The following is a 288358-nucleotide window of genomic DNA, read 5'->3' on the forward strand; positions in this document are numbered from 1 at the left end:
GGGCACAAGCTGCAGGACAGGAGGTTCCATCCGCATACGAGGAAAAACGTCTTGATGTGCGGGTGCCAGAGCGCTGGGACAGGCTGCCCGGAGGGGCTGCGGAGTCTCCTTCCCTGGGACATTCCAAACGCGCCTGGACGCGCCTGTGCAGCCAGCCCGAGGTGACCCTGCTTCAGCAGGGCTTGGGCTGGGTGCTCTCCAGGGGTCCCTTCCCACCCCGACCCCTCTGGGGTTTTGTCAGTGAGTTAAAGCCCAGCTGCTAACACCACTTATTCCACAGCAACCTTTAGACTAGATATGTAAAAATGAAATTAATCACTGAGAGCAAAATTCAGTGCTATATAAAGACTCAGTAAAAACTGACTTACATAAAACTTCAAGCAAAATCCACTTTAAAACTCAGTGCTTGTGTAAGCTTTAAATTGTGCCTAGACTTACACCAACACCATGGAAGAGTGACCCTCACTCTGTATAGAAAGAGGTGTTTGGCCATCACCCAGCAGTGGCCAGGAAATCATACAAACACAGCTAAGACAGAAACAGTCATGCACAATTCTATAATCTCAGTTTATGTGCGTAATACCTGCTTAAAAGAGGTATCTGATGTCTTCAGTTTTTGGCACTGTGTGAAAATATGACACCAGCATCACAGGCAGCTCTAGAATTCAGTAGGCAAATTCACAAACTCCCCCTCTTTTTCTGGAGGGCTGGGTAATGCCCAGACGGAAGACATACTCACAGCTCCACAAGCGTATTTCACATAATAGTAATTTTTCATTGTGTGATCCCTCCAATTCAGGATTGCATCTGAAGTTTATTCATCCCAGACTGTGATTGCTCATCGCTTTCAGACTGTAACTTGCGTAATTGCATAATATGTCCAGTGCACCCAGTTTCTGAGCTTTGAGTATCTGAATTTTAGTTAAGTTAAAATTCTACCTGCTGCATCAGATGCCTCTTTCTAAATACGTCATGATTGTTGTTCATCAACAAAATAAGGAAAAAGAAACAACAACAAATCCTTTTTATCTGTGTGTGTCTGCAAACTCTTTAACCCAGACTGCTTTCCTTACCAAAACTCATGTAGGATTTTTTCCCCCCCAAGTATCACATCAAAGATACTAGTTCCAGCTGTTCTTCACCAACAGCTGTAATTGGTAACAACTAATTAACAACTAATGTAGAAGCACTCTGGTGCTGCTAGTTTCTGGAACTTATTTAATTCACAAGGAAAGCAAAGAAGAAAACAGAACAGCAAAATCCTGCATCCTGCATAGTCTGGCAGCAGAGGAGGGGAAAAAATCAATTTAAGGTGGTCTCCCAGGCATGCCTTTGATGTTGCAGTGCCTGCAGCCAAGAGCTTCAAAGAGTGTTTTGGTTTCTATCTGAAGATCTGGTCATAACTCCAGCATAGCACTTCCAGCAGCTCCCGCTAGCTTTTCCTCTGACGTTTTCCAAATATTGTGTATTATATATGTGCACAACATTATGTTATGTATTATTCATTAGGCAGACAACTGGAGGGAGCAAATCTCAGGATTTTTGATCACCAAGCATCTTGGGGTGTTTGTCACTAATAATACTTGGTCCCCAAGTATTACTGACAATGAAAATGGTGAATCTTATACTAACATGTATTAACAGATATGTTACAGGTGAGACGCTGGGGGGAATTATGCTGCTCTATATGGTACTGCCAAGGCATCCGATGAAAGTACTATGCCCATTATTGGGCACTGCACTTAAGAAATATGTACGTATGTAAGTGAGGTGCAGAAGAGAGTAGTGGAAATAAGAACAAAAAGTTACGATGTTGTGAAAAAGGTTGGAGGGGCTGGATTTGCATCTTTTGAAAAAGAAGGTTATGGGGGCAAGACAAGGAAGGGCACAGTGATATTCCAAAGGCCCATGGGTTTTGTGGTGAACTTGTGTCCTCAAGGGGACACTACAACTGGCATTGGATTAAGTCACAGCAAGGAAGATGACAAAATTTTTTGTCAGGCACTTGAACCAGCTGCAGAGAGAATCTCTGTCCATGGTGATATTTAAGAACAGCTTAGACATGTAATTTGTGATATGGTGATATAAAAATACAGTTATCGCATCCCAGGACAGGAGGTTGGTCTAGGTGAGCTCTGGGAAGCGAGGTGGGGTGTTGCTCTGTGGGTAGGTCAGTGCAGGCATAGTCATTTGCAATCCATGTGCTCTAGTTTCATGCCAGTGAAAAGTGATTCAGTGTGAACAGTCTCATATGAAAGGGATGTTGAAGCAAACGCTTGCAGCAAAAGAAAGAAAGAAAAAAAAGGAATTCTGGGGAGACCATCTCCAGTGTTACAGCAACACCGAATCTGTCTACTCAGTTTATCAATGGCATTAAATAACAGCTGCCTGCGGTAGCAGAAAATCCATGGTATCCCTGTGGCTTAATGGCAAATGACAAAGACACAAATGCTGCAAATAACCAGGGAAATGTGGCGGTATTGAAGCAAGAAAGAAAAATCTTTTGAAGTTGGGTTTCAGAGATTTAAGAGAAAATACCGTGGTCCTACTGAGAAAAGCTAAAACTGATCCTGTCCTGGTGCCTACTATGCATCCAAACTGATGGCTTTGCAGACAGAGTGTGCTGGATGTCCTCGTCCGTGACTGAGGCAAGCAAGAAGGGTAGATGAAAGGAAGACCAAGGGTAATGAGATGGACAGTCTTTTCTTGTAGGTGATTAAAAAAACTTAAATGATGAAGTGTCCATAGTCTCCCATTAGTGTAAAAAGAATAGTATGGGTTTACACCATATAATGGGAAGTTACGGGACTCCAAGAAAGCAAATGGTCTGGACATGAAATGTAAAACACCCTGTAACAATGTTTGGGCTGATGCCTCTGTTTGCTTTAACACTAAGTCTTGCATTTAGTTTCAAAGAGTTGGTTGGGAGGCAGAATTTTAACACATACTTCATGGTAAGTAATTCTGTTGTGTATTGGTGCCATATTATTTTATTAGCTAGTATTAGGGAAATGGAATGAGGAAGGACTAAGGGATTGGAGCATCTGACATATGAGGAGAAGCCAAGAGATTCCAAATTGTTGAGCTTGTAAAAGAGAAGGTTTGGGGGGACCTTGTCAGTGTTTGTAGAGGGGGTAAATGGGGCAGAGCCAGACCCTTCTGGGTGACAAGTGGCAGCAGGCGCAGTCTGGAATACAGGATATTCTACTTAAAAAATAGAAAAATCGTTTTTGCCGTGCGGGTGGTGAAGCAGGCTGCCCAGAGCGGTGCCGGTGTTCCCATCCTCGGGGATACCCCGAGCCCAGCAGGCTGCGCTGGGCCCGGCCCGGGCCTGCCCTGCCCATGGCGGACACAGCGCTGTGGCGCCCCGCGAGCGCCCAGCCCCCGCCGAGCACACCGCCCCGGGGCGCCCGGGTCCCGCCGCCGGCCCTCGCACCGGCAGTGGCGCCCCGCGGCCCCGCAGGGCACCGAGCCGGGCAGGGCCCGCGGCACGGCCAGCCCCGCGCTCCGCTCCGCGCAGGCGCGGCCGGGGAACGACAACTCCCGGCAGGCGGCGGGGCGGCGCAGGCGCGGGCGGCGCGGCGGGGGAGGGGAGCGCTGATGCAAGAGGCGAGCGCGGCGGTCGTGGGCAACGGCTGGCCGCGTCCCTGAGCGCCCGCCGCTCCGCCCGTCTCCTGCACCGCGCCGCGTCCGGCCGCAGCCATGTCGGGCGATGAGGTGAGACCCGGCGGCCGCCACCCTCCGGGGGGCCGCGTCCGAGGCCTGTGCTGCGGCCGGGGCTGCCGCCATGTGAGCGTCTGGGCCTGAGGCCTGCGGCGGGCGGCGAGCGCGGCCTCCGCCCCGGGCCGCAGCCGGCGCCTCGCTGCTGGGGCGGGCGGCGCGGCGTGGCTCCCGCCGCCCCGGTCCCGCTCGCCGCCGTCCCGGAGCCGCCGGTGCGGCGGGCGGAGGCCGGTCTAAGGGCCGGGAGCTTCCCCGGCCTCCGAGCGCCGCCGGGGCCCACCGGGCCGGTGTGCGGCCTGGCTCCCGGTACCGTGGGCAGGCAGCGGCCCCCGTGCTGCCACCGCCCGCTCCGCCGAGGAAGGGCCGGCCGAGGGGCAGGTCTCCCCGCCGCCCCCCCTCCACCGCCATTCGAGCTTCTCCGGCGGTGCGAAGGGTTCAGCCGCTGCCCGAGCCCGAGCGGCAGGCTTCCCGCAGCCGGCGGCGGCTGCTTAGGCACACTTTCCGGAAAGTACATACGTCTGTCTCTGAGACATTTTTGAAGTGTTATAGGTGTGTGGCGTCTTTACTAACCTCATTGCAGCTGTTCTCGCGGGGAGAAGGAAAGCTTTACACGTAGGAGGCTATATGCACCCTGATGCATGACTGCATCGCCTGTGGGAAACTGCCCTGGCTGAGTCCGTGAGGTGGCTGCTTTTGGTCTTGTATCTTTTTTCTGCTGATGTTTAAAATACCAGTGTGGCTTGTTTCCTTCTGAGCAAAGTGATCAATCTGGCCTTGGAGACAGGCAAGTCATAATTTGGCCTATGTAATAAAGGAGAGCCAGTATAATTACTAACTATTTTAATGGAGGCTGAGACTGACTTATTTAGCTGCTTTAACATCTTAGAATGAATGTACTGCATTTTTATGCCTAATTGTGCCCTTGGAACTGCAGTTCTAATGTCTAGGTTTTACTCTGGTTCCAGAAATTTGGACGTGGGAATCCTTGTATTAGATGCTTTCTGTCCCAGGTGATCGTAAGACCATAGAGCGTTCATCTGGATTTTCCTGGTTCAGGTTTAGCTGAAGTGTCAGTAAAATTGTTGGTTTTTTTTTTGCCTAATGTGTTTTTGGGTTTTTTTTCTGACATTGAGGCAGATACCAGGAATATCTAATTCAGTAAAGTTACACCTCTGCTTTATGTAGCAGACTGACTGAGAATTAAAATGGTAGCAGATATCACAACTAAACTGTTAACTAAACTGTTGCTGTTAGATCTTCTGGCTAGTGTGTCTGTGAGAGTGGGTGAGTGTGCATGCCTGCCAGAATTTCTGTATATCTGGTTGTTAGGAGCCAAGTAGTTCGTTACTGACGTTAAGTTGGTGAAACTTTTTAAAGCCAGTGATCCTGTAAGGTTGAGGGGAGTGAAGACGCGTGAAGACAAATGTGCACTTTAAACTGGTGTAGATGTTGGAAAACTTTGTTTTCTGGTATTGGACTGTAGCTTCAATTTTTTAGGGCTGTATACAAAACAAAATGCCTCGGTAGAAACATCTATTGTCCAAGTGCTGCCCAGAAGCGTGGCACGGCAGAGACAACACAGGCCCTATTTGCAAGAAGCAGCAGTCTCTTAACATCTATTCGGTTTATTTAAAATCCTACTATAGATATCAAATCCTACTAGATACCCAAAAGTTATTCCGGCCCTGTAGTTTTATGAAGCTCCAGGAAGTAATAATAGAGGATGCTATATTTTGAGCTGCCTGAGGGTTTAGGTGCAGATTGGTCTTAATAATTTTGCACTCTATCAGAGGCTTCAGTTTAGTGTAGTATAAGGATATCTGAACTAACTTTTATCAGTGCAGAGTTGCTATCTGCTTTGTAGACATGCCTGCATTTAGTCAAGCTAATGAAATGGGATTTATTTGCGACTTCTATTTGAATCCCCAGCATTTGTCACTGTCACAGCACTTTAATGCTGGCTTCTGTCTGGAGAATTGCGTTTGGACTACGAAGCATTGATGCTTTCTGGTTTTTTTTCCCCTCTGTTCTTTCGCTTGCTAATTTTCTGTAAGTTGGGATTTTGACTGGCTAGGCATTTGAAATAAGGAGTAGGTATATGGAACTGGATGTGAGAAGGAACTGTGTGGCCTACAGAAGAGGAAACCCCATAAGGGAATTTGGCTCTGAGAGCAGAAACAGAATGGAAATCTATAACTGTTTCTACACAGGGAAGGCATGGGATTTGGTATATTTGGGCTGGGGCCTCTAATCTCTTCTGTAGAGGGTCTGCAACTTTGTACAGTTTTTCAGTGCTTAAATGGTATCATAATGCTTTGACTAATCAAATGTGCTGAATACAGAAAAGGAACAAAAACTGAAACACCTCGCTCAGAAAGTCAAAACACAGAATAGCCTAGTTATGAGGCTGGTCAGTTTACATCATGACTTGTTGAAGCATGTGTGACCTTGACTACTTAGTTTTCATTGAAGCCCTTAATGAAAAAAAATATTTCAGGCATAGATCTTCTGAGGTTGTGGAACTCTTCCATTAGTTTCCTGAGAGCACTTAGCATGTTATGACTAGGTCTTAGGTTTGCAAAAGCTTGGTTTGACTGGACTGGATGGAGCCGACCTTCAGAGCAGTGCTGTGTTCCAGGCCAGCTACATAGTTTTAATGCTGAAAAAACAATCTCCTGGATCCAGAAGTTGTCCTTGTGTGTTAACTTCAGTTTAATGTGGTGCTACTGAAGACACGTTCTGTCTCTGGTAGACACAAGATGTGCTTTATGGTGGTCCAGGATGAAAGATGTATTTTTCTTCACAAAGAGAAGAGTGCTTTGGAGTGGGTGAGCTGGTTCCTTCTTAGAAATTACTATGCCCCATCTAAGCATAACCTTGTGTTTGCTTAATCGTGTGAGAAGATACAAGACTCTTTAGAGTCTTGTGAAGCTTGTTCATTGAAGTGAGTCATGATTTTGAAAACGGTGTTCATGTGCTTGTTCCCAAAGCTGTGAACTCCTGCTAGTGCAGGCAGCTTTCCTGCTGTTTCACCAGACTGTAGAAGTTACAAGAGGAAGCCAGCAGATAGCGTAACAGGTGCATATTCTTTGATTACTGTGCATTACAAGAGCATGATTCATACATGTGTCTAAGCATTAGAGCAAAGCCCTCTAGGAGAACTTTTTTGAAAATATAGTGCATTGTGTACAACTAAAGACACGCTTCAGCAGTTTGGAAGCTGCAAGCTTAAGTGTCCCGTATATGTGGACACTTTGGGATACTCTGCTGCGAACACCCATATGTGGAGTTCACTGCCTTCAATAGAGCCTTTATGAAGCATAAGTTCCAGAAAAATGGAAGAATATCACATGAATATTGTGTGTAGGAGAATGAGAAGTGTGAGGAAAAGGTTGCGTTGTGGAGAGAGGGAAACTGCCAAACTTGCAGGGTGTAACAAATCAAGAAGTTGGAGAAGTGCTGCTTTGATGAAGTGTTATTTTCATAAGGGAGTTTCAGATGGTGAATTTTAACTATCTGTGAGAACACTCTTCAATCACTGCATGAGAAAAACTGGAGAGTCTCATTGGCGTTTAAAATTTTGATGTATTAGATATATACTACTGTGTGAAAATACGGCCAGATGGATGTAACAAAACTGACCAGAAGCTATGATGTCAAACTTGCATCTTAAGTGAAAAAAGTACAAAGCATTCCTGTGTTGGAAAACTGAAGAGCTTGTGTGTTAAATATCTCAGATCTGCAGATGATGAATAGGTTAAAAATTAGTCTTGGGGTAGTGCCTTCTTCAGTCAGATCAGGTGAATTAAGCTTCTTTGTTGGTTAAAAAAGTAATTAACAGCTTTTTACCACTTGGTCTCTGAGGTTCAGTTTCCCACCTGCTGGGGAAAAGGATGAGACCTGTGCTACTTCATAGTGTTGAGAGCTGATACAGATCTTGCTGTATCACCAGCCCCCTTCTAGGTTTTTCCCTAGTCCAGAGCATTCTTGTCAAGAGTGCTGGTAAATCTTGCCTTTTAATAAATTTGGAAATTAATGTGTCTTGGACATGGAAGTACAAAGTGTAGCTGATACGTGGTATAAGCTGTATGGTATAGGTGTGCTTAATTTTTTTCTTCTGTTGCTGAGTGGTTCAGTGATAGTTTCACATGGTCTTACTTCAGAACTTGAGTCCATAATGTCAGTAAAATGGAGAAGCAGCTGGTAGCTAGTCTAAGATTCACAGCTTTAATGTATTTTCAGCTAATAAATAGTTGGCAGGAAGCTTGGACTATTATAGGCCAAGTAGCAGAAGCTAAGTGTCAAGCAATATTCTCTTGTAATTGGTCACATGGGTTTTTCCTTGGGACAAGATCCGTGTTTAAAGAAGCCTGTGTTATCACTGTTTTGAGTCAGCTAATTTGTATTACATTGTTACAGATCTAGAAAAATCCCTAACTGAGATTGAAACAGAGGAACAGTTTGGGTAACTGAGGGAATGTTGAGAGAAGCTTGAAGGTGTTACAAATATTAAATGTTAGGTGATTATTATGCTGCTAAGGAACTCTTGGCTTTTACAGATGATTTTCGATCCCACTATGAGCAAGAAGAAGAAGAAGAAAAAGAAGCCCTTTATGTTGGATGAGGAAGGGGGAGATACACAAGCGGAAGAGACTCAACAATCAGAAACAAAAGAAGTTGAACCAGAGCCAACAGAAGACAAAGATGTTGAAGCAGATGAAGAAGACAGCAGGAAGAAAGGTAAAGTGAATCAGCAGATAGGCTCTTAAAAGTAGTCCTTCTGTATCTTGAAACTACAAGCCCCGTTTCAAGAATTTCGCATCGCAGTGTATAATGCTGTGGCCCTAGTCTGTTTAGAGGCTTGTGACTAATACTCTACTTACTTGACGGGCATATTTGCCTCCTGCTTGAAATCACATTCACAAACATCCAGCAAGCTACCGGTGGCTTATGTAATTCCACTTTCCTGACTCAGAGTCTTTTGTGTGAGGCAGTGAAAAGAGAATCCCTAAAATAGTTAGCAAGAACTTTTAAATCTTCACATGCAGTTATTGCAGTAATTCCACAGCTATGGCTGTTTTTCATTCGAACAATTAAACAATAGTGTGAATAACAGAAGTATGTTTAAAAGGTTTTCTAGTTTTTGGACAGCTGTGAATGTGAGAACTGGAGTGTTCTTCAGAATCTTTCAGGAAATAAGCTTGTGATTGTGTATATAACCTTGCTTTTTAAATTGAGGCCAGTGTCATTTCAAGATGACCTGATTTGGGAATGCTGTTAACTTAAATCAGTTTTTTTTGACTGCTATAAATTGGCTGCTGCAGTAGACCAGAGAAACTACACCTTTGTCCTACAGTTTTAGTTTTTTTCAAGCATCTCTACTGTAATGACAAAAGTAGCTAGTTTCTCTTGCACAGCAGAAAGAAAGATTAAGCACTTAAAAAAATGATAAAATGCATTTAGAAGATGCAGAAACTGTAAAATGGTACTGCAGTATTTGGAGGTAGGAGGGGAATGACCTCCTTAAAACCTGAAGGATATCTGTAGGGGCTACAGATCGTTGATTATGTCTTACTGTAATGTTTTGAAGATTTGGATGTAAATTAGAAACCTTAATGTCTAAACTGTTTCTACAGTTATGCTTCTTTTGGCAATCCTTTGTTTTTTAGATGCAACAGATGACCTGGATGACTTAAACTTCTTCAATCAAAAAAAAAAGAAGAAAAAACCAAAAAAGATATTCGATATAGATGAAGCAGAAGAAGGTGTAAAGGTTTGTTTACGTAACTAGGCTATCTTGCTATGGCTGAAAATTTTTTTGCTTTCATTTTCTTGGGATTGGCAGCACAGGAGTTGTTTTGAGTCTGTCATTGTGTCTTTGTGCAGATAATAATGAAAGTTATGTTTCTCTGTGTCTTTCATACATAGTAGGTTCTGCTGAACATTTGCTCCTGCAGGGCTTTTTGCCCAGAAGTGAAAAAATCGTAACAGATTTGCACAATGAGCAAGTAATTCTGCAGTCTGTAGTAAGGGTTGACTAGCATCAAGACCAATTGTCTTTTGGGGTGAAACAACTAAATGGATGTCAGAAGTCATGCACAGAGTAGTCCTCAAAAGGCCAGCCCTTCAAATAAAGAAATCTTGTTTTACTCTGGTATTTTCTTTAGAAATGATTGGCTACTGTTCTGTGTTCCAGAAGGTGTGTGCGGTATTCCTACTGTTCTCAAGTTTTATACCAAGTTGTGGTTTTGTATCACGTCAGCGTAGCTGGCAAGATCAGAGACCTAGAGGACTGAGAAATAAATTATGTGTAAAACATCATCTTTAGATTTTGCCTTTTGGGGAAGAAAATGTCCTTCTGATCTGCTGCAGATAGGTGGAATACTTGATCTGTGTTCTCTGCATGTGCAGGATTGTGATAGTTTGGACTAGCTGCAGGTAGCATGGCTTTTCCCTTACCTTATGGCCTGGCATGGGGAGTGTTTTGTTCCCTTATGCTGTAAAGTGGGTGAGGCCTTTAAGTCAATATAGTGTGACCTTGTTCTTGACAAGCCAGAAGTTAGACCAGAAGATAAAAATCTAGCCCTGCTTCATGGTAGTAGTGCAGTGCGCTCTCTTCAGTGTACTTTAGTTCCGTTCTTATCTGTTATGTTTCAAGACTGTGGTATATATCATCTAGTATTACTAGTACGAGTAATATATATACTATATATACTAGTATTCATCTAGTATAGTGTGCTACAAGTATTATTTCTCATGCTGTGCAATGGAGATTTGTGTTCAATACTGTAAACTATAGTCTTTTTTATTTCTTTTCAGGACTTGAAAATTGAAGGAGATGTGCCAGAGGCAGTAGAACCTGAAGATGACCTTGATATCATGCTGGGCAATAAAAAGAAGAAAAAGAAGAATGTGAAGTTTCCAGATGAAGATGAGATAATGGAGAAGGATGAAGGTAAAACTATAACCTAGCTCAGTGAGGTGTTGAAAGTGAAATGTTGTAGGTGAATAAGTTCTGTTCAGGTGCCTTTTTTGTTTCAAAATTGATGTTGTTACCTTTACCACTAATTATTTATCAGAAAAATGTTCTAAAAAAGCACTGTATAAATTTTCCGTAAGTGCTGATACCCTTGTAGGCAGGCAAGCAGAGACTTGTGTCCGCATTGGAACCTTCTTCGATGTACTTTTAGAAATGGTGTAAGCATGAGGTTAAATAATGTTTCTTTTCTTCTTAATGAATCCAAAACAACTTTCTTTGCAGCTTTTGAGGATGAAGACAGCAAAAAAGACGATGGGATTTCTTTTAGCCTTCAGTCAGGACCTGCGTGGGCAGGCTCAGAAAGGGACTACACATATGATGAGGTACTGTTCAAAATACTTTAAAAATATTTTCCATATTGACATGCACCAGTAAAGCAGGGCCTTATGCTCCTGTGTCCTGTTTCCAACTTAAAATTAAGACTTGTAGTCAGAAGCTCATGAACAGAAAAATAACAAAGCGCATCTTCTATCACAGTTAATTTTCATATAGGGCAATATTAGTGATAGTTAAAAGACCTCTGCAAATAGGCTGAGGTGCTTGTAGATGATGAAGTAAACCCTTGGGGAAACAGCTTTTATATTTTGCATTTATCAGAATGATTTTTTTAAGGGTGTGTTCAAAAACGTATGGGGAAATGCTAAAGGGCAAAGACAATCTACAATTCACTGTGAACGGTATTTGAAGGTTTTTTAGAATTGATGTACTTTATTTGAGAAATGCAAGATATGTTGATGTGAATTCTTGTTTTTTGTAGCTGCTCAATAGAGTATTTAACATCATGCGGGAAAAAAACCCAGATATGGTAGCTGGAGAAAAACGAAAATTTGTCATGAAGCCTCCGCAGGTTGTAAGAGTAGGGACCAAGAAAACATCTTTTGTCAACTTTACAGATATCTGCAAATTGTAAGTTTCCTCTTTAGATTTCCCAGGAATAGCAGATGAATGTGCTTACCTGTGCTGTTAGCTGTTGTGTTGAATGCATGTTTCTGGCAAAGGGCTATAGCAAACCAGAAGTAAACTGAAAGCTGTTTCAGTCATACTGCTCACTTCCTCTACATTTCTCTGAGAAGGTATTTATGAAGATGATTCATTGAGATAATTCCTTATTTTATACTTAAATTATGAAAATGATAGGCTTGCTATGTCGCCTTCATGGACTGAAACTAAACTATTGTTTTTGTGAGTTCACTGGCTTCTGTCAAGTCTGTAGCTTGGTCACCAGTGTGATTTATTTGCAGGTCTTGGGTAGGGAAAGTTCTTTCTAATTTGAACTGACTAGAAATACTATTCTCTTGGTAAATGATGTGGAGTTCAGTAATTTTTTTCCCACTGTTTTCTGCAGTGCTTTCTATGTCTTGATTATTTCTTGTCAGGGCAGTTCTTTGTGAGTGATTCTGGGAATGTATATCTGATTTGTTTCAAAAGTGTGCCAGAAAACAGTTATGATGAAATCATGCTGAGGATCTGGGTAGTATACTAAAGTGAATTTTTAATGGTCACTAGTAACACTTTTCTCAGGAAATGGCAGAGGGATGGGAGAGTAAGAATGGAAAATCTCAATAAACAACTTATTTTTAATAGTTACTGTAATTGTGAGTTTGGGGGGGGCAGATGTGGTGCAGGGTTTTTTTGTGGACTGCTCAGCTTTCTGGTGTCCTCAGTCGTTGTCTGTGCTCTTTGGTGCAGATACTATGGCACTGCCCCCTTTTAAACGTGGTAATTTAAGATCATTTTAGCTTGCCAGTCCTGTATAAATATACTGGGGGAAGGTTAAACATATCCTTACTTTATTTTTAGATTACATCGTCAGCCAAAACATCTTCTGGCATTTTTGTTGGCAGAATTGGGTACAAGGTAAGGCTATTGGGCTATGTATATGCTTATGCATGTAGGACGCAACGCCAACGTAGTTGACGTTATCTGACAAAAAGTAGAACTCTTGGGTTTAGATCTGTGTGTATGTGCGCAAACATCAGCCTTTTCTTCCCTGGACTTAGATGCTGTGCTGGGTGGTTGGAGAGATACCATCTTAGGGAAGAGGTACAGAGGCAAACTATAACTCCCAGAGAACAGTCTGGATAAGGATTTCAGTTCCCTATTTGGGACCTTTCTCAAAGATGCTCTGATAGCGCAGCCATTTGTCGCAGTTGGTGAGGGTGGCTCTGTGGCTCATATCAGCCTAAGGCAGATGATGAATAGCTAGGGAAGAGAGAATGCCTCTGTGCCTAATGGCAGGTCTTGTGGGCCTGTAGCTAGTTATTCTGTCTAATGCTGCAGTTAAACCCACCTGTCAGCATGAAAAACAGTGTTGATTTCATATGCCTTTTATTGAAGATCTCGTGCTGTGGTAGTGTACTACTTGTTGTCTGTTCATTTCTCTGTTCTAGACTGCAGTGTTGTTATATGTAGGCAGAGAATCAAGGGGCCTAATTGCAATGTTTGTGCAACAGATGCCCGTTTGATTGGGCTTTGGAGTCCCTTCAGCTCCAGACAGCTTAAACAAGAACTTGGAAATCATGATGTGAAAAAACATTCAACATGCTACATTAGAATGGCTAGATCATATTACTCATTGCATCTTACTAGGGAGTTGTTTGGTCACTTCTATGAGATAAGCAGGTGTCAATTCTCAATTCTGTAAAGTTCTTCTGACTGGGAAGCTTAACTGTGAGGCTGATCTCTGCTGGAGTTTGCTTTTACTGCAGTGAGGGCTATACTTGGGCAAATCTTCCTATAGTTTTTTTAAGTGGCTTCAGAATTTTGTATTTTTATCCACAAAGTAATGCTGGCTTACTCCTGAAGCATGCATCGTTATCTTGCTTCATGTTCCTGAGTAGTTTTAATGCTTGACGTCTTTTGCAAACCAAATAATAATTTTTTTCTTTTAAATTAGTGGCTCAATAGATGGTAACAACCAACTTGTAATCAAAGGAAGATTCCAGCAAAAACAGATAGAAAATGTCTTGAGAAGATATATCAGTAAGTATAACTGCCTTTGCGCTCCAGATTTCTCTCAGGCCCCTTTTGATGACCAGTGACCCATGTATGGCCCATATGTATGTGCATGCTGTGGAGAGTCTGCTAAGACGCTACAACTTTGCTGCAGCTTTATAATGAAATAATGCAAGTAACAGGTGGTTCTGCCGCGTTTATAATAAGCACAGAGGTCGTACTCTGTCCTGCACTAAAACATACCAAGGAAAACAGAGCGTTTGAGAATTGCTTGTTTTCATCTGACTTTCATTTCTTGGCTTTGAGGGCTATAGAAAATAACAGTAATTGTTAATTTTAGTCTTTTGTACACATAAACGCATATGGTGTGTGTGTCACTGCTGGTCAAAGCACTCTGAGATTATATGTAACAAAAAAGTCCTGCTTTAGTGCTGTGCTGTACAATGACATAGGGGAATGCTGTTTCAGCAGAGGAAGTTGCGGAACACCAGCGGGAAGTCTTAACTGGTTGTTGCTGTGCTTAAAATGGCAGTGTCGGTGCATAATGTACCATGTGAAACCTAGTCTTTATGAACCTGGGAACTAGGAGGAATTGTTAGGTTGCCTCAGCCTCTGTGTTTTTCTTAGTAAGCCACTTCTAAGTCAGTAGATGCATTTGAGCACCCTTTCAAGACAACTGTTAAATTAAGGCTGAAGAAGTGGTGACTTGTCCACTGATCATGCGTTATCTTTTAACTGCAACTTAATTCCTTTTCTGCAGAGGAGTATGTCACCTGTCATACATGTCGGTCACCAGACACAATCCTACAGAAGGACACCAGATTATATTTCTTGCAGTGTGAGACCTGCCACTCTCGCTGCTCCGTCGCCAGCATCAAAACTGGTTTCCAGGCTGTCACAGGCAAGAGAGCACAGCTCCGTGCCAAAGCTAACTAGTTTGCTAATCAACACTGGATTTTGCAAAGTGTTCTGGGGAGATATGACTGGACAGGTTTACAGTTGGAGTGGATTTACCATTGTATTAAAACAAGATTGTAAAACTACAAGAAATTTGGCTTTTGATTGATTGGTCTGTGAAATCCTTGCAAGATGCAGATCCTCAAGCTGTTCACATACATTTGCTCATTGAATATATTTTACCAACTGTAAGGAACGTGATGGGAAAGGAGGTGCTTTTTAATCCATTCAGACTTCTGTAAAACACAAGATAAATTAAAGATACTGTAACAGTGAGTGTCTTCGATTTTGGATTTTTCCTTCAGTTTCCTCTTTAGACAGCTCATGGGAATGGTTGATGTGGTGTTGTGCTGATTATGACACTGAACTATGTCCAAGACCCAGAATAAAGTTCAAGATAATGGTTGTTTTGCTTTTACATTACAAGCTTACTTTTAGTTAGGCTGTCATTAAACAGAGAAACCAGTCACAGAAAGACAGGGGGGATGATATATCAACATGAGACCTGCTCATGCTTTTATAGCCACATTTGTATGGGAATGCACTTTGCACAGAAAGTGACATCAGGACATTTTGATACTGCTTAATTTGGCAGAATGTAGCTGAGATAGATCAGACAGCATATTGATGCTGAATCTTAACATAGAATTGATAAACTGTATTGTAAGTTTTCATAGTGTCATAGTACTAAATTTTGCAATTTCTAATAGAGAAATGTTTATATTTCTTAAGTCCTGCACTCTTCATCACTTTAAAAATAACTAAATGCAGAAAAAAAGGATATAGTAACATCATTATATGATGGCTGCAATACATGTCTTTACATAAATCTTGAATTTACAGAAGATACTGCCAAGTAGTTTTGAGTTCCAAATTAACACATTATGCTTCTTGATCATAGCGTGCACTTCTGTCCACTAGCAGTCAGTATCAGTAATCTCTGGGGGGCATGCATAGTGCTGTCCTAACTAGTGTTTCTAGTGCTGTAGAAATTTTGTTACAGCTGCCAAGTACAAAGATGCAAACGGAGAGTGAAGTCCCTGTTGAGTACTGTAAGGGGGGACAATTTTCATTTAATGCCAAAATGGCATAGGGTCAGGATAAGATGCAGTAGCTCAGGACCCCAGGCACCCATCCCTGCAGGTAAGCAGAGTAGCCACCTCCTCAGGGAAACGGTGGTCATTCTGAATGCAGTTCATCAAATACAAGAAACTGAAGGGTTTCTACCAAGTTTTAATCTTTGTATGTATGTTAATACAGAACACAGCCTTGCTGGGAAGTCACTTGCTATTTGAAAACCTGACAGCACTGTAAGGCAAAAATCAAGGTTTTATGGTTGGTTTCTTAAAAGCATTTTGAATTTCAAGTGAGCTATAACAAATGTTGGATGTGTCTTTAAGTGAATAAAGCCAGGATCAGTGCCTCTTGTAACATTGTTGTATTCTTGGTTTTTTCTCTAGCAAATAGGCGTTCTGTTGGAGGTAAAACTTTCTGGAGAAGTGCTTGTTGTCTTTTTGTTTCAGTGGCTTGCTGTTGGGACACTGAAGTAGCTAAACAATGATACTTTCTATTTTTAAATGCTTGCTTTGTCCTGGGTCACATACCTTTAACGTACTTAAAATACAGTATGGCCTTGAATTGGTGCTGTTGTTACAGTGTATTAAATACAAAGTTTTACTTCAGCATATTTGGGTCAAAAAGGCCAAATTAATAAAGGAATAAATGATTGTTTGAATCAATCACCTGTGAGCTCTCCTAGCTCACAGGTGAGCTTTATATTTCATAGATGTATTCTGGGTCTGTACGTGAAATCCTGAAGGCATTGGTTTTGATGATTAGTATTTGAGTGAAACATCTTGAGCTGTACTCTTGGCTGTGGAACAACCTCATTGATGCATGAAGTCTTCTGTGTCTACAAGCAGATACTGCTTGATTCTTATTTAAAAAAAACCAGACACCTTCCAGTGTACATTCAAAAAGGAGTATGGTTACTACAAGTGTATGAACACAAATGCCTCTTGCTGCTGGTAAGATTGATGTAAGTTTGAAGTGCAGTTGTGTTCAGAGGCAAAAAAATTTTTGTACTTAAGCTGAATCTAAGTAAGCAGCTTAAGGATGGCGTTTGTAACAGACTGCGGTGGTAGCTTGGCCTTGGGTCTGTGTGCAGGCATGTGTTTGGAGGCAGACAGAACTCTTTCTCCATGCTTTTTTCTCTGAGCTGAACGTTGGCTGCATAGTGCCGGTTGAGATGTGGGAGCCAGTTTTTTTTAGGTACTGGAAGACTGCAGAGCGGCTCGGGATCCCTGTTTGAGTGGGCTGGGGAGGAGCCTGGGAGGTGACAAAAAGCACAGTGATGCAGCTGCGTTGCTCCTCTCCGAGGCTCCTGCCATGCCTGGACTTCTCATACACCTTATCTCAGTAATCTAAGCTGTTGCAGATCTGTTGCTTTCCGGCAGTAAAGATGCAATACATCTTTCAGCCCAGAGCGTGCAAATGAAAATCTCCCGAGACTTGTCACTGGAGGTCCTGGGGGAGCTTTACAGAAGAAGCCGTGTTGCGGTCAGTCCACTTGGAATTTACCGATACCCTTGTAAGAAGAATAGTCTCTTTATAACCCACTTTTGCCAGGAAAGTGCTTTCATTTCTGTTGCCTAGCGAGGGGTGGAACTCAAAGGGTTAGGTGACCTTGCACGGGTCACCAAAGTAACCAGCAACATGAAAACAGATCTAGTTCCCTGGTCAGTGCAGATGCAGTGGGATCAGCTGCCTTCGGGGTGGGGTGGTTGTGTTGTGCTGAAATAACCGGTTACTATTACGAAAATAAGCGAGCTCAAACTTCACAGAAGCTTCTAGCCAAGGCAAGGATTGAATCAAAGCAATGATATTTTTATAACCAGAAACGGTATAAAGGAGGAGAAGTGTGTATTACAAGTTCCTACTGAGAGTGGGGGATGTCTGGTTAGTGCTGTGCATGGTCGTAGTGCATTGTGTCCTCCAGACGGGTACACCACATCCCGAGGTCCCTGGCTTGTGTCAGCTGTGGGCCTGCAAACTTGGTCACCTAAGATTGTAAGCGAGGAGAAGAAAAAGCACATTTTCAAAGCTGCTGCTGAAAACGGGACAAGGTTTGTAACAATTTGCATGGGATGTTCTGCTGCAGTCAGGTGGAAGTGCGTATGATGGTATTTAGTGGAGGAGGTACAGAAATAGAAACAGCAGGAAAGCTCTGAAAGTCAAGCGAATGTGAAGTTGAGTGTGGTGCTGACAGCTAAGATTCATTAGAACTTCTCTGTTAATATTTTAAATAATGTTTCTCCAGCTATCTCTTCTGCCCCTCTGCTCAGTTTTTTCCTAGAGTTTTATTCCAGATTACCAGACTAACAGAAGAGTATTCAAGCAAGTGAGATGCCAAGCTTTGGAAAGAGTTGAAGGCAGATACTTAGCAGAAAACCAGAGCTGCACAAGAATTGCCAGTTCTGCTTCAGCCTGTATGGGCAACAAACTGCAAAGCCACACCGGCTTCCAGAATAATTGCTTGGGTTTCTATTTTCAAGTTGGTTTTGCCATAGTAAAGGTTAGTCCTACATTGCCTGAGTAGCAGAATGTCATTTTCTGTAGCTTTCCATTTGACAAGTGGTTGCCCTCACAATACGTGGGTTTGAACCCTGGCTGCTCCAGTGCAAGCTCTTCCCTGAGCATCCTGTTCCTGGCCCCTGCCGGAGACAGGACATCAGGCTGGATGTGCTGAGCTGTGACCCCGGGTGGTAAGTCTGGGTTGACTTATCCTGCTTCTGAACTGTCTTGTTGACTGGTGGTTTTTTTCAACCACTAACCTCACTCTTCCCCAGAAACATGAAGGACTCAAATGATGGGAAAACAGGCAGTTTGGTGTCCCTGGAGGGAAACAGCCAGAAACGCTGAGGTTAGTGGTGGTGGTTGGGGTACCAGGACAAGCCTGTCCTGATGAAAGCCTCTCCTGGTCTTCTTCAGCAGTGCAAAGGGGACCTGCAGCTCGGCTCTGCAGGTGTTGGATTCCCTCAGTGTTCGTGGGGATCGGCCAGGGGTAGGTTGGACCTACATGGCTCTGCCTCGTGTTCTGCTTTCTGCGTGTATAGGGCATTTTGGCAGTTAGCCCAAGTCATGGATATGACTTCTTGCTATTACGGTTCTGAAGAATCTGACTTTTGGTGTTGGTTTGGCAGTGTCGGCACTGTTCATCTCAGCTGTGGTGGGGCCAGCGGTGCTGGCGTCCCCGCAAGGGCAGCACTGCCCCGATCCCCACGCTCCTGTGCCAGCCAGCGCTGAGCCCCGCAGCCTGCGGGACGCTCCCGGTGCTGCAGGGAAGGAAGAGAAATGTGTGTGGTGGCCTTGTTGGGAGAACTGTGTCACCCGTGCAGGTATGTGACAGGTAAGCGGCGAGGCTGGAGCAAGGGCGTGTTGCTCAATCAACCACTTGTTTTTGGGACAGGAGGGGAAACATCAGATGAAAGACCAGCCACTGTGTGCCCCAGGGATGGAGCTGCTGCCTGGCAGGAGATGCTGCCCAGCCTGGGCTTCCCACTGGCATGGCGGGCACGGCCCCGGGAGCTGCCTCCCCTTGCCAGGGCGCTGAGCTTTGCCCCCTGCCAGGGGCGCCCAGGCCACGGCGCTGGGTACCAGCTGCTGGGTACCAGCCGCTGGGCTGCCCCGGCGTCAGGTGAGCAGATCGCTGTGGTGGGGTTTAAGGCCAGGCTCGTTAGCAATAGATGGAGGGCAAATGACTACAAGTAAAAGTGATATGAATTACATTTTTACTTCACCGTAACCCCTGGATACCTTTCAAGTTGCTGTGCTGCGTTTTTCCTAGGATGCCCTGCATGTCCAAGCTGTGAGGACGGGAAGACTTCCTGATGACACCTGTCTGCTGGGTGGCACTTCGGGCTGTAGGTATCCTGGAGGGCTGAGTGCCTGTGCTGTTACTTCTCTTAATTTCTTCCTGCTTTTTTTTTTTCCTTTCCTTCTAGTTTAAATCCACCTTCCCACATTGCTCTTAATGCATCTTTGTTTCTCCTTTTATCTCTAGTGTTTCTTGAACTTTAAGCTTTTGAATGCAAATGCCGTCCCAGGAGGCTGTATCAGCCAGAAGTGCTCTGGGTGCGTGAGAATGATTTCTGATTCCTCTTCATACCCAATATCCAGGTGTATGTAAATTACTTTAGAAGAGCTTTTAGGTACAAAGAATAGTTCATTATGGTATGTTTAAGATTACTCTTCTTTTGCCCCTGTTCCTCCTGCTGGCTGCCTGCTGCCTGCCGAGCCTCCCTTCCTTTCACATGAAGCTCTTTGACTGAAATTCACTTTTATTTTTGAATTTACTGAAATATTATATTAGATGCTGATATACAAACAAGTTACTAATTGCTTGTGTTTACAGCATGCGCACGCACTCTCTCCCTCAGTGACACAGGATGAATAGCCAGCTCTGGTGGCACTTGCCCATCGCTGCTTTGGCCTCTGGCATTGTGGCGCTGCCGCACTCCGGCTGCTCCTGCAGCTCTGCGGACCCGTGGCCGGGGCTGGACCTGCCTGTGAGGGTGAGTCTGCTGTGCTGCCGGGCTCCCGCAGCGTGATGGGGCAGGATGCTGCATCCCTAGGCCCCGCAGCCAGGCTGGTCTTCGAGCAGTTTAAATGGATATATGTAAAGTGTCACCACCCTGTTGCACCCACAGCAGTTTTATTGAAGGAGATGTGCAGATTAAATTTGCTAAAGCCTCCCAGGTCTCAGGTGCGGTCCGAATGCAGGTGGGTTTCACCTGGGCATCAAGGGGCTGCTTACGCTGTGCTGGCTGTGGTCTGAAAGCGTCCCCGGCCGGCTGCTCGCGCCCACCCACAGCCAAGCGGGGCCGTCGCTGGCTGCCCGGCGCGGTGAATGCAGCTGCGGGGGCTGAGGAGGAGCCGCAGGAGCTGCCCGCCGGCGGGGCAGGAGGGGTGAAGAAGTGGTCGGTGAGCAGATGGGGCAGGCTGCAGTGTCAGTCCACGCTTCACCCCCAGTGATATCTGCTTGCAAATGGAGTAAAGGCAGCAGCAAGGAGGCTCATGTGCTGGGGGCCCGCATTCCCGCCCCTGCCTGTATCTCTCACCCTTATCCTTCCCTTTTCCCCCTCTTGCATCTTGTCTATCTCAGTCATGCTTTTTGTGGGTCGTCTCTGCAACTAGTTGGGGCGACTCCCTGGGGCTGTGAGTCCAGGGAAGGGGTGACAGCTGGGGTCTGTAGGAAATTGGGTTTGAGGAGCCCTCTCAAACCTGTCAGAGCAAATAATCCACCAGCTGGGAAGTCTGGGCAATGAGAGGGTGCTGAACTTGAGGATTTTCTTGCTAAATTGATACAGTGTGTCTGTTCTGAGGCTGCGTGGACACACGCCGTTGCGATGGGTCCGTGAGCAGTGCTGGTGCGTGGGGCTCAGTGCAGGCAGGAACGGCTGCTCCAGCCACTGCCGGGCGCGCACAGCGGGTCTGGAGGTGGCCGGCTCCTTTGGCATCGCGCTGTCCCTGGCCAAGGCTTGAGAGGCTTTTCCTGGCAGAGGATGGAAAGACTCCACCAGGAGCCCTTGGGGTTCTCAACCACATCTCCAAATGATTCCACAACTTTCTTGAGAAGAGTCAAAATATGGAATTAAATCTTCTGCGGATATTGGGAAGACAGTGCAGGAGGGATATGACAAGTCTCACAGAGGCAGTCACTAGCTTTTACAAATTTGCCAAAGAATGGGCCCTATTACAGCTGCAATAACTGAAGTATTTCCAAAGTGCTGCATGGATTTTAGCTGTGATGCTCATTAAAGTTAATAGGATTTATTAAAGCCTGGGGGGGCTTTTGTTGCATCTCCTGACTCAAACTGAATGCAAGATTACAGGCGTTTTGGCCCAACAGATTGTCTTTCCATGCCCAGAAGCACACTAAAAGGAGGATTTGGGACTGGGGTAACCCTGCTCTATTGCTCTAATGACTACCGAGGCACATGAAAAAGCAGAGCACCAAAAGTTCCTATACATCTGCTATTCCCATCCAGAGCAGCACACCAGTGTGTTGGCAACCTCATACATTTCATGTTTCCTTTGCAGAGGAGCAGGCAAGGCAGCGGGGATCGAGACCTTCGGTTTTGTTTCCAGCAAAGACCATGCTGCTGTTGCCTCCAAGTGCAGATGGGATGGCAACAAGCAGAGCAGCAAATGTGACAAGCCAGGTGAGGTCCAGGACACTTGGTAATGAGATCTTGTCTTTGTGGGTGGTGGGGAAAGCCTTTAACAAAAGCATTTTTTTTTTTTCAATTCACAAGATGGAGACTGTTTATGTTCAGATGAGTTGCTCGGTTTATGTTGGTCCTTTTTCTTCAGAATGTGCAGATGTTGCCCTGGGGGAAATGCTGGGGAGAATGGACTGACCCAGCCCTTGTCTTCCCACATCCCAGCAGGGCAGGGACAATTACAGGAAACGACTCTGGAGGGACTCTGGACCATGGAAAAGGAGGTTGGGTGCACATAGGGTGGGACCCCTTTATATTCATTCAAGAGCTAATGAGGTCTGACAGATTTGTGTCATGGATGTTTAAAATGCCTTGGAGAGGACCACACATCTTTCTGTTAAGCTGGACAAGCTCAGTAATAGGGCTTCTGCTCTTCACTGTGGTCTGCTCCCCTGTGACAGCAGTGTGTGGTTTGGGCTGGGATTGAGGATGAGGATGGATGGGCTGTGGTTAAAGCACTGCGTTGTGCTCTGAGCATGCAGCACCCCACACAGTAGCTCACGTGTGTGTTAGTGTTTGGAAAGGCTGGATGGGGAAGCTGGGGAACAGGAGCTCAGGTGCACGCTTAAATAGCACTGGTGGCTTTGCCTGCACTCTGCACGTTCACTATGAAATGGTGAGTGGTTTATGCTCTGTGCCCCTGCAGTGGGCATCTGCCCTTCCCCCTGCCCTCCCTCTCTGTCCCTGGGAAAGCAGTGCTCGGAGGGAGGGGGTGACACCTCCTCTCCTGGTGGACCCAGCAAAGTCAGCAGGAAACTTGGCAGCTGCTTTGTGGCCTTAAGGGGTGAGAGGGGCGGTGTGCAGCCCCTTGCCCACCCCACTGCTGTGCCCTCACCTCTTAATGCGCAGGTTTTCTGGATGGTCCCGTACAGAACTTTGTAAGCTCAAACCCCCAGAACTCACTTTGTTGAAGCCCCATCTACAGCCAAGAGCAAAGTTAATGACTGTACGGGGGCCTGTGTAAGAGCTCACAAAGTCCCTCACTCTCTCCCCCAAATAACCAAATCAAACCGGTTGTTTGCTAGGAGACCCGCAAATAACCAAATCAAACCATTGTTTGCTAGAGACCTTGACCGTGCTCTGGTGGCCTGAGGCTGATGAGCTGCATGGTCCAGCCCAGCCAGGCTGACGTGTGGCCGGTGAGGCAGGGGCTCGGGGTGGGACGGAGCCAGGGTGCACTCTGCCCTCTCCAAGGCACCGAGCCATGGCTGGTCTTGCAGCCCAGGCACCTGGCTCAACAGACCTAAGGGTGGGCTGATTTTGATAGCTAATCTTTTTGACTTGCTTTTTTTCTTCCCTCCCTCCCCTCCATCTTTCCTTCTCTTTCCCAGCTGCAGACGCCCAGCCATCAGTCTGACGGTGCTGCTCTCCTCACCTTGGAGTGAGCTGGTGACTGATGGCAGGATGGATGGACACAGCTCAGGTGCCACACGTGCCAGGGTTTGGATGATTACTCCAGTGAACACGTGCACAGCTGGCAACTTGGTATGAGCTTTGCTGGGGAAGGGGCTGGGGAGATGGCCAGAAGACATTGTGCCTAAGGAGCATCTATGAGCACCGGTGGCTTCTGCAAACTGGCACAGCAGCCTCATTTTTCCAGTCCGTTATACAGAGCTGGACCAGTGCAAAGTCCAGAGATTAAAAGGCCTGGATTTGTCCCCTGCTCTCCTGCATCAAATGAGTTTCGAGGCCTCCAGAGGAGAAGTCTTAGAACCCCAGAGATTTTGCTCAGCCTGCTGGGATATACCTTGTGTAAGGGAAAGCAAATCCCCTGGGCAGAGCTGAAGCTTAGAAAGGAAAAGAAGACTTACTTGTCTGAAATGGAGGAAAAAACGTGTGTGTGTGTGTACGTATGACAGAGAGAGAAGAGAGCAAAAGCAAATTAATTAATTTCTTTCTTTTATTATACAGGATTGTATGTACAAGGTTACCTTTCTCCCAAACATCAGCATCACAGTCATAGCAAAAACTGCAGCTCATCTCTCAAAGCCTAGAAAACAGCTCTACAACGGCTCAGTACAACACAAAGGGTAAATTGTACAGGAACCGGAAAAAGGTAGGGGAAAGCACGGTTATCCCTTTAATCCCTCATGAATTATTTGAAACTAAGAGATGCAAACAAAACATTGTGCTTCAAGAGCCATGCTTGCTCCAGGACGGCCCTTGGGGAGGGAAGTGTTGCCCCCAGGACCTGTTTTCCCCTTCACCCTTCAAGGACAGATGCTGTAGATGAGGTCTGGCTTTGAGTGCTCGAGCGCTCTGCTCGACCTGGGAGGCCGCGCATTGTGTGGGAGGGTTTGACCAAGGAGAAGGTGTGGACACCGTTCTGGAGTCAAAACACTGATGTGTGTGTGTGTGTGTGTGTGTGTTTTGGAGGGGAACAGGGAAGACGGGCAGGATGCATCTGATCTGAATAAAGTGCTGCATGAGTTTCAGTCCCATTTACCCCTGAACTCAGAAAAACTGGCTAAGCCCACAAAGGAGGAACAAACAGGAAGAGAAAGGCTGAGAGATCTCTTGGGTGTTGTGGCGTGAGGGAGTTCCCACAACGAGCCGCATGCTGGCTGCTGCAGCCCTCTGCTCACAGGATGTGGCACGGGCCAAAAGCAGCCTGAGTCTGGGTGGGTGGGGAGGTGCCTGCACGCCCACATGCATCGTGCTCGGGGTGTTCGCCATTACCAGTCTCGCTGTGCTCAGGCCAGTCGCCACGCTGCGCAGGCCTGTCGGACTGGTGATGGAGCAGAGCCTCGGCAGTCGGGAGCAGGAGCTGTGGCGCCACTCTCCTGGCACGCCAGGTCAGTGTGAAGAGCCAGCGAGGCTGGGGCAGGAGATGTGAGCACCCCTGGGGATGGGCTGATGCCTCTGGCACTGGGCTGGAGAAGTGGGTGGATCACATCCCTTCCAGGGAGTAGCTGGTCCAAGAAAAGGGTCTCATCCATACGTGCTTGCACCCCCTCCCTCTGCAGAGACTTGCTCAGCCTTTATGTAGTGATTTACCAGTGGAGAACAAGGAGACCAAGCCACTGAAGATGAAGTATGCTTTGTTTGTCCTGCTTGAGATCATTTGCTTTCCTGTGGGCAGCTTTCTTTCCCTTTCCCTCTCTTTAAGCAGCTGCACAGAGCACAGCACATGCACCAGCACCAACTCCTTTCCACCTGGAAGTGATGGCGTACCCACGGCAGCTCATGGGGCAAAAGAGACATGACAGGAGGTGACCATTCTGGGAGGACAACTCACCCCACACCCTCTTCCTCAACATGACCTTTAGCGTGAGAACACAAATTGTCCAAACTGAGACAGTACTTTTCCCCCAGTTAGCAAATGCTCTGGCTCTCACCCAGCATGGGGAAAACAAAAATAAAAGTCTTTATTGGGTTAGGCTTAGTTCTCCCTCCTCCCCTACAAAAAGCTCTATAACATCTCTGACTCATTTGGTGACACAACTGCTCTCCCGTTATCCAGTCAGTGATAGTTATGGACTGAGCAGGGTCTGGTTCCTGCCTCTGCCGGCTGCAGAGCTCTGAATCCATTGCACAGGGCAGTGGGGGTTCACTGGGATGATGAGTTTTCTTTGTCTTTGCTTTATAGATGGATGGAAGATGTCAGGCCGTGTTTCTCCTTTTGAATGCCAGGTAGAGATGACAGCAGCACTTCGATTCAGCTTGCCTTGCTCAGCGTGCCAGGACAGGGTTTAGCCTCGTGCTTTCCTCACACTGTTGCTCACTGCTGTTCTGAATGGGCTGCAAGGAGAGCGGAGAGAGGGGCGCATGGGGAAAAGGTAAATACTTTTCCTTGGACCTCAAAGATTTGTGATTTTGGTAAGGGAGTGAGGGGCTGATCAGTGACCCAGCTGAGCAGCCAGGTTCAGTGCTAGGAAAACACAGAGGATCAGCAGAAAAGACACCTTCTGAAGCAGCAGCTCCCCTGCCCCAGCATGCACGGAACCAAAGCTTTTGCTCAGAACCAGTCTCTAAAAAGCAGTGTGTGAGCTGTACCTGGTTACTGTAGTCTGGCATCCTCCACATCTGTGTAATGGCTGTTCTCCTGGAGGGAAAAGGGAACCAGAAACAGTAAATCACCACGTGTCCCTCCTGCCCTGCCTGGAACATTGTGACACCTCACATGTGGTGGCCAGCTGGTACCACGGCTGATGTGGACACCGGGAGCTGTTGCTGTGGTTTCTGGCAGACACAGTCCCAGGCAAACCCCAAAATTTCCTCTGGCTCCTTATTACGGAAGGGCTTTTCCAAACAGACCTGGGATGTGTGATTCCCTCTTGGATTTTGAAGTCTGGCTCCTGTTGAACCTCAAAGGGACTGGGATGAAATGAAATCCCACCTTCCCTTGTGTAAAGTCAGGTGTCTGATCTGGGCTACACCAGAGTCAGCACCTCCAGTGGGCATGTCCCCTGGAAGGTCTTGAGCCTGTGGCACGAGTTGCCATGTTACACTGGATGTGTAATTTCTGCATGGGCAGGTTAAGTCCATGCTCAGCACTTTCATCAAGTTTACCGTGTGTGCTTGCACAGCTCATGCCTTGTAGCACTGACAGAAGTTAATCTGGGACTTGGTCCACACCAGGGAACAGGCATTCCTGCATAACTGGAACTGCCCAAGGATGCTAAGGTGCAGTCGGTCTGCAGTGGCAAATCGTGCGTGATGTAATGACTCTGCTGTTGAACATGGAAACTGGTCCCAGTTTGCAGCAGAACTCATCATCCAGAATGGTAAAAGCCATAATATTCATCACTCCAAAGGCCACAATGATAGTGCTGGTGTGCTGAACCACTCCCCAAGCAACAGTGGTTTTGAAAGCACAGCATGGGAAGGTCCCCCTCCTAGAGCCATCCTGCAATGCAGCATCATTAAAAGAATTAGGTGCTCAGGGTAGTATTTTATTTCCTGCACAGGCCAAATCTTGCAACGACTAGTTTAGAGATGGAAATGGATCCAGGAGATGTCTGCAGGGATGCTAGGTAATCTGAAAGGAAGGGCAAGGTCCCAACCTTGTTAGCAGCCGGCTGGTTTACAGGGAACTGGGGGAGGTAAATAGATTTTTACAATCGGAGATCAACAGGGTCTTTGCAGAGACCCCACAGGGGAAAAGGCTCAGGAGTGCAATGCATGATGAAGGGACACCTGGAGACTATGCTCGAAGGATGTCTGTGCTTGGAGACTCCCAAGAGCGCCAAGTCTGGAGGCTCGTGACTTCTGGCAACAGAACAAAGGCTCTGTCTCTGCAATTGCTGGGCAGGTAGCACCCTGGAAACAGGCTCTTCAGGAAAGCCAGGTGAGGTGGCATGTGCTCTGGGCAAAGGAATAGCCCAGATGCACAGGGGTTTGCCTTGGAACAGGTGATGAGTCAGCTGAGAGCTTGTGGGTGAGAATCAGGGGACAGACCAACGTGGGTGACGTGGCAGGCATCTGCTGCAGACTGCCTGATATGAAGTCTCTCCTGGATGGCTGGCGGAAGCCTCCTGCTCGCAGGCCCGTGTACTGCTGAGGGACTTGGACCACCCTGGCGTCTGGCGGGTGGGCAGCAGAGCTGGGTGCCAGCAACCCAGGAGATTTCTGGGGTGCATCACAAATAACTTCTTGACACAACTGACCGACCAGCTGACTAGGGGAGACTTTCTTCTGGACTGTTACTGACGACCAAGGAAGAACTGGTTAAAGATGTGAAGATGGGATGGAGAGAGGTCTTGGCTGCAGTGACCATGAGACTGACGCTGATTATCCTGGGAGAAGCGACCAAGATAAAAGAGCAGAATAAAATCCCTGAACTTAAAGCAGATGTTGGGTTATGCAGGGATCTGCTTGGCAAAATCCCATGGGAGACTACTCCGGAGCATCTGGGTCATCTTCAAGGACACCTGCCTTGACGCACAAGAATGGCCCGTTCTGATGACAGGGCAGGTATGGCAGGAGGCCAGCGTGGATGAACAACAAGCTCCCAGCTGAGCTTCTTCCTACACCAAAAGGCAGAAACCAGAAGATGGAAAGCACAGCTGAGCCACCCACGAGCAACAGAGAGCCACCCCTCCAGTGCACAGTGACGGAGTCAGAATAGCATCTGTCAGCACAGCAGCAGCAAAAGGAGGGTGAAGGCAAGTGTAAGCTCACTGCCCCCTGGGGCAGGGGACCAAGGGACCTGGTGACAAAGCACATTGAGTACCCTGGCCTTCTCCATGCTGCTTTTATAGCTACTTTATCCTTCTTCTGCAGAGCTCCTTTCCTGCCCACCCTCTATGAAAAGGGCACAAACTCATGCTGGGAGGGGGGGGGGCTCCCTTCATCTTTCTCCCTGTGGGCTGCAGCATCTGTTTTGAACTTGATTCCCCCAGGTGATGTTGGAAACTTCACCAAGGCCAAGCAGAGATTTGTGCACACAACCAGGGCGGTCAACTTTGCACTGGGAGTGGGGCTGGAAGGAAGTATTTGCCCAGCTCCCATTGACACTCAGAGGAAACTGTGTGCCTGGCTGCCGTGGGGTCTAAAATGCTGCCCCTCGCCCAGCTGGGGCTAACACCACTGTGCCAAGCTGTAGTATTTTCATGTGAGCTCTGGCTCAGTGAAGCCCCCTACAAAGAGGGATGCCCAGGCCTGCTGGTCCCCAGGAGACATCCTCCCCTTGTCTATAGGTGGACACAGACCCGAGTCTGGCTGGACTTTTCCCACTTGTCACCGTGGGGAAGGGGTTCACGGCAGGGACCTGGGTACTGCCCAGTGTGGGCAGGTCTGGTTCCTGCCTTGCACAAACTGTGTCTTAGTTGTGCCAGATGCACTCCTCCTGTTTGAACTAAGTGGACGCTGGTCCAGGCAGATGCTCAGCCAGAAAGTCTAAACAAAGTTAATCCTGTGGTGTGAGGCGATCAGTGAGAAGCCAGCACCAAACCCCCTCAAAACCAATTTGGGTTGGAGATTGGGCTGATAAGCAACCGAAACTGCATGAACACATCAGAAAAGCTGGCTGTGCAGCAGGGACCTCCCCGTTAGGAGGGACCTCTCGAGGCCAAGAGATCCCTTACTTGACACCAGCATTGATGGGTTGGTAAGTGATATTTTTTGCATGCATGTGACGTTTAAGATATGTAAAGTAAGCTTACGTGGTAATCTTTGTACCCCATACTAGCTTTATGTGTAGTAAATAGTAGAGTACTGACTGCCAGTCCAACTGTACTTATTAAATATTTTACATACCTAATTTATTGATTAGAACTCAATAAACTAACTACTAGATCAGCCCTGTCCGAGTGACCTCTGACCCTTCTCCTGTGATGCCACTGCCCCCCAGAGCCAAGGGTAGGTGCTGGTTTTCGGGACTGGTGCGGGCACCATGCCCACGGACAGCAGGCTACACTGACCTGTGTAAGCCAGAGATGTGGGATAAAGGAGTCACTCCCCAGGAACTGGAAAGACCTCAAAACTGTGTAGTTCTGTAAGGTCAGGAGCAAAATATAAAGGATGACTTTTGTGAGTTGCCTTGCAGCGTTTAAGAGAACAACCCTGCAGACAAACTGCATGTGTTAGCCTGCCCCATCCTAAGCACGCGTGAGCCTGTCTGATGTTGGCAGTTAAATGTTTCTGATCTCAATGCCACTTTAGGACCAGTTACAGAAAATAGAGATGGAAGGGAGCTGAAATAGTAATGTTGTTCATCTACTCTTAATGAAGCCCAGCTTTTCTTAAATTATTGCCAGCAGATGTCTGTCCGCTCTGTTTTCTTATCCCACTGTTGGCAGAAAATTCCACGTTTTTTTGTTGACAGGCTGTGTGCTGCTTTATCATCATTAGCATCAGCAAGTTTCCCCCTAATGTCTACCATCTGTTTCCCTTGATGTAATTCAAACCTGGCCTTCCTTATCCTAATTGACACAGAGATGGAGGCCAGATTTTGCCTTTCTTCTTCATAGCGCCTGTTACGATGTGTCCCCTCAGTCGGCTCTTCTTAGATTTAGCAGGAGTCACGGACTTCAGCTAGGAGGCCCCAGAAAGCGGAACAGCTGAAAGACCCTGTTCAGATCCCTCATCCATCACGACTGAGGCAGGGCAGAGTAGAAGAGTACAAGCAAGCTGGGAAGTGTTTCCAATTAGAGGAGGTTTTTGGCCATAGGAGAGTGCAATGAGGTATGGTCACCCCAGGGTGAGGGGGTGAGGAAGAAGAAAGGGATGCTGGGCTTCATCCTCACTCTTCTCCCAACAGTGCCGGGGTGGGGAAGCAGCAGAGCTGTTGCAGGGGATGCTCGGCACAGGCTCTGAGGCTGCCCTGACGTGCCCCAGGTCTCTGCAGGAGAGCCGTGCCAGCCAGCCCAGCTTCCCAGGGCTCCTGTCCTGCGGAAGAGGCGGCAAGCAGGGCTGTCCTTCCACCCCAGCACCCTGCTGCCCTCTGCCTGGGTCTGGAGCTGATCCTGTTCTCAGAGGAGTCTTAATTTGGGATAAATGACAGTGCTGCCAGTGGTAACACGGTGCCCTGTATCACCCTGGCCATCCCAGTAGCCAAGAACAGGGCTCCCATCCAGATGCTTTTTAGGCACAAGATTTGGTCACTGGGGGTGTCCTTATTCCAGGCAGGGAATAAGGCACTAACTCCGGCGGGGCCCATGTGTGCATGCCGTCAGCGTGCTGCCCTTGCTGGGGATGTACGGCTTCATGCACAGTGGTTGTGGCTTGCTCAGAACTTACAACTAGGTTTATGCTGTTTGCTGTCAGTCCAGACAAAAGGGCATTGCAAATGCATGTTGTTCAGGAAGTGCCGTTCATACAACATGGCCTGTCTTTGCCCTATGTTTCAATCCATCTTAGAGTTACTTGGCAGCAGAGCAACTTGTCTTAACCGTTAATTAATAGTTGCGAAATCAAGGATAAATGTGTGGTCTGAATTTCCAGAGCCAGACGTGTTTCTTCAGCATCTCCACATGCATTTGCTAGGTCAATGCTTTTGCAAGCAGCAGAACAGGTTGAAAGAACAAGCTGTGAACAATCAATGGGATTTAACGGCAACAATTTCTTTTGAGGAAGAAAACTGTTTTGGAGGAGATTTAGTAAGTTCCAGTGAAACAACAGTCTATTACTGAACTCCTCTGGCTGGAGGGATGTAAAGTACAAATTCTCTTACCAGTTCATCTTCACACTCATCCCGTGCGAGACCCTCTTCCTCACCCTCGTCCCCGTTCAGCGGCTCCTCCGTGTTGACCTCTGCCTCTGATGCTGTGTCTTCCTGCGAGATTTCGCTTTTGCTGCTGTCTGCCTTCTTCCGTACCTCTGTGAGAGCAAGAGCCAAGCCATCGGGATCAGGGGCTGGGGGAGGCAATGTCTGGAGACTGATGACACTTAATCCAGTGGCCCCCAAATTCACTTGGGAGGTAAATAATACATCTAGGTTGTTTTTTTGTTTTTTTGCAATGGTAAGTTTTGCTGATTTTGAAGCAGCTGCCTAAAGCAACCCTGGAGAGGGCAGAGCAGGTCATTGTTCTGCATCCCTCCGGAGTGAGTGTGGGAGGCAGACAGGATAGAATAGAATAGAATAATGGAACAAAAAAAAGCAAACTACCCCCCCCCCCCCCCAACTGTATGACAAAAGAAAAAAAATCCCACCACTTAAAACCCCAATTCTGTAATTTGGGGGAATTTTGGCATGTAATTTTGGCCTGTGATTCTACCCTGGAACCTGGGGGTGACACCACCGTCAGAGCCTGGGGATGCTCTAAGCCGCCGAGGTTTTGGGGGTGGCTCGGCAGGGCGTGGGTCCCCGCACTCCGTGCTGCTCTGGCACCGGCCCCGAGGCACCACGCGCTCCCGGCTGACCTGTGGACAACTTCTGTTCCTCGGCGATCTGCTCCAGTCGGCCCAGGAGAGCATCAATGTTGGATTTGATCTGTGTCAGCTCAGTTTTGATGGTCTGCAGCTCACTGCACTTCACTTGGAGGAAGGAAGGAAAAAAGGCATTTACTGAGCGCCCTGCAGAGCACCCGAGGCGCCTGCCTCACCCCTCAGCCTGGCCCACGTCACCTCGCTGAGCGGGTTCAAAAAAGAACTAGAAACACCGCGCCAGGGGCAGCCTGGGGTGGCCGTGCGGTGATGCCACCGGCGTGCCTCTGCCTGTGCTGGCCGCAGCCGCCCGGGGCGCGTGCAGGCCCCTGCGCAGCTAACAGGGGCGAGGGGGCACGCGAGGGGGGGTGGCTTTGCAGGGAGCAGCAGCACCCCCTCCTCCATCGCCAGCCCTCACTGCCCTGCTGCCTGGTACAGCACCGGCAAGCAAGCCTGGTGGGGGCTGCACCCGAAAGCCCGTGGGTCCGTTGTCCAGGCACTTTGCCGGGGATGGCCCCAGGCTCCGGCACCCTCAGCTTGCACTTGCACCTGCCCCTGCTGCATATGCAGCTGCAAGGCCCTCGCTTGTGCTGTTGTTTCCAGATGTTTTGGGTTTTTTTAAGGTTGTCCGGCCCTCCCTGCCCTGGGGATGGCAGTCCCAGGTGCGCACCGGTCTCCATGCCAGCCCATGCACATACTCACACTTCAACTTGGCCGAGCTGTTGGCGATGGCAGCCGACCTGGCGAAGAGCTTGACGGGCAGCGTCGCCTTCACGCGCCGGACGAGGGGGATGGTGACCCGCGGCCGCTTCACAGGAACCACCCTGGGCACCGGAGAGACTCGGCCCCGGTACTCAAAGAGCCTGGAGGGTGGGGGGAAGGATGGGGGGCACTGGAGCAGCCCTGCAGCACCCCCATTTCTGCCACGGCTACCAGCGGCTGCCACAACTGGAGCCCAAGCAGCGCTGGCGGTGAGCCGGGGCACAGCCTGGCCATTGGACCCCACCGCGCTGGGCTGGGCTGGGCTGGGCCACCCTGCACCCCACCTTGCTCCCCACAGCAGATGCTGGGCTGCAGGGAAGATCCTGCCTCATAGAAACCCCTTTGGCTGACGCCTCCCCTGCTCACCTGTCGTAGAAGTCGTCTCTGTAATAGTCATAGTCGAAGTCGTAGCCGCTGCAGAGACAGAGGCAGGATAGCACGAGTTAATTAGTGCTGGTGCTTTATTATTTTGACTCCCTCACTGCCCGCTGAGCCCCCCCGGTCCTTTATTTATCCCCCCTCCATAGGGCAGCCCCTGTCCTCCCACCTGGCAGGACGTGCGCACCCACCCGCCCGGCTGCGGGGGTCTGCAGGGGTGGGCTGAGCCGGGGGGAAGCTCCGTGGCTGGACGCGCTGGACAGGGTGATGCTGGCAGCAGAGCGAGAACCTGCTTATTCCAGGATGGAGCAAGAAGGTGTGCGGGTGGGCTCAAACCTGCAAACTGGGGTGGGAGAAATGCCCGGGGGGCTGTGTGCTGTGTGCTGAAGGGCAGGCTGGGGCATGGGGAGCAGCCCCTCCAACCCTGGCTGGCCGTGCACGGGCTGTGCCTAGAAAGGGCTGGTGAATTGTCACAGCATTGCTGGTGTCCCTCCGTCCTGCCTCCTGCGCAGCGTGCCCCTGGCACGAGGGCTTGGCCCTGCTGCCGTCCGCGTATGGGTTTTTGTCATAGCCTATGTAATTGTTGGGGTAGAAGTCAGAAATAAGAGGATATTTATTAATTCAGCATCTTTGCTATCAAAGTTGTTTAAACTCTCTTCTCCCAGTGAGACATGCCCACACCTGTATTCTGGAGCTTGAGCTGCATTTTAACCCGAAGTTGGAACAATGCATTTCTCACTCCCTGCAGACCCGTAACTCGCTTTCTCTCTTGCTGCAGCTGGTTTTGCATAAGGCAATGCATGCCAGGTGGCTGCAGCGGGCAGTCACAGCCCTTCAGAGGCAAGGCCAGCACTGGCGCTGCCCGATGCCCCAACACACTCCCAGCAGCAGGGAAGAGCAGCGCTGCCAGACGTGCCAGCTGCTCCCAGCAAAACACAGTGTCTGGTTCCCTTGTGTGCTGCTGGCTGAGTTAATGCTGGTGAAATAAAAAGTTATGCTGATGTTGCCTCCTCTCTGCTCTGAACAAAGAGAATGGTTATTGCAGCCCCTGAAAGCAAGAGTCCGTCCTGCATCGTCAAACTGAAGCAGCTTATAAAAACCCCGGAAAATCTAATGGGAAGAAAGATTGATGGGGAGAGGGAAGGATTCTGAGCCAGGAGAAAGTGGGGCGTGGGGAGAGGGAAGGATGAGCGCTCAAGTAAGTAGCTGAGAGTAAATCTGGTGTCTTGCATCTTAGGCAAGAAGCGACAACAAGAACATGTGGCTGGCCAGGACAGCCGGTGGGAAGTGTGGTTGGGACCAGAAATTCCAGGCTTGACCCAGGACACCTGTCCTGCCGCTGCTGGCACTGGGCTTTCCACCCAATGTTCAGTTTCAGTACCTAGCTGGTTTCTTACACAGGTCTTCTCCACGCTCCTTGGATGCTCCTTGGGCTCCCCAGAAGCCTGTGGCAACATGCAGAGACAGCCTGCGCCTTGGGGGGACCTGAAGTACACCGTGTGGTTGGAGACACCAGGGCACCTTTGGGGCCAAAGGCTGCAAGGGGCTAAGGACAACCAGACAGCATTTGCAGCTACGGCCTCTTTTGGGGTTTGCTGCCACGTCACGTGGCGGCTTCAGGTGAGGAGGTATTTCCTAAAGCTGGGCTCAGGGCACGCCGGCTGGCCGGGACACCGAACGCAGGGTCTCGCTGCCGAGCCAGCAGTGCCAGCAGGGGGGGCAGGCAGAGATGTGACTGTGGAGGTGTTATCGCTGTAAGCCTTTCAAATTCAATTGCATGATGAAAAACAACCGTTTTGCTGAGTCTCAGCACAGATTAATTTCAACATCTTTTCAGCCTTTGCATCCTCCCCTTCTGACCTGACTTGTAGACAATGTTTCTGCTGGGCTCACAGAGGAGAAATGAATATCCCAGCAGCCTTCTGTCCCAGGCACAGAGCGATCTTGATTTATTCCCTTGTGTGCTTTTCTAAATTGAAAGGGAAACGTAATACCTACCACATCAGCTCTTGCTGGAACATAACCAGCCTGTTTGTATGGCTGAGGAGATGGGCAGTATGGAATGAGGAAATGTATTTTCATGGAGATTTTTGTGACTGGTAACTTGATTTTCATTCTAAGCTGGGATGAAACCTGGAAATACAGAAAATCTCAAAGAAAATAGCTTCCCTCAGCCTGCCAATCTATTTTGATCACCAAGGGTGTTTGACTCCAGTTTTGTTTGAATCCAATAAACAGAGAATGCAAACAAAACGGGAAGTAATTTGAAAGGAAAATTGAACTAGGATGCTTCAACACTGTCAGACTCCCCCATTCTTCTTTTTGTGGTGGTGTTTTTTTTTTTTTTTTTTCCCTTAGATGCAACTTAAATGAAATTGCTGCGGTTTTGTAATATTTATCAATCCTGACAGGCTCTGGTGAACTGCTTCTGGCTAGCTCCAGCAGTGCCCTGGAGCCAATGTTCTCTGTAGCCACAGGCAAGAGAAGATAGTGGCATCGCCCTGTGGCTCAAGGGCTCCAAGTGGGATGAAGCAGCGTCTTTATTCACGGCAAAAACTCCCTCGGTGTGCTGTTGCTCTTGCTGGGAAGCTCACTGTGGCTTGGACACGGTAAGGCAGCTTTAGACCATTCGCTCACAAACAACACAAAGCTTGGGGGCATTTGGCAAAGTTTTGAAATACCTGCACTCCTTTCTTCTCACCCTATTCACGCCCCTGGTCTCAGCCAGCTTTTCTTCCAAGCCTTTGCTCCCTGGTGGGAGCCCCACTGCCAGAGCTGCGGACACGGTGGGCTCAGCACACAGCCGGCTCCCTGCAGAGATGGGGATGCAGCGGAGCTGCAGCTCCAGCCCCATCGCATGGGCATTGCTCTGCTGCTGTCAGCACTGTCCCGGGCGAAGCCTCGCATCCAGGAACAAGGAATGAAGCCCCAACCGGGGTGGGTACCCTCCACCTCCGTCACTGACCCTCACTCCTGGGCTCGGCTCCAGCACCCACAGGATGAAGCCCAGCCTCAAGTACCTGTAGATCCAACCTGGTGTGGACCGGAGAAGGATGGGGAAGCCTAAAAGCTCACTAACCCTCTTTCAAGACTAGTCAAAACTAGTTTGGTATATAAAGTGCTAACAAACACTGTAAATGTTACTGTGCTATTTGCAGGAGGGAATGTGCGAGCAAAGCTGGGCAGCCTTGTGTTTTCTGGTGGCAACTGCTGCTGGCTCTGTTTTGCAGCTTGTTGACAGAGGCAGCGGAGCTGGCTTACACGTGTCTGATCCACAGGGCAGGGAGTCCAAGAGCATCTACTAATATTTGTGGGTGAAAACCGAGGGGGTGAAAGGGGTACCCCTGCCCTGGCCCTGAATGCTCAGGGAACTGGAGACACTTCCACCCGTTTCAAAAGGAATTACGGGCAAAATTATCCTGGGGACCTGATCTTGGCTTCCCCAAAACAGTGGGATTCATCTCACTTGGCATCAGACACTGGGAATGCAGAGAGCTAAATCCAAGCCAGGGGGTAAAGATACAGTGCCAGGTCATGGCACAGCACATCTGAAATACTGTCAGGTGAGGAACTGGGGGCTTTATCCAGTAAGCACAAAGGGAGTCCAGACAACCAGAGCACATGCCTTGACAGCATGGAGGGCTGAACTCACATGAGATGAATCCGCCTTTAGACTTGGGACAGCAAATACTCAGCCTCTGGCAGTGCCATTTTCAATACCTGCTAACCATCGGACAGCCCTCAAGGAAGGCAGCGGGCTGAAATAAGGGGTTTTTGGAAGTCTGTGACTGTATGACCCTGCAATAACATGGCTTAATAGAAGATGCCAGGGAGGCAGTGGCTGGATGCTTTTGCCAGCGTCCTTGGAAGTCAGGCACTGAGCAAAAGGCAGGTCTTCCACCACGAATGCAGAAAAAAAGCCAGTAGAAGTGAGTGCCTTGGCGTGGGTGTTATATCTGGACATTGCGTGCCTTAAAATTTCACTGCACGTACGATAAACCTTCCTGAGACTGATGGATCGTTCTTCAGTGACCTGGCAGGCCTTCCTTTGTGTACAGGAATAATTTTTGCCATTTTTCAATCAGTTGGTGACATTGTGCCCTTTAAAAATAAAGCAGAGACAATCAGAGTGAGAGGCAGCAGATGGCTGTACGGCTCTGTCAAGCGGTGTGATGCTCCCACTCCCTGATGCATTTCTTCTGCTTTGTTTTTCTTTAGTAATTAAATAACATTTATTAATGACTCACAAAGGTTCAAAATTCAAATAGTCATAATTGAAGGGCAATTGTATCTGCCGCCTTTACATTATGCTTGTGATGCTATTGCTGAGCATGGACCTGAATAGCAAATGCACATTTGGGCGGCTGTGCTTTTAATTACTGGCTGACAGCCCTGCACCGATAATCACAAGTGATACCTTGTGCTCAACTCACATCCTTCTACTAATGGTTGCACAACCTTAATTATTGCAGCAGCAGAAGTAATACCCACTGGAAAGCTACTTGGAAAATCCGGCATTGATCGAGTAGTGAGCTTCTACAATATTGTGTGTCTGGTGTGAGATTCCTTCCTCCTGCGAATAGCCAAGGTAGGGAGAAGCTGGGAGAGAAATGTGGGAGAGGAGCCTGGTATTTCCAAGATGCTGGGGCTGTAGCTGCAGGCTGGGACAGCATGCACATCCTTACTGGCGATGTTGGGTCTGCTGGGTTTGGGTATCATTGCTCGCCTCCTCCCCTGCCCCGTGGCTATTCCTCAGCCCTGTCTGTGTGGATTTGGCACCAGGGCTTGCCAGGGTGGCACCTGTCCCAGCATTGCTGCCGAGATGTGGGAGGAGTGGATCTGTTTGGAGATGCACTGACACCAGCTTTCTGCAGGGACTGAATGGGAGATATATATATACATATAATATATATATATATACACACAACTATACAGTATGTATATTGTATAACAAGGGATGCGAATGCCAGCTGAGCTGGAAGGGCATCATCCACTTGCAGCTGTAGCTGTGAAGGTAAGTCAGCAGTGCTTTCCGTCTGTCAGTTTTGGAGACAGTTCCTTGGGCCACCGAGCTACCAGACACTCGGTTGCTCTTGCAGGTCTTGCTTAGCTTGTCTTCACTGTTCCTTTTGGCTACAGAGCAACGTTAGCACCAGCTTTACAGGGAAAGGCAGAGATTTGTGCCTCCAAAGGTCAAGTGCAGCGGTGGCAGACCCCGCTGCCCCAAGGCAGAGCCACCTTCCCTTCCGAGCCCACCACCTCTCAGCACAGCAGCACCACCAGCCTGAACCTGGTCCAAAATGCCCCGGGAAATCCTGTCCAGACACTTGCTGTGCAGGCAAAAAAAGGTGTTGCCAGAGGGCAAAAGATGTTGAGAGACAGTATGTGAATACCTGGGAGACGTGGTCAAAATACAAGTTCATTTTCCAGCCATCCTCACTAACTCATCTGCAGCATCTCCAGCCACGCCCATGTTCAGCAGTAGCACCCAGGGGCCCTTCCATGTGCAAAGGGATGCTGTGGCAAATGCCAGAGGGAGGGAGGTCCTGAAGATCCCGAGAGAGCAGGGGAAAGCAGTGATGACAGCAAGGTTTTATATTAACTGCAGGTCCCTCTTGTGGAAAGACCTGAGAAAATTTATGATGGCGTGAACCTGTGTGTATGTTGTACCTACTGGAGGTAGATGGGAGGCTACATCCTGAAGGATTTCTATTAACCACCCAGCTCGCCCCTGGGCTGGTGGATCAAGTGACTGTGATCACTGTTGCTTCCTCTATGTCCAGAATGAGATCTCCCTTCCCCCTGACCCTCCCATCCAGACTTGGAGTTAGGCACAGTAAAACCCAACCTCTGCAAAAATGATCTTACGTGTTTAACACAGCCTTTCTATAAATTATAGTGCTGTGATTTTTGAAGGCTAACATTTAGAAAAATTTATGATGCTCACTGCAAACCCAGATTCCCTGCTTTCCATGAGATATCGTAAGTTCTGCTAGTCCAGATGGCAAAGTTTAACTCTGACAGCCAATCTGGGATGAAGTATTGCTGGAGCTTGGAGCAGTGCAGTTCTCTGGCCCATATTTTAGCATATCCGTATTTGTGGGAGGAAGCAAACATCTCTCGTTTGCTCTCTCTTCATCTGCATGGCAGCCTGGAAGTCTGAAATATTGGTCATTTCAACAGAAATGGATTAGCGGTCAAGGCACGGATGAAGAGTAAATGAAATGCACTTTATTGCAAGATGTATGGAATGAATTGATTTGCATTACGGCTACCAGCACCACGTAAGCAGTATACATGCAGCTGCATAGAAAGATTGGTGACATCTCTGTTTCCATACATCAGCGCAGGTAATGCAGTCTACCTCCCCTCAGCTGGCATCCCCTGGGAATCCAGAGGGCCAAGTCCCGGTGAAGGTGCAAGACGGGAGGAAAAATCTGCCTGGTGAAAGCCACAAGGGAAGACCTCAGCCGAGAGACTCAGGGAAGGTCCCACCACATGCCTTGTGGGTGCTGGCGGGTGGGCTGCTGAAGTGCTGGTGGGTTTGCCTTTGCCCGAAGACCACTGAGCTCTGCCCCAGGTGAGGCAGACAGCAGCTGGGAGACCTGGCCACACGGGGTGGCGCGGCAGAGACCTACCTGTACAACGCGGAGGCTGCTCTCTTCAGCCCTTTAGGTCTGTTGGGTTTCGGTTCCCCGGCCATGTTGATGTCTGCAACGAACAGACACGCAGCTGTGACAGGGCACGTCCAGCCGGACCCACGCGCGGAGCCAGGGAGGCACAGCCCTGCCAGCGGCAGTAACGGGCTCCTCCACCCTCCCACCACATTTCCACCTGCTTCCAGCGCGTCTGGGGCCCTGCTGGACCTCCACAAGAAGGCACATACATCCTCACACTCGGCAAGCCTCTCCTCCTTTACAAAGCTACTGACCATTTGTTTTTGAAGTCAGTGCCCTGCACACGGTCTAACCCGCACGTACAAATTCAGAACAGGCTTCTCAGGAGGATCCGGTGCGGTTATGATAAGGCACAGACAATATATAAGCCTGCTGCATGCTGCTAACTGCCAACCATTTATTCCTTGCTCCTTCTAGAATAAAAATGAATGCTAGGCATGAGCCAGCCGGGCATCACCGTGGACTGGGCCGCGTCAGAAGCTGCACGGGCTGTAGGCACATGCCTGCAGCCACCCTGGCTGACCTTGGAGGAGCATATTCTACCAGGGGAGGTGAGAACGAGCTCTTCTAATCCACTGAGGAAATTTCTCTCCTTGGCCTTGGTGCCAAACATGCTTTTCACACGACAGTCAAGTGATGCATCCGATTTCGCGGAGGCTGCCGAGAGCCTGGCAATCTAACTGCGAGAGGTGAGCTACTGGGAGCACGCCGCCTCACCTCCTCTTCGCTTCCTGGCCCAGGAGTAAGCAAATTCCCTGCCGGCTTCTCCAGCACAGACAGGCTGGTCCACTCCCCATCAAAATAAAGAGCTTGCAAAATGATCCCAATAGAACAGTTGGATGACTTCATTAATAACCAAGAAAACCACCTTTGGGAGCACGAGCTGCAGCACTGCGGAAGCAACCCGAGCAGGAGGAGCACAGGCTGCACACGTGGGACATGGCTCTGGAGGAGCACGGACCTGCTCCCACTGCCCAGGTGTCTTGTGCAGTTCCCTGGACTGCCAAGAGACATCATCCCTACTGAAGCCGGAGCTTGGCCTATTTATAAACTTGCATAGCAAGTGTGGTGTTAGGGTGTCGCTCAGCTATTGCACTGAATGCTCCTCTGGAGGCACATTCAGATCAGCGTGTGTGTTTTCTTTGCTGCCTCTCACCCTCCACCCTGCCATCCTCAAGTGCTAAGGGGCATGCAGACGAGCTGAATGCCACCGAGGACGTGCACGGCCACAGGACAGGTCCACGGGCAGCTGCTGCCCACGTGAGCACTACGCATGCGGCTGCCTTAGGCTGTCCAGCAATGCAGTGCTTCTGGCCATGCTGTTTGCTGTAAAGGAAGAGAAGAATAAATTCTTCCTTGGTGCATCCCAGAACACACCCCTGCTCAGATCCAGTTCCCTTGTCGTGAACCCTTTTTGCTGTCACAATGTGTCTTGCCAGCTGCCAGTCACTTTTCTTGCAAAACAGAGAGCTAATGACAGCACCATGCTGATTAACACCCTTCAAGGGAGACGCAATGAAAGCCCAGTGGTGGATAATGACAACAAGTAGCTCAATTTGCTGGTATGCACTGCTAGAAATAGCCCTGCAGAGCCTTCGTCAGGGCGTGCGGACAGACCAGGAGGTTTATACTTTCAACCTATAGTGGTGATGGGGCAGTCAGACTCCTCAGGGTTCCCGTGACAGTGAACAAGGAGAGACAAGAGTTCAGCATGCACATCAGCCTGGACAGATACTGCATCTCATTCCCATTTTGGCTCCCTCCTCTGCATCACTGAATCCATCTGCCCACCACCCCAAGGCACCATCCATCCCTCCTGCTCACATCCAGGCATATCCTCCTCTCCTGTATGGGGGACCTTCTACCTTCGTTTGTGCAAAGACATTCTCTAATCACCTTGTTCAGGTCTCCTCTGCTGGACCCTCCTGAAAGGGGAGCATCCCTCTGTTTACAGAGGTCCATGAGCAGCCAAGGAAAGGCTGCTGAGCTCTTCTGTGGTAGGACTGGCCCATGAAGGGACGGCAGATGAAAGGGAGCTGAGCTTGCACCTTGTCCAGCACAGGTATGATTCCCAGCTCTAATACAGTCCTTTTGTCCTGCTGGCATGCCAGACCTCTGGGACCAGCACTGAGGAGAGTAACAAGTTCCTATCACGGTAAACCTTTAACCTCTTTCTTCAGCTAAGTGGGCAGGCATTGCCTGTCTCTTAGCTGTATCTTCAGTATCTGTCTGGAGCATCAAAACGAGTTCCTTCGCTCTCCAAGGCCCTCTTTGTCACATCCACATGCACACGTGGGTGATGCCTGGGCTGGCACGCTGCGCTTCGCCTCGGTCTGCAGCTCCGCTTTCTGGACCATAGGAGAAGTGAAAAGAAGTTTCTGGTATATGAATAACCCACGGATGGAAATAGCCTCAAAGATCAGACCAGCATGCAACTTTTTATTTCAGACTGCTGGGACAGAAGCAGGGTGGGAATGGGCTGCAAATCGCTTTCCCGGGTGCCCAATGACCCCTGCCTACAGCAGGCTGGGAAATAACAATTTTTCATTAAAATACTGCTTCCAGTTTCAATTCTCAGCTTAGAGCTGGTGACAAAAGCTTCTCAGCATGTGACACTTCAGAGCAATCTGCAAAATAAGATGCAGCTGGGAGCCACTGAGATCTTTTTGCTTGTTATTTCTTACCACACAGCAGTGCGGACCAGAGACTTTCATGTGTCTAGGGGGGGAAGTTATCTCATTTAATATCAGCCGGCTAAAGTTAGTCTGAGCTAGTCCGAGTTAGACTGTCACCTCTCCTGAAAGGCAAAGGGTAAGACCTGGTGCGGCAAGGGAACCAAGAAATGTCTTCTCCCACCCTTGCTCTTCCCCACCAGACCAAGGACAAGGACATGGGGTGATTCAGAACTGTGTTTTAGCTTCTATAATCACACTCCATAACATCAGCTTTTGGGCCACAGTGTCACAGCCTTGAGAGGGGAACACGCCTGAATGGCCACGACCGCTCCTGACCCCCACCCATGTGTGAGCCCAGAGCCTCCAGCCCTACTGAAGCTGTGCAGTGGGAGTGCTGGTCCCCTGCTCTGGCACAGCGGTGGCTGTGCCTGGCCACAGACCCTGCTGATCCCGACCCACCGCCTGACTTCCCAGCCTGGCCCCGGACCTGCCTTGTCACTATGGTCCTGCTCAGTCATCACTGGGTCCATCATGAGATCCATGTCTCAGTTGGACTTTGGACTGGCCACCCCTTGACCGTGCCCTATAGAGCAACCAACTCATGTTGCACCCAGACACCCAAAATGTCTGAAGAAATTACTTACCCAGCGTCTGGCCAGCAAGCACCCGCCCGTTCTCGCCCAGGACAGCAGCACGTGCGTGCCTCTCGTTGGAGTACTGTACGAAGGCGTAGCCCTTGTGAACGGAGCAGCCCACCACTCGGCCGTACTTGGAGAAAATGGTCTCCACATCTGACTTCTTGACCACTGCTGTGTTGAGATTGCCAATGAAGACTCTGGAGTTGATGGACTTGGGGTCATTCTTGTTCGTGATGTTGCTTGTCTGCACCTTCAATGACATCTTGAACACCTGAACGAAGAAATCGAGAGTCAGGAAGGTGTGCAAGGGAGCTGCCTGTCTTACAAAACGGAGTGGGGATTAAATCTCCCAGCAAGCCTGGAGCGAGGGAACCAGCTTCTCAACTCCGAGTCAAAGCTGAGGGGGTCCCATCTCTGAGAGCCCCTCTGTGTCGGGGAGCAACTGTCACTGCCAGCGCAGAGCTCCTGCTGGAAAGCTGTTCATCAGGCTGACCCTCTGGGTGGCAGCTGGCTGCTTTTAGGGGACAAAACAAGATTTAAACATATTTTACATCTAAGTAAAAGCTTTAATGCTATTATACAAAAGCATTTACCTCTCTATACTTAGTTGTAATTCAAAGGACTGCTCTTTTTAAAGCAGTCTGCGTTCAGTGCCTTGGCCCAAGCCCACCTTTCCGGGCCCTCCCCTGCCCAGCACCCCCCAGCTCTCACCGTGCACAGGGACAGCCTCATCCCCTCCGATCCGCAGCTGCAGCTGGAAGAGGACTTGAGTTTTCCAGATGCAAATGAGGAGATTTAAGAAACGAAGCAGCTCACGTGCTCCTATCTGATATCTGCACCCTGCTGCCTGTGAGCGCATTTACACGCTGGGCTCTGAGCTGAAATCTGTGCAAACAGGCGGTGTCACTGTTAGCCTGGAAATCAGGCAGCCATCAGCAGGGAAGCCACAAGCTTCCCATAGCTGCAAAGCTGATCCTCCAAGTTTCTCGCCTGGTGTACTTCATAGGCAGTCCCTGAGAATGGGTGCCACCTCTGAGGACTAAGAGGACCAAAGGACAGGGCTGGAAACTGTGAAATTAAAGCTAGTCTGGCTGCCCACCAGGCTGCCTGTTCACATTTCTGCAGCAAAAACTACAGCTGCCCGAAGACATCAGTTCAATTTTCATCTTCCAGAAGCAGAGTGGATGCTTTGGGATCACTATGGTGTCCTGCCCACATAGTCTGTGGTTTTTACCTGGGAAAAGCCAGCTCAGAGCTGTGGAAGGTATTTTGTGATGCACGCTGAGGTGCTGGTCTTCCCCAGCCCCTTCCAGCAGCGCCCACAGGTACTCCCAGCCCCCTGGGCAATGCCACCAGGGTGTCCACAACTCCAGGCAGTCCCTATGCCTGGCACAGGGGACGACACTGCTACCGCAGGGCCATGCTGTCCCCTCCCTGGTGGTCCCCAGTGTCTGCCCTGGCACTGGGCAGAGCTAAGGCACTGCCTGGCTTCGGGGTTTTGAGTCTCTGGGCTCAAAGCCCAGGTTTGTCTGAGCAGCTTGGTCTGAGTTGGGGACAGTGGCAGCTGTCCCCGACTGCATGGGTACAGCTCCTGTGGACCCAGCCACCCTGGTCCCCAAGCCCTGGCAGGCTCTGCTTGCCTGCAGGCCGAGGCACTGACACTGGCAGTGTGTGATGCTCTGGCTTTGCCAAGCCCTGAAACACACAGTTAAGTATTTACTACACTCCTCGCTAGGCAGGCAGAGCCCGGGAAATGGTCACATTTCCCAACATGCTTTTTGGGGTTGCACCCAAGATTTTCAAAAACCCCAGGTCCTCCTTCTCCCTTGTCTTCTGCAAAGACCTTCCCCACAGAACATGGAATCTCTGGTTGTTTCCATCTCCTCTTAAACCTGTTATGGGGGATAACTTCATTGCATCCATCTCACCCCTTTTCCAGGTGAACCCCATTTTGGCTCCTCAGGTGATGGATGTCCTTCTGAGCTGGTGTACCAGCCCCTTGGGATACCAGCAGGGGCTGCTCCTGCCTGTAGTCCCACCCTGCCCGAGGGTACTTCCACCCATGCAGACAAGCACCAAATGCAGTGCCCACAGCCACTGCCCCTGCAGCTCGAGGGTTTAGAACTTCAGACCAGCATGAGGTGAGGAGACACAGGGGAGATGCACCCAGCGCCGCAGGCAGATGGTGCATGCAGCCCAGCCCGGGCAGACATGGAGCCTTTGAACACCGACTGCAATCAAGCAGCTCTCAACAGACAAAGCTGCCACGTGCAGACCTCCGCTTTTTTAATTTTGAGAACACAAAGGACTGAACATTTAAAGCCAGACCACAGAGAGTGTTGGAGATACCTGGCAAGGCTGATTCTCCACATGGAGCAGAGGGAAGATGTCATGGCACAATAAATCCCATCCAGCTCTAACCTCTGTGACTCTATTAACCTACCACTGAGGCTGGAAATGATCTCCCTGCTAAATCCAATAAAAAAAAAAGTTAGACTTGTCTGAGTTTGGCTCATTATATTTTCCCTTTCAACCTTACGGCTTAAAAGACCTGGAGACTTTGTTTTATTACTTTAAAAACAATTCCTGGCAGACAGTGTTACTAAAAACACAGAAAAAAATAACCAAAGGAGAGGACTTCTAAAGGCATCTAAGTGATTTAAATTCTCACATCTTTGGCAAGTGGTGCCCAACATCTTCAGGTTCTTCCAAGTTCCAACCTATATAACAACACTTGTTTAATGCTATCTATTTGAACATATTTTTGCAGTGCAGTCAAGAAGAGGTTCACAAAGAGAACTGTCCCCTTTCCTGGTGCAGAGGTGGAGAAACAGTGGGAAAGCCCAGGCTGTTTTCAGCTGTTTGGTCACTTTGGGTACCCAGCTTGAGACTCAAGGACTTGTTTTGCAGAAATCATAGAATCTTAGAATCATTTATGTTGGAAAAGACACCTAAGATCATTGGGACCAAGCGTTAACCCAGCACTGCCAAGTCCATCACTAACCCATGTCCCCAAGCACCACATCTACACATCTTTTAGAAACCTCCAGGGATGGGGACTCAACCCTCTCCTTGGGCAGCCTGTCCTAGTGCTTGACCACCCTTTTGGAGAAGAAATATTTCCTTAGATCCAATCAAACCTCCCTGGGGCAACCTGAGGCTGGTTCCTCTCGTGCTATTGCTTGTTTCTTTGGAGAAGGGAGCCGTAGGGAGCAATCAGGTCCCCCCTCAGCCCCCTCCTTTCCAGGCTGAATGCCCCCAGCTCCCCCAGCCACCCCCCGTCAGCCTTGTGCCCCAACCCCGCTGCCCATCCCTGGACATGCTCCAGCCCCTCCACATCCCTCCCGGAGCGAGGGGCCCAATCCTGCACACAGGGTTTCAGATGCGGCCGCACCAGTGCGAGCACGGGGGGCCGGGCACTGCCCTGGCCCTGCTGGGATGCTGTTGGCCTCCCTGGCCACCTGGGCACACTGCTGGCTCATGTTCAGCTGTCTGCCAGCCAGCACCCCAGATCCTTTCTCACCAGGCAGCCTTCCATCCCTGGGGCCATCTCAGGACACGCAGGTCTGCGCGGGATACGTGCCTGTGGCTGCCGAGCGATGGTACGGGGCCACCAGATGGCAAACTCAAGGTCAGGCAAGGTGATGGCCATGCAGCTGGGAAAGACTTGGGAGGAAGCCAACGGGGACCAACGCCTCTGCAGATAGGATGCTCTCCCAGCACCATCTGCCCTCCGGCCGCTGCCCTGCCCAGGCAGGGAGCAGGGGTTTGGCAGGTAGCGTTGTCCAAGGCTGGGGGGCTGGGACTCTGGGCTTCTAGCATGGCATTGCTCTGAGGTTTTGCGCACCATCACTGATGGCCTCCATTTAACAACTGGCCTGCACGGCTCTCATTTTGCAGCTTCTAACACTCAGCACTGTGTGTTCAATAATCCTGTGCAAAGTGCTCTACTAATGGCCATGCAAGCCCAGCACCCCCTGGAGAAAACAGCCTCCCTTGCCTTCCCTGTCCCCTTCATTTAGCATTTCTTCTTACACACAATATTCATTTCGCATCACTTATTGGCCCCCTTACTGCAAGAACTGGAAAAGGATATTTTAATCATTTTATATTAATATTTCATACTCCACCTAACTGCATTCCAACAGAGCACTTTGCATTGTGCCCAGACTAAATCAGCACAGCAACCATGCATATCGGCACAGTGTCCCTTCCACTGGAACAGCACAGCTCACCAGTGCAGGGCTACGGAGTACAGGGTCTTCTCAAGCCACTATCTCTTTGATACGCCATGTAAAACCCCCTGGGTATGAGCCAGAGCACAGTATCTTGGTGATATCTCTGATTAGAAAAATATACACAGCAGAGACATATTACTGGTTAATAAACTGATTAATGTTTTAGTAACTATCACTGTCTTAGCAGATGCATTTTCACAGCTATTATTTTACCTTTCATTCCCCGACCCACAACTGCCACAAGACAGACTTAAACTGGAAAAGAGAACAAGACAAAAAGCAACCAGTAATAATGCCTGGAGATAGATAAATGAATGTATAAAGGGGTCCTTCGTCAGTAGGACCCTAGGGAACACCAAGGAAATATTAGTATGACTATCCCTATTTTCTGCAAGGGAAACTGAGGTGCAGACAGGAGAGGTCTGGGGTGGAGGGGATTGTGCCACCAGCCTCACCAACACTTACACAAACATCCTAATGATATCTCCCACTCCCAAACGACCCCGAAGGCTTAGGGAGAATTAAGGATGAGACTGTCAGAAGATCCATCCTTCTGTCCTGTGTGTCCCGTATCCCTCTACATGGCGAGGGACCCTGCAAGCTCTACAGGGGACAGCAGCCAAGCCACACCATGGTGACTCCAGAAACACATCCATCTGCACCTAGGCTGCACCGCCCCAGGGCTCTCCAACCACCCTTCGACCATCATCCCTGCACCCTGACCCTACCACAGATCCCAGGACCACAGCTCTCCATGGATTTACCACCCCACTATGCACAGCACAAAGAAACCTGTTTGCTACTGCCAGGCTGAGAAGAAAACACAACACAGGATTAACTGAGCTTCGGACCCCCAAAAGTCAAGGATCCCCTGTGCCATTTCTTAGGGATGGTGAGGACGGCTCTGAGGTCCCACGAAGCTCCTGTGCTCGAGGAGAGGCTGAGCCTGCCCGTACGTGCCCCCGTCCGGGTGCTGCAGCGCTCGGAGGTACGCAGGCTCCCACCAACGAAGTTGTCTCCCTGCCAGCCCTTCTCCTCTCTTCCTAGGACAGCATGTTTGGAAAAAAATGCCACAGTCCCTGCTGCCACTAACATTCAGGAATCCCTTAAAAATATTGATATTCAATCCGGTAACAGCCCAAGGCCAGAGCTGGTTCACTTGATAAGCTATTTTTCCTCCCTGCTTTAAGTGCCTTGCTTCACAGATTAGCTGTTTAATTGAGAGCCAGGTGTCTGAAAACCCCAGGGGCCTCTGTTTTAGTGACGAACTGTCAAAGGCGGCATCAGCAAAGAAAAACGACCGAGCCCCACCACTCTGTCCTGCAGAAAGGTCTCTTTATTTCAGCGTGACGGCAACATGCAGCCAGGCTGTTATTCTCCTCTTATCACGCTTGTTCACAAAAGGGGAGATGCGGTTTATTCATCCTGTCCCCATCTCCATCCAGTAACAAGTTTTCCCAACTTGGTGGCTTACCACTGGGAGTCAGATGACAAATGCAGATGCCCTGCAGGGACCTCTGGCATGGGGCAAAGGGCCAGATCTGCTCCCTGCCAGGTTTGGGGACAATTTGGCATTTGGGGTGCTGAAAAAAGCACCAGCAAACCAAGCAGATGTGATGGATGTCAGAGCCTGTGGTGCATCCGCTATGCTTCAGTGAGAGCTGGGTCGTCCCCAGCTCCGCTGCCAGGGCTGGCGCAACACAGCTCGCAGGCTAGAGTGACAGCTGAAGCTTGGTTTGGGTCTTCTTTAACCCTCTAGTTACTCTTGCACAGGACAAAACCCAATTCTGCACCACCTCACTGCTTTGTGGAGGTTATCTGCTGCTTTCATCCCTAACCTTTAATGTCCATACATCTTCCTTGCCACTTTCTTGCCAGTAGCCAGAAAGACAATTTTTAGGGAGGAACAGGGCAGTCAACATGCCCCAGCAAAAAACAATTGGCATGGCTGTCACATGGCCAGCATTTTGCTGGGGGCAGCGATCAACCCAGAACCTTGGCTCTGAGGGATTTCTGACTAAAACAGTCCTTCTTGTAGCAAAAAAACAAAAAAGCAGTTTCAAACAGAAACATGGCCAGCTACAAGACAGAGGGACCCCACTGATTGCACTGCCACAGCACCACTGATAGCACAGAAACGCAAGCGCATGCATTTAAAAGCAAAGTCCCTACTACCCCAGGTGCCAATCATTCCTCCCCCAAGAGCTGTGAGTAATTTGCTAGTGAGTCCCCAAACACCAGAGCCAAGCTCCAAAGCATTAGTTTAATAACCAACACAAACCCTGCAATCTTTTTAATAACTTCTAAGTCCCCAACAAGTCCTGCTCAGAAACCCAGAGGGGCTCAGCCCTCCTCCCAGAGAACGGAAAGTCCCTGTTCACTGTTGTGTGGTTCAATAAATTGAATAAACTGGAAGGAAACGTGTCCCTGGGTTTTATGGGGAAAACAACTTCGATTCTCCCAAATGTGACTGTTAAGGCACCAGCAAGTTATTAAAGAAGGGGACAGACAAAGATGTCACAATTATAAGACTAGTTCTGCAGGACCAGGTCTGCCTTTTGGGGAAATCTCCATTACGCTGAGTGAGCTGGAAGGGCCAGAAAGCTGGAGATGAGCTCCGCAGGAGCCAGACCAGCTTGTTGCGAAGCTGTGGGTTCCCTTTGCAAATCTTTTTCTCCCTGTAAAGTGCAACTGAGCACAGCCCAGTAAGGGATGATGCTTTTCCTGCAAGACAGGGAAGGTCCTTGGGTCCCTTGAGTGCAATTTTGGGGTGTCCCACCTCCCATCAGATAAGGGGCTCCTTGTACAGGGTATGTGAATTTTCCCAAACGCTTCCCAGGGCTCCACTTTGCAGGGGAGTCAGCCCAGACCTGTCCAGACTCAGGCTGTGCCAACAGCAATGACCGACCCGATCGCAGAGGTGGCCACCTCTCACACCCCCCAGCCTGGGACTCCCCGCTGTCACACACTCCCCCCCCTCCACTCTCCATACCCAGCCACCCCATCAGGGCTGTGTGAGCGTGGCTGTAGCAGAGATGGAGAAGGCACTGATGCCACCCTGCGGCCCCCCGTGCACCCCCACAGCCCCCCGGGCATTCTTGCTGTGGGGACCACTTTCTGCCTGAGGACAGCGTTTCCTCCTCCCGAGCACGAGGCTCTGCGGGCTTAGGCGGCGAGCCCAGTTCAAGCCCAGTTTCCACCCTGCACGTCGTGTTTTCCTTGGCAAAATGAAATTGTGTTAACTCCTGACACGACGGGAGACAGCGCTGTTGTAACAGCTCTGGACGGGGACTGCCTGTAACGACACACAGAGCGATGCACCTGCAGCACCTGCAGCACCCCGGGCCACGGCAGAGCACCCAGCAATTACTGCCTTGCTGGCAGCGGGGGTCACAGCCGTGTTCATAACCCGACCTCGCCGCCTGCCCTGCACTGAGCACTCCGCACTCCGTTTATAATTTACGGGGCGAGTAGCTGCTGCCCACCCACCCCCTGCGCCCACCCTGCCCACCTGGGCTGTATGGAGGAAAAAGCAAAGCTACTGAGTGGGAGGGAGAGAAAACAGCAGCCAAGTCGGGTTCATTACAGCACATTTGCTGCAGGACGTAAGCAAATAATCCAGATTGACACCATCAGCTTGTGGCAGATGCCAAGTTCTGCATTTTTCAGGGCTTTGGCAGGAGGGGCTGACTGTCCCCTTGATCCATCCTGCTTTATGCCGTGTCTGATGCACTGTGAATTCGTACATCGGCGCATCCTCCCCCAGAGCCGCTCCGGCCTCGTGCAGCTGCAGCACACCATCACCACGACACGCTGGCTTATGCCACCTACTGCTGAAGCACCAGGACCTGCAAACGCGGGGGTGCTGGTGCCTCTGTGCCCGACGGCGGGGAGCGAGGCATGACTAGTTTCCTTCACCTCTCTGGTTTTGAGTGCTATCTCCACAAATTTGGGATTCACTCCTGTCTGATGCAGGGTGATGCTGCCCAGACAAATTGATGTTGAGCACACAGAAGCGTGAACAGAATTAGCTCCTTCATAATCTTCCTTCAACTATCTGTCTTGCTATGCAAATAGCCTCCTTGTTTAATTTTTAATTAAAACAACAAGTCATTGTGAACTGGAGAAATCCTGCCAATCCTTTGCAAACCTGGCTCTGATTTAAATTTCAGTGCAACTGGTAAGCCCTTCATAAAGGAGCAATAAATAATCAATAGCTGCTTTAACAACCATTTAATCAAATTGTTAAAGGTACAATGGTTACAAAGTCTATCAGGTCAGCATATAGTTTATAGCTGTGGCTCATAACCATCTGTCCTACATATTATTCATGCCTATAGAAAGCTTAAAAATGTATTCATTAGAGCCTTAAATCCTTCCTAATGAGTGTGATAAAGGGATCACCTATGGCTGGAAACTCCTGAGATCCATCCAAGCAGCCCCTGCAGCAGCACTGCTCCTCACCCTGCCTGTCTCCACAACTGTGGGGCTCACTCCAAACGCTGCACAGCTCGCTGCACACACGCCTGCAGCCATGCTGGAACTCCGAGGGCTCGCTGTGGGGCAGGACACGGCTCCCGTATGGCAGACACCAGAGGTATGTACATATACGTGCCCCTCACCGTGGGGTCACGATGCTCTGCCTTTACAGCAGTGCTGCTGACCTGGTGATGCCTTCCCCCGTCTGCCTGATAAGCCGAAGTCCCTCCTTGGGCCAGAGAGACAAAAGCTGTCCCACCAGCAGTGCCGTGTGACAGCGCGGAGCATCCACAGTGCCTGGCCCCCCACCCTGCCCTTCGGTTCAGAGCCCAATTCCTTTGCAAACACGGGTGTCTGTCATGCACTGACCGGGATTTTCAGGCAGCTATCAATCTTGGCAGGTTAAATTTGGGGTTCCCATGCTAACAACACTGCATTTAAAACATGAGAGTCCTGACAGTTTACCAGGCCAAAAAAGAAATCCCACCATCAGTACTGCGCTAGAAGCAAGAATTGGGGCTTCTTCTGAAGCCTACATGGATCAGCTCCCGGGGCTTCAACCTGCCAGGAGAGCTCCTCAGCAGCTCTTTGGCTGTCTGCTTGAACATGGATACCTCATTCGCATGGAACTTTTCTGGACTCTGCTTATTCATGAAAATATATTTCAAATGAAGGCATTTTTCTCCTAAAAAAACCCTGCTAGGATCATCCTTTGATTGCAGAATATGCAACAAGTAGACTTTTCAGGAGTCTCTGCTTCTAATCGTCTTGGAAATCTCTCGTGAACAGACTAACATTCTTTTTGACAGCAGCAAAATAAATTTTAAAGGTCAATTGAATCAGATAAGCCCAGTCTGGCAGCACTTTCACATGCAGAATTCCATGGATAACATTTAGGTTATGTTCGAGAACAGAAACAGAATTCTTTGGAGGAAAGAATCTTTAAAAGCAAAAAAAAAAAGGAAAGAAAATGAAAAGGAAACAGCAATTAAATAGAATGTCATCTGTAATCCCACTGGTGCAAAACCTGATGATTACCTACTGGGGCTATGGACAATGCTACATGTATTAATCTAATTAAAGTCCTTTTTTACAGGCATCTGAAGCTAGCTCATTAGTGTGTTACCGAGATGGTCATTAATGGCTGGCCATGACTAATTTCTTGAGAATTATTCTTTAATTCTTTATTATTCACAGTGTAATAGGAAAACACAATGTTACCATCCCCCTCTCCCCTACTTGTACACAGTGGAGACAGGTTCTCATCAGCCACCTATTGACTTGATGCTCCTTAATGAACAACCCCCCCCTCCATCAGCCCAAATGTTGTTTTAACAGCAAATGATTTATTTATGAGGAAAAACAAGTGAACTTTCTGGGAACTTTCTTAGCTGTTAATGAACCGGCATCTTTGCCGCTGCTTTCTGCATCTCCTGCGTGCGGCAGGGGACCCGGAGCGGTGGGAGCGTGGGGCTCCCTGTCCGGCTGCCGAAGCGCTTCCTGCCCCGGTCTGTGAGCCCAGTGCTCAGCTCCCGGTACAGCACCCTCTGGCCCACTGACCCAATTCTCATTTAGCTCCACCGGTGTCTTCTAAGCAGAAGCCCTGCATCTTGGTGCCACGGCTTTTTTAACACGCAAATGCTGCTCTGGTCCCAGCCAAACTGGTCTGCTCACCCCCCAGTTTCTGCTGTGCTCCTGCGGCCGCCCCTGCCTCTTCCAAGCCGTGAGGGCTATGGCTGGTTTGTCTGAATGGCCTAGCAGAAGTCAGGGATTTCCACATCACCACGCGCTTCCCGCTGCTGGGCATTTTAGCAAAGCCCAAATGCCAGGAGATGGGACAAACCCATGAGCTGAGGACACCGCCAGCACCGTCACCACCCGCAGATCGAAGGGGTCCCTCTGGGACCCAGACCAGACTGGTCCTCCAAAATGCTTGTCCATGTTTTTCTACAGAGAAAACCAGCTGACTGTCGTCACGTCCCCCTCCCCCCCCCCCCCCCCCTCATAGGACTCGATGTCATGGGTATCACCGAGGGCAGGCACCCGCTCCCCAGAGACTGTGCTGGTGGGGGAGGGAGGACAGGAGATGGGGAGCCTTGGGGAGCACAGAGCAGGAGCGAGTTGCTGGTTCTTGGCACACTAACCCTCAATTCTTTAACAGCTGAGGTTTTTGACATGCTCCTTTCCTCTCTCAGAGTTAATTATCAGCTGACTGCCTTTCAAAATTATTGCAGACACTTTAAATATGCAGAATGACATAAATGATTAAGATACATCTCTCTGTAAATTCGCTGGGATGTGGGCTCCACTTCCGGTGGGATTTGGTGAGGTTTGGTTGCCCTAAATGCCACCTCCAAGGCTCCAGAGAGACCAGGGGAGGCACCTTCACCCCAGGGAAAGCATCTCAGATGGGAGGGATGCAGCCTGCAGTGATGGCAGAGGGAGACCTGAAAAGCAGCTGAGCTGCTCGAGGTGACCGCTAGAGCAAGACCTATGTTGGCAGCCATTCCCTTCCTCCTGAAAAATCATAAATCCTGCTCCCCATTCGCTAGTATTTCCCTCTCCAGCTGCGTGGGTGCAAAGGCTAAAGGAAAGCCTGGGTTCGGAGAGGATACACCTGCTCCCACGAGCTGTGCTGCCCCCAGCACCGGCTCACCCACAGCCCAGAGGTGACCGGTGGGTCTGGTGATTTTCCCACCCACATCGGTGGGCTTTGAGTCAAAGCCTGGGCTGAAAGTACATCATCTACTGCTCTCCTTCCCCATGAATATTGTCATGCCAGTCTTGCATAGTGTGACTATGTGTGATGGTTCGGGACCGTGCGGTCTCTCAGGGCTCCCCTTTGATGCAGTTTTCATCCCTTCACACTCTGCCAGCCTTTCTCTGGGACAGCATCACCCTTTCCTTCTCAATGTGAAGCTGCCATAGAAGGGGTAAAGACACATGCCCCTTTTTTAATAATACAGAAAGATTAGTAACCCATCATTGTTTGTTGATTATGGTCATTCTTTTCTGTAAATGAAGTTTAAAAGTCATTAAAAGATTTGTCAGCTGTGACTTATGAGCCCTTCTTGCCCTAGGGGAGTGAAGCAATGACAAATTCCCTCCACCGCCGTATCATCTGTTATGTGTTAGAAGTTGCCACGTTCCAATTACCAGGGACCCACGGAATCCGTAAACGAAAAGCAACTCAAATATCCTACACAGCTGCTGGGACCATTAGTCAGAGCTGGCGGGTTTCACTGCCACAGCACCAGGCTGAGAGGGAGTCAGGAATAAATAACACTTTGCACGCGTGCAGGGCATCACTGGCTACTGCACGCGGCTTTATCAACGTTAATTGCGCCTCGGGCCCTCCTCTGGGGAGGTGGAGCAGCTCCTGGCTTCCCAAGCAGGAGGCACACTGAAGGGCTGCCCTAAATTAAAAATTCAGCTTGCCTTTTTTTTTTTTTCCCCCCTTTGCTTGCAGCACAGTGGCAAAGGACACAGTTAGTGCCAAGGGCTGTGCTGCCCTGGCTGCCACTGCCGGCGAAGCCTTTCACACTGGGGCAGCCACAAAGCCCTGAGGACACGGAAGGGCTCAGCGACCTGCCCCAGTGCGGCCAGCCCAGCAGGTGGGAGAGCCCAGCTCACCCAGCTGTGCCTCACCCCCCGCCCTGGGAGGCTCCTGATGGCACAAGGAGCAGGAACACGAAGCACAGAGAGCCTGGGCTTGCCAGCAGAGCAGCCAGTGGTGTACAGAGTACAAGAGAGCTGTCTGGGGTGCAGGACCCAGGGCCACCTTTCCTATCTCAGTGGCAAAGCCAGCAGAGCCTGGCATGGCCCGTTGTCTCAGCTCTGGGATGGGGCATCACATATCATCCCCATGGAGGCATCCAGTTAAAGCCAAATTTCCATGCCAGGCACCGAGCACTCACTGGCTCTGTGGGCACTCTGCAGCTTCCCACCAGCATGGGCTGCTCAACCTTGCCCTTCCTGTGGGATGCTGAACAGCTTGCCTTCACCAAACGGGCACTCCTGCTGCCTCCCACCCACACAGGGCTCCCAAATACCCCAGGAAAGTCAGGACCAAGCTCCTGGCCCCTGAGTCATGGCAGGAAGGTAGAAACTCCCCAGGTCTCTGCAGCATCCCTTCCCTAACCCTTTCCCTGGGGACCAGCCCCAGGTGGGTTACAGCCAGAGCTGATGACCACCAGCAACTCCCAGTGCTCGCCCACCACTGGGGAAGGGCACGCACCACATGTTACCAGACCGCCTGGGTGATGTCGGGGGAACACCGCAGAGCTTCTTGTTAACACAACAGCTAATAAAATCAATTAGATCACATTAAATGGCAATTTGGCCCTCATCACACTTAACTTCCTCTGTGAGACGGGTAATGGCCCATGGAAGTTTACTGCCTGTTTGGCTTTAATTTGTTGGGCATGGTGGAGGGAGCGTTCACAATGGCAAATCTCGCTTTCCCAGGCCACAGAAGCTATCACTAAAATCTTTGGGACAAGCTTCTCCCCAAGCTTTTCTCTGTCAGAGCCCACTGGAGGTGCCCTGAAGGAGCCACACCAGAGCAGGGCCATGGCACTGCGGCCGTGACTCAGTGGTGGGACTGGACTGCTGTGTCAGGAGCTCTGCATCTGCCAACACCTAACCACTGCACGTCATGCCAGCACGGGGCTAATGTGCCTGCTCGGCGGAAAGAACTGCCTTTGGTCCCCCGAAAACGTGCGGCTGACACCCCCACGCGCACCTTTCACTCACCCTGCCCGACCACCCAGAAGTAAGCAGGCGTCTAGCCTGTTAACCCCATTTTATCCTATGTAACCCTACCAAATCTGATCTTTTATCAGCAAAACTGGCTGCCACCATCATGCCACCACCACAATGGTGTGTCCACCATCACTGATCTCCAGATCTCTGAAGAATTGCCTGAGTCAGCATGACTTTCAGTGGGTGTTTGCTTTCCTTGCTGCGTAGGACATCTTTGACTATCACCAAGAACTGTGAGCAGAAACAGATCTGTCTCAACACAACTGCTCCACAATTACTCATTTTAACAGTAGCAGTCATTGGAAAAGCAAAAGAAGAATGATTTCATTTTCATAACCTTGAGTTCCCCCTGCCCTGCCTGGATGAGAGCCTGCCTGCATTATTTTCACCCCCCCGGAACGCAGCTGCCACATTGCGCACAGAGCGCACCGTGCACCTTCCACGCACGCTGAAGCACGCGGGTGCCCAGGGCTTGTTCCAGTCTGATGGATGACGAACCCTCGCAGGGAATGTGCTGTTGACTAACTGATAAACCCTGGGCAACCAACCCACACTTGCATCTCTGGTTAGTGCTCATCTGCAAATGCTAAACAAGCTGGGTGCGAATTGTGCTGCTCTGTTCCACCGGGCACCACGTCATAAATAACGAGGGAGTTCGTGCCATTGCTGTGCCGACAGTCCAGAGCCGAGCACGGGCTCTTTGATGAACTGAAGCTAATGAAGTTAAATGGGGAATTCAAGCTGGTTTACGAAACCTTCATGGTTCGCTGTGGTGGCGTTTCAGCCGTTCCCTCACGTTCCACTTTGCAAGGGTGCTGGTTGTGCATGCAGACACACACACTGATGCACCCACAGCCACGGCACAAATAAACCCATGCGATACATCAAGTGATCTTGTGAGAGTCTGATTCTGGGAAAGGCAAGGAGGATGTTTTATGATGTTATGCATTTATATTTTATACAGGAGTCTGAAACATGCCAACACTTCTCCACAACACACAGTTATTGCTTAGGAACTCACTACTGCAGAACCAGCATTACAGACAGAGAAATCAAGAAAATTCCATTTTTAAGTGTTTTCCTAACCTCTGTCCATCCACAAGACTTTAATTCTCTTAGGTCAAAGTGATAGCTGTTTTGTTCTTTGCAGGTGGACTACTGTAATGGCAAAGGGGCAGCACTTGGCATTCATGCTTCATGCCTATACTGGGACGCCACTGGTAACCAGCACCTTCTCGTGGCACCAGGTGATACTGTGAAACCTGGTTTGATTTTGCAAAACACAACTCTCTCCCCCACCTTTGCAGTGGACAACAGCATATGTTTCCTAAAAACTTTGGCAGAAATAAAGAGAAAAGAGGAAAAAAATCCCATCTTTTTAAAACCCAACTAGGGAAGAAGGTGAGGGAGGGAAAGACCAGCTGCTGAGTCCATGGGGATGGCGAGGACTCTTCATCAGCTGGTGCGAGGCAGGTGAACTCCAAGAGCCTGGAGAAACCTTCTGTGGGTTTCTCAAAGAGGCTGTGTGGGTTCAGGAGGCTCTTCATCAAGGGTCACCTACTGAACGTGTTGGCCCTCAGGGGTCTGCCTTGATCTGCCCCAAGGAAACAGGTGTCGTCCCCCCCCGCCCCCGAGAACCACTGGCTGAGGATGTCCCACCCGTGGGAACGTTCTGCAGCTCCCTGAGAGCAGTGCCCCACAGGAGCGTTTGGGACAGACCAGGGATGTGATGGGCAAAAAAGATGGCTTGCTTTCTGATACCTGCAGCTTATGGGACATCAAGTCAGCTTTTATCACATCAGGCTATTTAAAACTTTTTTTTTTTCCCAAAGGCAGAATTCATAAACAGTCATGTTTATCTTTCTGGCTTTGCAGAGGCATTTTTCCACAGCCCTGCCTGGCCAGCTGACCTCTCGCTCCTGAGCGGAGAGGAGTAAATATCATGGCAGTCACTTTCTCCAAAGTTAATTTCTTAACTTGTCTATATGGCTCACATACACTTTGTCTCTGCAGCTGACTGCCAGTTTGGGAGGACAGCTGAAATTGGGAGGGCACTATATTAAGGGTGCTGATCATCCTTCATGTAAGGAGGTGAAAACCTCATCCTTTAAAGCATCCATGAGAACATCTTACACAGGAAAGCTGGGAGAAATCCTTTCTTTCACAGGATCTTTAACCTCCCTGTGCCATAGTCCACATCAGCATAAAGGGGTTGCTTTTTGGGTTCAATATGAAGTCATGAACATTTGTTCATGGCTGCAAATCACCCTGATGAAAAGCAACCTGTAAATGCAAGTGATGACAGTGATAGTTGCTATATATAATGTCTGTAAGATCATTAATGCCAATCAACTCACATATATGGAATATGCACCTTGTCAAGTAAAGCGAGATCATTTTACAATAAGAACCCAAGTTGGGTTTACAGAGGTAATAATAGTATCAATGAACTTAGACTTCAAGATGTTTGACTTGGCGCACATGTTTTTCCCTCTTTCGGCAAGCAAAAGCTCTGGAAAGTGCTCGAGCTTATTGCAGAAAACTACCTGGACCCAGAATGGCTCAGTAAGTCCTGGGGTGATCAGACCAGACAACGGTTTGAGGAGGCATCAGTAATTCTGCTTTTGGCTCTGGCAGAACGATTCCTGCTCAAAATCCAAGGAAAACACAGACAATTTGGAGACAGCTCAGTCATAGGAATTATTCAAGGATTGGAAAACATACTTCTTACAAAATCTTTGTTGCTTGACAAAGAAGAATTTACCTGGTGGCTTGGCCAGGGGCTGTAAGTGCCATTATGGAAAGCACAAATGGAAAAGAGAGTTTATCAATCGGCTGGACCAAGGCATGGCAGCATCCAGCAGCTGGAAGATGAAGCTAGAGAAACTCAGATTATAAGCAAGGTACAAATGCTTAACACGGTGGGTAATCAGCCTGAGAGACTGCTTGTTTTGATAGATTCTCTATTGTTTTTAAAGCAAGGCAGATTATTTTCCTGAAAAACCTGCTACTGTTTACATGTTAGTTCAATACGGAATTCAGGGCAGTCCCAGGGCCTGATTTATATAGGTGGTCAGATTAAGGGATAATTTGACTTGATAAATTTATTCAGCACTTTATCATACACATGACTGCTCATGCACATGCTGCATTTGTTTCCCTCCTGTTTCACTGCCAGAGGAGTTCTCCTCCCTCCACCGACAACAGGATGTGCTGAAAGAAGCAGGAGGTGATCCAGTTGCCTTGCTAAAGCTCATGTCAGTTGTAACACTTTATCTAGACCCCTAACACCTTTAAGAATGTGCCTTTGGCTGTTAAATTACTAGTTCCCCCATTTACAGGACATCCACTTTCAACTCTCTTTGAAATTAAATCCACATTTTCATTTGTTTTTTGACAGTCGCTATTACCAGATGGATCCTAATTTCAGTCCAGTGCCAGTGATGCTGTTGGCATCATTAAAACTGAACAGGGAAGAGACACTGCGCTGTTTCGTTCACGGTTCAATTCTCATTCCATGTGAACAAAAACCTGTTAGTTTATACTTCAGGTGGCCAGCTATGCGAGCAGAGATGGGTGCTCTGAACCGCTCCTTTCCTGGCTCATGAGCCACTGCCCTCCTGCATGCCCACACAGAGGCGGATCCTGATGCAACTATCACTGCTCTGTTGAGATCACTAGCAAAAATATAGTAAGAACATGTGAATTAACAGCATGACTTCTTTTTTTTTTTCCTTTTTGCTGCCTGAAACCATGCCTGATGCCATTTCTTTCTCTGCTCTACAGTCCTGCATTGAGATCAATTCAGCTGCAGCTTCTCCTGGCTCTGCTGCAGAGCAGAAGATGAAGTGCTGAGTATGCAGTGGTACCAAATGCATGCGATCGCAGCCACATTTTCAGGAGGCAGCATGTGGCGTGCGTGTACCCTGCAGAGGAATTTCTCTGGGACAGGAATGGTCTGCAATGAATGGCACGTGTCTCTTGTGCTATGCACAAGCAGGAGCTGACAGTGCCTCTTCTGCCTGCACATGTGTGTTATAGATCGGGTGTAGTGCCCTGCGAGCAGGTAAGGAGAAGCAAGATCCAGAGGAGTTTGGGGGCCACAGATGCTAGATCAAGCACTAGCATCAGAAGGAAGCTGTGGGTGAAAGTTCCTGCAGACAACTCCCTAGAGACAGGGGTACCCACTGGCCAACGTGACTTGATGTCTCCGCAGGTTAGCTGCTTGCCTAGGGGCCTGAGCCAGGGATGTTGCACAGACATTCATCTGGCAGAAAACAGAGATGTTCTGTTGGACCGGTTATTCATGGACAAGGAAGAACGGCACAGAGACAAGAAGGCTGAGAGAAGTCTTGGTTGCCGCAACCACTCATAACGGAGCTTTTTCTTATACAAAAAGGCAGAACCTAGAAGGTGGAAGCAGGGCTGCACCACTCTGGAGGATTATGGAAATACCTTGCTGCTACCATGTCCCTCCACCTTTATTTCCCTTTGGTGGATCTTTATATGAGCAGAGTTAATGATGCTGCTGAAGGGCATCAAGCCATGTGGGAAAGGAGACACTGCAGCACAGGGGCTTCACTCAGAGAGCAGGGGGGTAAGCTGGGAGGAGTGCCTCTTGAGCTAGCATGGCTAACCTCAGGAGCTGACATATGTGGAATGAGATGTACCTAAGTGAGACGGTAAAAATGTGGTGCACCTTCCCACCGCCAGCATCCCCACTGCCACAGAAAGCACAAAGCTCCCACAGCTCCGGGGCTGCAAAGCCACTCTCAGCTGCTCGAGCTGGCTAATCCTTGGTGTAAGAGCTCCCTGCCTGGCTGCCCAACAAAGCTCCTACAGGAAAACGGGACCTTACAACCGGCCCTCTTGCACAGCCAACATGGCATAAAGGATGCCCCCAGCTCAAGGAGATATGAAAGGTGGGTGGGAACCTGTAACCTGCCCAGCAGCTTACTAAGAGATGGCCATGTCCCCATCGTGGGAACCGTTCCCCATCCCCTCACTGTCACTCTTGTGCTTCCTTGTCATACTTGCATTTCTTTGACATGTCAACCTGCCAGAGCATGGCCAGTTGGGACTGGCTTGATGTGGGGGATCTCCCCAGCCAGCCTGCTTGGCAAACTCTCAGCAGTGCTGTTGGGAATCAGGCTGCCAAATTAGTCATCCTCGCTCAGGCAAAATGCCCTAGAATTTGGGACTGAGTTTTGCTAAAACAAAGATCTACTGCTGCCAAACCGAAGAGTTTGGTTTATTTCTGCAGAAGTTATGTTGCTAAGCCATGAACTAGAGAATTCGTGCCTTCATCACATTTCAGGTGTACTCTTTTGAGTTAGTTGTCCATTTGGGCAATAAAACACCTCTGGAAATTCCAGTATTCACTATTTAATTCACTGATTCCTCTGGAAACACAATGTAGCTGAACAAGGAGGAGATGGGCAAATAGAGGCATTAAATAGCTACAGACATAAAAATTACAGCCAAGCTCAAACCTGGCCACCTTGATGCTCTGCACAGATTGTGCCTGGAGCTCTCACGTGGAATTTTCTATCTACTACGGGCAGCACAGCAATGCTGTCCCTGGCCCCTGCTGGGGCTTACAGTGAAGGAGATGGATGGTCCATCTTGAACATGCTGTGAGGGAGACAGATAAAAGTCCCAGAAGGTGGCAAAGGGACTCGCAGCGGGTTTAGAAAGAGATCCCTTTCTTCTTAACTAGCTTTCACCTCATGACATCTCTGGCACGTTTGGCATTGCCCTTCCTCAACCTGCCTCCAGCAGCCTGGTAATGGGCCACCGCAGGGCTACCCTGAGCACAGAGCAGGAGGGCATTACACAGGAATCTGGTGAGATTTCCACACCTTTACAAAGCTCCCTGCTGCCTGGGCGTCTCCTGACTAGAAAGATTAAAGGGATTAGAAGCTTACAAATGATGAGCCAGGGAAGTGAAGGGCTTTAGAAAATACCAAGTTCTTAATTTACAAGGGATGTTTAAAAAATGAATGGAGTGAGGACTTTCTCCCACAGGGAAGTGGGAAAATTTATTCTGAAGCAAGGTTATTTGACCAGTAAAAGGGCTGGCTCATCCCATGTGAAAGTACTAATGTATATTTTATACGGTGCAGAGACAAAGGCATCTCTCATTTGCTCCTGTACAAATTAGGTGAAGAGAGAGAATGGGGGCAATAGGATGGGTAGAGAATATGGTTTTATGAACACAGTGAATAAAGCACTGCTAGAGTAAAGCTGGGAAGCACATTTCCAGATGAGTAGTTCATTGACTAAAAATTATATTTTGGAGTAGGCTGAACACTACTCCCAAAGCATGCAGAAAAGTCCCACTGGAGCACTTGCAGACAGAATAAAGTCCAGATATCTTATTTTCCACAGCCATATGGGCAATGTTTTAGCTCAGCTTCGGCTACACCCTGCCGAGCTCTCCCCTTTCTTTCACTCCCCATCCCTGCCTCTGGGAGGGCTGTGTTATTTCTCACGCTAACTGGTAGCTTGGGCCAGTTTAGTATCCTGGTTAAAACAAAATTTAACTGAGCCCATAAAAAGCAGGGGATGGGAAGAGCCCTTGAAGGTTTTCCAAAGTGGGGCTTACAAGTCAAGAATACATTTTTCCCTTTCCATTTTCCCCAGCACGGATCTGGCAGAGAAGGAAAAGGCAGGATGGGTGGTGCTGAGCAGCCTGCAAAGGCTGGAGCGTCCCTGCCCTGGGTACAGGCGCCCAGAAGATGTCTTCCCCAGGCTTGTTTCTGCAGCTTTGTCCTTGGCCCTGAACACAGCTCCTGCAGAACGGGAAGCGATTCCCATCGCAGGTGTCTTTCCATGCTGACTCTTTCAAACATGGTTTTCTCCATCCTCAGTTCCCGCTGACTTGTGCACCCCAGATAATTTCTCATGAGAAATGTAACAAGGAAGACTCATCCTCATGGGTTTGCAGAGACCTGTCTCCAAACACCCACCAAGACTGTGCAGAGCTGCAGCACTTCTAGAAACCCTCTCAACACTTCAGACCCCAGCACCAAAAGGAGCTCACAGCCAGACCCCTGTCTGCAACACTGATGAGCCAGGCTGCCAGGGCCCCCGCCTCTGCAGGAATCTGCTCTGCTTGCGTATCCCTTACGCCCAGGGTCCCAAGGGTGCTCCTGACAGTCCTGCACCTCTTGGGGCGGAAGAGATGCTTGGAATTTGCTGTGTCCGCCATCACGCGTGAGAATAACACCAAAGAGCACCCAGCCTCCCCTGCATTTGACATGAAAAACAAAGACAGTCAGAGGAAGATTAATATGCGCAGGGCTAAAGGTACTGTAATACAGGCGGCTCACTGTCCCTGTCAAGTCAGCAAGGCAGAGTGGTTGCATGATTTTGACATGTATCAGAAAGCAGAATCCATCCCTGAGATGCAAGGTGGATGGAAACCAGGCTTGGCTGGCTGAAGGGCTCTTGCCCAAATGCAGGCACTTCCCTCAGCCACAGACTGAGGTGCAGCTGGATCTGGGCTGAGCTGGTCTCTCTGCGCCACAGGGGAGCGGGCAGATGGTCCCAGGGCACAGCACTGCAGCGGTGGCTTTTTTACATTACTTCTGCTAGTAAAACCTACCCAAGTCCAGAGATTTCAGTGCAGAGCAGACACTAAATATGACATCAGAAGAGAATTAGCAAGTGAGAAGTATTTGGCTCTCTACAATTAACCTCGTGACCCTTCTGAATGGCTCACAGTCTGAGATGCACAGAATTTTATTTTAACTGATTTAGGATTTTTGTTCTAATGCAGACGCAGCCAGATTTTCATCAGACAACCTCTACATCCTCAGCCTGGTGGAGCCTGTCTTCTGCTACCCATGTGGCCACCACAGCATTCAGTCTTCCCGGCACAAATCCCATGACTGTTACGTGCAACCCCACCGAGGAACGCACCCAGCCACTGATGGTCACAGACGGCACCAACGCTAAAAGCAGCAGCAGAGCTAAACATCCCTCAGCACTTCACAGGCCATGGTGGTGCCCTTGGCTCACAGCTGTGTACCAACATAACCAACCTGCTGCAAACAGATAACATAGGTTTTGGTTTAAAGTAGCAACAGGGGTGAGGAGAGGTATAAATTGTGATATACGTTTTTACGTAGTTCAGCCTCCCCTGCAGTGTCATAAACCATAATGAAAATAGGTTCATGCCAGAGGGTATGAACTAGAGTATTAAACCTGTTAACCTACTTATACTTCAAAAACCCTATGCAAAGTTAAAAGAAATTAAAACAGATTAGGGCTGTTAATGGAATTCAATGGTTTCAGGTGTTTCAGTTAAGTTACAAAATCCCTGCCATAAAGCCTAGAAGATGGGCAGCAAGGATGCTCCACTGGGTTTTCCAGTTCCCAGTAGCGTGACTGCCGTCCTAAGGTCTTTGGAGTCAGACTGCCCCTGGTTCACTTGCGCTGTTCCTGGCTGAAAGGGGCTGCATGTCCCGCTCTGATCTGTCGTTCACTCCTGCACAAAAATCAGTCATCACTGTGATGATACCCTAGCAGTGCTCCTGTCTGTCTGTCTCCCGTTACCCTAATTTTGGAGGTGGTGTAGCTTTGCTGCTTTCTGTGACTCCCAATTTATTTCCAGGGTTGCCACCTATCACCTTCCCAGCAGCCGTGCTGGTGGCTGGTGGGAGTGTGGCAGTGGGAAGGCAGTGGTCCTCCCTGCCAGCTTCAGGGGGCAGCACCCTGCGCCCCATCGCAAGTGAGACAAACACAGTGTCCCCGTTTCAAGTGCCGGGTGGCACTGCCCATCACTGGCTGAGCGCAGAGTCCCCTTCTCCCTCGGGTGCAACCCCTGGGGGGGGGCTCCCACGCCCCTCGACTCTCCGTGTGCCCTGGGTGTGCGCACGGATGCTGCTCGCCGCCAGCAGTGCTCAGCCCTGCCCCATGCTGAGAGCCAGCCCCAGCCGCCGCAGGGGAATGCCGCTGATTCAGTGAGGAGGCTGAAATACTCCTGCGTTGGGCACGATCTCTGCTGGCTCTAATAGCAGCAGCAGTATGACTTGACAGAGCGCTTTTAAAACTTTCCAGGCTTTGGGTGAGATTTACAGAGCACTGGGCACAGGGAAGTATTTATTGTGGAGCAGAGGCGACAGGGAGCCCGGAGAGTGGGGGATAGGGGAAGGCAAGCAGCATGATTCATCAGCGGGGAAGAGCAAGACAACTTATCTGTTTTCTGCAATTCCACTTACAGCCAAGAAAAATGAGCCATCGTAACAGAAATTACGTGTGACAGGGAAGGACAAACTGCTCTAATCAAAACAACAGCGCTTCAGATAACTCCTGGAAGAAACCTGTCACCGGCACCCAACTCCATTTGGTGGGTGATTTTGGGCCGGGAGGATGCTCCTGGCAGGACGATGAGGCACAGACACTGAACACCCTCACCCCCTCCGGGATGGATAAATAAGCACTCAAAAAGCAAGCAATGCACCTCCAGAATACTGATTCCCCAGTGCTAATATTTTCTGGCTCCCTGCTACAAAGCCAAGGTGATTTGATTTAAGCCAAAGCCTAATAAATAAATGAGAACTTCCCAACTGCAGGGTGAGGTGAGGCAGAAGAGGAGGTTGGGGAGGAAATATGGAAGCAATGAAAACAAAAGCTAATAATGCAAGTTGCTGAGAACGACTGGCTCCCAGCAATGCCTGAAATGGCTCCGGAAGGCAAGGCTTTCATCTGGGTCCCCAGTGCGCTGTTTATTTTCCTCAAGGGAAATGTGAACCTTGGGGTCAACAGCATCACCTTGAGGGTCCTCTCAAGTTAGCTGAGTGCTGAGCAGAATGAACTCCTTTGTGCCACTGTGCGGGCAGGGATCGAGCCCCAGGCCCAGAAAGGTTTTTATCTTCTTGTGGAAGGAGCAGGTACGTTACCAGCCTGAACTACATTTGCAGTTAGGCAATAATCCCTACCTGGGAACCTGCTGGTAGCCCCTGTTAAAAACCTGACTGGGGGAACAGCTGCAGAGAAGATCCAGGGTCTAAGAGATGAGTATTTAACTAGAGATCCGGATCTCCATTCAGATCATACAGCAAAGACCAGGCACCACCCGAGTCTAAATCAGACCATTTGGAAAAGTCACAGTGATCTGCATGCCGAAATCTATCCTTATGTTTCGAGTTTGTTTAACTTCAGCTATTCCAGAAACCAGCTGGGTCTTAAGTCTGATTTCTTCTGGAGAAATTGCATAACCAAGCAGACCACGCTTTGTGGGCAGAGAGGATTTTCCTCCTGCAAAGGCTCTCTGATGTTCTGCCTTTGCCTACGACAAGGTACAAAACCTGGAGTCGAGCAGGATGTTCTTTTGCCACGTTCACCTTAAGTGACTTGGTCAAGTCCACATGGTCTGGCTGTGGACGAGGAGCCGACAGTGCATGTCATGCTAACAGCAGGCTGAGCACTGGGCCATCCTCTGCAGAGCAAATCCAGCTGTGACACCCTCCGAGTCAGCCAGGAGGTGGGCATCGCTCCTCCCTGCCCCATGCTCACAGGTGACCATGCCAGTGTATGATGATTTCCTAATTTTTTTTTTTTTTTTTTTCATTTCTGGGTCTTTCACTGGGGGCAGTGCTGGTCTCCTGCAGCCAGAGGAGCTCAGCTTTTTGGTCCAGCTGTGAGGTCCAGCCCTCTCACACTGGCAGCCTTCAGCCTTCACAGAGGCTAGCGGGGATGGACTGAAATCCAGCTGAGAGCCGCTGTGAACAGCTCCATCTTAAAACGCAGATCCTACACCTGGGTCTGCCATGCAGCGTGACACAGTGCTGAACACCCTCTCCCATCCAGTTTGTGCAATGTGGAGGGTTTACCATCCCTGCCACCCCATCTCACCTCCCGGTTCCCTCTACAAGATCAATTTGGACTCCTGACAATCTGAAAAATATATCTTTGAGTGTTTCCATTAGCCATCTGCTTTTTTTAAGACTTATTCAGGCTGAATTTTCAAGCTTTTCACCATGACAGGCCAGAAATACACTACTACTTTTTTGAAAGTGAAGATGTTCACAGCTGATATCCCTACAAGAACTGAAGTTTTAAGAAAATAAAGATTTGAGGCCCGTGGTAGAGCCACAAGTCTGGCAAACCCACAGGAGACTGAGGCTGCAGCATAACACGTCTCTTCCCTTTGGGTAATTTATTCTAGAACTGAAATAATTTATTCATAAAACAAACATTTGTTCTAGCAGAACTCTATTATTAAAAAGTCTTCCTACCAAACATGCAATTCTCATGACTATAACTCTAACAAACATATGAAAATACTAATGAAAATGCAAGAAATAAAAATCTGGCAATCCAAGCAGCTAGACCTGTGGATCAGATGCTTTGCTGATGCAAACTGAAGGACTGCTGGTGACTTTAATTATTGTCGTACCGGTTTACACTGGCAGAAAAATTGGCCATGGCTGGTAAGTTCTATAATGTTAGGACTGGACTGGCAAGCGGATTTCCAGTGGTGCAAGCTGAAGTCAGCAGTGACATACTGACTTTTATCAGTCGAGAAGCATATCAGATGCTTTCCAAAAACTGGAGTCTTAATGGTGGAGCTTTATCTTGGAAAATCCATTTAGGAAAAGAAAAAAAAAATGCAGGGGATCTTAGAGTTCACTGCAAAGGTGAGGCAAGCTGTGGGTCCTGCAACTGCACATCTCAGAAGCCTCTGCATGTGGGCAGCGTGTTCAATCTCCTGGGCTTGCTGTGTGTGAGCGCACAGCCCGCGGCACGCACTGCACCGCCGCGCCCATGCAGCAGCATCGGCACCCGCTGAGCACGGGCTGTTGGCTGCAGCAGGACCCCCCGGCTCTGCCCGGCCAAGAGCCCAGATGGCATCTTTCTGCCATAAAAAGATGTTAAGTAGACAAGACGCAGGGAGTAACCCTTTTGTTGGGCAACAGCAGGGAACTCCGTGTCCTGAAGTTTTAGGGAACTGCTGTGGTCCTGTGCTGGTGATGAGGGAAAGAGCAGACAGAAGAGTCGTGCTGGGAAGAAGAAAGAAACTGCAGAATAGTAGAAAATAAAGAGTTCCAAGAGAGTTCATGTATGTAGTTTCTGCTCAGGAGTACCCATGTGGCATTTTGGAGCATCATCTCTGGAGAGATGGTGGAGAAAAACTGAAGTGAGAGGAGCCAGGGTAAAGGAGGAGGAAGGCTTTCGCTGCTCTGCTTTGGATGTGCTGGAAGAAAGGGGGTCAAAATGCGACACTGCCAAGGTGTGGTGGTGCTTGGGTGTCTCAGGGTCCAGAGAACAGAAAACTCATTGTCCAGCATTAAACCAGGCTGCGGTCTCACTCCTCTCCTGGGGTGAAAGCCACGCTGCCCAGCTGGGAGCCCCGATGCCAGCCTGGGATGAGGCACAGCAGAGGCGAAGATGCTGCTTCACTGGAAGCTGAGCTAAAGCACCACAGCCACTGTTCTCACAGAGCCATGTTCGTTGTGCCACGCACTGCACTGCACCATGGCTGATGACCCGACTTGGTGCAGTGTTTTGTTGCCTCTAAACGCAGTGTGTCCTCTTTTATACACAGATCCAGCACTCAGGAGAGCAAAGTCACGGCTTTGAGCTTTTGACTCCTCCTGGGCCCCCAGAAGAGGGTTGGCATCACTGTTCATCTGGAGAAGGACCTCAAGGACTTCAAACCTCAGCTCAAAGTCAGTTATGGCCAAATAACCCCCCCTGAAGTGACCTGAATGCCACTGGGGCCACTCCGGTTTGAAAGCACGGTGAAACACAGGAGCTATCTCCACCGAGCTCAGTGAGCATCCTGGCCCTCCAGAAGACCAGCAACCAACCCAGTGCCCTGCAGCAAACCAGTGCAGAAGAGGAGAGCTTGTGCCTCCCACCCCAGCATCTCCAAATCCTTGTACCCAAGTCCAAGCAGAACTTCATCACCAGGCACTGTGGTTGCTGCAAGCCCAGAAGGTTGGTTGTCTGCTGCTACTGCTGTGAGACACTGGACTGCTCACTGAATCCTATCCTCTCTCTTTCTCTTTCTAACAGTTGGGTTTTGCTGCTTTCTGTTGTTTCAAGCCTTGTTCAAGGCTCACCCTTTGCTTGAAGTGTAAGGGGACAGCCGGTGACAAGCTGGCACTGGCTCTCAGCTGGCAGGGAAGATCTCCCTAACACGTGCTGCCCATGCAAGGGGATGTCTGAGCACCTTCTGGACCGAGAGCTCAGAAGTGACATACAGAACCAGAACCACGCAGGCAAAGGATAAAGGGGGAAAAGGAACACGCAAAAATGCATTCCTGAGCTGATGTCACGGGCCAGCAGGATCTAAAGGCAGTGACAGCAATTAAAGGCAGCCCTCCTGTCTCTGGTCTGCACCATGGATCTCCTGCCTTCACCTGGCATTTACGACATGCATCCTGAGGTCCCTGCCAAATGCTTTATGAAAGTAAGAAGCCCCATGGGGTGACAGCACATGCCGGTGGGGCAGAGCACACGCTGCTCGTGTGCCCCCATAAGCTCCTGCCCCTTGCACAGTGCAAGCCTGGCTGGCGCCCAGCAAAGCGAACCCACACCTCCTCCCTTCACACCGCACAGGGCCACGGGGGCTCCAAAGGCCTGAGCAAGCCCCTCATCGTCGGACCTTCCTATGGACGGCAGGTCCTGCCGAAGGGAGTAACAAGCCTTGCTTTTCCCATGGCTCCCCCGGGGGTTTGCCAGACCATCCCGTTCCCGAGCCAGACAGCTCTGGCTCTCCCTGTTCCCGGTGATGTATGACATCTGGGAACTCTCATATATCCAGTGGGCAGGCTCATTTATACAGGGTTTGAAAAATAGATGGTGTATGAAGTGCAATTTGGTATTGTAGCAAAGTTCTGTCCCCCTTGGGGTGTCAGGGCATTTGATTAAAACCCTTTTGTGGGAAATCAATATTTTACTCATTAAAACTTTCATTCTTAGACTTAAAAACTACTAAGATGGACTTGTAAGACGGTGCACTACATGCATGCACACACAGGTCTATTCATTAGGGGAGTAATCCCTTAGCATTTATTTTTCTTTCATAAGCACACACGGAGGTAAATAAGCAGTAAGAAGGGTGTCTTTCTAACAGATTAGCGACCTGCAGCAGATGCGCCGTTCACTGCTAGGTTAGAGGCACTCAGAAATGCTGGCCCACATCATCCCAAGATCCTAGCCAAGGTGAGAAAAGGCAAGCATCCTGGACAAAACTCCAGGGTCAACAGAGCCTAAAGCTTTGAATCGCACCCAAGGGTAGTGGCTGACACAAGAGACTAGAGAGACGCTCGGTTGAATGAAATTAATAGAGCACTGACTTGAGACTAGTGAGACCAAGAGCTGGCTGCCCAGGGACCCCGGTGAGTCCCCTCACAGCTCTGTGCTTTGGTTTTCCCATCTGTACAATGGGCACACTGTCCTGCAGCGTAACACCAGCAAACAGACCCACCTGAGGTGCTGGAGGACTAGGATTGTCGCTGGGATTTTGGCACAGAGACTGTTATCAGCCAGTCCCAGGCTCTTCCCAGGAGCGGTTACAGGGGCCGTGGGCAGCACTGGAGGCAGCACAGCACAACCTGCCTGTACGCACACTGGGCTGCCGTTAATTACCACCCTTACAAACACCCAGCAGCTACAGAGATGAAACAAGCAGCAATAATGATAACAAAATAATATTTAATAATCCCTTCCCAAAGCAGCACTGATTTATTTCTCTAAGGTGTTGCTTTGCCTCCTACAAACCGATCTGTTAGTGCTGAAACCATAGCAACAGCCGGATTGCACCACTATACATAAGGATGCACAGCCACTGTCGTCCGGACCAGCACCACCAACCTGCCTCGATTTTACAAAGACAAAAAGATGTTCAGGTGCCGCCCTACAGCTTGCGCCACATCTCACAGACGGAGGGATGGCGGGTGCCCTGCGGCACGGGGTCCCCGGGCTGCTGGTCCCCAGGCCGGGGTGCTGCCTGGACGAGTTTGCCAGGACCATCATTCTGACACTGAATCCAGCAGGAAAAAGCAAAGCTGACAGTGACAGTATTTTCCAGTACAAACTGGGGCCAGATGAGAATGAGACACTCTCTTATGAGAGAATAGGAGCAGGTGTGAACCTAATTATGATAAAACCAATTTCCTTTCCGCTCAACACTGAGAAGGTGGCAGATGGACATGACAGCACTGTTTGTTTTGGGTTTTTTTTGAATTAAAAGTACCACGTTCCCATTTATTGTTGGTTACTGTTTATGGTGCTTTTGCTTTTGGGAGACAGAACAAAAGATGCGAGGGCATAGCAAATGATGCACAAGGAGCGGACAGGTCCCGTCTCCCAGGGCTGAGTGGTCCCCAGTCCAACCCCGACCTGTGCTCCTTACGCCATACCACTCCTCCCTCCTGCATCTCCACTACAGACTGACTGTCCTGCAAAGGCCACAGTAAACTTCATTACCTTCTGTTCTAAACAGTTCAGCTACTTATCCCACCCACAGAAACAGCAACATGTGACAAAAGGACAAACCTTTCAACAAGATGAAAGAAACAAAGTGACCGGAGATGGCAGAATGAAGGAACAGAGTCACAGCATCATCTGGGGGATATTTTTCTCTTTGTTATTTTTTGCCCTTTCAAAATACAAAATTTCATTAACATTTGAAAGCACTGAATACTTCTGCTTGCTCCCTGGAGGTTTAGGAAGTGGGAAGGAAAAGTTTGCGAACATTTCACAACTATCCTATTGTTTATTCTTGGAAAAATGTCAGATGTTCACAATATGACTGAGGGTTTTGTGCACAAGCCACACACGGATAATTATGCTGCTCTGCAGTGGAGGGAGTGTGTACAAGCAATGCCTCCATTTAGAGAAAATCTAAGTGGGTTGGGGTTTCTACAGGATGAGTGGATCAGACAAAGGGATTTTTGAAGGGGACCTAGCTGGTTATCTGGGGACAATCTCCTTTTCAGTGAAAGCAGGCTGGCAGAGCCCAGATTGGTATCGGCTGCTGTAGACAGTCAGCACCAGCCTGAATCTGATCTGATGCTCATCTGTGCCGCGCTATCTTCCATGGCTTCTTTGCTGAATCAGTCACACTCTTGCAAAGCCAAAAAATGAATTAATTTGTCTGGGTAAAGACATCCAGGCAAGAAATCAAAACAAAATCAGGCTTCACCGTTCCAGGGGAGAGCAAATGGCTCCCCCAAAGACATTCCTCAGGTCAATCCTATCTCTGTGTCCATGTCCAGGAAGAAAAATCTTTCTGACATTGGGATGCCAACGGAGCAGCCTACACCAGCCGCCTTCCCCACGTTTCAGTGGGAGCTCAGCAGTGTGATGAGCCGGTGTAACCCACAGCGCAGCACCCACCGCCCACCTTAGTGGCCGTGCGGGGGGAAGGAGCCTGGGGCTCATCGGAGCCCAGCTCAGCAGCCCCCCAGGTTTCCGTGACTGGGAGCACAGCAGTGCGAGAAGCCACTGTTTGCCACTGGCAGTGCTAGTGCTCCTCTATGGGGTGGGGGCTGCGGGACATGTCCTACACTGGCCCATTTTGGGTGATGGGCATTTTATGGCCCACATGGCTAATGTTGGCCAATGACTTGTCCTCTTTCAGCGATGCTCAAGGTGCAGGTAGGTCCGTGTAGCTAATGCCCCCCTTGCTAGGCACAATAAACCCCTGGCACCTCTTGACTCTGCGTATGACAATACGAATCTGATCAGCCCTTCACGCTCCTCCTGCCCCCAAAACTTTGGAATTTGCCACTGAGGGATTTTTGTCATTTTGAGAAGCTTAGAAACCGGAGGGGAGCCCTGCTGCTTCCCAGCACAGGCAGGATTTACAGACAGAGGTAGGGGAAGGAAACCTTATGAGATTTATACATTTTTTTCCTTTAATAAGTGTCATTTTCTATTTACTGACCTGGTTTCCAGCCTCACATCTGCACGTGCACTCGCAGGCACCCAGCTTGAGGATTAATGGCCAGCAAGCAGCATGCTTTTTAAAAATTATTTTAAAGGTATTTATTAAGAGTAAAACCAGACCTCTCTCCTGTGCACCCCAGTGAAACATGCCCGTGGGGTCCCCATGGCCTTTGGTGCCAGACACACCATGGTGACTTCTGCACGCGCACCGTGGAGCTGAAGGCATCTGTCACGACAGGGCAGCTCTCGCCAGCGACAGCGGGAGATGAGAGCAGTCACATGTAGGAAATCCGACGTATGGCTCGAAGCAAACGCACATGGAACAGGCTGCCCGGGGAGGTGGTGAAGTCCCATCCCTGGAGGTGTTTAAAACACACGCAGGTGCGGTGCTTGGGGACATGGTTGGTGCTGGGCCTGGCAGTGCTGGTGTAACCATTGGACTTGATGATCTTAAAGGTCTTTTCCAATCTAAATGATCCTGTAATTCTATGATACTCTGACTAAGTCTGTCATCACTTGTTCAAGAGACAACCTACCACCTAGAAGGCATTTAAGAACAAGGTCTTGTAAATCATTCGAGTAGGAGGTTTTTCCCCAAAATTGTATCTCCTTGAGGACCTTCCTAAGCAAAACAATCTTCTCTCTCACTGAAGTGTCTTGAGCTAAATGCCAGGAAAAATAAATGGGGAGTATGCCTTGCTTAAGGAACGGACCTCCAACACCAGCTCAACCAGCTGTTCCTACGTTACTCGTTACTGACTTTGTGATTTTTGCTGAGGGTGAAAAAGCATCGATCAAAACCTGCTGAGCGGCAGAAGAGTATACACGCAGCAGCGGAGGCGCAGCACTGATGCCAAAGGCAGCCAGAAGGCACAGCCGCTCAGTGCCTCGCACATGGCTGGCCCTGCTGGTCCGCTGGGATCACCAAGGATCGGGAGAAACAAACCTGCCCCTCGCCTGCTGCAAGCAGCGCCCAAGTCTGAACATCAGTAAGGTTCACCATGAAGAGAGAGGCAAGGATGCACTGGGGAAATGCAGCCCCTGGCTCCGCACGCCCACCCTGCCCCGGCAGGATGCCACCAAGACCCAGCACGTGCTGGGTTTGGGGACAGGACCGATGTGCCCAGGGAGCCCAGGACCCCCGTCCTGGCTCTGACTAGTGCCTATCTCCCACTGGGGCAGGACACTACTGTTGTGCTACTTCAAGTCAACAAAACTGCAGCAGTTCTGCAAGATGAATTAATCCCCCGCTTTAAGTTGGCTACCCAAGAAAATCGTTTCTTGAATAGAGATGCTTTCCTACACGAGGGCTGTATTAGAGCATTTGCTGGCTGAAGCCAAATCCTGCTGTGCTCCGAGTGTCCTGTAATTTAATGTATGTGCACTCAAAGTCTGAGTTAAAACTGTCCCTCAAAGTCTGATTTAAAAAAATCTCTTCTAAATATTTCCTAACCTGGGGTTTACTGCTATATGATATTTTTCATTTGTACAAAAGAAGGTTTTACAGCTACGGAATTCCACAAAAGATGGAATTCCACAAATTCACAAGAATCTGTGATTAAAAGAAGATACCAAAATGATTGTGCCTAATGATGGAAACTTCTGAAATTCCTGAGAGGTGCTTAGTAGCTGTGACAAACAGCTAATAAACACCTTCCACTCCTACAATCAGTGCCATGTACTCTGGAGTAGATACATTCCCAGCAACACTGAATTACGTTCATTAGAAAGATCATTAAATTTCTTTTGATTAAGTGTCAGGAATAAACTGTAGATGAATGATGGAGTTTTTTAATGAGTTCAAAGTCCATGAAATAATTTTCTTCCCTGGGTCAATTATAATTTCAAAGCAAAATTCCTATGGGACCAATTTATTGGGAGTGCAAGGAGGCTTTTGTTCTGCAGCTCCCAGCTGCTCCATACGCTGCCTGACCCTGCCTGTGTTTGCTTAGCTGCGATTTTGCTTACTCAGATAAGATGCTGAATGCCCCAGCAAAAAGCTCTGGGGAGCAGCTTTCTCTTTCTGGCTTATAATACATATTTTGGTGTTATTACTTACAAAAGAAAAAAAGATAAATGTCCTCCACAATGAACACTTCTCACTGATTTCTGAAACTATCCAGGGATTTTTGCAGGCACGTTATGCAGACAGAGATGTTCAATACATTCTGGGTAAAAAGAGCTCTTCCTCAGGGAGCGAAGGAATGGGAACATTGCTGGAATACCTACAGAAGGAGGTCCTACCGACACAGGTCGCAAAACGTGCCCTTCACAGTGCGATTTGGTATTGTACTGCACGAAGCAAGCGCTGGAGCCAAAGCGTAGAGAACATGCCCATGTTTTAGTCCCAGGTGTACTTGTTCAAACCAAATATTCACAGCAAGGACGATCACAGAAGGCGGCCGCAGTGACAGGATCCATGTGCACACCCATTCCATTGGGTTTCAACAGGAACCTGAAGCTGCTGTGGGGTGTCTGTTGTGTCAGCCCCCCCAAAATCCCAGCAGAAAGTCAGCCAGCTTCAAAACCATGTAGAGAAACATGACATACACCAGAACACAGAGTGCTGGCCTGGGTCAGACCAAAGATCCACCCAAGCTGCCCGTACAGGCGGCTCGACAAAGGGCGCAGGGGACAGCGTGTGCAGGGCAGCACCGAGCAGATCCATTAATTTAACAGAAAACATGGCAGAGAAGGCAGAATGGGTGACCGCAGCCCTACAGAGGTGGCAGCAGCTCTCACAGAGAAGGGGTGAAGCCGTGCAAAATACAAATGAACTAAACCCTACCCTCTAATTTCTGTGTGAGCTACACTGGCACGAGTGAGCATACACAGCCCACGGTGGTGGCACGGTCCCTTACCAGCGTGACCTGGGTGAGCTCCGCTGCTGCTAACTGAAGTGTCACCAATTTGTCCTTCCAAATCCGGGCACAGCATCTAACTGGCACAACCCTGGCACTGCAATAACACTCTTGTCCCATGAGAAGGTCCTGGGAAAGCAGAGTTATCGCAGACAGTTTGCTCTCGGGAAGGACTCCAGCCTGCCTCCCTCCTGTCCTCCACAGCAGAAGAGTTTCTTGACACTTTATGTACTGCCAGCTCTTCATTTTCTCCCCTCTTTACCCACACTGCTGTCTGACATAAGCCCTGACCTCCTCACTCTGCTGTTCCTCCTGAATACGACTAGACATTCATCCACAGAGAGGCAAGGAAAGCCTGAGAACCCATGGCACTAAGCACTCTGAGGGACGCACCGGGCTGCACAGTCATTACACCATGGACCCGGTCTTTGACATAACCATCTACAGGTCCAGGTGCCACTCTGGCATGTAACACACCAGATGCAAAATAACATGGCATCACTTCTGCTAAAATCATTCCTTGCTTAGTAGGATGCACTACAAAGTAGGATATCCATTCTTCCAAAACTTCCTAGCATGTTTGCTTCTGCAACTTCTGTAACAAAATACAGCACCAGACTCAACAATAAAATAACATGGGCTCAGGTGCTGCTTGGTCCAAAGCTCTCCTCAGTGGAGTGAATTCCCAGATTTCTGATTCTCCATCTAAGGCAGCTTTATCTTTTCCCTCCACCAGCATGGCTCTGCCCTCCGTCTGAAGGCTGAAACCTCCACAGTGGAGAACAAAAGTAGCCGACACCTCCACAGCCGCCGTTCGCGCGCAGCCCAGAGCATTCAGTTAAATTGCCATCGATTTCCAGAGCCATTAGCACGGCAGGCTGGGCGCTGCTGCCAGACCAGGCTGCGTCTTAATTCTGGTCTCCGAATATTCTGTGATTAAGCATCTTCCCAGCTTCAGACACTACAACCCCTCTCAGCTCTTTCAGTGGAAACAGTAAATAGGATGGGATCTTAACTCTGAGCCTTTGCTATAAGCTGACCCTCGCTATCCCCAGGATAACCCTGGTGGTACTTCTGAATCCTGATGGATGTCCTGCCTCATCCACCCCATCCAGTGGCACCTCCCAAAGTTCCCCTGTACCCCACACATGCTCACTTTGTGTATAATTTCCCAGACTAACAGGCTTTTTCCAAGGCTTTGCACCGAGACAATATACCGTCCGATTGGCTCACTACCCAAAGCAAAGGCATTTTTGAAAATATGTCCACAAAGCTTTTACTAAAATCAAGACAACCTTCATTTACTCCACTTTTCATACCTCCCAAAGGGTGAAAAACTCATGAAACCCAGAAAGTGAGTATATTAATTAACTCAATTTTATAAATACGAGTCAACACACGTTCACAATTTTACCACAAAGATGCTATTCGCTTAACAGGGGTCACTGAACATCTACCACATGGAAATGATGAAATTCAAGCCCCTCCAATCTGGGCTAGATGCAAACTGTGCCTCCCACTAGCGTGCGGTGCTGGGGACTGGATGGAGCCAAGTGGAGATCTCCCAGATCACGTTCTGTAGTCTAATAGCAGGAGCTGAGGAAGGAGCTGGCTGAGCAAAGCAGCACATTTAAACATGCCCTCTGAGCACGACTATGAACTTTTCCATGAATTCTCCTTCTCTGGGAGGTAGGACATCTGCAGAAGGGATGCACTCCCCAGTGCTCTGGCAGGCCCCAGCAGCAGAGCTTCTCCACTGGAGTACCCTGGTGCCGATCCAGGAAATCAGTTAATTATTTGCTTAGATCCAAGCACACGAGCAACCTAATTACATGCAACAGGACACCCCTCCAGCTTTAAGTGTTTTGCTGGACCGGCTCCTTGATATAAAGTGTAAAGCTAGGGGCTCTGTGCAGAATACAGAGAGATTTTGATTAAATTCTTCTGACGGGGAAGGAGGGAGGAAGAAATGTAGCCTTTATTTAAAGCCCGCCTCGGTTTACAATTTATATTCCAAAAAGCTGTGAGCTATGGTCTTAAGGAAGGAAGGAAGGAGATCTGCCTTGCCCACGGTATCCCCCCCTCAGCCCACTGTGACGCGCTCACACGAAACCTAAAGCGGAATCAACCCTGTCTCATCTTTTCAGTCAAAAAGAAAAAACCTGAAGGATTGTGCTTCCTCAAAGGAGGGACAACGCTGTGTGACAGAGGCCTCCCGACGGACTGCGGATGCCCTGGAGGAGCAGCTCATGCCTGCAGAGCTGGTCCTTGAGCTGCTGCCTCCCAGGAGTAACCGGCCGTGCACAGGCTGTGCCAGCTGAGCAGAGCCACCCCCAGGTCCCCTGCGACCCCCCCCGGAGCCACACAAAGCGCACGGGGAAGCCGCTGCCTGTGTAAAGACGGGCTTTCTGCACGGTTCGGAGGCGCTGACCTTGCCCGGCAGGCAGGATGGGAAAGGGGAACTACCTCAATCTACCAGCAACCGCCCACCTCTCTCCCCCCAACCCTCCCCATATGAATCAACACCCCAAAATCTTCGACAGTCAGACCTGACCTGCCAGCTACACGCTTGCAATGACCAAACCAACTACCCATCTTGCCCTCAGCCTGCAGAGCAGCAAAGACTTCAGCCATGGCAGCGACCCAGTGATCATCAGACATCAGCAGGACTGCGGACACGGCGCAAACCCAGCAGGCACAGCCCCAGAAACGTGGGCTTTGCTGACAGCCCCAACAAACCTCGTGTCACAAATCCCCCCCACTTCCCAAAGATCAGCCTATGGAGACCAGTACTTGAAGGCACCGCAAGCCAGCAGAGCACAAGGCATCCCGAAGGCAGCGAGGGCGGCGGGTGCCGACGGCCCCTCCTGCATGGCCGGGCAGGGATGTGCCGTGTCCAGCCCTCGCCACTGGTGTGGGCTCTCCGCTGGGCCGGGCACTACCAGCGTTTCAGCTTCAACAAGATGACAACTTCCTCCTGTGCGTTTCCACCAGTACGTTCACAGGTTTTTTAACACGCAGCCTGTTTAGGGAGGTTTACGCTGCCGCCTGCTTTGAACGCACTGTGAGTGGTCAGCGCTAAACTGGAAACCGAGCTCTGAACATAAATACTACCATGTTTCACCAAATTTACTACTCTGAATGCATCTGCCTCCCAGTTTTTCATTCATCTCAAGCCACTTTCACCAGCCCATCCCTTCCTGAGTGCCGGACCGGTGTGAGTCCCCGCAATGCTGCAGCACAGGGGCTCCTGCCCCGCTGCCCCGCAAGCCGGGACCAGCAGCCCAGTAGCAGAGCAGGCCCCTGGGGACGTGCAGAGGAGAATGTGGGGATGTGCATTCAGGTCCTTATTCTGCCGCCGGCCTCATATGCCACCCTAGGGCAGCTATTCAACCTTCGCTGGGCCTCCCTCCCATCTATAAATGGAGCTAATGCAGCCACGGCTCACATGCCCGCTGCTAATTCATCAACCGTTTATGACCACACGCCACCACCACCCCTTCGCAGGGAGACCAGCTCCTACCCTGAAATTATTTTTGCAAAGGTCAACAAGTGAACAGCAAACCCACACCACGTGCTGCTCAGTTCTTCGTACTTTTTTTTCACTTTGGACACAGTTCTGTGCAGACTTTCTAACACATTCACATCACTGCCCCTTCTAACGTGTTTTAAAATCTGGAGCCGGGTAGAGAAGAGCAGAAAAAGCCTACTACCTTCAGAGAAGAAAAATGCTACATTTGCACGGAGTAGTAACATTTCCCCCTCCCCCCCCCCGGTCCATTTCTGAGTCCTTCTGCCTATGCACACACATGCCAGGGTCACTCAGAGTGGGCTGTGCAGTCTTAGCAATCCTCTGCCTACAAACAGGTCAAAACTATTTATCAGGAGCAAAGACGGTAAATAATGAGAGATGCTGATTAGACCAAGAAACCAATAAAACCAGAATTTCACAAGTGACCAAGGCCAACAGGCATGACTCAGAGGCAAGATGAAGCTTTAGGATTATCCCACTTAAAGTGTGAGAAGAAAATTCAATTTAATTACAGTCTACCTTGATTGCCACCTTTGCTGGGACAAAACGGGAATGCCGAGGGAGTCCCGCCTGGGCCAGCTAATGGAAATAAGCTGGTATGAGTGGGGGGGATGAGAAGAGTGGGAAGAAAAAGGCTATGTATCAAGGGATCAGAGCCAAGAGATTTATAACGTACAGCAGATACCGGAGCAGCTGGAACATACCAGCTGCAGAAGACAATTTAAAGAAAGGGATGAGATAGACAAGGAGAGCCTAGAACAACATAACCCAGAAAGTCATTCCTTTCAAAACTGAGAGACACGCTTAGCAGCAAGCAGTCCCCAGCAAGGTGAGCAGTACCGCCTGACCTGGCAATCTGCAGGGAGGTTACAGCTTGATTTGAGCAGCACTGGGAAGCAGCAAGCTGGAGAGTTAGTGGCTACAGCTGCCCCTGAAACACCACTTGCAATTCACACTTCACACATAAGGAGTTGGCCACTGATACCAAAGCTGGGTGATATCTTGGCGTGCTAATGGCACGTAGCTGATAGAAACGGGGGGAGCACACACATACCCAAATGAATGTCCCACCTGCAAACATCTCACTGAGATTCATCACCCTGGAGGTCTCCCGTTACACAGCCTTGCTGTCTCCTGGTGCTCTGCACCACCCACTTCCAACCCAGCACCTCTTTCTCTCCAGTCCAAGCCATGCAGCCAGGAAAGCTCATTTTGGGAGTATTCCTCTGCCTGCTCCTCACAGCATGGAAGTGCAGGCTCAGCATAAAGCATGGACCTCTCAGACCTCCTGTCCTTTGCTCTCCTCCATCTGCTCTCCTGGCTTGGCTGGTGTCTCCCCATGGCTGATGCGAAAGCAATGCAGGGTGGAGGAGCAGCATACGCCTGCAAGCCAGTCGGTTTGCTTTCGGCTGCCCGGAGTCCTCGCTACGCACTCCATAACTGCTTGGACAAAGGGGCGCTGGTGGGTGATCCACAGGGTCAGGTCCACCATGTCATACACTACCTGACTCCCACCTAGAAACCTGCGTGTCTGTGGGGAGAGCGGCTCTGAACACCTCCATGGCAGGCAGAAGGAAACACTAAATAAAAAGCATGTTGGCATCTGACAGTGGGTTCCTTGTTTATTATGCAAATACAAGAAATATTCTACTCTTCTTAAAAAAAAAAAAAATAAACAAAAACCCAACTGGCTACTTGAGCATTCAAGACAAAATTCTTGCTGGTCATTAACTGCTGTCTGCTAAAGGGTGAGGCAGTCATTATTAACAACAACTGCAGCAGCAAACTCAAGCGACAACGGAGTTCAAGAGCTAAAATAAATCTTAGAGACTCTCTCCAGCCAATGCAGTAGAAACACAAGAGTTTTCCAGCAATCTGTGATGCCTGTTTAAATAGCAGGGTGAAGGATGTTAAAAAAAGAAATTGGCTGGGCAAGCTTTAACTACACTGAACAGATCACCTCAGGTTAACAAAGCTGTAGTCAATACCCAAGCCTTCAGATTTAGACTTTCAATCAAGTGCCTAATTAACAGAGCCTAGGAAAGCAGGGTTCTGAAATTTAATGAGACACTCAACACCGAGCTAAGCACTCCAGATAGCTAAGCTTTCAAAAATCAGGAGTGTGATAAAAAAAGTGAAGGCTATGCAAATATAACCCTTCTTTGGGTCCACTGTAAGGTTTGTGGAAAAGAAACGAGGATGCACCATCGCTGGAACGCTGCTGAGACAATGATGGGAGTATTTATTAAGGGGCTTGATCCTCAATGGCTGCAGAGTGCCACAGCTGCTTTGATTTCAAGAGGACACCCCAGATTTCCATCTGCTAAAATGACTGTGCTACCGGAGTGCCGCCTCTTGCAGCCCACCTTCCCTGGGTCTCTTCCCCAGCAGGAAAAGGCTCCTCTCAGGTGATCCAGCTTGGAAGAGCTGGGAAGTGACCAACAGCTGTTGTGGCAACTTTGAGAAAGTTTCAGAGAAGTTTGAGTCACTTCGGGTCTCTCCTTTTCTCCCCTGAATATTCTGATAAGAGGATCAGAAAGCAAAATGCCCAGATAGAGCTGGAGGTGTCCTCAGTGATGGTGGCCTTGGGTGCATCGCTCTGCACGGGGAGTTTTGGTGGTTCCAGCCTGGTAGCTGCTCAGCGAGGGTCTGGGCAAGCACCTCCTCAGCAGCACTGCCCGTCTGAACCCACCCTTGCGAGCACAGCACGTCCCCAGCACAGCCGAGGGGAAGAAGTAATGTCACAAAAGCACCAGGGAGCAAGGCTAGGAGAAATGAACGTCACATCCACACAAGTGCCTGCATGCGCTTGCCTTTAGCCTGATCCTGAGCTGGCCTTTCCCAGAGGGGTTAGAGAGACATGGCTGGGAAGTTTAGTGGGGCACCAGATAAGAAAAGAGATGTCTCTGTCCTGGCTTTGTCACGTGAAAGAAGCTCTTATATCAACTGGTAACCCACACTGATTCAATTTAAGATCTCAGCTCAGAATAATAATGCCAAAACTGAGCCAGGTGTTGACCTACAATCTTCTCCAGGGGCTTATTTGCAAAGGCAATAATAACTGGGTTGACTTTAAACTGAAATTCATTCTACATCTTCAATGGGAGGAACACAGACTGGGATTTTACAGCTGGCATTAGTGGAGCAGAGTCAGCGCTGAGCTGTTAATCCAGACTCAGGCTGCCCGCTGTGAAGCTCTGCTCTGTGCAGTGCCTCACACTTCTCATCCGAAAGGGTGACAGGTGTGATTGTGTGATAAATGACCATGCTGATGGGTCAGCGCAGGCCAGGGGGGCCAGACACTGATCTCAGCAAGAGAGAGAGCAACACGGACCTCAGCGGCACTTGCTGTGGCTCTACAGATGGACAAGGATTGCCTTTGCTCGCGGGCAGACTGGAGAGCAGCAAGGCTTTGAATGACCACCCGGCAAAGCCAAGACCAGACCTCTTCCAACATCCTGTGTTCCCACCACACGAGGTGGTGGTCAGCAAGAGACGGGTTCGGTGCTCGCAGCCTGCAGGGTGCAAGGGCGCCTGTCAGTGCAAAGACCGCAGCGGGAGGCTGCAGCCTGGAGGTGAGCTTCTAGCAAGGCTGGTTTGAAGACATGGACCCTGCTCAGACCTGTGCTGCATCCTCCTGCCAGCCCTTGGGATCCTAAATCCCTGGCATTTGGGGGCTTCCCGCTCAACAAGCATCACAGGAGGGTCTCAGAGGCCGGGGGTCTGCATGGCAGAGACTCAGATCCAGGCCATGGGATGGGCAAGTCTCCATGCGCAGGACTCGAGTCTCGGCAGGACTTTTGCACTTCTGATTTGAAAACATAAATACTCAATTCAACATCCAAATCTTACGGACTAAAAAGAAAGGGAGGAAGTGCAGAATACAGCCATGAAAATGATTCAAGGGTTTAAGAACATGCTTGACAAAGCAAAAATTAAAGACTTTGTTCTGTTTAGCTTATCAAAAAGGAGATGGGAAGGTGACGTGATTACTTTGTGTAAGAACTTTCATCTGCAGACAATACCAGATACGAAAGGGCTCTTTAATCACAAGGGTAAAAACAGAATAGGAATAAATGGCTGCAAGCCCAAGCCTGACCAATTCAAATGAGATAAAGGGCACAAAATTTAACAAGGAGATGATTAACCACAGGCACATGTGACAAGGGGGGCAAGGGAGTCTTTGACTGTTAACATCTTAACCGCATTTCTTTTTGAAAGATTCTTTAATCATGCACAGGTTCCCAGGCTCAGTCCTGACTCAGGCTGTGAGTGAACACCAGGAGGCAGGAGCAATGGTGGCGTGATGGTGATGGGCTGATGCCAACACCCTAGAGATCCCTCCAGGCTTCTTTTTAAGGAAATCCATCCCCAGGGATCCCTGCCCACTGCTCAGGGGCAGCAGGTTAACACTGCACCCGTGGGAGATGCCAGCCTGCTGCGGGGTGCTGGCTGAGGACCCCAGATTCGGTAACGCCAGCTCAGATGCAGTCTGTCTCCTCTGCCACTGGGCTCTAACACGTGCTTCACAGAAGAAGCTGTAAGATTGTCTGTGTAAAACTGCAGCACCAGGTGAAATGTTTTATTTGCATCCTTAAATCACAGCCCTGCTTTTTTTACACTGCTCTAAACACGAATGTCTAACCCTCGGCTCCATTATATCCAGCATTTCACACCCAGAGAATATATTCTGGCAATTTCTCCTGGTTCTGGTTTTTAAGTACAGCGAACAATTACGTTCAACTGCATTCATAAGCCAACGTTAATGAGGCTCATCGACACACTTTACTGATAGCAGCTGCTGCACATCATATTATTGATCTGTGTGCTACAGAGATATTGCAAACCCTCTCACTAAAATCCAAGTTTCCTCCTCTAATGCAAGCCCTTCCCTGCTGCTGCTCCCTTCACCGCCACCGAACAAGCTGCCTGGTCCTCCCCAGCCAGAGGCCCAAGCAGGCACAGGCTTCCCACTGAGGTCAGCGATGGTCACCACCGCCTCTCTGCACCCACCGCCCAGCATCCCACCCTGGCTATGCCACCGCATGTGGGTGCCACCCTCCGTCCCAGTGATGTACCGGGAAAACCACGGACCAACACAGCTGAGTGGCTGTGTACGCTGGGAGCCCCAGCTGAAATCAACGGGGTATCTGCTTCTGTGGGTTATCTCCTCTACAGACCACTTCCAAGGACAGCACAGGCCCAGTGTGGTTATTTCTCCAGGGGCTGAAGAAACAAGGAAGATATATTTTCTATCACCCACCAAGGGACTGCATGTGGCTCTGTGGGGGAACTGGGGAGTCCAACCCTCAGCTGGTGTGGGCACAGGCTGCTTTGCTCAGCCCAGGACTCATTCACACCAGCGGAGGACGTGCCCGTACCTCTGGGACTGCATTAATAGAGTCACTGACACTCACCGCTCTAATAATATTTACCCTCAGGCCGCCAAGTGCTTCTTGACAGAGCAAATATTTGTGTGTTACACCCCGACTGTCCCACTAACAGCGAACAGCAGCATCGGGAGATGGATCAATAGCTAGTTGCATGTCTGAGGCTGCTCCTCAACAGCCAGAGCACCAGCAAAGGCCAACAGGTCTTTTTCCACAGGGGTGACATGCCTGGGAACCTTCAGGGTACCCTCATGGGGGGATTCTGAGGCTGTTCCTTGCTGCCACAGGGCTGGTTTTGAATGAAAGGATGCCGCAGGGATTGCCCCAAATCCAGCCCTCAGCAGAGAGGACACAACTAACGTCTAATAACCCCCTTCTGGAAAAGCCCAGCTCAAAGCGAGAGGCTTAAAAAGTCTTTCTGTAGACATAATCCATGAGACCTCCCGGGCAAGGCTCCTCTTGGCTCTCTGAGCCAGAAGACGGTGGGCTTTGGAGCGGTCTCTGCTGAAGCCAGCTGTTCCCACCCCTGCGGAACGCCAGCGGTCAGTAATGGGATCTGTCCCCCGGCCCCACGGCCGGCAGTACTCCTGCCCACTCCTGCCGATCCGCCCGCACGGTGGGAGCTGCCAGAGATGCCGGATTCGGGCCCGCATCAGGCTCCTGCCTGCGCTGCGGGGGCATGAGAGCCCCTGTTTGCACCCAGAGAGGACTCCAGCCCAGCCACCCCAGAGACCAAGCAATTACTGTTAATTAGGGAGGCCAGATAGGAACCAGGTGAGAAGAAAGGCGGCGGGGGCACAGACTGGCACTAAGGATGGAGGGGACAGAGTGAACCACCTTGTTATGGAAACAAGGTGAATGTTTTCAGCATCTTAAGGGGGGCATTTAATAACCTGTGATCTGCGAACGTGCTGTGCCCCGTCCAAGGAAAGGCTGGGCACGGCGATGGTGTTCAAGGACCCGAGCTGATTCCCCATGTGCCAATTTGTCACTCTTATCTTCGGCAGCCCAAGCTGTTCTGGTGGGGCTTGAAAGCAAATTTTGCCCTTGAAGAATAAGCGTGTGCTGTGAAAAGAGATTCTCCCAAATGAGACGCACGCATGTTCGCTGGAATGAAAGCGGCCGTCCCCAGGGAGCGAGGCATGCCATCCTGCACCAGGACCAGCGGCCGCCCCAGGGAGCTGGGTCTTGCAAAGGAGCCCTCCCAAACCTGTTAGAAATCACCCCCTGACAGTGTGGGAGCGCAGCTGGCTGGGAAGTGGAAAGGGTTTCCCGTGAAGTATGTGAAATGAAATCACAAAGCTTGTAGAAAAACATTTCCACTATGACTTTTTTCTTAGATTAAAACTCCAAGTCACAATTTACTATTTCTCAGTAAATGCCACAGCTTTCATTCTTATTATTACAAACATGACAGCTTTGAAACAAAGTACTTTCTATGACGATTCACACTGAAAAAGTCACTTTTAACCTAAAAAACCTGAATTAAAACTCACCCTTTTTATTTTTGTTCTGTAGAACAAGCCCCACAGTGTTACCACTATGGAGAGCTATGAAATCTATGAGAGGTGGACTTCCCATCAAATCCTATGACCACTGCATCATCAATGTGTCACACACTCCAGGACTTCCCTGCACAGTGACTGAAAAGCACTGATTATCTGTAGCGCTGGTTAGCAAACTGCAAAGTGATAGACTGTTTGCTGTGCTGCTCCCATGATAAATAAACAAAACTGCTGCTTTGCCCTTTACAGCATTGATTAGATCTGGTTAAAACAAATAGGAAAAAAAAATATCACAGGAGGAACTTACAGTTGCTCATCAACTAAATCTCAGCCTGGGGCAGGGGGTATTACTATTAATTATACTGTTTCAAAGGCAGCTGCAGTGGGATGGTAAATATTTAAGACTCTCCAGCTGCAGCTCGATACCACACACACAGCGAAGTCAATGGCACAGCCCTCTGGCTTCAGGGCGCAGGACCAGAGGTTAAATGCTTGCGCGGAGCCCGGCGCTGGGTGCAGCGGTACACAGGCGATGCTGCCCCAGCACCCAAACAGAGGCAGAGCTGGCCCGAAGGATCAGGAAAAGAGTCTAAAGAGGCAAAGTATTCCGCAAGCTCGCAAAGCCAATGGGAGAGCAAAAGGACTGCAGGAACGCAGCGCCCTGGCGCCCACCATGGGAGTAACTAACCCCTCCTTCCGTCACAGGTGCCACCTCTCTGGGGAGTGCCTGGTGGCCTCTGCCAGCGCTGGCCACGGCGCAGTACCGCATGGAGGGCTGGAGCTTTGACCTTCCCTGCCTGGCTCCACCACCACCACTCGTTCTGCAATCACAAGCCCTTAAAACCGCCGCAGCCTCGGAGGGCAGGGGGCACCCCTCCAGACCCTGGGGAGCCGCAGGGGTTTAGGCAGGGGGGTCTGTCTTGCCTGCGCTGTGAGACCGACAGCACCTGACAGCAGCTGAAGGTGAGGGTCTCCAGGACAGGAGATGGCTTGGTGATGAGATGGCAGCCTCCCGACCTCCTGCCGCATCCAGCAGACCACGGGTGTGGTTTGAGGAGAGACCACCCGCACCGCGGTGAGCTGCAGCGTGGCAGGGCCCTGGCCGTACCCGCCCGGCACGTGCAGGCACAGCACAGAGACCCCGGGAGGACACGCGCTGTCGGGGGGAAAGCAGTCGCGAGACCCAAGTTTCCATTCACATGTGCCTTCTCCTCAGCTCCCCCTGCTCGCTTCCCCACATCCCCCCGACTTACTGCCACGCTCTTACACCCGTCCCCTCAGCACCCCCCTCCTCCTCCTAACAGAAAACGATGGCACCAGGCAGCCCTGATCTCCTTCTCCACAAATAAATCCTGTGCCAAACACTGTGATTCATCAAACGAGTAAGAGCAGGGCCCCTTCTTAGTCTGAATGTTGATCTTTAATCTCCAGAGGCTTCTGCCACCTGGAGTACAAGCTTCAACTCTAATTAACGGTGTTAACGAATCTTTCCGCGCTAGCAAGCTTTCAGTGGTGTTTTTCCAAGGGCTTTGTCAGAAGACGCCAGCATCACGTTACACTCCTGGGGGAAGCTATTTCGGAGAGCAGAGCCCCCGCTCTGTGCTGGGACACACGCCGCTTTGTCCCCGGGGCTGGGGACCTGGCCCAGGGCAGCTCTGCTCCGCAGCCCCCACCTGCCTCCGCCGTCAGCGCCGCACGGCTTTGCTCCCCGGGCTGGCTCCCGCTTCCCTCCACAGGAACACGAGCTGCTTTAGGCAAAGACGGCTCAGATTTTCCTTTCCACCATGCAAGGTGGGAGGAATGACTGCTTCTGCCATCAGACCAAGGAGGCACGCTGGATAAGCCGGTCAGCCTCTGACATCCATTTTTTAGGAGAGATGAGCCCCAAATTCCTCTTTGCAGCCAGAAACAACTTCTGATCCAGGGGGCTCACCCCACGTTCCAGAAGGTAATGTAAAGCAAGGTGAGGCCACCCTAGCTAGGGGATACTCTGCTTTTTCTTTTTGAGTTTGAAACCCCAAACATTCCCTCTCCCTCTCTCTGCCCACCCGAGTCAGCACATCTCTCACTCTGCCAAGAGCAAGCTCTCGGACAGAGCTACTTGTTAGTTTGAAGTTTTATAGAGTATAGATCTGTTTCCTTCCCGGCTCTGAACTTTGCTGACTCAAAGGAAAGTGATTTTAATGATCCCCTAGATAGCTGTATTTTTCTTACCTAAGTGCACACAAATTGCAACCTACAACCAATTAAACAGACGGTTTCTCATTTTTTCACAACAAACAATTTTAATTCCAAAATGCCAATAAAGAGTCCTGCACTTTTATATTCCATAGCATTTGCAACTCAGCTCAGTAATTCTGGAGTCAATAATTAAAAGAAAAGGCAATTAGAGTATTAATTGAGAATCACCAAGTTACTTCATGTAACATATTGCGTATTTACTCACTTGCACGCTTTGCCCTAACCGTTCATACCACACTGAATGCTGGAGTTCTTAGAGCAACGCATCCCTGCCTCCCCAGCCCTTCATCCCAGCCGTGCTCCTGTTTTTAAACACTGAGACAAGTGATGGATCTGGTACAGGGTGAGGGAATGATGAATCATGGAGGGATGAGCAGGATTTACGCTGAACTAAGCTGTGTTTGCTGATTGGAACAAGGTGAGGAAAAACCAGCCTGTTCGCTATGGAGAATTTTTATGAGAAAAAAAGACTTTTCTAAAAATGTTATCGTCCACAATAACCACAACAGTTTCATTGTATAAATTATACATTTTGTTTCCTGCCTACTGTTCTGGGTTATTTTTAGAACCGAAAAATAGAAATGGCCCAACAGAAAGCAGGTTTTTGGTACTAAAGCAACGGCAGTCTAGCTACCAGCCCAAATCCCACTGCAGACATCCATGCATCCCTTCCACTGTCTGCCCTGGAAGAGGGTCTGGGTACAAGACCCCTGAGCCAGGAGGGTCCTCAGCCTCCGGGGAGGCTCAGGACCCCAGAGTGCCTATGGCCACATTTGCCCATGGTCTCATCTCGCACCAGAGAAGGGAGAAGGTGAGTATGGAAGAAGAATATGGAGGACAGTAGAGGAAAAACAAGTGAACATCATCTCAGGTGGGGCTGTCAGTTACTGAGAGCCCCCAGTTCTGCAGACACAGCCCAACAGGGACAGCTGCGAATGGCCACCTTGGCCGCAGCCCCTCCTCGTGCCTCGGCAGCTGTCCTGCAACCTGGCAGTTTCAGAAATGGGATGTTACTCTTTTTTTTTTTTTTTTTTTTTTTCTTCACACTAATATCCAGATTCATAGGAGGCATCATTGATGTGATGGATTCTTTGCAAATTCAAACATGAAGCCAGAAAAGCAGCATGCATACACATGCCCAGACATAAAGGCGATGTACTCTACTTTCCAAAGCTCTCCACTGGAGGGATATTTTTGATATCCAGGAGGGATATTTCTGATATCAGAGTGCTAATACAGTTCAGCTTTAGATGGATTGGCAGCACACCACCTGCAGCATTAAGACTTCCATCAGCTGTCTCATCACACAAAGAGCAGCGTCTCTATAAAAAACTAATATCTTGCAGTTTTGCAAGTTTGATATTAATACCAAGGCTTAAGAAGAAAATACAAGTCAGCTGAATACAGGCACACGTTCTTCCAGTTTGGCGATGCTGTGGCCCAAGAATGAGTTTCACAGCACCAGTAAAGCAGCTCTGGCACTGCTGCAGTGGACAGAGATGCTACAAAAGGTGAAGGTAAAGAAGCCCAAAACATGCCCTAGGGACTGACACACTTTTGCAGGCACTACAGAAATACTTGTGTCAGTGCATTAGGTTAGGCAGCCCATAGGACTGAGGAACAGAGGAAGGCAGGCACACGCGAGGTCTCACCGACCAGATCAAAGCTGGTTTGTGGTGCAGTAGGAAGGATCCTACTTCTGCAGTGTGAGGCAGCACCAGGTCCCGGTGATGAACCTCATGCACTTCTTCAGCCCTGCTGCTGTCCATGCTGCTGCAGCATCAGTCCCACAGGGGCTTTCAACATGGCACAGTGTTGGGATTAGCCATCAGGGCGCTCCCTGCTCCCCTGCAGCTCCGCGGGGGTGGCCACGGGAAGGGCCAGAGGCAGGAGCTCCAGCTCTACTCCCTGTCCTGCCTTCAGGAAAGGTTTCCAGCACAGACACTATGACACTGGCCGCCAGATCTTGCACTTGAGGTGTGGTGCCCGGTCTGCTGTGCTCCCAAGCAGGTTTTGGAGACGCTTTACCAGGCTGCACAGAGCTGACGTCGGCCAGGTCCCTGCCTGCAAAGCGTGTGACACCTCTCTGGATGCCACCATTAGGACTTTTAAAGGCAGGACTGAAAGGACAGAAAAAGGGCAAACAGGACAGCAGCGAGCGGCTGGCAAAGCCCCTCCTGTGGCTTTGTTTTCTCTTGCAATTGAGTTAGATGCTGATAAGAGATGGTGAAGGATTTTTGTGCCACATGCGGCTCTGTGATGGAGCTTCTGATCTACGGATTACAGTTTACCAAGGAGACAGCTCTGTGGAAAAATGCTTATGAGGAAGAAATGCCACCGCTGTAAAGAAAAGCTCAGGGAACCATTTTCTGGGGTCATTTCTCTTAGAAAAACAGCCCTATGAAGTCACAGACAGACTCTTAACCAAGCACCAGGGACTCTGCAGCTGGCTCCAAGCAGGACAATTCCGACATACTCATCTGGCCAGGTCCATGTCCTGACCCAACTCACAGCACCTTCACCAGAACTTGCTCTGAGGCAAACAGGGCTCAGCTTGCTTTCAATTACTTACGCAAAGAAACAAAGACAAAGCCGCATGGTTTTACTTCTGAGGCCCACTACAGCTTGGCAGATAGTCGCAATATTTGGGCTTGTGCCACAAATTAATCCAGGACCTTTTGAACAGCCAGGCATGGCTCTGACCTTCAGCTTTTGAACTAAGGCTCATCTGAATAAAACCCCACTTGCCAGACACAGAGCCTGACACAACACAAGCCTCCCTCTCTGATTAAAGCATTTACCAATGACTTATCCACAGCCACAAGCGTCTCGTATGCATCTGTGACTGTAGCGCAAAACAAGTAACACTCCCAAAAAGTCAAGCAGGTCATCACAAAGTAGCCAGTAACATTGTCTGAGGCTGGTTTGCAAAACCCCAGTGGAACAGCTGTAGGTTAATTTTTAAATCAGAATATTTTTATGCAAAATTAGGCACTTTTCATAACCCATTGGTCAGGAAATCCTTCTAAAGGCAACAGGAACTGCCACACTAGTGTTCACAAGCCCTGCGTGCTGCCCCAGTGGCCCCAGTAAGGTGCACGGGCTGGGTGGTGAGCCACGAAACCACCCTCCCGTGCCAGGGGTGCCCACAAGCTGCACCTGCAGGGTGAGGATGCCTGCAGGAATTCCCTCATTCCAGAGTCCTAAAGCCAAACATCAGAGAAGAACCCAAATTTTACATTGCTCATCAGACTTTCCAGAAGTTCCAATTAATGCTGCTACGTTATGTGCAATCCTTAATTCCTCTCTGTATCATCACACACGGTACATAGGAGGCATTACCCAGGCTTTCACCTTAGCTCCCAGCACCAAAGCCCTACGACAACAAGCTTTTGCCCCCCATCTCCCTGCAGACAGGCGTCAGCGGACTCTCCACAGCCAGCAAAGGCAAGTGCAGCTTCCCCCAGCCCCCTGGGCCAGCTACCAGCAGAGGCTTTCAGCTCCACTCGCTGCATCGCTTTCACCAGTCCATCAAGCCTCAAACCTCCAGGACCACAAATGCCATCATTTATACTCTGTTTTGGCTATGAGAAAGAAAAAGCTCACTGAAAGGCTCGGCTGTTCCCTATCATAAACTCTCCATGCACATATATGCTTTTCCCAAACTACAAAACAGTATCACATGCTTTTATAATCCTATAGGTTTCATGTGCCACAAGCTGCGTCTGTGTGCATTCCTGATTTCTGCACAGCTACAGTATCCCTTAATCACCATTTTTGTTTATAATGTACAAAGGAAAAGCTCCAGTGCAACTTTTGACCCCCTGCAAATACAGATGTTGTTATTTATAGCTCCTTATTTGCAGAAAGCCTATGGAGACGAGAAGAGATGTCATTCACGGGGGAAGACACACGTACTGAATCCATCACCATGCGGAGGGGGCTGGGGTATTTCAGAAAAAAGCAACAATTCACAACAGAAGAAAATTTATCCAAACAGTTATGCATCCTTGTCTGTCAGTTACTGTCTTGATGGAAACTTCACAAAAAATAAAGCAAAAGCTCCTTTTCCTAGGTCTAACAGTAAATGGTGGTGCTCCTCCCCAGTTCGTAAGCTTGCCTACATTCTTGCACAAACTTCTCCCCTTGATCAGTGCTGAAACCCGGTGCAGCCCGACCCAGTGAGTCCACCCCTGCCCCTGGGAGCGACTGCCTGTCCGCAGGCAACTCGGCAGAGAAGCTACACCAGGTCGCAGCCATCGAACCCCTTGGACGGGGAGGCGGGTCACTGGAAAGGGCTGTTCTGTCGTCACAGCAGCCTGGTGGGAATTACCAAGATTTAGTTTTGAGACACTTGTAGACTGGGGCGAAGGCAAGCACCAGCAAGGTGGGGACCCAACCAACAGCAGCCTCAGCCCTGCTGGGCCAGGAGTTACAAGGCAGCAAGGTGACCAACGGGGGGAGAAATTCACCCAAGCAATTTTGAGGGGGAAGGGAGGGGAGGAGACCATGCTGTGGCAAGCACAGGGTGAAATCAAACTGGAGAAATCAATAAAGAGAAAGGACAGAGGGGGTGACAGGACGCAGGAAGAGATAAATTAAAGGCTTGCCCAGGTGTTATGATGGCTAGTGAGCAATAAATTAAATAAAAGAGGGCATCAGGGACGAGCAAGGTAGTGTGAAAAATTAATTAAAAGGAAGGGAGGCATAACCAAGGCATAAAACATGGTTGCTGGCGGAAAGATTAGAGGACCGAGGCAATGAAAAGGTTTTGGAAAGTGTAATAGGAGCCAAGGCAGAGGCTGTAAAGGCTGTGATTGTGTGTGAGGGTCAGATAAACAATGTAGATGCATTTTCAAGACTATGAGAAGCAGGAGACCACTGAAGAAGAACGGAAGCATCTCGCAGGAGGCAGTGTTGCTAGTGTGGAGGCACTGGTATACCACGCTCCATTCCTCGGCTTTTGCAGCCAAAATGCGGTGGGGGTATTGACTCCCCCCATCTGCCTGCAAAAGGTCTCCTTCCACTGACCCCTCTGCCCCTGACGGAGAGGGCACGGGTGCTGCCTGCAGGATGAGGCATTGCAAGGTGGGGTATCTTAGCTGGGTATCTAAAATGCATGTCTGCTGAGACACGAGGAAAGGGGTGAGCAGGTCAGGCTCGAGCTGGCTGCAACTGGGACTCCCCTCTGGCGCTCCAAAATGAAACCACGGGCTCCCTGCAGCCCCCGTGCAAAATTCACCAACATTTCGGACACTGCAGTTCAGCCTAGCCCATGACCTGACGTGGATGCACCCTGTGCCTTCTTCAGGCTCATTGGACTGGCAGCCTTTGGGTGATGGGCAGAGGACTCAGGGGAGTTCTGTGCCAAGCGCAGACTTACATCCAAGCCCCTGTGGGGTCTGTTTGCCATCAGGGACTTGAATTTGTCAGGTCTGAGACTGCACAGGGGAACGCCCTCTTCCCTCAAGGGTTATCCTGGGAGAAGCCCCCTTCACCCGTGTAGGCTGAAGCTGTTCCACTTTGAACAAATTAATGACATGCACTGGGGGAACTGGAGATGGAGAAGGGGGTGGATGGAGAGAGTACGACTCAGCAGCCTGGCAGTCGCGCATCTCACCTGAGCACCGGGAACGTGGGCTCCCCTGAAGTCCTGTATCTGCCCACCTTTGTGAGACAGGAGCGAGGCAGCTCCCCAGTGGCTCCCTGCTCAGCAGCCCGGCTGTGCTGAGCCCTGTCTTAAGGCACCAGATCTCTGTGCGGTCAGGGCCCCAGGGCTGCTGTGCTGGGCACGGTGCTGCTGAGAGCTGTGTGGGGTCAGCCCAAAACTCTGCAGTCCATCGCCTGCTTCCCAGCCTCAGGTGTGTCACCGGGAAGGCAGCAGCTAGTCATGGGCTGGGGGCATGGCAATTTTCAAAAGATTTACTGTTGTGTGCCAGAGAGGGTAAGCAGCAGCTCATCAGCTCTGCGCAGAGCAGGATGGAGCGTCCCAACACCGCTGGTTTTGCACTGACAGATTTTCTGTTTGTAATTCAGGTCCTGCTGTCAGCTCTGCAGCGGTGGGATGGGACCCACTGTTCAGCCCGGACAGGCAGTCCCGCCTCTGGCCTCACGCGTCTGTCTCTTTAGCCCAGGATGCTGGTGCACTCACAGGCTGCCCAAGAGCACAGGAGCCTCCTCCAGTTATCACATCAGCATGAGCAATGAGCTTTGTGAGCTGCTGGTGCCCATCACTGCCAAGCTCCCTGTGTCAGTATTTCATTACAGGACCGTTAATTGCACTGTAGCGCATGTGGGACTTTGCCTTTGGAGGATGTCTCATGAGGAGTAGGGATGCAAGTTTTAGAAGAGCCAAAGAGTATTTGGGGGCATGTGTGGGGGAAATGATTACATGAATATTTTCAAGCCCTTCAAGTCACAGGGGAAAATAAAGAATTGGACAAGTCTGGATCACACCTGCCTTTAAAGCAGCATTCTTTGAAATGAACAGGCTGCCTCGGTGCTCAGAGACGGCTAAGAAGATTATAAGCAGAAGGGATCTATGCCAGAAGAGGGAAGAAGAAATAATAAAGGCATTCAAAGCTATGACAAGCAAATGAAAAAAAGACAAAAAAAAAAAAAAAAAAAGCAAAGCAGACTTTTTAGATATTCCAGGAGGGGTACAAACAAGATCAGTACACTGACAATGCAGCCAAATTTGGACAAGGAACAGGTTCAGAGCATCACGATGGCACAAGCACTTTCACGGGTCTCAGTGGCCACCGACCAAGCACTCCAGCGAATGCTTGCAAGGCAGGTTGGAGAAGAAGTAACGGATAATTAACAACATCAGAGAAGGCCAAATGGGCTCCCTAACCTCTCTCCCTGCCGTAACAAACCTCTCTGGCTTCTCTTTGAACCGGACTACAGAGAGCAAAGTGATAGTTCATTGTACCCTACACATAATAGGAAGCAGGTAAGGCCTCAGGGAAGCTGTAGCATAAATAGAGGAGGAAAAGTGTGTGTTTCCACTCCTTAACATACCAGAGCAAAGACACAGGGGTATTAGGACTCTGTCCAACCAAACCTCAGTCTGGGTTCAGCACAGTGCGGAGCTGGGCACCGCAGGGCTCCGGTCACGGGCTGCCTGCGCTGGAACCACAGCTGAGCGCGCTGCTCCCACCACCCCACTCCGCGTCTCACCGGCACGCTGCCGGTCCTTATTTTGTGAGCACGTCTTATGATTAATGAACTCTGTCTCCACAGACCCTGGAGTCATTTCCCACCTCTTGCAGCACTCCTGCTAGCTTTGCTAGTGAGATTCAGTGGGAATTTTGGCGCACAGCAAAACCAAAAGCTGCCTTGTTCTTCCATACGAAGGCACAACAAGCAAGTGACCGAGAGCCCCTGGGTCACTGCGAGGTGACGGGGGTGTCACTTACAGCCCTGCAGTTAGCAACTAGCTTCCCAGTGGTTTAAATTAACACCAGGGAGCGCACAGGTGGAGCAGGCTGGGTGTCAGAGCACGGTCAGGCTGTGCAGCTTACCTGGGCAGGCTGCTGGGGACAGACCCTTCCACCTGCGCGCGTGGACTCTGTCACCGACGTTTGCCCTGGACCTGTATTGCACTAAGCTGCGTGTCCCCAGAGTCACGGGGCAGGCAGAACTGCTGAGCAGGATGACGTTCCTTTCCCAAGTTATTTTTCCAAATATAACCACATTTGAAGCTTTTGCTCTTTAAAACACTAATTCCTATAATTACTAACCCTCCTAACTACAAAGAGCCATTGTTCAAAGGCATGGTGTTAACAACACCCTCAGCTCACCCAGCTTCAGAGCGCCCTGAGACTGCCCTGCACAGCACCTTCAAAGCAGAAATCTGTTATTCAAGAGGATTCAGTTCAGAAGCTTTGCTATTTCCTGGGTTTGTGCGTGTTGGAAGAAATTGAAGTATAATGCATACATCCACCCCGTGGCCAGGCACGCTGAGGTGGGCACTGCAGACCCACCACCACCTCTCCAGGCTGAGCTTGCCGACACCGCTGCTCCAAGCCATGACGCCGCTGCTGGGGGAACCCCAGAGACACCCCAGGTTCTGTTTTGTGCTCGATGCAACCCAGGCACATGTTCAATCTGTAACTGCAGCCAGCAGGCGAGATGGGGCACAACAACCCGCGGGAGGCGAGCAGGGCGCAGGTGCCACATTCTCGTTCCCAGACAGCACGGCAAAACCAGGCTTTTAGGGAAAGATGCAGAGGAATGAAACTGGGTTTGATTATGGGGCTTTCCCCCCGCACACAGGAGAGAACAGGCAAGAGACCAAGCTGCCAGGGTCCCCGCTTGTCCCTCCTGTGAAGGGGGTAAGAAGAGCCCATGACCAAGAGCTTGCCTATGAGAGGAAAGCTGGGGACCCAGATCAGTCCTCCAAGGTTACCCAGCACATCCCAAGGTCACCCTTACTGATCCACAGACCCTGGGTTTTTCGGTTGAACCTCCACTCTCAGGAAGAAAACAAGAGAGGATTTTAGCACACAAAAAAAGCCCTGCACAAAACCTACCTCACATCATAAACACAGGGTGCATGGTACCATCCAGCATCCTCTGGATGTCACAGCACACAGGGAAAGGAATCCAGCCTAACGTCTCCAGGCAGCACAAGGTCCCTTACATTAGCACCATGTCTGTGTGTCACACCACTGCTTGCAAAGGTCAGTGCCTCACAGAAGAAGCACATACAATAATGAAATGCTACAGAAGGGGGAGAGTAAAATAAGCAATTTGGCTCATTTCCTGAAACCTCCAATTTAAGCCAAGCTGGAAACAAATCTCAGGCCTGGATTTCTATTGATGAAGGAACGTGGCCATCTGCCTGTTTGTCTTTTCTGCATTTCTTGCTAACCCTTATTTCTCTCCTTAAAAAAACAGAAAAAAATCCATGCTCACATGTCATATTTGATGCATCTGACAAGGTCAGAGCCATCATATCCCATCAAGCACGCGCCTATACAGCCTTGCAAAGGGAAGCTGAGAAAAGATGTGCAAAGAAAGATCTATTTTTGTATTTTCATTTTAAGGCACCCCCTGAACTTCTGCTTTCTGATTTACCTTCCAGCTCTGGTACTGAGAGATGCAGCCAGAAAGCTGCATCTGGTTAGGCGAGGACAGTGAATGAGCAGCACTGGGGATCTCATCTCCTGTCCCCAGTGTCTGAGCACCTCATGGAGCAACGTTTTCATGGTCAGAACACCAGTTCAAGCTGGAGCAGAAAGACTATTCCCCTTTGGAAGCCGAGAATTGAGAAATTCAGGCCCAGCCCCTCAACGCTGACTCCAACAGCTGAAGCCCAGCCCACCGGCCAGGGAATCGGGGAAAATTACAGGGGAGAACTTGAACCCTGAGGCAGACACTTAAACCTGTCTCCATCTAGTATTAAATCCTGTCGTCTGGCCTTTCTCTCCATAATGTGCAATACTGCTTGAGTGGACAGCACGTGGTTCTTGGCAGGAGAGGCAGAAAACACCTCGTAGGTGATGTGGAAAACAAGCCAAGCTGGTAGGACCTGGTGGTTCGGAAAGAGGTGAGACGAACCCATCCTCAGTCCTTCCGGCCACCAGCTAGTTTCTCTAAGAGGGATTTAAGGTGTCAGTAAATACAACCCATCTCACTCCAAGCCTGTAAGCACTCCCTTGAGCTCTTCACACATTCATTCCAGCTGGGGTCCCACTCAGCGAACACATACACACAGCCGGGGGATGCACCTGTGATGGACCACCAACACCCAGGGCAGCTTCAACCTTCTCTCTGGAGCAACTCGGAAACTTCTAAGGTTTCATTCTGCAAACATTATCACCTGAGGCATTATCCTCAGCCATGCAGAAGAAATGACTTGTGTGATCATCTGTCAGCTGGTGCTTATACCAGCATTTATTTGGGAAAAGATTTTACACTTTCTGTTCATGCACTACCTTAATCTGAATTAACCTTTAAACCTTGATAAGCTCTGAGAAACAGATAGTTTCAAACAGCAAATCCAGATAAGAAAAAAAAAAAACCAAATCCCCAAATCAGATAATTTAATTTGACATGTTATTTTGATAAGATCAAGATTTGCAGAAAACTTAATTCTCAGATACAGTATTCATTATGAATCACTTGCTCAGCTCTTAAAAGAATCAAACATTCTGGTTGATCGCAGGAAACCAGCTCAGCTCTAGAAATTAATCATTGATCCAGGAAGGTACTATTAACCAATGGCTTTCTTTGAGCAAAAGAGTTTTGGCCAAATTCATAGGTTTAAAATTAGACACATGCTTGAGTTTTTTTGGTTTACCAAGGTTTTAAATGCCAAACCAGGTACAGTACCATACTGGATCATGTGAAGACATTTCTGATTTTCTGTCCAGCCTTGGGGTCCTTTGATAACACCAAGTGCTCTGCTCTTCTCACATACCGAGAGATGACTGAGCTACAGAACTTCCTGCTCGGACACCATCAGCTGGAAGGCCCAGAGCCGGCGGGTGGCCCAGGTGGAGCTGCTGGCCATGGCCTCCGATGTGATCATCACTCGGCATGTGGAAACGCCACGGCTTTCCTGCTGTCTCAGCAGCATGATTGAGACCTTCATGCAACTGACTGCCTTATTTAAAAGCAACCACGGGGGCAGAGCAATGAGGCTGTTTATAAAGGGTTAATTACCATCTCATCTTCCACCGACTCAGCCCCAGCAGAGCTCTGCAAGCCTGGTATGGGCAGAAGTGAGGAAACGGCTTCTCAGTGAAGGTCAGCGCCTGGCGTTCCCCTCTGAAGGCTCCAGCATGAAGAACGGCAGTTCAGCATGTCAGGGCTTGGCTCCTACTGTAAAACCTGATCCTTTATTGGAACTCCTGGGGTTCCCACTCAAAGCCAGCTAAGCCCAGCTCCGCATAGGCAGAATGTATGTGGAGGCAAAGGGAGGGGACCGCTCCATCATGGAGAACTTCAGAGCTGGCTCACACCAGGATCTGAGCCTGCAGACCACACTCCTGGTGCCTGCAACTGCTAAATGACTCCAAAACATCTTCAATCCAAATAAGCCTCGACACGCTCTGCTTTCACGACAAGCTTTAGTGCCGAGTTTAGTGCATGAACATGGCTTTTCCAGACCCAAACTCATCTACTTCCCTGCAGAGAGAGGTCACGGACTGGGATCTCTGTGTGAGGAGAGTGCTCCTCTCACCTTGGATTTGTTGGGCCCTGCAGCCTGCTCTCACCAGGTGAGCATGAACCTACTCAAGACAAAACCTGTCCCAGATGAACCAGCTTCCTGGGAACATCCTCCAGCCAGCTGCTTGCAAATATCGCACATGCCATTAGATTATTTCCAGCACAGACATGTGGGCAATCCTTCCCGACTGTCCACTTTGAAATTATTTTTAAGCGGGTCTCTGCATTTTTTTACCGGAGATGAGGAGTGGTTAGTGTTAGCTTTGGAGGGAATTTCTGTTCTTGTCCTCCACAGCCCAGACCACTATTCTCCCCATCCATGGTTCGCAGCCCCCGTGTCAGCTCTGCCTTGAGACAAGAATTCTGGCCCTATCTCATAGGGGACCTCACCACGCTAAGTCCATAGCAAAGCAAAACCTCTTCAGACGCACCAGGATTCCCAGAACTTTGGCAGAAATCATCAAGACAGATCTGTCCTCTCTTGGGTCTCAATGCTGCCATTGCTGCAGCATGCTGGGTGTGTGCATGCTTGAACCTGCTTATCCCCACAGTTCCCATTCATTTTCTGGGACAGCCTGGGGACCCTACTGGGTCTACAGAGAGCCAGTATGGGTGTGACAGACTCTGGGCTCACCTTCCAGGCAGCTTTTTAACCGGTTCTCCCTGCCTTACCTCTTAGTTTGCCCAGAAGGGACCTCCTTCTTGCTGCCTTTTACACAGCCCTATTCTGACCCAGCGGTTTGCATTGTACCCGTGGCCAAAGCAGGCTGCAGGTGACAGCACGCATGTCCAGCACTCCATCTGCAGAAGCAATGGTACGAATGGGCATTGTATCCCAATTTCTGCACCTCCACGTCAGCTGCCAGCAATGGCTCCCCCTGCTAGGAGCATGCTCTGGGCTCTGCAGCAGGCAGCAGCGACAGGTCTGACGCCTCTTCTACCTTTTATCACTGAACAAACCACATACTTTGTTTTATCTGCTGGGAACTGTCTGAGGGTAGTTTCAATTATCTGGGCTTCTTCTCCCTTCCTTCGAGGTTTTCAAGAACACACAAGCCACTGAGGATGGCTGAATTTTACTGCATCCTTGCAAACATCTGCATTTCACAAAGCCTGTCCATGCTCAGAAACACACGGGGCTGGGGACAGGGCTCCAAAAGCCAAGCGCACTGCACCCTGCTCTGAGCTACCCAGTGCTTCAGCTTCACCTGCTCCTCCACCGTAACCCCTGCGCTGGGAAGGGGTGCTGCTGATGAAATTGCGTTCAATAACCTTCACAGCGCATGCTTGCAGAAGTATGCAAAAAATAAAAAACTTGCACATGCACATATCAGAACCCACACCACCTAACTGCCCGCAGAGGAATTAACGATTAAAAAACCCAGAGAAAACACGCCACAACGGGCAAAGCCGCTCGCCGCCACTTGCCCACCCTGCTGAAACGTTAGAGCTGCAAAGTGAGCGCTGCAAAGAGCAGAGCCAGCAGCTGCCAGGCTGCCCCTCTCTCGTGGCTGTGCACACTGCTGCTGCTCCTGCAGGGCTGAGCTTGGGTGCCGAGGGGTCGGGACACCTGTGGAGCCTCTGGGAAGAATTACAACTCCATGGTCAGACACCCCAGTTACACCACTGCCCATTGACAAAGGCACCCTGGACACAGAGGGGAGCTGGGTGCCACCGCCAGGCTGTGTCAGCCCTTAGCTGAGCCTGCGCCCACCAGCACCTGCACTGGGCACCGACACCTGCGATCTCCTCCTGACCCCCACTGTCCCTTCTAAATTAAGAAACCTGTTACATCGCTTCCTTCCTTGGCCCACGGGGTGCTAAGAAGGTCATTACCAGATCATAGCTTAAAGGGCTACCGAGTGCCATCCTAATCCTGGAAGGACAGGAACTGCCGGAGCTGTTAAATGACCTGAACAAGTGATTACAGTCTGGATTTATTTGTGATTAGACACTGTGATGGCCCGCTCCAACACTGCAATTTTTCGAAGGTAGACAGAAAATTTCAACTATCAAGTTTTTGCTGAGCTACCTAAGGATGCTTTGTGTCCTCTCACTATGGGACACTTCCAACCCCATATAGGAGGGCTCAATAACAGGTATTTCTGTGACTTTCCCTGCATTGCCAAAATAATGGGCACTTTCATCAGCCCTCCTAGCTCTCCAGAGTTACTCTCGATGCTCTTCTCCAATTGCCTGAATAACAGATATTTTCACAGCTTTTTCTGCATCCTCCAAGAAACAGGTAGTTTCCCAGCTCCCTCTGGAATCAACCTTTATTCTGTGCACTGCCAATAATTGGAGGGAGAAGTGAAAAATGAAAAAGCAAATAATCAACCAGCAGTGTTCAAGAATTCAGAAGTCCTGTGAAAGGGAAGAACCCACAGATTGAAGAAGGTGCTGCAATTCAAGCCCTGCAGGCTGTGCACACAGGATAAAAGACACTTCCCTCCACTTACAGTAAATACCTTGTACAAGAAGACTCCTCCACAGTTGAAAAGCACTGTTTAAAATGCCAACAGCCAAACCAAAACTTTGAAAAACTTTTGGCAGTGTTCCTTTTTAAAATGTCTTGAAAATTAAAAAAAATAAGGTATTTCTTCAATGCTGCCGAAGCCTGTAATTTCATTTGCTGAGTTAAATCCTGGTCTATGGAATTAGGGCACAGTAGTTCTCTTATTCATGCAGAAAAGGGTTTTTAGCCAGCTCATTTGTTTAACATATCTGTATGTCAGAATTTTTTGGTCCTACTTTGTGTCAAAATATTCTCAGTACTACTAAAGAAGGTATATTAAGCTAGAAGCAGAAAATGGTTTTAGACAAATCATAAGCAAACTCGAATTGCCTTTCTGCTTCAACTGCCTGATTATGGTCTGAGAGAAAGTTAAGGTGAATCTTTACCTCTCTGCTACTTGGCATTTCCTGATTCGATTTCCAAATGAGGTAAGAAGCGTAAAACTCTGGGATTCTTATTTACTGCACATGGTACCTCATGGGGTCCACCAAGGAACAGCAGAGCTCCTACCTGCACAATAGGAAGTTTTACCTGATCGCATTTATTTTTGCTCCCTCCTATGCAAGTTCCCAAGGAAAAACCCAACCACAATAGCATTTAAAACAAATGTGTTACATCAGGATGGGAAAACCTGCAGAACTGGAAACGGAGGACCTGCTTTTATCCATCTGTCTGGGAACGGGAGGGGAAAGCCCACGTCCACTGCTGAAAACGTTACACTGCTCCACCTTCACGTCACGAATTGTGCATGGCACGATCACACCCTGAAATCCTCACTCACCCTCTGCTGAGGCAAACTCCAGGTTTCATTCACCTCGAGTCCCGTTACTCCAGTCTTACCAAAACAAAACTCACACGAAACCAGGAAAAGATCTCCCAGCTCAGGTCTTCATTGACTTCGTGTCTCGGGAAGGACAGCGAGCTTCTAACAGCCACAGTGATTCCTGGGCCAGCATTTCCCAATACTTAGGTCATTACATCACCGGACCTGATCCCTAAACCCTCTCCTATCCCTCCACAAAACCTCTTCTTCCCAGAGGTGCTTTCAGCTCAGCCTACCTGGCCAAGCCAGGTCTGGGGGATGTCAAAGCTCATGTCCTGATAGTGCCCTGTCTGCTGTCACTCTGGAGTTGATTATCTTCCTTAACTGCAGCCTGAGGACGCTGCTGTACCTTTTGGGGATGGGGAAACTCCTCTGTCCCGATCAAAGCGCTAAGAAACACAGCCCTGATTTGCTGGCGTTCAAGGAAATACCAAGAGCGTGCTTTCTTCCAGCCCCTTTTCAAGGTGCCCCACTCTCCCTGTGCAGAGGCAGTACCACGGTTCAATCAGACTCTGGGCACCTCCACCACCACCACACCAGCTCTGCACGGCACGTGCCCGCCCCGAGCACGAGGTCCCGCGGGTGCAGCACCCTGCCCAGCTGCACCCTCCTGCGCAGGGGGTGCACCAGAACAGTCAGGTGCAGAGCCCACCTCTGCGTTACCCAGAAGCCACGCTCGTATTCACTCACAACAAACTGCAAATATAACTTGTAGAAGAAATATAAGCGATAAATCAGAAATGAAAACATGCCAAAATGTGCCATGTCCCGAACAATCACAATCTGCCCGTCAGGGTATAATTAAAGCAATTTTGTTTCTATTGCCAATAGCACACAAGGGAGTGGCAGACTCTCCGCACATCCACGAACCTTTCGCTCCTGGAACACTTAGGCCAGACCAGGATAAGGCCACTTTCAACAGGCTCAAAGAGAGAAAACCTTCACCCTGAACCCAGCACAAAGCCCACGCACACAATTCAGCGTCTCCAGTGAGGCTGCCCCAAATCCCACCTCGCGCAGACCAACAGCAGCAGCTGGGGATCGCAGGGGTCTCTCCCACCGCGCCTGAAGGTACCTCGAGACACGGTTACTTACCGGGACTGGTGTGGGCACTTGGGGTTTGTAAGTCCTTCCTGTCACCGGTCCGGGAGCAGGCGCAGCACCTCTCTACGGTCTCAGCTTCACCCTGCAAGAATCAGGACACAGAGGGGTTTTTGCCAGTCGTGGTAAGCAGATAATCCAGTACTTTCTAACCCTCGGCAGAGAAGGGTGTGCTGTATTGGAAAGAAAAGCTGATGGCTGGTTGTCTGCAAGGATCAGACTCAGGACTTTCCGAGCTAAGACTCTGAGCTGCTTAGCAAGGAGCTCAAACCAGGGCAGACAGAGTCAGTTCTGTCCGCAGGGCTCAGCACTCAGGAGAGCTGCTGGGGAGGTGGTTCAGACTGGCTCGGGCACGAGAAATCCCACAAGAACTGCTACATCATGTTAATGCTTGCAGAGAACAAGGTAACCAACAGAGAGAGGCAGGCAAGAATTTCTGGTCATAATGGCTGAGATTTGTTCAGGGAAAACAGAGTTTCTTCAAACTGAAATATCCCACCGTAAAGCAGAAACTTTTTCTTTTTTGTTTGTTTTTCTTCTGTTTGTTTGTTTTGTTTCTGTTTCGGAAATGTGTTTTGAAACTGAACATTTTGCTTTGGGTCAGGCAAATCTGAACTGCAACATTATGTTGATGAAATGGAAATGTTCTGCTTTAGAGTCTGTTCCTCTGCATTCCCTGAGCTGCCAGGATTCCTCCTGAGACTTTAAAATAAGGTGCTTTCCCTTCCCTGCCAGGGGCTGAGATACCCGGCTGGACTGCACACAGTGCACTGATGTGTCACCTCGAGAGACCTGCCAGGCAGCAACACAACCAGGACATCACAGCTCAGAAGTGGGAGCTGCAGGACTTTTTATGGCATTTTTATGCTGGGCAACACACAAATGCCTGCTGAACAGGCTCCTGGTGCAGCAGTGCCGGCACAGCCAGACCGGCAGGTGATGCTCCTTGCAGGGAAGGCTGCAGGGCACGGCTGCTGGTGCAGTCGGAACTGGGCTAACTGCTTTGGACACGGGATCTAGGTCTCATCAGCTCCTCACTCCCCCACAACCAAACGCACACCGACTCCTCCCCTGGTCCCAGCACCCCAGGCAAGGAGCTGGGAGCTGTGGTTGAATAGGTGGGAGGTAGCGAAACCTCCTCCATGCTTTGTGCTCTCCGGCCCTGGGTTCTGTGGACAAGGACTGTCCCTTGGAGCTCACAGCCTGCACGGTCCAGAGCTGATGGGAACTAGAGCCAGGTCTCCATACTCCCACTCCAACGCCTAAGCATTAACAAGGTCCAGTGATTCAAACCCATTCCCTCAAATCAGCCTTCTTGGGCTAGTGATGACGTACAACACGGGCAATAAATCACTGTGAGATTCCTGCCCTGCTTTCTCCATCCTCATCACACTGGTGGGTGATGCTCTCCACCTCGTGCCTTCCAAACAATGTCTCCCGAGTAACCATGGCTTTTATTGAAAGAACAACACTTTTCCCACCCTGCTCTGTGAAACACCCAGATGTGCGGGCTGCCCGATCCCACCGGGAGGGCAGGAGGGGCAGCCAGGGCTCCTGCTACTCATCAGCAGCGTTAGGGCCAGTGGTTATAGCTCGTCTGCTCAGCCTGCCAGGAGAGACCCTCCATCCTTAGAAGCTCAATTCAGCCTCAGTTATGCCACAGCATTGCAAAAGGTCAAACTGGAATGAAGCTTTTAATTAAAACAGAGGAAGCGCTAAAGAGACAGAGAAATGAAGCACTGGGCTTCAACCAACAACGAGGTTGCACATATCTAACGAGCTGATCAGGGGTGACATGCTGGCTTTCACAGCAGAAGCCTCTGCACACTCTGGCAGTGCACTGAAGGATAATCCCTCCTGCCCTGGGGTTCAAAGCTCTGCATGAAAAAGCCACCACACTGACAAAGGCTAAAAGCAGGGGATGCTGCCATGTGGCCACGTTTCCCATCATCCAAGAACCCAACAAAACAGTCATGATGATGAACTCGCCGGTGCTGTTTCCTCAGTTCCCCTCCATTTCAATGGACCCATCATTCAAGTTTATTGACTCTCTCCAGAGATCTGGTATCATCTCTCAGATGTTCAGCTGAACACGTGAAGTGCTGGAAGCAACGATGCGTGCAGCGATGCCAGGAGAACTGGCCTTCGTGCAGGAGAGATGCAGGAGAGGGGACAGAGTAAGAGAAACTCAAGGCCAAACCAGGTCTGAGCAGGGCCCTGAACATCAAAACTCCCAGAGATGCTGGGGAAGCGGGGAAGCAAGCGGCTCACAGCCAGCTCTGACACCTGCAGAGCCCTGCGGGACCCTCCTTCGCCGCTGCTTGGACAGAATGGGGCAGATGGAGAATTACAGAAGCAAAACCCAGCAAGGAAGGAGGAACACAGATTTTACCTGAGATCCGGATGAGTGCTGAATGCCTTCCCCATCCCCCTCCCAAACTCACCTAAATACCTCAAATGAGGTAAAAGTGCTTATCTCACTCCTAACGCCTCCTCCTGCTGGCAATACCAACCCCAGAGGCGTGAAGGGGAAGGGCAGTGCGGGGGGCAGAGGGACACGGTGCATCAAAGCACATCAGAAGCTCTGACTTCTGCTCTTGGCTCCACTGTACACCTCCTTAAGACCAAGGGCCAAATTACTGCATCTCTTTGTGTCCCTGAGGATGTTGTTAAGAGCCAGATGAGGCTTACAAAGTTGACCAATAACCTGAAGTGGAAGCTGCACAGGAGGTGGCACAAAACCACCTTGGCACTAACAAGGTCAAGGCAGCTAAGAAAAAGTCATTCACCTCTGCTGCTGCATAATCCCCTCTTTTCCCAAACGTACAGCTACATGAAACACCAAACTGTCCTGCCCTTACACAGAGTTTCTCGTTACTGCACGAGCCCAAATGAATTGGGGCAGCAGGAGCGGCAGACTGCAGCCCTTGGAAGGGCTGGAGTCATTCAGCCGAGGGCACCGCCCTGGGATTCTTCCAGAATCACTTCAACCCACCGTGCTGGTTTTGGCTGGGGTAGAGTTAATTTTCTTCGTAGCAGCCGGGATGGGCTGTGATTTGGAATTGTGCTGAGAACAGCGCTGAGAGCAGGGGGGCGTTTTCCTCGTGGCTGAGCAGAGCTCACACAGAGCCAAGGGCTTTGCTGCCCCTCGCCCACCCCACAGCCAGCAGGCTGGGGGCACAAGGAGCTGGGAGGGGGCACGGCCGGCACAGCTGACCCCCACTGACCCCCGGGACACCCCAACCATGTGGTATCACACAGCGCATAAACTGGGGGGACACTCGGAGTGACGCCGTTGGTCCCCCAGGTCCCCGTTACACAGGATGGAGCCCGGCTGTCCCGGGGTGGCTGAGCAGCGCCCCGCGACGGGCAGTGCAGAATGAACGCCTTGCCGGGCCTGGCTTGCACGTGGCTTTTGCTTTCCCTGTTAAACTGCCTTTAGCTCAGCCCACGAGCTGTCTCACTTCTACCCCCGCCCCCGACCCTCTCCCACCCACCGGCGGGGAGCAAGGAGCGGCCGCGGGGGGCTGAGCTACCGGCCAGGGTTAAACCACAAAACCCATGATGCAAAAGTAACGGAGATAAGTACCCTGCCGAAGTACAACAACATCTTTCAAACAAAGTAACTGCACTAAAATGTGCTGGTTTATTTTCACTCTGGGCTCCCAAAGCATTTCCCTTCTCTCCCTGAATGATAACGGGCATAAAAATTAAATATAAATTCTCCAACAAAAAGCAAAACGCACTGAAGGGTAATAAATCATGGGGGCTGGATGGCATTCAGAGGAAGTTGGGGGAAAGAATAAAGGATGAAATAGTGTAGATACTGACTAAGAAATATCATAGACCCTTAAAAATCCAAGACTTGTCCTCAGGGCAGGGGACTCAACACAACAGGCTGAATTTTGATGAGGCAGCAAAGGGAACTTGCCCAGCGAGGCGGTGGGGCTGGTACGAGGTGCTCGCAGCCCTGCAGGGCTCAGAGCACGGCACATGGCCCATCAGCACCACACCTCATGCAGGGATGGCAACCCCAACAAAAACACCTTCCAATTTCCCCAAAGCCACAAGTCTGCACCAGTTGCTAACTGCTGAGATCCAGAAGTCCTGCAAACAGAAAGTCCGTGCTGAAGGTTTGAATGTATTTTGTACAGAAGAGGAGACAAGCCCTCCTTGCTCGCCCAGAGGGCTCGCGGGGATGTACCCACCGGGCTGGTGCTGCCCACCTGCTCCCAGGGCCAACGTGCCAAACCTGCGCTGGCACCGGCAGTGGGATCGATCGAGAAATCCAGAAAAAGTAAACAGGAACCAGTCCAGTGCTGCAGCAGGGATATAACGTTCCCAAACAGCAGATATCAGAGACTGGATGCTCTCCTCTGATGACCTGAGATTCTTACATCGGCATTTCCAGTAACCTGAAACGCTCCCCAGGGCATCACACAGAAGCACAATATTCTGGAAACACCATACACCAGCACCAACTTTCTAATAAACAAGATCATCTTTAATTTTGCAGGTACCTCCTACTTCATTAAACTTAAATATCTTGCTCTCTAGGGGTTCCTCCTCAATGGGGGCAGGAAATGAAAAGACAGAAAATGCAATTTAATTGGGGATGAAGCTTCATCTTTACACTGCCTATCATCATTATGTATCATTTAAAAACAAGCATGCAGCAGGTGTGAAATGGTACCAGCTCTGGATGCACATAAAAAAGGCTGACACCAGCAGCACGCCTCAGCAAGAACCACACAGTGTAAGTGAAAAATCCTTTTCTCTTTGGTTTCTTTCTCCTTGTTTCCTCAAACTTTTCAGAAAAATTTCCTTTCAAATGGGAGAGAAGAAACAGCATCTTTGCCGAGCAAAGTGGTTTGAAAGGAAGGGAACGTAACTTCAGCATCACGTGCTGGGGCACATCAAGAGCCCCTGCAAAGCGTGGGCAAGGGCGGGTGGTGCTGGAGAGGCTGGGCAAAGGGAGGGACATCAGCACACCACGTGCCTTCGTGTGACACTGGGATGGGAGTGCTAAATCTGCTCCTCCTGCTTCTCCCTCTCTGGGTATCACTTTGTCTCCTCTTGCCATCCTGGAGGTTTTGTGCCTGCAGGTGAGACTGGAGTGCACCACCACGGAAGCCACCTCAAGGTGCTGAGGTTTGCCCGGTGAGCCAAGTTGGGTGGGAGACTGTTTCTGCCTTCCCTCAGCTCACCCAGCCCCTTTCTCCATGCTCCAGCACCAGGAGGAACAAAGTGATCACACACTTTTGCCTAGTTACTACTGAGGGTTTCGGTCGACCTTCTGTAGAGAGCAGAACCAAGGAATAGCAAGGAGAGCCCTGCGGATGGGTTGTGCTGCTCATTACGAGGGAAAGGAGACCTGGAGGGCATCTTTTGAGCTGCTAGAGAGACTCCACAGGATTTAGGGCAGCTCAGTTGGCTCAAGCCTTCCCAAAACAGCTTCCACCAGCGAGGCTTTTTCATCTGAGGAAGCCCAAGATCAGACTCATCACACGTGCCCCTCCATGCTGAGATCTCCTCTGGCGTGGGCTCTCCACGCAGGCTGGGAGCTTGGACCCCCACGTGCCCCAGCCCCTCCGTGGCACAACAGCGGACTTGGTACTTGCCTGCCCTCCCAGGCCCTTCCAACAGCTGTGGGTGGGTGCCACCCAAGTGTGGGGACAGACTGGCAGGAATCATGGAGAAACCCAACCATCTGACCTCCAGACGCACAGGGAGCGGTCAGCTCAGAGCACAAGCGTTCCCAGGCTCCCCTGGCCTGACAGGACCTACCTTCCTCCTGGGAGAGATGCCTGTGAGTCAGAGCAGAGGTCTCTGCTTTGTGCACCTTCTGTGCCTTTCTGGATGTTATCAGTAACATCCTGGATTTAAACAGCGCCTATTTTTCTAACAAGTGCCTTTTCTATACTTCTGACTACGGGAGATAAAATAGGGAGGAACTGACGCACTTTAATTAGTTGCCTGTTGTTGTCAAAGCCCTGCTCTCATATTCTGATGCAAATTCATGGCCTTTCATTTTAAGCAATACGTCAGTTTGGCTTTAGCCTTCCAGCGATCCTTTAATGTCATATTTTCTCCCCAGTGATCAATATTCAGATCCTCTAATTGGAACTTGTCTGCTCATCCAGCCCTGGGCTAGGTTTGTTTAGCAGCCGAGTGCATCAGACACTTCCAGTGAGCCAGGGGAGCCAAACCTCACACAGCAGCTCCGGGCCAGAGGAGATGCTCGTGGAGCAGCTCTGCTCCCCGCTCCCATGCCGTCCTGCCCCAGCAGCCACCCAGTGCCCAGCAGCAGGTGGCTGGTGGCAAGACGTGCCTTGCCGGAGGCAAGCAGAGCAGAGCGTTTCTGGAATGGAGACAGGGAACCCTGAACCACGTCCCAGCCCAGGATGGGATCAGGGACAGGTCAGTTTTCCTGTTCCACTTCAAGGGGCAAAGATACAGCTCCCCATCGTTTCTAATTTTAAATCACAACGTCTCCATCTTCTGCCTGTAAATTCTCTCCCACTGTCAACAGGGCACCAGGCCAGTTGGAAAGCTATTTTTCACAGCCTTGCTAATCTGGAGGCACCTCACTGCCTCCTCCCACCAGGAAAATGCTGACAACAAAACTGGTGAGCAGCCAGCAGTGCAGACAGGACTGGCCTTTAAGGCACCTGCCAGAAATTCAGGAGGCTCAGGAGCAGTTCCCGGCTGTCCCCCAGCTCCCCTCCTGACCTGGGGCTCCAGCCCCGTGTCTCAAGCTCACCTCTACTAACTGAGGCTAATGACACTTCCCACAGGTGGCCATGCAGATAGATTATTTCCTAAACATAAATTAATGTATCACAATGGGCACAAGGGCCCTTTTAGAATAAACCCAGGTATTTTCTCCTTTGGATCACACTGGCTTTAGGGAATGAAGCCAAGAATAACATTAACCCACTCTACCTAGGGCTGGGCTTTTTACTAGATTTGTAAATTTGCTGAATAACCTCCTGAAGTCTGTGCTGAGCGAATTACACTGACGGTTCGTGCTGAAGTTTAAGAGGGGGTACGAGGCTCAGAGGGACACTTGGGTGTCTCTGGGCTGGCAGGTGGCAGCACAGCCTGTTTCAGTCAAGAAGGGCAGATAGCACCTTGATGAGCTCAGCATCCGTGGCCATCGATACAGAAAGCGCAGCAAGGTGATGAACCCACGCTCAGCTCCAGGACTCCCTCCCATCACCTGCTGCCAGTTGTCAGCAATAAATATTTCTAAGGAACAGCAGCTGTCCAGCACCCTCTCTGACCCAACCAAGGCTTTGCCAGGTTGCCAGGCTTGGCCCACAGGGGTTCCACTTGCAGGAAAGGGGCTCACCAGGGACTGCTCAAGCATCACCCAGGATTCTACCAGGCTGCGAACCAAATTGCTTGATGAAAAGTCTTCAAGCCACCACACTGCTCCCACACGCCTGGACTGCTAACAGCATCAGGCACACACATTTCCCAAGCCCTGGCGTGGCTTGGGCAGGCAGTTACTCCAGGGCAGCGGGGTGTCAACTGCTCCAACAAACGTCCGCCCCATGCCTGAAAGCTGCAGGGCCAGGGGAAGCTCCACAGCAGGAAGCAGGTTAGGAGGGGGTTAACTCCTCCTCACTCAGCTTATTTTGTCATCTGGACTGATGAAATCCGTCCTGGTGAACAGACACTGACAGACCATCATTCTTTTATAAATTAAATTAGGGATTGCAAGCTGCCCCCTGCAACATGAACACAGGCATCCCCTGGAGCCTGAGCTGCCTTGTTCTCCATCACTTGCCCAGCACTGACACTGCCTGTGGCAGCAGCTGGAGCAAGCAGAGAGCCATGCCAACCTCCAGACAGCCCCACAGCATCCCAGCTCAGCTGCCCTCCAAACAACCCCTGGGAAGCTTGGGCAACCCCATCTTGGAAACAGAGTGAAAAACACTTCAGCATCCCTGGCCAGCACTGGTTCCTCCCATGTATAAAACAGAGAGAGGGCTCAGCTCCCAGGGAAAGAGGTGTCTGCTGAAGCAGAGCGCGCCGGGAGCCCCCCTCCCTGAGACAGGAGGGGAGGGAAAGGGAAACCCCAAGCTGCCTGTCAAAACTTCAGCCCTGGTGATAATTGGTTTATACAATTTATCCCCACACCCAATTATCAGCTCAGTTTACTGTTTGATTTTACACAACTCTGGTCCAGCAGACCTGCTGCTGTTCTGCTTGATTCTGCCTCTTTCTCTCATTTATGTATACATCATCCAGTCACTAAATCATTTTAATAGCTTCTTCACGTGCATGCCCTTCTGTCTAATTCCAGTACCACCAGCACAAGGCAGGTTGCAGATATGAAGAAGCTGACATTTCTCTTTTGAGTAATTTGCAGCGGATTTCTTGCCTGTTTGATGTAGTCATTTTGTTCTCTCTGCTGATGTGACATTAATTATTGTTAAATATTCTTATCTGTTACATACAGTTCTGTTTAGATAAAGGTCAGTGCATGAACCCCTGACAGTGCTTGCTGCTGCCATGCTCTAAAGCCAATTTGTCACTCTCTCCCTTCAACACTCTCATCATAGTTTCAGTCCATTTTTTCCATTAATTCAGGCATGGAAGAGCACCATTAAAAATGCAAAATATCTCAGCTGTTCAGACTGGCATTCAGATAGGAAATTATTAGCTTGGGTAGCACCAGTTGCACAGGGAGGTCAGGTAATATTGCCCACATAAATGCAGTGGCCTCTCACTGAGAAGCTGCATCGCTGCCCCCCAGAATACGTGCATATTTCTGCTTTAATTGAAAATCAGTTAAGCCTTGCCTTCTCCCAGCCTGGTTTGCTGTGGGATAACAACATAAACCCACACCACCCTCTCTTGGTAGAGGACAAGAAGGGCAAGCTCAAGCTGTCCCCAAATTTGCCAGACCAGAAGCAGGGGCGGCATGACCAGCCCTGGGGAGCAGCTGCACTCGCATGAGCCTGATCCTGCCAAGTAACACACCTGCATCTGCTCAGCCTTGCTTCTGATCTCTCTGACCAGATAAATCCCCCCGCCACCCCTGCGTGTTGCTTCCCACTGGCACCTGTAACGTGGGGATGGAGATGCAGGGGCACCCTGGCTGGGACTCCCCCCCAGCACCTCTGCATCCCGCCCGGCTCGGGACAGCATCCCTGTGGCACGTTCCGAGCGCGGGTCCTGCAGGCTTGCTAGCTGTCGGAAAGCACCGTGACCTTGAGTGGCTCTCCCAGGAGAGACGGCGGTCACACAATCTTACAGGGACACACGTCAGTGCGGCGCAAACAACAGACCTCAGGACGTTTGGTCTGCCACGGCAGAGGGCCGGGAGCCGTCGTAATTCCCGGGTCATCTTACAGGAGCAGCCACCGGGACAAGGAGCGGGGCTGGCAGCCCCCAGTGCCTTATAAAACCTATTTACTGCTCGGTTGAAGCTCCTGCGCTTTTATGCCTCCATCCAGCAAAGTGCTTCAGCACGTACTTAACTCCAAGCACACAAATAGCCTTAATTACATCAAGGGAGCCATTCAGACACTTAAATTGAAGTCCATGCCTAGAGTGTCTGAGTGAGGACTTTGGTGCAGAAAGCTGAAGCAAAGAGGATGGAAAGGAGCTGAGCCTGCAGCCCCACCAAGCCGGTGGTGAGGACCAGGGTGGAGATGCTTGGATGGGGCAGGGTGCTCCAAAAGCAGGACTAGGCAAATGCAAAGGCTCGGCTGGCTGGATGGCGGATTCTGCTGCTTGAGTAGAGAAGGATGCAAACGTGGATTCGGCGTGACTGAAACTACCGCACAATAAAACACATGCTTGTTTCAGCACTTGCCAAATGGAAGAACATTTGATCATTTATTCAAAGTGACATTTAATTTTGCATTGTGCTAAATCATTTTGTACTTTTAAATAAAAGAGAATAAACTCCCAAACTCATCTGCTCTCAGTAAATAAAATACAAAGGAATACTACATTTTGCTGAACATAATGAAGTGTGGGTTTTTTTCCTCCACTTCTTTGTATATAAACGAGATAAAAGATAGAAGGGGAAAATCACATTGGGCCCCCTGAGGTCTAGCTCAAGGAGAAAAGCGAGGCTCATGCTGTGCTGAACCTGCCCCAGCCCGAGAGTATCAGACTTCTGGTGCAACCAGCACCTGCACGTGCAGCCCTGGACGAGCACACACCCCGCAGACCTACAGATATCCAGAGACGTATAACCACCAGCCACGCTGATGGAGGCACACAGAGGGAGGAAGCCCCTGCACTGAGCAGTTTCAGTCTATGCCTGACACTTGGGTCCCTGCCTTGAAACCACGGACCAGCCTCCACACAAGGGCTCGTCGCTGCATCTCAGAGATGCCTTCCTCATCCTTTCTTGAAGACTTATTCAGCAAAACCATCGAACTCCCAGGCAAACAGCTGTTCACACCTCAGGCCCTCAGCTTAGCTGCACCGGTACAAGTGAGAAGAAACTGCACTGCTGCCCTCCCCTTTTCTTGACTGGAACACAGAGAAGGGCGAGAGCTAGCCTCACACGCTTAGAAAGGTATGAAAAAACTCAGGTCCTCTCCGAGTTTGGGGACAGGGTGTCCTGCAGCTAAAAATACAGGCACAAACCAAACAGTCAAGGCTAGCAAGAGGCATTAGTAGGGTGACCAAACACAAAAACCAGAGCCTGTTTGTTTATCCAGCCAGTGACTATCCAGCAAGAGAGCTGGAAACCTCCGCGCACATGCTGCCTGCGTGACAGACAGGCTCCTGCCAGCTGAAGGAGTCCAATTTCTCATGCAGACATAGGGGTTCCCTCTCCTCTTCCCTCATTGCAGGCTCACACCTTTCTTTCAATTTTTTTTCGCTGCCGCACAGAGCAGGATAACATGCAGGAACAGAGGGAAATGGCAAGGGATGGAAATCACTGCTCTGGTAAAGGCTCTCCCCCTTGCACCACAAAGGGAGCTCAGTATCTGAGCCTCGTCAGGGTCCATGCTTAAACCTGGCTGAAGTTTGTGGGATCCAAGATGCAAATCTCTCCCAGAGGCCCCACCAGCATGTGAGCTGGGTGGGAGTGTCCTACACCTGGCGCAGGAAGGATTGGGCTGTTCAGTGCTGCCCAAAGTGCTCCCGCCACATCTCCCGCAGGGGTCCTGCCCTGCACCAGCCCTGGGCATCTGCTGCATTGGGTTCTTCATCAGCCCAGAGGGCCAGAGCTCCTGGCTCCATCACCAAAAGCAGCAAGATACAACTTCAAGGTGGCATGGCTAGCAGGTGGCAGTCCTCAGGCACAGGGACAGTCCCGAGCCCACTCCAGAACAGCCACATCCCAGGCAGCTCAACCAGCCTGCGGATGGCTGGCCACGGTTGGTAGGACGCAGGCATCGGCCGCGCAGGAATGCGGGGTGCCCCAAGACCTGGGCAAGGAGAACAGCTGGGCTGTTTGGGTAAGTAGCCTTGCCCCAGGCAGGTGCCTTCTCTGCCATGAGAATTTTGTCTTTGCCGAAGTCCTTCGCTACAAAAGGGCAGGAAGACGGAAATACGCCCAAAGGAATCTCTTCCTGCATTTCAGGCAGCACCTCTCACTGACCGATTTCTCTGCAGAACCTGCTGCACGTGTAACACTGTATACCAGTGCATCCCAGTTCATACTGGGAGAACCAGGGCTGACCTTACTTGAAGTTTAACTGGGATGGAAGTTGTGGTCTGAAAAGCTTTCTTCTGTTCTTCCCAAAGGTCTCCAAGCTTGAGAAAAATGTTGCAAAACGCCATGGTAAGCTTAAGGTTTTCTTAGCCTGATCTTGCTCCTGTGTTGCTCTTAGAGGCGTCTGGGTAAGCACAAGGAAAGCCCAGGAACAGAAGCATGGATGAGGCCCTGGGGAGAGCTGCTCGGCAGAGTCCTTTTCTCCAGTAACACCTGCGAAGTTTCGTTTATCAAGGTTAAACAGTGCCGTGCCTGAGCCCGGCGGGTGTCGGGAAGCAGCAGCTGGGGGGCTGCGGGGAAGACAGAGGCATCCTGCTCGCTGTCAGCATAATTTAGAACAGCGAATCTTGAGCTAAGTGGACTCCAGAAGCTTTCAGAAGTCTGGCCACGAGCAGCAAAAGGTCCTGCTGAATTAGCTGTACGGAGCAATGCATCAACAGCCAGGGAATGGAACGGGTATGATCTATTACCTGTGACAGACACGATTTGACAACAGCCAGGCATAAGTGGTGCAAAGGACAGGTGACCTTCTGCTGGTGACTGAACCCTCAGACCTGCTTCTGTGATGAGACACATGTCCTTCCCACAAGATTTGAGGCCAGCAGGAGAGAAAACTCTATGGTCTGAGAAGACATAATGTCAGCGCCTTCTCTTGGGCCGCCTCTGTTGGAAACCCAAGCACAATCAACATGTTGTACCTCCAGAGTGAAGCATCCTCTGCAGAAGGCTGCGGGCATTACAGCATGCAGCGAGGCCAGTCCGGCTGGGGCAATGCTTGGCCAGGATGCAAGGGGTGCAAGAGTGGGGGCCAAGAGAGCTCTGGCCCAGAGGTCACAGCTCGTGTTGGTGACATCTCCAAGAGCTGGGACTCCTCCCTGCCTGGAGCAAGAGGCATGGCACGACACGATCCCAGCGCTGTGAGCTGGGGCATCAGCCCTTCTGGCAGGGAAAGCATCTCCTCTGCTGCCAAAGCTATGGCTGGATCCTCCAAGCAAACCCACCTTGTACCCGCCTGTGTATCACCTCCCACCCAAATCCCGATGGGCTTCTCAATCCAGAGCCTGCCAGGCATCCCTTCTCATCCCATCCCACCCAAGCTGCGTGGCTGCCATCAGCACGCATCCACAACCCACCTGCTCAGGCTGGAAAGTCCAACACCCCCACCAGGTCAGCTCAGGGGAGGGCTGGCAGGATACAACAATCCTCTATCAGAATTTAATCCGGGTTCCAGAGCTAACACTTGCCAAAATGCCACGCGTGCTTCTGTGACAAATATTTGACACCTCAGCCAAAAGATCCTACTGACCACGATGCCCTGGAAGGCTTCCCAGGGAACTGCATAAACCCAGCCCCAGTGCAGCAGGCTCAGGGCTGTGCCGCCTCCAGCCAGGAGGGGCTTTGCAACACCACCAGGGCAAGCGACCCAGAGGTCCATGTAACTGCAGGTCACCACAAACAAACCCCAGTGAACACACATATCCATGGTATTTAAGTAAAGAAAAAAGATAGGAAGTTTGCTTTCTTGGTTGCAAGTTAAGATGGTTGCAGCCATCAGAGTTCAGCTCCTCTCAGTTGGTGTAAAGGAGCAAAATGCTGACACCAAGATGCAGCGTTAAAAACACCGAGAGGAGCCCCTGAAGCCAGCTATATACCAGGCTAAGCTTCCACACAGGGCACTTGCCTTACTCCGTTAGCCTCAATGGTTTTACACCCAAGACCAGCACCGAAAAAAAATATCCGTTATGTCTCTATCTAACCTCACTGCCCTGGTAATTATTCCCTCTGTCCTGTATTTGGCTCCCCTCCGGTATCTCAGTTCTTGCAGGCTTACCCGACATTTGGGCGCAGTGTCCATGCTGCAGGATGAACTCCCCCTGCATTCACCAAGGCAAGGCAAGGATAACGCTACGGTTCCTATTGCAAGAGTGATCTCAGCTATAAGCTACTGCAAAAATACTAATAGAAAACTCCAGACCTATAAGTGTGACCATTCCCTCTGCAACTTGCACTCGATTGCATGGATTAAGGTCTGTACCTTGCTGTAAGACACCATCTCCTCCTGATAGGAATGTTGCTGGAGCTGCTGCAAACACAGGCCCTGCATTGGAGCTGAAAGGACGGATCGATAGACCAGCACATCAGTTTGCAGAGCCCTGACAAGCTGCGTGGCACTCGGACGCACGGCTGGTTTGGTTTTCTGCCCGCTGCAGTGGTTACGCACTTTTATCTCGCTGCTGACTGCAGATGCACCTCACAGCAAAAGCAAATCTGAGACATTTTACAAAACAGGCTTCCCTCAGACTGGTGCCGCCTGTCCCAGGCTTTGGTGCAGCGCACTGAAAGCCACAGAAGGAAAGATCTCCAATGTGGGATAAACAATTTTTTGTGCAGCTCTGGTCTCTGCGAGCAGACCAAACGATAGAGTAGAGCTGACATGAGAACGAAGCAAAGGCATCTCTGCTGCTCTACCACCATGGAGCTTCAGACACAGAATCCACTAAACCCGGACACTTGGTCACGGCGCACAGAACACAGTCCCTGCAAGCTCTGGCCAGCCAGGAGGGTCCTTTCTCACCCGCATCTTACACAGACCCCTCTTGAAAACCTACTTACAAAAGAGCAACGTTTCCAATGCAGCCGCCCAAGACCCAGCGTGGCCACACGGACCTCCCAGGGATGCCCACACAAGCCAGTGCCTGCACAGCTATAGCCAGAGAGGCTGATTATTAATTCTGTACTAAATTAGGTGGTTTGTTGTACACAAGCAATTTCTTTTTTTTTTTTTTAATGAAATGGGTGTATCATTATGATTAGGCATAGTCATTACATTCAGCCTTTAATTAGATTTGTGTAATTAGAAATTCACTGAGTTATTTCACGCAGTGGAAAAAATATTGCTTGGATGGGGTTATGTAAGGCATCGACAGATTTCTCTGGAGCTCCCAGAGCTGACTGATATTCCAAAAGAACTGACATCTTTGATTTTAAGACCTTCACCAGGTGCGCGTAACACCTAGCCTCTGGCAGATTTTGGGTGGCTAAGAGGTAGAAATTAGGCAAAAGCAAGCGGCAAATACCACAATCAGTTCCTACTGGTAATTTCTTCTCCTGCCAAGAAGTTCACCCACCCAAACCAGGGTAACCAGGAGGTTGATGCTGCAGCCCCTCGTGCTGCACCAGAGGCTCCAGCCCCAAATACCTGGCTGGGTCCACTGTGATGGATGGGGCCAGGAGGAGGGAATGTCCCTAAGTAACCACTGCGACATTTATATAGAAATGCAGAGAAAGTAATTTTGAAAAAGCCTAGTGGATCAGAAGGCTTTTGAAAAGACCAGACAGGCAGATGGAGGTGCAGACCCATGCAACTCAGATCCAGCTCCACTGCTGCACCAGCTGGGAAGCATGAAACAAGTTGGTTCCCCATTTTTGGCTTGTTTATCCTAGCAAACGAAAGCTGAGAGGCAATACAGCTGCCTTCCACAGAGTCAAGCATCAGGCCAGATGGAAAATCACTTGAGCTAAAGGACAGACTGCCACATGGGGAGATGGCCACAAGCTGGCTGCGAACAGACTTGAGCAATAAAGCCCTAAGCTACAGCACAGAGGGGCCATGCCAGCTCCCCATCTCTTCTCCCAAGACAAAGCCACTTGTAAGAAAAAAGCCCAGTTTTTTATGTTTGGGGTTATTCACGAGCAGTTATGAGTCAGAACAAAAAAAAGGCTCCCCAGGCTGGGTGCTCCCTTGCAGTCTTTAAGCCAGAGTCCAGTGTGCACCAGCGCAAGGGGCTGGCCCAGCCACGCTTGCTTTGGTTAGTGGCTTTAGTCTTCAGAGGTAGCTTCTACCTTCTCCTGACTGTCATGATGAACATCCAGCTGGAAGACAAACATCTTGGAGTTTAAGTGTCACCACACTTGTCCTGACCACGGGATGCAACAGGCACGAGGCTGCCATATAAGAAGAAATACTTTCGACTCACTTCAGACCAACATTCAGGTGCCCTGAAATGGATCGAGCTTAAAACAAGCAGCTGCAGCCATTGGTGTTGCTACTGCTACACAAGTAAGTTAGCCTGACCAGCCAGAGGTTTCAGACAGATGGAAAAAAAAAAAATATTATGGGGGTTTTGGGTTTTTGTTTTTTACTGTCATGGCAATAGTAATCAAAAGAAAAAAAATTCTCTGAGGTCATTTGCACCTTCTGTCCTTCCATCAAATCCTATCACCAAGATGGAAGAAAGAGGACTCTTTCCCAATATTTTTTTCCAACAAATATGGTATTTGCTTAGGGTCCAGTTATATTTATATACATAAGTATAGCTGTTCTCTCTGTATCTTGGAGCCTGGGTGTGTGTGCACACACAAGAGAGAGTTCCCCCATGACCTCCTGTCAGAAACATTTCACTACACTTCATCTCAGCACTGTCCTTTCAGAAACAACCACTTCTTTATAACAATATCCTCCTCTGTCTCATAGGGATCCCCAGATAACTGCAGGCTTTGTAGGAAATGAGTTTATTAATTCAAGATGCTGCCCCTCCCCACCTCACAAAGAAGCTGTTAACAGCTCACAGTAAACTGTAAAACTTTTTATGTTATGAAGTTTATCTGATCATTCTTCTTTGGACATTATAGAGCATTTCCCTAAATCCACTCTTTCTTGAAGGTATATTTTTAAATTTGGAAAAGACTTCACCTAGCCTTGTACCAACAGCAAAGCTGCGTAACTCAAATATATCTTGCCCCCACATCTTCTCACACACAGACGTGGGTGAGTGCCCCTGCAGAAGAGCTGGGTGATGCTACAAGTCACCCTCTGAATGACCGCCAAGAGCCTTGATCTCCTGCCACCAGTGAAACGGTGTTTCACTGCAAACACCACTGTGCTTGGCCAAAAACATGGAGGGAAGACCAAGGCGGTACCCCCTGCTGCTTTGCTCATCCCCTGTCAATCTGTTTGGTGAGCAAATGCAGAGAACTTCAGTGGCCATCCTTCACACCCACCCTCGAAAAATACCCCACTGACTCTCAAACAGGCTTAACTGGGTCACCAATGGTACACTGCACGAGCTAAGGAGAAAGGGTGAAGCAGCAGGGGAAGCATCAGCTGAAGAAGCAGGAAAGCGTAAATTCAACATTTCCCCCCCCCCCCCCATTTTAATGTGCATCATGTAACAGCACTATAGTGAGCAACACTAGCCTCAAACACACTTGAAAAGGACCTGACCCCATGTTTACTGGTGACTCAAAAACATTCACCAAGGCTTCAGCTGCCTTCAGTCTCATACCCCCGACCCCTGAAACACGTGACATCTCCAAGCCAGGTGCTCACCCCCTCCTACTGAAACAGCCACAGGCCTTCTGCTCACCTGAGTATCAACTGCTCCTTCCCAGGCAGGGGCAGGAGTACCCCAAATCCAAGTATGCACATTGTCCATAATGAGGGGCAGCAGCCAGGACATACCAGCGGGACACCACGCGGCAGCCCTGCCCAGCAAACCCGGTAGCTCTATTAGGCACCTGGGTACCACCTCTCCAGTTCACTCCTGGAGAGGAGTGCCACATCACCAGTCGTCCATTTTTCAGAGCCAGCACATGGTCTTCCTAGACCTCGCCCACAAGTTCTGCAACACAGATGCAGTTAGCACTCCAGCCAGGTGGGGACACAAACCCGAAGTCATTGTAATTCACCCCACCGCAGAAAAGCATCTTGTGGCACAACCAGGAGCAGAATCTGGACACATCCCATCACTGCTTAGAAAAGCTATCCCCGAGCTCCTTCCGCCGCGATAGCTGTTGGCACACCTGCACCAGGCACCTGTAATGGGCTGAGTGCTCTCTGCACCCTAGAGGAAAACATCAAAAGCACAAAGCATTCGGGAAAGCAACAGGAAAACGCTCTCCTGTGAGACTTGAGCCTGAGGTTTTCCCATTAGACTATTTTTACAGCTGGGGAAATGAAGCAGAGACAAGAAATGGCTCCCAGCCATGGAGTTAGTTACTGGCAAGAGAACAGCCAGCTTTACTATCATATTTACACACGGCTGCCTTACTACTCGAGCAATATTTGCTCCTTAAGTAACTTCTCCCACTTCAGCAGGGATAGCATAGCATGGCCAGCATGGCAAGGCCAGCCCGAGGGGACAGCCCACCCCTTCTCCTGTTGGGCTGCGGATGGCCAAACAGCCCAGAGCCGCTGAGAAGAGAACATGTATACTCTGGCTTGGCTCCAGCTGCCACAAGTTATGGCAGAATTTGAAAAAAAAGCTGGAAGAGATAGCAAAAGGCAGCTCTAACCAGCGGAGATGACAAAGCTCCTAAAATCATAGCCTTCTCCTTCGGAGTTTTTCCATTAAACTGCTTCTCAAGCAGCAGTGCTGGCGGGTGGGAAAAGGGGGAACCAATTATGCAAACAACTCGCAATGAGAGTATTTGATTAAGGAACACTTTAAAGAAAGTCCTTCACAAACATTTGAAGGACCACTAATATATGTTTGCTGTCATGTCTGGAGCTAATTTAAACAAAATGTTTATTTGCACAACCAGGTGAGAGTCAAATTATGAAGCAAAACCTTGTTTTCCTCCTCTTTCACAGCTTTCCCTTAGACGCGCAGTCCCTGCTACTCAGATCTCTCCCGGTCCTATTTGCGGGAATGAAACTTTTCCCTCCCACCTGCAGGCTGCCAGGGTAGAAGTGCTCGTTTGCTTATTGCAATCACAGCCCTGAGTGACTCTCTCACTTCTCAGGCCAATCGCAAATAAGTGGCGCAGCTTGAATTTCAAACACTTTCTGGAGCTGAACAACTCTGAGAGCTCTTCATCAAAGCCACTTGAACAGGTTTGGGAGAAGCCTCACACCTGGAGCGGTGGAGGAAGCCGCATCCCCCAGGAGCGACAGCTTCGAAGTATGCGCGGCAGCTGCTCTGCGCATCACATCTCCCTCCTGAGAACCGACCTTCAGGGCAGCACCAAAACCCTTGTCAGCCATCAACAAGTTGAGCTGTTCCAAGTCAGTCTTCTTCCAAATAACACCACCGACACCATCCTCAGGGTGCTCCACAAAGTGAATCTCCCGAGAGGCGATGAGAAGCCAGGTGCCCTAGCTGAGCCTGGGACAGCAACTCCCCCCGGCACCCGCTGCTGGGAGAGGACCCCATTGCCTGGGGTGGGCAGGATGGGACCGCCGACCTTCAGAGCTACGAGGACAAGCAGCAGCAGCCGAGTTGCAGATGTGAAGGCGACAAGCTCCCACTCACGGCAGGGACAGCACCTGCCTCACTGCGTTGAACCCCAGGCGAGGGGCACCCAACACATGCGGCGGGAGGAAGGAATTCTGCCAGCAAAGTACAGGGGCAAACTGGCTTAGCGTGGAAGGTCATCTTCACTTCACTTAAAAGCAGAACTGCTTCAGTAGTAGTCCAAAACTATGCATCAAACCAGTCTCTGCAAAAATGTGAGGTGACTAGTTTTGAAAGGAAGAAAATAGAAATTTGGAAAAAAACCCAAATCACTGCTGAGTAATCAATCCCAGCAGAAATCTGACCTGTGCAGCTGAGAGACCTTGAACTTAATGTATCTGTTACACCCAGGAATGAATATTGATTATTCAGATGCTCAAACTTCCCAAACTGTCTCTCTGGTGTTCAGCTTATCTTCTGCTTTTCCTCTGGTACAAAGTATGGGTTTTTTACTGACCAGGACTGAAATAAGGGTGACTTTCACACATTTCTTGGATTTACCATGATGTCCTAATAACAGGAAGGAAACATTAAGAAAAGACTTCATCACAAGCTGAAGTTTGAGACAAAGGAGTTTCAAAGACTTTTGAATGGAACATTTCTCCTGGCACATCTATATTTTTCCAAACATTTTAAGTTTGATAAAAAAAATTAATTTATGAAAAAGATTTCCTTGTTCAGGATTTCTTCTTGACTGATTGCGCAAAACGATCCTACAGTGATGAGTAAGTATTGATTTACCTAACAGTGCTAAGTGGGTGGTGATTAGAAGAGGACAGCTTTTCACACACTCTGGGAGAAATGCATGCTCCCAGCAGCACATCCCACATGGCATATGATGACAGGGCCACAGGGCCACCAGAATAGGTCTCTCCCTGTCTGTTTCCCTGCCCAGTAAAGTGATCTTATTTATTGTTTCAATGCACTCAGATTTTTTTTGTTTCTTCATTTTTTGATTTTTCCTTTTTCTTCTTTTTGTTGCTAACTGCTGGAAACATACCATCCCCAGCAATTCCCATGGCTGCTGGGAGAGCGCTCGCTGCTCTGAGGTGACACAGAACAGCTTCATCCCTCAGATTTGTGTCTTTTTTCCAGTTGCAAGACCCAACTTGTGCGCAAGCCTTACCCTGCACTTGGCCAAAGGCAGCCCGTGGCACAGACAGGGTGTGCTGGCACAGCTCCAGAGCGATGGAGCTGCTGAACAACGGGACGAGCAAACCCAGCGCTGCTTTCCGAAGGTACATACAGTGCAGTCACAAAAAGCCTCGGAGCTCTGGACGTTCACTGCCCGCAGGGATGTGTGGTGGGGAGGTTACTACACTCTAAAGGATGAAAAGGGGAGAAGAGATCAGAGGGAGGGTAGATCCTTGGAAAGCAACCATTGAGACAGAGAGGCTTGATGAGGAGGAACCCCGCGGATCAAGCACGAGGCAGCCCTCTGCTAGCATGCTGTGAAACCCCAGTCCATCCAAGCTGGGAAGCCTGACAGAGACCACCATTCCCAGATCTCGGCTGAGTCCAGACACATCTCCTTCAGCTTCTGCCGCAACTCAGACCTCCCAAAAGGTCCCTTCCTACCTAAACTGCTCCATTGCAGAGATGTGGGGAACTGTATCAGGACGTCAGCACTTCCCTCTTGGCCACAGGAGATGCCTCAAGGAGAGCAGTCCTGGGGCTGCAGGAGAACCAGCAAACCAGCGGGGAATTGTAACTGTTTGGCAATAAGTGTGAATGGCTTTTCTGAAGGGCAACAAGGTGTCCCCTGCCACCTGAATATCCTGCTGGAAGCAGTGGGGAATGCCAGAGCTCTGGAGGAAGCCTCAGCCCCTCTCTCAGCACGCCATGTGTGTTCCGCGTAACACAAGCCCTGCTGCAGGAACCGCTGCCCGCTGCCCCCCACCCAGTTCTGCATGGAGCACTGCCCACAGAGCAACTCAGAACGTTCACAAAATCCAAAATATGAGCTGCTTACAAAGCCTGCTAACTACGTGGCAGATTGTGCAGATGGTTAACGTTCAGGGAGCCGGCACGAACCCCCATCGCGCGGCAGCAGCGACTCCGTGGCTCCAAACTGGGCTCCGCACCGGGACGGTGCTGCAGGTGAAGGTGCTCTGCTGCGCACCAGCCATGTGCGAGGGGGCTGGATGGTTCAGCTGGGGTCAGCAAAGCCATCAGGCAACTAACGCTGTCCCCTGCTTGCTCAGCAGCTCTCAGCTGGGTTCTTCCCCTGGCTCACTTTACTGACATACACACACGGCTTCTCCTTGCCAAGACAGATAGAGGCAGCTGGGTGGACAGAGGGCACAGTGTCAGTCACGCGCCCAAATGTTCTGGAGAGGGTCCTGCTCAGGCAGCACCCAACACGAGCTTCTCTCCTCTGTGAAGTACCTACCTACCACCACTTTTGAAAGACCTAACTCGGGTCCTGAGCTCTTCCCTTTGCCAAAGCAGCTCCTAACACCAGCCCAGCTAGCAGAACAGCCCCAGCACTTCCCTCCTCAGCGGGGCTGCAGCTGCCTGGTGAGACACACTGAGGATTTCCACTTGCCCAGAGCGATGCCAGGACAGAGGCAGGGGACACAGAGGGATGTGCTGGCCTCACACTAACACACAGTCTGTCCCAAGGGCTCATTAGCAGAAGCTCAGTTCTAGCAAAATTGTACTACCTTGTGCCTGGCTGTACCTAGAAAAACACAGCTGAGCCCACCCAGACACTGCTAGAGACCCCTACCAAAGGGTCAATGCCTCCCTGCTGGCCTGCCCAGGCAGCGGGTACGCTCCAGGGACAGGAGCCGACAGGCACTGGCAGCACAGGCAGCGTGCTGTTCCTAAGCATCCTCTTGCAAAGTACCTCATGATGGTCCTGGCAATTTTACACAAGTCCTCAGCCACCTGGTTTAAATCAGCAATTCCCTGATTTCAAAGAGCATCATCCCTGGTTTGATTTAGCCCAATTTGTCCTAAATTGATTTCCCATTCCCACCGGCTTAAGAGAAGAGGACAACAGATTGGAAGAGTATTTCCAATTCATACAGCTAAGCAGATCCATGCCATTTAAAAAACGTAATGGTCTTGTTGAGGCAGCAACCTGGGACTCCTATTTCTGTGCACGGGGAAGGAATTTTTCCTCTAGTGCCCCCCATGCTTTCAAGAGGAAGGCAGGACCACGGCCAGTTTTAACCATGAGCTACCATGCCTGCTCCCAGCCAGGAGAGGACTGCACGACCCAGCAAAGGGCAGGTTCTTGCTATGTTTGCCTTTCTGCCTGCTTCCCAGAATCCAATTTAAAACAAGCTTTCTTGGTACTAAAGCTACATCATATGAAACATACTGCAGAACACATTAGAGGAGAGAGAGAGCCACCTATCTTTATATGATAAACATCTCTATATAGGGCTCAGCACCTATATTTACTGCTGGCATTACACATTGCTTATGCTTCTGCATTCCCTCCTGCTGTTAGGCTTGGCTTTTCAAAAACACCTAGGGAAGGCAGGTGATCAAATACCCTTGGAATTCATTAAGAGGCAAGTGAGATGCAAGCCAGCGAGATACTTGGGCTCCACTGCAATTCCCACCATTAAACATAGTATATTAAACACAATCTTACCTTCCTATTGTGCCTCTCCTTTCAAGGGAGCCCAAAGCACTTTGCAAGCATGATGTACGTTGCCCATCTGTACCTGCAGAGGCATACCTGGACTAAGAACGGCTGTTTTTCAGCACCTCCCCACCACAGTTCAGCACTGACCTTCCCCAGAATCACAGAAGAGGTGCCACCATGACAGCATCCCTGTCACCCACCTGGTGCCCTACTTCCCTGCTGCCCCCCCTCTTGAAAAAAAAAAAGCATTATCTTTCAACAAGAAAAAGTTTGAGACATCACACTCAACCAATTTTCTCAACTCATCCCTTCACTAGGCACAAAGTCTTTTTTCACATACAACCACCACAGCAGTTCAAGGCTGGCTTCCCTCCCGGGGTGTACGGACAGAAGGAATAACAATTATTGACACGCAGCTATTTCCTACTCTAATAAAACCCACATAAAATCCAAAACCTGCAGTATTTCTAGTGCATGTGGGTGTAAGTTTCATTTAGTTTAAAGATGAAGCACTGGGACAATGGAAATATTTTAAATCACTAGAAGTGCTTCCCCCTTCTCTGGTTTAAATGCCATGTTACTGGCCATGCTCAAGTCACGTCATATAAAACATGATAGTTCTTCGGCATCAGTACCCATCCTTGCATGTGGACCTGATACCTGATATCTTTCTGATACCACAAAACAACTTTTAGTCTTTATAAACCACGGTGCCAGTTCAAATTGGATGAACCCCCAAAGTGCATTAGACATTCTTCTGTGCTGGGCTGCTACGTGGATTAGACAGTGTCAGACAGCGAAGACTATGAATGGATTGGTACTGCTGCGCACAGCCAAGCTCCCAAAGGCCAGGCATGGAGTCACAGGGCTCACAGAAGCAGAAAAAAAATCAGATAAATACTCGATGCATTCTCTGGCTGCTGTACCATGCCTCCTCTGCAACCCAGGGAGATCCACAGCAACCCTAACAGCTTGCTGACACCTGAAAGTTTTCCCTATTTCTTCCCATTCTTAGGAAAGATGCTTTCCACCTTACCTCTTTACAATAAGGAAGATGTAGCTAAATTCGCCCTGGATCCTAAAGATCATCCAACATGAAGCTTTCTTTTCACCCAAACTGTGGCTGTAACGTCTCCTTAATATCTGCAGCAGAGCAGCATGCTTCCTGAGGATTTTTGTGCCAGTCTAGTTCAAACCTTCCTGTGATCTTCTGCCTGTCTCATCAGTGATGCAGAAGTGCTGCAGAGATGCCAGACATATCTGTATCATTGTCACTCCAGTCTATTAGCTCAGCAGTCTCCAACGTGTATTTTTCCACCATGCCAGAAATAGAGTTGCGCAGATGAGCAATTCCCTTACACCAGGAGCCTGCAAGTCCTCTGTGACACCAGAAAAAGGCTTCTGAGGGGCTCAGACCGATCCCTGCCAGGTAATGGGGCAACAACTTGCTGAGCCATGGGTACATTCGTACCCACGTTTTAAGTCAGAGATCCCTGTGACTAGCAAAGCCACCTCCCTGGCTGCAAACATAAAAGTGCCCATCATAAAGCAAGAAGAGTGCTCGAGAAGCAGAAGGTTTCTGGGGGGCAGAAAAGCTGGCAGGCAGAGGCAATGGAGAAGAGCGTGCAGAAAAGGCAGAGCAGACGCAAGTGCTCCCTCGCTGCAGCCATCTCCGCTCCCCGCCCTGCAGAGGCAGAGCACGTCCGGCATCCCAAGAGGCTGCTGCTTTTATAAGCAACCCTCTAAAGCAACCACTTCCCAAGGTCACAGTGAATTGTGACTGAGTTTTGTCCAAGTGATCCAGACTGGTCCAAGGGGACAGATCTGCATGCAGAAGGGAGCCGATCGAGACTTTCCCTTCCCCTTATCAGAGGGCAGGCAGCAGCTGAGATCTACAGGCTCTACCTCCTCCTCTCCCAACCCAGTGCTTGTGACAAGCAGAGACCTGAGCATCCCTGTGAGGTCCTCAAGCTGCTGCTCTTAACCCACCCCAAGCTCTGTAAGCTCAGCTGCCTCACACCCAGCCAGAGGCGGATCCAGCCCCTAAACCTACAAACTTTCAATTCTCCTTGTCTTTAAACAATTTTCTTCAGATCACTTAACATAACCACACTGTGCCTTACCAAGGGGTCAAAGCAAGGCAAGCGTGTCAGTAAACCCAGGAACTTCTGCTCCCCCGAGAAGCTGGGTGCAGGGCATTCACCTGGGGGTCTCTCCATAAACACGCTGCCCTCTAATTTTACCAAATGGCGCAGGAATGAAATTCAAACCTTGCCCCCAGCAGCACGATATCTCATTTTGATTCAGCACCCCCCAGCACACACAGAGCGGGAAACAAAGCTTGTGAGCACAACAGCAAAGGGCATATTCCCACCAGCTTACCCGCTGGTCGGCACAGCGGGGCGCGCACAAGGGGTGCCGGGGGAAAGGGTCTGGGGGCACGTGGCTTGCAGGGCTTGAGGCGGCACTGGAAAGGATCTGCACACACACAGCTCGGCTGGGATTCAGCTGCGGTATTCAAGGCACACGGTGGTGCCCCAAAGCAAGGGGCTGCACCCGAGCACCTGCGTTTCCAAGAGCGCTCTGGGGGCTCCCACTTAGGAACACTGGTTCTCGTAAACAAGAGCCCCTCCGCAGTCTCAGAACCATTCTGCTGCACAACGACTGTTTCTTTTCCCAGCAACTTTATAGGCTGAAAAATCTGGAATAGCTTAAGACAGTATTTGGGGCAGTTCTGTGCTTATTCCATTTCCAATTTGGGGAGGGTCCAGTCTTGAGTTAACAGCTGATGAGAGTGCCAAGATCCAAGCCTCTGAGCAAACAGCCACCACTACTTTCCCTTCCATGAAACAGCATGTTTGATGTAGTTACTTTGCAGCCCCAGGCAGCTATATGTATAAAGGCCATCACTCATTTTGGTCCCAAAGTCCTTGCCAAACGTCTGGCTGCTTTTCCACAATCAAATGCTGGGCTGCGCCCTACACCAGAGAACAGCAAAGCACAGTCCTCCCACAGGTTTCTCAGAGCACGGCCTATTAATTGAGGTATTGAATTAGTGAGGTTAGATCTAATTAGCTCAATTTGACCCAGATGCTTTAAGCAACATTCTTCTAAAATGTTGGAGCGTGTTATCATACAAGTTCATCGCAGCACTGGGTAAAAAAAATAATCTATCTTGGAGCAGCTTTTCCAGGTGTGCCTCCGTGACCCTTCAGGATGTATTTTCATCCTTTCTGTGGGTGACAACGTGCACAGCTACAGACAGCTGAAGAGGAGAGACCAGCCTTGCGTTTACAGCTCAGGAGTCAGGAGATCCTCCAGCCAGGAACAGCCTCTGGCTCTCCACTGCTGGTTGATGGAAAAGCATACAGACCCTTACCACTCCTTTCTGTCCTGCCCACTCCAGTATAATGGGTCAGGACACAACCTGAGTTTAATAATGTCCTTTACATGCTGAGAGCCCAACCCTAGCAAGGGCAGCCATGAAGCTGCCGCTGCCCAGACAGGTTAAAACCGACAGCATAATTGGGATTTGAGCAAAATTCCTTTTCTGGACACAAACTTCACCTGCAGAAAGAAATGGTCCTACTCTGCCCATTTTCACTGGAAGAACGGAAGGAAGAGAAACAGGGAAGGCTACGGCAAAAAGTGTGCAAAAATGCCAAAGCTGAAATAGTTTTTCATTATCAAGGGGCAACTGCTCAGCAGCAGTAACATCTACCATGCGAGCAGACGACCTCACACCACGCATTCAGATCCCAACAGCTCCAATATGAGTCACCAGGAACAATCAAAATATTCTTACATTCTTACAAAAGGCATGTAAGGTACAGATGTTAGCTGTATCATGTTAGCCTCTTCTCTTTAAAAGCAGGAAGCTCTTAAAAGAGTAAGCTTATCCCAGAAGTGAGAAAAGATTAGTAGTTGAGGAGGAAACTGCGGGAACAGGAAAGCGGTTTCCTGGGAGAGAGCAGACAGAGCAAAGCCAGGGATGATGCAGGTTCTGCCAAACGAGTCACAACTGCAGCTGAACGACACAGGTCGGAGAGGGACCAAGAAACCCCGCCCAGGTGTGCAGCAACCCCCAACAACGGGGGTTTTTACAAAAATGACAGACTCTTCAATAAACCCGTTTCCATTTTCCTGAAAGAAAAATGTACAAATACATTATTTTCCAGTGAGCTACGTGAAAGCAAAAAAGGTTTGCTTTTTCTGAACCATTATTTCAAGACATCAAAATAAGCCCATGTTTAGGTGTTATTTTATTGACATTCCCAGCAACATGTTCCAGAATGGTACTGCAACACCCAATACGGAAGCGGAAAACATCAAATTCTCCAAACTTGGTTTTATTCTGTGACTACAACATTCAGTATGACAGATGTTCTTGTCAAAGTGTCAGATACTGAAGTGTTACTTACTCTTACAGCTGAACTCGAACCTGCAGCCAGCCAGCAGTGGGGGGCTGCCCGTCAGACCCCACAGGGCAGCACGCTGCTCTGCACTACAGCCCGTGGCATGCAAGGGAAGGAGACTCCTTCAAAGGGATCCAGAAGAGATGAGGAAAAAAGTCCACCTCTACACCAGAGGGCATTCAGCCTTCGAATCCCTTGCTGCAGCTCCAGCTGGTTTGGTTTCTTTGCGAGTGGGGCACTGCACTTCTGACTCATGGAGAGGCAGCCCTCAGCCCTGCTGCTGGACCCCAGCAAGGTCCCACACAAGGGGGACCCACAGGCCGTCACGTCACCTCTCCACATTCACCTGCTACCTGGGAGCAGCAACATCCCCTAATCACAGGGCTTGGGGTGCTTGAAATCCTCTCTCAGGGCTTCCCACACCACCCCAAGACTGGAAGCATCTTCTTCACTCCTGGGAATCGCACTGGGGGAGCACCCAGCAGAGCGGGGCACCCCCCAGCTCCCTACGTCAACAGCACCCACCACGTGGGACCTAACCGGGATATCACCTCTGTGCTGCCCTGGCAGAGAGCTGGAAGGTACAGCGCCCGCAGGGCTGCGACTGCTTTTCCCCCTCACTAAATGCAGAGGTAAGATCAAAATAAATGCACTCATTGAATAAGTGCTCGCTATGGTGAAGCGTTACTTAGCCTGACCGTGAACCCCTCCTGCCTACCTGTGATTGAAATCATGGATTTTTTGATTCATCTTCCCCTGACATTCCTTTCAGGATCACCACCAAGCCTAACAAATGCAATTAAAGCTAGAAGTCTCTTAATTTCTTTCCCTACTTCTGCGCAGGTTCCTTTTTTTTTTTAAACACAGAAACAAAACACCCTTAAATGGAACAGTGACTGAAGTCACAACTTTAACAAATACAATATGATATACAGGAACAAAACCCCAGCCCGAATTACTGTTCCACCGGGATTCCCAAACACACAGCCTCAGAGATCAGGGAAATGGAGGGTGTTTGTGCACAAAGCTGCAAAAAAAATTAAATGTTGTGTTGGGCCAAGAAGAAAGCAAATTAACAAGGGGATTTTTCTTTCTGCCTGTACTAGTTTCAGCTGGCTGCGTTACTTCCCACAAGCCGCTAATGCAGTCTAATTGGGAGGGGAGGCATGTAGCACAGCAGTTGCTTAGCAAACTTTATCATTATTTTTCATGAGGTCCCAATTTTCCCTGCTGCATTGGATTCACTGTGCCTCGGTGTATTTTGCTGTCCTCTGGTTTATTTTCTTTCCTCTCTTCCTCCTCATCTCTCTCTACTCATTTTATCACAACACTCAGATCTGGCTACCATTAAAAAAAAAAAAGCCTTTGCAAGCCCGTGACTACTGGGAGCAGCAAGCAGGTTGCTCTGCTTGGGGTGCAGCAGCGGGACAGCACGGCTGCTCCAGGGCACGCGGGACGGCAGACAGGGCAGCCCCCTCTGCCACAGCCTCCGCCAAGCCACGGGGCTGATGGCTTTGCACATCTGGAAAGAGGCACCCTACACATGCCTGTTTTACGGCAAGAGCAGATGATCTCTAAAGATGGTCGAGGTCCAAGTCCAGCAGAGGATTAAGGCATAAGATACACGCACTAGCTACCCGATCAGACTACATGTGCACCAGTGCATATGGCAGGCACACCCTACGCTGGGAGCATGCCGTGAGCGGCACAGCCACCAGTGCGTCACCACTTGCCACTCCAGCATGGTCTGTGTAACACTAATTCCCGGCATGGCTTCTCTTGTTCCGTCGTGCACATCTCTGGCACTGAGCTGCTTGGGACAGTCTGCCAGGGCTGCAGCAGACTGTCACCGACAGAACTCCCTCCTCTTGCGCCTGAAAATACCAGGCACTTCCACCTTAGCAGTCCTGTGACGAGCCACGTGGAAGCAGGAGACCAGCAGTCCCTCCAAGCACACCTAAAGGGGCTTTGGGCACTGAGCCTCCAGCAAGGAGGCAGAGCACGTAGCGGACCTCCCGGGAAGGGCAGCAGGGCACGCCTGTCCCACCCAGGCACCGGCTGGAGGCAGCCAGCAGGGAATTTCTGCTAAACACAGCGAAGAAGCACCTTGAAGGGCAAGGGGAAGCCAGGCTGAATCAGTGGTCCAGCTCTGGAGGAGCTGAAGATCCACCTTGTGCATGAGTAGAGCTAAGCCGGCATCGCCGGGGCCAGCCATCCTGCTTTAGCACCCACAGACAAGGTGATGCCCAAAGCAGCCAGCAGGCTGGGAAACACCAAGTTTTGCTCAGCGACAGACCAGCCTGCTGAACCACCTTCCAGCATCCCACCACGCGCTGTGGAGCAGACGGCCAGAGACTACCCCGATAACTCCCCAGCAAGGCTAAAGGGAGCTGACCCCAGCACAGCCGCCCCACACCCCCCACCGCAACCCACCCGGACAGGAGCCGACACCATCCCCTCCCGAGCTCAGCACCAAGGGGCGCAGCTCCCCAGCCGGGCCAGCCGAGGAAGCCCACACTCTCCAGAGCAAGCCCTCGCTGGCCGGCCGCCAGCCTGCGCACGTGCTGGCAGACAGCGCGAAGGATTTATACACTTCATCTTCTGTCGTTTTCTACCCTGGAGGAGGCAAGCCTCTAAATTGAATTATCACAAAGAAATCAATTCCAGATCAAACCTCTGTGAAATTATAATTGTTTTAATGATCTGCAGGCTGGAATAGACAGGGCCCAGGGAAAGAGTCATATACATTTCCTCTTCAATTCATAAGGCTCCTACAGGAATCAGCCTTTGTTCACAGGGAGCATTAGTGTTTTCTAATTATGTATTAATTTAATCTACTATTAATTTTCAATTATTGTTATTACACAGGCACTTTCTTTTTCCCCAATGTAGCTGCTGTGTAAGATGCTGAATTCCAAACAGCTCTGTGGTGAGCTGACAGGCAGCAGCTTAGCCTTCAAAAAGGAAAAAAAAAAGCTTCAACAACCAATTTTGATGAAGACATTCCAACCAAACAAAAATATAACAGAAAACCCACACACACATCCTTCTGACTCATCTGAAAACACTATCAGCAGCCTGCTTAGCCTAAAGGCTTAAATCATTTAGGTACAGCATGTCTGTGGAGACTTTCATTAGAATTGACACTCTGACAACTGCAAAAAACTACAACTACCCAACTCGCCACATGATGGGCAGTTTAAAAATCATTATCAACCACAGGACAAAGACACCCAGGGAAATGAAGTTTCACTAAACCTTCTCCTCCCCAAAGATGTGGGGGAATACTGGATTAAAAAATAATCAAGTATTCTTCCTTGATTAATTGTAGTTGCAAAAATAGCTCAGAATTTTCAGCATTACACATTAGCAAGAGCAGAAGCGACACGGCTTTGACCAGAGCTGGCCTGGATGGACAGCAGAAGCATCTGCGAATGTGGATGTAGAGGGATTTAATTCTTGAATTTCACATTCCAGAGATTCTGCTCATGAGAAAGTTGCTGGCGCTAAGGGTACCCCCTCTTTGATATCTTGGATGTCTTCCATAGTAAAGAGAAGAGGAAGCACCTGGAGAACACAGCACATTTCAGACCCTATTGGTATGGTTTGTCCTGCCTTTTTCATGGATGCTGCAAAGAGGCTTACAACATCTGGTTACAGACTTCAGGCCAATGTGCACTGGCTTGGCAGACTATCCTCGAATTTTCCATATACAGCTAGAATCACATCCAAGAACTAGTGAGACTTTCCAAAGGCTTCGATAGCTTTGGTTCGGAGAGGCTCACACACTTCCAGTGCATTCACAACAAGCAATTAAGTAATCCTGCAAACTAAAGGCTTGGGAAGTGCCATTGCCACTGCTGGTGCAACATCACGCAGGATGGGTCCCTCTGAGCAGAGACCAGGCAGCATTGCAACAACAAACCGCTCTCGCAGCGGCACGTGCGCGCACCCTGCCAAGCTGCGGGGTGCTGAGCCTGCAGAAGCGCCTGCCTGCAGGGCTCGGTGCATCGGCCCTGGGAGTCACCAACCTGTCACCCAGCTAGGATCAGCCTCTCCATTCAAATCCAGGTAACAAAGCTCATCTCCCCACAAACTTGGGACACAGAGGTCACCCCAGTCGCTTGCAGCTACATGGGCAGGAGACACCTTGTTCTGAACATTATCTCCAGGATGGCCACGGCTACAAGTTGCCCACAGAGGAACTGGCTGGTTTTCGCAGGGTCATGTTTTATACATGAACCAGCACTGCAGCTTCTGGAGCACGCTGCTTTGAAGAGTTCTTGTTTATGAATATGTTATTTTAATAAACTGCAGCAAGCAGGGGATGCAGGATTCCCAGCTCTTGTGGCATTCCCATATGATTTAAGATCAAAATAATCTGTGTGTGCACAGAGGCAAATCAAAGTAAGCCCTTGTCACTTCTTTGTGCACCAGCAGAAGGGCTGGCAGCAGGACAGTGCTGGCAGCCAGGACTCCCCCAGCCCAGCACCACACTGCAACCTTCACTTCCTTTTAATGCTACCCGCTAGTGGGGACAACCTCAGTGAAGTGTGGGAGCCACAAAACGCCTCCTGAACTCTGACTGTGATGGTTTGCTCCTGGATCAGCCAGAGGGACACATGGAGCTCCAATGGAGAGGCTGCCCGTGCAAAGGCTCTGTAGCTAGGCAGGGTGCGGAGCCCAGCCCCAAAGAGACCCCGAGGGCAGGGGCAGCCTCACCTCCGTTCCTACACAGCCTTGCACTGCCTTGGCTATTTTGGACAGGGAGCAGCTGGACAGAAAATAGCTGCAAAAGGTTAATAGATTCCTCTCACAATGAAGGGCTGGAGATGCATAGCATGGCTGGTGGGATCAGGAACAGTGTGGTAGACTTCTGACAGTCCTAGGACCTCCACAGCCCTTGTTGCTCTACCTGAGATGCAATAATTTCCCTGAAAACCAAATATGACAACATCTCAAGTGCAGGACTTACTTCCTTCTAGTTACAAGGGTGGAGAGAACGAATGGGCTGCTTGAAAAGCACCCTCATTCTGGAGGCCACCCCACCCAGTAACTGCAAGTACACTGGATGCAGAGCCATTTGCCTCCACGTGTGCCACACAAACACAGCTTTGCTGTCACAGCAGGACCGGCTGCCTAGACCAGCCATGCCCACTCTCTGAGCTGGGAGAGGCTCTCTGGTTACCGGGTTCCTCTAGGCACAACCGTGCCCACCACCCCAAGGGCACCCACAGCTCGCATGCATCACCACAGAACTGGTGACAGCACGGGGCTGAGCTTCACTCACTCTGCTGGATCCAGAGCGGTGCCAAAGCAGCAGCCACAACCACAGTAAGGGACAGATGTGTTGAAAGTGCCTGCAGACCAGAGGCTGTTCCCCACACCGGAGCTTTAGCACATTTGGCAAGTGGGACCTTCAAGGCAAAGGTCTTTCCTAAGAGAAAACAGCCCCAACATTTGAGAAGCGAGTCAATTCTTTACAAGCTAGGTAAAGCAACAGTCACTTATCCATGTCTAGACGTCCTAATGAATGCATGAGCCTACCAAAATCCTTTTCTCCTCCAAACTTTGAGGCTCTCAGCAGCGTCTGAGCCCAGACTTATCCCATCCTCTCCCACCTAACTCTACACAAAAGTAATAAAGGCTTTGCCAAGCTGCTGCAAGGCTCAGCTGGGCTCACTCCCCTCAAAGCAGAAACTTCATCCAAACCTTTCTCAGAACAACTCACTGCCACAAAAATGCTCAACATCACTTGTTTTGACCAAAACAATCATATCACTTACGTGAATGGAGGGCAAGAAACAGCATTCTTCCTCCCTCCCTCTTTTATCCTCTGAAAATAAGGAGTTCACACCCTGGTTTTAAAATCATGTCAGAACAAAACTGCCAAACACTTCAGCTTCTGTTTGCTTCATAACCGGAATAGCTGAGAGACACCTGACAGCTCCAGGGACTCCACTTCTGTGCTCATGCATAAACCAGCGACAACAGCACGGCAGATTCATACACAGCTCTAATCTCTGCATTTAAACCACCACAGTCACCGCCGCATCTGAGCTCACCTTCTGCCCAAAACAAGCTGAACAGATTTCCCAGTGGGTCTCCTGACTCACCAGCACATTCTCCTTTTAAAAGGTCAACAATGTATGTTGTGACAATGGGGATTTCATTAGTTTCCTCTTGGTTTCAGTTGGTCAGCAGGGATGTAAGAGATTGGTTGCACTCAGGAGCTTCCCGAACAATGTGCTGTTCATCTTCGTTAAGAAGAAGAGCAGTCATCAGAAACATCTCGTCCCTTGGTTTCCCGCTGAGCACAGCAACGGAGCTATTAGCAAGGTGGTCTCTCCAGAAGAGACGTCTGTTCCAAGATGTCCTCACACACTCACTTCATCTATTTACACACCCAGAACCAGGATTCCAGCTAGAAATCTTGCAGAATAGGACAGACAGAAGCTTTACTCCAATTTCCCTTCAAGTGCTCCAATACTGCTCTTTTCTGAGCAGCTCTGAGCAATTCCCATGAAAAGTAGAGTCCACTCCCCCACACGGGAGGCCTTCTACAACCCCCACCCAGTTTCCAAGATCAATGCTCCTAAATCCATGTATCCATCACAGACAATGCAGCTTTGGGTGGACCACCTACTGCTCCCTACTGTCCAGGTGACATGGGTTGGCTCCCTGCCACAAGGTCACGAAGTACTAGCTACTCACCCAGCTGCCTGAGAGTACAGAACTTCACATCCCATTTTAAGTCTCCCAGGAGGCTGGCGGTGCTTGTAGATGATCATTCATTTGCCGAAAGGAAGAGCTACAGATAATCATTTGCTTGCAGATCCTAGTGGTTTGCTGGAGGAGGAGGTAACAGGTGCAGCCCTTCTTTTATTTCAAACATTTCTTGATAGCCTTGCAGAGCAGGCAGATCAGCTTTAACACTAGAAATACCTTCCACGCTGCACTGGGAGGCATAAGGACATCCATATATCCATCTGCATCTACTCCAGTCCTCCTCTGCCACCATTTCAATCGTGGTCACTTGCAAGGTCATCTCAGCTGAGGAAAAATAATTTGGGTAGCAGACTAAGTTCCCTCTGCAGCTTTAAAATAAACTTCTATCTGTTTTTACTGGATGCTTAGGGGCCCACGGGGTCACATTTTCAAGTTTTTCTTCCACAAAGCTGGCAGCTTCCCTCTATGAGAAGCAAAGTTCCTACATCACACAGCTTCAGGACTGAAAACAAACTCCAACCTGTAGAAACCAGCCAGATGGGTTTAGGTCCCCTACTCCATGGACCGGAGGAGGAGGAGATCAGAGGACCGTGCTCCAGTAGCTACATTAGTAGGGGCCATATCCTTGGTCCCTACCACTTTGACCCTTGCAGTGAATCTTCCACACAACCAAACACTTCTGGATCTGAGGCTGTGTTCATACAGCAAAGGGAGACTCTCAGCCGTTTGAAAGGGCGCTAGATCCGATTCCTAACGTGCTTCCGGGCAAGACAGGCTGTCTGCTTCCAACTCACTTTATCCTTCACCACAGCCAGAGTCAGAACAGGGTTGGCTGGGGGGAAGGAGGAGAGCAAGTGATCTGCATTTTAAGCAATACAGCAATGAAACACAGGCTTCAGAGATCAGGAGACGGGCTTTTTAGTCAGAGCAAAGCAAAAGGCATCTGCTGGAAGCATGGCATAGAAGCATTTAGTATTGTGAACTGTAAGGCTAATCTGATATGATGCTCCATCAACGCTGGATACACAGCTTAGATAAATCTTTCATCTATAAAGCTCATTGTCACAAACCTGAAGCACATGGTAACGCTAACATACTTCACCTGCACACGCATCCCCTTTGGGATCTTCCCTTAAGGACATTCCTTACAGAGCTGGCATGCGAATTTTGTGATTCTCCCTCCCTGGCTGCCAAAAGGAAAGGCTGTCAAGTTTAGTCTTCATAAAGAAGTGAACACACATCTGACCTACATAGAGTGCACAGATGTGAGTAGCCTCACATAGCACTCCACAGATTATTTTTTTTTAATGCAAAAAAAATTAAACACCACCTGCTTTGCCTGGAAGTGTGCAGGAACAAAAGCCAGCTGTACACCAGTGCGCTGCACCAGGCTTCAGACTGGAACTCTCTATCACCACGTCCGCTTTTTTTACATACACTTTTCAACAGATCATTAGGTGTCTTGTCACGGAGATCCCAGAGTTTACTCTTGAGACAAAGAGAGAGGTAAAATAAGTAGATGCAGCAATATGAAACAAAATTGAGGCACTCCAGCCAGATCTGCCAGGCTCCCAGCAAGGAAGGAGCCTAGCAGCAGTTTACTCCTTGCAAGCCAACATTAAGCCTTGCAAAAATGACTGCTATGCTCCTGCACCGAGCTAAACACCGCACGGCATGTATTTCCCAAAGCCCAGACCCCTCTGCGAGGAAATCAGCTGTGACAGGGTAAAGCCCCTAGGAATGGGGATCACAGGGAGAGGCAGCAGGCTTGGCTCAGGCACGCAAGACCCTGTCGACTCCTTCAGCTGCGAGTGAGGATTTTGCAGGCAGGTTTTGGGGGAGGAGAGACAACAGAGCAATGTAAGTAACTTTGAAGAGTGTGAACTGGGAGCAAAGAGACCTGGCTTTCTTCCCAGCCCTGCTACCACCCAAGGTCAGGCCAAGTCACATGCCCTCCTACCTTTTATATATTTAGAGCATAAACTCCAGAGCCACGACTGCTTCTCACTAGCTATATGCACAGAGCTTCAGATACTACCTTACTGTAAGGAAAGATGTCAAAGATTGCCTGGGGTTTTTTTTTTCCAGGCAAGGAACAAGAACCAGGATGGTGGTGATTCTAGAAGGTGGGAAGCCTTTTCAATACTTCCTACTCTCCTTTATTCTTACTAGAAAACTTCAAACAAACAGAATTCAAGGAATCAACAAGAATAAAGCAAATTAATTGGCTTACATCTATTTTATCAGCTAGTCTTCAGCCTACTTGCTGGAAACTCCCCTTGCTCATGACTTAAGGAGCTGAAAGTGAAATAAAAAGTTGACAAACTTCAGAGTAAGAAAATAATTCCAAACATACTGCCCAGTCTTAGCTGAAAATTTTAAAGCCAGTCGCTAGAAGTCCGCAAGTCTCTATAATCACGTGCACCTCGTCAGCATCAGCCTGTTTCTTAGAGACAAGGACAGCAGAGTCCAGCATGGCAGAGGGCACCAGCTTCCAAAAGCACTTTCTTTTCTCAAAGTGTAACGCAGTGAGTTCTAAAGGCCGTTTTCCATTGTTGCACGAAGTCTTCTCACTCAAATCACTGTCACATCATTGCAAGTTGAGGAGATGCTTGGTAACACTCCCCTTCTGTTACAGCCAAGAGAAGAAAGAAAAAAGTTTCTATATAATATAGACATTGCTGGGCTGTATTGTCTAACTGTGCTCTGCCCCAAGACACGGCAACTTTTCAGCCTGAGCAGCCTGTTGAAGCACAGAGTTCATCCTCCTCTGTGGGACTTCCAGAGAAAAGGCTTTGTGTAAACACACACTATTTACTCCCCACACATGCTACAGCTTGGCAACCCAGCTGTGAAGACTTGGGGCTAGCCATAAATCACTCACACAGCTTAACCGGTAAAAGCCTAGGACCTGCCAAGCTGGAATCCATGCACCAATACCTCCCAACAAACTATAAAATATAGATGTTTATGCTACATATATGGCTAAAAATTTATTAATTCTGAGGTCACAAGCACTGTGTTTTTCCTTCTCTTGCAAATCAGTATTTGAACAGGCATACATCGTCAGCTAGAAGCACACAAAATAGGATGGTGATACAGCATCTGCAAATCGAACTGCAGGAGGAAACGATAATAAAAGGAACGAACACAGCCCAAGTACGCGCATCGCCTCTTCCCCCGCGGCTCAGGCTGCTGGGCCACCCGTTTGCTCAGCACCCTGCTGCTGGGCAAACCTCTCCACAGCCTGAGCCCCTCCCCTCCCCCCCCCCCCCCAGCTCCTCTCACCATCGTTTTGGAACACACACAGGAACAAGGTTATCATGCCTCTAAAGGCAGTGGTGCACTCCCTTGCAGGCTAACACCAGGAAAGAGGTGGGTATAAGCTGTTACCGTTCCAGTGCTAACAAAAAACCTCAAAGTATCTGCATACATAAAGTAGCCATCAGAAACAGGCTACTAAATGGTTTAACAAATCTTGCTTCCTGTTCAACTGTAGCTCCTGGGCTTTTCCACACTGAACTAGTGACCTCCACTCTCTCCTGCCTGTTTTATACAGAATAAATGTTTTGCTGTTGTGGGATATTTTTTCCCAGCCCTGGCAGGTCTCAGTGCTCAAACAGGAAAGGAAGGAAGAGATCCAAAGTTTCTTCCCCATACTACCCTGCTAGCAGCTACCAGTGCCAGGCATCATCTCACTGCTGCATCCCATCATCTGCACAGCATCACCCTGCAAGGCCTTCCCATCCCTTCTTCAGGGTGCAGCAAGAAAAGAAAAGATCCCACTGTTGCAATAAGAGCAAGTCATGTTTCAACAGGATCTTGCTCACCCAACAGAACACTGGTAGCTTTTGCCTCAAAATTAAGTAGCACTGGCATTTTTTCTCTCCTGGGATCCTTGCTGCTTTCCAGGCTGGGCTGGGCAGCGAGTTCAGAAGAACTAGGAGCAAACATGGGAGCTGAGACATCAGCTGATTTATACTTGAGCTGAGAGAGCTTTATTCTCCTGGACCACATACACAGCCCATTCACTTGCGGAAGAGATAACTTAAAATACCTTTTGTAATATCTGCTGGCAGAACAAAGATGAAGGACTGTAAGAAATGATCAAAGTTTAAGCCCATCTTCAAAGTGATTTGGGGAGCTGCTGAAGATAAACAAGCAATCAGGGCCCAGGAGCCAGGGTAAAAGCTGACAAAGAAATTACTTTTTTTCCTAGGCAAACAGAAGGCAGCTAATAGCTCAGTTCAGAGATGCTGAGCTCTCTCCCCTCGTAATACGAGCAGGGCAAGAGACCAAATTTAATTTCTTCCTCACAACAACTTTAATTAAAATCATCTAAGCCCTTCCTGCCTCTCTCCTGCCATGAGGTGTGGTTCTGCTCACAGGAGGTATTAGCAAACTCTGTCTTATTAACATGCCCTCCCTGAAAATGCTGTTTATACTGCGATCAAATGGCTGGGGAACCCATCTGCAGGAAAGCACTCCACTCCTAATTAAGAGGAAAAAACCCACAAAGCCCACCTTTGATGTGTATCAGTGGCAGCAGTCATTCCCCATGTGCTCGTGAAGCTGTTCAACACCATTAGCTTCACAGGGCATCCTTCCAGTGGAATTTACCAAGAGATGTTTCTCTTCACCATCACCTGTGCTCTGTGAGTGCCAGGATGCTAGTGGAGGTAAAGAAGCAACACTGGCTGCCTGAGATTAGCTGTACCAAGGATTTTTCAATAGTTTTATAAACACTGAAATTTCAAAGCTAGTTCCATGGTCTAGGTCCCCATCCCCGGGACATGATCTACAGCAACCCATGCCTGTGTCTGCACGGATGCACTGCCTGCAGCGATGCGAGGAGGTCTGCCCCGGGCTTGGGTACCAGCCTGGGTGAGAATGTACGGGACCTCTCAAATCCATCACAGATGTGGGCAGTACGTGTGCAAGGCAAAGTTTTACTGGCCTGTTGAAACGCAGTAGCACAAAAAAGAGCTGTACTCTAAACTTTGGAGCAAGAGTTAAAAAAAATTAATAAAAAAAATTAAGCCTGAGTTACTAGAGGAGCTTAAGAGGATTTTTGCAGCGCTTACAGTTCTTACCAACTCCCAGAAGAGTTTTGGGGGCTGGTAGAGCTCTAAGCATTGCACTTTGCTGCAGAATCAACAGTCACAGGCAATACCTGTTTTACAAGCAGATACAGCTCCAGGGACAGACACCAGGAGCTGTCAAACCACCAAATCATCACAACACTGCCCTCCCAGCAGGAACACGCTCAGTCAGGCCACACAGCACCATCAGCTCTGCAACATCATGTCCCACAGCGACCACAGAGCTTCTCAAATCTATCAAAAAAAAAACCCAAACCAAAAACGTTTGAGCACCAACCATCTTCTACACAGGGGCCATATCTCAGACCAGGAGAGTCACCTTGAAGTCCTGGCAAATCTAAGATGCGACTGAGAGCAAAGGCCGGGCGAAAGGTGACATGAACGCCAGCAGCACTGCCTGCCAGTTGACTGTCACACGATACCCACAGCAGCAGTTGCTTCCATGCAGCCCCATGCCGTCAAGGTCCAAACCTCTTCATTGGAGCACCAGATTGTTCTTGTTTCTTCAAGACAGCAAGCTTCATCTACACATTCAGTTCAAACAAGCCTCCCACCTCCAAGCAGAGGTACCTTCTCCCTGTGCTACACAGAACCAGTGGTCCCCATGTCCTTCTTTTAGAAGGATTTTTCTCGCAAACTCTCCCAAGACTGTTTTCAAAAAACTATCTGCTAAAGGCAGAAGAAAGGCATGAGATTTCAACTAATAAAGACATCAAGAGCCCACGTGGGAAAGGAAGCTCTGCAACCACCTCCTCCGTCCATCCTGTGTCCTTTGCCAGCCTAGTCCTGAACACAGGAATTCATACATTAAAATTAGTAATAGCATTGATCTACTCCCAGCTTCCAGAACAAGCGTCCATTGCCACCATTTCCACAATACTTTCTCTGGCAGAAACTGTCAGCCCTATTTCCATGTTTAGGTGTTCTCACTAGCAGGCAGACACCCTATGTGGAAGGACATTCCCCCTCCAAGGACGGTGGGACCCAACAGAAGCTACCTAATCCTGACACAGGAGGATCTGGAGCTGCACTGCCTCACTGACGGATCTTGCTCATACTACAAGCAGAATAAGAATGGACTGGCTAAATGTATCAATCAGAAGATGAGTTCACATTCATTTCCACTGTGGCTGTATTTGTCGAAATATAAGCTGCTTACAAAAGCATCAGATAAAGCTACAGCACTTTTCAGTGCCTATTGTTCAGTACCATCACACACCACATTCAGATGATGCTGCAGACTTCACCTGGGAATCACTGAATTCACATGGACATAGCCCAGAGGTGCCCATGCTATTTACCTCATTCTTATTTTCTTAGAGGGGGAAAGAAAAAACTGGCATTATGTTCTCTATTCTAAAAACTCACTTATTTTGTTACCCAAAAAAATAATTGACAGCTGTGCAACTTCACTGGCAGTATACAAATGAATGTTCAGTAAAGGAAATACTCTGCTGCAGGTGCAGAAATGCTACGGAAACAGAGCTCAGCATCCTGCCATTCAGCTAGAGTGTCAGGGTAGAAGCAAAGTCTCAAAAGCCCTTATATCAGTTGGGGGACCTTCCCTGCACAGGCAAGGCCACCTCTTGCCTTGAGAACTTCTCCCCAGCACATCTTGCTCTATGTCGGTATTTGGTTTCATATTCTCAAGGCTTGCTCTTAAAAAAAATATCATTATTAGGTGCCAGAGTGCCAGATGCAGGATCCACCCGCTGCGACAACAGCGGCGGCAGCTCAGCAGGTCCCCCCTGAAGGGGGGTACATCCACCTCTAGGTCCGCTCAGGTTGGACACACAAGAGACCTCAGTAAGCAGAACAAACAGGATTGTTTGCGTTAAACAGTGTTATACAAGAGCCAAAAAGATGACTCACACTGCCCTTATAGCCTTTCCCTGGATATCCAGAACAGAGCCAGGCACAGCTACAGAAAGCAGTTGTCTCTCAGGGTGAGGCTAACTCCAGGGATACCTCCTCCTGCCCTGGCGGCACCGCTTCAGACACTGTTAGTAAGGCCAAAGCTGCTTGAAGATGGTTGTATTTTAAGACAAAAACTGTTCTCATTTTATTTAAGAAAAGGAACTCATTACAATACTCCCCGTTATTTCCCCTTTCTTAAAGAAGAAAGGGCCTCACTGGGAGCTTACAAACGCACAGATAGCAGGCGACGTACTTTTCCACGTATACACTTCAGCATCATTTCTTATGTCGTGCACACTATCCCCCATCTCAGGCACCACAGAAGCAGCTCCTCTTGTTTGCCTACAGCCTGGCAACAACAGGATACTATTTCTGATTTTTTTAAGCTGCAAGAAACAAGAGAAGTCATAAGAAAAACCTTTAGATTCACTATTTGCATGCATACTCGTCTCCACGCAAGCTGAGGATTTCCTATGACATGTAAAAGAAGAGTCTTTGGTCATTGTTACAAGCCTTCGCTTTGACATTTCCAGCATCTTAAATGCTAAACTAGATATAAGCAGATGTTAATTCTGCAGAACATGGTTCAGAGTCAATCTCTGCCCTGGCATCACCTCAGTTCTGCCTTCCGTAAAGCACATAGAATTAATTTTATATTGGAGATAGAGCCAGCAGACATCTGACCTTCTAATTAAATATACACTTTAAGGTAAGAACCACCATGTATTATTACTCACTTGAATTACACAGGTACACTAGGAATCATGGTAAAAATAAAAATAGACACTGTTCACATCACACCAAGGAAGGCAGCCGCATTCTTGTGCACAACAGCAAATTCAACTTAATCACAAATGACAACTTCTGAAAGCCTTTACTTTGGATTCATCCTTGGCATTTTTCTAGGCCAGCTTGAAAACAAAAGCTTTGTCTTCTTAAAATGCAGTTGCCTGAGGCACCTCTAAAAAAAGTGACATAACTCAGGTCTGAAAAATGCCTCCTGGGTTTCAGATTCTCTTAAGAGCCTCTTTACCATTCAGCTTGATTCAGATTACCCAGATCAGCACCAACTCTGCAGATTTAGCCTCGGCTACCAACACAGGTATAAAAAGCACACGTTTAGAATTTATTTTTTTTAAACTATATAATGAAAGCTCTACAGTTACATAAAAAAAAAAAAGACCTTGTTATTGATCTGAATGGTTCCTCCCTCCCTTTTCTCAGTAGGTTTATGACCACCCCAATGACAGTCCGGGCAGTTCCACTCTGTTTCACTTATTTCAGATTATTTTTTTTCCTAGGATGTTTTTCTCTCTGGGTGTTTTCAACCTTTCCCTTACAAACCACAAGCTGTGAAAAGAACAAGCAACCCATTTTGGAATGAAAACTTGGGCTGAAAAATTTGATCCTTGGTTCTTCTCCCCTCCACAACCCCTCCCCACCTCGGTAATCCCGCAGGCGATGCCTTTGTGCTTCTACCAGCACAGGAGCACAGCACCGCGCCAGCAAGGCAGCAACTTCGTGGGAGGGGGCAAGGAAGGAAAAGCTGCAGCTCTCTTCAAGACAGACACTGCTATTTCTAATACCTGTAATTAACATACTTGAGAACTCTACGGTACCTTTAGCATACCAAGGATTTAATATCCATAAACCATTTTCTTTGAATAGATGCAAGTTTACTTCTAGGTCTGAAAACTACTTATGCAGCCATCAATAAAGAACTCCAATCAAAGTAAGTTCTGTTGCTTTTATTGAATGATTTGGGACAAGGAACAGCTGAAAGCTCTCTTGGTGATATGAACGTTGTTAAAGTCTTATTTTCCTGAATGATCAAGTCCCATCACTTATTCCACATAAACAGTTCTCTGTCAAGAGCTTGAATCCTCTCTTTACAATCCCTAAATAAAACATCCTTCCAAAACTCATCGCTTATTATCGGCCTTTTCTAAAGAAAGTGGTTCTTAAGAAACCCATGTTCTGCTTTGCCATTCCCCTGAAATCCATCTACAACATGAACTTGAGAGAAGTAAAATACCAGCAGTCCTTCACGGGCACGGCATGGTAAAACATCCGCACCTCCTGAAGACAAGTATCACACACAGCAAGGGGAATGCCGCTCACCAAAAACAGGAGTCAGGAAAAGGCTTCCAGGAATGTGAGCGATAAACCTTGTCACAAATCGTCACTGAGGGTAGGCAGCCCATGGAGGATGCTACAGAGCCACAGTGCTGGGCTTAATTGGTGACAGAGGCTCCCCACCTCCCCGGTCACCCTTGAGGGTGAGGAGAGAGCAGCCCTTCCCTGCACACCGAGTCAGCACAGGCTGCTCACCCAGGGGCTCTGCCACTGGCCTTGCCTAAAAAACAAACTCCTTCCCTACTCTTAACGTCAGATGAAAATAATGCAAAGAGCCCGAATTGGAACAAAGGACAGGGCAAGTGCAAATGCCACCTGTCCCTCCTCGGCTGAGGAAGCGGAGCCGGAGTGGGAGCACCTGTAGAAGAGTGCAGGCACACTCCCCCCAGCAGGGATAACCCCGCGGTCCTGCGACACTGCCTGCACACGCCACCGCTCACCTGAAGTGACAGCCAGCGATGCCCAGAGCCAGGTGACAGGCTCAGCCTGGACACCAGGGTCCACCGCAAGCACCTGCCCGAGAGCTCGCCCAGCTCAGGGAGCGGGACCCGCAGCCGCTGTCCACACCAGCTCCCGCGGCAGCCCGGCGGGCTCTGGCACCAGCTATCCATCACCTCACGGCTTTCATTTCCAGCGGAAAGCCAACAATCCCTTCTTCCTATGAAATAAGAGCGTTACTTCGTTGTTTTTGTTTTTTTTCTCCTGGCCGCGAAAGTAGTAAGCTAAAGTCACCCGCGATGCTACTAACCTCAGTCCTTGCCAGAGCCCGAGCAGCAGAGGCGGCGGGGCGCAGAGCGGCGCTGGGATGCGGGGAAGCCCCGGTTGCCCGCAGCCCAGCCCCGGTTGCCCGCAGCCCAGCCCAGCTCGCTGCCCTCGCCCCCCGCCCGCCCAGGGCTGCCCCCTGCCACAAAGCGAACTGCAGAATCACGCGCTGAATCACAGGCGGGGAAACGAAGCTGCGCACCCGCACCGCTCTGCATGCAGGCGGCTATCCCAGCCCCCACGGCTCTACAGCCCCCCCCGGCCAGAGGCGCAGCCGAACGCGCCGCGGGGCGCAGGGGCAGCCGCGCGTCCCGGCCGGGGCGCAACCGGGAGCCCACGCATCGCCTCGACCCCGCAGGGGACCCGCCACCCCGCGGCTGCCGGCACCGACCGCGCTCAGAACGCCACCGAGCTGCCCTGCGGCGCTGGGGCGCCGCGCTGATGCGGGGGGTGCGGAACGGCTCCGCGGCTGGTGGGGGCGGGGGGCTCCCACCGCCCGCTCCTGCCAGGGGCCAAGGAACCGAGCACAGCCGCGGGCGGTCCGCGGGCACGGCCCCGCCCAGCCCCACGCCGGACCAGCGCCACGGGCGTCCCGGAGCCGCCGGTTCAAACGCCGGAGTACCCCATCCCGCGGGTGCCGGCACCTCCGCGCTTCCCTCCCGTTAAACAGGAGAAACGGGGGCGGGAAGCAACCCACGAAACCCCGCAAAACACAGGAGAAACAGTGAGGCGCAGGGAAAGGAGAAAAGTAAAGGGAAAAAAAAATAAAGGCGGCAATAACTCGTTGGCAACCAGCCGCCAGCGCAGCCCCCGGGACAGCACCTCCGGCCCGGGGGGCAGCCAGGGCGGGGGGGGGGACCCCGCCGCGGGGCAGCGGCCGGGAAGGAGCGGCGGCAGCACTCACCGAGCGGGACGGCGCCAAGGAGGACGGGGAGGGACGAGGCGCGGAGCAGCCCGCCCTCGCCCCGCGGGAGCCGCCAGCACAGTGCTGCGCGCCGCCCCGCCGCCCCGGCTCCTTCCCGCCGACCGTACCACGGCACGGCACCGCGCCGGGGGGGGGCGGGGGGGGGTACCGGGAGTGCTGAGGGTCGCTGCCCACCCCAGCGGGGCCGCCGCCCGTCCCCGGTGCCGCCGCGGCGGGGCCTGCCCGGCGGGGCTGCGCTGCGCTGATCCGCGCCGCCGGGCCTGGCCCGCAGGGAGCGCCGCCGCCCCGCGCCGCCCCGCACCCCCCCGACAGCCGGCGCGGTGGAAGAGTCCGCGGGAGCCGGGGGATCGGGGCCGGTACGGGCGGCGGGTCCCGGCCCCGCGGCTCGACCCCCGGCGCAGCCCGGGCCGCGCTCCCCCGGCGCCGCTCGCTCTTCGCCCCTGAGGCCGGGTGCCCGCAGCGGCGGCCGAGGCTGGGAGCCGCAGACCGCGTGTGTCCGCCCGCCCGCGCACCGGCCCCGGGCAGCCCGCGGGCACGCCGGGAGCTGGGCTGCGGCCCCGCCGCGCTTCCCCGGCGCCTGCCGTGCAGACCGACCCCTCAGCCCGGCTTCTCCGCCCGCTGTTCGCTTGCTCCTCGCGCTCCCCAGCAAGACAAACCCGATTCCCGCGGGACCAGATGTTCTTACCGGAACGGATGTCCCCGTGTCATCCCCGGGGCGCGCGGGAGCAGCGACGCGCCGGCGGCACCGTGGGGGCGCGCGGCCCCGGCCCCCGGGAAGCGGCTCCCGGTCGGTGGGACCCCCCGCGGGTCGCCCCCGGCACAGCCCCCCCCGGCGCTGCCGGACGGCCAGGGCCCGCCTGCAGGCGCGACCCACCTCTCTGGCCCGGCGCCGCGGCACGGGTGTTAATTGGCGATCAAGGCGCAGACACGTCCCCCCTGAAGTATTTGCCACCGACGCCAGCGTAACTACGGCGGCACTTCCGTAACTCGCTCACACAAAACGACCCAGCACGATGCTTGCTGCTGCTGAGGCTGGTGGGAGGGATGAGGTGCCCAGGAGACACCTCTGAAGGTTGGGTTCTTCGGTGGTGGAAGACCCCTTCACAAGGTGAATGCTCTTGCCAGCACCAAGACCTGTCTGCCTGTGGGCTGGAGGTGAGTTCTCTGGGCACCTACCAATCCAAACGTGAAGAATTTAACTGTCCTTTCAGCTTAATTTTTCTCGGGCAACTCACACATCTCTTCCAAGCTTCAGTTTTTCACCTGCAGAGTGGGCTTCCTATAGAAGGGTTGAAAGGCAAAAGTACGTCAGCTTCCCAGTGGAATTCATTGGATTTTCCACTGGAATCCAAATACCCTAGTCTGTCATGGGACATTGTGCTCCCTCTCTCCTTGGAAAACAGTCTCCTCACGTTTTGCTTCCCATGACAAGTCACCCCCTGAGAGCGAGGGGAGGCAGAGAATCAGGGCGGTCCTGCGTTCAGAGTGCGTGTCTGGGGCAAGGCAGTCTCCTGTTCCTTCCAGAAGGAGGATCAAGGGGTATGACATTATAATTCCTATGGAGCTATGCAATAGCATTTCAGAATAATTTAGTGATATTTTTCCAGTGTTGAGGCATTCGGCTTTTTGACCAAAATTCTCAACCCATAAAAGCCCCAGTGACATCTGTAAACTTCTGCAAAAGTAGGTGTGTCTCCTATTAGTCCAGAATTAAGGTTTCATCAAAACCTGATTTTCTTTAAGGTCCTATTTGTAACTGCTTAACAAGCATGTTAAAATCTATGGGTGAGAAGCAATAGAGTACAAAAGCGTTTTTCATTATTCATTAAGGACAAGTGATGCAGGGCTTGTGGAAGGGAATAGAAAGTACACATACTTTTCTGCACTTAAAACAATTATTTCTTATTAATAACCCTGCAGAAAGGTGCCCCATGGAGACCTACAGTTTGGGTGTTTTGAAGTTAAGTCTCTTGATCACAAAAAGAATTATTCTTTCCCTGTGAAATTCCTAAGCAGGGATCCTGAGAAATGTTTTGTCATTTTTATTTTTTAAAAATATTTACATAATTGGGTTTTGGGATGTCACTTTCATCGGATGGAAAAGTAACATAGTGATAATCATGGAGACTGAGACCTGTCATGAGAATAAAAAGCTGCAGCTACAGAGCAGACCTGCAGCACGTTTGGGAAGAGGACTGAGGTGCTACAAAATTCCAGGAGAGCTCAGGCTGGAAGGGACCTTGGCGATCTCACCTGATCTCCTGGGAGTCTGCAGGACTTACTCCAGTTTAGCACCACATTTCTTGTCCTGGAGGTGGCCCAACTGCATGTGCTGTTCCAGATGTGATTGGTGCGTGCGGAGGAGAGGAAGCAGGCATCACCCTCTGTAAACTGACCATACAGCCCGGTCCGCTGTCACTGTCCTCACTGCTGGGTGCGCTGCTCCTCAAGCTTCACTTGCTGCCCAGTGGCGCCCCAGGGCCTTTGCAGCAGAGCTGCTCTCCTGCCAGTCAGTTCCCAACCCAAGGCAAGGGGACAGTCCATCCTGCATCCAGGGCTTCACACTTGTCCTCGCTGGGTTTTGTAAGATCCCTGTAGGCCTGTTCCACCAGCCCATGCAGCCCTTGCCCGGTGGCAGCCCTGCCCTCACACGTTGACTGCATATTTGGTGCCATCTGCAAACTTGAGGTTGCATTTTGTCCCCTCTGGAGGCCATTGCTAGGGCTATTAGAATAGGTCCCAGGAAAGACCACTGAGGGGTCTTTCCCTTTGTAAGAGGTGGTCTTGCCCCTTGTAACTGATCTCCAGGTAGAGTACAACCCACCCCAAACCTCCCTGGAGCCTGGCTATTCAGCCAGCCTTTTGCTGCTTTACAAAGCCACTGTCTGGACTGTGATGTCCTGACTTGGGTACCAGGATGCTCTGGGAGACTCTGCCAAAATCCTTACCAGCACCAAGGTAAATGGCGTTTTGTGAGATCCCGTGTAAGGAATCACAACACTTCTTGTTCACCTTTGTCACTAGGACAATGCTCCTTGTCCACCTCCCCCCAGGAAAGGGTGGATGGGGGAACTCTGATCTTCAGAGCTGAGGATCTGCTGTTCCAAGCCTGTTGGTCAGTCTGCCCTGAACACAGGTCATGTGCTGGTCCTAAGGCTGAAGGACTAACACAGAGCAATTTTGCTGTGGTCTCACTGGTGAGGAAGGTCTCCAGGGAATGGCACAGCTCTTCTGGCTGTGCCTAGCAATAGGTTCTGTACTGCTGATATCCCTTAAAATGTGTCCTGGAGAATGCAGACTCTGAAATTCAGTCAGGCCCTAGAAGTCAACACAGGGCTGTGTGCAGCTGCCTGCAGAGTCTCCCAGTTACCAGTGCTGTTGCTGGAAAATGAGGTGCTGGGAGCCCATCAACAGCATCTGTGTGGTGGGGGAGCTGGTCCTTGGGTCTCACTGCTGGCAGAACCTGTCCATGCCTGTTTCCCACACCTCCTCGGCTAGGGGCAGGCCAGAGAAAAAGTGATGTCCTTGGGAACTTGAGACCATGTGGGGACCGTGGGGACCAGCCCCGCTGGAAAGGAGAGCGCATGGGGACCTGCCAGGCTTGGAGAGAGGGGCCAAAAGCAGAGCACACTGCTTGGGGAGCTCCGTGTGGCCAAAGCACAGCTCCTGGAGCTGCTCCGAGGGGTTCCTGCCTGCTGAAACATCCTGAAGAAAGCAAGTCCTCCTGTGAGGTCCTTCTCTGGCTCCTAATGTGATAGCATACACTGTAAAGGAAGTGACAGGTCCTTTTTATTACATGTTTGTCCAGGACACTGCTGTGTGGCTATGAATCCTTCAGACATTTAACCCTCTCACCCCTCTCTCCCCTATCACTCTGCTGGGAGATAGAGAAATGTTGCTGGTTTTCTTTCTTTCCCTTTTTTCTCTGTTTTTAATGAATTTTTCATTTTGTTCCACCGATACAGAAAGAATAACAATGAAGCAACAGTGTCAACACAGAAAGAATTTTCTCCAAAGTCACACCGTGGCCAATCTGCAGCAACAATAGATTTTATGAATCCCATTCAAGAGAATCATTAGTGGAGGGGACACGGGGGTGCATCTCAAAGGCTGCTCACTCATTTGTGCGTTCCACACCACGCAGCCCCATTATAAGTAGCTGTTTAAAGAACAAGTGGGAAAAAAGGTCATTCTGCAAGAGTAGATTTCTAATAGCAGAGTAACAAAAAATATATAGGTGCTTTATGATGTTTGAAGAAACCAAGCTGTCTAAAAAGGCAGCTTTTTCCTGCTTGCACTGGGAGATGGGCAGGATGCTGCCAGGGGCTGGGCACCATAGCTGGACTGAACAGCGCTGAACAGCCTTTGGATTTTGTCTGCGCTTGCAGTCCTGTTGGACTCACACTCCGCAGTGGCTGCCCCAGTAATGGGTATGCTTCCAAGTGTGAGCAAGGTTCTCTTTTTATATTTGTTGTTTTTTCCAGGAGGTATTAACACCAATTTATGAGCTCAGTGGGATGACAGAGACGGGTGAGCAGCTCTGACCTTGGATCTTACCTCTGTCAATTCTCTTTTTCCACCCCATGTCAAAGTCAGTCTAAAAACAATAAAAGGATGTTGGAGTGGGCGAGCTGGGGTTCTTCCAACTTCATGTGGAAGGAGAAAAAACTCAGTGAACACAATCTCAAAACCCAGATGCCTCTAACGTGGCTGTGCTGTATCCATACAACTGCTGCCCCACAACTGGGGAAGGGTGGCACATTTCATGCCAGTCTCCTGCACGTTGCTGCTGCCACGAGTGCAGGAACTCCTGCACAATGCAAAATTAATACTGGCATTGTTTTTTGTTCCTGTGTGTATGCTGTGTGTATCCAAGTGCCTTTTCTTCCAGGAACTGCACACTACATGCAGCTGAAGATGGTCTGAAAACAAAACCTGTGCTTATTTTCATGTTTTCTTGCTGCTGTCAAAGTAAGAAAACCAAAGATATGTTCTTAAGCACTCACTCTACCTCACCCAGGATATGAAGCAGCTCATAAGCTGTGAATGTGAGAGAGCACAAACAGGATTCTCTCTAAAAAGAAATAGAAGTGATTAACAAGATAGGGAGGGGGAAGCAAACAAAGAGTATTACTTCCAAGGATCATTCAAAATGAACCTCTTTGTCTGAATTTTGGAGGTTAAACCATCAAGCTGACAACATTTTCTTCCTGAAAACAATACATTGTCTGTCAAGATGCTTTTTGGCCCAGAAATGCTGCCCAGCTCCAATAGCGGTACTGTTTCTGAGCTATCAAGTCAAGGTGACTGCTTTAAATGATTGTCCTGAGGGAAGGGGGCAGAAATGCTAGTGACATGTGGCAGCACGTGCCCAGGTAGCACTCCTCCCCCCTTGGGTGGTGCCTGGGCACAAACACCAATAAATCTGCTACCAAATGGGTATGAGCAGTGTTTCCCAGATTGACATTTCCTTTGTTTGGTTCAAGTGCCTGACAAATCGTGAAAGCACAAGAACAATAAAGGCTAAATCTTATTTTAATAGTCTTTCATTATTAACTGTCTCCAGATTTATTTGTCACTCAAGGAGGGAGATAGTGAGCCAGACACTACTGGTGTGAACCCAGGGGAAGTTCCTGACTTTAATAGAGCTGTCAGATTTCCATCAGTGAGATCTGATCCTACAGTTTGTTTCTCTTTCAAGGTGTACACTGACTATGGAGAAACACTGGCCACATGCTGCTCTCACTACCTGCTGGCTCTTGGCCTTCAGATCCTTCTCCTGCCCTTAGATCCACCTGGGACGGTGGCCACACAGTGAAGCAGAGGCAGGGACCAGCTTCTTCCCTCTGTGGTGCCCCAAGCTGCTCCTGGGGGAAAGGGAGAAGCAGGGGCAGTGGTGCTGTCCAGGCAGTAGCTGGAAAAGAAGAGCACTGAGGGGCTGGATAATCCACTTCCCCATCAGTGTGCTTCCCTCTGCCATTTCTGTGCTCTAGGAAAGGAATGTGAACGTGCTTGAATGATGCTTTATTCCCCAGTACTTTATGTACCGCCCTCCTGTAACCACCAGACACTTGTCCAGCAGCCCTTGCCCAAATCATCGGGCATCTCGAAGGACTTCTTTCCCGAGAAAGGTAACAAGGTCTTTTGCACTTGCAGTTGTGGGTGTGACTGGCACATGGATCCAGCGTCGTGGGAGCTGGCCGGGGAGATGGGGGAAGGATGAAACTTTTACCTGAATAGAAATGAGAAATCTGGGGTCAGTGGATGGGAGAGAGGAGGAATCTGGCAGTAGAGGCAGGGTGCTAAAGCCTGTGGCCAGCAATCCTGCTTAGCTGCCAGAGCCTACGCTGATGACTTACAAACCAGTACAGCAGCAAAAAGAGAAAAGTTCATAGAGGCTCAGGGAAAAGCAGATCATCCCCTTTGCAAAACCTAACACCCCCAGCCAGCATCTCCCAAACCATGCAGTATTTCTGCCCACTGTAAGCATGAGATCATTTTTCTAGACAGATCTTAATTTGTGTTTCCTTTAACACTTTTCCCTAAAAAGCCAAAAAAGGACAGCTTCTGCTGAAGTTCCCACCCTGGAATTCCCCTTCTTAGTTGGACCACATCCACTTCTCAGAGATTTGCTGTCATTAGGTGCCCAGCTGAAATCCCATTGAAATGCTTTAATTAAAATGGACATTAAGAGCTCACTTGTTCAAGCCAAAGAACATTAGGAGGAATTTAAATGAAGAGGTTTTTAATTCTGTGACATTTGTTCTAATGAGAAAACACTTTCTAATCCTGAGTGTCTCCTAATTCAAAACAGATTGGAAAGACTGCAAGTGAAAACAATTTTTTTTTTCTCCAAAAACCACATCCTGTAATTAGCAGACCAAACTGACAAATAACATTCATCTTTTCCCCACAGCTCCCACATCAGCTTGGAAGCAGGCAGTGAAAAATAGTGTGTGGATGTACGCACACACGTATGCATTTTGTGTTAGGACAGGTAACAGAACTCACAGAAATTGCCATCACATCAGTCCCAGCATCTGAGGAGAAACCATTATGGAGGATGCAGAGTGCTCCTGGTTCACCTGAATGCTGAGGAAGAGCAGAGAAACAATGTGTTTGCCGCAGAGAGAAACCACGCTTCCAGTCATCTGTTGGAGTAGGACTATTTTCATCTGAAAACACTGGGGTAATGAAATGTAAAATAACAGCAGAAAGAAAAGTGTGAACCTCATGTTAGAGTGACTTGGGGACCAAGCAAACCATTTCAGGGGTGTTTCAGGCAGATGCTAGAAAGAGGAAATACGTTCCCTCTCTTCCTGGCCTTTCTTTTTAACCATGGCCATTGGAAGAGAAGACAAGCAAGCAACCTACTTGCAAAAACTGTAGGCTCCTTAATTTTCTATGTATTTCACAGTGAAACTCTGTGCAATGGAAGACGACACGTGACCTGCCTCTCCCTTGGTTGTCTTTTATTTGGGAATATTAACCTGACCATAAACCAGTAACGCAGAAAACTTACTGGGTGCTACTACTACTTACTGGGAATCCTGGTCATCCATGGTCCTTAAGGACTTTACTCGTTTCCCTAGGAAAAAAGGACTTGACTGTATCAACAGAAATCCTTAAAATATCAGCAGTTCATCAGTTGTCCCTGTCCCTTCCATGCTGGGACAGTGACCTGCTGCTATGACAGCTTATGCTGTGCTCTCTTCTCTAATAAACACAGCAACGGTGACCAGCCTCTGCTGGGCCATGAGCAGCACCCTGCTCTGTTCCTCTGGGCTCTCATTTTAAGGTTTTATTGTCCTGTGACCAAAGGCAATGCAGGACTGTTTCACAAGCAGAGCATTTTCTCTCAGCTATAGTCTAGGGATTTCTGAATGAGGGCAGTGTTCTGGTGTGTTAGCAAAGTAGACAGAATCCAGCTTCCCACTTCCTTCAGATTTTGCAGAAGTTGGCTCCAGAACTAAAATTCACTGGCAGTCATATTTCTCTAACGGAACAAACAAACAAACAAACAAAAAATATCTGGATACGAAGACCCAGATTCTGAAGTCTGGATCAGGATGTTTGTGGCATCCATCTATCTTTAGGTCAACGTGCAACTTTACCTTTTTTAACAAAGAAAGTGGTTGCATATGACATTATCTTTTTTAAGCATCCAGATCTGCCTGGTTGCTATTATTGAATGGATGCTAGTGCCAGTGGTTCCAGATGGACTGCATTTGCATTGCTTCTTGCTGGCTTGCTGTAAATACACTAGCATAAATGACAGCAGTATTCCCAGAAACACCTACTTCTAAGCACGTATTGGTAACTTTGTGAAAGTGTCTTTGAATTCATCCTATTGAGTATTCACTTTGGAAACATGAAACACTTTACCTATGAGTCCAATTAAAACAACTTAGGCTTTAAAGCTTGGACTCATAGCTACCTTCTTGAAAGAATAATCCTGCGTTGGCATAAATGGATATAAATCAATGAAGATCAAGGGACTGACACCCGTTTATGCTCACTGACAACCCAACTTAGATCTTACTCAGTAAATCACCTCAAAATCTGTAAGAAAAACTCAGAAATATTCTGAAACATCTGCAAATAGAGAGACAGAAAATGCATCCCTTATTTCAGTGGGAATTAATTAGCTGGAAATATAGGGCTCCTTAGCTTCTGGATGCAGAATATGTAAACATAAATCATCCACAGTCATTTACCAGTTTTGAAAATGGGTCTTTTAATCCTGACTGTCCCCTCTGAGACCCCATTTACATCTCCAGGCAGCTTTGCTGCAGTTCTAATTTTTCCTCCTCCTTTGACTCTTTGTCCCCCTGGATGACCCACCATGAACAGAAGAAGAGAAGATGAGGATGTACTACATTCAAACACAGCCTTTGCTTCTGGAGTTGACACTTTAACTCCTGAGCTGTTGGACAGGAAGACTGCGGAACCTGAAGGGTTCAGCTCAGGTGTCCATCATGTAGGTGCACCTCCAGTCACCTCCTGGTCCAGGTTGAGAAGATAATGTTTCATCTATGAAACCTAATGGGGCCAAGGCAATGCTGTGAAGGCTGTCAATTTTAGGCCTGTTCACCAACAGATAACACGGTATGTCACCAGCAGACCCATAGGAGGATGGATTAGGTGAAGGCTTAAATGGTGGCCAGAGGAAAAAAGTAAGGACCTAAACTTTGGTTTTCTGCCCAGCATTTCTTGTCCCAGTCTGCTCCAGCCCTCACTTGAATGCAAGGAAGGGGCTGTTTTGTGCTGGAGTGGTGCTGGGCTGGGGGACACAGCCCTGACCTTGTCTCCTGAAGTTTGTCCAGCACTAGTTTGCAGCCATGGGGCATGAAGCAAGGTTGGACTTGAGCAGGGACCCAAGGCTGTGCTGGCGATGCGGTGAGGGCTGTGCGCAAGAAGTGAGCAGTGCCCCAGAGCAGATCAGAGAAGAGAGCTGGAGCGTTTGGTTTCTTCCTGTCGACTTGGTGGAGAACCTGCCCTCATAGAGTGACCTGACTTACTGAGACTGAAAGCCAGAAGCTTAGACATTTTGGAAGTAGAAGAGGCCATAGATTATCTCATTTGATGTCTGGTACATGAAATGGGCTTTTATTCTTTTGTTTCCATATTATGAATTTGTATAGGGCTAAAACTGATTAAACTCCAAGTGGGGCAGCAGCGGGGAAGGTGCTGATCTCCTCTCTGGTGACAGGACACAAGGAAATGGAATGAAGATGCATCAGGGGAAGTTCAGATTGGACATTAGGAACAGGTTCTTCACTGAGAGGTGGCCAGTTCCTGGAACAGGCTTCCCAGGGAAGTGGTCACGACACAAGCCTGACAGAATTCAAGGCTCATCTGGATGACACTCTCTGCCATGGTTTAGTTCTAGGTAATCCTGCAAGGAGCAGGGAGTTGGACTTCATGATCCTTATCAGATGATCCTTATTGGATTATACTTATTGGTCCCTTCCAACATAAGGTATTCTGTGATTCTATGAAACTTACGTCCCTGAAAAGCATCTGACTTAGAAATTTGCCTTGAGGAACAGGTATCAAGACAAAGTCTTCAGGCTGCCATTTTGATCAAACCTCCTGATGGTTATGCTCACTTTTAACACACATGTCTTGTTTCCTCCAGGGATTGCTCAGCTTACCTCTGCAAAGCTGAAGTGACCTTCAAGACCCACTGCTTTGTCCCCCTGAGAGCACTCACCACAATCAGATGCCTCCTGAGCCTTGGCACAACCCAAACTGATAGGCCATTACAGCCCCCACCTCACAGCACTCCTCCGATCTTCAAGTCATTTCAGCAGCTCTTCTCCACGCACTCTCTCACCTTCAAATGCCTTTTAAAACCCCAGGCTTGGTGCTGTGCTTAGGGTTCCTGAGAGCTGTACACAAACTTAAACCAGCCTGACTGTTCCCCCTTGACTCCCTGTTGGAACACCCAGTGATCACATTGTGAGTAAATAAGAACTGATTTTGAACAAACTGATTTCTTGTCAGTTTGAGGTTCAATTCAACACCCATGCTGTTGGCTGATACTTTTCTGTGGAAGCAGCCTTACAGAAACTACCAGGACAGCTTACGGGCTGTGGTGGCACTCAAACCAAACAAGGATGGCAGAACTAGGTCTGCTGAAAGGAAGACGTAAATGAAATTCACCTTCCAGCATTCACTGCAAGTGAAGCTGATCTGCATTTCTTATACCAAGCAAAGGCTACAGCTCAGATGCTAATTTTATCTTGCTGGCTTTGTAGCGTCCTTGATCTTCAAGAGAATTCAAAATAACATGTAGCAAATGTATAACTAAGTAGTTTTAAAGAAATAACTGCAAAGTGCATAACACTGCTCAAGGGGAAACGGCTTCCTCTGCTAAAGACAGGGTATGAGATCAGATCATACTGGCAGACCGAACAAATGGGCTCTTTACGCCTTGTCCTCACAACTGGGATGTTAGGGGAGACCAGGGCAGCTTGGTCTCCGTCTGCCCTACAAACCCATCCCTGATAGCGGCCTACAGGAAGGCCAAGCCCATCTTCAACTCCTAACAGCTTGAGAAAACATGATCCCTTTGCTGAGCAGACATGGGGTGATTGCCTGTCAGGGACATCGGGACCAGTTTGTGTGAAGTGTCCAACACAGCTATTGCAAGAGACCCTCTCCACCCTGAGTGTAAATACCCAGCGCCAAGTGCTGGGGCAGGGAAAGGCTGCTCTGCTCTGAAGATGGGCAGTCACCCCTGTGATGGTCCCAGCAAACCCAGGAGAAGATGAGTGGGGAAGCAGACAGTCCCACCACTGCTGTGTGCTTGCCTGGCTGGGGTCATTTGCACTAGAAGGGGAAGCACAAGCTCAAAAGAGATACGTCTGGAGAGCTTTCAGCCCTGCCAACAGCTTGTCAGTGCAACTCCCATGATCAAGGTTTGGGCTTCTCCACCCCTGCAGAGCTCCAGCTGAGGCAGGAGTTTAGCATGAGCTTCAGGGTTTGATGCTCTGGTCCCAAGAGCAGGATCAAACCTGGGCTGAACTGACTATATAGATACATCTGCTCCAACAATCTTCAAGGCTTTTTGGAAACAGCATGGGCTAGTACAGCTGAACTCGGCCAGAAAGCAGGCAGAGGCTAACAAAGGACATAGGACTTCCTTGTCCCCCGGTGCACAAAGAAATGAGGGGTCAGACGACAGCCCCTCACTCAGATATTGCCTCCCAGCGCAATGCCTGCCACCAGTGGTTACTGAATTGTACCCCATGGAAAGCAAATGCTTGCTTCGGGGCTGCTATCCAGGTATGGGGCCTGATTATCCTCACCCCAAATGTTAGGTTATAGATGGATTGGTGGGAAGTCCGGTTTGCCAACTGGCAGTTTCCAACCCTTTCCCAGTAGCATCCACAGCCCTCCCAGGAGTCACAGCTGAATTATTTCCTTAGTCTGTATCAGGCAGAGCTCACTGGCAGGGAGGAAAAAGGAGATTTCTCAATGCAACAGGGAAAAATACTTGTCTTCCATTGGTACTGAACTCAAGAGAAGCCCCCCTTTTCCAGATGACAGGAATAGGGGTGCTAAGAGCAGTGCTGCAGAGCTATCACACACCCCGACAGCAAGTGGCAGAGAGCACCTGGGCAGATGGCACGCTGGCTCCCACAGCAAGGATGGCATCATGCTACCAGGACAATTTCTAGATGTTTTTTTCCAACTCCTACTAAGCAAAAGAGGAGAAAAATGAATAGCAGTTCTGTCTGGGAAGGAGAAAGATAGATGACTAGCATTAGCTCTGGCAAAGCACACCTTGGAGGTGATTAAACCAGCTCTACCACACTGAGTAATGCCTCTTGCAATTCCTCCTTGCTTTGGTAAGACAGACCTGTGCTGGGAAAACGCCTTCTTTGCATTTGTGCAGCCATGTGCGCCATGGCGCTGCTCAGCAGGGTCCAGGCCAAGCGAACTGGGGTCCATCTCAGCCTCAAAGAGACACCCATCATGACAGGAGTAGGCAGGCTCCAGAGATCTCTTCTGGAGGGAGGTCAGAGGAGACAGCCAGCCATTTCTTCTTGCTGCCCTCCACACTCACCTCCACAGTTATTTTTGAGGTTATTTGACCATCTTCCTTCCTTCTTAGCCAGCATTGAGGTCTCACAACCTTATCAAATGTATCTGGCTCTGTAAAGAGGTGTCATGGGCATGGCCGAAGAGCTGGGTCCTCACGAAGATGAAGACAAGGAAGGATTTAATCTGACAGCACCACAACTTAATTCCCTACATCTGCAGACCTGAGGTGTGGCTGGGAACGTCTGCTCCACAAATGGAACCAGGATATTCACCAGGAAGTTCAGACTTTGCTCCCTGCCTGCATTTTTTCTCTAGTTGTAGATAAGTAAAATGAAAAGAAGGAGCTGGAGAAGCCACTGAATGGAAAATGAGAAATGAGCTGAGGTGGGGGGTTTTGCTTGGGCTTCATAGTGTTTGGAATAAAGTCCTGAGAAACAGCTGCCCACTATCCCTGCTGGCCGGCATGGGGGCCGGCTTTCCCACGGGCCTCTGCTGTGGGGCAGCTACGCTGCAGAGAAATGCTGAAGGTGAGCAATGAAAGGTGCTGAACTTCTGTCTTTCTTGAGCACACTTGCACTCCAATCACTTTCTCCAGTCTCTCAGTGTTTTAATTAAGTATTTTCCTTATTTTCAGAGCAGGTGCTTGTTCCCATTCTTAATGAATTGCTCTGCTCACTTGTAAACAAGACCTTTATTAGCTCCACAAGCATGCGTTTGTTTCTATTTATACCTTTTCCATATCAATATTTGAAAGCACGCTACCCTATGCTGAATTCTTTCTACATGTCCTTTTCCATCCCTGCTGCCTCTTTCCCACCTCTTCTTTCTCTTCCCTGTCTGTTCACAGTTTGCAGTCTCCCAGTTTTATCCATGCTGATAAAAATCCACCCTAGATTTTATATTTCCTTTGTTGGTCTGAATTAAATAGTTGGGAGTTTCCTTTCTGAATTATGTTCATTTAAGGGAGATCTTCATATAGTTCCTTACATGCTTTAGAAATTGGTGGGAACTGAACACCTAAATCCTCCAGGCAGACTTCTGAATGTCTACTGTCCACCTCACTTCGGAGAAAGCTAAACACCTACTTACTTATGGGATGCTTTTGCACCTTGTATTTTAAATTCTTGTCTTATTAGTATTGGGAATTAATGTTTTGGGGTTTAAACACGTGAAAACAGGGTGCTGCTTTCCCTCTCCCACCAGCTGTATCCAGGGACCAGACTTCAGTTTCCTTTACCACAAGTGCTAGGAATAGCTTTGTAATGTAAATAGGCATTTATGGTATTTTTAACAAGCACCTGCTTTATCACACTGCCTAATGAGAGCCCAGACAGAAATGCAGTGAAAACAAAGGAAGGTAAGACTACTGTTTAAGCTAATTAACAGCAAATTAAATTAAACTGACACACACATGTATTTTGGGCTTCTGCATCTAAGGGGAGAGAGTGCTGCAGAGATTTCATTATTCACATTTCCCATCATCTGTTTTTTCTCCAGCACATACCTGCCCAATTACCCGGGGAAGGAAGAGGGAGAAAGATACTAAAGCCAATAAGATAATTCTCATTTACATAATAATTTTTCTGCATTGTGTTTAATAGTCTGCAAGTAACTGTAGAAGAATATATAGTCCATTCTTTAAAAAGCTCCAATGCACTAATTGAAATTAAATTACATGGAACTCAGTGTCTGTCTTCTGCTCATTGGGAGATAATATGCAAGGCACAGTTTTATGTGTTATTATTAATATTGATAGATGAACCACTGTACTCACCACAGAACCACTTCCCAGATGTGGTTCCCCTTCCTTTAGCTGTAGGTGAACCTCAAATGATGTTTTTTTCCCCATTAAAATGTCTCATTTACTGCACCCAGGACTGCAATCCGTTAGCATTCAAGACAGTCAGCACTGCAGGTAGCAGTGCCTATTTGCGGCATTAACACTGGGTAATGCAACTGCATTTTTTTTTTCCCCATTACTTTGCATACGTTATAGCTCAGTTAATCTGTCAGGGTGACACTTCCATCACAAACAAAATATAAGAGAATTTAATGCTAAGTTGGCAGGCCTAGAAAGCGGAGTCTAATGTTATGTTCCTGGGAAGAGGCAAAACATCAGGACCTACTTCCCAGCCCATCACACAAAGTGCTGGGGTGGGAGCACAGGTCTTGCTGGTGCTTGCAGGAGATGCAGGCTACTTGGCAGTTTGCTCCTTGCCTTCTCTCCGAGGCTGCTAACAAGGGAGCCAATTAGTGCCAGTTGTGATGTGAGCACTTTTCCACCAGGAGCTGGATTGGAAACTTTGCTTCATTTTGCACAGGCAGAAGCACATGAAATGTTCAAGCATGGAGAAAATCCACAAATTCTGAGGGTTTAGAGTATCCCCATGGATTTTATTCTTTGTTTCAGAGTTATGCCTTTCATTAAAAAAAAAAAAAAAAAGAGAGAAAAGAAAAAAAGAGGTTTCTTGCCCTTCTGATGGCAAACCTAATTTTCTTCATCTAAAGTAGTACCAAGCCTTCCTGAGCTACTTGTGCTGAAATGGGCTGTCTTTCCTTGGTGACTGGGACCTTGGAATAACAAGTTGTCAAGATTGGACATCAGTCCTTGCTGCTGTTCACACCAGAGACAGCCTGCCAACACTCCAGGTGCCTCATGACATTTTCTAGCACAAAGCAGAATAACTTAGGAGCTCTGTGCTATTGTCTTTCAGCTCTTTATGATCTGGAGCGAACACAACAGGGATGAACAGCTCCTCCATCACTGCCTCTGTCCCAGGTGGCCCAATTGCACCCCAAACTCTCAGCAGGTTCAGCTGAGCAGTGCGTGGTCCTCACTTCCATCACATTCCAATGTGTGAAGGATATCGATCTGCTTCTCTGCATCAATGCTGCCTTCTGCTTGGACTTCTGCAGGGTTAAAGATAAAATTAATGTCTCTTCTCCCATAGATCTCCTCCAGGACCTGCCTTCTCTCCTTCTGCAGACAGATTTTTGCTCTTAGAGGATGCAGAAGGAGGTCCTCTGAGACTGTGCAGAACTGTCCCAGAGGATGGTTTACACCAGGCAGCTGTCTCACCCGTGACTGAGGAGTCCTGCCAGTGGTCCAGCAGCATGGAGCAGCTTAGCGGAGGGTGCAGTGTGCCAAGCACAAGGTGACAAGGGCTGGCATTTTACAAATACATGAGGTGCCATGCCCAGCTCCCATCAGCAGGGCTTGGGAACATCGCCACTGACTTGAAGAAGGCTGGACCTAGATTAGATCAGTAAGTCCTGCCCTAAAGACTTAAAATCTTCTAAAGGGATGAAATTTCCTTTCAAAGAAACGGATCAAACACTGCTCACACACTAACAGGAGGGTATCATTCTCCACCAAGGTAAGTGGAAATGCAGGCTCCCCTCTGTGCTTTAGATGAGTCATCAGGCAAACGTTCCTGAAAACCTCCTGTCAAATAGACTTTACATTAAAGGCGGCATCAGAAAGCAGAAAGTGTTTTTCTCATGACACATGTTAAGTCCTGTAGCTAATTAATCTATGCATTTACAAAAGAAATACTTGACAGTACACGCAGTTCAACTGAGTTCAAGATACGGAAGAAAATATCAGACAGGAAACATACACAACTCTTTTGGTCTGTAATATATCACCTTAGCAGCAAATCCCAGAAAGAAACTTCCTCACCCCCAAGTAAGATTCTCTGTGCCAAACCCTGTTTTTTGACTCATCCCACTGAACTTGTGAGTGTGAAAACCCTGTGTAAGGACTCTGGGTTCAGCACCACTGACTTTAATGGGAACGCACTTGGGAAAGACTGTCACCCCAGCGCAGTTCATGGTGGAGATGCAGAATATTTGAGTGTAGAGGAGGCAATGCAGAAATTCTTCCTCAAACACACAGCAGATGTGCTTGCCTACCTGGCTGACACGAGCACAAGGAGGATTCAGCTGGTGAACAGTAGAGATGTAGCGCTGATGTCTGGCTCTGCTTGGGTGTTCACACCAGCATCTCACGTGTGGCAATAGTGCAAGATTTTGCGCAGGGCTGAGTCCCTTATGCTAGGGAGGAACTCCTGGAAAAATGGGTAAGTTGGAGAGACCTTGTAGTCACTGGGGATTATAGCTTTTCCAAGGGACGATAGATCATATGGAAGTGGCTCCGGTAACTACCCCAGTCTCCAAGAAAAAGCAGACCTACAACAAATGGAGAGGGTTGGAAGCTACGGTGTGAAATAAAACTTGCTACAGCAGGTGCTATAGCTGCAAGACATCTCTAACAGCATGACCACGAGAGCTGTGTCAGTTAAGGCAACGCTCACTGTAAATATTGATGATCTCTACATTCGGTAAAGACTTCCACTGTACAGGCATCTCTAGCAAGAGGTGGAAAGGCTTGAGCTCTTGTGATCTGAGACAGACTAAGTAAGGATAACAAAATACCAGGAGTGCATTGACACTTGGCTTGGAGAAGAAAGAAGAAAGAAAGGCTGTAACAGGTTGGAGATTTAGGAAGCGGCAGCAGTCACAAGAGTAATCCCAGAGCTTGGACTCCATGGGATGAACAGTGCTGGCCCTGCTTTCTGTACCAAGCAGGATTGTGCCCTGCCTAATTCTTTTCTGGAGCGGAATTTGGAGTCAATTGATATTAACTGCTAGTTCACTGGTTTTATGGGGCTTCTGTAGGTTCAATAATTCATTTTATAGCTGTGTAGTGCAATTGTATTGCTCATTCCTTTTGCCAACAAATGAGGCCATTTACAGGGTTCTGGTTTGATGGTGTGGGGTTTAAAGCCTGACCAGACAAAAGGACAGTGGGAAGGATTACACAGACCCCCTCCACCAGTGGCAGCGTGGCTCCCTTCTTCACCATCAGTAAATGAGTTCCCTGAGTTTCATCTCGAGCACTCACATCTGAGAGACGGAAAGCACAGCCCCAGGCTCAGTCCTGATGGGACACAGAGGGAAATGAAGTGCCTGGCATCAAGCAGCCTGTGAAAGGGCACCCGCTGTCTCAGGGCTGGAAGCCGCCCCTGTGGCACATGTGCCAGAGCTGGCTGGGACCATGGGCTGGCTAAGGGGCATAACTCTGACCCTGCCTCATCCTCCTCCTTGCGAGCCAGGGTTTCATTGCGGGAAACACATCAGATAGCCAGTGGGAGTAAAAAGATCCCATATGTTGCTGTGCAGACAGCTACGTTCATGCTTATAAATCCCAGCTCTCTGGGCAGCATTCCTATATGGGGGCATAGCTCTTGCATCGCTGCCTGCAGCCACTTGCACCTCACGGGCACGCAGCACCAATGGAGCTGCTCTGGACCAGCCTGTGCCTCTCCAGGGAGACATGACAGTGGGTCTCCATGGAGCACGCAGTAAGGGTGAAGGAAAAAGGAAAGACTTACTCTACATACCTCAAATTCAACACTGACACCGTTGTGGGTTTTCAAGCTACTAAATATTTCTTTCTTAGCTTCCCAGAAACACACAATCACACATAACATTTGCTTGAGAAAACACTGGCTTCTAGTTCTCAGCAGCAGAGTAAATATGGAAAGGACGAATAGGAGAAGGCATCAATCAACTAGTGAATGGATTAATCCAGTCTTGTAATTTCTCTGTTCAGCAATCCTCAGTCTACACAAAGCCCCCTGGAGAACTTGCGTGCTCCCGATGTTGTGTGTGCAGTGTGACTAACTGGTGCAAGGGAAAGCAGCCCTGATGCATCCTGAGGTCATAGAGCACTGGCTCCTGACCTCAGGATATCAGGGCTTTGGCTATGCAGGCTTGTACCTGAGGATGATGCTATTGACACACAATGCTCATTTCACCTTTCCTGTCCAGTTTAGGCAGGCCAGTGTGTACTGCAGACAGTTGGTACAGGGCAGCAGGGAGCAAGGACCATACAAATGGTCTGAAGGCTGCGAAGACCTGGTACATTGCCTCTGCATAAATACCTCAACAGATGGAGGCGCAGGGGACAGAGTGGATCTCAAGTTATTCCATGTAGCTTAATTATTTCATAATAACATCTTTAATGCATCTTAGAAGCTTGGAAAGACTCCTTTCATGCTAATTGCAAGGCTTTCTGAGAAAGCAATCACTGCTCAGGGGCATTTTCCAAAGATTTTTCTGTCTTTTGCCTTTGTAGCATCAGTCAAGCAAACCACTATTCAGCAGTCTCTGTAGTCTGGCTCCGTTTTTAACCTCTCCTGTAAAACCTTTGGATATTATTATCCTTTCCCTATTTGTTCCTGTCTTATGAGTGCAGATGCTTATTTGGAGCTTGCATTAGCGTGCTTGGCAAACAAAGAGAAGACATGAAAGGAGCGAAGAGAGCAGTTAAGTTGAAAGTCTCTTGGATGAGCTTGGAAGTTATTTGTTGCCAAACGAGAAGCAATCTTTCATCTGCTTTTACCTGGCACCACTTCACTGTGATGGGGAGTGGAGGAGGAAGGCAGGCATCCAGCCACAGGTGAGGAGCCTCTGCAAAAGACTTCAGCTTGTGTCAGCTGGGAGAAGGCTCCCTTTGGGGTGTATGTTTGAACACTTTATCCCTGGGCTGCAGCACTACAAAGACTCATGCTGAGCAGAGGCATTTTCACCATGTCAGTCACTCCTCCTGGCTTACAGGAACAGTAAAGTCAAGTCTAATACCCCCGCTGTGCGCGGGTGCACACACACACACTCTGCCAGCAGCAGCTGCCTGCCTGGCTGCCCAGGATGGTTGGCGTGCTGAGCAGCTACAGCACCAACAGGAGCACTACCCACCATGGCCACTCACCACAGAACAGCCGAGCCATGGGAAGAACAGAGCTTCCCTTCAGGCTCTGGTCACCCTGGCACAAGGCTGGAGGTGGATGAGGAAACACAGTAAGATGAGCCCCGTGCAGGCTGTGGGAGCCCGTTCCCCCCAGTGAGCAAGGACGTGGTATTCTCCATCCCTCATACCAGAGTGGCTCCACGGACCTCCTGGGAGTAAACACACAGCAACTGTGACCTTTTGAAGCTATCTTCCACTGAGTAATAGTTCTCTCTAATCATACAACCATTAATTGTTTCATAATGAACACATTCCCTCAGTAGTCAGTGGGAGTTGGACACAATGGCTCCACTGCTCATGAGGATTGCTTTGCTCCAGCTGTTCCTGTGGTACTGATCTGGGAGACACCCTTTGTGTGGGGTCCAGGCCCACTTTAAATAGAAAGACTAAAGGGGACAGGGCTATTAGATCTCGTGTTGCTGGTGTCCCAAGGGACATTAATTCCCTCCCAACCAGCCTAACCTGCCTGCATTTTGTCTGGAAGGCCAGCTGGTAGCTCCTCAAAGTATTTCACGATTACATCTCGAAGTATTTCAGAGTGTTTGACTCCTCAAAGTATTTCAAGAGCCACTGTTTCAGCTGAATCAGAAATACTCAAAGAGCTTCTTTCAGCACCTGACCTGTTTGCTCACACCTCTCATCTTTGCAGAGTAACCTGGAGACTATGTTCAGTTATGGTACCATCAGGTATTGCACTTCTTGCTATAAACTGCATGCCCCATCACATGAACTGTAGGTCCATACTGGGTTCTCAGCTAGAAGGAGGTGAACAGAGAGTCAGTGCATCCCAGCAAGTACCACATCCATGGAGCATGATGGCTTTTACTTTGGTCCATGCATGGGGACCTGGAGAAGCAGAGAGGCACTTGATGGTTGTGCCCAGGCCTGTGTTTTCCTGCTCTGGAGAAGTGGTGATGGTGGGGATTTCCTTCTGATGAGGTGGGGAAGAAGCATCTGGAATCATGGCCACCCTTTGATGCCCTGTGTTGTACATTTAAAATCCAACTTTACAGTAAAGAGTCAGGCATTTTTTTTCTAGCTACATTTTGTTCTGTGAGTTTTGGAAAGATAAGCAGCAAAGCAAAAGACAGGAATCATAAGAATGGAATGGTCCTTGCATAAAACCCAGGGAAGTTTGATCTCTTATCAGACAGCACCAGCCTACCATGCTGCTACAGGACACAGAGCTAGTCAGCCTGTTTAGATTTCCTTTTGATCTGGTAAATGGGTACCAGATCTGCTGCACAAAGTGTCTGTGTACACGACTGTCACACAAAAACCACAGCTGGCACCTGCAATACCTCTGCTGAAACTGCACACAGAAGATAGGTTGCTAGCAGTTAGGCTGTTATAAATACAAACTCAGGAAGCCAAGCCCTCTGAGAAGTATTCTTACAAGAAAAAACCCAGGTCCATGAGTATTACTGCTTTAGATTTGGTGAGGATCTGTCAATGCTCTTTCCATTCCCCATCACCACCTAACTAGGTTTCCTGACCATAAGATCACAAACCATGTCCAGGAGGAACATCCCTGGAGACAGTCACTGCCATCAGACTGCTGCTTCTCCAAGCTGCTCGCTAACTGGGCTTGCTGAGTGCTGCTGGTCTGCCTGGCTGCTGCTTTAAAACCCAAAGGAAAGGTTTTTTTCTGCTCAAGATTTTTCATTTCTTGTTTACCTGTGTATTTTAGTTTAGGAGGCAGACAGATTCTTTTCATTTGTACTGTGAATAGAAAGCAACCCAAGGTTTCCCCAGGCCTGCATCTCATGAGGAATGGTGTCAGTGCCACCCTCCCAGCTCCATCAGCACTGTGGAAGGCAAGAGCACTCAAACATACCATGAATGCTAACTCTATACCTCCTGTGGGACACCAGCAGCACACCAGCCCACTGGCCATAATGCAGGAGGGAGGAGTTGTTTCCATACTTTGAGCTTTTAGCCAAGGCCAGACCTCAAGACCTCAGTTGTTCAGAAGCTTCCCACATTTGCAATGAAAACTCATCTGGTATGCTTTTGTTGGCTTTGTCAGTCACCCTGACACTCACACATTGTAGATCCTGTCCAGAAGTTGAAATAACACTAGGCAGCAAAATTAGACATAAGGGAAAGAACAGGGTACTATCAAGTGATAAATCAAAGCATCCAGTCATGAGACCAGAAACATTTGCATTAGAGGGAGCTGAGAATAGAAGTGGAGCATCAAAAATTTTGGCCACTGGACTACCACAAAGATCTAACAACCCTACTGTTTTCACAGCTGATTTTAATAGCCAGGTCTTAGTATCTTTGTTGTAACTCTGTAGTCAAAGCACATGTTTGCTACAAGCCCATCAAGGGCTTCACCTGGCCTAGCTCCAGAAGACAAGACCCACCAGACCTGGCATAGCTGGTTTTGCAGAATACATAGTTGAGCAAGATCTGCAGGAAGCTCTCCACTTATATTAGTGTCATCCTTCACCTTGATGATAACTATAAATAAAGTGCTGCAATAATCAACTAGATTGACTAAGACAGATGCTGCTTTTAACATGTGTACTGTAATTAACTTACACAAGGCTAGAAAGCTCCATCTCAGCCTCTTCCCACAGTGGAGGAAGTTTGGATTTCTAATAATAGGAGCTGGTAACACATGTTGAATTATAAAGTAATCAAAGTTGGTTTTGGCAGGAACAAGCCAGATTTTTCGTGCTTCCATTTAATCTCCAAATCTGACAGGCATTCATTTCCCAATGGACTGGCTGCTTTTCTCGTAGCTCCTTCTGAATTTCTTTACTCTGGCATAAGGTAGGGTGCAAATTCTTCACAGTGGGAGGGGAGGATTGCTTTCTCTGACTGTCCTCTTGACAATGCATACGCTGACTTGCTCACATATGCCATACGGTTTGCACACACTAGTTAGCAACCACACACATGTGCATCACAGCTAGTCTGGATGCATGTTATGTGTGCACACCCACACAAAACCTGGCACAGCTATAAACTATATGCTTCATTCAGAGTGGCCTCACCCTAAACTGTCACATATTGGATTACACAGCACTGTTTGAGCAGCAGATAAAAGATGCTTCGCTGCCCTCTTCCATTTTCCATCCTGCATGCATGCAATATTGTGCAATGTCCTTTCACGGCCTTTTGTTGCTGTTGATGTAGACATCCATTATTCTGGGACACAGTCTTGACAGCAAATGTTAGTTAGCACTTTCTAGATTATTAACTTTCATCACAAATTCTCTTTTAGCCCCAGTTTTCAGATTCTGATTCCAATCAGTCTTAGCACCCTTCCTGGCACGCCAGCTGTCTTGAGATCATCACTGGCATCACCAGTTCCCTCCTGCACACCTGACCTTCTCCCTTCCTCTACAGCTCCTCAGCTGCACTCTCTTATTTGCTGAGCCCTTGCTTGGCCAAATGACATCTTTGGGTAACGATCTAGCAGGAATGCAGTTTCGTCCCTTGCTAGCTTTGATCTCATCAGCTCAGCTAACATCCACAGTAATGAGGTGACTTCTGTGTACTCTAAAAACTGAGAATCCATACTGAACTGTTAATTTGAGTTGCTAGACCATGTCCTGTGGCTTTTTGTAGTGTTTTTTGCCAGGTTAAAAAGCCCATAATGTCCTCACATCTCTAGCTTGCCTTGTCAAGATGCCCTCCTTCACACATCCGAGTGCATGCCAAGCATCCTGGTGGTAATACAGAAGCTATCTCTCTTCATCTCACCCACTTCAGATTAACTTGACGAACAATAACTGACCCTCATTCGACTTTTACATTTGCTGCCTGCATTTCCCTGTGCTTTTAGATTTGCAGAACAATTTATCCTAGTCTGACTCCTACTTCCACATATAAACACCCCTCACCCCCCAATAATACTTGTGCACTGTTTGTGTATGTGTGCAGACACATGCAACAAATCCTCATGCTTGAAGGGACATCTCCAAGGCAGAAAAGCATGGCTGTAATGGGCCAGGAATGCACTCATGCAAACAGTCCTTGGCTGCAAAGACTGCACCTCCCAAAGCCCACACTCAACGAACACCGCATGCAAAGACTTCAGCACACTCTGGGCATTATGCACAGATATGAATGTCCCCCAAGCTGCTGCACCTCCACAGTTTTCTAGCTTTTCTAGCTTTGCAGACCCGCTGGGGACAACCCGCATCTGAAACCCTCACCTTAGCATCCTCAAATATTAAGTGGAAGTGAGCAATGGGGAGTTTATTCAGATGCAGTTAAAGAGTGATTTTATTCCTCCCCCCAAGTTTTTATCTCATTAGGTTGCCAGAGAAAAAGATTTTGGCCATGTCCCCATTACATAGCATTGGCCTGGCTTCCACAAGCACCATCTGCCTCCTCTGACTTCAAGACTCACCAGTCATACAATGCCCTGGGTGGACAAAGATAGAAACAATATTTCCTGACTGCCTACTCCAATGCAGACTCAAAAAATTCAGCCTTGAATTTACTTTGGTGTAAGACCTAGCCTATCTCTTGCCACACACTTGTTATTTATTTGTTACGTTTGGCTATTATGCAAAGCAGCGGTCATTCACAGCACAGGTATGATGCTGAGAGGAGTCAGTCTAAGAGGATTAGACGTGGTAAACCAGTGTAGCTTTCCTTCTGATGTACTAAACAAGGAAAAGGCATAAAGCAGGAAAGCATTCTTGTAACGGGAGAGAAGGAAATGCACAAAGAAGATGGAGAGGCTGGCTATAACCATATTACCTGAACAAGCCCTGCAGCATTTACTGTCCCTTATGACTTTCATCCCTGTCTGTTGAGCTTCCTAATGAGAACATGTGACTTCACTTTGCTCTCACGTCACTTCAGCTGATGCAAATCAGGTTTGCTCCTGTCTGCTTGGTATGTTAACATCAGCAACAGGGAGGTCATGTCCCTCATGCCCTCATTAGAGACAGCGTTGGTAGCTCTGGGCTATCTGTGTGCCTGCTTCACTGCACTCAGGCACATCTGAGAAGAAGGGTTTAGTGACAGGTCCAGTGCAAGCCTAAACTGTGGAGTACGAGAGCACCATGAGCAGGTGCAAGTTTTTTCAGCTTGCCCTGAAACTTGATAGCTTCCTTTGGTGCAGAGCCTGCATGCTGGGGTAGCATCTCAGAGGTAGCCTGCTGTGTCAGAGGTGCTCTGCACCGTGTCCATGCCACAGCTGCCTCTTCTCTATAGGAGAAGGCATCATGTGGAGCACATCAAAGAGGCCCCTCTGTTTTGTGATCCAGTCTGCTGCCATGCTTCCCCAGGGCTTTATTTACACCTCTGCTCTCCAGCAAAGAAGAGTGCTGTGAGCTGTGCCATAATGCACTGCCGCTTTAACTGAGACAAGAAGCAACTGCCTGGTGGGATGGGCTGGTCAAACAATTGGAGAAAAATGTAGAGAAGGAAGCAGTGTCCTCACAGAACTATCAGTACCAGAGAGGTACCATTTCACATTTGAAAAAAATGCTGCTGTTCAAAGTACGATACTTTGATTCAAGCTAAGTATACTCATAATTAAAATAAAGCACTAGTACTTTGCTTGTGGAGGATAAGGAAATCTTGATGAAGGTCAAGTTTCATGGCATAGAAGTTACATATTACAGAAGGTACAATGTACTGGACATTTCTACATCCCTTGCAGCACTCCCAGCAGCACTTACCCCAGGCAGCAAGGTACCATCATTTGCTGTATTGCAGTTACACACATGATTTTCCAAGGCTTATATTTTGGTTGAATCAGAAGTTTGCATCTAAACAGGCAAAGGCCTCTCAAGTAGACATATGTAATGGAAATGTAACTCTCCCAGCTCTCTTCCAAACCAGAGGAGAATAGTAACATCTCAGTTTCCTCAGGTTTGTGCCTTTGGACCGAGGGTTAAGCAAAACCAAGCTCCAGCTTTTCCAAAGGGAAGCGAGTTCCATTAAGTTAAAAAGGTGAAATAAAAACGTGTAGCAGAGGCTCTGGCTGCTCTGACTTCTGAAGGTCTGCAAATGGTTCTAGGTAGGAAACACTGTTCAGAATATTTCAGTGATTTACAGAAGAGAACACAGACTTGCAAATACAATACATACACAGGGAATGCCGGTGCAAATGGCAAATTTAGCATTTATCCATCTGTTCTGCCCCTTTACTATAAGTCACTGCTTTTCCCCTCATGCTTCTCACTGCTAGTTAGCAAGGGTAGCAAGAGAGCAGAGTTTAAGCAGTAGTTTTAGCACCATTTAGGCAATGCTGTAGTTGGATCATTTTGTGCTCAGTTAGAGATCCCCTCCTCCCTGCCAGTGATAAAGGGGAACAGGGAAAACTGAGTCTGCCTGGAAAAGACTGTTTCTGGGATGAGCAGAGTCAAGGGCAGCCCTGGCTGCCAGTCTGTGAAGGAACCTCACTGACAGAGAGAGAGCACAGTCCTGAACAAGCAGCAACAGGTCACAGCTCACAGGCCAGAGGGTGCCTGCAGCAGGCAGGGAGAGGAGGCACAAAAATTAGTAATGAGGCAAGAGAGTAGGGAGTGGGTGATGCTTTGGGGGACCGAGCCGTTAGGGATGATAAAGACGCTGCTAGGGACTGAAAGTCAGGACAAGGATGCTTAGACTCCGTGGAGTCCTGTGCTGCCAGAAGCTGGGAGCTCACTAAGGGTTCTGATGGAAGGTTAGGGGCAGCCCCCCAGGCTGATCTAGGACAAGGTACTTATCAGCACTGAGAAATGGTGAACTTCTTGGCACCTGGAAATGCCAAGCCCAGCTGCTGCTGTGGGATATCTAACCCGGAGGGAACAAGAGCAGAGGACAGCCATACCACTATTGTCTGCCACCTTCTCATCCAGGTACAACCACAAACCCTGAATACTGGTTCTCAGCAGAATTACTCTTTACGGCAAGATTACAGCATGCAGCAGCTGTAAGCACAACAAAATTCAGCTGCCTGTTCTTTCTATGACTCAAAATGCAGTCAAAGCCACTTTCAGCTAGTTTCACTAAAAAAAAAAAAAAAGTCCAGCAAACCTGCGAGTTTCACACAAAATGCAAGCCATAAACCATCAAAGGTTCTGTTAAAGGGTTGGTGAACTTTAGCAATGCCTTTGATGAAAATGGTCTGAGTTTCAAGTGTGTAATGAAACCCCAAATCATTCAAGTTTCACATGGTTGCAAATATTTCTCACAGTTCTGATCAAAGGTGTATTCAGCAGGGAAGAAGCTTTGATTCTGCAGTACAGGGGACGTGCTGAAATTTTCAAAGCCAGGCCCTGGGATTTAGATGAGCAGTTCTTCTCAGAAGCGATGCAGCTAAACTTAGTAACGCTTAGGGGGAAGTAATGTGAAGACGGCATATTTGGATTACTCCTGTTACCCCAGCCCCCTTCCCAGGGGGCAGATGTAATCCCCCACTTTGACGTTCAGGAGGCTGTATGCCCCCCCAACACGTTTGGGTTCAACAGCTGCCCTCTCTACAGATCCATTTCCAATGTTGTTCCCTGACTTCATTCTGTGGGCTGCTGACATTGCTGCTTTATAACACAGCACTTCAGAGGAAAAGCTCAAGTGTGTTTTGAGGAGGAGGCGTTAATGCTGCAGGACTGGTCGCTGACCCACATTCCAGCAGACAGATGCAAGAGGCACACAGCACAACTGGGGAGGTCTGCCTGGCTGCCTGTGCAGGGTCCCTCCAACAGCCTGTCTCTTGCTGGCCAGCACCACCTTAGGTGGAACAGGAAAGCAGCTGCATCTTTCACTGCACTTCATGATGAGAGCCAAATTCCCCTGGAGCCAGAGGCATATGTAAATGTCTAGTTTTAATACCACCGCCTTGCTGTGAAGTCTTCATTTGTGACAAAGATTTCCATAGCAACAGACTGATCTCCCTAGCAGGACTGTGGTCCCCTTGGAAGAGCAGGTGGAAGGAGGGAATAGCAAAAGCACAACACCGCACAAAATGCTATGGAGAAGCAAATACAGGTATTTCTGTAATCAGAGCACCAGGCTTCAGCTCGTCAAAGGTCCCAAAGAAAGGGGATTCACCAGGAAGCCTGTGCAGAGGATGCTGTGAATGCAGTAGGCTGGGGCTAGGGAGACACAAACTCTGCAGAAATCACACCTCCGCACCTTGATTTGCCTGTGCACAGCGCAGGGACCCTGACTCTGCTCTCCTTTGCTGTGACACCTTGCCTATCTAAAGGGACATGTTACAGGTACCTCAGAGGCAGAGGAGCCCCTTCAGGGGCTGCAGCCCTCCAGCTAGAGGTGAGCAGAGCAGAGGACAGTTTACATACCACGCGTCAGCAGGTGTAAGCTCTTATCACAGCCCTGCCAGATATTTGCTCTATCCCCGTATCACCTCACTAGCCTATTTCTGTCCTCCAAAGGCAGCAGCTAGTAACACTGACCTACCAGACTGCTCCATAATTAGCCACAGACTAATCAATATTTAGACACTGCCTTTAAATCCTTAGTTACTAAGCACTACAGAAATGCAAAGCTTTGTCATGCTGATAGATACAACTCTCTTACTCTAAAGGTATGTTGCAGATGCTGTTTGTCCTAAGAACAACACATTTTACAGGTAGCCTGGCATGATACTATGATTCATTCCCACATCCAGTTTCCAATCAGTACAAATAATATACACATGCATTACAGAGCCATCAACTACACAGCATTTGGTCAGAAAGTGCTGGGGCAGCCAAGGCCTTTTTTAGGCAACAGCAAGTTTTTCTTTCTAATAAGTTTTGCTTCTTGATAATTTTGTTATTTTCACTGAGATGTTACAGTAAGTGGCTTCATAGAACCTTGTGTTTCTGACAGATAAATCACATCACGGCAATTTAACTGCGAAGGTAGCACCTTTGGCTGGTATATTTCACTTTAATGTGTCTAGAAGCATTTACGCAGAAAGCCCTGCAAAGGCAAAGCAGATTTTTTTTTCCCCTCCAGTCTATGTAACTCCCTATGTAGTTGTTTTTATTGTTCAAATAAGAGGCTACAGTTACCACAGGTTCAAAGACTAGAAGCTTCAAGGTGGAGAGAACAAGATCCAGCATCACAGAAAACATTAGTAGCTTTAGCATTAACTGACTTAACACTTCACTCAGCAACACCAAAACTCATCATTCCTGAAATTCAAGCCTAATAAAGGTCTTGGTGCTTTTTGAAATACTGACAAATACATTGGGGAGCTCTTCTTGCACAGATTTCTCTGAAGCCCTGAACGCTTTTGTTGCCAAATGCACCACCACTGTGAGAATTATAACTAATTCATTTTCTAAAACCAGTGACAGATGCCTCAAAAAGGCACATTTGAGTTCGTTGGTTTTAGGATGGTTATGCAGGTTCATATATTTTTTAGTAATACCTACATACATTGTTTTGTTCTTAATACCACTAGCTTCCACTTACCAGAACCATCCCCTTGCTGGCCATGTCTCCTACCCCATCATTCCCAAAGCAGAAAGTTGAGCTAAAGGGTGGCAGAAAAACAAACAAAAAAAGCTTTATGATCAACCCCTTGCAAATCTTAAATATAAAGGAGACTTACTAGCTAGTTTGAAACACACTAGATTCCCCATCTCAAACTGACACTTCAAGTGAAAAACCACCTCTTTCCTCACACCAGCAAACCCACAAGAATTTTAGAAGCCAACTCTTCATTTCTTATGAGGATAAACAATCAGCTTCCTGCCTGATTTGCTGAATTGGGTATTTTCTCCCCCTCCATGCAAACGAGCAGTTAATTATTTACAAGCCTGTCTGTAATGCTCTAGTTTACATGCTGGAATTTACATGATTTATTAAACAAAATAGCATTTAAAAAGAAATCCTGTCAGAGATGTGTCATCCTTATAGGAGACTGAACATCTTTTTCTTAAGAAGTAAATAAATTAAGGAATTGCTGAAGATACCTTCTTTTGTTTACAGCCATCTACCCACTTAAATAAATCATCTCCCTCCTCCCTGTCATTCACAGGTTTTGTGATGAAGTCTCATTAGTTGACTAACCTTTGTGAGTATGTTGGTGTTGCAGCAGGAACTGCTTCATGAACAAGATTATGCATTAATCATGAATTCCTAAAGGATTGTCTTAAAAATCTGGGAAGGTCAGCTGGTAACTGTGTTGATTAGTGGCCCAGAGGGCACAGCAGTGAGACATTAAAAGGGTATTTAAGCCTTGCTGGGTGATTTTTTTTTCGTTTTAACCCAAGCCTGTTTTTTCTGTCGTGAAAAATCATATTTGATCTGACAAAACATTTGATAGTGATTGTGGTGGATTGTTCAGATTAAAAGTCTTACAAATGTAGAAAACAAGATTTCATTTTCCTATTTCAATTTTTCCTTGAAACAATATCCCATTTAGAAGGAAACTGCTGCTGCATGTTCCTGAACATTATTCATTACAGAAACAGACTGTGATGCTATAGAGCCTGACTAATTTCTTACTGGGAAGTACTCCATCCTTCTTGGAGCTGGAACTTCTCTAAATTCAGAGTCAGAACCTACAGCCTCCAAAAGCAATTAGCTGAGCAGTGTCTCCCTTAAGTGGAAAAAAAGCCTAACGCATTTAAGGCTGAGTCAAAACGGTTGAAACTGAACTTCAAATAATAAACATATCAATCATTTTTCCTTCATTGGATTACACCTGTATCAATCATGATCTTCACAACAACCACAGAAGCACTGCTCCTACACTTTCCACCGCTTTAAGTACCAATGTCCTTGCACTTGGCATGGATGACCTGCATTCTCTAACTCATCTTTTGTCAGGTGAAATGCCTTCTAATTTCCTTTTTTGACAAGCAGGTATGATCCATAACTGCTAAAGCAGTAGGTTCATTTGTTATTGCAGGAAATTATCTAACTTAATAGAAGTTACTCTGTAAAATCTGTAAACAACAGGAATTTGGCTGTAGGTAAAAGCCAGATATATCCAAATAGAAATAAAAGTTTGCATTTGGGCAGTGGCAGTACTTAAATCACTGAGTCAGGTTACTGAAAGATGGATATGGAGCCTTTTGAACTGAGGTCCAGCGTCCTTTTCAAACAGCCAGTTCTGCTGCCAGTAACTGCCTTTGATGTAGAAATCCTGGTGTGAACTTTGCTTGCCTGGGTTATTAGGAAGATCAGGCTAGATAATCATGATGGTCCATTCTGGCCTTAAAATCGCTGGCAAGCTAAAGCAGTGAATCTGGGTATGAATTTTTCAACAGTGACACTAATATCTCTCTTCTTTTGCAGAGCTGAGCTATGGAAATACTTGACAGCAGCTGAGTCGGCACAGCAGCTCACACCAGAATGTCTGTGGAAAACACTCTGAGCAAGATTATTGCAAAATATTGCCTTGCATCATGTTAGAGATGTAATCAGTGAAGTGGATTATTTTCTTTCTTTCTTTCCCACTGTTGACAGCAGAGGTATGCTCCTAGCCCACTTGGTGCGTGGCTCCCCTCTGATTTTAGGCAGGCTGGAATTACTCTAGCTAATGGAGTGACTCTAGGCTTTTGTGAGTGTGAATGAAGTGAGACTCTAGCCTCAGGGGATGCAAAAAATGGGCCATGTTTTCCTCTAGTCTCACAATACAGGAGAAATATGTGTGCATAATCACAGACAGGGACATCCATCTCATGTGAGATCTGAGCACTCCCCAGATTAATGAGATAAAGCTGTGACTAAACATACTCTTAGCTGTCTGTTGAACCCAGTTAGTGATGGGCCCAAGAGCCCCTACAGCATTAAAGGACGAAGGGACACAATGCAACAGATATGACTTGGGAAAGACAAACCTTACTGAGAAAAGACATGAATCCCTTCTGGATTGCAGCATGTATCAAACTAGAGTACTGCCACCTGCTTCTGTTCCCTATTTAATGAATATTCTCTGAACAAAAGAAAAGGATGAGCAAATCATTATTAGATGAGGCAGAAAAAATATCTCAAGGCACAGTCACCTGCTTCCCCTGCCCATGAGGCTGGAGTTACACTTTTTGGTTAATAAGATAACAGCAGCAGCATTATGAGCCTCTCCTCTGACTGCTTCTGTGTGCCTGAGCTGTTACCTAAATGCACCATTTCCTCAACAAAATGGGAGTTTGGCATCTTGGGCCTAATTAGTTTTTAACCTGGACATCAGGGATGTCAGGCAGATCACGATACTTATTTGTCATGTAAGGAATACTAAGAGCACCGCTCTATGCTGGTGACTTCAGTGCATGCCTGTTGAGCAGCCAGCAAGTGATCTGGGCTTGTGGTCAGTGAACACTCTGCAGAGTCACTGGGAGCTTTTCCACTAACCCCAGTAGACGCTGGATTAGATTTTGGGGGTCTTAACTCAGACAGATGCATTCTGTAACACTTCAGTATGACCTGTGGGCCCCGAGCAGTGCTCAGGGGTACTCTGCAGGCTCAGATCCTTGCTGACCCAGGCGAGAACTGAGCAGAGGTGGAAAAGCTGAAAAGTTCCTTTCTCAGTCTTAGTTCTCTGAGCCCAGTAACTACTAATAGTTTGGTCATTTTCTGAACATGTAATTTGTGTTATTAATACAGTAGCATCTCTCATTTGCAGCCATTTATCCTCTTCCTTGATTGGTTGATTGATTGATCTCAGACAGGTTTTATATGGGCTTTTCTTGTCAGACTCTGCTGGTAGCACCCTGGAAGGGAAATTTTCTGAGTGGTGAGGATGAAAGTGCTACCTCACACAAGGAGCTTTGAGAGACCAGCACAATCCCTGAGACATGCAGCGCCAGGTAGGCAGTTTTATGAGAAGCTTGTCTAGAGCATGTATTCTTCTAGTATGTTGTTCTGAGATATGCTCATAAAACAGGGCTGTCCTCCTGCGTTGTACATCTGACTGGAGCAGCTCTCACTTTAGAGAGCACTGAGCTGGCAAAGGAGGACATAAAATGTAGAAGTTGCTTTGGGCTCCAGCTTCTAAGACTGCTTTTGGAGCTGAATCCTCCTTGCCCATGCAGTTTTCGCTTGATTTTCCATAGGGTGTGCTGAGTCTCCCTTTCATCTGCTTCAAACATGGGATTAGGCAAAGTATTCAGAATCGGGAACAACCACCAGCAAACTGCTTAGCCATTGAATAAACAAACACAGACCTTCACAGGGTGAAATCAATTCCTGTTAGTATTGTCTGCAATGCAATGGAAGGATTTCTACTTAGCTCTGCCTTAAATGCCACTGTATGTCACATTTTGCAGAAACTGATAGTTCCATTTTCAGTACATTGATCTCCAGCTAAATCAATGGCTTTAAGCAAGTTCACCTGTACAATCCACAGAGCAGACTTGAGATAACCAATCTACAGCAGGTGTGTATAGAGAAGCCTGAAAATGTAATTGGAGTTGTAGGAGATTGTGTTATGCTGTGCATGCATGCAGCATCACCGAGCTCCAGGACAAAAGGGATGTTTCACTTTGTTCATTAAGAGCTCATTTCTGTAGGAGCACCCAAAGGTCCTGTTTAGCATGAGCTTAGACATAAGCAAGGAAATCTGCTGGCAGCATTTTGAACAATGGATGAAGGCCAAAGAAGTAAAAGAGCTATTGAAGTGCAAGGGAAAATATGGCAAACACAAAACAATTCAGGACTTCTTTCCAAGAAGATTTCACCATAACCACTGTAGTAGCAAATGGTACTTGGTGCATCGGGAGGGAACAGTGAGGAAATCATGCATGCTCTCTACATCTCTGCAAAGTTCATGCAGAAGGAACCAAAACCCTTTCTTTCACCTCTGGCATCACCATGACCAAGTGAATGTATATGGTATGAATGGCCTTATTTACATAGTCTGGAACTACCTACCAATTTTGGCATAGATGTACAAAATTATGAGAACAGTACCTTCTTTACTCTGTCAGTACTCAAAATACTAAATCCTAAAGGAAATAGAGATTTTCTAGTGTTTTAGATAAGATCTGAACACCTTATCACAAATTGAGGTAGGCAAACAACTCTTGGAAAGGTTGTCACAAATGGACTCTGAAAGTTTTACCCCGTGACTGAAGCACGCTTTGTATCATGTATAAACATGGCCAGCTGCACAGCTTGGTTTCAGTGGGAAAAGAGGGTGTGATGGCAATAGCAGCGATAGGCTATTTCTGCAGTTTGGAAGAGTCTTGGGGGCTTACAGAGACTTTCAGGGGAGTGTGCTTAGATGTGCTGGTGTGGCACATGAGGTATGCTGGGAAGCCAGCAGCCCAGAGCAGGGAATGTCTCTTTTCCTAGTTGTGGAACAGGTATGTGCTCAGGGATTCAGGACTGGTCCAGCACTGTGCCAAGAACAAAGCAGGGAAGGAATGGTGGGCTTCCAACACCCATGCGAAGCTACGCAGACCAGACTGCAGCCCATAAGAACTTGTTTGAGTAGCTGCAGTGTAAAAGTGCCTGTGCTGTTGATGTGGTCTGAATCAATAATGTTGTGAAGGTGTAGCATGCCAACCTACCAAGCCCTTCCAGAACCCTGGTGACTTTGCATTGTACCAGCTCTGTCAGTGCTGCTTCCTTGGCCCAGTTTTGCTCCATAGACATCTTCTTATCTCTGCATCCTACCCTCTGAGCCCTCCATATGCTAACATTGCTTGCATGACAGTAAAGAATGGGCTGAGAAGTGCAGGGATTTTTTGACAAAATATATATAGAAAGTATTTCTGATACATTTGTCATGTTCTTACATACCTGCCTTCAGCAGAGTCCCACCTCGACAAACCCAGTTTCACTCTGTATTTTGAGAAACTGCAGTGCAATCAGCATATTTCCTAGCAAATAAAGAAGTCCAACTTGCTCAGTGGGGACTAGACCTAAGAACTTCAATTTTTCTACTCAGCTTCTTAGGCCCATGGCAGGTACAGGTCTGTCGTACTCAGTGGCTGCTTTCTTGTCTTTCTCACCATGCTGTTGGATACTCTAGCAAAGTTTTCTCTGAAGGCAGGTTTGAGCTCTCTGTCTTGGCACCGGTGCAGCTGACAAGCCCAAGCAGCCCTGAGCAGCCGAGAAGCTGAGTCAAAGGTTGAAAGCCCAGAGGGTATTCAGAGTGACAAAAATATTATGGAACAGGACCTGGAAGTTATTTCCTCCTTTTCTGACCTATTGTTAGTGCAGTTGTAGGGGAAATGGCAAACTCCGCTGCCCTGATCTTTGCTTGTAACAAGCCCTCCAGCACCCCTGCAAGGAATTTTATTTTAGCTTGATGGGGTTTAGAATTTAATTTTCAGTGGTTCAGAGTTTGTGACCCTCCAGCACACCTGAGCTCATGGAGTACAAAAGCATTTGCTGCTTCTCCTCACCACACAGAAAGATACTTGGCTGAATTCCACTTGTAAGTTTTAGACCCGGGTATCTGAGGTATAAAGAAACTACCCACAAATATTCTTTTGAACCAGCCCTGCATATTCCTAGAGCTGGGCTTCAGAGCTTGTCCAGCTCCTTTCAATCATTTGTGGAAGACTGGTTTTTTTGTCTGTAACAAAGGTTGGCCAACTCACAAGTGTCCTGAATTAAGAGTCCAGCTGCACCCCTGTGGTCGCAGGCTCACGGTGCTGGATCCCACTGCGAGCCACAGCTGCTCTTGTCAAACCAGCCAGAAGCAAGTTGCTTCCATCGTCTTGTTGACAGTCTGCAGACAGAAATGACCGTGTAGGTTTTTTGCAGAGTACAGTGGGCTCCCAGCTTAAGCACAAAATGGCCTGGAGGTGAGGGTTGTTACCTCTGGTTTTACTGGTTTTAGAAGAGGCTGCTTTCCTGGCCCACAGTGCACTTGCCAGGGTGTGGGCCAGTCTGGGCAGCCGAAGCTTGCTCTCCAGTCTCCCAGAAATATCAAATACAGGTTATTGCAGTGGAGACACAGGGACGAGGGACCCTGTTTGCTGGGCCAGTGACACTGTGAACAGCACCTGGCCACTGCCCATTCCCCTTTGGAAAGGTACAGTGTGGGCGCCCCAGCCCCTGCGGCCCTGGGCAGCCTCCCCAGGGCTCCCCCCAGGCCTCCATGCTGGCTCTGGCCCCAGCACCGTGCTGGGCTGGGGGTGCCTGTGACAGGCCTGTCCCTGCTAGGGTGGGCTCGGGCCTGTGCCGGGGGCACACGGGGTGGAGGAGCTGCACAGCCAGGGGAGCCGCCTGGCAGAGCCACCTGCCACCACCGCACCGTGTTTCCTTTCCATCTCCTGAGCCTCGCCCGTTCCATGGATCCCAGCTGCTTTGGAACGGAAGGTGGCTCCGATGCTGACAAAGCGCTCGGTGGGCTGGGGGAGCCGGCAGTGTGTGGAGTCCCCAGCCCCGCGGCTGTGTGGGCACAAGCACAGAGAAGCAGCTGCTTTAAATGGCAGGATCCCCGCCATGCTGTCCTCATTAACATGAAACTGGTTTTATAAATGGTGCTTGAAGCTTTTAGATATTTGCTGGCCAAGTTTGAACCTTGCTTCTAATCCTCTGAAGTCATTGCCTGAGACCTGAAGGAGCTACCGGGTGCTGTTCCTAGAGCAGGACGTTACCCCTGTTCTCGTCCAGCCCAGGCGAGGCAAGAGGCAGCGCTGAGAACAAAGGTCACCGGGCCTGCCATTAAAGCTCTTCCGTTTGCCTCACAAATAAATGGGATGGACCTGAAAGCGGTGACAAAACCGCAACTGCATTGGCATTGAGGAGCTGTGGTGGGATACGCCACAGGATGGGCCATTAGCGTTTGGCTGAAGCAATGCTAATCTGACCCTGAAAATATGCAGCCCAATTACTGCCACTATGCCACCAAAGTAATGGGGAGCTTGGGAGTGGGACTGATGAGCGGCTTCATAACGGGCTAATGAGCAGTCTGGCTGCTCTCCATCAAAGGCCTAGTGGATGTTGGTACAAGACCCCTGGGGTGGTACAGGAGGAGAATGTGCAGACTGGGAAATGTCCAAATACAGCATTAAAATGCAGCATGAACTGTGTGGAAGCTTGTGCTTAGCACAAGGATAAAGCAACTTAAATGTGACAGGTGCGTGAGAACAAATACGTTCTCAAAAGGGGCTATATTTGCATTATAGAAAGCACAAGGAATAGATTAAATGTATATTTAGGGAAACCATTTTAGACTTAGAGCTTCTGGGTGGCTGGAAACACCTTTGTTCCAGATAGTGGAGGAAGCTGCCAAAAAAAAATCTGTGTCCTGGCGTTTGACTGGTGAGGAAGAGTAGAGAAAAAGGGAGAATAGGTAAGAACTATGGGTGAAAAAGCAGGTATTGCAGGTGGGAGGTAGCCTGGGAAGGAGCTGATAAGTGACAGAAGAGATGGGCAGGACCTGAAGAGGACTTTAGAGAGAGGCTGGGGATGGCGAAATGTATCAGATGCATGAGGAGCTGAAGCCATTAATCAGGCATTTATATCTGCTGTCTCATAAACAGCTGATAATCACCATCTCCATCCCTCTGTACTGGAGGTCCATGAGAGCTTTAACAGGTTTCTACTGCTCCTCATTATAGGTTAACTGAAGGACTTGCTGTGGATCTGAACATCTAAATCCTGCTTATTAAATAGATGAGAGATCAGTACTGCTGGACTGTAGGATGTTTTTTCTTCTCAGCTTTTAATTTTTTTAAGAATCCATGAGCTGAGAGCATTAGTAAGTTGGAAAAATCAAGATCTCAAAAGTTAGGCACTGCCTATACATCCTAAATTCACCTCTCCGATGATGCATGATGCAATTAATTTTAATGAACTGTTCATGTGCATGCAAGAGCTGACCTGTACCTGCTTTTGCTGCCTCCTTATGCTCCTGCCAGCATAGCCCCTGCAGGTGTTTGGTTACCTACTTTCTTCATAGCTGGGAAATAGGAGATTACACGGCTGATTAACTGGGATTCAAGATACCTGTCCTTGACTGGCAACTATTCCTGCATGTGCTGAAATGTTTTTGGAATCATGTCCCAGGTTAGGTCAGAATTGGATGTAAGTAACTTAACAATCTCCAGTGTGAGTAAAATAGTTGATATAAATCACATTTATTCAAGACATGATTGAAAAGCATCTGTCACAACAGCACATGTTATGTAAGCCTGCCCAGCACACAGGTTAGGTCCCTGCCCACAAGTGCTGATGACTTTCCTAATCAGCCTCTAATTTCTTCCTTCCAGTTTCTTGCGATGTAATGATACTGCTGCACAGGTTCTTTTATTCCTGCATGATCTCTCAGAGGCTTTTGATGGTGTGTTAGCAACCTGAGAGGAGTGACTTGCTTTGGCGTGGCTGGGTGATGATCTCAGAGGGACGTAAAACAGGTTAAGATATTTTGCAGTGTATCATCAGTTGCTGCTAAAGTGCCAACACATATCCCTTGCCAGTCAGGCTGCAAGCAGCAATCAGATCCTGCCTGTTATGCTTTTGATGAGGGAAGTTGCTTGTGTCTTGGATGTAAAACTATCTGTGACTGACGTATTTTGCTTCAGCTGCCAGAGTAATAAGTTATTTCTGTGCAGAAACTGAGATGTAATTATTCCTGATGGTGTCATGTTGACTTGCTTCTTGTACTGCTAGGTAAAAAGGTAGTTTCTGTAAATACAGGAAACTAAACCCAATTAATAATAAAAAAGGATGACTTCTGCAAGTGTATGCCTGAATGAAGAAAGAGAAGAGATGTGTGTGAACACTCATTCCAATCAAAATAACAAATTTTCTGGCAAGTTATTTTTGATCCTTTCTGTCCATTCCTAATCAACATTCATAGAAGGAGATATTGTTTGTGAGAACTTCTCCGAGAAAAGGAGCATATGAATATTAATAGGAATTACAAGAAATGACATGCAACTGTGTGTGCAAAATCTGTATGGGTGCCCATTGTGTGATCTTGATTGATTTTGCACAGTTTTGCAACATCTCTAGTAACAAGTATGGGTGCAAATATAGCATCACATGTCTGATCAAACCCTACGGGCAGTAAATAGCTGAATATTCAAACTGAATGAACTCTGGAGAAATCTCGGCTTAGATCTCTTTTGCCTACCACATTTAGTTCAGAAATAAATATACATATATTTTACTAGGCTGTTAGGGCAGGCAGTGGGGAAAACACATACTGACTTCAACAATGTCAGGTTTTCACCTTAAACTGTTCAAGCACAACTCGTGAACAAACCAGCTGAATTTAGAAGTTAATCCTGTGACTGAACAACTGCACAGAATTTCATACTTGGGCCTGGGACTGCTGCTTCTGCTGCTTTCAAGTAAAGAATTAACTGACAATGAATGGGGCAAAGCAATGAGTCTCCAAATGGGGAGAGAGAGATACTAATATAGGTATAAAAATCAAATGTTTAGAATTCAGAATTGTTTTCCTGTTTTGCACGAATACATGTAATCTCAGGTGGCCTGACCAAGATGTTGTGATTTCTGTTTCATCCCGCCTCCTTCTCCTCCATCATCAGTGGGGTGATCATCCTGATGCTGAGGTGCTGTTAGTGCATGTACTATTAAACTGTGTGGTATTTAATCCTTTTATCCTAAGTTTTGGTATTGCACATGGTTGCTCTTGAGTTTCCAAATAAATCTGAATTAGAGATGAATTTTTAGAAAGATTTCTGCTTAACCAGCTTGGGATGCTCTAGTTTTGGTTTGGTGTATGTTCCATTGGAGTGTATTTTTCAAAATAAGGTGTGGTTGTTTTTTCTTTTTTTTTTTTTAAATTATGTTTGCCCTTCACCTCTTTTTCATACTGAATGACAAAGTGCTTGAAACTGTTTCATTTAATTTCACTTTGAAAGAGTGCTAATAGTTTATCTGCGTTACTGCTTCTGTTCCTTCATTGAATGGCCCACCCTTCTTGTATTCTCTGAACCTACAGGCTCCAAATTCACTGTGGGTGTGATGTAACATCTGGTTGAATAAAGTTGCTTGTAAAGGGCTCCTAAATAATAATAACAACAGTAATAAAACTCCCAACAAACCTATGAAAGGGGAGATGTTAATTTAATGGGGTGTAAATTTATGGGAACATTTGGAAATATTTGCTTGACTCCAAAAGCTGTGTTCATAGGTCATTCCCTCTACAGTGCCCTGGGAAATAGAAACAGGAACAGAAACAATGAAATTAAAGGTGGTTAGAGTGCTGCCACCTTTTGGTACAAAATTAGGGAGAGCTGCCAATATTGACTTGGGGAGAAAAGTCTTGTCTACAAATAAATGGCAGTGAAAAGGCATTACTTGGATGTAACCTGCTTGACAAGAATGTTATGCCATGTAGCTGCTTTTCTTTCTTCCTCCTTTGTGCGATCCTTCCTTCTGTCAGTTCTTTATTTGCCCGTTGTTTTCACTAACAGTTTTCATACCGTTGTTTGTCATGTTTGTATCTATGATGAATGCAACATGAAACTGCTTACAGCATCCCACAGCCTTGAGAAAGGATGCTCTGATGCTTCTTTGAGGAGGAGCAGTGGCTTAAATCAAAGACGTGTTAGCAGCTGAGCAGGTTGTAGAAAATTGCTTGACATAGAAAAATGACTTGTGTCTAAGTGTTGCTTGTCTTCTGGCACTCTAGAGTGAGGATGTATATTGAGCTGGTTTATCAGTCTCGCTAAAAGTCAGTGGTAATACACAATTAGACTTGAAACGCTGCTTCTTCTTCCATGCAACATTCAGGTACAGAAAGAGATAAAGGGAACAGTGTGTCCCGTTTGCGTGCAGTTTTACCTCCTGCCACTATGTGTTTAAGTGCTTCTGATGAAAAATTTATGCATTAACCCACAGGAGAAGGGAGAGGCTATATAGACAGGTCATAGGAAATTGTTTTCAGTGCGGCTTCTTGCACAATTGAAAGCACATGGGACCGAAACAGAAATCTTAATGTCTTTCAGAAGTAGGTTTCTTGGGGGACATAAAAGATGCCACCTAGAGAGACTCCAGTGCCACTTCTGAGACTTTGGGATGGGAGGTTGGCATGCAAATATCTGTAGGACTCTCTAATCCCTAATTACTGGATCTTGCAGGAATGGAGACAGTACCTTAATCAGGAAGTGGCTGATGTCCCCACAAAGCACCTGTGCAGTGCCGGACACTGATTTGTGCTGGGATTAATCCTTCACGGAAGAGTGCACAGCAGGGTATCAGGGTGTGCTGGGTTACTGACTCTCCCTGTGTGTGGAGGTGCTGTGAGCAGCAGGCTGCAGGCAGCTAGCAGGTGCATAAGGTTTTTAATAACAGTTTTCAGGGTTGGTAATGACAGTAATATTTTATTAGGTGAGAAAGCTACTCATTTCTTTACTCTGTAGGTTCCAGTTTATAAATGATAGTTAAATAGTACTATAATTTTACTTTACAACATATTCAAGTCCTGGAGTAGTACTTTCTCACAGGAGTAGGTTCCTTGACTTTAAAGACAGTCACGTGAACAAAGATGCAGAATCATGTCTTGCATCTGTATTGTACATGCAGCATGTAAGTTATCGGATGGATGCTCTGGTTATTATTCCTGATCATGTTATGAAGTCAGTGTGATTGGTTCTATCCCAGGGTGGGGACTGATAGTGAGTAACTGAGAGGAAGCTGCAAAGGGAACTTAGTTGATACACAAAATACAAGATGTCAAGATCTGACATTCTTCATCACTTATAAGAAGACATCTAATAACTCATAAGTGAATGTAAATGTCATATCACTCCTAAAACATTATGCATTCTCTATCAACCAGAATAATGAATGATTTACAAATGTTCCAGTGCACAAAATACCAACAAAACAAAAGTGAAGCATGAAATTAAATTGAAGAAATAAAGTGGAAAATAATGATAATGCTACTGTACCTTCTTCATTATTACTTATCTGGAAGGATCTCAAAGCTCAGTGGGCAGGATGGCTGCTTGCTGGCTCCAGACAAATCTGACCACATATATATAAATACTCATTCATCATTTATATATACCTGTTGGCACAGAACAGGTTTTTTTCTAATTCTTTGTGGACTTGGAATGAGGCAGACATAGCATTCTGGGAAAAAAAAAAGAAATTATTTTTGAAGGTTTCTTTGCAGTTGCAAGTACTAGAAAATTAGTGTTGGCAGCAATAACATTTGTAATCACATGACTCCAGGAGCTGAATCCTGTAACACTTCCCCCAGAGTGACCAAATGGGGGATATTCCGTTTTCCAAACATCCTACAGGTTTTGTGCAAGGGTCAATGAAAAAGGAACATCATAACTTCTTAGTTTTTCTTATTTCTGTGTTTGTATATTCTGTGGCCAATCTTCATTAAACATTTTGGTCTCTGCTGTGCCTGAAATATATCAGACATATTCTGTGCCTGAAATGTCCATGCTATCATTTTCACCCTTCCTTTTTCTGTCCATTTCTAGTTTCCTTTGGGGATTTTGGTAGAAGACACAGTTGTTGTTGTTTGTCATATTTGGGATTTTTTTACTCAAACAATAAGTTGTTGGGTTTTGAGGTTTTTTCTCTAGTAATTTTGCAAAAGTTCATCTGCAAAATGTCTTCTGAAAATCTGAAATGTATGAAGAAAGGTGTCTTTAAAAATTGTTCTTCAGAAGCTTAAAGTACAGAAAATACTGGGACTATTTCCTTTCCTATATTCTTGGTGAGCTCTGCTCCTTTTAAAAAGTAACAAAGCCAAGTGGTAATTAGGAAAGAGTATATGTTTTTTAAATCACATAAAGGCAAATTCAGAGACTACACAGAGGCATCATAAGCGCATCTCCTACTGACATGTTGTGGGATTCTGGTACCTAACTGTAGGTTGCCTGTAAAAATCTTCTCCGTTGCTGTACATTTTAAAATTAACATTTCTTTCAGGGCAGGAACAACTGGGCTAAGCTGGCTTCTGGGACAGAGGAAGGCTATCATTATACACATGTTTCAGCAAAAAACACCTAACGCTTTACACTGACCATATGCTTCTGAAGCCTTGCTGCTAAGGGTGCTTTATTTAGAATAAGCACTCCTGGGCAGATATCCTCATAAAAAATGAACAAAGCAGTTATCTCACATCAGCACTTACTGCAGCGGCTGTTACTATGTTTTCACATGCGCTTGTATAATGCGGTTTCCATATAAACAATGAGTCAGAGACTGGAAAGGGCAAAACTGTCCCCAGGTGGGTTCACAGCAGATCCCAGGCTGAGTGGCAGTTCAGCTGCACATGGTACGTTTACTGGTGGGGTGTGACTGGAGTGGGTTGTGCAAGCCTGGCTCAGCTCATGCCTGTTCCCTGATGCTGTCATGCCATAGGAAATGGCAAGGAAACTACACAGGGCATAAATAAACCTGGTTCTTGTACTAGCTTCTAGAGTAACATTTGCTTCCAGGTCTGTAAGTTACTCTTTTTTCATGACCAATATACCCCTTCCTCTAGCTGTCTTTGCTGCCAATATTCTTCCTCTCCAATGCTCTTCTACCATTTCTGTGACTGTCACTATCAGAAGACATTTCCTTCTGTCTTGCTCCTGCCTTGCGGTGGCCTCCTGGCTCACCTCTTCACTCCTGGCTCTTTCCTTGCTCCAGATACACCAAACCTGCTGTCCTACATCCCTTCCGCTTCAAGCGAGGAGGCTGCATTCTTCATGGCACTTTCATAATGCCCATTGGCTATAATTTCTTGCTTGTCAAAAAGACAAGGAGTATTCAGTAGGGGCTGGCTGTGCCAAGCTCTTTGCCCTCTTGTCCCAGAGCAGGAAGAGGAGAGACACAGCTGGTAGTGGAAGAGGGAATGTATTGCAAAATTCCTGGTGGCAAGCCAGAATCCAGAGGAGTAGAAGTAAAAGGAAAGGGCTGAAGACAAGAACAGACATCAGAAGCCTAGGGCTTTGACTTGCAAGTGTTCTGTGATCATGAGAATCTGTATTTTAGGATCCTGACCTGAACTTTCTTAAAGAAACAACGACTAATTGTAATATGATGTTGTATGGACCTAAAAAAAAAAAAGTGTAAAATCTATTTACAAGCATCAGCTGTTGTATTCTGTGCCCCTGTAAAGTCCATGCCCTGACCACCCAGGTTCTCTGAGCAGTGCTGGGAGCAAGGCATTATTTGTGATCTGTGGAAATCTGTGCCCAGAAAAGGGGTTTCTTTAGCAGCGGTGTCCTGGGAAAGGGGCAATTTCTAGGATCTGAGAAAACCCATATGGAAATACCCTTTCATCTACCAAGAAATCAATCCATAATCTTTCAGAATCTTTCCCCAGAATTATATTACTGTGTTTTGTTAAATTATGTAGGATTTTAACAGGATTTGTGTAGAACTTTACTAGTTTATCTGTTAGTTTCTTGTATCTTTCTCTGCCATGAGATGAGGACCCCAGTGATTAAAGCCAGTGCATCTGAATGACTTGCATCCTCCCCGCCCCCCCAGTTCATTAATTTTCCTATTGTAGTTTTTCTTTTCAGATGTTTATTCGATGGATTGATCGCAGGCAATAGGCACAATTTGTGTCATAGTTTCTTGCAGTGACCTGATGAGTCACGTGATTCATGCTGTTCTCTCGCTTAGAGAACACATTATCAACAAAAATATTTGCAGGGCAAGATTTTCCACATCTGCTCCCAAAATGGCTGGAACTGCTCTAATGCTGATGTGCACAAATGTTTGTGTGTGCAGTATTGAATTCATGGCAAGGGGCATTTTATTTTTACTCAAGAGCTGTGTGTCTGAAGAGCTGTGCTGATATAAGTTCACAGCATGGCTTATGACTTTAATAAACCAGCATAATTTTTCCAAAAGAAGCCCTACAACAGCATCTTGACCTTGTTCCCTCTCCTTGCCTCACACAGGGAGCATTTTCAGAATTCCTTGTTTATACCCACTGATAACATTATAACTAATGAACAAACCCTTTGTGGAAACTCCTAGGCAGACAATAGTGTTTATAAACAGAAATTACAATATATACTAAATCACTAAAAATGAAATAGTTAGTACACCAAATAAAGTAAATGCATTTTAGTGTTGTCTCATTATAAATGCTTAATCGCTTCCAGCAAAGTACTGTATATGCAGATATAAATATTAGATACCTATTTAAAAAGCCTTACGGGAAAATGGACAAACCTGCAAATTAAATATGTGCTGTAAATTCTATAGTAGTTCAGCAGAGGTTGCCAGAGCAGTCACTGTAGACTAATATTTATTGAAGATGATGCCTTTCTGTTATAGATAGTGAACTTAGTGATCTGACCTCAATTTCTCATTGTGATGTTGGTCAAGTCTTTTTGAAAGGAACAGAAAATTGTATTGATTATGCAAAATGTTCATAAAGCATTATTTTATGAGGGAGAACTGGGTGCACTAGAAGAGCAGGCTGCGGGCATTTAGTTGAAAACTGAAGTGTGAGGAAGGATGTAGGAATGATTTAGAACCATCCCAGATCCAAACAATGTGTCTCCTGGGAGCTGTAGTTCAGGTGTCCCGCGTCCTCCTTTTCTCCTGCAGGTCAATGTTCTCAGCTAGCTGGTGACCATCAGTGGCTGACCTAGGGCAGGGACCCTCCTGATGTGCTGTGATGGTAACATGGCAAATGGCTTGCACTGGGCTGTGGGAATGGCTGTCCTCTCCAGAGGAGCAGTGCAGCAAAATGCAGGAGGTGGCATTCAAAAAGTGAAAATTTTATTTTCAAGAAACAGCTTCTGTTTTTTCCCCTCTGGAAAACAGGTTGTGCATGAAAGCGTATGTGCACAAGTGCCCATGAACAAGCAGAAGTGCCAGTCCAAGTCCTCTTAGTCTGGAGGAAAAAGGAAGAGGTCTGTATTTTGGCTTTGCTCTCCCCATCGAAGGGGCTTCCATCAGGAGCTGGGGAGCACAGAAATACTTGCTGATGGTGTGTGTAAATGGGTGGGAATGGAAAGACCTGTCTCCTGGACTGACATACCTGCATCGTGCTGGTTTGGTGACTGTGGCAAGCCCATCCCTGACCAGTTTATAGAAGTTTATGCCTGTAGTCTGTATGCTGCTTCCCTTCAGTCAGGACCAAATTTTTGTGGGGAACTGGAGCAGATTTCCTCCAGCTTTCCTCAAGGTAAACACTGACTTCTAGTTACCAGTAGGGAAACTGAGGCATGTAGAAGTGACATGAATTGCTCAGGGGTATTCAGTGACATAAACATAGCTCCCACGTGTTGACTATCCTCCTAATCCATGCTCAATTTCTCCTGTAGGGCATTTAGCAAATAACTAGGGCATGCTCACAGTCTATTAGCTGTTACAGTACACGAATGGGCTGTCCTTAAGGACTAAATAATAAAACAACCTGTTATCTAATGTGTATCTGTGTTTTGATTTTTGGAGGGGAATTTGATGGCTAGACTGCCAGTCTTTCAAGTCAAAGTCTACCTGACACTCCCCCACCCCACCCCCTTATGTGCCTTGTGCCCTTTGATGAAGAGAACACTTGTAAAGGTTAATTTCAGTGCTGTTAAACTGATAGCTCTTCCCCTGAAGCTGATGCAAGGCAGACCACTGCATTAAAAAAAACTTTTTTTAAAAGCCCAAAAGGAGGAGAACAAGTGCAGATAAGCAAATACATTAGGCCTAGGCAGTGCTTGTCATTTTTCTTGGTGAGCCCTGTGATACCTGATGTTTCACAGGTCCTGGAGGCAATGTGACTCTATAAAACTTTCGGTTTATTGAAGAGAGGCCATACCGCAGGACAGTAGAAACACTGAAGCTTATCAAGCCTGTGTTTTCTTGAGTCTCCACACAATTCTGCTGGCACTGTGTCCCTTTACAGTCTTATCCTCCTGACACCTCCAGCACTGTCCTTCATCCTGCAGCTACTAGCAAAGCAAGAGGCTGCACGCTGCTTTTGAGCAAGCCTTTCCTGGCCAACTGGTGTAATAAAAAGGGTAACGAGGAGTTCAATGGTTTTTCCAGTAAGTGCTAGATTAGGTCTCTTTCCTCAGTCCTGCTTGTGATTTTCAGGAGACTGAGGACAAAATAACATACCTACAAAACACCTACTCCTTTGTCAAACTTCATTAAGGCTTAGCCAGCTGTTTGGAAAACTCTTTGGAAAATTGGGCTGGGAGGACTCACGTAGGCAGTATAGCTATAAAGATCCAGTTTCCTTAGGAAACTAGGCTAAAAATGTCTCAGGAAATGCTCTAACAGTTCATCAGTGCAACATCTGCACTGATGGACAGTGATTAGCTATCTTTTATTAAAAAACATCTGAAGAGGATCTCACTGTGTACTTTGGCAAAAGCTGCGTTGACAAAGTCTCTCTTGAAGTGTCACAGATTTAGGGAATACTATTGACACTGGCGTGTTTTCTTTCTATTCCCACCTCCCAGTCTATAGTTCCTCTGATTCGCATGCTGCCAAGGCAGCTTTTCAAGCTTTAGCTGTCCAGTTGGACACATAAACCAAGTTTTTGAGCAGACAGGTTTTAAGTAAAATCTATACTGAGAGCTCCTCTTCGCTTGACTACTAGATGAAACATTCAGAACAAAATCAAAAAGTAGCTTTAAAAATTAAAGAATTCTAAGTCCTTTTTTAAGGATAAAATGGAAAGTATTTCATTGGTTACTTCAGGGAAAAATGAAAAGCTACCATGAGATCATTCTCAGCCATGAAGGATGAAGAAATCTGTAAAATCCTGGTTGTGAATCTCAAGATGATGCTAAACCCACCTTTGAACTAAATGGGAAGAGTCCAGGCTTTGCCTGAAAGGCACCAGGACTCAGGTTTTCAGCTTTTTCCTTCTCCTTGATCCAGGAGAATTGTGACTCTCAGTGGAAAACTGTGTGAGTTGAGAAGTACAGCATAGTAAGAGCTGTGCTAAAGGTTAATACAGAAGTGTTAAGCTTTCTGTGCTTGGACTCCAGCCTGGAAATCGCCTCCTGGCTATATGGATCATTACCAAAGGGAGGTACATTATGGAGACCTTCATGATTCTGTGGGGTAAAGAGATAAGCAAGTTCTGATAAGATTTTTCTCTGCCTTATGCAGAGGTTTCCTTGCAAAGTTGCTCTCACATGGTGTAACAGCAGGCAAAACTAGATTAAAATTAAAACAGAAGACAATTTAATTTTAAAAATTAAAAAATAAAGCACATGGTTAGCTTTCTGACTAATTCTAGTAAGCAGAATGCCATACCATGCGATCATCCTGGATATAGTCTTTTTCAATAGCACTTATTGAGAATCTCATGGCAGATTTTGTGACTACAGCATACCCCACAAGCCAGCACTCGTGTAGGGTTGTTGAGCACACACCTAGGCTGTGCCCGAGAACGTGCAAACCTCGTGTGTTCCTGTCGGCTCTGCGGTTGCTGAAAGAACTCCAGGCCTTCCAAAATAAAAGGTTTCTATTTTTGGAAAAGTGAGTCTGCAACAGCTAATCTGAGATTGAAGGTTCATGCAGTATGTTATGGAGAGGGGATCTCCATCACTTATTTTCCACAGAACTCTCCTGTTTTTTTCTGTGTGCTGGCCTGCACATGAGGCAGGATCCGAGCCTTGGATAGGCACCGTACAGGAATCTGGTGTAGGGGATACTTATTCTGTTTCTCTCACCTGTTTGCAATTCTGAGAATGTAACTATAGTTGGGAGGATATATTTTTAATTGTGTTCTTGTGAAGCCCTATTTTGCCTGGGTCAGCTGGAAGAAGTCCCCTTAAATAACTAGCATGAAGAAACGGATGATGGGGGCTAGTAATGCTTCCAACATCAAAGGGGTAGAAACACAATAAATCCTCAACACAAGCTTAGGGTAAAGACAGATTTCTGAATATTGAGGTGAGGGGGGACTGGCTTACTGGGTGAGACCAAACCTCAGTGCAAAAGCTGAAATGATAATTGCAAAATCAATTACTCTTGATAATTGTTTGTGTATACTGTTTTTTCTATGAGACAACACAAAGTAATTCTAAAACATCTTTATTATGGACAGGTAGATTGTCCTTTCCTGACACTCTGTGTATGGCCATTAATGGTTGTATCCTCACCTACCTGGCCTGCCTGAGGACAGACAGGCTGCTTGTTTGTCTGTGTGATCAGGTCCTTCTCCTTGGTCATTTCAGTTCTCTTTCCTCTTTCTGGTATCAGTGCCCATAAATTGGCCCAGCAAAGTGCATGTGTTCATGTCACTGGTGTGTTAACTAACGCTCCTGGTTGCTAGAAGATGAATGGAACTGAGGCATATGTCTTGGCTCATGGCAAATACACAGCTCAGTTTAAGGAGTACCGAGAGGATGGCTGTGTGTTTGCATAGCAGATGTCTAAATAAATTAATGGTACACATCAAGACATGAAGTAGGATATGGAAAAAGCAAGTTCTTTTTCTGAGCTACTTGAGATTGTACGATTTGGATGGGCAATCTTGCAAGAGCTGGAGATTTGTAAAGACTTTTAAAAGTATTCCAAGAAGTGGCCCCTTAAAAGGCTTTTCATTTTTTAGCATGCCTGGATGTAAGCAAAGCCTGTTCTCACTAGCATGCTACCATCATTATCTTTCCAAGCAGAATTAAATCAGATGAGATTTTCATATGAAATGGAAATGTATACAAGGGAAATAGTCATCAGGCAGTGGTCATGGACAAATTTTTAAACAGATCAGATGAAATTTGTCTTTAATAAATTTTCTTTAGCCTTGGTTTTACTTGACCAAAACTAAGAGCTTCTTTCTACACACCTCAGCATCAAAGAGTAATTTTTTCAGGAAAATGCCTCTAATTAGCGAAGAAGGGTGTTTCATGGTGGGAGATGGTCTTATATGTAGACTGTATATTGGCTACACAGATAAAAATATTTTAAGGCTAAGAATATTTTGTTGTAGTTGAGAAATGCCTGCTTAGTGATTTCATGTAGGATGTTACTATATAGCAATTTCTGTAAAATAGCAGTGAAGGCATGTTTGTGAAAGACTTGGCTCCTATTCAGATCTCAAATGAGCCCAAGATCAGTGAAGCAGGAGACACTATTTGTGCCAGCTTGGTGTGCTCAGCCCTGTTAGCAGGTATGTGGTCCAGTTCATATCCATTTAATTAAGTTACTTAGGTTACACTAGGGGAAAAGAAAGTTGTTTGCAGGACAGAAATAACTGATTAAGAAAAGCAAGGTACCAAGTAAGATGGACTAAATCAAAAGTTTTTATTGAAGCCTCTGTACCTCACAATTGGGGATATTAATGAACACAGATTTTAACCATTTCCTGGCTTCGTATTTGCAGAAGCTAACGAGGTTTTACTATAATAGCTAGAAAGTGCAGGCACTTAGGATCACATTATAGGTGAACTGATTCCAACTGGGGCACATGGATCTTACTTGAAAAAGTTGAATTCAGCATTACAGAAATTGAACACCCTGGGAGGAGTTGTCAGTTATCACATAGGTGTCTAGGTCGGTTGCTGTAGTGATTTGCTCAGCAAGGACAAAGGACATTACCACGGGCATGTGCCTTTGAAACACCAGACAAGTAACTCAGTGTGCCATTCTTCTGGAGAACCACCTCAGCATTTAAGCTTTGCTTGTTGTAAACCTCGAACCAATTAAGCTAACATCAGGTTTTTAATTGCCTTGGTTAAGCTTGTGTGGACCTCAGTGTGCGTACTCATAAATCAATTTAAATGCAAGTTGTACCATGTTAGTGAAATCTGCATTAAAGCAGCACAATTCTTGCCCCTCCCTGCCAAAAAAAAACACAAACAAAAAACGCCCCCAACAACCACTTAACCAGACTTCCTTTTACACAAAAACAAAACCCAAGAGGAAAGAATTCTTAGTGACCCAGATTCCCTGGCATGTGGCACATTGCTCCAGCACTGGCCTCTTTGTTGTGCTGTAGCTGCTGATATGGTTACCCAATGTGGAATCATGAGCGGAGATGGGTCTTGCAAGGGAGGGGAGCTGTGTGCAGTGGGAGCTGGAAGGGCAAGCCCAGGCACTGGGCTATGCAAGGGCTGGCACTGCCACTGAAACCTAGAGGAGCAGAGGTGAGCCCTGGACGGCTGCGGAAACCTCATGGAGAGGAACTGTTTGCAGCAGGTGGTTAAGGGGTCTGCCTTCCTCAGCAGAGAAACGGAGCTGCTGCTGCTGCAGGTCTCCTCTTGGTCAGTGCCCCAAAGCATCCCACTGTGTCCCACCTTGTTTTAACACACCACAAGCTGCAATAAGGTGTTAATCCCTTCTTGCCAGGTGTGACCATGTCAGCTTTGCCTTGAGCGGAGCCAGCTGCAGATTACCTTTCTTCCCCAAATCTTAGTGTTTTCACCTCAAGCCTCTTGTAAATCCAGCTTTGATTCAGCGATTTTATCCTCATGAGTTTTTCTGAATGGGAAGGGAGAAAACAAGCCTTTCTTCTCTCTGCCACGCTTCATTAACTTAAACCTTCATGAGTGGAGTTTCCTTCTCGGTTGCCTCAGCCCACCTACTCTGCAGGCTGCATGACTTCTTATGGCTCCTTGGGGAGAGAAGCAAATGCTTCAAAACTCAGAAGAAATCTGTGATCAGTCATGGAAAGAAGGAAAAAAGGACACTTGTTTGCTCCTGCTCCCACCTGCAGAGACTCTACTTGGCCAACGAATGCAATGAGTATGCTGGGTGAAAGCCTACCCAAACCCTTTGGTTCTCACTTCTACTTCAATTCTTGTTTTTCTTCGTGTTTTTTTTTTTTTTGTTGTTCTTAATCAGCCAAAGCAGTCTGGATATAATAAACACAGCCACAGCAAATTATTAAACCTTTAAACTGTGATTTGCAGTGCCACATTGCTCTTGCTGCTTACTTCTCTGCCTGTGTCTGAGAGCCTGGCAGTCCCTGGGGTGCAGCACTGCTGAAAGTTTGCAGCTGCAGGGATAAGACAAAATCAAGAGGACCATGTGAAAGGTGGCATCACTGCGCATCCCTTGCTCAAATAGGAAAGAAGTATGGGAAGAGGAAATTTTCTTCTGAAAAGCTATGGAAATTTCTTAGGGCCAGATCCTGTATAAGTAAGTGCTCAGCAGTGAGGAATCCTAGTGTCTTAGAGCACTACGGTTTATTATTTTACAGGTATATTATTTGTCAAGAGCTTTTTGGTTTCTCTATTAATCCTAGTTACATGAATGATCAGTGTGGAAAAGGACATCATGTACACAGCAATCTTGCATTCACTGAGGCCTCTAGGTCTGGAATTCCTATAGCTGTGAAGCAGCTGCAGTGCCTCCTGAGCTCTTGTGATGCTCAACCATGGGATAAGATAAGGATCATTTAATAATGTACATAAGCCCTTAATGCCTGGTTATGATGGTATGAAAAATTGTGTCCATCTGTGCTAAAGAGGACATCCTGGATTTGTGTAGCTCACATACAAGGCACAAATGACTTACCATTAATGAACTGAGCTGTTTTAAGAACCCATGTGTTAGCTAAGAGTACATGTGGATGGTTGTAGTAGCACAGTCTATGCACCATTACTTGTAACTTGCTGGTGTAAGTGATTCTGGAGCAAGCTTCCTTGAGACACCCATGCTAGAAAGGACAGACAAGATAACCAAAGTAAATATAGTTCTGTGTGTCAGATGTTTTGATTGAGAGAGACTGCCTTGAGGACTGATTTGGGTTTTGGAACATGCTGAGTATCCTGGAGGTGGTAGATGAGTTGTTAAAGGATTTATCGGATTTTCTCAATTGGATGTTGGATGGGAGCTGGTGAGTAAGGATGCGCTGGAGGAGGGTGCCAGCTTCATCAGCTGTGTTAGCCAACAGAATCAAGAATGGGCAGATAGACTTCTGATAGAAAATGCAGAGGACTAAGGATGAGTTTATTACCGCCTTCTGACTGAGTTTTAAACTTCTCTGAGATGTCACTTCACTCTTAACCTATAATTCCCCTTCTGAATCTTCCACCAGCTGTTTTCAGACAGTTATTTTAGGCCTGGAGCTGGGGCTGTACCTGCACTTAGCGAAGGGGGAAATCTCCATTCATGTGAGGACAACAAATGTTTGCCAGAACTAGGCTGGAGTTTGGCTTGTGCTGGTCCAGAAGGAAGAAGAGTCATTTTCAAGAAAACCAAGTCCTTGAATTGCAGGAGGTCCTTCTTGTATACACAAAACCTGTGTGAAAATCCTGCAGATGAAAGTGGACACTGTTGTGCAGAATTGTAACGCAGGGACATTATCACAAAGCCATCAAGCATCTTTTATATTGATAACATATTTGTATATTTTTTTCTTTCCTTCTGCCTCCTTTTTCTTAACTGGATGTCAGCCACATGGCAAGGTTATTCTGTTAGACAAGCTGGGAAATGACAATGACAGGATTATAATTAAGTGCCAGGACATGCAGCCAACACAATTACCATCCTGTTATTACACTGGATGATGTGCTAAAGAAGCTCATAAAAATGCTGTAAAGAACATAAATCATAGGACATGTATACAGTTGGGGAAGAAAATGTTTCCCCCTTTGTTAATGCCCAACCAGCGCTAGATAACTCCAATGAAAGAGATGTTTTCTTGCATTGACAGCTTCCCTGCTTTCAAATGAGTCTAGTAGCAAACCGCTTTTTTTTTTTTTTTTTAAGCTTCATGCGTGGTGCTGCAAATCATCAATTTTAAGTTAGTGTTTTTCCCTCTGTTTTCAGTCATTCCTTTCCTTCGTACCAGGACCGTTGGCATGTCTGGCCACATCTTACCAGTTGTCAGGCTTCTTTGTCTTGGCTTTGTGCAGGCATCTGTCACTGCCAGCAATACTGTTCTGTTCTGATTTTCTTGGATGTCGTCTTGTTAAAATAACTAAACTGAAGCAAGTCTGAATCTTCTCACTGAAGGTAGAAGACCCAGGGAATTTCTGTGAAAGATGTCAATTACACAAAACACTGATTAATAGCATTGGCCTCCAAGCCCTGTTTTTAGTCTTCATGCTTGTCAATGTCTACCTTGAGTCAGAAATTTTTGACGTTCAGTTCAAAAGGGAAGCTGCTCTGTTAGTCAGATCTTTGCCCTTGCAGACCTTGGGTCTGGAGTTGAACTCCTCTAAAAAAGCAAACTTCCTAAAGCAGGGCTGGCCAGGATGAGCTCTGATGCTTTCTGTAGCCAAAGGTAGTTCTGCTGAAATTGTAGTGCTTCGCCACATTGCTGTTTTGATGATATTTTTGTTTCGGATCATCTTCCCTTTAAAAAGCTGCCATTCTGATATCTTCAGAAAAATGACAAAAATCTTTTTCATCTTTTAATTGGCATGGCTTTCTGCTGTACTGCATAAAGCTAAAATTTCAAATGGTCAAATTATATCAGTTTGAAAGCCCCAGCACTTTGAAATGAAGTGTAAAAGAAGTTAAATTTTCCTCCACTGTCTGTTTTGATTTTTGATCTAAACATTCTGGTAATTTAAATGATTTGAGGATATTTAGGGCTTTGAATTCTAGACTAATGTGCTAAATCTGCAGCCCTTGAAGTGCTCATGGTACCTCAGATCTGCTCCCAGCACCTCCAATGCCTTAATTCCTTTTTCAAGGTTAATTGAGGACAGCTTCAGTCTGAATGAATAGGTGTCCAAACCACAGACTGTTCCTTCACTCTACAAAACACCCCATGCTCCTGTTGAGCAACATCACAGGATCAGGCCCCCTCTGGCTGGACTTTCATCTCATTAAACTGAAATAAAAGCAAAGAAAAGGGGCTTCTGCCAAGCCTGTATTGGTACAAATTTTGAAATATGGAGCTGGTGAACTTGATTTACTGTCCCAATAGTTGGTAATTAGCATGGCTATTTGTAAATGTTGTGCTGCCTAATCTCTACTCCTGGGGGTTTCACCAGTCTAATCTTGCCCAGACATTAGCAGTTCCTCTTGCTCTGATGTTACCTGATGTGTTTTGGGAGCACGGTCTGGGCTTGGTGGCGGAGGCAGAGCGGTCTGTGGGACCTGAACAAAACCTCCAGGCCCCCATCTGAGCTGGCCCCAGGGGTGCAGCTGTGATTCTCTGCAAACTGCCTTTCTGCAAGGGGTAGCTGAAGGGTACTGGTAGGTCCCTCTGGGATGAGAGGTTTGCCAAAGGCCATTGGTAAGGCCGTGCTGTCTCTGGCTGGATTTTTCTTTCTGTAAATTCTTCTCACATCCCGTCGTACATAATGGAGAGAACTGCAGAGATGACAGGGCTTTATTATTACTTATTATTATTTTAAACTTACTCTTTTATGAAAGGCAGGACAAGGGGCTGCTGCCTGACATTTCAGTCAGTTCCTTTTTTTCATATTTTAAAACATAATGAAGAGCCTGATGTACTGACAGGCAGCTGCAGACAAGCATCTTGCTCATCAAAAGACTTAAACGTAAGGGGAGTTGCTCGTTCAGCACTGTTCTGCTGGGACACAGGAGTCTATAAGGGACACAATGCATCCATACGTGCCCAGGAGGATCTGCAGGTCTCTTGGGGGTGCAGAGATTCAGGCATGAAGGGGGAGCGCAGGGGTCAGTCATGTAAAAGTTGCTTCCTCAGTACCATGGCTGGCTGGTGCGTGCGAGCGCAGTGGCAAGGGGTGTTCTCTTGTGTGTAAGTGCTCCTGTGGGTGACAGCGGCTGTGGTGCCGTTGTGGGTCCAGTGCTAGCTATGTCTGTGCTGCTGCCCAACGGGCTGACTCAGGAGCTTGTGCCTACATGCCAAAATCAGAAAAGACTGTCCTCATGTAGTGGTCATGGGGTCCCTTCCCAGCCTGGAGGAGTTTGCTTCTGCCTCCGCCGCTCGGTATGACCCAAGTGCCCCCAGCAACACCCATACAGCCGTGGGAGTTTTTTAAGTTTCTGTACTGCCCTCCGTAAGTGGAAGGGAATGGATGGGACAGAGAACCTGGGGATTTTCTGAGCACAGCACTGCTTGGCTGCAGTTGGAGATGTAGCAAGCAGGCAAACAGTGCCTGCAAACTGCTCTGCCCACGCAGCTGCCGCGGTGGCCCCTCTGCACGCCCCGCTCAGCAGCTGCTATCTTTGGATCTCGGTGGCTTTGCTACCCTGCGGCTGCTGCTTATTCCCAGCACTGCTCCTCTTGCAGGGGCCTGTTTCTGCTGATCCTGTTCTTTTTGTTCCTGGTGTATTTTTGTCATCGACTGAGCGAGTGGGCGAGCTACTCTGTTTGTTGCATTAGCGCTCTCTGTACCATGCTCACGCAGGAGGGGAGTGGGAAGCTGCCGGGCTGAGCCACGCAGTGGTACAGGTGCTCCTATGGGCTTGCCTTGACCAATGCTCCTGCTCTGTGGCTTTCTCGGCTCCTGAAACAAACAGGTTAGCATCCGGTCTTCCCTTCTGTGCTGAGGCAAGAATAGTGGAGTTGCATTTCTGGGGTGCCCAGTAATGCAGTTTACTGCAGGCCATGCTGCAGGAGTACTGGAGACCAAAATGTACCGGGGTCCACACGACATATTCCAAAAGATACGTGAAATACAACCTTTGTAGGAGTGTCATTGTCCCTGTTCATCTCTTTACAGAACTTGTTCTTCTCTTTTCACATCACATCTCTTGGAAGTGTGATTAAGTATGAATTCCAGTTTTTCCTCTTCGTTTTCTCTTTCCTCCAAGTCACTTTCTAGTCCTCCTGGTTGCACTTTGGTTTGAGATTTGAACTTGCAAACTCTACATTACTCCCTGCACCCCCCCCCCCCACCCCCCCCACCCCCACCCCCTCCGGTGACTTTTTAAAGATTTCTGGGCACTGAGGGTAGGTAGATGTCACGCAGGATAGATTGCTCACTCAGGTGATGCCTCTTGGTCTGTAAGCATCAAGGTGCTCAGCTCACCCTTCTGCCTGCTGTCTATGCCACGCAGCAAGGAACAAAGTGGGCAATGATAAAAGCAAGAAAGATCATTGTGTTTTATACACACAGGCTGTTTGAAAGCTTGCCTTAAATATTTTCTGTTGGGGTAAGGGTGGGAAATGTCTGGAGGTGAGTGGCAGGGACTTGGCATACATGGCACCTGACCCTTCTTTTCAACATGTCGCTGACCCTGGAAAATTTAAGCATGAAAGACAAGTGAGACAAAGTAAAGGCTTGTGGTGTCCAAGGAGCAGACTCTGCCTCAGGAAGGTTCAGGGAGGTTTTCTCCCTTTCACATCTCCTGCCATCAGCCGAGTCTGAAAACATTTGTGTTCCCCTAATTGTTGTGTCAACTAATATAGAAATAATAGTGAGACAAGAGGCATCAGTGGCATTCAATGCTTGTGTTTGCCAACCAAAAGGGACTCAGGGTGTCAGCATTCAGACCTGAGTCATTTTAGAGGGGAGGAAACAGCAGAGTAAGATGGAGAGCTGATCCTCAGTATGGCTTGAGTTTTACATCCATGCCACTGTTCTGGTTTCAGTGTTGAATCAGAAAGCCATAGTTAGATCTGGGCCTCTTTCTTTCTTTCTTCCACAAAGATTCAGAAAGACAGCACCAAATGCACCTCATTACTTACACTAATAAGCTGCAAAACGGAATTCAGGAGACTGAGAGATCAGCAGAAATAACTCCCTTGACACACAGGGGGCTGCCCCAGCATGCGTCCTGGGGTTCCTGCTGCACAGGGGGCAGTGGGGGACCCCTCCGCATTCTGGCCCTGGCACAACTGCATAGGAGGAGGCAGGAACCCTGGGATGCAGGGGTGTCTTGCTGAGCTGGGGGTACCTCTTAGACTGTCCATGAGAATTTCAGAGGGGATAGGAAGGGCTTGGAGAGGAGAAGATGTGTTTGAGAGAGGAAATGGTAAGGGGTGGATGGGAATTTTCTTTTGTGGACTGGAACCCAGGGAGATAGTGCATGGTGGTATATGGGGGTATTCAGACAAAAGAGACCACCACAGTGCTATCCTCAAAAGGGAGAGGCAGCTGGAGTGCTGTATAAATAACAGGCAGGATAATTACTGGTGGCATTCAAATGGGAAACTGAGGCAAATCTGTTATGTATCGTCAAAGGGTGCTGGCAGGGGAGGTCTACTTTGCAGTTGCTTAAATAGCATGATTACAGACAAGGGTGTGCTGGCCATAGTGGTGCTCAAGCTGTGCCCAGCTTGGCTTTGTTCAGAGCTGCCCAGGGTACAGCTGCAGCATGGGGATTTGTCTCTGTGCCATACTCTGTGAGCCTTCAAAGGGTCCTGTGGTTGGTGTCCTCCATGGACCAGCACTGCAGATGCTGAGGTTTGGACTTTCTCGAGCAAGAAGCAGTTGTGACCAGCTGGTGTAACTTGCAGCATGTGCAGAGCTGCAGATGGTGTACGTGGTACATAGCTTAGCAACAGCAGCAGAGTCGGGAGGACTCCAGAGAGTGGGCACAGCCCTTTGTGCCCCTGGTTTTGTACACCATGTAAATTCATCAAAACAGGAATGATTTATGTACAGGGCTGGGTTGGATCCTCCTCCAAGACACAGTGCAGAATATTTACAAGTCTGCCATTTTGCTCTAGTTGAAGAGTCATACTGGGGAAAAAACAACTCTAAGCTAAATCAGCAGTGGATTTTGGGTCAGGCATTGTAACTGATGTACTGTCTTTCTGCTAATATGCAGACGGTCCCTGCTGCTTTCCTTATCTTTCCTCAAGAGATGCAATGCCAGCATAGATGCAACATGTCAGTGGCCATGCAAAACTCATGTGAAGGTGTGGAGGGTAGTGAATCAAAATGGCATGATTGCAGTGAGCTCTGTGGTATCAGTGAGACTTGGAAGGCTGATTCCCTTTGCCTTGCTCACGTTTCTCCATTCCCCTAAGAGCTTTTTGATCAGAAATTCAGTGAACAGCAAACAGCCCAATTTGCCCAGTTGACTAGGAAACAGATATTCCCAGAGCCTGCTCTCAAATAAATGACCTACTAAAAATAACTATGGTTAAAAGCAGGTGAACAATACTGTTGCAAAACCCGTCTAGCTGTTATAGTTACTGTGGCTTGCTGATCTTGGAGGCCAGAGTATTTGGGTGTGCTACCTCTGTCGGGGACCAGTGAGAGGCAGGTACGGTGCAGACTTCCAGTCTTACGGCCTGCTGCTCTCTAGCTTTTATTTGAATACATGGTTAACCCTCTTTGCAACTTTGCTACCCTCTCTCACAACTAAGCAGGCCAAGCAGGGGTCTCTGTGATCTGATGGGAGCTCCTGAAGGACCTCAGAATTGTCTGTGCTGTATCCAGCAGCAGAGGAGATGTCAGACTGAGGGGAAGGGAGCAGCATTCTGAGGCATTCCTGTTGCTTTATGTTCGTAATTCTGGGCTTTGTTGGCAACAGACAAGATAAAGCTGGTGTCTGATAGAAAATGGGGAGTCTTGGCTTGAAACCTCAGGCAACTGGATTTGTTTGGCTTTTCCTTATCAAGTTCTGCAACTGAAATGACTTCTGTTGTGTCACCAAAGAAAATGTTTCTCTAGACTGTAGTTCTTGTGCTTTTAGGAATGGAAACTTCTGTGGCAGTCTCTGACTGTTCAAAAGAAGCGACCCTGCAGAGAGATCTTTCTTCATTCTTTTTTCATGTCTCTGCTCAGCACTTTCTCCTTCATCTCTTGATAGCAGATGTGCTGAGGAAAGGCCAGGAAATGCTGCACTTGAATCCTTCCCCGGCCACCATCTCTCCCTCTCGTTTGCTCTCCATGGGTAATGTGCGCATGTATGTGATGGGACAGTTGTCACTTTGTGACTAGCTCTTGCACTGCTCTCCTCTGGGGAAGTTATGCCTGATCTGACTGTGATGTATGCAACAGAAGAATAATATTGGATTTTTTTGCATTTTAGGGAACCATGGCATGTTCAGGACTTACCTTCTTTCAACAGTTTTCATTGTTGAGCTCTGCTGTAGGTGCTGAGATAATTCTGACTACTCCCTTGAATGTTTTCCCACTTTACATTGGCTCCTTTATGTGCTTTCCCCTACTTAGGATGTCTTTTGGCACCTCTGTTCCCCTCATTTGCAGTCATGAGAAGATGCTGTGAGGGTGTCTGTGAAGATGCCTGGATGTCAATAAGCTGCCACGGTGATGGAGTACAGAACTAGCTTGGGTGTGCGCAGCAAATCAACAGTGCTCGTGGAGGCTCTGCAGAGCAGATCAGTCACCTCTCTCCTCTGCCGTGCCTGACATCTGTCCTGGGTTTTCAAGCCAGCCCTTTTCTAAATGACTTGCAGGTCACCACAGAAGGATAACTGCTTTAACATAAAAAAAAGGCAAGCAGGGTAGAAAGTCCTCTGTACATCCCATTTTAGACTTCCCTTTTCTTAAAAACAAACTAGATGGCAATACTGAAATCAAATGTTTATTAATGGAAGTGCCCAGAGTGCAATGTAACTAAGCAACTCTGAAGACTGACTTCCTCACAGAGTGCTAGCCACAGATAATTCGCTTAATGGTTGTATCTAAAGGAGCTGTCATGGGATAAGGATGCAACTTTAGAATGTGAATCACAGTGAAGGAACATAAGAATTGCCAGGCTGGGTCAGACCATTCTTGCTTATGTTTATATTGTCATTTAAAACTAAAAGTAGCTGCTTCAAAGCAAAGCATGAGAACTGGATGGAAGCAGGTATGAGAGAACTCACCCACACAACGCATCTTCCCTATCTGTAATGATTAAGAATTCTTTTCAGGCCTGATGAACAAAGCTGAATAGCTCTGCCACAATAGTGATGTTGTAATTGATACCTCTGAGTCTTCTCCATTAATTTAAATGTCAAGACTGCTCTCAAATCTTAAGGTTTCTCCTGTCTTGGTGAGTGCTGATTGTGCTCAAACTCACTTGGGACAAGATACGGGGACAGAGTCTTTCGGTTCCTTTTGCATCCTTCGGCATTCCTGCCTTTGACTTGCTGAACTGTTTTCTTTTGTGGATAATAATCAGCAGAACGCCTTAATTTTCCTAATATACTGGCACCCACTAGTTCCTTGCTTTAAATAAAAATACTTACAATTAAATAATTTCTGTCTTTTTGAGCAATGATCCTGTCCTTTTAAGCTTACCTTTATGAGTGTTTTCTAGCTCTTCTATTGTTCTCTGAATTCTTGCAGTCTCTGCTGTCCCTGTTTTGAGCCAGGATGACTACTACAGTGGTAGTATTAAGTTAGACATCTGTGTGTCCAAAGATATGGTAGCTTCCTTGAGAGAGTCCACTGATTTTGCTCTCTTGTCTGTTCTTCTCTGACTCCTGAAATTCTCAGCCTCCTTCCTCTGCTCTGGGGCATTCACATTATTTCATTTTCTCCTATATAGTCTGTCTTTATTCTAAATATTGAAAAGTCTTTGTTTTCCCCTACTTCAGAAACTGAATTAGAGAACCTTCAACACTGTTCTCTCATGGTGAAGCAGAGCTATAAGAGCACTGAAAGAGGGAAAAGCAAATGAGTGCTATTGAATGAAGAACTCCCCATCCCTCCATGTGAAGTGGACACGTGTATCTGCACAAGAGAAAACACATGTCCTCAGCCTGGAACAATCAGGAAAAGGTAGAGGGGAACAAAGGCAAAGAGCACAGCGTGATTCCTGACAAAGCCTGGTGAAAACGTGGAGCTCATTGCTGCATGAATGCAGGAAGCATTTGTTTAATTCTGTATTTCACACTCAACCCCCTCCCAGCATGCAGACAGTGACCCTGGAGAGCCTGCCCCCCTGGGCTGTGCTTGGCACATGGGAGCTGGTGGCTGAAGGAGCATGGCAAGAATGTGGCGAGGCTCACAGGTGCATGCTCTGAGCGTGCCTGATACTGCTGCCCTGCTCCAGGAGTGAAGGTGGTCTCTGAGTCCGCAGGGTTACTTTCGCTGCTCCTCTTGCTGTGAGATTCTGCTCTGGCTCCTTCCTGCTATGCTTCTGATTTATGTGCCTTATTAAACCAGTCCCTGTTTTCTCTACCCTGAGAAGGCACCTTGCTCTTCTCATCTCTGGGAATAAACTTTCCTTTCTGGATTTCATGTAGATTTCATGTAGATTGATTTCTTTCACCATCACATTCCCATTTCTGCATTGAGCTCTAATTTCTGTTCATTATCCAGCTGTGAACTAGCAGGAGAGGAGCGAAAGAGGACCAGCAGCAGGTTCATTTTGAAGTCCCAATCCAACCTGCAGAACTGGAAGATATGAATCATTTAAGTTGTGCTTCATCAGCTTTTTAAAAGTTTGCTACTTTGAAAGTAGCCTGTTTGAAAGTCAAGGGAAAGTGTCAGCCTTTTGCAGGAGCTGGTGAGTCATGATGTTTCCTGTCAAACTCTGTGCTCTGGAGAGCCTCAGGACTGAGCTGCAAAGGTGTGTTTCAGAGGCACAAGGATGGCTGGGCTTGTTCTGGTGTACAGAACAACTTTTGTCTCTGCCTTCTAATGTACCTTTCTATGACCTACAGCAAGACCCACACTCATGGTGGTTTGGCTTTCCTCTGCCCTGTTAAAACACATGCAATTCTGTCTGTCATGCAAGGAGAAAATGGGAGAGCCAGAAGGATTAAGCACCATTTTTCTGCCATGCTCAGTCATGTTGAGTAGTGTGAATTGGTATGGGAAGTTGGCTGGCAGTGCTTTTGGAGGAATGTGGTATTCTCTAGTTTCCAAATTCGTGTCTGAGACATAACCAAGATTGTAGAGAAGTGTGAGGCAGACTCACAGAGGAATTCTGCTTTTTTACAGTGCTTCTGTTGCTCAGTTTTGGAATAAAAACTACCCAGTCATGTGAAAGGCACAGCCTATTTCTCAAGGTCTTTTGAGTGCAAGGATAATTGAGGCATATTAACATCACTGAATAAGAACGTGTGTGCATGGAGGCTGGTTTTGCCATATCACTTTATGGATAGTCTGGGTGACTCTCAGTGATACTGATGGTCAGCTCTCCAAGGGAATATTAGGAAAGGGTAATGCCAGTGTCAAACTCTTCTGAAAATTCTTCCTGACCATCTGTGAAGATGCTGGCATTTTAACCCTGTGGTCCAAAACCTGAGTGTTTTAAATGGAGGCAAACAGAATCTATTCCTCGCTTGCCTTACTGACAGCATACATTTCAAATTGGAGCAGACACAGTACTTTTTTTCAGACACTGTCTGTCAAATGTAAGAACATTTTTTGAACCACTTTAGAAAAATCAAAATGTTTAATCTAGAAAAACTTGAAATGTAACATCAACCCATCCATCTCCCTTCTCTTTTTCTTACAGGGCTTGCTGCTGATGCAGTGGAAGCCCATGCAGGTTTGATTATTCTAAAACAGCAAGTTTGGGGAGAAAATTATTTCTTCCCAAACACTAACCCTTCTTCTTTGTTTGCATCTCTTGGTGACAAGCTCACACTGACTCATACATTACTGGCTATCGCATTTTCTTCATTGAGATACTTTATTAGACTGATTTACTCCCCATGAAACAAAATACATTTAAAAGAGGTCATGTGCTGATGCCAAGCAGCCATGTAATCGCGGTGCTGCACCAATCTTGATTCTGCTCAGCGGCTTCACATCTTATTTCCTCATCTGGCTCTTGCCTGGTTTTGCCAGAAATGGGTTTGGCCCTATCTGGTAACTCCTGAGGCATCTTCAGTTTCATCTTTTTCTTATGTAAAAGAGGAAAGTTGAAGGATCCCTCACAGAATGTGTGAGGGTCTAAACCAAGTCCTCAACCCTCCGTTTTAATAGCTGAGCCCAGCCATGCTTTTACCCAGCACAGAGCACACCCACCCTGGCCATGAGCAGCCTGTTTCTCCAGGGAATGCTGTGGGAGATGGTGTCAAAGGCTTCACCAAGGTCCACACCATCCACAGCCATTCCCTCATCCGCTGAGCAGGTCGCCTTGTCATAGAAGGAGCTCAGGTTCCTCAGGCAGGACGTGCCTTCCATGAGCCCATGCTGGCCGGCCGATCCCTGGGCTGTCCCGCACATGCTGCGGTGGCACTCGAGGTGAGCTGCTCCATCATCCTCCCCCTACCCAGCTCAGGCTGAATCCATCATTTGGGGGGGACAGTTTCCTCCTGAGTTTGACACTGAGTATTTTGCTGATTTTTTGAATTTGTTCCTGTGTTGGGAAACAAAAAGGCAAGTTTTTTCTCTCCATTTCCTAGCTTTTCCAGGACTCAGATTAACCTGCTGCTTGTTCCCTTTCTAAGGTAAATTCATGGTTTTGTTCTGCCTCTGTAGGAGAAGAGAAAAAGTCACTCCCATTACTGCTCTGTGAATCTCTGCCAAGCCTGTGCTAGCTGTTCTGTGGGGCTTGGTGGTCAGCAGGCCGTTCCTGACGAGGTTAAGATGCTGGTTTTTGTAGGAGCATTGTACTGCTTAGTAATCTTTGCCATTCATTACATATGCTAAATTCCTGCTGGCCATAGAGCCAAAAATATGAAATTTTAAAATAAAGCATGTAATATAGGATTGGACTCTGTAGAAAAAACCACATATATGGTACACACCATACAAATGACTGATTTTAAAGCCACGTCTTAAATATAACTCTCCATTGGGCTGCCACATTCAAACAAAAATATTGACAACCCTAGAGCTTGGCACGGCAGGGCTCTGAGCAGTGGTTGAAACCTATAAGGTGGCCCAGATATTTATAAAATCAGGATTTAAGACCCATAATGATGAAGCAGGGCTGGGATTCTGAAGCATTTACTGTTTCGGAATCTCAACATGCACTCCGCAAATACATGCCCTTTCTCAAGTTCTCCCGTTGATCTCTTGCATCCTCCATACGAGGCAGGGCTGGGGGGAGGTGGGGGGCAGATACCACCACATTCAGCAGATGCCTGAGCTTTCTGCTTTGTTAAAATCTGTTAAATTTGCATCCATTATTATAACATGCAAATTCCTTGGCTATGAGGAGAAGGAAATGCACATTTCTTTTCTTTTTCATAATCATCTTTGCTAGTCATGGGGCAGTTGGAATAATGTGTTCCCTTTCAAATGAAAACAAAGGCATAAAAATAGATATTCAGAGCCTAGAAGAGTGGCAAGATCTTTAAATAAAACCCCTCACAATACCCTGTTTTCAAATTTGCTGTTTCAAATAGATTCAGCATCTTGCCTTCTCTCCAGAAGATGCTTTTATCAGATCCAAAACTAAAGGACATTTAGTAAGAAAACCTTTGGTGATGCTTTTCTAACAACTGATGGTTATACCTTAGGCAAAATCAAACCTCTGTATGCACATATGTATATACAGTTTTCTTTGCCGTTTTCACTGGGTGCAGTTGTCTTCATTCCTGGCCACTGCTGTTAAATTGCTGCTGCATTTCCCTGCAGAGAAGGCTGCACTTTGTTGATCTATGAAGTGATTCCAAATAATCCATTGTCCACAGCAGTAACTATTTTTCTTTATGGGAAGCCCCTTAGCTAGAATGTGGAGCTTAACGAACAAACAAAACAGTGCCAAACTCACTTGTAGATGAAAGAGGAGGAAAATCTTGGGGCTTAATTTGTTTGATGAATTTAATATATTTTCTGGGCGATGTCCATAAACTTATTCTCTTACGCTGTGGGTGGGGATGTGAGTGACCAGAGCAGGCAGAGTGGCCTCTGACCACTTAAGACTAGGTATCCCTGTGGCTGTCAAGCCCAAAAGCAAACATCCTCGGGATGCAGCCTTCAGGAAGGCAAAACCACCACAGAGCTTGCAGCCCAGAAAGCTGGATACCTGAGCTGCATAAAGCTGTGTCCTTGGTTCATCAGTAAGCACCCTGGTGACCCAAATGTATGCCTCGATTCCCGAAAATGAGTTTCTTTACTTTTTCCTCTGTGTCTAATGAATTACTATGGACATGTTAGTGCCTGTCCAGTGATGATGCCAGCCTTCTCTGTATTTCTTTTCTGCTCAAGTAAAATCCTGGATCTGAGCAATGGAATAGGTCAGAGAAATAAAAGCATTGCCAGGTTGGCAGCCAGAATTTCACACTTGAGCAGATTGTTGTTGCCATTCCAGCACCTCCAGCAGCAGGCTGGCTTGAGCACGAATGCTGGAGCTGGGCAAATCTAGCTTTTGGGTTCTGGCTTTTCTACAGACACTGTGTGAGTTTTGGCAACTCGCTTAATTTCCCTGAGCATGGTCCAAAATCTGGGGAAGTCAAGGAGAGTCTTTCCTGGAGCTTAAATATGCTTTAAATAGGCTCTTACGATCTCTGATTCCAGTCTATAAAACGGTAAATGTACTCTTTCTCACATACTAGTTGTAAACTCTGCATGATAAAGTTTGTTTCTTACTATTGGCATGACAAAGCTCTGATTTTGGTTGGCATTCTGTAATTTGAGGGTGCACATGACTCCTGACCACCCCACAGATACAGGAACTCAGCTGGGTGGCAAGCATCATCCTTCAAATTTTATGCTGCTCATGCATGCGACAAAGTAAAGCTGATTCCCACTGTCTGGAAAAACAATTCAAACAATTAAAACCAAGAAGAGAAAGTGGTCAGGCGCTTCTGTTCTTCATAGCTATGGTTTGGCTTCTGCTCACAGATGCTACCAACCTGCAGGAATGATCATGCTCATGCAAACATTTCCCTTTACCTGTTTTCTGTATATTTTGTGGAAACAAAAGTGCTATCAGGGCCCTCCTTGTGTTCCCCAGGCCCTGACCTGCGCTAGGGTGGCTGGCCCGTGCTCTCCTTGGGACCCCGGGAGCACAGCCCGGTGGTGTAAAATCGCTGCCTGCCAGGAGGCCAGGTGGCTGCAACAGCCCAAACCTCTGCTCTGCCAGGCAGTGTTTACTAATCACTGAGCAGATCACGCATCCTGAATAGAAGGGCTTGGATGGCTTATATTTACCCACTACAGAAAAAAAACCCAAACCAAAAAAACCTAAACACCCAAAGAGGGTTGTAGTTAGTCTGGTTGTAGGGGGTTGTACTGGTAGGGAAAAAACAAAGATATTAGTATGACTTAAACAGAAAGAAGGATTCCTGCAGGCGTCCCCTGGTCTGTAAATGGCTTTTGCTTACATAGGCAGCATGACAGAGCTTAGCGCAGCATCCTTCATGTCAGGGCTGGATTCCTTTTCTGCTCCACAGTGCTTGTCATCAGGTAAAGCCAAAGCTGTGACCACATTTGCACCGCTGCCTAGTAACTGGGCAGGAACTCTTGTCTCTCCCTGCTTTCCTCCCTTCCCTTCCATATTCTGCAGGAATCCACAATCAGAAACATCTTCTCACACCTCCTGCCCAGCCTGATGAGTGTAGCTGAACCCAGAGGTCTGCCATGCATTCCTGCAGTGCTCAATAAATGTCATGGTAGGGGAAAGCCAAGTGATACTCATTCTCAGCAAGCCACAGGGCTGGAGACATTAGTTGCAAGCCAAGTACGCTAACATTCAAGTCCCTTCTTATACAGGCTGTCCTTATGGCCTAACATAAAGGAGACCATGACCATTCTGCTCCTAAGAGAAGGATGTAGCTGTGGTGCTGAGCTGGTGCTGGTGTCTCAGGCTGGCTGGCTGGAGCTTCATTTGCTTGGTCACGTGTGTATTTGGGTCTAGATGCTGGAAACAGTGGTGTTGTCTGGGATAGAGTGGAAGGACAGGAGTAGCTCTGGGGTGGATCTGTGGTGGTTTGGATAATTTGAGTGACAGATTCTGGAGTTTTTAGTGGCCAAGGAGAGGATTATGTGAGACTGGAGGATGTGGGAGCTGAGGGCTCCACAGTCTTGAATCTCTGAGATGGAGGTTTCTGGAGGAACTGGGATGGAGAGGCATGGGGCTGTGGGGATACCAAACCAGGATTCAGTATGCAGGTAAGGACTGCTTCTCCTGTGCTGTGTGCCTCTGTTTTGCTTCTGCAAATTCAGTTGCTCTGAGCATTCTGGCACAGGGCTCCAGGTGTGCCTGGGTAGGTACATGCTTTGCAATGGCGAGAGAGACACAGAAAGGATATTAAGCCTTGTGATTTCATGCCTTTAACTACAAAAGTCTTCAGGTCACCACGTGGTCCAGCCAAGAACAAGCAGATTTCTCCAAACTCGTCAGCTGTTGCAGCAATTTATGGCTACCATGAACCTGAGTCATTTAAAAAAGCATTTTTTATGAAAAATGTATGAAAGCATTTATTGAGAAAAGTCTTTCTGGCATATTTTAATGGTGAATGTATTTAACTTGCGCACTAGAAATCTGCTCCATGCTTGGCGGGCAATTGTTGCCCGCCACTGTGATGCAGAAGAAAGGAAATGCACTTTTCATTGGGAACTCTATTACACAGTAGAAGACAAAGCTGTGCCCAGGAACACCCACTGCACTCAGCATGATTTTGGGCTCTCCAGAGAAGCTTACAGGCCAGATGGCTTTTGCTTTTGCAACTCTGTTCCTGAGGTCACATCTAAGGTTGTACAACTTTCACCAGCTTCTGAAAAATATAGATTTAGGATTCTTTCTGTCCACTGGCAATTTTCATTCTTTCAGTGCTACCATAAGTTCCATTAACCTAGAGTTAAGCTAAGGTTATGCTGTTAGAAGAGCATAATAAAATGCAGTACCTTGACTATGGAAAGTATTTCTTTCATGGTGCTTTAAGAGGTCTATAAAGCTGTGGTTAAATGGTATCTAAGTTTAGCTCTTCTGCAGTGTTTTGCTGAGAGCAGAATCAAAACCTTGTTGGGACATTTTCTTTAATGTGCCACTGTCGCAGCAAGATGCAGAACCATCAGACCTAGCAACTCTGCTTATTTTAAGCCAGCAACAGCTGAGGTGCCAGTAGTCCCATCGCAAATGCTTGTAACATGATGCTCACGTAAGTAACAGCCCAATTCTTCCTGCGGTTCTGGGGAATGTGTTGGTCTGTGTACAGGGAGCAGCTGGCAACGGAGGGAGGGCTGAGAAATGCCACGAAAGAGCAAGCTGGGCTGAGCTGGGTGCTTTGAAAGGCACAAGCTGTGCAGAGTTTTTTAAGTGAAACAGCTGCACGCACGAGAAACAAAAAGAAGAAAGAAAAAAATGAAGAAAAGAAAGCGAGGAGATCTTTTGTTCAACGCAGTGGATACTCGTGGCTGTTTTGTGTGGAGACTGCATTGTTTTTGTGGAAGAGCAGCAAGATGAATCTTGCTTCTTTTTTAGTGTGTTGTTTTTTTTGTGAAGCATTTCAGCTTCCCTGTGGTTTACTGGGAGGAAAGCGTTCCCCTTGGACCGAGCCTGTGCCTGATGTGCTGCACGGCTAAGGCAGCGCAATGCCCGTGGCAGCTCAGTGTGCTGCTCATGGCTGCCGCACTGGGACCACTCTGCAGCGGCACACTCATGTGAAGAAGTCGGCTCATGTCCCAGTCAGTGCAACATACTTTTTCAGGGAACTTGAGCACAGCAGTTGAGTGGTCATGAAAAATCACTGCTGCTTTACTGTGCAAACTGCCAGGCATAGCAAGGAGCTGGAATCCATGATTGGAGAGGGCTGGTGATTAAAACCAGGGACTCAGGCTCATGCAGCCAGAAAACTCAAGCAAGACTTTCTCCTGGAAGTGAACAGAGTGGTTATCTTTGAGACTGAAAAAGTAGAACCTTGTTGCTGTGTTATTTTAATACAGGTTGTGTGACTTCACCTTGGTTTGAACTCAAAAATCTTTCTGGCTGGCAACAGGAACGCTGCCATAGCACGAGTCTAGAAGCAAGGAGCCTTGGAAACCTCCCAGGAAGGCTGGTGAATTGAAGACGTGCAGCTTAATATAGAGACAAAGTTTAAATGGAGAGCAAAACAGTAAGGTCTCAGATGCGGAGTCCATATGAATTTACAGCATTACTTACTTTTGCGGTTTCCTCTCCCTCAAAAGAGGCAGCTGTATAAGGATCTCTTAATCTGGCAAAGAGAGGGGCCATCAAGTGATTCCCATTGGAATTATTTGCCTGTGTGCAGCCAAGGACTATACCTCATAAGTCTAAGTCCCCATGGCTGTGTATTTGAGCCAGTCCTTGCTCAGTGAGTGAACAGTCTGTATGGCGCATACGATGGGAAAGGGGATCTGAAGGCACAGGAAAGGACAGTGGCCCTGGCATGGTCAACACAGGAGAGTGGCAGAACAAGGCAAGAAACTAGAGAAGACTCCACTCCCATCGGTCTGTCCCAAAAGCAATGAGCCAGCAGGCTGCTTCCAATTGCAAGGACAGGGAGGGGAAGGGCGAACAGGGGAGGTCCCTGTCTCCTGCCTCATCTATACCTATGTCTGTGCTACTTATATCTGTGCTACCTTATCTGTATAAGGTGAACAGTTCTGTCCACCTTAGTCCCATCACGGTGCCTGGAGCAAAGTCTTCTGGTCTCCCAGGCATTTCCAGTGGAGACATGTTTCATGGAACACATCCAGCCATGTGCTCTAAGTCTTTCTCCTTTCAGCAGGGCTAACAAATTATTTCCAAGTAACTTCTAGTCCCAGAAGTGATTCCCTCCAGTCTCTGTGACATCCCTAAGTGTTTTAAACTGAGCAGTAGGTGTTATCTACATGAGGATCTTGAAATCACAGTTATTGGGCAGGATGTGAGAGGGACCTGCCAGCCACAGGTCATGGTCGTGCCCTGCCAGAACTGTTTGAACTCAGGACCTTGTTACCAAACACATGCTTGTTGGGGCAGGTCATTCTTTTCACTACATTTGCTGCTTTCATATGGCTTAAGATGGGAGGCTTGAAAGAAATGTTTCTTTCTTTCAAGCAAACCTCCTCCTGGAATACCTGGCTCAGCTTAAATAGATACAGAACTCACTTGATTGCAAAGGACTTAGTGTTGCCCACGTAAAGCTTTCATCTAATGCCCTCCAAGTGCACCAGGAGAAATATCAAGGTGCAAAAAATTAGGCTCCCCAAGCATATTTCCTAATTTTCATCTTTTGAGGTAGGTTAAACTGTGGCTTAGGAGATCATATTTTGATCTTAGCATTAATGCACTTCAGAAAAGACAGTTCCTATTCAGCATGAGTGAATTATCCTATTGCCCCACTGTTGTATCTTGAGGACTACCACTGTCCAGCACATTTTTATTCAGTAATGTCACTTTGTGGCTAGAAAGTCTCAATTGCAAGTCACACGTGTAAACATTTGACTAGTCATTTATCTAGTTTACAGTTTGTAAAGATGACATGTAATTTAAATAGTGTATGTAACGTAAAAATCCTAGTACTGATTTAGTAGCCTTATTATTACCCTGTCAGCAAAATTAATGTTCTATTTGCACAAAGCATCAGTTCAGTCTTCCTATCTGCAGAAACAGAGAGGTTGGGGTATGGGCTGTGGTGTCTTGACAACTGAGAAGTATGTTGTACGCCAGTACCCGTCGCTGCTGCAAGCAGAACAGGCGTTTTCCAAGACTGCCTTGCATTAGAAATAGCACGTCCCAATTACCAAGTTAGAAGGACAACAACAGTGACAGACAGACTTAAGTGTGAATCTGCAGGCACGATTCACCCAGCAGTTGGCTCCTTGCCAATAAAATGGATGAAATTTTTGGATTAAATAGAAGAGCCTAAGGGAAAAGCACAGGTAGTAAAATATTAGCAGCAAGCCCTGCAAACCCAGAAAGAACTCTCCTCTGCTTTGTAACGAGAGGAGGGAACATCCTCTCCCGCGTTTCTCCCCTGTTCGGCATTGTGCTTTCCAACCCGTACAGTCAGCTCTAGATTGCAGGAGCAGCAGCAGTGGGCTGCCCGTGGTTGGGGGGGCAGGCCAGGAAGGAAGCGTGCCAAGAAGGCAGGCGTGGGGCAGCATCCTGCCACGGTCCCCCAGGACCTGGCCAAGAAGAGTGGGTCTGGCAGCAGCCACGAGGGACGGCCAGTCATTTCCAGAGAGGTTCTCAGTGACAGACCCTTGGTCCAGCCAGGAAGCCCGGTCAGGATCAGCAAGATGGGAGGCCAGGTGCAGGCTCGCCTGTAGCTTAGCCCAAGCAGGGACCGAAGGCGAGGGCTTGAGCAAAGTGGGTGGCTCCACCAAGGGCCCTCACAGCTCGTTCCTGCCAGCCTGATGCCAGCACAGCTGGCTGTTGACTAAAGCAGCCAGACACCTTGTGGGGTGCTTTTCTAAATAACAGCTTTTGAACTCTGTTAATGTGGGATCTCTCTTTTCAATACACTTGGAGAGGTTGGGACCAAATTAAGAGAACCATAAGGAGACTGCACCCTGGTAGTCTCATCCTCAATTCAAATTACATTTCTCTGCCTCACCTTTCAGTGAGAGCGCATATCCCCTGAGCCAGCTGCCTGGCAGAATGCATGGGCACAGCGTATAGACGGCTGTAAATATTCTCTTGTGCGATGGCAGGAACCTGTAGGAGGGAAGATGAACTGTCAGCTTGAGAAGCGAAAGAACAAAGTCATTAATAAGAGCATCAAAAAAGACTTTGGAGTTGGAGCGTGGCATTGCAGTATGGAATGGCTGCCAGCAAGATGATATCTAGTGCAGCTTTCTCAGAGATCTCTCAGGCCAGTACAGCCTTTCAGCAGATACCTTTGGTCTTTGGATGGGACTGCCCTGTGGTGATGGATAGACACATAAAGACCTCTCAGAATAAAGCTGCACCCTCGTACCATTCTCTGTGCTTCTTCAAATGTGAGGGTATGTTTGAGGGTATTCAAAAGGCATTCATGGCAAGGTGTCCACTTAAACATGTAGTGATGAGATGGGCTGAAAAGAAAATGAAACACTGTAGAAAGCCAATCATTAAAGCACATTAATTGGTGAGGTAACCAGGTATTTATCTTTTTGGAGCCATTTGTGGCAGGCTATAAATAGAGGAAAACTGAATCAGTTTGAACTGGCTCGCCATCTCTCTTTACACTTGAATGTTGATGAAGGCTCCCTTAATCGTAGGGTTGTTGTAAAGCAATTTATTCTGCAATTTCTGTTTGGTTACCTGCAGGTTTCTGAACCTGTTATATAGTCGTGGATGAAGCTGTTCAACCCCTAGCGCTGTGGAGCTCCAGAACAGGTTGACCATGGGGGTTGTGTGTACATTCTTAGAGGTCTTCAGAACACAGCTGGACAAGGTGCTGAATGGCCTGATCTAACCTTGAAGTTGACTGCTTTGAATTTTTCTCTGCTTCCAAATTCTCTGTGCTACCATAAGACTAGAAAAGAAATGTTTTATGAAAAGTAGAAATGTTTATTCAGTCTTTCAAATCTGCACACCTGAGAAAGGAGAAATGATTTCTTTTTATTTATAATACAATTCTGAGATTTCAGGACTAATCTGATGAAGACTTTGATGTCTTCTCTGCCTTCCACTTTTTCAGTCCCCAAATGTTATGATAAGGGCTTCGCAAATGAAAAAGCCAGATATTATTTGTAAAAAAAGCAAGGAAAGTCCGCTCCTAGTGACCTTTCCTTTTGGTCCTCAGAGGCATGTGTTGAAATTCCAAGCTGTCCTGGAAGCTGACTAGAAAGAGACATCCCAGGAGCTCAGTTCTCCTGGAAATGCTCTTTGTGTGGGAGAGGAGAGAGGAAGGCATTTAAGGACAAGAAAAGTGAGTCGGGGAAGAGCAAACTTCCTCATCAGTCAAATCGTTTAGGGCACCGTTCATTTCTGTCAGCTTTGTATCTACCACTGGGGTTTACCTGCGCCAGTTACGTTAAAGGGAAAACCGGAGTGGCTTCTCTGCACCGCCTCTCTGGAGCCGTCTGTGTTTGCATCAGCTCCCCTTTCCCAGGGGATGCCAGATGTAGGCGACAAAGTGCTTTTAGGCAAGACTGAGACCCGCTAAAATGATCGAGTGGTGCAGCTGTGCAGCTTGTGGTATCTGCTTAGCTCTCCCCGACCTGATAGTGATCTTTCTCCTTGAGAGGTGAGAGGTGTGTACGCCCTCTGAAAAAGGAGCTGAGATGTGTAAATAACTGCTGGAGACGGAGGAGTGTTGGATGGGGGAGAAAGGCACGTGCAGTGTAAACTGTTGAAAAGAGGAGGTTTATGGTCTGATGCATCAGACGGGCATTTGCACAGTGAAGATGGACCAGGATATGTCTGAGTATGGTGTCTGGAATGATACAGTCTACGTGCGATGGTGATATGATTAATTGCCCAGTTAGTATAAGATATGAATGGGGTTTCCTCTTACACTTAGCATGAAAATAGAGCAAATAAACAGTTAAAAGGAAGTGTGATGCATAAAATAATAAAAAAAACCAAACAACCAGCTAAAAAAAGTGTCATGCATAAAATAATAAAAAAACCCAAACAACTGGAGAATCCATAGCTTAGCACATAATTGATACATTGAAATGTTACACAACGGAAGAGAGGAATGTGATTTCTGGACTCCCTGTTTCCAGATAGTCTAACACAGGGGTCCTCAAACTACGGCCCGCGGGCTGGATACAGCCCCCCAGGGTCCTGAATTCGGCCCCTGGTATTTACTGAACCCCCCCGCTCCCCCCCCCGCCCCCCGCCAGGGGTTGGGGGGGGGAACCAAGCAGCCGCAGATGACTGCCTGCCACTTCATCTGCGCACCGGCCCCCTGTTTAAAAAGTTTGAGGACCCCTGGTCTAACCTCTCTGCCTGGAGGGTTCTTTGCAGCTGTACTTGTTGCCGTGATTTGAAGGAACCTGACAGATGAAGTCCCATCTTGTATCAGCTCTGTGGCACTGGTGGGAGTGTGGAAAGTTGGCAGTTGGAAGAGGGCACCCTGGAATAAACTGTTATTCTGCTTAATTACCAAACACAGATTACAGAAAAGCTGAAATGATCAAGATCCTTGACTGTGAGCCAGATGACAATGGAAGGAATACAGGAAAAATTTATAGGAAGAGCCTGGATTATCTTTTAGTGAAATGGTGGGAATGGGTCAAGAAGGCTTGAGACAGGAAGATTCGAAATAAAACCTGCCATGTGGAAGTAACTTAAAAGGTCAATCTTGCAACTCTTTTTCTGAAAATGCAGTGTTTTAGCAGGGTTTTTAGTTTCTTTATCTGAGTTTCTTTTATTTTAAACTATTTCCAAGTTTAAGCTTCTGCCACTGTTTCTTTGATTCAGCCCCCGAAGTGTGTAGAACTTAATGTCCGTGTGGACACTTTCTCTAAGAACTCCCATTACAGCCAGCACAAGCTCCTGCCAGGTAGAACCTTTTATTCTTTTGTGCAATATTTGTACCTATTGAAGAAGTTTTAATACAACAGACCAAGAAGCTACCAGAGAGCCTGGCACTCTGGGTCCTTGAAGGACAGAGACAGGTTTATAAATTACACATGTTAAATATAACAGCCATACAGGGATAAGTGAGCAGAAATTATCTTACTCCACATAAGGCATCTTGGCTTTCCAAACACTGCAACTCACTGTGCTGTTTGGTTACTGTGCTGCACAACAAGGACTCCTGAAATACTTGGCAACACAGAAGAGAACATTTCAAAAGGTTCTCACTCTGCACAGCACTTATCTCCATCCCTTTTTAGGCCATGATGCCAGTAATAGTAAATGTACCTGTTTTCATCCTCTGTCTTGTCAAATTCATGCTTATCTCTGCTGCTGCATATAGATACTGACTTAGCACTGGAGCTCCTCGTAAAGCTGGAGAGCTGGACACGGAGGAAAGCAAAGAGGTTAAGAGGTCGGTGGGGAGGCATTCAGCAACTGAGGCAGAAAAAGTGTAGCTTTATAAATCCTTCACCCACTACATCTTCCCAGAAATGTTTCTCAGCAACTTTCTTATGGAAAATTAAACTCTACCTTGGCAAGAAAAAAGCTCATGTAACTTCAGTGCCTCAAGACAGTCTAGTTCTGTCATTTATGGGGAACAGGAGAGCTTACCTTGGCTTCTTTTCTTGGTTTGCCTTGTCTCGGGGCAAACTTAAACTATGTAAAGCATATTTTATCTTATCTGAAGATGTAGCCTGCAGGGTACAAGCGTGGAGCAACATCAGAAAATTCGTTAGAAGCTTCTGGGACTATCATCTCACATTAGGAAGAGTGCTGCTGAGTGCTGCTCTGCCTTGTGAGGCTGGCTAAGATTACCATTTGTGGGCTGTCATCTGGGTTTCTGCCAGGTTCCCTGCATCCACCATCCTTGTCCATGTGTTTCCGGGTGGGGACCTGATCATCTCCATGTTTGAAATGCTCAGAGGAGACCACTGATGACTACTCCTCATGTTTCATCCAGCTGAAGCCCTTCTGGAGTTTCTGTCAGTACCAACAGCGCATGTTTGTCTGCCTGAGAGCCCTAGCTACCTGCCCTTGCACCCCCTGCCCTCCCCCAGGTAGCTGGGGCCATAGCCGTCTGGCAGCAGTGATGCATTAGTCATTCAGGTAGAAAGGCCAGAGCTGGTACAAGCACTTTGTAACCCTGTATCAAAAGCTCTCATGGGATTTACCAGGTATACAGAGTCCTCTGGCAGGGACCGTTGAGCTGGAAGGTTTGATCATGGGTCACTGGTGCACTGGTATAAAATGATGTTCAGTGGCCATCAGAATTACAATCTTTCTTAACGAGGAAGTGGTTCTGGAGAGCCACTTTGAGGCCATATACATAGCAGCCTTTTTCTGGACAGATAACTAAGAGCATCACTGATGGCCTGTGTTCATTAAAGCATCCACAATTCAAGTATATGAGCATCGCTGCAAGTGATATGATGCATAAAGAAAAATGAACTGAGAAACATTTGTTCAGGGCAGTTGCATGATAATGTCACTGAATAGGCCTCCATCCAGCTCAAATAAAGAGCTAGGACTCAGAGTCACAGAAAGAAGATAATAGGACACAAAGAGAACAGAAATGCAAGGTTTGGGCAGACTTGGCCTTTGACAGAGCCTGGGGTTAAGCAGAGCTGTGCTGTGCATCTGTGGAGAAAAGCATCCATGGAGAAAATCACAATCTCAACTCCGCAATGAGCAAATATTGTCAGCTTCCTGCTTGGTTTTAATCACAAGAGCTCAAGTGTAAAAAGGGCAATCAGCCACAGCACATTTCAGGATCATTTTATAGCCCACACTTTGGGCTGTACAAGGAATCCTTACTGGAATTATTTTATATCCAACAAATGCTGTAGACCCTCACCTTTCTGGGCTTGAGATGAGCAATAACTTGGTACAGAGCTGGAGCGTAACACCTGAAAACCCAGTGTGGCTCCACATCCATTCTCACCCTCGATGGGCTGATCACCTTGATTTGCTGTGACTTGCCACTGACTCTTCATATATTTTGGAGAAAAGTGAGTGACATGGGATATGGGAGAGCATCATTTCCCTTCTTACTTTACAGAATAGGCTTTATTCTTTCAATCAGCTTTGTTTAAGGAGCTCAAGGTGAAGGGAAAGCCGTTTCCATAGGCTGCATTTTCGTTTCCAAGTGACAGCACCCTCAGCTGATTTCCTGCCATTGGGTGGTGTAGCGCAATTTAGAAAATATCTGCTCTTATTCCCACTTATGGGAGCTTTGCTCATGCACCTAACTGCAGACGCAGCGTTTAGAGTGAAATTCTCTCTGGTTCTACCGTGTTGCTGTCTGCATATTTCAGGGAATGGAGCTGCAGCAAACTTGACCTATAAGTTAAATGTTTTTACTTGCTCTTACCAAGTGCTGAACATTGGAGGGCAAGTCTTTCACTGCTGGGGAGCGTCCGGCTTCCCTTGGCTTAAGTGAAGCCATGAGAATTTATAGAAATGTGTGGTCCCCTTCCAGGGTTCTGAGAGCCCAGGCAGGAGGGTGATCTAGGCCCCTTCTGTCTTATAAAGTGACATTGTCACAGTATTTATCTGTTACTAAGGTTGTTTTGCTGATGACATTGCTACTGAAAAGAGCTCTTGTCACTTGAAAAATTTTCAGTGTGTTTGCAGTGACTAGAGGAATAAGCTTCCACGTATACTCACGGGAATTGACTGGAGTACCACGGAGCTGATAAAATACAACCCCTGCTTGGCCAGGCACCCGCAGCCTCTACATTTGTTGATTGTGAGAAGAATTGATGGGTGTAACTGCTTCACCAGTTTCCCTAAACAGGCAGGGAAGCTGCAATGGTATTGTCTGTGCAATGGACGTTGTATCTTGGTTCATCCTCCTGCCCCCTGCCCCATCACTGCTCCTGCTGAGCCTCGTTCCTTATGGACTATGTGGCTGCACACAAAAATCAGACATTGCCAGGTTCAGCCTTCGTTTTTCCTATTGCATCTTCTCTGAAATAATATAACATCATTACACCCCCCCGCCCCAAATTCATCCACCTCTCAGTCTTTCAATCATCACGGCAACAGTGTGGTTGCTTTTCATTGATTATCTAACAATTAAAATGTGCGCCTACCTCTAAAAGTTCCTTAATTATAACACCATATAAGTCTTTTTAAAAAAGGAAATTAATTGAGCATATGCACTTCTTGATAACAGAATTCTGCAACAAGCCATATCCTCCTTGTTCTTTTTTTTTGAAAAAATGAATATTTTACAGTCTTCCTCATGTAGGGCAGTTCATGTTCTACAAGTTCATGTTTTTCTAAATGCTCTTTTTGGTTATATTTTCCTCCAGAAAAAAAATGAAAGGACATTTACACCCCTATACAAATGAATTCAAAGGATAACAAAAGAACATTCCTCCGATGCAATTTGTTTAACACTCTACAAGTAAGGTGAACAGGAAAGGGAGGCAATCTAGTACATGAGGTATTACAGAACTATCTGTAGGTTTGGGTGATTATTTTAGAGGGGGAAAAAAAAGGAAAGAAAAGATGTGTTTCTCAGTTTTGTAATTCAGAGGCTGGGAGAAACAGCAGCAATCCTCTGCTTGCTCCTGCCTGAATCCCCCAGCTCCCGCACCCCCGCTGGGCTCTGGCCGGTGGCTGTGGGGAAGGGGATGGTGGCTGCGCTCTGCAGCACGTCTTCCCTCTGCTCCCAGGTTGTCATTCCCCCTCAATGAAACCTTTCACGGAGCGCAGGACACAAAAATACTTGGAGGAGAAAAAAGTCCTCCAGGTGGTGGTGAAGTAGGAGTAGATAGAACAGGAGTTGCTTTCTTTTCTGTTTCCTTTTAGTTGTTCTATTCACTTGTTTTTCTTTCCCCCCAACCCCCACCCCCACCCCCCTCCAGTGGATAATGGGAAAAGAAAATGGAATTTTTTAATTTAAAGATTTATTTCAGTGGTAAGTCATTTAGCATGACCAAGAAAATGGCTCTGCGATTCAGAATGTTATCTTTAGATGGAGAGAGATGTATTTCCCACAAGAATATTTTTCACATATAGCCCTACACAGAAAATATATTTGTATGGAGAATATGCATTGCAGAGCATCTGCTTATGCATCAGTGTGACTGTGTTATTATCACTGAAGGAGAAATTCAAAGATCCTGTACAGCCTGAAATGTCCTGATTCCGAGCGCATCGGGGAGCTGAACACACTTTCTCTGCTTTTTTTCTCTGGTGTTTCCAGCTTAGCCTTGCTGTTCGGATATTAATGGTAAAACACGTTCTGCTGTGGAAAAGTGTTGTCCCTCAAATGACCCTTTGGATGAGCTAGTAAAATATCGACACCTGATTAAGTTTGCCCTGTAAGCAGACGAGCTATGGTGGTGGGAATGGAGGGGGAACGGAGGAGCAGGGGAAGGAAAGCTCCACTGGGGTTGGGGTTGAAGGGACTCAAGGGTTTGCACAGCTGTGGATGTCTGCAGTGGTGTTGTGCTGGTGTGACCGTCTCTACCAGCCTCCAGCCTGATTCTCCTGCACTTGAGCCAGGTCTGGTCAAGTATCCCCCTGTCTGCTCCCAGCGCATTCCCGGACCAGCCACAACTGAGCCAGTGTGTTCACCTGGGCTTAAAAACCTGCGAGATGGCTGACTGACGGGGCTTGATAAAAACTGAGATCTTTGCAATGAGTCATGAATCATTCCTCTTCACCTGTCCCTACAAGGCACGTGGGTTCTTTAAAAAACAGCACAAATTGAGCAATAACAACTAATAAAGAATGGATTCTTTAAGAAAAATAGTTTCTAAAAATGAATTCACAGGACACATCTGTTGAATCTAAATGAGAAGTAAATATAGACCCTGCTGTCTGTGTTCTGTCCTCAGATGAAATGAAGCAAAAGGAGTTTTCTTTTATTGCCATTCTTCGCAGTTTTAGTCTAAAATGCAAGCAAACACACGCACCAAATTGTGCTTCTGTTCCTTTCATCCTTGTGCACTTCAAGGAAGAGCTCTTAGATATTTTCATTTCAGCAGATCAAATAGCAGAGATTTCCCCTTTATCTTTTCCCTTCCTTCTTCCTCCTCCTGTTCCGATATTACAAACCTGATCCAAACCCTTTTCGCCTGAAACACGGGCAAGCTGGAAGCAGCTGAGCTGTGTGAGTCAGGGTGGGCTTAGAGCCTCTGCAGCGGTGGAGGCTCAGCCAGCACAGTGGGACGGCAAAGGCTCCGCGTGTGGAGGGCATGGGTCTGCTGTCTTACAACAATCGTACAAGATGTTGTAACAACATTTACCTGCAAACACACTATTATGGAAATTAGATCTCCTGGAAGCAGAGCTTTGCAGATCTGGGAGTCACTTTTACCTGCTTTTCAGACAGCTTTGTCCTGGGAAGGGTTCCCAGGGACAGTGTAAATTAGCTGAGTTTTGGAGTGAGTTTGCTCAGGATCTGTAAAAACAATACAGTGTCTTAAAAAGAACTTCATTCTCAGGCTTACAATGACTTGGCAATGCCTATGAGTAAATTGGTGAGTTGGGAGCATGATCTGAAGCAGAAATTACACAAAATGTCATTTCCAAACATTGAGACCTACACAAACAAGAAATTTTGCAATGGTCATCAGTCCAGTGCTAAAACACAGGGAGATCTGGGTTAAGGTCACTGCCTTTACTATAACCCCCTTTTTCCTGAAACATCCATTCAGTTTCTCTCACAACTAGAATATACTTCAGATATTCTTGTCAGATGCCCAGAGGCGTAGGGCAGCCTTAACCCAGGGTTTGGCAGCAGTAACTCAGGTGGCACTGGAAGGAATAAAGAAACCTCAGCTGGAATAAGAAAGAATAATTAGCCAGAATGGGAGTTAAATCTGTGTTTTATATGTCTAGCTAGGGCCAGTCTTGCTCCAGTTTTGATCAGAAATTTCATCCTGGATTTCAGAAGCTGTTCAGCATGGGCGTCCCATGGAAGCTAACCTATTCTGTGCAAAGTCTGGGGTTAAGCAGCTCAGGACCTGCTGATGAGACAATGTCTGCTGTAGAATTAGCAGCCAGATGTACATATAGAGGTACATCAGGTGTCCTATGGTGGATCTGTCCTCAGAGGATATGAGTCCCGGTTTGCATCTGCCAGGGGATTTCAGCCAACAGAATGTCATGTGTTGGGAACTGTCAAAACTGGGTTCTTGTCCATGCATTTTGCATGTGGGGGATTGGGGTTTATGGAGTTATTCAGTTGCTTGCGGCAGCAGTTTCTCTCCAGGGGCAGTTTACTCTCAGCTTGGAGCCCTTTTTCTCCCCAAGGTGTGGGAGAAAGCCCGGGATACTGCGCATGCCAGGTAGAGGAACAGTATCTCTCTAACAGCGTCCAGTGGGGACGAGTGAAAGCCCTGCTGCAGGGTTGTCACAAGTCAAGGCTCTATTCAGCTTTGCTGGGAGTCTGCAGAGTGCTTTTGTTTGTTGTTGTTATCAAACTATCAACAATCACTGTTGTTATTTGATGGAGTCAGTTCAATATTCTTTTATTTGGGAATTTCGCCAGCACTTGCATTAAAATTACTCCAAGTGCAGACCATGATGGGCTCTATTTTTCTTCCACATCTCTTGATGCTTAGGGCCCACAGGAGAGTTGTTGGCTGAATTCAAGGACTTGGTACACAAGGCACGATACTGACATGACCAAGGGCTACAGAACCACAGCATACACAGTATCAGGAGTCCAAGAGACATGGTCTCACCAAGCTTTAATCACCCTCACATCTAAAGGAGACTGCTCAGCTCCTTTTAGCAAATAATTCATCTCACCTGAGACATCTCTGCCATAGTCCCCGGACGGGAAAGCTTCTCCAGTGAGTCACAGAAAGTCCACCCAAAGTCTGCAGTGCCTGCTGAAGGCACTTCCTCTTCCTCATGGATTGAGCAAAGTCCCTGAGAGCCATCCCTGACATATCTAGCGTACCTTCTGTGAGAGCAGGACATGATGCCTAGCAATGGACCTTGTGCTTTTGAGCATAGGAAACAATTCTAATTATGTATCTATTGTTGCAAGGAAAAAGAAATTACTTGGATAGAAGAAAAACCTTTAAGAAGTTTTGAATACAATCTCAGCCTTTCCGATATTTTGTTTGGTATTATCACCACAAACACAGCTTTTGTGCCATCTAATTTTAAAGTTCCAGTATTTGTCAAGCCTTGCTTAAGTACTAATTCTAGATTGCGCCCCAACCCCAAGTTGAGCAAAAGTCAGAGAAATTTAGGGATAGACTGAATCGTTGTAAGGTTTATATAGGAAAATTTATATATAAAGTACAGTTATAGTGAAGGGATATATTAACTATGTATTTACCACAGTGTCAAACAGCCGTGCAAATAGGTGGTGTTTCAAATTCCAGACAAAGAGGTGGCAGCTTATGTAGGTCCCTGCTGGAACTCATGTGGCTTTATGTGCTCCATGGATGTTGCTCCTATTACCGTGACTATTTTATGCAGCAACAGGCTCTGCAGGACCTTTTAGCTTGTTGTTGGACTCATTTTGCTAAATCTCACAGCGAAACTCTTGACGCTCTGTGTCCCACACAGAAGCCTCCACCAGAGCCTGGATGGGCAATTGGGGTTTTGATGGTACCTGAGATCAAAACAAGCCTGGAGTATTTATATGTGATGGGAAAAAACCCTGTCTTGAGTCAGAGCTGGACTGGATGCACTCTCATGGCTTTGCTGCCACATCTGTGTTTCTGCCGGGTAGGAGTCCATTTCTTAAAGGTGTGAATCACAGTTGCTATCTTCTCAGGAGGCTATTGAGTGCTTAGAAAGCTGTTCGTGAAGTTCATGGGGACTTTCTCTCTGGGAATATAACCACTTCTGCACTGTAAAGCGAAGTGCTATAAAGCAGAGTGCTCCAGATAAGGAAATATGACTGTCCTTTCTTATCTCCACTCGTCCTAACAGGTGTTCTTGGGGTTGTAAATTTATGTGAGGGGAATGCAAGAACAGTCTGAGGTATCTTTAACCTTATCGCAAATCCTTCCCAGGGCAGGAGGATTGACATTACCATCAATAAAGGCTGAATTGTGGCCCGGGTCCCTTTTCCCACCATGTCGATTGCTCTCGACAACGTGGTTGCTCTCACTTGGTTTGTGTGCGCTGCCTGGCAAGCGGCTGGCCGACCTGTACCGCACGCTGTGCCCCGAAACCCAGCCCCGGCAGAGATGTGCAGGGAAGTGCCTAATTCCTCAGAGGTTTGTAATTCCACGAAAGATAATTTGTGTGCCCATGCTATTACAATTGTTACAGTTTTATTGCAGCCAGGCCAAAAAGTCATCTCAGAAATGAGGTGGAATTATCCTTATTTGTCACTTTTGTGGGAGGAATGAATTGTTCCATGCACTTGCCATAGCACCCTCATTCATTCCAGTGCTTTCCACTGGTGGATATATGGTCTAATTATGTTTCTGCAAAGGAGGTGCTCAGGCTCACGATGTGAATGGCTGTGTGGTGGTGGGGAAGCAATTGCTGAGTTTCCCAATCTCTGCTCCTTCTGAAAGAGGTATTTCTGTTTCGATAGGGGCTTTCTTATCATAATATCTTAATGGTTTTTTTCCCCACCATTCTCCATGAAAATAAGGATTTCCTCTCTCATCATATCATGTTGTCATGGAAATTGCTTTGCCTTTTTTTTATTTTATTTTATTATTAGGAATCCTGTGGCAAAATGTGCTCTGCCTTGCTTCTTGCAGCTTGTAGCCAAAACTTTTCTGTGGAGCTGATGAAAGCTGGGACATGTCCCACCTCTGCTTCTGGCATTACATTTAATATCTGCAGCTTCTTCAGGAGAAAGGACCTTTCCTGCTCACTGCCTTCCCAGAGGGAAAGCCCAAACACTTTTCCCACATGTGAGAACCCTGGTTCTGTTGGTTACTGCCCAGCCACACTCCAGAGCCATTCAAAGGGACATTGCCATTTTCTAGGGCTGGGGTCTGCCCTTGCTGCCACCTGTGAGTAGCACTCCTTCACCTGGGGGACATGCCAGATGTGAGCCAGGTGGACTTCACCGGTGGGACAAGGACTATAGGGAGCCCTGGTGGGATCATCAAGATAATACCTACCTGTGAGATGGAAGAAATGCTGTTGCCAGAGAGGAGTGGCCATAAAACTACTCATGCTGTGAGCAGGGCTCTGTCTAGTCTCTGGAGGTACCTTTCACAGCCCTTCTGCAGCAGGATTCAGGCGCTCTTTCCCAAAGAGAAACCAGATAAAAATATCAGTGGTTTTTCTGGAGGTAGCCCTGTGACTGGTGCTAGGAGCCCATGCCACCTCCCGATTCCTCTGGAGAGCAGTCTTCCTCCTCAGACAGTGAAGGCCTTGAATAACATGAGCATGAAGGTGCGAACCCCTGTTCGGGAAGGCTTTGGTGCCCTCCATGGGCTGTAGCATCCATGTGACCTGGCAGATGGGCTGGCAGAAGTGATAGACTCATACTCGCTTTAGCTTTAAGTGGTCCTTGAGGCTGTAGTTTACACAGCTGAAGGGAAGAGGTCTTCTGCCACACAAGAAGGATGCTCCATTGCTATGGGATGCCATATCCTATCACCTGAGTTGGTTGCTCCCAGCTTTTTTTTCCCCAGGGGCTGTGTCACCATCATCTCCCTCCAAGCAGTAGCTGGAATAAGAGCAATGAGTGGTCAGGCACTTCCTTCTGTTATCACAGGGCTTTAAGGATGTCCAGCTGACCTTGTTTTGGGGTTACACAACCAGCAGGGTACCAAAATTCCCCAGTGTGAGAGCAAAAGATTATCCAAAGCTTTGATTACTTGGTACGTGCAAGGGGACAAGGTTATCTTTCAGACTGAAGCAAACAGCTTCTCACATGCTGGGTATCAGCAACCTCAAAATGCTTAAGCAAAGGCTGATATTGTCTGTCACCCACTTTGGACTGCAGCTGTGGAGCATGCGTTTGGCCACAGGAGTCCACAAGCATCCAAGGGAGGCCTCTCTGAAAATGCCAAATAAGTTCCCATTTTACCACTTTGGACAATTCTTCCATTTGCAGGTGAATGGGGGGGGAAAAAAGTACAATTCTGAAGTCTGTCCTTACCTTTGGATATTGTGTGTAGTCCAAGTCTCCTTCTCCAGGGCTGTGGGAGCAATTCTTCTGATTCCAGGGAAAGAAATTTATGTACTTCTCCTCATGCAGTATTTCAGGTGTGAGAAAACAATGAGATGAAACACGGGCTGAGTAGGGAAGTCAATTATAAGCCTGGGCTGCAGATGCTCCTTGTGAGATATTTTTTTTCGGACATGAATGCTGTTAATGAGGACTAAGTTCCCATGCACCCACCCCGAAACCTGGCAAAAGTGTGCCTAATTTTCCTGTGGTCACTGAATGTGTTTTCGTCTTTTGCCAAAAAAGAACCAAATGACTAAACAAACATATTTCTATTAAAGGGAGAAAAGTCCAGAAGGAAGGTATAAAGGATAACAATCCCCAGCATCTGAATTTGAGCAAAGCAGTCTATAGTCTTCTCTCCCAGAGAGCTGGTTGCTGAGCTGGACTGTGTTTTTGCCCTCCTGCAGTGACCTTCACTTCCAGCTTAAGAGAATTAAGTCCTGCAGGACAGCAAGGTCCCGTTGGGCTGAACAACACAGCAGTGATGTGTTTCTTAGCTGTTCCTCACTCATGAGCTGTTTCCACCTACGAGCAGCTCCTGCAAGCGGCCCCTCACTCCCCGCTTCACTCCCTTCACCAATTCTGGCAGCCTTGCTAATAGTTTCTTATTTTAGCTGTTGGAAGAATATGTGTGACATTGAGAATTAAACATACTCTCAGCTCACATGGTTCTTTTCAGCACTTTTTTCTGCATGCATAAGACACATATTCCACGTCCTTTGTCTTCCCCTGCTTTTCAGGCTCTGACCTTCACACCCTAATACTGGAAACTCTTGTGCTGCTTGTGAAGAGGGTCCGTGTCCTCATGTGGACCCTCCGCACCCCAAAAACTGCTGCTGGGGTGGTGGGGAGGTGTAGGGTTTAATCTAATTTTGATGCTGTCTCTTTTCTCTGTTACGTGTATAAACCCTCCTTAGAATGAGTCAGTAGGTGTTGAATTAGGAAACATTATCCATGGTTACAAGGAAGTTTCCATTTTTTCAGCCATAAGGACCCTAACAGGACAAGTTCTTGTGGTTTTATTTGCAGTAATTCTGGCACAGTGTCTCAGTGTGAGAAGATGGGTTCACATTTCTGTGGTTCCAAAAGCCATGATGCTGAGAAGGACCATAATGGTGCAGGACATTCTCACCATTTTACCAAAATTGTGTTACTCCCCATCAGCTCGTCAGCACAGGTACCTGCCATAAAAAAAATTGCATGCGGCACTTCTAGAGGGAAAGGAAATTTCAGGCAAGAAGTCAATTTTTCTGAACTGAATATTGTAACTCCTCTGCAGGAGGGTTTAGTTCTCCCTAAACCTACACCACATACCAATCAAGGCTTTCCTGGGAAATGACCACAGATAGAGACTGAAGGAGACAGGCAGAGGGGCCCCATCCCAGGGGGGTTAGATGTGCAGATGTCCTTTAATTCAGTGCATGCAATTATTGTAATTGTGCAGGAAAGCGCCCCGACTGCTCTGCACAAACCCCTACTTGGGTGTGTAACTTGTTATTTGTGTTTGCAGTTACTAGGCGAGTTCACACAGCTTCCTCCTGCACTTCACCAGGTAAGAGAAACCCCAGCGAATCTAGGAAAGGGCACAGATTTATAGGGACAGTCAAGCAAAACAGGAGTTGTAGGTTGAGGATAAAACTCTCTCTTTAGGAACTGCTTTTCTGCAGCTTTGCTGTTGAATAAACTGAAATAAAGTAATTAAATCAAAGGGACTGGAAATAAGTAAAGAATATCCTGGAGCTTGAACTTATGTAATAAAGATCTGCCTTTTGTTTGCAGCAGTCAGATCAGCACAGTCTATTAGCAAATGAGTGCATGAAAATCTGTATTTCCAAGCATTTTATTTCTCTTGCAGTCATTTAAATAATGCCAAATTGAGCATGAAGCTGACTGGATGCAATTGCTGCCATCAGAAAATAAGAGTGAGTGGTCTGGAGAAGGCTATTTTCCCTCCCAGCAGTTGCCCCACTACGAAAACTGCTCAAAGGCAGAGTGAGGACACGAAGATGCTATTGCTCGTGTGGTGCTAACACTCACCTTCAGTCGCTACCCATCAATGTCTGTCTGCACATTGTTTAACTTCTGTAAGTCGAGCAGAATGTGTTAGCCAGGAAGGGGAGTTCCTGTTGCAAATGGGCATAGATAGCTCCTCCTTGCCCTGCACCCATTCCTCATTTCCTAACACCGCAGATACTAATGGTATACTTAATAAGTAGCAAAGAGAAGCAGGGTCAAGCCTGCGTTTTGCAGGAAACAGTCACATGAAGAGAACAGAGGAGAGAGAGAAGGAGGATGTTCTTTCTCCTTTTGAAATTATTTGAACATCAGCTCCTCAACTAGTGTGAAACACTGTGAATCACCACCAGCATGTGTGCTCCCCTTGGGCTCCACCAGCAGAGCAGCTCACCTGGGCTGTCACAGCTGAAAGAAGTTTAACAAGATCAGGAAAAACAGAAAGATGTGAAGGGAACTCCACACTGATCAATATTTCTCATTTATCACCACATAAATAGTCCTGTTGAGCTGGCTAATTCCTGTTCCACCTGACAAATACCTCTTGCAGTAAATTAAATCTGTTTGTTAATAGCGTATGCAGGTGGCTGACAGATCAGCTAAATCTGTCTGTGGAAAGTGGATGTTTCCATCTACACCTGGTTTTTGTGAAGAAAGGTCACCTTTGCTACCGGGTAACAATAAAAGGCAGGTTAAATGCCAAGGTACTCATTCAACTTGTGCTGAGAACAGTGTGAAGAATAGTGGGGCAGTGCACAGTTGAGGTAATTTCTTATTTAAGCGTATAAATGGAATTCAAGGGGCTGGTTGGGGTAAATCTCAGTCTTTGTGAATGACCTGCTTGCACCACAGGATTTGTCAGAACAAGAGCTTTAAAAAAAAACCCAGTGTTTGGGTTTTTTTTTGTACATGATGCAATAGCAAAAAAATTGGCTGAATTCTGAATGAATAGAACTGTTTTCTTGATGGTCTTTTGGCATGGAGCTGTGCAAAAGCAGTTCAGGGTTTTTCTTACTTTGTTGTTTCCTGGGGTGAAGTTAAGTTTATCTGCAAGTCCAGAATCCTGACTGTTAATTTACCCTTTAATTATATTTACTCAGAATTTTATCTTGGAAATTTTACTTATTGGTTTGTTTGTTGTTCTGTCTTTCAAAAATAATGGCTTTTTGATCCTAATACTTGGTTACTAGTATATTTTTAATCAGAAATGTACTAACTAAAGGAATACAGACAGACAGCACTGGAAATAAGAAAAGATCTTGGCCTGAGTGAGCCTCAGACTTTTTTATATGAAATAATAGCATAGTCAGTAGTTTCTTGTATTTAAAAAAAATTAGGAAAATGTTTTCTCCATTTTGAAAATGTACACATTGTTCAAAGCAGTGTACTGCTCATAACAATGAAGGATGGCGTTCTGCTTTGCCTTATCTTGATTCTGTTGCCTGGCTATTCCAACTGCATTTAAAACATAGCGTGAAACAGCAGCACTAGTGAAACAAACATGAAAGCAGCTTTTGTCTGCTGAATTTAATGGGCCAGAATTTAATGGTGTTCTGACAAAAAGGGGCTCTTCCCTACCCTACCCTACCTCGTCGAGGGGCTCAGTGCAGGTTCAGGGATGCTTTCACTTCCCAGCCACTACAAGCGCCTTCAAGGGGAAGGACAGGATGGATGGAGGATTACAGATCTCTGTAACCTTTGTCACTTCACTGTTCTTGCTCAGATGAAGTCTGTCTGCACAGTAAACATTGATTTCAATGTATGAAGTTGTCTGAAGATTTAATTAATATTATGATCAAGCTACTTTATTTATTGCTGTCATTGGCTTGAAATCGCTCCTGGCTCCCTACACTTGTGTTTGAGGGGTCAGTGTAAGAATATCGTATCTGTTCAGTCTGCAATACTGCAGCCATCATGCTCCTCAGCCCTGCGTCTCCTCCAGCATGTTTTCTGAAGTTATTTTATCAGTAAGCACTAAGTTTTGTATGGAGTTTGTTCCAGGAACTCCGTTTTCAAGTCTCCTTCTGTGTGTTGTATGTCGTGTAGAGGGAAATAGATACATTTTCTATATGAACTTTCTATCTGTATTTGCGTTGCTTTATTTATTTATCATGCCCTTAAAATTATTTTTTTTCTTTTCCACTCTGCCCATATATTTTGGATCTGAATCATTCAACACCATAAAGGAGATTTATGGTGAATTGGGTGTGTAGTGGTAATTTTCCATCTTTCCTGTTAGGACTTGGGGGAAAAAGCAGAATTCAGTAGATTCTAATTTTGGCGGCAAAACCTTTCCTGGCAAAAAGAATCAACTTCCATTACTTAGGATGTTTTGCTAATTTGAGTTAGCGAACAGCAAAAATGGAGGACAAAAATATGGATTTGATTTGACATTTCAAAATAAGACACCAATGATTTCAGTTTGATGCTTTTTTTTTTTTTTTCTAGAAATAGCTTTCAGTTTCTTCTAGAAATACTTTAAAAAGCCAGCCCCAAACGCATCTTGCAGGTCTAAAAGGAAGCTTGTGGCTCCCTGATCCTGGCACCCTAGCACAGCTTTGCCATTATCTGAGCCTGTTCACATTCCCAGATGCCACGTGTTCCTTACTGCGTGCCTTTCTTAAGAGAAGGAGAATGATAGTACCTTTATTTGGTGCAAAATGTCCCTAAAGGGAGAGCATGAAGATTTCTGTACACTTTCTGCAGGCTGACCTTGTGAAATGGTGCAGTTTCATGACTGAAAGAATAACTGAACGCTGTGCTGTTCAGCCCAAGCTTTTGAGTGTTGAAACTATTGAAAAATAGTTGAAAAGATTTTTTGGAAGAGAAAAGGGAGGGTATTTTGGGTAGGTTATTTCCCCCAACAACAAAATCCCACCTAACAAACCCAGCCTGGAAATGCTGCTCCAGAAATAACCAGTTGTGCTATGCCCCCAGGTAGGCTCAGCTCACAAAAGCCTGGCCCCGAAATGCTTTATGTAAAATCGGTGCTGGTCCCCAGGTGGTACCATTTGCAGATGGTCTCGTGCTCGACTTGCTTCCAAATGGCTAGTACACTATTCACTTGTGCTTTTGCCTGCCCCCAAACCTTGTGCGGCTTTTACCTGTAGGGAAAAAAAGAATAAGTGGCAGTGGAAGTGATGGGTTCAGAAGGGAAGAGCTGCCTGCCCAGGTACCCACGAGCCAGCCGCTCTGCTGACGTGGGAGGTAGGAGAGGAAAAGATCCAGGTTGCTCCACTGTCGGTTTTGGCATCTGGGGAAGATGTTTGCACTGGTGCTCCTGGCTGGGGCAAGAGCCTCCCCTGCAGTGCTCTGGAAGGGCCTCCATGAGGGGGTGGGCACGCTCCATCACAGGCCTCCATCCCTGGGGTAAGGCTGGGGGCAAACCAGAGTGGAGGAAACTGCTTGAAAGAGTTCAGATAAAATGTGTGAGAACCAGAAAAACAGCATGGCGCTTCACTGGGAACAGGATGGGATCTCGGTTTGGGTGCTGGCATCAGAGTCAGTCTGGGGCGCTGTGGCAGCACCAGCGCGCTGCGCCGCAATGCAAGGAGCAGCAGACGCGGGGTGTGCAGGGCTGAAGCACAGTCCAAACCCTCTCCCTTGACCCCACCAGTTTTTCTACATCCTTCTGGCTGCTTTTCTACTGTCTTGAAGTTTGATACACTGCCAGCTACCTAAATATAATGAATGTGTTTTGCAGGGGCGACGGGGAGAGTAGCACAGCCTCATAGGAAATGGGGTTTTATCACACATCTGTCGACAGGGAGAGCTGGGACCACTCAGCACTGAAATCTCCATGCTTTTTTGTTTCCCCTTCAGCAGTTAGATCCTATAAGCAAATGATACTTCCAAAAGGCTTATTGAAGGAAAATATTAAATGCCCTGAAATGGATTTTAGGTTAGTATCAAGAGAGCACTGTAAACCGGCTGTTTAGTAGAGGTGACTCTGTACCTAAAAGCCTTCCACAACTCTAAGAGCAACAACCTTCAGCACCTGATTCTTGAGGCTGGGACGTTTTTCCCCTGTCTCAAGGACCCTCCTGCTTCTGTCCCACCTGCAGAGAGCACTGTGGGACCTGTTCAGATCCCCATATCAGCCTGTAACGGCATCCCAGAGGGGGGAAAAAAAAAGAAATTAAAAAAACACACAACCCACAGAGCCAAGCAGCTTCATGGAAGGATGAAACTTATGCAAACAGAGATCTACAAAAAAAACAGAATTAATAAAATATATCCTGCCCATGCATTATGAAACACATCTGCCTGCAGAGTGACATGCCAACTTTAATTTTTACTTTGGCTTGGGAGAACTGGTTGGGATGAAAATGAGTGCATGCATTGGTGAGCAGCCACCTGCAAATGTTTGCGCATACCTTCTTTTCCCCCTCTTTCTCTTTTTTTGGGTGCTTGACTCCAGCAGAGAGATTGTGGAAAGGGCTGGGAGTGCGCAGTTAATTTATTATTTTTTTTAATGCTTTGGAAATTTGGATTAAACAGTCTGTAATCCAGAAAGAGACGCCGAGGAATAAATGCAGCAGCTGAGGCTGGTGCTCCATCTAGTCGGGACATACTTGTTGGGTAGGGTTGTAGGAGCGATGCCCTCCTCTCTCTTCTCCCTCTCTCCTTCCCATTAATGGTGCAGTATGTCTTGCCAATGCTGTGTGTTTGAAAAGCAGCTGTGAGACTTCACAGCCCACCTCTGAAACCCAAGAAGCTATTTCCAGGCCAGTGCTTTGCCTCAAGTGTTTCCAGAGGAAAACTGCACATGGGTCAGAAATGGGATAACTGCTCCATACAGGAAGGTTCTTCTTGGTCCCTGACAGCGTCTGCCTTGCAGACAGAGGTGGGATCCTTTCTAGCCCTGCCAGTTTCTGGTCTTCTTAATATACCTCCACATCATCTATATCTGCATCTGTTACTGACGCCTCTCCTTTAACAATATGATGTGGCTGTGGGTTCTACGGATCAGCTCCTTGCTGTATAGAGACATACATCATTTCCTTGGTTTGTGTTTGCTGGTTTTTCTTTCCACTGAGTCTGCAAAACTTAAGAGAGAAAAGTCTATTGCCAAGGTTAGAAAGCTTCTCTGGATATATTGCATATCAAACTTCTAAATCAGACCAGGCAAGTGCAGTGAAGTGCATGTGGTACCCACCAGCTGCAGAATTACAGCTCTCCAGTGAATCATCTCCCTGCGCCTCCTGCCCCGGCTCTCCATCTATAATGGAGAAGAGGTTAAATATTCAGGACACCAAACAGCAGGAGGAAAATTGGGAAGATTAGAAATGAATGCTCCCACAGTCCCCCCCTGGAGGTAGGTGTTGCTGCCGCTGGGGCTGCTTCTGTTGCAGCAAACACCGGGCAGCTCCTTACCAGAGAACCTTCTGCTCCATGTTATGCTGGATTTTGTACTTTCAAAGTCAGTCTTCAAAACTGCACCGATGAACAAGGAACAGAACTTTCCTGCTATAAATATTTGAACAGCAGTTTGTTAATTTTTGTTACTCTCAATGTGGATTAATTGCTATTTTATTATCAACTTCATCTTCTATTAGTTTAGGATTTACATCTTAAATGATAATATCAGACTTTGTCTTGAATAAAACATTTTGTAACGTAGACGAGTTCATTAAATTCTTCAAGGTGAACTGACAGATTAAAGGCAGCACAAAGATCCTGATGTGTTTTACAATTGCAAGAACACTCATCTGGAGTCTTATAAAACAACACTGCACATTTCAGATAGTTCAGCTTCAAATAGATTGTGATAAATACTGCTGCCTTCCGAAATGCTGTTGCTCCTTGTTATCTCCCATTAATAGTTAGACTTCTGCACCTATTCTTTCCCTCCTCAAAAGCTAATGAGCTATCATTTTACATTATTAACTACGTAAACAACTAAAGATGTAATGAGGCAACCCTCTGCATGTTGCTCTTTCACCTAATTAACCCTGACTGGTGTGAGGTTTTCCCCGCGGCCCCAGCGTGGCACACCAGCACTCCGAGCTGCAAGGGCAGAGTGGGGGGTAAGGCACGGCAGCGCTGCCAGCTCAGTGCCAGTAAGAAATACAGGAGACTTATCCAAAGGTGAGTAGAAGCTTGTGGAGAACCTGCTTGTTTCTTGCATTGGGAAGACTAGGATTATGTCTGGAGTAGCGTTGTGAATGGCAGTATAGCTGCTATGATGTAGGGGAGGCATAGCCAGACCTTGAGAGTATGCATGCTTATCTGCCAGGAGACATGCAATTAGTTATTCTTAACTATTCATACCTGGTGTGATTATCATGCACACACAGACTAATGAGTGTACAGCTGAGCTCGAGTCTAAAGCCTTGCTCCCTTCTGCCTGTGCTGCGCCGGCCCTGGTACCAAGCAGCCGCCCTGGGTGATGGGCGCTAGCAGGAGGCTGTGGAGAGGTAACGTGGGGAATGCAGGTTTTGGGGTTCCCAGTGCTCCATGTGGAAGAAGAGAAATTCTGGCATCGGAACAGACCACTGGGAGCTGTTTCTTGGCTTTATCAGGAAATATGGCACCCTGGGCGCAGGAGCTGCTCTACAGGAGTTTGTTAAACACTTGCTTTTACCGCAGCAGTCAGCTGTAGGTGGGGGATGGAGCCTAGGGAGAGCTTCTGGCTCTGTTCCTCTGCAGGACGTTGTCATCGTGGCCGTGTCCCAGGGATGGGGACAGAGTGGATGGGCCAAGGCAGAGTCTGTGTTCTGAATTTAGAGGACTAAATGAATCAACACATGTGAGAAAATAGCACAGAGCTTAATCCAGAGGCAGGGCGCTCCGAAGTATTACCAGAGAGGCTCATTAATCCCGAAGAGATTCAAAGGGATAGTGGCACAGGAGTGGCTCTCCAGACCTCCTTGCCCTTCCCTGCTGGAGGTTACGTGGGTTTTTTGGTGATTGATTCATTTGCAGAGCTGGGGGGAATTGGATGATCCAGATGACTAACAATGAGATTTAAGGTTGAATTTATTTCACTGGAGGTAGTTAAAGCTGATGCTTTTGTCCCCTGGGTTTTCTGTCTGAACTTAATCCAAGTCAGTGATGAGCCCAGTTTTTTCCTGTGAGGGAATGTTTAGCGACCTCACATGAAGTGGTCTTGGCAAGCAGGCGGTCTGAATCAAAACAATGCCTGATATAAGGGGGAGCGCTGGGGTCAGCTGTTCCCACACAGGGGGATGTGCTGTTGGAAAAGCTTTTACTGCTGCTGTTAGTGTTACACTGGCTCAACGGCTGTACAGCAAAATGTCCCTCAAGGGTACAGTCAAATCAGCATTTTGCATTTGTTTTTACTCCTTGCTTTTGCCTTCAAAAAGGAGGGTCTGAGTAACGCTACCTGCCGTGAGGTTAAATGTGTGCCATCGTTGCAGGAGCAGGCAGCCTAACGCTGGGGTTTCTCCCAGCACACAGGGGTTGGCATGCTTCTCCCATCTCAACTCTGCATTCTCTGACCTGGAAAATCTCTCCTTTCTTAAAGAAATGCAGAGTATTTTTTTGCCCAAGATTTCTTGGAAAAATCTTGAACCTTCCCTTCACATATGCTACAGATGCAGAAATTGGAGGCATCTGTAAGTCATCCCCATTTAAAAAGAGATCACTTGAGCTCTAAGCCAGTGATCTGGTGATAATTTCCCCCCCCCCAGGATTTTGGTGCTTCAAAGCCCTGGGGAGCAGCCCCGAATTCTTACCAAGGAGGCCAGGAGCAGGCAATCACCAGCTCCTGGTTCAGGAGGAGGCAACATGGGGGCAAGGAGTGGGGAACTGGGAGGGCAGCAGCCAGCGGGAGTGGGAGCAGCAGATGCTCCCCTGCCTGAGCCCTGCCTGCTTGTTTCCCTGGCAGAGCAGAAGAGCCACCAGTGTGGTAATCCCCCACCGGCAGCCCGGGGCTGCTGCCACCACTGAGCCATCCCTCAAAAACTGCCACAGGAGGATTGAACTGTGCTTATACCGGGGGGGCTTTGGGCCCGAGGGGGCTGCGATGTGCCACTGTGTACACTCTGGAATTGATACTTTAATTACATTAATTAGGGGGGCATGCTTTACGTTGTTTTCATGGCTATTTAAAGTCTGTTTAAATGTTTGCAGAGCTTTTATGACTGTTAATTAACAACTGGATGCAAATATGTAGAAGGGGGGAATGCACACGTTGTGGGTGCACACTCATACCCTCCTCCCCGTGCCATCCTACAGGACCCGGTGATGTCCCTCTGACAAAGGGTGATGGCTGTGCCTGCCCCAAGGGGCTCGTTCCCATGGGCTGCTGGTGGCAGCAGGGTCCTGCTGCTGGGGAACGTCGTGCTGTCGTCCACAGAGATACCCACGGAAATCTGGACCGAAGCAAACTTCTGGCCAGGATCCCTGAAATGGGCTGGACATCGAGGCACAGCAGTGGAGTTTGTGGGAAGCTGAGGGGTTGATTAATCAGGAGAGCATTTTTATTTGATAAAGCAAGGGCCAAACCCTATTCCTGGCACAGGAACCAAGCTAAGCCAAATTCAGAGTGGTTCACACTGAGGTTTGGTCCCAGTTCAGAAATACCCTTTAGAGAGGGATTGTAAAGTCAGCATTGCCTTGGGTGGCACCATTTCTGCCTCCCTGGCATGGTTTGGGGATCCTTCAGTGTATTGTTTTGAGACTTTACAAGAAAAAAATATACAACTGTGGAAATAAAATGTCTGTGACACCCTTGGGATGTTTCATCAAAACAGAAAATGCTGCTGGGTTTTACAGAGGGGACCACGGATGCTCTCTGAGTCGGGTGAACTCAGCAGCCCTCCTGGAAGGGGTGGGTGCCAGCTGCCAGCACCGCTTGGTGCTTCTTTCACTTTTAAAGTTAACCTGTATGGGAAAACTAACACAAAACATATTCTGGCTATAGCAATTAATTTTAGGGTTTACCACCCGATTAAATCAATGACCAATGTAGTCTTCCACTTACTCGTTTCAGCTGGACTCACCAGAATTCAATAATGTGTTTCCATAATACTAGCCCCTTTTCCACTTACTTGGATCACTTGTGGCTGCTTTGACCTCACATTTGGATGTTCTGTCAGATGGTTGCAGAAAGTTGCCTTTTTTCTCTTTTTCTTTTTTTTTTTTTTTATAATGCATCAGGATACTGAAATAGGCAGTGGTAGATGTAGCTCTGCACTGATGCTGTGAGGTTACAAACAGGACAGGGAAATCAATGCAGAGGTTTTTCATGACAGAACATTTCCCGGTTGTTGTGAACTTGTAACTCAGTGGTGCAGGGCATGTTGTGTGGGCAGGGAGCAGGGCCACGTGGTATGTGCTCTTTGCTCCCTAAGAATATTATTCTGCGAGCAACTTTGGGCAAAGGGCACCTCGAGGTTGGTGGTGAATTCCCAGATGTGCCGAAAGCTAGATAAATACTGTTTGTTTTTTCTCCTTCATCCAAACTGAAACATTAGAGAAAAAAAAAAAATCAGGACAAAAACCCCCAAAAATGATCCTGTTTATTTCAGTAATTAAAAACTAAGCAGCTGCCACTGAATTCTGAAAAGCTGTTGGTTTGGGGTGGGTTTTTTTGTCACCCTTAAGTGTTCTGTGTCTCCTTGATAAGAACTTTTGTCTTATTTTGTAGTGTTCCTCTTTTTAATTTGAAAATATCAACCCAAAACAACCAGGAAGAAGTTTCCACTAGAAAAAATTGGCCTGAAAAGTTTTAGTTTCAAACATTTTGTCTTGTTTTGCCAATACAATGCAAATCCAAATGGCACTGAGCCTTTTGAAAACCTGACTTTCATTGAATTGACTGTAACTGGGCAAAAAACCCACATTGCTCACTCCTGTCTATAATATCACAGCAGGATGGGTGGCTGAATTGGTCCTCTCTGATGCGGTGCTTTGGCCAAGGATCTGAGCTCTTCTCTGTGCACTCGACCAGGCTCACGCGGCAAGGACAGATGGGGAATACGTGATTCCATGTGCTCCAGTATCACCTGCTTGCAGCTGCTCAGGACTGTTTGCAATGAAAAACACAGAAGCAGATGCACAAACCCAAAGCTGTGTCAGGACACTCAGGATACATCCCACCCCTCCCAGCTTGCAGGGTATCTACTACTTGAGCAAATTTTTGAGTGTCCCTTGCTTTCTCCAGACTCCTTCCTTCCTCCTTCTTTCCCAGTTTTCTCAGGCTCCTTCTAGCCAGTGCACCATGGCTTTATGCTCCCTTGTTGGGCAGGCAGCAGCAGCTGATGAATCTCAAATATATTTGCCGCTGCTTTCAGGGAAGTCACTGTCCCACCGTCTTGCTTCCCTTTGCTGTGGCTCTGTGCAAGCTTATACAAAAATCTAGTGGGGATTTGTGCTTAAGAAATCACTCCTCTCCTGCATTATTGAGACATATTTGGAAGACATCTGAATTTTGCCTAAGGCAGAGCCTTTTAGACTCCATTAAAATTTTCTTAAACCAGCATTATGATTGTGGAAGAGCATTTTTGTTCATCTGATTCCTACAAGCAGGAACAGGAAAGGACGTGCACAACGATGCAGGTTGTGCACACAGTCATCTTCCCAGGAGCTGTTGTATCTCTGCTCCTTCCTGGGCAGGCTTCTTCAGATGGTTTTGTCTCGTTGCTTGTGACAGCAGGTGAAAAGAACTGTGTCCAAATAAGAAAGTCAAGTCTTCTTAAGAGGATGTATAGCTCAACTCACGTAATGCCTCACTGTACCTTGCATCCACGCCAGCTCCCTGTACCCTGGAGCACAGACGGGGTCCCGGTCCCTGCCTCGGTGCGGGGCACAGACCACCCCGGGCAGCGCCACAGCCCCCCCCGTCCTTCCTGCCGCCCGCACTGGAGAGTGCGCTGACACCCAAACAGCCTGCTTATAAAATAACAAAGTTTAATCTTCCTTTTTTTCATCTTCTTTTGACTTTCAGTATAAATTACCTCATCTGAGGTGTCACTAGAAATTGATTTGTTATGCTAAATACTTGCCAAATAAATAATGAGCTCCCAAATTAGTCTATATGCAATAAGACAAGGAGTGAATTATTTCTAGCAATTCCTTTTATCATGCACGGATTAAATTATTTCAGTGTTCTGATTCCCAGGGCCAGGCTGTCTCCAAAAAGTGTGCTAGTGACACTTAAAAACAGCAAACCCCCCTCTATGCTCTTTTATGATATTAAATGTCACTACTTCCCTCATTTTGTCATGTTATTACAGCCTTTTCTTGCCTGGAAGGAATCAAATTAATGAAAACTGAAGGAATCCAAGGTGTCTGCCTGTACATCTCTCATAAAATCATCCTCCACATTACAGAACAAGTTCCAAGGTGATGCCACAAGGCAAAAGACCAAACCAATTTAAATACGGCTGATTACAGCCTTTACAAAAAAAAAAAAAAAAAAAAAAAGGCAAAAAAAAAACCCCCAAAACCCCCCCAAATGACCAAAACCCCAAACCTGAACAACACTGATGCTTATTTTAAGGTAGTGATAAAGAGATCAGAAAATTTATTTGGCAGAAATGTTTTATTGTGTTTGCTCTGCTAAGGTAGAGCAAACTTGTTGCTGAGATGCCTCCTTGTTGGCTTGACGATCCTGTGTTTTCTCATCTCATTCTGTGGACAGCTTCTAAAGGTTGTTCGTGGGTAGCTGTCCTCAAGCTGGTAACATAGTCCTACCAAGGCACTCGGAAGCATGGAGCAGAGGGCATTGGCAATGGAGTATGGAACTGCTCCCTGGCCAGCGGTGGCTGCAGTCCCCGCCGTGCCGAGCCTGGCTGAAATGAGCTGGGGACAGGGAAAGCAGTGTCACACCTGGCACTCCTGGCAGAAGACCCAACAAGTGAATGAGCTGTGAAGACTGGGCAGCCCTGTGGTTCTTAAAAGTGATGGGTGGAAATGCAGCTGCCTTCCAGCCAGCACTTTGCCTTGCCGCTCCCGTACTCAGCAGACTCCGATGTGCTTGGCCTTGGGGACTATAGGAAGGGCTACGGCTCTCGCTCTCATGGGTGTCTTTTGAAAGAGACGGGGTGAGGACAGATTGCCAGCAGTTACCAGCACTCAGCACGGTGCCTTCAGGGAGATGAATTCAGGTCTTCAGAGCTTCCTCTTGATGTCCCTTGCTGCTGGACCACAGCTCCTGTCTCTCCGTGCCACCACGCCAGGCTGTCACTCTTCTGCAAGCAAAGAGGGCTTCTCCAGAGCCACCACCGCTCGGTTCCTCAGCCCAGCACCTGGGAGATGTGGTCCCAGCAGCTGATGCCCAGCTCGGGACTCACTAAGCTCAGGTTGCTCTGGAGGATGGGTCAGAGGACCCAGTTACGGTTGCTGCACTAAATGACCGGTTTCTTTTAATTTACTGTAAAAGTCCTGGTGGGACCCTCTTCCTGAACTGATGCTAGCTTCTGCAGATGTCCAGCAAAGAGAGACCAAAAAAATAAATAAATGACGAAGTTGGAAAACTTGGAAGGGGCCCTTATTCTGAAACAAGGAGAAAAGTCATCACTAGGGGCCAAGTATGACTAGCTGCTTTTGATGCAGATTTTCCTGCTGTGAAATGAGACATTATTAGGATTGCATTAGGCAGCTAATATCACTTTTCAATAAAGTGGACTTGTCCACTAATGCTTGAAGATGCTTATTATTATTTATTGATATATAAAGCTGCTATATGAGCCTTACTTAAAGGGATGCTGGGCAAGATTACTGTAATTTGTTAATGTAACAAAAGAATTTCCTATTATACTAATGTGACCTTGCTAAAGATAAAGCTCTTGTGATGCTTCTGCTGTACTGTCTTGCAACAGAGGGTAATTCAGCACAGCGGTGCAGTTCAGCATGGTCTTTGTGCCACTCCCTGAGTTTACTTGTTTTGCAAGGGACTTGGATTATGAATTACAATTCAAACCACCTAAACCAAGTTACTGCCGCACAAAGCGTGCCTGAGAGTTTGTTTATGAGGCGTTTGAATTCTTTACCTGGCCCCTGGCACTCAGGTCAGACCCTCTGAGCTTGGAGTGTGTCAGTGGCCGCTGCGGTGCATCTCTGCTGCCAAACTGCTGCTCCCAGGGAAGGTCTTGCCTCTGAGAAGCATTTCCCAATTGCTCCACAGAACTGAGTGTCTAGAAAACTACGAAATTCAAGTAACTTTAAATAAGCATCCTCCAGAAGCACAGAGCCTTCTTGGGAGCGCTCTGCCAGCTAGAGAGCTCTGTGGCTGGGACTGGCAGAAGCATTGCAAGGAGATATCTGCAGCATAAAGCTTAAATTTCTCAACCTGCAGTCCTCATATGCAGCCAGGAATACCTTTGATATAAGATTGGGCAGTAGGCTGGATGGAAATTTGCTTCTCGGTTCTTTCCTCCTGCTATAAACCAATGACCAGGTGCTTTCCAGCCCTGTATATAGCATCACTGTAAAGTAATTGTTGCTTAAAATCTTTCTGTGGAATTGACAGTCAAAGTGCTGTGGTCACACCCCTTATAATATAAGATTTCCTCTTGAAAGGAGCTCCACTGCTAATTCTGCAGTTATTAGCTATTAGTATATGAACTGCAGAGGAAACTTTACCCTGCAAGTGTCCCCAGATTAGGTCACCACCAAGGGGCATTGCAGGTTGCTGCCGCCACCGCGCTGCACAGCCTGGTGCAGAACTGGTCCTGAGGGAGCCTTAAGGAGAGACTGTAATTGTAAGTGCCAGGTCTGCACTTGCTGGTCCTTCCCAGAAGATGTGTGATAGGAATGGGTGTGTGATAACTGGTAGGTGGCTTGAAGGTCCAGGCAGCTAATGCATCACCCGCTGTGCGTGTAGGACAGGCCCTGTGGCACTGCAGAGCTGGGGGACATGTCCTGTGTGTTCTGGACACCAAACACAAGCTCGTAGCATCTTATGTAGTGGCCTGGCCTGGATGTGTGCTGAGGCTGAGTGGTGCCAGCAGGGACAGCAGCATGGGCAGGGGTGCCGGGGCCTTGTGGTCCCCTCGCCCAGGCAGGGAAATGGTGCGTCTGCGCCTCGCTGCCCCTGTAACCCATTCTGCCGGTGGTTGTCCAGCCAGCCCGTGGGTCCTGAAATGATGGGCCTGAATGTTTAAAAAACATGAAAATTACTGTGGCCACTTGGCAAGTCCATGCGATAATGCATTCTGCGTGCTTTTTAACTGCTTGCTTTATTATTTTATTTTTTTTTGTCACAATTCATTTTTTTCTTTGCAGCTGAAAGCATTTGCTTTATACATTTATTGATTTCAGTTTCTGCAAGGGAAGAGCCTTCTTAGGGATGCATTTCAGTAGTCCTGGTCAAGGCTGGTGTTCCCTTGCAGAAAGCAGGTGCCTCCCTCCAGCCACCTCAATGCAGCCCAGCAAACTGATCTCTCTGCAGACTCCTGGGCTTGTCTGTACGGGTCTGCCTGGGATGCTTCCCCTGGCAATGCCCACCACTGCTGTCATTTCTGTGGTAGCCTGGAGGTCAGAGCCCTGCAGAAAGTTGAAGGTATTTTAGAGGCTGAGTATGGTAGTTGACACCACACGTTAATCAGCTTCTCATTCTTAACTGGTTGTCACGTTAGGGTACGGCTGGGTTAGAGGGGGGATGGCTGCGACGGAGGGCAGGGGCAAAGGCAGGGTGAGTGGCAGCAGGGATGGAGGCAGGCGGGAGGCAGCCTCTGCTGCTGTGTGGCGATGCTCCCCTGTGTGGAGATGTCCCCGAGCCCCAGGGTGGCCCTGGGCTGCAGGCACCTGCCTGGGGCCACCCAGGGGCAGGAGCTTGTCCCACTTGTTACACAGCTGCTGGCTGCCCCGTGTTGGAAGCTTCTGGCACTGCTCTCTCCCTGCTAAGGCCAGTGCTAGTAATGCTGGTGAACTGCTCTGTTGCCATGGTGATGAGAGCCCTGGGAAAAGCTATCCATCAGCAAACACATCTCTCCTTTGCCAGTGGGATTTTGTGAAAAGCAAGTGGCCCGAGCAACCGGACGGGGCTAGGCTGCAGCCCGCTGTGCTGGCCTCCATCGGGCGATGTGCGGGGCTGGCCTGGGAAGCTCCAGGCAGACGCTGGTGGCCAGAGAGGGAGCAGAGCAGGTGGTGCTAGAACACACGCCTCGGGGACCTGCTGGGATGCCGAGGTCCTTGCTTGCTCTCTGATCTGGCCCTTCGGCATAAGCAGCAATGACTCCCTAGTGCTTTGTGACTTGCTTTGAATATCCCAGACGGCTTCTGAAGCTAATACTTCAGAATCGATTCCATCCAGCTTCTGTTTTGAAATGAGACAGGATTGAGATGGAGCAACGGGGAAGAAAGGAGTAATTGTAGCAAGGAGGAAGGCAGAGGCTTCCCACTGTGCTCAGGCTACACAGGGCCATCTCAAATACATCAAGGAAAAAAGAGATTTCCCAAACGGAATCTATTAAATCACCCCCACCCCCCTGCCACCTCCAGTCCTCACAGGAAGGAGGTGACCTGCCAAGACCTGCTTGCTGGGCTTTTGGGAGGATTTGCTAGTGCTCTCAGGAAGGTGCACACTGCCAGAGAGGGTGCAGAAATTACATGTAGGAGTTACATGGAGTTAATTTCTTGCAAAATTGTTTTAAAAACCATCACTATGAGCTGTTTCTGTGGAAGGGCTAACAGTGCGCTGGGTACTGCACAGCATCAGCTTAAGGTGTGACCAAAGTCCTCCCTGCTGGATGCACAGAGGAACATAGGAAGTCAAGATGCTTTTGAACTGTGGCTGTCGTTGTCTTCCCATCATCCTCCCAGGCTGCTGGGAATTCTGCAAGTGGAAATAACTGACTTCGAAAGGTGTGGAGAAACGGCTTCTGCACCCGTGGGGAGGCAGCGAGGCAGCAAGCACTGCTGGCATGACTTCTGCTTCTGACCATGATAGCCTGTCTTCTTGAAAAGAAAATTTGAGGGACCAATTGTGTCAGTAGCAGTTGGAAAAAGGAAAAGTGTTGGTGGGAACTCCAGGCAGAGAAAATGTGGGAGAAGGACACAGGTGGTTATTTCAGGGAAAATAAAGCAGTCTCTACTCACCACCCTTATCTTTGCAGTGGCGCTTGTGTTTTTACGTTCCCAGATTTTTAACAAAGATGCAGCATCCACTGAAAAGCCTTTAAAACAAGCCCTGAATATAAAATTCATTCAAATTAGTCGTGTTACAATTTATTTTCATAAAGTAAAAAACCCTTGATTTGTCACTGAAGTTTAAACTCTGAACTTGCCTTGTGCGTTTGGTGGGGTTTTTTTCCCCCCATCACTTTCTCCTCCAAAAATTATTGATCATTTTGGGGTTATTTTTGAGTATCTGGGTTCAAGCTGGCATGTTATGTTGAAATATCCCAAAGAAGCAAACAAGGAAGAAAACAAATAGCAAGTTTGGAAATAGAACCAGGCAGGCATATGAGAACTGCAAGCAGGAACATTTTGAATAACGATGCATCTATATTTGTGCCCTGTGTACATTTATATTCTTGCTGAGCTTTTATGAAAATGATAAGTTTGCTGCAAATTATGGATAATAATGAAAATGTACCTGCTGTCACAAAGGAAACATTCTGCGTGGAAAGGGAACACATTCTACTTTGAGAGTATTTTTATTGTAGGCTGAAAACATGTACAAAAGTTGTACCAATTCATAGTGACCACGGATATTAGAGAAAGGGCAAGACTCCGAGCACCACAAAATGCATTTACTAAGTGTTCAGCCCGGGACAGAAATTTCTATATGTAACCTTATAACACACCACTTAAACCATGTTTCTGACTAATTAGTACTGTCAGAATGATGTAATGGGGCTAGAGCCTGCAGGGAGATAAATGGAGGTGTGTTTCTTTTTTGGTAGTGTAGGTTTAAAATCTCAAGATCGTGATGGTAAATTATAGTGGTCAATACCCATAGGTCGGAGCTGAGGCATGTGGAGCTAATGTGCAGAGCTCATTGGAAAACTCAGCCCAAAGTCTAATGGCAAATAATCAAGTCCTTTCTAAAGGATTAATGGACTGTTATTATGCAGGCCACAGCGCAGCCCTTGTATGAAGGGGTTTCAAAATCACCTGTTACTACCTTTTTTTCTAGGCTTCTTAGCTATTTCCCATGTTTCTTTTCGCTGTCCTCATTTCTTTGGGATGAGCTGTGGTGGGCTGCTCCTGTTCTCTTGTGCAGAGAGGATGCTGAGCAGACCTTGGAAAAATTCCTGAGGCGCCACGGTAAAAAATGCATAGCCTTGGTGTTGGCTGACATCATACTTGTCATACTGAGAAATGTTCTGTATAGCCTATCATCTGGCCTAGAAACCTATTTTTATTTGTTTGTTCATTTGTTTTTAAAAGGAAAGTTGTCTTGCATATGTACCTTTGCAGTGGGAGAAATAGTGAACGCCGGTTTGCATTAACTGGCTTTTCTACCGCGGAGTGCAGAGAACCAGGATCTCACCTCAGCTGTCACCCACCGGCAGAGCCGCAGCATGGTCTGTAGGTGATGACATCTGAGGGGTGGGAGGGGGTGAGTTTTTCTGTGTGTTTCCATCGCTGATGGCAAAGCGGGTGCATTCAGCAGCGGGAGCAAGGGAGCTGTTTTGCCAAGAAACATTGCAAGAGACCAGGACGTGTCTCACCTGGAGAACCCTTCCTTCATCATTAGAAATGTTTTCCCAACAAATAATGCAAATTTGGCAATACTGAAATACTCTGTGATGTAATTTCAGGCTTTATAAAATGTGTGTTCCCAGGAAAACAAAGAGGGGCAAGGGAAATCTCCCAAGATGAAAATGTCATTTATGTGTTTTCAGGTTCAAAGATTTTATCTTTTTCCCTTTGAAAATAATTTTCATTTTAAAAGTTTCTCCTCTTTCATCACCCTGCATCTTCAAAGATCAAAATGAAATGTTTCACTCCAGATTGAATGAAACATGTCATTCAAATAAATCTAGCTGGCTTTTTTGGAAAAAAAAAACCAAGAATTCTCCCGAGACCAGTCTGGATGCTGATTCCTCAGACCTGCTAGTGATGTGAAAAGGCAGCTCAAGCATACACCTCTGCTCCTGTGCCTGTGGCAGCCCTCTGCCTGCGCAGGCAGCCTGGCACATCCTCTGCACAGAGACCTGACCACAGCAGGGGCATGTTATGAACTGGTTTCCACCTGGAAAAGCTGGTTTTGACAACTTGGGTCATTGAGATCTGCTTTCAGGACAAGACAGAGGTTTGATGTTCACTGTGTGCCCATGAGCAGCTCTACACACATCCACCCTATCCTTACAAACAGCTGATCACAGGCTGCCCGGGAAACCCATCTTCCCTGGTGGCACCCAGCAGTTTGAGGAAGGACCTCAGAAGATCTTGCCCGCCTTTGGCTGGCTGGAGGCAGGAGGAGCATACCGAGGTGACCAGGGCAAGCATGGTGTACTGGAGCTGTCAACACTCCAAGCGCCACCTTTATTCCCGGTTTTCTTTCTGTGTGCACTCGGGCACCCTTGAGCCAGCCTCCGGTGTGCTGGTGTGAGAAATCATGTCAGCAGGCTTTTCTAAAGTGCAGCTTAGATGGTAAAAAGGAGCAAATGACTGGTCCAAAACTCTACTGCTTGTTGTTCAGGGAGAGAAAACATTTTCTTTATCCATTTTCCCTTCACGCACCAAGCCAAGCTCTCCTGTCCTCCCTTCTTCTGTCTCTGCCTTTGCTTCCCATCCACCTATATTTATCTGTTTCCTTCCACCTTTCAGCAGCAGGGATGCACCATGAAACATGACTTTGTCTCAGTGGTCTATTGTCAAGCCTGCCCGATGAAACATATTACAGATAGGAGCAAATAATGCTAAGAGCGGGACTAAGGTGGATCTGTCTGGATTTATTTCTCTCTTCTGCGTCTTGCTTTCTATTTTTTCTGTACCACAACTGCCTGAATCCAGCCAGTTTTTAATGGGTAGACATCAGTGAGCCAGTGTTGCTTCATGAATCAGAGGGAGCTGAAATTCTGCAGCCACTGAAGACCATTTTCAAAAGCAATCTTGTGGACCATTTTTTTTTGTTGTTTGTTTGTTAATTAAAAGTAGAGTCTAGCTGCACTCCTGCAAGCAGCACATCTAAGAAATGCTGCCAAGTCTGGGATGTGAGGCCAAGCCAGTGCAACCCACCGTTCTTGGCTGTCATGCATCCCTGCAAGCTGGAAGAAAATACAAAGTGTCACTGGTTTTTGATGCCTTCTTCCTTTCCAGGGAGATTCTGCTGTCCCCTGTACTGAAGGGCTCTGAAGAGCCCATATTCTTGAAAATTACAGCTCTTAACTCTATTTTGTCTTCCTACACAGTGGTTTGGGACAGGAACTACAAATATTTTGTGCTGCTAAAATGAGAGGAAGGATCCAAAGGTTATCAGCTACATTCAGAAACTGCCCAGGCTGTTCCTTTATGCCTTGGAGAAGGTTGCTTGGAGAGCATAATTTTCTAATTTTACATCCCACATGAAGAAAAAAGGACTCTTCTGAAGAGAAATAGGACCTCAGATTTTGAGTGCCATTATCTGTATTTGCCGCAGCATCTTTGTATCTCAACATTGGCGGCGAGCGGGGAGCTCGGGCAGGTACAGATTGTCGGGAGCTGAAAACACCAGCAAAGCTGGCAGTTGGAGTCACCGGTAGGAAGCTGCGAAGAGGCCACATATGGATAAAAACCTGTGTGTCACCAGCGACTGGAGTCCACACAACTCTATTCTTCGGCACAGATGCAATGAAAGGTTCGAGCTATTTCCACGTGGCACCATAATTGGGGGCATTTACTGCATGAAGCACAATAACTGGCTCCCATTACGCGGTTTATAGGGTGAACTTCTGCACACTCGTTCAAATTCATCTGCTTGGCAAATTGAGAGCGTTCGCTGGTTCATGAATCTCCAGATCTGTGAACGTGACCAGCTGGCGATGTCTGTGGGTGCAGGTTCTTTTCTGTTTTAGCTGCAGACATCAGTTTAGTAAGGCATGAACAGAGCCATGGTACCAGTCACTAGCGTGGAGTCATAAATTGTTTCTCAGAATGCCTCTGGAAACAGGGCATGCCAAATTGCTTTACAGTGCATTTGTGATAACAGCGCTGAAGAAAACGCCACTTAAATACAATTTCCCACTAACATAGGGAAGGGCTAAGGGAATACATAAATAATTAGCACCTCCTGGATGACTCCAGTTCTGTGCGTGGAAGGACAAGAGGGAAGTAAATAGTGGGATGGAAAGGGATGGCTTTTCCTGGTAATTGTAAAACTTAATTTCCTCTTTAAGGAAAGATCAAAAGTGTATTAAACTGAATGCCATTTGATTTCAGTGGGGTTTGAGCTGATTTCTGGAAACTAGTGCTGGTAAGAATTGCCAGGGAAAGCCCATTGAGACTGACACCTTTACAACCACTATGGCTGACTGGAGATGGGAATTACTTTTCTGAAATAACTTAAAAGATATGTGTTATAATGTGGAAAGGAACCTGCAGTCATCTGAGAAGGGAGAAACCTTGTTTTGGACGGTTTTACAAATATAAATCAGACATTTCATTTTTTACTTTTTAAAGCATTTCTTGAGGCTCCCCAACTTTCCTGGAGCCCAGGATCTTGTGAGGGGAGCAGAGGAGGCAACCTGGGAGGCAAAGCTGGGGTTTCTGGCATCCTGCTTGGTCTAGAAGCTCTGGTAGATCCAGCTCCAGGACAGTCTCCTGGAGAGAGAGCCCAGTGCTGAACAGACTGAGAGCAGACCCAGAAATCAGTGTCTGAAGCCAGGTCTCCCAGGGCCCACAGATTCTAGCCACCAGCATAATCTGCTGAGGGGATACGAACCTGTCAGCCCTGGAAAATACAGCTGTTGAGCTGGTTTGTTACAGGGAAGTCTGCGCTCCCTGCCAGCTTACCACAAGTGAAAATAGCGCAGTTTTCCATTAGAATTTTATCAACATCTGCATGTTCCTGCAGTGTGTTTCAGTGCTGAATAACTGACCTTTTCCACTGAAGACGTGGTCTGTTGGAAAACTCCCAGCTGGCTTTAAAATTTGCAAGTTCTGTTCACCATGAGCAGCAGTTTGGAGCTTCATCGATCAAGTCCTTCCCCATGGCTTCCCACAACTGTTGGAGTTTGTCATGAGCTGCACTGTGTGGGCACCTGTCTGACAGGTCCTGGATTGGCACTTTCTGTCCTGTTGCACATAGACCATGAAACATCACAAACCAGTGAATTTTGAACTGTGGTGGAGCATGAACTGTTGTGTAAAGAAGAGATATTGAAATACCTGTTCCTCAACAAGGTCCTTCCTTCCAAACAGTCACAGAACGGTTAAGGAAATGTTTTAGTCCCTCAACAGCAAAAGCAACAAGGCACACATTTAATTCTCTTTTTTATTAGTATCATATCTTGTAACAGGCAAATTCTGAGAGCTTATTATCAAACTCACAACCCCTTCGACTTAGTAGAAAGAAGATAAGTAAGAGAGGCCAGAGATGTCTTCCCAGGAGAACATCTCACCATTTAGGAAAACCCTTTCTTAAATTCCTGAACCATTTACATCTCGTATGCATTTGCAAATTACTGATTTGCTATGTACCTTACTTCATATTTAATAACTCTTCTTCCCTTGATTAACATAGCGCCCATAGCCCTCCCTGTCATGCAGTATCACCAGATACATGGCACTGCCAAGCATTAGCATTGCAAATACCTTGGAAAACCCGGTCTCACTTCACTGGAGTCTTATAAGGCGATTTGCCATACAAATCCATATTACATTGCACATTCAACACGTTAATACTCTCTAAGACTAATTGTTCTTCTTTCTCTATTAGTGGGAACAAGATGCGCAGTCTTATGTTAAGGATGAAGTCGCTGTCTGTGTCGCTGGTCCCCCTGCCCCCATCCCCGCTGGACACCCTGGAGAAGGAATAGATTTCTATGTCTGAACAATATTTCTAGTAAAAGGAAAATAACATTCAGGTTAATCCATGGATCTTAGATGCTCTTTAGACTGTGAAGTGGTTGTGCTGCAGGAGAGTGAGTTTGAAGTATTGTGCACAGGGAGGGAAGATTCAAGGGGGGACGGGAAGATTGATGTAACTGCCAATGGACATATGCAGCACGCATCATGTGCCAGGGAAAATACAGTTTATACAGCTCATACACGATATTTGAGTATTTCCTGGGCTTCTGTGTCTGGCACCTTATTGCAACAGTTGTTGATACCTTGTACTTCGGAGGCTGCTGAGGAATACTGATCCAAGAGGGACCAGTCCAGCTGTGGGGCCAGCTGCAGATGTGGAGGGAGTAGTGTGGCACCCCGTAATACCCAGCTCTCCCTTACAGGGGTCATGAAATCAAATGAACTGCTTCTTGCCAAGTGCGCTGGGACTCGCAGAAGGTGCACTGCCGACATAAGTGCATGTTGCAGAGATAGATCAGCTTCCTGGTGAGCAATGCTGTCAGTGAGTCACTCAGTGAGAAAAAACCCACTCTGCAGAGGGCTCCGGTGACCTAGACAAGTTGAATATACCAGTTGGCATGCCCCGGGCTTCAAGGCGACTGTAAAGCATGACAAAAATAACCTGCTGCTTTTATGTTGCCTTAGGCCAGTTTTGGGCTGAACGCCTGATCCAAGGCCCCTTTCTGTTCCTTCAAATAGAGCTGCGCTGGGAACAGCACCGCGTTGGGTTGTCCTTGCCAGCCACTTGCATTTGCTGTTAATTCTCTGGAAGAAATGCTGCCTCCTGCCTCACCCAGGCTAGGATCCCTGCATGGAAAAATGGCTTTCTCCTGCGCGTTTGTTATATGCAGCTGCGTGAAACTCTCAGCCTGTTCAATTAAAGAGCCCGTTTCCCCATTAACTGTCTCCTTAGACAAATGTGAAGTGTATTTAATGTTCGCTCAGGATGAAGCCAACATGTTTCTCCTGCTGTTTTACACTTTCCTCTTAGTAGGGATTTGTCGTCTCTGACTGTTCAAATACCTTCAAGTTTCTCAGCATTTACCATCAGGAAAAGGTAACAAGTATGGTGACAAAGAGTGAGTGCCAGATGAGCCTGGAAAATGGATTGCTTTAATAGATGTTACTGAGGCCCTTTTGCACCCTGCCTGATGCTGAGCAACCACCCCATCCATCACACTCACTCTGGCTGAGTAGCAGCACACCATCCAAGCTTTCACAGACCTTTTCTCCCCTTTTCCTGTTAGGTAAAGTGGTGGGCTGGATCCCTCACCTTTCCTGACGCTCTGAGGAGAGGCAGTTTAGAAAGGGGAAAATAAGAAACAGACCCTCTGCATTGTCCTGATCCTTTTTATTAACACGCCCTGAGAATCAGCTTCTTCCTGCCACTGGTACTTTGCCGCACATTAATATAACAACTGATAAAATACCCTCTGAGCCTTTATTTTCCATTTCCCCCCTTGTTTCTCCAGCATGGATTTTCTGTGAATCGAGTAGCTGGGGAAACTGATGTAGATTCTTGCCTGTATGAAAATACTTTGCCCGAAATAAGAGTCTCACATTGGGCTGATGTATTAATCCCTCTCTTCTGGACAGCACTAATCACTCCCTGTTGTTTTTCAAACTGCAATTCAGCACTTCTGCATTTGCCACTTGCTGCCTTTCAGCACGTTTGTATCGGCCCCAAGATGGGGCAAAAGGAGGGAGCGAGGAGGAGGACAGAGCCCCGCTGGCCTGATCCTGGGCTTACCTACGTCTTAAGATGTACAACTTGGCGTCAGTGCTCTCAAGCAAAAGCAGCCTCAGACTCCACAGCGGCTCTGGCCCCTGGTTCCCCACCTTGCCCCTAAACCTTGTCTAAAGAGCAAAGGTGGGGGGGGTGGGGGTGGGGGGGTGGTCGGTATGGACACCAGTCTGCCTCAGTGGGACTGACAGGCTTGATGGGACCAGCTTGCTTCCTCTTCCTCTTGCTCAGGTTGGAGGCTTCTGAGTGCTTTACATTAGCGATAACTAAAGAGCAAGTGATGGGCAGGCAGCTGTTGTGGTGCGAAGTGTTCCGGTCTTTGCCCCATTCTGGCGCGAGGGCAGCGCTCCTGCCCCCAGAGCCTGGCAAGCACGAGGCCCCCGCCGTCGCGTTGCTGCCCTGCAGACCCCCTTTGCTGGGGGCTGAGGGGGGTTTTAGCTGACATGAGAGGAACCCTGGGGACAAACACTTGGTGGCTTTGTGCTCTGAGATCAGGCCCCAGCTCTTCAGTAAAATCAGTCCTGATTTATCCCTGTGGATAAATACCTTCAGCTCAGAAGGATTCCATCACTGTCAAGAGTGAGGCACGTCCCCAACAAGTGGCAATAAAAACCTTTATAGCACTTGCTCAGCATGACAAACCCTCTTCAACCTCTTTCGGTGTTGACTTTATTGCTTCTTCCCCTTGGGAGCTGTACTGGGCAGCCCAGCCATACTGTTGGGGTGGTTGTGGACGAAGTGCTGATGTCCCCATGCTGGGCTATGGCCACAAGGCATGTCTCGGGTATGTTAAGCAGTTCCAGCATAAGCACTATTCTTTCCCAGTCCCTGCTAGTCCATGGATCCTGATACTGTGAAGATTTGGCTCTAAGCAGTTCTGTTTTGAACTGAAATGGAAATGAATCTGATGATAACAATCAAGAGAGTGCCTTAAGCACTCTGGGTTTTTTTCCTTGTTCCTGCTCTGTCCTCCATGGATGTCATGGCTGGAATTACATCCTACTGATCCTAGCAGAAAATGCAGTTAGAGCTACAGCTCATGCCAGGATGAGGTGTTAACTGTTTTTGTACCCCCAGGATACAAAGAATCTGTCAGTACTTGGTCCCACAAGAGGAAATTTCTGGCTAGTGCTACCGGTGTCATAAACTTGTGGAAACACCAGCAAGGTCCCCAACCCTGTCAGCAGCTGAAAACCTGAAGGGGTTACCCTGGGGTTCTCCTGTCTCCTGCAGTACCTTGTCTCCCAGGTGTTTGACCTTGAAAGCAAGCACAGCTGGTGGGTCTGATGACCCAGAGAGAGGAGGAAGATGTAAAAGACTTCTTGAAGACTGGTCATTAACTGGTTCATCTCTCTGTTTCAGGCACATTGTGCATGGGAACAGCATCTGCACTTGGAGCTTGTTGCAATGGCTTGGAGTCGTTACTGATGGGATAAGCAACAAAGAAGGTAAGTAAAAAGAAGCATCTGAGGGACAGCAAAGCTGAGTGACATCCCGGTGAAGAGATTTTGATTACCTGGGGCTGCCAGTACTGTGAACACAAGGGATAAAGGTTACCTAGGAGAGGTGCTACTGGAGGGGGCAATGTCTGGCAGACCTGCATCCTCTGGAACCCCACTGTTTCCAGGCTATCCAGCATCACTGCTGTTGAATTCCTTAAGTAAGCTTGAGTTCTTAATGTGGGGGGAGGCTCTGGGTCTTTAATTTGCTAGAGCTGCCCTCTTCAGACCCCCAGGTGAGGTCTCGGGACAGCAGCTTTTGCAGAGTCCCTGCTCTTCACCCCTGTACCCCCAGCAAGGGCTTTGCATTGGAGCTGATGTGGAGGGATGTCTTTCCTTGATGAAACGTGATTGACAGCAGCAGTGCCTGCACTTTCAGCACATGGGAACTGGAGCATCCTTCCCTCTCACAGCAGCAGCGAGGTGGAGACAGGGAGGGAAGAATCACACACCTGAACACCAGCCCACCACCATCCTGTTTTCATCCCTGGCTCTTTCATCACTTCTGTTTCATGACACCTAAGCAAGCTTTACCAGCCCCATCCTTTTTTTTGTTTTTTTGTTTCTCCTCCTTTCCCCTGCATCCCAATGTGAAAAACTGGGATTTCTCTCGAACTAGGGGCTCACTGGGACAGGAAACCTTCAGCGACAGCAGAGGCTCAGTGATTCCCAGCCCCCCACTATCCTGCCAGTGCCAGGACCCCAGCAACAGGTGGTACTGGCAGAGGGGGGGACTATTCCACCTGCTGCAGCCTTGCTGCTCTTTTACAGCAGTCCTAGTTCTCTCTCTCCAGAAACAAGCTCCAGGTCGTCCCTGACCTCACCTTAGTTTCCTACTGGCTTTCTGGCTTCTGCCTTCCTTTGCCTGCTGCCTTAGTGTATGAAGTAGTTGTTTAAGATATGCCAGTGCTCGACCTTTACTAAGATTACTAAAAGCATCTCTTGAGGTCTTGAAAGACTTCTTCACTATAAAGGAAGCTAAATCCTTCTACCTGCAAAGATCTATTTAGATTATGAAATAACTCCCTGTGGTTAGGTACCAGATTACACTGCACAAGCCTGCAGCATCTTCCAGCAGATGACCTCAGTGCTTTTTACCTTCGAAGCAAAAGGCTTTCCTGAGCAACTTGCCCAATGTTTTACCAGACAGCTAGGAACCTCAGACTGAAATCACTGACCATGGTGTGGGGTCCTCCAGCCCCCAGGACCAGGGCATTCCCACTTGAACCAACATTTATTAGCGTGACCAAACCTACCAGGCAGCATGTTGCAAAATTTACCATTAGCAATGGTAGCAAGACACAGAACCATCAACATTGGGTTAGTCCAGTAGTAGAGGGGGCCTAATTAACATTACTTTTGTTTAGATTGCCATCTTAAAAATTATTATGGAAAATTGCAGATGTTCCCGAGCAGGAGTCAAGAGGCAGAACTAACATAACTTTTATTACTGGCCTCAGTGCAGCACTTTTCCATCAAAGCATCAGCCTGTTTCCTTGCTGGTTCATTTGCTTTTAAGTGGTCTGGAGTTACAGGGCCACCAGAGAAAGCTCGGAGAATGCCCACCTTCCACTGAAGTTTTATGTTCACCTACTGTATGCATTAATTACTCAAGCATTTCTTCACTTATATTTTGTAAATGGATCAAGTTTCCTAATATTATTCACTAATCAAACCTTCTTGCCATGCCATGCAGAGCAGGCAGCTTTTTCTCCTTCTTCGAATCTGAAGTGACGTTTGATGTAGCCAAGGTCTGCTTTTTTCCACACCTGGTAGTTCTGCTCTCGAGAAATGTTCTCCTAGGAAAGGCTAGGAGAGAAATCAGAAATTCCCTCCCTGAAGCACACACCAAAATCCTGTTGCTGCTCTGCGACCTGCCAAGGAAAAGAGGAGAAAACTACAGCCCAGGCATTGAGAAATCACTGTCAGCTGCCTGTCGCTCCACAATTATCTGCTGCAAGCCAGACTCACTAGTCACTGTCAAGTCAGGGAAGATGTTCCCTGAAGGCTTGATTTAATAGAAACGCAATTTGTCTTATGGGTCAGCAAAACAGGTTGAGGATGACCTGTAGTTTTCTGTCCAGAGGGAGCTTCGAGACCTGACCAGGATGCCCAATTACACATGTAATGCGGGATATAAACAAGTGGCAGATGTCACCGGCCACAGACGCTGCTTGTCCCTTCATATGTGGGGTGGGAGAAGGCAGGGGCTGGGTCCCCCAGCGGGGTCTCGGTGCCGCTGCGCACCGGCTGTGCCCACACACCCGAGCCTCTGTTCACAGTCAGCATCCAAAGACAATTTTTGGGGTAGCATTTGGCCAAATGCAATGTGTAGAATGAGTCTGATACCTATCTCAGATAATTTCCTGGTAGGTCAAGTGCCACGTCAGTAGTGTTTGTTCAGAGTCAGGGAGTAGTTGTTATCGGTCCTGTCTGTACAGTGGTTCGTTTTACTTGTTGGAGTGAGAGGAGGAACATGAAATGATGTCTGCAAGATCTGGAATTCCTTCCCAGTAACTGCCAGAGCTGTCTGGGGCATGTTATCCCATGGGATTTTCTGCAGTTTCAAAAAGGCCAAATTTCCATCTCTGAATCACGAGTAACATCCAAAATCTTCAGCTTTCCTGCAAGCTGGTGCTTGAGAAGACCTCTTCACTCAGGTCTGTTGAAATGTTTTAAAATAGTTGATTAATTAGATGATTAAATGGTTAAATAGATGGTTAAATTAATGGTTAATAAATGCTTAGATGGATGGGTTTTAATAGTTCTTTGTAACTGCAGCCTTTGAAAAATCATCATGTTCAGAAAGTAAAAGCAGATAGTTTTGCTTAGAAAATACTGAAATGCAATATTTCAGTAATTTCACACTTTATTATGGTAAACGTGATTGAAAAAACTAATTCTAAATGTCCCTCTCCCTTGAACAGTTTTGGTTTCAGTCGCTGGTATTTATTCAGTGGAAAAGATTTAATGCAAAACCCTCAGACAGGTCTAGTTAGATCTCCAGTAGGAAATGGTAACCAAAACTTTTTTTTTTTATAACAATAAATTCTCTGTGATTTGAGTTTTGAATATAGACTGTATACAGATTCAGAAGTGTAAGTGTGCATAGATGTACACATCTCAGATAATGGAATATTACATCAGAAGGCTGCTCGTCTGGTCAGGAATATTTCACAGCCAAAATTAAGCTGGCAAACAACAAAAAAAGTTTTGCTGACATAGTTCTGTGTCAGACATGAGCATGCAGGGAGGAGCAGCCTGAAATTGCAAAGTGTTTTGTCTTAAGAGCTTTAATGTGGGATTTAGGAATCTCATACTCAGGTTTCTGGGCTGAATCGAGCAAAAACGTTCCAACCTTTTAAGTTTCAGGTGTTTCATGCTGTTTGGTCACATGTGGAATGCTGGCTGTTGCAGGGTCACACTTTGTTCTAATTTTGTCCGGGCTTGAAAGCAGTTAGATAAGCCCAGAAAACAAAACTTCAGAAAAAAAAGCACTTACTTTTTGGAAAAGCCCTGCAACTTCTACTGGAGGTGGAGAGTGCAAGTTTTGAGATTTTAGTAGCAAAATTATTTATTGTCTGCTATGGTTGAGCATGGCTATTATTATTAACTAATTTTCTTCTTTCAACTCATTTATTTGCAAAACCCTTCCACTCTTTTAGAGTGCTCAAACATAACCATTAATTTTTTATTCTGCAATTTTTTTAAAAATGTATCAGATTAGTCCAAATAACTTTATTTCATTATTTTGAATTTTCTGAGCTGCCAGACCTAACTCTTAGGAAATCAATTATTTACATGGCCCACATGATGTCTAATAAGCACAAGAACAACATGTGAAAAAAAGCCCATGAAGTGAAATCCGAGGAGGGAGAGCGAAATACAGTACAAAAATTACGTTCCTTTTCCTCTTTCAATTCTGTCAGTCACCTGAGAGCAACAGGCCACCCTGCAGGGAAGAGAAAATGCAGTTACCACTCTGCTGTGGCACAGCAAAGGCTAAAAAAAAAATAAATTAGCTTAACACAGGAATGCAGAATATGTGGTCAGTGTTGTAGGGACACTCCAGCATGTACAACAGTAGATGTAGAGTTAAGAAAAAAAGACTTCCCTTTGAAACTTTATAGGCCTTATTGTAAACAGCCAGTGACAAATTTATTTTAAAAATTATTAAAAAAAAAAAATCTTGTCGGGAAGCTCTTAAGTCAGCCAGAATATTTTCCCCCAGATAGTGATGAGTTGTCCATTTTGCTGTGGTTCTGCCTAACTGTGATCCTGTAAGGAGTATCCCCAGTTGTTCAATAAATAATAATGTTACAGAATTTAAAATAAGAAACTAGATTATTAAAGTTACAAATCTTTGTGGTCTTTATATTTTTAATAAAACATTTATCTATTAATAATGGATACTGTTTCTGCCCAACTCATGCTTTAAAAGGAGGAAAAAAAATAATAATAAATGACCATTGGAAAATTGCCAATATTTCTGTATCCTCCCCGGCCAGGTCTGACAAAAATGCAGTTACATTGATAAACTGTTCATAATTTACAAAGATTTAAAAATTTTAACAGCTCTACGTAAATCGAGGACTAGATGTTTAGCCTTGGAGGCATGCAACAGGAAAAAGTAATCTGGTGCATCCGTAGAGATAAAAGTTATAACTTCATAGCCCTGTGCGCATAGGTAATGGCGCAGCTCGGCTCACAGGGAGCACAATGCACACATCGATAGAGCGTTAAACTTTAATGCACATCACACTGGGAGACCTCGGGGCGGTTCTACCTTGAATGTTTGTTAGCTGAAGTGATCCTAATGGAATAATAATGTATTACGAAGAAGTTGACGATAATTCCTAAACGGCAGGGAGAGGAAAAATACATGTATATGAGGTGTGCAGGTGCATGTAGGTGTGTGTAAGCGTGTGTTTATACATTTGTATATGTAGCTATGTGGGTGCGTACAACTGCGAATCTCGGGAAAGTAATGAGGATGACATACCCGGAGAAGTTCACGGCAGGAAAGGAGGCAGAAATTCCCATCTCCCTGAGTTTATCCACCTGGGATGCATTTTCAAGGGGCCTCTCTGAAGGCACTTGCAGAGTTTGCAAGATACGGACAAAGCACCATCAATTCTGTATTTATGAGCATGAAGGCACTTCTGCGTGCTCCCAAGGCACCCATCCTGCTCAGTCCCGCCTTGGCGCTGCCCATCCATTACGCTGGCAGTGTCCCTTTGACCGCAGCGGGGTATTTGCCCAAGGAAGGACCTCAGTGTATGGCTCGTGATGACCCAGGCAGCAGGGCAGGCTGAAGGGACGCAGTCCTTTTGCTTTCCATGGGCGTACAGGTGACTGCAAATGCCAGGTCCAGTGAACAGGCAGGTAAACTTAGGCAAACCGCAGCTCTCCATTGAGACAGCCCAAAAACCAGTAAGATGATTGGGGGCTGCTCCAAGTTGCCCCCCACCCTCTCCTCCAGCAGCCCCTTGCATGGGCATGGCGTTCAGACCACAGCCGTGCCTCCCCAAACCCTCGGGAGTGTTCGGCTGAACTCTGAGCTCACTGCTGCTCTAATGAAGTCAGCAAGGAGCAGCAGAGACAAAGCACTGCAATGCTTTTAGGTGAAGATGTATTGCAGCTTCTGGTTCTTCATCCATCATCCCGGAATCCTATTATTTATGAGATGAAGATGGAATTGTTAATTATACCTCCTCTAGGGCTTTTCTTTGACAGAAGTCACTACCTGCACAGCCCCAGTGCAGGGGGAAGGTTCAGTGTGCCACTCCTGCTGAGGGTACCAGTGACATATCGTCATGTTATTCTTTACTTTTAATGAGTAGGATATGCTGTGAGTGACCTGCCCTTTCAGGCTGCAGGGGAACATTCATCCAATTGTCTATGGATGATAATTGCAGATGGTTATCAGTCCTGTACTCAAAATAGCAGTCTGACCCAAATGAGAACGTTTTCCATGTGGCTGCAAGCGTCTTATTTTCTCCTTCAGAAAAACATGAATAGGGGAATTTATTTTTTAATTTTTTTTAAGGCAAAATGTTCAAGTATCGGGTTTGAAATGCTGTAAATATTTACTGGATGGAATTCTTTTTACCCACAAAATAAAGATTTCAAAACCTGGGAGTGGAAGGGACAGAAGACAGGGTTTCAATTTTTCAGCTTGTGGGGGTAAAAAGTTAACATGAAAAGTTGGATTTTTAAAAAGAAAACTAAAACAATTCCATGAAAATGAAGTAACATGAGCCCAGCCTTTAACAATAAAGGAAAAACACACCCAGAGGAAAGGAAAGTGAACACAAGGAGTGTTCAAAGCCAACACAAGTTTGCTTTGGCTGCTACGAGAAGCTTGTGACCTTGCTGCAGCTGCAGCATGCCAGCAGCTGTGCCTGAGCCGGCGCGCAGGGTTTGCCAGGCTGGCACCGTACTTTGCAGCCCTGCAGCCCAGAGCCTTTGCTCCGTTCTGCTCCTGCAGCTCCTGCCCGTCCTGACCCCTCGGTCAGGTTGTCCCTCAGCTGTTGGCACCTGCAATTCTGTAGCCCCCCGCACCAGCACTGCGGGTGGTGCTTGCGGCTGCGGTGCTCGTGGCTGCGGTGCTCGTGGCTGCGGTGCTCGCTGCTGAGCTCCTGGCCGACCCTTGCTCTGCAACAGCCCAGCTGCCCGCCTGCACCCGTCCCACCGCAGCGTGCCGTGCCCCATCTTTGCAGCCCCAAATAGGTCTGTGGTGGGTGTGTGAAGCGTAGGGTGCCAAGGGTCACTTGGGAAGTTGCGTGTCAGCTGAGACAGAGCAAGGTGGATGGTTAAATGGAGATATGGGAGGTTAAAGCTGGCCTAGGTGTATGCCTGGGAACTGACAAGGTTGCCTCCACGCAAAGGGAGGATGAGAAAGGGAGATGAAAATGCAAAGGCAATTGTTATTTACTGGCCTTTATTTCTTGAAGAGTACTTAAATGCTCAGCAATCTTTTGCTGACACTGCTTGACAAAGGCAAACACCCAAGAGCTGAGGGTTCAAGCGTGAAAAAAGAGAATTATTTTGAGCCGCTCCTGCAAGGTGTCTGCGTAGGAGCATGTGTTGCTTGGTGCTTCCTTCTGCATATCCCTGATCTAAAGCTTTCAAAGGCTGGTGTGGCTTCGTGAGCACCTGGGACTTGGCTGCATCCAGCAATGTGATGCCCATGGCACACAGCCTGCCTGCCGGAGGGCCATGTCACATTACCGTGGTATCTGTGTCTGGTTTCACTGGAGTGAAATCAGTAACTGAATCAATAACTTCAGTTACTGATTGATTAAAAGTCATAGAAATGCAAATACCCTGAGGAGCACACCTGGAGGAGAGCTAGCTCAGAGGTAATCTCTTATTTTGGTTCACACCCAACCAGTCAGCTGGCAACTCTGCACAGAGTTCCCTTTACAGACTTCTTCACAGGGCTTTTATCCAGAGAGGCATGTATTTCCTACCCATATCTCTGATGGTAGTTGCTTCAATGCAGTCGTAGGTGGCAGAGGATGACCATGAAGGATGAACTGTAAGCTCTGGAGGTGGGTCTGATGGAAAGATTCAGGTTTGCAATATAGCAGGAAAGTTCTGGTGACATCTAATGTTGCAGCGCCTGGCAGCTACTGGCTTTTTCCCTCGCTGTGTTTGCCTGCACAGTGGAAATGGCCACTGCTGCAGCTGAGTGCCTGGCATGGTCCAGCCACAACACAGACCGCGCGGTCTCTGAGGAGTAATAATGAAACAGTATTAGTATCAAGCATGCTTTTTACTGCTGTTGCAGAAGGATCTGGTCTGGGGACACTCCAGATTATCCACAATCACATTAAGAATGTAGCCTGTGAAATCAGACTTAGGTAGGGGACATGTATGGTGACAGCAGCATTTTCAGATATGAAGGTGACGCAGCTCTGTATGTGGGGCAACCGTACATGTGCTTTAAATATCTTCATCCAGATGTTCAACATCATAAACCAAAGCTGCTGAAACTGTGCTGGAGCCATATTCAATCCCAGCTGATATCATTAAGCTGCTGGGCCTCCCCTGTGACAGCATCACAGTGACAGCTGGAAATGGTTAATGACAAATTACTGGGTTTAACACACTGGGGCTGAAATTGCCTCTGCATCAGAGGGCGCGGGAGGGCTGGGCTCCTGGGCCGTCCCTGGGGACAGGTCACCGCAGAGGAAAGCTGGTGTGACTCCATTCGGAGCAGGAAAGGGGGCAAGTTGTTTTTTTCCTAAGATACTATCCCCTTGGAAGATGTAACCCACAGCTGGAAAGCATTTGGCCGTGACTGCTGTGCACACGCCGCATGACAGAGGGTGCCACTGCGGAGCAGAAACAGAGAGCATCTGCGGAAACCGGACTGGCAGACAGGACAGCGCTGGGACCAAAGTGATGTTTATTTCTGCAAAAACACCATGGAGAAGTTAAGGATGATAGCACGTATCTGTAACTGAAGTTAAAGCAACGTCATGGAGTGCTGCAATTACTGCACAAATAAGCGTTAGAAACTCAGGAGTTAAGTTTAAACGTAAGGAAAATAGAAAAATATGTCTCATCCAGATTATTAGGACTGTAAGCCCTAGTAAGTTCCCCGTGTTGGGGCACTCAGTTTTGATTAAGGCATGGTGATGTTTATTCCTACAGACTGAACTAAGAGTTTTAAAGAAGCCAGTTAGTTTTGTTTCTGTTTTCACATTTTACTAATTTACTCTCAGGTGGTAGGTGGACAGAGATATGGCCACTGTGAGTGCAGCGAAGCAGAAACACACATGTTCGGTTTTCATTCCTGGTCTTGTGTTTCTTGGCTTTTCACTACTAACCTGGGAGATGTTTACAACAGCTCAGAAATCATTTTTACCTTGAAATGATTCAGTTCAACATTAACACAGTTGTAACTAACTTTGAAAGGATTAAAATATAAGTACTGTGCCACAAATGTAAAGCCAGTGCATGCCTATAATAATATGATGGGCTATGCTATGTTCTTAAATTAAGGTTTTTTTTATTAAATTTAACTTGTTTTATTGCTATGGCCCTGCACGTTGCAAGCATCCCATGCCTCCATGGATCACAGCAGTGGAGCACACCAAAGGGCAGCGGTTCTCCCAAGGCCGGCGGGCAGGGTGGCAATTCCTCCACACACAGAATGCCACAGGCACCTTCCACAAACCCTCCATCTTCTATGGCTCTGGTTTCATTCTCTGTTCCCCCCTCCTGCTTCTCCTGACCCTCCCTGGGGGGGTCGGAGCTGCTGCCCAGGCAGCCGTTCGGCATTGCAGTCTTGGCCTGACTCTAACTCTAAATTCTAGGAAGCAAATTTTGCCCAATAAAGGGAATCAATACGCTTCCCTGTGCATGTTCTCACCGCTGTTAACAAAACCATCACATAAGCAGTTCTTCAAATCTCTTCTCAGATATTGCTCCTAAAATATCAACTGCAGAGCGTTCGATGAGATTAGCACAACGAGGCCTTTTGTGGTGTGACTGGCCGGCCCCTGCCAGCTCTCCAGGCTGCTGGGGATCCTGCACGGAACCTGGCTTTGCCCAAAGCTCTGGGGAGGTTTGGGGAGGGAGGCAGCAACAAGCAAGCAGTGCACGTGGCTTGGAAACTCATAGGAGAGCAGGCTGCGCTGGCTGCATTCAGAATTCCCAAGCAGAGAAAGAACAAGGAATTTGGTGAAACGAGAGGATCAGCTTGCAGTGGGGTGACTTGGCAGCTGGTAGCAGGACAAGAAGGGTCTGGGTAGGACCCTGCAGAGCCTGCATGGGGCAGGCTGGGAGCAGGCTGCCTCGGACCTGTGCTGCAAGCTGGAATAAGCAGAATTAAATGACCGTGCTCTATGTGACTGCTGCCAGAAAATGCAGACCTCATCTTCCCAAAAGCACATTTCCTGTAGATGAACTGTTTTGATAGTTTTTTGATTGAAAAAGTATCTTAATATAGGAATAATTCCAGAAAAGAAACCAAAGGCTAGTTTACATTGCACCCTGCAGTAAAAAAGACCGATAGAGGATGTCACAAAAAAAATCAAAAAAGGGGAAACACTTCTAAAAAGCCAATAGTTTTTCATAAAATCTTTCATGTTCTACTAAAGGCCATTTTTCAACCAAATGATTCTTTGCCTTGTCCTAGGCTTGAAAAATGTTAAGCAGCATCTCCCAAGGCCATGTTAGAGAGGCTGGGAGGGAAGGGAAGCGATTGCATTTTGCTGAAGGGGCTCCCAGATACAGTGGCTGTGCCTGGAATGACTTTCCAGATATTTCATGCTTTCAGTACTTGTCTTTAAGTTCAGTTTTGCCTCAGTTTTTTTGGTGCTACTCCTACTTTTATATCTGCGGTGTTCTCACAAAGTGGGCAGTTACACTGGAAGGCTTCCGGACTCAGCGGTGCCTGCATCTCTCCAGACGAGCATCCCGCCTGCATCTCTCCAGACAAGCATCCCACAATGGCTTCACCCATGCAGGTTAGGCCAGGGTGACCACCAGGCAGGCACAGGCTGCAGCCCCTACACTGAGGGGCGTCACACAGCTCAAGGTCTAGGTTTGGCCACCAGGGCTGGAGAGGGGGCAATCCCGTAGATGCTGTGACTGAAGAGAAGGGAGGGTGGGCACTGCTCATCCGTGAATCTCTCAGCAAGCCTGCTCCTGGGGGCGGAGGGTGTGTGTTTGCTGGTGCAACCCCAAGGCAGGATGCATTTGTGCTACCACAGAGCGTGAACTGAGCATTGGTTTATCGGTGGAGCGGTGTCCCTGCTAGGGTGTTGTAACATGCTCAATGCAGTCAGGAAGCCCTTCTGCAGCTTCTGGGCACTAGTTCCTCCAGCACATCATCTTGGTGAGCACTAAGGCTGGGGGACTGGCTGGGCCTTGGGAGCAGAGTGAGCAACCTGGAGCTGAGCACCTCTGGCTGTAGCTGCCCTCGCATGCAGGCGTGCTCTGTGCTGTGTCCTGCTGTCCCCATCCCCAAGGGCTTGGCCAGTCTGTTTCCACAGAAACCTGGATCCACGCTTCAGTAGGTCAGGTCTGGATGCTGCTGCTGCATTTGCTGTCTCCACTTACTGGCCCTCGTAGCTGCTGCTGCCCTTTGGAGGAGTCCGAGCTGTCTTGCCAGGCTTCTGAGATGTGGAGTTTTGTGCGATGCCAGCTTGTTTACTCCTCCAACCTGAGCCAAGCATCGTGCGCTATTTAGCCTAGAGAGATTTGCAGTGAAGTAGGGAATTGTTCCATTATAGAAACTGTGGTTGAAAATGAAGTTATCTTTCTAATGGGCCAAATATATACATCAAAATGTTACAGAAAAGACCCAACAACTGCAGTTTAAAATTACTTGGCAGGATCTATTGACACATTTGCTTGCCGCCTGATTAATTGCCAGTGTGGGTTTTATTGCTGGAATGAAAGACCTGTAGCCAAAGGTCTGCTATTTATCCCTGCAGACTCCTGTCCGGCCTTCTGCCAGGCGCCCCAGCTGGACCCGGGGGTGGGAGGAAGCCAGGGCCACCAGCCTCCAGGGAAATGCTGGGTTTGCAGCCTCCCTGCTGATTTTGTCTTGGCCTCTTTGAGGCGCCTGTTGGACAGGGCGACCGTGGGTTGCTTCCCTGGGGCTGCGTTCTGTATGGTAGACAATGGGCATGGGGCAAAGGAAGGATGATGTCACCAATGGACTCTTCATACACTCACACACATGTACATTATATATATATGTCATATTTTGTGGAGGACTTTGTTCACAAACTGCATGCTTGAGTTTGCAGAGTATTTTGACCTGAGAATTTCAATATGGTCACAGGGATTTCTATTCCTTCTCGGCACACTAAATCTATGTGACTTGGCTTTGGGGCCAGGCGGTCCCTCCACCACCAGCAGCCCATCCCACGGTTCTGCTTATGTTCTCCCGCACTCTCTTTGTCTTCCCAGCCTGTTCCTGCTAAAAAACCTGTGTCCACCCCCAGCAGCACTTCGGTCGTGTGAGCTATCCCACCATCTCCCTCTGATCTCAGTGAGATGACAGCTCTGTGGCTGCAGGCAGACCTCAAGTTCCTCTTGACTGGCGTAGACTGGGAAGGAAGAAGCAAGATTCCTTTTGCAAAATACGAGGTCCAATAAGCAAGCTTACTATTAATATAAAACTGTAATTTAGTTCAGATCCAGCTGTCACAGCGTGTTCATTCAGGCCATTTCAGAGCTGGCATTTCTGTGGAAAAGCCCTTCTCCCTGGCCACAGTTCCAGCCTCTCCCTTGGTCCTTCCTCAGCACTGGTGGCTCCTGGTCCCCTGGGAGCCTTTGTTCCCCTGTGGTGCTCAGTGACTTTTTCATACCCCAGCTTTGCACTAGCAGAAATGAAGTCAGGACATTTTTTCAGGTCTCTCAAGCAGGAACTACTTGCTACTGATATTTGCCATTTCTGATTGCTTTTCCCTTTGGACAGTCATGTTTCTCCCAACACCTGTGCTGTCATAGAAATATGGTCCAAGAAAACCAAGGCAAATGTTCAATACTTCTGTTATCTATCCAGCAGCCCCTTTCTTACTGGCAGAGTTTTCCTCTTCTCAGCTAGCTAATGTCTCGTAAGCCATCAGAAATAATGATTAGGCAAATGCATCCTGACCACTACCTATTTATTCCTGAATTTTTGCAATAACTGTGTGACATGTTGATACAAGAAGCAGAGGAAGCGAGAAGTTCTCCCTGTGTCTTTCAGCAGGGTAAGACATGCCCAGCACTCTTGCCTTCAGGGGGTTCTGCCGCTGACCTTTTTAGTGGGAGTCTTGAGTTTCCTGAAGGACATTCTATAGAGTGGTGGGAAGGTATGGAGGGGAAGGGCTCTGGATCTGGTAGCAGTAGTGGTCAACACCATGATTGCTTGGGATTGCTGTACCAAGGTGATGCTGGCAGCTCTTTCCAAACATGTCAATCTCTGTATCCATTGGCTTAGTCTTTATGTTTGTGGCGCTCCACTTGATTTACTTTATGCAGAGCTACAAGCAGTGACAAGCAGGGTCTCGTCACAGAAAAGCTTAAGTCATTTTAGCTAAGATTGGCAGTGATCACTCTCGAACAAACATGAGGGAGAGAACATCGCCTGTCTTCTAGACATTACCAACTTGGACTAAGCCAAAGATACCTACGAACCATTTATATGTTTCAAACAAGAGCTTCCTTTACATTCATCAGTCAATTAGCTTTACAAATTGCTGTAATGATGCTGACATGTTTGGTGGGCTGAGCAAAAGTAGATGGTTTGATCTGTCATTTTATCAAAGACCTCAAACTCTGACAGGCATGTGAAAAAAGAGAAACAATTTTTTTTCCCCACCAAACCTGTTCAAGCTGAGCTTTGGCATAAAGATTCAGTTCATGCTTGAGCGTGGGGTGATGGCTTCAGCTGCCATCAGGTACTCTCTGGCAGTGTCTATTTGTTTTCCTACCAAGTAAATCTGAGGAACTTTCTAGAGAATAAAGGATAAGAGCAAGTGTGAATTAAGGGCATAAGTACCCAGGCACTTCTTTAGAAAAGCAAAGCTGGAAAACTACATCAATCCCCAAGCAGGCTCAACCTCAGGTCTGAACCTCTAAGAGAAACAGCAGGAAGCCCATCAAATTGCAGGGCTGTGTTACTGTGCTACAGTGGTGGCACTGCTTGATTCCATTTTAATAGAGCTGAACAAAATGGGAAGTGCTTCTCTTAAGAAAGTCTCAATAGCTGTATTTTGGGGAGACTGGGTGATTCAAATCCATTTTGTTTGATCAGAACTTTCTCTTGCCACTTCCCTTCTCTAATGTGCTTAGAATCAATTTCTTACAGAGCAAGGAGTGTGTGGATACAGAAGTCAGCCCAAATGTTGTCTACAGCGTTTGACCTAGATTTTTCAAGGGACTTTGCTATACACATGCATGCACAAAATCTAAATTCAGCCAAGTGTCTAGCTTGCATGAATGGTTGTGCTGGTAAATCAAAAAACCACTAATGCAAATGGACAGACTTTTTTCTGCACAATTCCTGATCAGCACGTGGCAGTGCAAAGAGTGTACTTGCAAACTGAATGTGCAGTTAAACATACATTTTTCACAGCTAAACCCCCTTGGAAAATACTAGTCCTTCACACTAATTAGTTAGAGATCAGAATCTAACTTGATCCCAGAAAATGTGCTCACTCAGCCAAAAATAGGATAATGGTTGTAGATATACATATGCATGTATTTCTGTTTTGCAGGTATATTTACTAAATGCACATACTTCAGAACAGCATCTAGACTCTACCTTTTTAATGAGGCTGGTGGCCTTACAGAACATTTTCTGTTGCAATAAAGTGCTAAGTAGGGAAAAAGAAGGAAATCATATCTAGAGAACAAAATTAACTTCTTTTCCCCCCTCCCCAGCCTGGCAGGAGTCTGCAGGCAAAAGTCTACGTGCCCTTAGGAGTCATCTGTGTAAAGCAAGCTCCCGGTGTGCGGACTTTACAAGAGCTGACATGAATGTGTATCTGAGTTAGAGAGATGTCAGTCTGGCTTTCAAGCACTGTCACAGCTGCTAAGCTATGGGCTGGACACGCTGTGGCTTTGTTCCAGATGAGCAAACCGGATCGCAGACCCTGGTGTGTTAACCATTAGGGGCTCTGCCTGGAGAACCCAAAGATGTCAGCAAGAAGTGGGGTGGTGTCAGTGTCAGGCTAGTCTGACAGATGACAAGGAGCACATCTTCATGGAGGCACTGAATCAAACGGCTCCAGTTCAAACTGTGGAGATGTTTTTGCTGGCAAAAACCTCTGTCACAGCTGCCGTGTTAGCCCCGGCTCTTATGACCGCAGGGAAAGCTCCATGGGTACGAATGTTGCATCCCACACCGTTGACAACCTGAATTGTTGGCTTTACCATACTCTGGACTTTGCAAGGCTTTGGAAAGCATTTATCTTACTGTCAGAGGAGTTTTGCCTCCAGTGGTTGAGCCAACCTTGATTATTCTAGAATAATTGGGGCAGCGAAATTTTGTGTTGTGGTGAGAGCTTTCCTCGGCACTGTTATGCTCAAGCTCAGGTTGCTGAGCCCACTTGAGCTCCTTGGCTGCTTGTGGTGCTTCTCAGCCATAGTGGATGCTGCCCCTGCTCACCCCCACTGCCTCCTGGTCGTCGTGGACAAAGTGCATACAGACCCTGGGATAATACGTGCCCCCCAGCCAGCTTCTAAGGAGTGGGTGGGAACTGGGAATGGGGCCCCACTCCTGGCTTGTCCTCTTCCCCTCGTGACCGGGAGGCAAATGTAGGCTGAGCTGGTGTGCAGAGCGCAGGGCTGTGACCCTTGGCTCCTGAGAGCGTGGTGCTTAGAGGACTCACTTCACCTGGGTTCCTGCCACCCTCTGCTTCCTTCCACAGCTGAATGCTGTCACGGGCACCTGCATTCTCTGCTCAGACCTAAAACATTCATTAGGGATATAATGAACTTTGTTTTTTTTTTTTTTTTTCCAGTAGGAATAAGGAACATTTAATCCATTAGAAGTACAAATTGGGGCGATTAGCACTTCTCTCGACCTGAGGGGCCTCAGGCATGGGTCTGGTGTACTTATTATGTCACACCTGATAGAACTAAGGGATAAAATAGCAGTTCCTGCCCCAGTGAGCATGAAGACGTTAGGGAGACATGAGTAGAAACACGAGTTAGAACTTCTGACAGCAAAGTGCCGCAGTAGAAGGTTATTTTAGAACTTCCTGCCTCAAGGGAGTTTGGACTTTCTTGCCTTGCAGTCAGCTAAAGATGTTGATGCCATTTTAGTAAGAATTAAACATAGTCTCTCAACTTCAGGCATTTCTCTTAAGTTGCCCTAAGTAAGATCTATTTTTTTTCCCCTCCAACTTTCCCTCAGTGCATGGCTTTGGCTACAGCATTAAAAGCAGAAGGTTCAAATCAAACTTACAAACATAGCTGTCATTCAGCTCTCTCCTTGGCAAAAGCTGCATTAATATATACTGAAGTGTCTCAGCTAGTGATCAAAATTTTTCTTGCATTGCCATGGCAATGCAAAGGAAACTGAATTCCAATATGACAAAATAGCTCATCTCTTTACCCAGTCATTACCACTGATGCTGTACAAACATAGAACACTGAAAACAATCAGGTGCCTAGCTGCGCTGGGATGGGGCAGGTCAGGGTACCTGGCTGTCCTGAAAAGTGCTGGAGATTAGTTCTCTTCCATATCCTATGATGGATTTGCTTGGGGTTTTTTTGTAGTTGGTGACTTTTATAATCCTCAAGTCTTGGGCAAGCTTTTTTGGGTTTGTTTTTTTTTTGCCTTCCCCCCCCCCCCCCCCCCCCCTTGAATCTCAGATTTTACTGAGCAATGATGTGCTTGTGGCTGGGCTGGGGGTGGTTGTAGAGGAAATGCTGAGAGAGTGTGCCCACCCCTTGTTTTGTGTTCCTGCTGCTCACACTCAACAATGTGCACCCTCTTTCCTTTACATTATCCCAAGGAACCCTTTCATGTCTCTTCACTTGCCCCAGTCAATAACCTTTGCTTTTCCAGAGTACCTAATTCCCATAGGCTTCTCGTTTACCTGTGGGCAGGGCAGGAGGCAGTGTGTACTGCTTGCTTGGTGGCCAAAACCCCTGTTTTGTCTGGCCAGCTTCAAGGCTAGTGAACAGTTTTTCAGGCTGTGCTCTTTGCAGGTCTCATTTTAAAATTCATAATAAAAAGATTCAAATAGAAAAACACTTTAAGAATAAGACAAATACTGTGTTTTTTCAGCAGCCCTAAAAAAATGGAGTTAGTTTTTTTTCAGTGTTTGATTTTGGCAAGTCGACAACTGCTAAGCTCTAATCCTTTTGCAGGTACTGACAGCCACTTGCAAAGCTTGAACCCACCATTTATATGCACCCTTGCAGAGGTGGATGGCCTCCAAATACATGCACTGTCCAATCCTTTAACCCTTCAAAACAGGAGCCAAGATGCTGGGACCAAAACAAAGAATCAAGTCCTCTTCTGTCATCCTCCTGTGGATAGTTCTCAGCTACACTGGACTCAGTGATCCGCTATTTTCCACCGATGTTTAAGATTATTTTTATTTCTTCTTCTTTGTGTCTTAAACCACTTATAAAACCACATTCTGATGCCCACACTTGTTCACAAACACAAGGCAATGTCCCAGGCCAAGAGAAGTTCTTATGAGAGAATTGACCAGAGATGCATAAAAGTGAGGATCTTTTCCATTCTAGGGTTCCCTATTAATTTGATATTTCTATATGCAATCAAGGAGTTTGCATCAGCTTTCCTTTCAGAGTTTGCGTGTGCCTGACTTTTCTACAATACTTTCAAAAATGAAATTGAATATTTGTATTATCTCATCTTGCTTGGAAGAAAAACAAGCGTGAAATATAGACAAACAGAAAGATCCTGTCCAATCTACCTTGTAACTAAGTTTACTTTCAGAGTAAATGACAGCAATGAGAAGAAATAGCATGTAAAAAAGTGGAAGTGCACAGACGAAGTCTGAATTCTAGGGCTATGTGTTCCCAGTAATGGAGACTTGCGGTGCTTTCAACCCTGTGTCTACTGAAATCCGTTAAGACTACCGCACAACCTCTTGTCCCCCTTTATAACTTGCATGTTGTCACTGCTTTTCAAACCCATCACTCCTGAGAATGCCTCTCTGGGAAGTGCACACAGCACTAATAACAGGAGCCACACGTGAAGGAAATTCACTGTCAGGGAGATGCTCTGGAATATGTAACAGAGGATAGTATTGCAAAAATGTCACAATGCATCCTCCTGATAATATATTCCCTGTGAGCTACACAAAGAGCAGAGAAAGAGAAGCTTTTGTATGGCAGCAGACACCCCAGAGCCATGACATGAATTTGCGAGTGGCTTTGTATGTCGTTGTGAAAAAGTTGCTTTTCCCCAACTCTTTTTTACCCTCCCAGCCCCTCTCAGTGCAGGGAACAGAGGCTTGAATGGGCACAGCAGAAACCACCCATGGCAGAAGGTTCATCCTTGAGTCACAGCCAGCAACGATGCCGAAACATCCCTGTGCCTCAGGGCTACACCACAGAGCTGCACCCCCATGCCTGGACATCTGACCCCTGAAACAGGACATCAGCAACTAGTCCCTGCTCTCAGGTTGCTCGAAGGTGGATCGTCTCTCCCTCCTGCACAGCTGACCAGGGACTTCCCACAGCTCCAGCTCAGGCAGACCCTGAAACAAAACTGGCTGGCAGTACGGTGTGTGCCACCCTTCTTCCCATAGCCTCTGGTCACGGCCAGAGCCAGGACACCAGACGAACCTTTGGCCACTCTTACCAGTACAGCTGTTCTTATCTCCTTGCAAAGCCCACCCAGTGCTTGGCTGTGGCTACCTTCCCACATGGGCTGAGTGGGATTCTGAAGGCAAAGCATCACACCGGCTCAGCCTGCCACGAACCTGGATTAACTGCCAGCACCTGTGTCACTCAGTGAAACTCGATCCTCCACCACCTGGGTGTCATTAGTTAATTGCTCATTAGTTAATTGCTTCTTAAGGCTCCCACCCCCCTCTTGGCTCGACTGTTTTACCTTCTCACAACATGCTGGAGAAACAGGACCCGAAGAGCTAAATGAACCGTCTGGGGGACCCACAGCAGGTCTGGTGCCTGCCCCCTGCCGCCTTGCCTCCCTGCTGCTCTGCTACCACGTCTGGTAAGCACCTCTAAACACTCTTTTCAGGTAAGTACATCCAGATAATAAAAGGGTTTAATCTAGACCATCTTTGTCATAGAGTGAAGCTTGTAAATGATGCTGATCTGTAACGGAAGAGGGTGGAATTCCTCTGAGGGAATTGAAAAATAAATGCGGTGTCCTGGTCCATAAACCTTACTTGTGGCAGCAGGTCCCACTTACAGCAAAAAGGACTGTATGTATACATGAGGATATATATATATGTACATAAGGACAGGCAGCTCTGGAGGCGATAGCTACAGACTAATTATTCTAATGCAGAGAAATCTTGAGTCTAAAGGCTTTCTTGTGAGTTCCTGCAAAGACATTGGATGTCCTGCTACAGAAGAGGTTGAGTTAAAGTCTGAGATCCTAGTGTGTCTTAACTGCAATTAAAAACACAAATAAGCAGATAAAGTACAAGGATGCATTTTGTAACCAAAAAGAATCAGATTTATTGGCTAAATATTTATTTGCCTTGAGATCTAAGCAGCTTGTGCCAATGCAAGCCGTGATGCCTTGTTATTTTACACTCGGCAAAACCACACAAAAGCTATTAATTGATTAGACTTCCATTGCGCTTTGCTTAGATACTAGTTGTGGGCAAACAAAGCTCTTTGGTATTCCTACAGTCCACCTGCCTGATTAATGAAAGGACAGCTTATCCAAGGTATGTGAAGCTCAACCACATCATACCTCATCTCCTGCTCTGGTTTTTCAGCCTCTCCCCAAATCATGGAGGGTGACACCTTCTACCCGCCCCATCCCTGCAGGCTGAGTGCTGTGCAAGCCCTCCAGCCCCCGGCCCCACACATCTCTGACCCCTCTGCTCTGAGCAACACCTGCGGCACCGGGTGGCTTTTCTTCAGCACGTGCTAGACCTCAAAGCCCTTCTTCTTCCTCTGTAACCCCTGTACACTGCTTGTGATACCTGGGTTGGCAACGCTGTTAACTAAGCATCAGAGCGATACTTTGGTGAGTAGTTGCAGTTTTTAAATGGAAATATGTTCTATAGTGTGGAATTCCCAAGACTTCTCTGACCAAAGGAAACAATATGAATACAACCTCATTAAAGACTAATGCGTGTTTCCAGGCATCGACAAACATCCAGGCAGCTCCTAGTGGGCCACAGGGGAGAAGCGTATGGAGCACTATAAAAGCTTTATGAATGACAAACTTGCCAAATTGCTGTTTAAACAAGGAAGCAAATGGGAAGACCATCTGCATCAGATTGAAACTGCTCATAATCCTGTCACTGGTGCCAGTATGGCATGTTTAAGCTCTTGTGTTGGCACATCCCCAAAAGACACAAAAAATTGTAGCTTTTACAGCTATGTTCTCCCCTCCTGGTCATGGGATCTGAGGCCTCCTTTGCCATTTCTCCCGGATTTCTGGTGGAGCAGGTAACCTTCTCCCTTCCCCCTGTGCCTTGGACCAGGCGTACTGGGGAGCCACACTGGAAACCCCCAGACTCCCCATCACTGCTTGATCTCTCCTATCTACTCATGGTGTTTCCCTGCCTCATCCCCAGCATCAAACATCTCGCAGCCTCACACCTTCATCCTTAGCAAACCTCCACCAGCCGGCGGTGCTGCTGCCCTTGCTTCACGGAGGAGAAAGCGAGGCATTGAAATTACTTGGGTGAAGTGACAAGGTGAGCCTGTATCAGCAAAGGGCTGCCCCGGCTTTGCCTCTTGCTGGGCTACAGTGACCCTGTGTCCCTCCCCCCTCAGTCCGGGGCTGCACACCAGCCACAGGCTCCTTTCCACTCATGGAAATTAGTACAAACTTGAAAGAGAGCTGAGGGAAAGGCAAACCACCAGCCCACCACTCCTCATGTAGATCTTTATCTTGTCTCTTCACAAGGAGCTTTGAAATAGAAATAAAACAAGTTACTGATAATTAGCTCTAAAGACACACAAGCAATTGTGCTTTATCGTGTACAACCTCTTTGATAATAGACCAGGCCTTATGCCATGAATTGCTAATTAATTCTTTCTTAGCAAAATGTTTTGCTTAATTAAAGGGTGTACTGATTTATAAAGCTGTCCCTAAATATTATTCACTTTGTATCTGCTGAAAAGAATGCAGACTGTTCCTGCACTTTAGCATTTCTTTTCAAATTATTCTATTATACTTAGCTACACTCTTTTCAACGTTGATTGTGACAGATTCAGAAATTATTAAATCATAAATACGAAAAGAAAAAGCTAGTGATATGCACATAATGGGAAATGTTCTCACAACCCCCAAAATATTTCAAATAATGACAAAACCAGAAAGAGACAGGGAGGCAGAAATTAAGCTCCTGGCCCAGTCTGTTCTTAATCACACTGGAGTAAATCATGACCCAGCACTCAGCCTGGTGTAGAAGTGGAGGAAGGATCTGTCTTGCTTTTCCTGCAAGCCCACTGCTACTTAAATCAGGTCACACTTGACTGTCTGCTGCCTTTCCTGGTGTTTGCATGGGGTGGGCTCATCAGCAGGTTCAGTCTCTGGCCTTTTTACAGATCAGGACTTGCTTTTAAACCAGTTTCTCCTCAGCAGCTGCTGTTCAGGCTTTTTATCCTGCAGTTGCACCCTCCCACTTGGTGCTGCCTGTGCCTTGCTGCAGAGGGATGGCAAAGCAGGGGGAACGCATGGGTGCTGTCCCCTAGGAGCCAGCACAGACCTGTCCCCAGGGTTCTGGTGGCTTTAACCTGGTGCTGATGGCAGCAGCAGCCTGGTCGAGAGGCTGTAACCCTGCTTACAGTGTTTGGTGTGCTTGAGAGCCCAGACGTGGAGGAGGGACACCAGATAGGTGGGACCATGTAGGGGATCTGGGGCCAGGCACTTGGCTCAGAGGAGGTGTGGGGAGTTTGGCTGGGACACGGGAAGGTTTGGCATGATAGGGGAACTGCAGTAGGCAGGTTTGATCCAGAGGATCTTTGGAGACAGTAGGGTTTCAGGGAGCTTGACTGTGCAGGGCAGCTCAGGCCAACATAGCAAAGCGAGGGGGAAAGCCCCCCCAGGCTGGGATCACCGGTGGGGGTAGCTCCAGGGTGTGTGGCTTCTCAGTGCCTCTAGGGATGCTCAGGGGAACACAATGGTGATGGGAGCACTTTGATTTTCCTGGAGCACATGAGTGAGTAACTCCCCAGGAGGACTTCATCCTGCTGCAGAATGAGCTGCCACATTGCCATGTGTTTTGGCGTAGCATCGCTACATGCTTGCCCTGGCCTGGAGGGCTTCCCTGGGCAGGGGCCACCGGTGGAGACAGGACAGTGGGCTCGGTGCACCCCCAGCATGATGCAGCCTAGCTATAGAAGACAGCACCTTTCACCTTTGGCCACTTCCCCACCATCCTTAAGAGGGGCTGAAAACCCTCAGGGAGCTGAGCTTTGGGATGTGCAGCAATGCCAGAGGTCTCCGCAGTGACTCCTGATGCCATCCCTCCCTCCCACTCCACAGGGTCATGCAGCTCTGCTCCAGACACAGCCCCTCAGCTCCAGGGGCGAGCCACCACTGTGCGCACCTCTGCCCTCTCCATTTGCATGTGTCAGCCATAACATCACACGAAGAGTTTCTATTTACTCAGGGAAAGTTAGTGATTTACTTTCCAGCCTGTTTACCTTACATTTTGTGCTGTATTACTGCCTGCTGCATAAATCTACTCCAGAGTACCTAAGGAGCATTTGATGAAATACTGCCCTATGAAATGCATAGGTTATAGTTGTCAGCAGCTGTAAGTCTGTCAGTGTTCAAATGCAAATTCATTTTCACCTAGCGTTCATTAATCAGCCCAAATACCTCCTTCTTTGTCCCTTCCCTCCTCATTACTGATGTGTCATGTGGCAAGGTGCTCGTCACAAGTCCTTGCTGTCAGAGTGGTGTGAAAGAGTCAAAACCCACACGTACGTTGATGGGGAAGTCATTTGGGCTAAGGTTTTGTTGCAAGCTGGGGACTCTAATGAAGTGAACGGAGAGAGTTGTGAACATTCCCAAGCCATTTGATGAGCTTAAACAGAAAGCAGATGAAACCGGCTGGTTGTAATAGTACTTGTGTGACACTAGGTGAAATGCGGCTTTTCTCTGTGAGCCTTCCTATTGAGACTTTGAGTTTCATCAGACCTGAAATGAGATGAGACACATGTGATCAGTGAGCACAAGCAGTTGCAGAGGAAAGGAAAAACCTGCTTGCACCCTGAGAAGCGGGGCTGCTGGGCTCGTGTGCAGCAGTGTCTGCAGCCAGCACACCAGGATCCAGCCTAAACTTTACCCAGAACCGGCTTTCCCCTCCTGATCACTGCACTTAGCACCTGGTTTGTTTGCTTTAGAGCATCTCTTTTCAATGGTTTTCCATCCCTGCATGGGATATTCTCCCATACCATGGAGAATCTCTTGCCTTCCCAGCTTAAGTTGCTCTAACAGTTAATTACCCTCGCTGTTAGAAATGTGTGCCCTATTTCTAGTCTGGATGTTGGTTGCCTACAGAGACATTATGTATGCTGAGCACTGGATAACACACGCTTCTCTGAATATATTTGCAACTTGATAATATTGCTCTGGTTACTTCTCATACTTAGCCTCTGATCCCTGGCTGGGGTAGATCAGAATTGCTCTGCTCAAGTCAGGGCAGCCGTGCCAGGTGACATGTCTGGATTTGGCCTGTTATTAACTGCAAGACACAGTTGCTTATGACTAAAATTCCCAGTGTTTTTTTTTTTAATAAGGACAAGAAAAGGTTAAGCTGCTGCAGATACTCATATTTAATCTGTTCCAATTACAATATGCATATCACTTTTCAAAAAGGATTTGAGACTTTTCCTACACAGACTTAAATGTGTCCGCATGAAATATCAATGTTTTAGGCTAGGATTTTCAAAAGCACCTTAAGGAAATGAGGCTCCCACTTCTTATTGACTCTCATTGACTTCCCTGACTGCTTTTGAAAAATCCCATCCTTAATCATTGTTATTATGCCATAAGAAATGGTTTCCCTTATTATCACTGACATATCCTAGATACTGCCAGCACTGACAACTGCCACGTCTAACCCACACAATGTAATAAAATAAACAAAAAACCGACTGAGGTTACTCAATGGGCAAGTGCTCAGCATGTTGCTGGTTGTGACAGTCAAGCAATATTAAGGTTGTCACAAGGTCCTTATGCTTACGCCATACCTTGAACACTGTGTCTGCACTTGGAAAGCGCAGCCCAGGAGCTGTCAGCCAGACCCTGCCCTCCTCCAGGCAGCCCCCGGGGGCTTTGCCCCGCCAGTGGAGAGGGCTACCCCTCTGAAGGATGAGTTAGGAGCCAACACACAGCCCGGGGACTTGTTTGCCATACAAACCAGCAGCCAAAGGGTCCTAGGTGAAGTTTAGGTTCCCTCTGGTGTTTTGCAAGAATCAGAGCCAGCCCGGTTGTTAATCTTTGCTCCCTAGCTGCCTGCGCTGCCTGGCTCTGTTCACATGCCAGCAGCAAGACAGAGGGAAGCAGCACTCCCAGAAGTGCCCATGCCTGCAGGCATGGGCTAGCAAGATGCCAGGGTGGTCTTCAGAAGCATTGGAGGGTCATGAGGTGGCTAGTGTAGGGAGGCATTCACGAGGCTGCTTGTTACTGGCTGATAAATTGCTGCGGTCCCTTTTGCGCTCTCTGAACTCTTTCCCTAGCGCACCCAAACTGCAGCTTTCCCACCTCCAGCTTGGCCCCCTTCAGACTCTCCAGGACACCCCCCTAGCCTGATGCCAGGTCTTTTAGACAAGATCCCAAACGTGCTGCTATCTCCACATGGCCCTGGGAAGCCACGTAGACACAGCTGTGCTCAGAGGGTCTCCTGCATTGGGTGGGGATTCCAATGCAAGGAACGTGCCCTGGCAGACACCCGTTGGGAAATCCCCAAAACACGGACCTTAGCCTTCTCCACCCCAAAATCATTACAGAACCAGCCTTTCCACTTGCACTCATGTCTAACAGCAGAGCATGTTGCTTAAAGCTACAGGCAGAGTAAGAAAATTTGGGCTGAACTGGGAGTGGTTCTTGCTCTGCAAAGGCTCTGTTTGGTTTCTGTAGTACAGGGCATGTGAGAAAAAGCTTCAGAGCCTGTTGGGGCCAGAAAAATATATATCAGTTTCTCAGAATCCTTGCTCCTTCACAGCAGGGTTTCAGGTGGCAACCAGGCTGTAAATACAAGCCTGCTTATTTTTGCTTTCAGATAGTGCCAAACCTTTAGCTATTGACGATAAGCAAAGGTTCATTAGGAAAAGGAAGGAATAGGTGGGGTTAGCACAAAATACAGAAATCCCAGTTCAACTGCTTAGAGGCCTCTATGGATTAATAGAATTAATTTATCTTGCGGGGCATTAATTGAAGAATGTGCTGAGGTTAAGGACAAGGTCAGCTCTGAACAGTGTAATGTCTCCTACATAATTCACTTACCAAACCATCAAGACAATCCATGCAGATTAATAATGAAGGATGGACGTTCTGCTCCCAGGATCTCAGGGAACATAACCTTGTATTACAGATAACTTTAAGTGAAAGTTGTAGGAAGGTACGTGGCAGATGTTTTATTAGATGAGACATACAGTACTTTAAGATCTGCAGTTCCAGATCAGATCTGGACATACAGAGGGACGCTTCTGACCCAGCACAGTGGTTGGTCCCTCTGCTACACTGCGTAAATAGTCCTTAGCTTGAGCTCACGGTCCCCTGCTAGGCAGCTGGCAGTCTCACCCCTCAGCCCTATGAGGAGGCAATCAATAAAAAACAGCTCCGGAATTGTTAGCATGCTTTGTTATTCCACCAGACTGACTCAGAAAGGGTGGCTGACTGGCTGCAGCAAGCACCTGCGAACCATGCTGGGGAGAAGTACTGGGCTGGGGTTTCTTTGCTGGTGGGGTAGGATGGAGAAAACAGGCTGTGACTGCAGGTGCTGTGGCATTGCCAGCAGGACAGCCTTTTGGGTCTCCCCCAGGCAGAGTGAGCAGGGGTAGAGACACCCCCAGCCCTCCCGGGATTTACCCCGCAGCCTCTCCAGCCGCTCTCAGGTTTGCCTTGCCAGGGCCAGGCGAGGGCAGGTGCCTGCCCACGTAGCAGGACAGAAGCCAGCTCAAGGGGAGTGAAAGCTCAAAAGGCACGAGCAGCTGGGCCAGGCTTTTTTCTTCCTATAGATGCTAGGGACAAGCGCCATGGGGTATGGCTGTGACACTTACTGCGAAGCAGCCACCCCTGCTGTCTCTGGTGGAGGAAGTAACTCCAGGTCCCGCCGCCCGTCCCCTGCTCCCACCAAGCTGGCCAGCTCTAGCCTGGCGGAGCTGGTCTGCTGGGGGTTGTTCGTTTGTCAGGCTGGGGGAATCTGCCTCCCTGCTGGTGGTGGTGGTGGCTCTCTCCACACCTGCACTGGTGATTGCAGTGAACAGGACGGGAGATTAATAGTGACTATTAGAGCCGCAACAGACCCCTCTATATACCAGTGCAACACACCAGGCAGAACCTGTATCTGATTTCATACATCAGTTATAACTTGTTGCTTTTCAGTAACATCTAAACCACAGGCACAATTTTTTAAACACAAGAAGTATTTTCCTGTGAGATTGATCAAATATTAGAGCAGGGACTCAGTATTGGATATCCATCCTTGGAGAGACGTAAAAATAAGACCTTCAAAAAAACTGGTTTACCTGGTCCCCTTGTGGCTCAGTTTTGGGCCAGAGAGCTCCAAAGGTTCATTTTAACCGATTTTTTTTCTGCAAGCTGCAAAAGCCAGATCTGCAGAGAGGCAGACTAGGTCAGAGAGGCTGAATCAGACAGCCATGCCTGATGACTTCCTCATCTCCAGAGCTGCCACACGGAGAGGGCTTAAAAACCCAGTATGGCCATCGGTTATTGCCTTCTTCAGAGCTCCTGTGGCCGATATCCAGGCAATGAACCCAACCAGCCCTGCTCCATTAATGAGCCCTAAGAACATCAAAGATGATGGCATAAGATTAAGTGTCTGGTTTGCAGGTCTTAAAAGCTTAAGAAAAATGAAAACACATACAAGGAACCTATATGAGGCCAGTTTTACTGAAGATGGAAAAACAGACTCACAGGAGAGATTGTGTGCCAGACTTAAACTCTTCTTTGTGACCACATCTCATCTTCCTTCTTTGCCCACATTATGATAGAACGATAGCATTGCACAGCTTCCCCCAGACAGCGCTCTTCTGAAGCAGTAAAACCAATATTTGTTTTAATTCACATGAGTTTCTTTTATTTTCTTGTTTATTTGCTGTTTCAGGTCTTATTACCTACATAATGTTTACATTAGTGCTGACCTGTTGTCTGAGTTTCTGAAAGTGACATAATTAAGTCTTTGGATTGTCAGAGGATCCATCCCACCTTCCAAAGTGGGGCAGGAGATGGTCTTGGAATGGTCAAGGGTAGGGTCTGACCGCTCTCCAGAAGTACAGCTGGTCTTCTGTGAGGTGGGATGGGTGCACAGCTGGGCTTCAGGGCACCCCACAAGCATCACCTCAGCTACTTTTACGGCAGTAGGCATTGAAGTTACTGAAAAACACCTGCATTAGCACAGCCTGGCTGCTAGGCATGTGGGACAGCTGTAGGGAACAAGGAGCTGTACCTGGCTTGCTTGGGAAGTGCGGAGTGCTGAGGTTGTGCTAGCAGTGCCTTTCATGCTTTTCACTTGTCCTGGAAAAACCTCATAAAACAGTCTTCCAGGTGTTCTGCTCAGCCAAAAGTTGATTGAGCTTGCAAAATTGTTGTAGCAAGTCTGTCAGTCTGCTGTGTTCCTTCATCTCTGGCAGCTGTTTGAGATCTTTTAGAGAGCTTTCTTGTGTCTGTGTTGGCCTCGATGCACTTACAGATGACAGAAAAGTCACAGTAGCACTCCTGGCAGTCACCTGTGACATCTGTATTTAATGTCTTGTCCCTGAGCACATCAAAGATTTGTTCTCGGCCACTACTTTAGATTTGGCAGCACAGAGAATTTTTGTGGACAATTTGTGCAGCATTCTTTTTGTATGCTACAACTCCATGAACTTAGTCAACTGTATCCAGTGCCATGGCAAGAATAATCTATGGCATTTCCCCTAACTCCGTCATGAAACAGGTCCCTGCATCGGCTCCTGCACCGCAGAGCT

The 288358-nt window shown here is 47.8% G+C and overlaps 2 protein-coding genes across 5 annotated transcripts; one reads left to right on the top strand and one right to left on the bottom strand.

Annotated features, from left to right (window-relative positions):
* Window positions 1-3552: 3552 nt before the first annotated feature.
* EIF2S2 (eukaryotic translation initiation factor 2 subunit beta) lies at window positions 3553-14947 on the top strand. The gene is made up of 9 exons (XM_080405685.1): window positions 3553-3717; window positions 8280-8460; window positions 9390-9493; window positions 10540-10675; window positions 10982-11082; window positions 11517-11665; window positions 12560-12616; window positions 13656-13741; window positions 14475-14947. Exons 1-9 carry the CDS (start codon window positions 3703-3705, stop codon window positions 14648-14650), a joined length of 1005 nt encoding a protein of 334 aa, XP_080261811.1. The 5' UTR covers window positions 3553-3702; the 3' UTR covers window positions 14651-14947.
* An 8889-nt stretch (window positions 14948-23836) lies between these two features.
* On the bottom strand, window positions 23837-181801 carry RALY (RALY heterogeneous nuclear ribonucleoprotein). Of its 4 annotated transcripts, none has more exons than XM_080405691.1 (10): window positions 149641-181801; window positions 104427-104517; window positions 42898-43162; window positions 39540-39612; window positions 32890-32937; window positions 32464-32624; window positions 31759-31872; window positions 31070-31215; window positions 25951-25999; window positions 23837-25695 (listed from the first exon to the last, which is right to left on the bottom strand). In XM_080405691.1, exons 3-9 carry the CDS (start codon window positions 43151-43153, stop codon window positions 25955-25957), a joined length of 843 nt encoding a protein of 280 aa, XP_080261817.1. In that variant the 5' UTR covers window positions 43154-43162; window positions 104427-104517; window positions 149641-181801; the 3' UTR covers window positions 23837-25695; window positions 25951-25954. The 4 variants fall into 4 exon arrangements, with proteins under 4 accessions (XP_080261817.1, XP_080261816.1, XP_080261818.1 ...); XM_080405690.1 differs by lacking the exon at window positions 149641-181801 and adding an exon at window positions 148935-149617; XM_080405692.1 differs by lacking the exon at window positions 149641-181801 and adding an exon at window positions 148017-148894.
* Between the last annotated feature and the right edge of the window lie 106557 nt (window positions 181802-288358).

Source organism: Falco punctatus, assembly GCF_963210335.1.
Source record: "Falco punctatus genome assembly, chromosome: 10".
In the NCBI taxonomy this organism is placed as follows: Eukaryota; Metazoa; Chordata; class Aves; order Falconiformes; family Falconidae; genus Falco; species Falco punctatus.

What these genes read in the sequence shown, in the direction of transcription:
- RALY (XM_080405691.1), bottom strand. Translation starts at nt 43,153, where the DNA reads ATGTCATTGAAGGTGCAGACAAGCAACATCACGAACAAGAATGACCCC. An exon ending in GCTTGCTGGCCAGACGCTGG is followed by an intron (nt 39,613 to 42,897) that starts GTAAGTAATTTC and finishes TGTTCGTTGCAG; the next exon opens with ACATCAACATGGCCGGGGAA. An exon ending in AGAGACGACTTCTACGACAG is followed by an intron (nt 32,625 to 32,889) that starts GTGAGCAGGGGA and finishes CCCACCCTCCAG; the next exon opens with GCTCTTTGAGTACCGGGGCC.
- EIF2S2 (XM_080405685.1), top strand. An exon ending in GATAATGGAGAAGGATGAAG is followed by an intron (nt 10,676 to 10,981) that starts GTAAAACTATAA and finishes CTTTCTTTGCAG; the next exon opens with CTTTTGAGGATGAAGACAGC. An exon ending in TGTCTTGAGAAGATATATCA is followed by an intron (nt 13,742 to 14,474) that starts GTAAGTATAACT and finishes CCTTTTCTGCAG; the next exon opens with AGGAGTATGTCACCTGTCAT.